The 286,377-nt window shown below is 47.4% G+C and overlaps 5 protein-coding genes and 1 pseudogene across 9 annotated transcripts; 3 read left to right on the top strand and 3 right to left on the bottom strand.

The window, feature by feature from the left end:
- LOC113925424 overlaps positions 1-697 on the top strand; it is a 2,470-nt pseudogene extending 1,773 nt beyond the window's left edge.
- Positions 698-21,336: 20,639 nt separating this feature from the next.
- TRIM35 (tripartite motif containing 35) lies at positions 21,337-48,874 on the bottom strand. Its single transcript, XM_027599355.2, has 6 exons — positions 47,921-48,874; positions 35,124-35,219; positions 33,315-33,545; positions 30,347-30,369; positions 29,426-29,544; positions 21,337-28,089 (listed from the first exon to the last, which is right to left on the bottom strand). Exons 1-6 carry the CDS (start codon positions 48,353-48,355, stop codon positions 27,512-27,514), a joined length of 1,482 nt encoding a protein of 493 aa, XP_027455156.1. The 5' UTR covers positions 48,356-48,874; the 3' UTR covers positions 21,337-27,511.
- Positions 48,875-59,543: 10,669 nt separating this feature from the next.
- On the top strand, positions 59,544-186,124 carry PTK2B (protein tyrosine kinase 2 beta). Of its 4 annotated transcripts, XR_003520862.2 has the most exons (32): positions 59,544-59,757; positions 126,188-126,428; positions 153,520-153,698; positions 154,249-154,336; positions 155,518-155,597; positions 159,955-160,017; positions 160,231-160,285; positions 160,711-160,851; positions 161,254-161,328; positions 161,941-162,042; positions 162,764-162,881; positions 163,434-163,473; positions 163,926-163,972; positions 164,687-164,737; positions 165,215-165,312; positions 166,317-166,401; positions 166,652-166,752; positions 166,994-167,109; positions 168,764-168,864; positions 169,061-169,150; positions 170,014-170,218; positions 172,861-172,969; positions 174,234-174,299; positions 175,573-175,698; positions 179,968-180,126; positions 180,345-180,380; positions 180,756-180,780; positions 182,242-182,288; positions 182,947-183,084; positions 183,339-183,419; positions 184,143-184,555; positions 185,020-185,157. XR_003520862.2 is itself a non-coding variant. In XM_027599354.2 (31 exons), the coding sequence occupies exons 2-31, from the start codon at positions 126,225-126,227 to the stop codon at positions 184,071-184,073; spliced, it is 2,835 nt and encodes a 944-aa protein (XP_027455155.1). In that variant the 5' UTR covers positions 59,544-59,757; positions 126,188-126,224; the 3' UTR covers positions 184,074-184,176. The 4 variants fall into 4 exon arrangements, 3 of the variants coding, with proteins under 3 accessions (XP_027455155.1, XP_027455153.1, XP_027455154.1); XM_027599354.2 differs by lacking the exon at positions 185,020-185,157 and having other exon boundaries at positions 184,065-184,176; XM_027599352.2 differs by lacking the exon at positions 184,143-184,555 and having other exon boundaries at positions 59,545-59,757; positions 185,020-186,124.
- Positions 186,125-188,062: 1,938 nt separating this feature from the next.
- CHRNA2 (cholinergic receptor nicotinic alpha 2 subunit) lies at positions 188,063-197,529 on the bottom strand. Its single transcript, XM_027599351.1, has 6 exons — positions 197,457-197,529; positions 197,181-197,332; positions 196,732-196,776; positions 193,115-193,224; positions 189,346-190,360; positions 188,063-188,188 (listed from the first exon to the last, which is right to left on the bottom strand). The coding sequence occupies exons 1-6, from the start codon at positions 197,527-197,529 to the stop codon at positions 188,063-188,065; spliced, it is 1,521 nt and encodes a 506-aa protein (XP_027455152.1).
- Positions 197,530-209,900: 12,371 nt separating this feature from the next.
- LOC113925425 (tubulin polyglutamylase complex subunit 2) lies at positions 209,901-211,401 on the bottom strand. Its single transcript, XM_027600074.2, has one exon. It carries the CDS (start codon positions 211,357-211,359, stop codon positions 210,481-210,483), a length of 879 nt encoding a protein of 292 aa, XP_027455875.2. The 5' UTR covers positions 211,360-211,401; the 3' UTR covers positions 209,901-210,480.
- A 5,298-nt stretch (positions 211,402-216,699) lies between these two features.
- EPHX2 (epoxide hydrolase 2) lies at positions 216,700-282,741 on the top strand. Of its 2 annotated transcripts, none has more exons than XM_027598796.2 (19): positions 216,700-216,871; positions 230,634-230,718; positions 237,152-237,311; positions 238,668-238,750; positions 240,224-240,346; positions 241,765-241,839; positions 245,155-245,250; positions 246,093-246,171; positions 249,046-249,080; positions 254,135-254,161; positions 256,345-256,430; positions 260,221-260,332; positions 270,078-270,152; positions 272,161-272,194; positions 274,073-274,175; positions 275,132-275,201; positions 279,189-279,269; positions 280,923-280,981; positions 281,163-282,741. In XM_027598796.2, exons 1-19 carry the CDS (start codon positions 216,774-216,776, stop codon positions 281,239-281,241), a joined length of 1,560 nt encoding a protein of 519 aa, XP_027454597.1. In that variant the 5' UTR covers positions 216,700-216,773; the 3' UTR covers positions 281,242-282,741. The 2 variants fall into 2 exon arrangements, with proteins under 2 accessions (XP_027454597.1, XP_027454596.1); XM_027598795.2 differs by having other exon boundaries at positions 216,701-216,871; positions 238,560-238,750.
- The last annotated feature ends 3,636 nt before the right edge of the window (positions 282,742-286,377 follow it).

Raw genomic sequence — 286,377 nt, 5'->3', positions numbered from 1 at the left:
CCAAGTGAGACCTCTCCCTGGCAGGTGGCACAGACCATTGCAAAGGCTCCATTAAAAGGAGCAAGACAGGTCAAAACCTCCCGAAGAAACAATATGATGCCTTAACTCCCTGATTTCGCCAGACCCTGAAGAAAATAACAGAGATCAAAATGTGATGAGAGAAGCTGCCCTTACTTGCCGAGGCCACGTTCACAGTCCGAGGGGACTTGGGCACCACAGTTATCTACAGTGTAAGTGAAGGCTAAGTGGAGTTTCCGGCGAGGATAATGCCGCAGGTGATATTTGCCAGTATTTGAACATAACCATGAAGGAACTGACAGTTACAAACTGACTGGTTTAGCCAGAGGTGGGGACGATGCCTCTGAATTAAAGAGGAATAATGCCAAAGCAGTAGGAGTAGCTTCGCTGCAGACTTCCTTTGTTACTTTGGATGAAGCTGTTAAGATAACCCACAGGCGTGTAAATACCACTGAACATGTTATCCTTCCCCGGATTGGACGCACCCTTGCTTGTATCATCACAGAGCTGGATGCGAGGGAGTGAGACTTCTACAGGTTAAAGAAAATACAGAAGAAGAAAAAGATTCTCCAGGAAAAATCTGAGCAGGACTTGGCGCAGAGGAGTGTAGCTGGAGAGAGGACGGGAGCCCGCTAATCTGCTGGCTGGACAAAAGCACAGAACTCTTTTGTTCAGATAGTCTTTCCTGCTCAGCTGCGTTCAGAAGCCCTCGGGCTGAGCATCTGAACTCGAGGTGCGTAAGTTCGGTATGGGTGGCTCTTTATTGTTTTGGTCTAGGAATTGCGCAGGTTGTAAAATTTTCTTGGGTGTCCATTTATGGGATTTCCTTTGCAGAATCATAATTCCGCAATGATTTGTCACAGAAGAGATTGGTAGAACCTGCCTGGGAACTTGTAGAATTTATTCTGCGCAAGTATTACCCCACTCCATGTACATCTGTGTTACAAGTGACCTGCTTCCCAGACACATGAGGAGATTGCCCTTGAGAAACGTGGGAGATTGCCCTGATTACGGTGGCCTTGGGGCAACACATGTGGGCCAACTACCCTGTAGCGTGCTGCCCACTCGCGCACCCTGACACCGTCCCCTGAGACTGCTGCAGCCATCCTTGTGTGACCGCGGCACTTCTCTCCACAAGCTTTATAAAAACCTTCACTTTTCCTTGCATGACAGGTCTCTGCCCCGTCCGTCCTGGAAGCGGTTCTGCCAGCTTAAATGTGACTGTGGTACAAAAGACAGTAAAATGATTTTAAAAATGAGTTCTTCCTGGGGCACCTAGGTGACTCAGTTAGCGGCTGCCTTCGGCTCAGGTCATAATCTCAGGGTCCTTCGATGGAGCCCTTCGATGGAGCCTCCTCGGGGGGGGGAGTCTGTTTGAGATTTTCTCCTTCCCCCTCTGACCCTCCCCCCCACATGCACTCTCACTCGCACATGTGTGCACACGCTCTCTATCTCTCTCTCAAAATAAATAAATAAATCTTAAAAAAAAAAGATGAGTTCTTCCTTTTTTCCCCAAGTTATTGCTAAGACTAAGAGTCAACATGCTTATGCTCAGACCTGCACATGGGATTGTCATCCAAAAAGAGCTTTCTCTGTAGACATGAAAGAAGGGGGTAGCCTCTCCCTCCCCACCTCACTCCCCGTCATATATCAGTGTTTTACAAATAAGCTTAATGAGATGATTGTTGAAATTTGGGAGTAGTAATAAATAGATGATTGCCAAGGGAAAATAAAGAAAATGGGCAAAAGATATGAGGAGACATTTCATCAACTAGAATATACAGACAATGAATATACACATGCAAAAACGTTTAATGTTACTAGCGATAAGGGAGATGCAATTTAAGACCACAATGAGACTAGAACAAGTAAAATAAAAAATGACACTATCAAATGCTGGTGATGATGAAGAGAAACTGGAACTCTCATACATAGCTGATGTGAAGGCAAAATGGCACAGCCACTCCAGAAAGGAGTCTATTAATTTCTTTTAAAAAAACAAAACACTCACCATACAACCCAGCAATTGCACTCCTGGGCATTATTCCCAGAGAAATGAAAACATGTTCACAAAAAAACAGGTAGTACACAAATGCTCATAGCAGCTTTATTTGTAATAACCCTAAACTGTAGACAACCAAAATGTCCTTGGAGAGGTGACTGGTTAAACAAAAGTAATACACCCATGCCAGGGAATACTAATCCGCAGTAACAGTGGATGCACAACTGATATTCATAACAACGTGGATGTATCCCAAAGAATTATGCTGAGTAAAAAAAAAAAAAAAAAACAGTCTCAAAAGGTTACAGACTGTCTGATTCCACTTGTAGAATATTCTCAAAATGACAAAATTAGAGAGGTGAAGAACAGACTGGTAGCTGCGGGGGATTAGGAACGGTGGGAGGAGGGGTGACTACACAAGGGTGGCAATAAGAAGATGTTTACGGGATGGACCTGGCCTGTATCTTGACCGCAGATCTACAGAGGTGATAAAATGGCACACATTATAGCAATGTCAATTTCCTGGTTCAATGTTGTACTACAGTTATGTAAATTGTAACCATGGGGGAAACAGTGAGGGGTCCATGAGACTTCTCTGTACTACCCTTGCAACTTCCTCCTGATCTAGAATTACTTTCTCTCTGTGTTTCTGTCTCGGTCTCTCTCCCCTCTCCACAAAGCCACTTCCTCCTTTGTAGACTACTGTCTCTGCTCCTTCCATGCGTGTGGCTGCTTCACAGCCATGAAGGACCCCATGCCTTCTGGTGAAGCTGGTATGCTTTACAGATATCACTGGATATCTGACAAGGCCATGGCCATCACATCCTGACTCCTGCGGGCCCCTGGTTTATCCAGTGGGGCCACTCTACGTTCTGCCCCTTGAGGACATGGCCTTGTCAGGAGCCCTCGAGAAGCACCCCTGGGGGGGGGGGGGGGACAATGGACAGGAACTGGCTGTGGGGCGTGAAGGCCTTCTGAATGGAGCCGGCAGCCTCTGAGCATGGACCTGGGCTTGCCTCAGGGACCGAGAAGCCCTGCGGAATGGATTTGTGTTGCTCTAAAGACCCCGTGAGGTTTTCCTGGCAGCATAATGCCTATAAAACCTCAATTGGCGGCTTACTGATTTAATTTAGGGAGACTCGATTTGCTGGAAGCCTTTTCTAGACAGCTTGCTAAACTGAACAGCCAGAGGCGTGCCATGTCTGGGGGCCTTCAGTTTCTTCGAAGGACCCCTGAGGGCTGTGCCTGGGGTCTCTGTTTAGTTTTTTCTTCTTAGGGTGTAGAGGGCAGTGCGGACAGTCTGTTTTACCTCATCAGCCCAGTGGAACCTCCCAAACCTGGTCCTAAAGTGTGCCTCCCAGTGGCAGGCTTCAGCACCTCTGCCCAGCCCAAGGACACAGCAGACCGACTTGGAGAGAGTATCGGAAGATCAGGGTTCCCCAACGCCCCTGGCATGTCCCAGGTGTCCCCTTTCCAAGTGCCAGGACCTCACTGTTTCAAATTTGGTGCACCGCATTTAGTTCCGGATGTCGGTCGCTGCAGAGTATTAAGTGCTACACCTCAGGAAGTCCACTTCAAGAGTGGGCTCAGGTGGTCTCGGCGCCTCTCCCATCAGCAGGAAGGACTCCCGGGAGCACAGCTACCTAACTGAACTGTTTCCCCCCCTCCCCTGTAAACAGGGCAGCCACACACTGGCTCATGTCTCCATGCCCATTACTGAGGTCCCAGGGAGGAGCCAGCGCAGTCGGACGTCCTTCAACGTGCCCTTTCAAGCCTGCTAAAGCCTCAGCCTCAGGAGGAAAATTGTCCATGACCGCAAAACGGTGACCCTAACTTCACCAGCTGTTTCAGTCTATGCTCCACTAATATTCCTCCCCGGCCCGGGGTTGGTGGGATCCTTATGGTTTCCAAGCTCCACAACGGCCCACTTTGGCGGTGGTTGTGGGCCACTTTGTTTCCTGATACCGGGTTGCATCTTTTTCAGAGTCTTTTGGTTGCAAGTGAACAGGAAACTACTCCAAGTCACCTCATGCATAAACAGGAAGTTCATTCAAGTTTACAGGAATATCACATGGAAACCAACACAAAAGGACAGCTGGGCTAGAACTTGGAACTGGAAGCCAACAGAATCTGAGCAGACTTCCGCCTCCCTCTCTCTTTCCCGCCCTCTCCTTCTCTCCCTCCCTCCTCCTGCCTCCCTCTTCTCTCCCTTTCTCCCTCCCTCTGTGTCTCTGTCCCTCTCTCCCTGCCTCCCCTTTCTGTATGTGGGTGGGCCTCCTGCCCCCAGCACTCTATGCCCACTCAGGTCCACATCTGCATCCGTCTACAAGGCTATTTCCTTCCATCTCCATGACAGACTCTGCCTTCTGAGCACTGGCCATCCCATGTTTCTTAAGGTGAGAGACAGACGAACCCCTCTTTCAATCCCAATTTCAGATACCCAGGCAAGAGAATCCAACTGGCCCAGTTTCAATCAGGTGTGCATGTCTGATGTCAAGGATGGTCCAGGGGCTGGGTTGCATAGTATGGATCTGCATGGGTTCTGTTCTCAGAGTGTGGCATCGTGGAGAGCTGAGCAGGCATTCCACATGAGTACTCCACCAGGGTTAGTGACCAATCATAAAACAGCAACATTGTGCTCATCGCAAAAAGGTCTTCGAACAAAAACGTAATTGCCAATGGCAGAACAGTTACATTGGATTAGGCAAAAAAGAAAAAAAGCTGGGGACAAGAGAATATTTGCTTTTTGCATTTCATGGCCCCTCACTAGCACTAGAGTTATTTCTTCCCCCAGTGCAGGACTCCCAGGGGCTGAACCCCTTGGAGGGATGCCTCCTCTGGTGTCACAGCAGGGAACTAAGAGATGCACCTCTAACACAGGCTGTCAGGAGGGCTGGGGGCTGGGAGGCGAGGGGCTATAGCAGTCAGGCATCCAGTTTCACCTGCTGCATGCTTGTCTGTGCTTGGAAAGTGCTGGAACCAGGAGATGGAATCACCTCTGGGGTCATCTTGGAAGATTCCCTCCTGGCCCCCTTCAAGAACGCAGAGAGGATGGGAGCTGGGAGCTGGGAGCTGGGAGGGTGGGCTGGCAACTAGTACCTCCCCTACAGAATTTAGGTTTAAGGGACAGTAGGGACTTGGAAGACTGCCTTTCTTGAAAGGCAGAAAAGGAAGAAATACATACAATCCTGCACAATAACAAAAAGCCATGGTAAATTTCATTCATGTAGTTTAGAATCTGTTCAATGTCTTCAAAAATATATTCCATCAATGAATAGTCCAAATTCAAGCAAAGTAATCTTGAAGATGTATGAGCCCATGAAAAATCAATTTGTATCCAAATCCAAGGAAATTAGAAATACCCATAAGCAGAATGCCAATAACATTTTTATATTCTAGCAAAATATGGACATCAAGACATCAAAGGAAAATGGAAACATAAATTGGAGGAGGGGCAATGGGAGAAGGAAGATAGAGATTTTGAGCTAATTGGAAAATATAATCAGAAAGATCATATTCCAATGTGTTTACTTTCCAGAGAGAATAAATATTGGTTTGGAAACAACTCACATTTTAAACTGACTTTCTTATTTTCTAGAAAGAAATTGGCTTTTTCTTATGCAGACAGATTTTTCTTGATTAAACTTGAGCTGTCATGTACAATTTCATTTATATGAAGCTCTAGGAAAGACAAATCTCATCTGAAGAGATAGAAAGCAGATCGGGGTTGCCTGGGGCTGGGCAGCGGTGGAGGTCACCTGGGGAAGGGACAAGGGAAATTTGGGGTGACAGAGATATTCCATATCTTGACTGTGATAGTGAGGGGCATGGGTTTATGTATTTGTCAAAACTCACTGAACTTAAAATGAGTTTATTCTATTGTTGGTAAATCATACCTCAGTAAATCTGTTTAAGCAACAACAACAACACTGTGCAGTAATGGCAAGAAGAATTATTATGAAGAATAGCATCTTCCCCCGAAGCCGGGGCATTGGTGGGTTTGTCCTCCTGCAAACAAACAGGTTTGCCCCTTCTCCCTCTACAAAGGAAAGCAGGAACAGGGCAGGTTGAGAGAGACTCTCTCAAGGAGATGGTGATGGGCTCGTGTTTGGATGAGGGAACAGGATGGAGGGCAGGGGTGGGGAGGGCATTCCAGGCTGAGAGATCAGCACAGATAAGGCACCGGCTTTCCTGAGTGGTGTATTCAGAGAACTATAAGAGTAAAATCAAAATGCAATTGAACAAACAATTTATAACAGGCAACCAATGTTCCTGGATGAAAACCCAGGACTATCTTATTTCTTCTCACTCTTCTCAGTTCCTTAAAGCAGCCTCAATTCAAGACTTGGTTATGTCCCGGGGCACCTGGGTGGCTCAGTTGGTTAAGCATGACTCTTGATCTCAGCTCAGGTCTTGATCTGAGGGTTGTGAGTTTGGGTCTGGCGTTGGGCTCTATGCTGGGCGTGGAACCCACTTAAAAAAAAAAATTAGCACGGCCCATAAAGATCTCCAACTTTGCTAGAAGTTACCACCTCTGTCTCTGTCCATCCTGGGGGTGTTTGGGGCTGGGGTGAGCTCCTCTCCAGGGCTCTGCCTTCCTTTTTTCCTCTCTTGCCAGAATGCGGGTGGGGGGGTTATGGGGGGAGAAGGGTCTTCTGAGGATGCCTCAGTCATGATGATGAAGTGGATCTTCTCTGGGCCTCACAGGTGTTCAGAGCTGACTTTTTCCTTTGGAGCACTCTGGAGGGTTCTTCAAAGAGCCCCCACCCCCACTTCTGGCCTTTCTTGCTTGCAGCTCTCTTCTGGTGGGTGCTTGGGTGCCTCTGTAACTGCTTGCTCTAGCAGCCCCTGGGCGGGGAGGTACACATCAGCTTCTCTGGGTTAGGGCCCCTCTCCCCTCGAGGCGGCCCTCTTGGGTGGAATCTAAGATAACTCCAGGAAGCTCATCACACAGGCCACATCAGACGCTCAGGAGCTTCTCGCCTGCACTTTGTTCTGACAAGCCTGTGGGTTCAGGCTGTCCCTGATGCAGCAGCCTCTCTCCTCTGCCATCAGAGATATCCACCAGGCACAGACCCTCCCAGTCTGATTCTGCAAGCATTCCTGAGACGCCAGCCCACCGTAGGAAGTACTCCAGGTGGTCCCCGAGAAATTCCTTTCCTTGGTCTTGGGATAAGAGAAAGGCACATCTTTCATTCTCCGTGGTGGGGGAAGCATGTGGGGGGGGGGAGCTGGAGGGATTGGAAAGCAGGGTGGAACCCACAGCATCCCAGCAACACTCCTCAAAGAAATCCTCCAACTCCGCCCTACCCTTTTGTTTCCCGACTTCTCTTACAGGTTGGAAGAGGGTGGTGAGCTGAGGCTGGCAAAACAAGGTGTGGGTCCCCTTTACTTTAACTTTCATTTGGGTTCCTCCTCCTCATCTTAGAATGCCAGGGTATTTTGGCCCTATTTCCTTGGAGTCCCAGCCTGAAACAATACCAGCAACATTGCTATGCACTGATTCCTACATGGGTTGGGTACTCTGCTAAGCTCTTGCCATAGATTATCTCATTTAATTTTCAGAATAAAACTATATGGCAGGAGTGGCTATTATCATTTTACAGATAAATGATCTCAAGGAGGTTAACTAACTTGGCCAAGATCACATTGCTACATAGAGGAGCCAGACGATGAGCCAAGGTTTTCTGGCTCCAAGACTCTGTGCTGCACCAAATGTTTTGTGTAGGTTGATATTATGGAAACAAAATCCACAAATCCAAACGGCTTCAAGTGGCTCACAATCCAGATAGTTCAGGTAGTGACCCCATTCTTCCAGGCCACCCTCTCCTGCTCATCCTTCCTTCCCCCTTAGGACCACCCCCCACCCGCCTTCCCCATTCCCCCTACTCCTCTCTGGTCTCAAGCAGAATGTTGACACTAAATGTTCACAATGTATTTTACTTCCCTGTCTCTGCATTAGACTGTGAGCTTCTTGAGGGCAAGGACTGATGAACTTGTTATCCTCAGTGCGTCTCACTTGCTGGCAGGGTCTCAACAACAATGGGATTAAGGAAGGCATGAATAAACCATGAACGATTGGCAAGGAATGAACTGACCTCGGAAATCCGGATCTTTGCACAAGAACTTGGTCACAGCACTTGATGCAAGGGGTTTGTAGCTGTTCTCTGGGAGGGAGAAAGGAAGTGGGGATTCAAGCTCCCAGCCTGTAAGATGACAGGGTTGAGCTGGGTCACATCTAAGGCCCCTTCCCAGGGCTATCACTGTGGCTCTTTTTTTTTTTTTTAATATTTTATTTGTTTATTTGAGTGAGGGGAGGAGGAGGAGGGGCAGAGGGAGAGGGACAAGCAGACTCCGTGCTGAGTGCAGAGCCCTATGCCGGGCCCGATCCCAAGACCCTGAGATCATGACCTGAGCTGAAATCAAGAATCGGTCGCTTAACCAACTGAGCCACCCAGGCTCCCCTCACTGTGGCTCTTAAGGAGTCCAGAGAGAAGAAAGAAGGAAGACAGTTGACTGTCTCTGTCTGCTCCCTTCTTGCCTTTGGCTGGGTGGTACACTTCAACAAAACACATGTACAGGTATTGGGGATCAATCCAGCAGGCCGTGAGCCCCAGATGTACCAGGAACATCCCAGGAAGAGGGAAGCAGAGAAGGAGGAAGGTTTTGGGGACAGAGCAGTAGATGGATTCACTCTAAGGCAACAGAAGCAAAGTTTCACTACTTGACGGGTTATGTGTTTCAAGTTCCAAACAACTATCCCCCCAGATGAACCGTTAGAATCTGTCATAATTGAAGGCCCACCTTCACGGATTCTGGGGAAGACTGCAGAGGAGTACCCAGGGGAGTCTGACAGGCCAAAGGGAATAGAACCCTTCTCAGAGGTCTTGCACAGAAGGACTCATTACCAGGGTGTCACTTCGTCATGTCCCTAACAGAGCTGATCTAGAAATGGAGAGATCAGAAGCCACTGTCAACACCATGTTTAATATTCAAAACACATCACAAGCCACCTCTGGGCATTTACCTCAGCCTGAGACTCAGCTCACCATCCTGGGCCTTCTTCAGCCTGTGGGCATGCACTCCAGCTGGGGAGAGGCTTACTTGTAAGGGACAGTGAACCCTGTCCCCGGGGGAAGGAGGACTCAAGTCACAGAAAGCATGACATCATCCTGGCTGCTGAGACTCTGAGGACTCCTGTGATGCCCTCAGTTCCCCGGGGATGACTCCAAGGCCCATGAGTGGCTGTAATTCCTTAAGTAATGAGCATCATGGCTGTGGAAGTCAAGCTACTATTGTCATTCTGTCCTCATACAGAGAATAACCTCACTGGGCTAGGGGCTGGGGGAAGAGAAAAAGGGGAAACCTGCTCCTGGTCATACCTTGTCCTTCCTTTAAAACCTTCAGTGGTTCCCCAGCACCTGCAGGACAAAATCCAAACCTCTCTGTGCATCCCCAAGGCCTTCCATGCACACCACTCTCCCCTCCTGCCCCTCACCCCTGGCGCGCGCGCACACGCGCACACACACACACACACACACACACACACACACACACACACACACACACCCTACACACTGAGCTCCTTTCAAGCTGCAACAAAATACAGTTGACTCCCCAAAGGTGCCACACAATTTCCAGCCACTCACCTTTGAATACGCTGTCCTTCTTCATGGCTGGGGTGACTTCCCACCATCCCTCTGTCTGGCTAGCTCCTATTTTTTAAATCCCAGCACACTTGCCATCCCTTCTGGGAGGCTTTCTCTGACTTAGGAAACAGTTGTTCTCACCCCTGTGTTTCCCAAAGCACCTGATAGAGACGATGATTTAGAACAGCTAACACAAGAGCTGAATATGAATCTAGAATTTTTAAAGGGGAACCCACAGGGAGAGTGGAATTCTTAAATGATAGGAAGCACATGCTACAATTTCAGATACGGAAGTATGAATGTAGAGGAGATATTTTGAGTGCGGGTGGGGTTCTACTGTCCTCCTCATTTTACATCATCGTACAGCCACCCTGCCGCCCTGCACTTTTTATTATAAGGCTCAGAATTTTGTTTTCTAATTTTAAAAGTAATACATGTTCATTATAGTATTTTTTAAAAATATGGATTTACAAAATTAGAATATTAAAGTCATTTATAATTCTTTTTTTTTTAAGATTTTGTTTATTTGACAGAGAGAGAGAGGGAACACAAGCAGGAGGAGTGGCAGAGGGAGAAGCAGGCTCCCCGCTGAGCAAGAAGCCCAACGTGGGACTCGATCCCAGGACCCTTGGATCATGCCCTGAGCCAAAGGCAGATGCTTAACCAACTGAGCCACCCAGGCATCCCACATCATTTATAATTCTTGTTCCCAGTTACCCTTGTACAAGCAGAGAGCAGTGCACCACCCTAGAGACTGGCGAGCCGCCACACTTGTTCCTGATGGGGTCAGCTGCACAAAACGCAGAGCAAAGACACTTCAGTGCAGAAGCAAAATTCCCAGCTGTGACGAACAAGGGTTCTGGTTCCCTCCTAACCACGCTACCTCAGGAATTTGGTTCTCTGAACTGCGAAAGAATACATATGGCAAGTGAAAATGTTTCTTTTCTCTTTCCATTTTAGCCTGGGTTTTAGACCGAGATCTACATTAGAGCCCATCTTTACTTCTTCATATATTCTGAATTCCAGCCCTTTGTTGGATTATATGTTTTACAAATATCTTCTCTTACTTTGTGGCTTGAATGATTATTTTCTTAATGACTTCTTCTGATGAACAAAACTTCTTAATGTAGTCAAGTTCATCAATCTCTTAATTATAGTTAAATATTTGTGTGTGGCTTGTTTATTTCCCTACACCAAGGTCTTAAATATATTTACTTATTTTATCTTTCACATTTGAAAGCATTACTTGCTTTTTACATTTGACTCTACAATCCACCCAATACATTTTTATAAATCATGTGAAATTTTGACTGGGATTGTGTCACATCTTTAGAACAACTGGGGGAGAATTGACATCCTAGCAATATCAATTGAATATTACAATTCACGAACATGGTATATTTGTTATTTATTTAGATCTTCAATTTCTTCAAAATGCTTTTTTTTAATCACATGGATTTATTTATTTTTTCAAGTTTCAAAATTTTTTATATTTTCTGTGTAGAGTTTTCAACATTTTGTTATATTCCTAAATATTTAATTTTTCAACCTGACTGAAAAAATCTTTTGTTGAAAATGCTTTTGCTAAATTTCATATTCTAGTTTCTTGCTAGACTCACTTATTAATATTTATGTGTAAATTGTTTTGATTTACCTACACAAATAATTGTACCATCTACAAATACTGAGTTGTATTTTTTCTTTTCAATCCTTATGCCTTTTATTTCTTTGCCTTGCCTTGTCCCACTGCCTAGGGCCTCCAAAAAGATACTGAATAGAAGTGATTGTGAGGTGCCTCGGTGGCGCAGTTGACTAAGCCTCTGCCTTCAGCTCAGGTCATGATCCTGGAGTCCCGGGATTGCCCCATCCCCCCTTAGAGCTCCCTGCTCAGCAGGGGTCTGCTTCTCCCTCTTCCTTCTGAGCCTCTCCCTCTGCTCCTCCCCCTGCATGTGCTCTCACTCAATCTCTCTCAAATAAATAAATAAAATCTTAAAAATAAAAAAAAGTGGTGATTGTGGACATCTTTGTCTTGTTCTTGACTTCAAGAAAAAAGCTTTTAACATTTCATCATTAAGTATGTTTTTCCTCTAAGTTTTTATACCCATTATTAGATTGAGAATTTTTTTCTGTTCCCTGTTTTCAAAGAATTTTTAAATAAATGGCTGTTGAATTTTACCAGATGATTTTTCCACATCAACTGATATGATCATATACTGTTTTCTCTTGTTAATATGAGGAAATAATTGACTGATTCTGAAACTTTAAAAGCAAGGAATGAAATAAATTCCTGAAATAAACATAACCCAGTTCTGTTTACATATATATTGTTTTGTTTTGTTTTGTTTTTTAAATAAGATTTGGTTCACTATTTGTTTAGAACTTTTGTTTGGGATCTTTGGTTATAAATGAAATTGGTCTATAATTATCTATCTTATAATGTCCCTTTCAGGTGTTGATCTGTAATGCTAATTTCATAAAATGAGTGGGCAGTGTTAGTTATGTTTTCTAATAGAACTGAAGATAGCAGGGTGCTTGTCTGGCTCAGTCAGTGGAGTGTGCAACTCTTTCTTGATTTTGGGGTTGTGAGTTCAAACCCCACACTGGGTGTAGAGATTATTTAAATAAATAAAATTAATCTTTAAAAAAAAAGAACTGGCGATAGCTACTAAAACCATAAATAACATAAGCACTTACCAAATTTCTAGAGAAAAAAATGCAAAGAAAATACACTTTACACAGCAAAATATGGGGAGAAAATAAAACAAAGAAGTATAAAACACACAAGATAGAGTGACAGTAAAAATAAATTTTAGATTTTTCTATTAAAAACAACATCTGAAAAAAGTCTCATCTTACTATTTTACTGCAGACATATCTTTAAAAAATGACACAGAAAGCTAAAACTAAAAGGATGAACCAATGCATACTAGACAAATGGACACAAAAATAAAATGCGAGTAGGGCGCCTGGGTGGCTCAGTTGGTTAAGCATCTGCCTTTGACTCAGGTCATGATCTCAAGGTTCTGGGATTGAGTCCCGCATCAGGCTCTCTGCTCAGCAGGGAGCCTGCTTCTCCCTCTGCTCATGTGCTCTCTCTCTCTCTCTTTCTCTCAAATAAATAAAATATTTTTAAAAAATAAAATAAAATGGGAGTAGCAGTATTATGTCAGATAAAATAGAATTCAACAGGAAGAATGAATAGTGTGCATTAGTTACCTATTGTGAAAAATATTACTTCAAAAGTTAAAATGACAAACATTTATTATCTGACATAGTTTCTGAGAGTCAGTAACCCAGGAGTGGCTGAGCTGGGTGGTTCTGGCTCTAGGTCTCTCGAAGGGTTGCAGGTAATGTGTCAGCCAGGGCTGTGCTCATCTGAAGGTTTGACCAGGGCTGGAGGATCTACTTCCAGGAATGTCCTGGAGACACAGAAGAGCAAGTGACCCAACAGGGGGAGAGCAACCAGGGTGGAAGTCACAGTGTTTTTATATGATCTATTTTCCGAAGTTACACGCCATCATTTCCGCTTCATTTTACCATTTTAGAAATCAGTTGCTGAGTCCAGCACACACTTAAAGAGAGGGGAATAGATCCCTCCCTCCAAAGGAGGGGCATCAAAGAATTTATGAAACATTTTCAAAATCGCTACATGGAACACAGAATATTTTTAAAAATGGTTATACACAAAACTACAAAGAAAGCATCAACAATTACAAACAGCAGAAATTATATAGGCCCCATTTTTTTACTTCAAAGAATAAAAGCAGCTTAAATAAAGTTTATAGTTAAATGACCTAAAATAAAATACTTCCAAATTACAAAAAGAAACATAAACATGCATAAGAACAAACACAGATACATAGTAAAATATAACCATTATAAAATTTTTTAATTATAATATAAAATCATAAAAATTATAAAAATTCAAAAGCAATAAAAACAGAAATCATAATATAAATTTGATGACAGAATTAAATCTAAGCTTCTCTGTCATGCCAATTATTACAAATGGGCTAACCTTGCTTAATAAAAGGAAGCAACTCACAGATTCGATAGCTACTTGTAAGGATAGTTACTGTAGCATCATTTGTAACAGCAAGTATTAGAAATAACCTTAATTTTTTTCAAAAATGATGTAGGTAAGTAAATTATAAGTTCCATACAATGGGACAATAACAGCTCTTAAAAGAATGACATAACTCTTATGTGTTAGATAAGAAAAAATCTTCAAAATATATTTATAAAAAGCAAGACGAAGGGACGCCTGGGTGGCTCAGTCTGTTTGGCATCTTCCTTCTGCTCAGGTCATGATCCCGCATCGGGCTCCTTGCTCAGAGGGGAGCCTGCTTCTCCCTCTCTCTCTGCCCCTACCCCTGGCCTGTGCTCTCCTCTCTCTCTCTCTCTCTCTGACAAATAAATAAAATCATAAAAAAATGCAAGATGAAGATATTTACAGTCTGTGACTATTTTCTATTTTGTGGTTTAAAAAGAAGGATGTGCTTTTGTTATTTTAGTATATCTCTGGAAAGATCCATAATAAACCAGGAATAGTGCTTGCTTATGGGAAGAGGACATAGATGGTTGGGGACAGAGAAGAGGGAGAAACTTACCTTGTACTTTCTTCCTTTTGAATTTTGCATTTGTACCCAAGTGAATACTACTAATTTTTAAATTTTTGATAAAGAAATTTTAATACAGTTTTATTTAAAACTTCAATTGAACTAAAATAATAAAAATTTTATTAAGAAGAGATTAATTGAATTGACTAAGAATTATGTAAGATATTTTTTAAGTAGTCAAAAAATTACCTTCAATAATGGCTCTGGTTCTTTAAACTTCCCAGGAACTTAATACACAAACTATTCCACAGCACAGAAAAAAGAAGAAAGTTGTCCAGATGCACTACAAAAGTACCTGAACACTGAAACAAAAGCCTGACAAAATAGCATAATAAGAGAAAACTATAACCCACTATGTCCCTATGAAAAAAGATTCAAGAAAATACTGTCAAGTTGAAATTAGAGATCTTACAAATGGATTAGAAAAAGACAAATATCCTGATATAAAAATAGTCAAAGAAGATAGATAATTCAGAAAAGAAATATAAAAAGCCATTGAATATGTGAAACCATGGTCAACATCACTAATAATGAAGGAAATGAATAAAGATTCATGAGCTATCATTTTGTACTAGATTATGAAAGATGTAAGAGATTGGAAACAGCCAAGTTTGTTTAGGGTGTAAAGAACTGGACACTCCCATAGACTATTTACATTTCTGGAAAGCAATTTGAGAACATGTATTTTAATGTTTGACACAGGAGTTTCACTTCTAGGAATTTATCCTAAGGAATTCATTGGACAAGGGTCCTACAATACAATGTATATACAATAGTGTTCACTGCAGCAGTATTTTCAACAGTGGCCTGGGCACTTTTAAAATAAATTGTGAGGGTGCCTGGGTGACTCAGTTGGTTGAGCGACTGCCTTCGGCTCAGGTCATGATCCCGGAATCCTGGGATCGAGTCCCACATGGGGCTCCCAGCTCAGCGGGAAGCCTGCTTCTCCCTCTGACCCTTTCGTCTCTCATGCTGTTTCTCTCTCTCTCTCTCAAATAAAAGAGTAAATAAATAAAATCTTAAAAATTAAAATAAATTGTGATATATCCATACAATACAATTCCTTGAAGCCAGTAAAAATGATAGCACAGATTTATATACTGGTGCACTTATGGAATGTCCATTTAGTTGAAAAGTTTTGCAGCTATTAAATACTATGCATTTGAAGATTATTTAATAGCAAAGGAAAAGCCTCACAGCAAGTGAATTTAAAAAGCTACAAAGAAAATGTAGCATGAGTTAATTTCTATAAAAATCTCCCACTTTTGGGTTTAAAAGTACAGGAAGAACTACATCGAAATGTCTAAGAGGTGGTGGACCTTGGGGTGATTCTTTCTACAATTTTCTGAATAAACATGTTACTTCTATACCTTAAAAACATGCATCTATACCTGTTATCTACAAAACCTGGCACTACCTGTTCTCACTGTGTATTTCCAACTCCACTTCCTCACTCCCCTACCCTGGCGAAGAGCAGCCAAAAAAGAGGAGGCGTACTGTTTTTGTAGGCTCCTTTGGTTTACGAAGAGTTAATTAACTCCTTAATCAACTCCTTAGCCAGGGAGGCTCAACTGACTTCAGATTGGTTGATGGTGACATCATACCAGTAGCAGGAGCCAATAGTAGCGTCCCTGCTTAGGAAGTTTCCCTAAGACCCGGATGCCTTAATGAGGCGCCTGGATCCGCTCGGTTGAGGTTTCCACCGTCCGCGCGGCCAGCTGAGCACCGCGGCCCCGCCCTGCAGAACGGGACCTCCTCCGCGGTCCCCGGTGTGGGCGCGCGCCCCGCGGGGGTCTCCCAGTCCGCGGGTTCTGGCCCTTGCGGGGTAGCCCTTTGGAGGGCTCTGGCTTCACTTTTTTTTCTTTTTTTTTCCTGTACACCTCTGCCGCCTCTTTTTTCCTGCGTCCTGCTGGAAACAATCTAGGATTCACAATGAGTCTATGCGGTTGCTTCTGTTTGTCCCCACGTTGTCACCCATCTTCTCTCTGGGGACCCAGTCCAGCGTTTGTGCTCCCTCCCCCTTGTCTGTTCAGGTTGCCCCCTCCTAGCCTCACAGTCCTGCAAATAAAACCCTGAGTCAGGGGCACCAGCCACCACCTAATTGTCGCCTCTAAGAGAATCTAAAATAAGATTCTTAATGTCCCCTTTTCCGATTTTAAGTGCAATGCTTTCTCTTTTTAGAAAACAAAGGAGGAAGAGGAATGAGGGAGAAAGAAGAAAGCAAAAGTCACATGTAAACACATCATCCAAAGATACCCATTGTTCACAATATCAGGTATTCGTGTCAAAAATATGATAGATTTACAAATTTAGAATTGCGCTTATAGTCTTTTTTTTTAACTTTGGCTTTTATCATGTAGCATATCCTCATGTCTAAATACTGTTAGAGCGGGGAGGGGGGAGAGAGAAATATTTTGGTTGTTTTTTTAGTGGCTTCATGGTATTCCAGCATTTGGAATAACTTATATCTATGCCCCTTCTTTTGTATATTTAATTTACTTCCAACTATTCCCTCTTTTAAATAATTCTGTGGTGAACAAGGAGCCTTTGTACATAATTTCTGAATATCTGAATATTTCCTCGGGATACAATCTTAGGGATATGGCCACTTTAAAGATTTCTTTTGCTCTCAAATATTTTTGATTAACCTTTCTTGTTATTCCAAATTAAATAAAAATCACTTGGTCTCATTTCAGAACCAAATCAGTTATTTTTATTTATGATTGCTTATGCAGTAAAGTTTTCTAGTTCTGTTTTAAAATTTAATTCAAGAGGTGGTTTTATATTTTGTTGATTTTGTGAAATGACATCTTTATTTCTACCATATTTCCGAGATGGCATAAAAAGGTGTTGGTTTTTATAAGCTAACATCATTGGGATTCACTTTACCACATCTCAGTAGTTCTGCTTTTAGTTGATTTTCTTGGGTCTGTAGGCAATTATTACCAGCAGCAAACTTGCAGTGTATGCCCAACGACTTGCCATACAGGTCGATGCTTTTGTCGGTTTGAAATAGCCCTTCAAAGCTCACTGTCCTTTCCCTCTGAATCTCTGCATGCAATATTCGTGCCAGTCTTCTTTTCATTTGGGTGTGTGGTTAGAAACCAGACTCCTTGCTACTGTGGTTCATTTTCCCATTTCATCTGAGATATGTTTTTAATAAGCAGTTGATTGCAGGTTTTCAAAATCTTATTTGCAAATCTTAACTTTTTAATAGGAATATATTTGTTGACTTAGCAACTATCCTATTGAATTTTATGGCTTCTTGTTCCCTTTGTTTTCATTTTTGCTGCATGCACTATCTTTTTTGCTTTCCTCTTTGTTCGTGTTTTGGAAGGAATATACGCTGTTTTGAAAGTTGCCTAGTGTTTTAGCAACCTTCCAATATATATTTATTTCAATATCAAAAGCACAGAATGAAACAATGTATTATTTTAATTCTGTTCTTTCCAGTTCTTTTTCCTCATGTGAGGGATTTAAGAAACTTTACTTCTCTTAGCTCCAAATTTTCTGGATTTGGTTAATATAACCTAGAGTTACATAATCAGATTATTGTTGCTAAATTGCATTTAACATTATATATTATCTTTTCCAGGAATAATTTTTGACATTTGCAACCTACTCCATCTTCAACACAATTATATAATCAAGCAAGCAGGGTTTATGGATCGTATATTTTCTGAATCCTTACATTTTTAAAAATGTCATTTTTTACCTTCATGCAACGTGTGTGGGTATAAAATTCTCAGACAATTCAGAATTTGCTCGAGATTCTATACACATGCCCCCATTGTCTTTTAGTAACATGGGCTGATTTTAATTCCTTTGTACATAACTGGGTGTTTGTTGTGTTTTTTTCCTTTTGGAGTCCTGGATATTAGAAGAGTTGATTTTATATCCTGTAAGTCAAAGTATTTGCCATGAATTTGTCCAGAATGTGATACACACTTTAAATTTCCAGTTACACTAGTCATTTTGTTATCAGTGGTTCTGATTTTTTCCCTATAATTCTTAAGTGGGATTTCTATTTTGTCCTCCCCTTCTTTCTCTTTCCAAAAAAAAGTCCCTCACCTCTATCTTCTGGCAACGTTTCCAAGTCCATCTTCTGAATTCTTTGCTCAGTTATACCCATCTTAGTTACAACTCTGGTCTTTGTTGTCTCTTCTCTGGGCTGCAAGTCTGCAGTTAGCTTTTCAGTTTTCCTGCAGTTCTGCGCCCCCCACCCCCACCCTGCTCTCGCTGTCTCCGTGGTCACTTGCTCCCCTCCTGCTCCCTCCTTGGACAAGACTCCTTGTCAAGGATGCCACAGGTTTCTCTTGGATTTTGCAGGTGGCCTTTTAAAGGAGCACATGCCCCCACTGAGTCAGGATCATTCTTTTTTCCTTTGTTCTGTGGTATTTTCTCATGCCCCCTTTTAATCAATAAATTTATTCATCCGCAGGAAGGTTGTATCTAACTAGACCCATGGATTCCCTCGACTCCACACAAGGTCCGCTCAGGCGACAGTGTGCGCACAACTGAGTGCCATTCTGGTGCCCCAGCTCCCAGCACCTGCCTACTTCTGGCAGGCACCAAAGTGGGGTGGCTCTGTTGTGTGGAGGTGGGATCTTCTGGGCCTGCAGCTCTCCTGAGACTATGAAAGAGTAGACTAATACAATCAGAAACACAGCGACAACAAACTACAAACCTGCATGCACCCTAGTAGGGGTCCCCCTGCCCCCCACATTTTTGTAGAGACACTTCCCTGGCCACATGATGCTGCCACCCCTTCCCCCTCCTTCCCACCTGCTAGTTTTCTGGGCTGTGCAATCACTGAATGGGTATGGCAGGATGAAGGACTGAAGAAAACAGTATTTCTGGCCACTTCAAAGAACAGCTTGGGAACGGTAGAGGGTTAGGACATGTAAGGAAAGTCCCTTGGTTAAAATAATGTCCTGATCCTCAACCTCAACAGTAAAAGTCATGATTTCCAGGTGAGGGGAATGGCTGGATCTCACAACCTCAACTTTTGTTTCCCAAATTTACTTCCCCCTTAGGTACTGATTCATTCCTTTATGCATTTACTTACTCAATAAATATTCATTTCAATAAGCTCCCCAGTCACCGCTGTGCTGTCACCCATGGACCCGCAGCATGGTATTACTCCTTTAATTCCCACAGCTGAGACCAGGTTCACGGAGAGCAAAAGGGAATAAAGCAAGGAAGGAAAAAAAATTTTAAAAATAAAGCAAGAGGGACTCAGGACTATGACTTTGTAGCACCAACACCACCACCTCATATGAACCCCAAAGTCTAACACCAGAGCCCTCATAGTGTCTGGTCCTCACAGTACAGACAGAGGAGAGATGGAGAGACAAACTAGCTTTTGAGGTCTCTTGGATGGCTGTTTCAAGAGGCAGTCAGGGTGGGTGCTAAAAACCCCACTCTCCTGGCTTCGGAATTAGGGGGCATTCCTCCCAACTTCTGCCAACAGGTTGTTGACGATATGAGTTTGCATCTTCTCTTCTGTCTTCACTGATAATGGGAGAAGCTCTGCCAGGCGTCACGATTAAACTGGAGCTTGACCATTCTCATGTTACCGGACTTTCTGGGTCTTTCATCACTTGCTCGCTCCCTTCTACCTTCAACATGATTTTTTTCTGTCTCACTACCTTCCACTGATTCCGCTTCTGCATTCACTCCTGGTGTCTCTACCCCGGAAACCTCGGCCCACGTCGGAATGTGTCGGTGCTCCCCAAGATTCTGCCCCTGCCCTCTCCTTTCATTCTAGACACTCCGCATGTGAGAGCTCAGGCTCCAGTGGCCTCCACCGGACGCCTCAGCCCTGACTCCCGACGCCCGCATTTCCCATCGAGAGCCTGAGCTAGAGCGCCCTCTGATGGCCGTCTCTATACGTCCACCCTGGGTCCCGCCACACGACACTGAACCCACTGCTCCCCTCGTCCCTCCGCCGTGTCTACACTTCAGCAAGCCAGAAACCGGCAGCCATCACCCCCCGACCTGCCTGACCTGCTGCCTTCCTCCCTGATGCCGCCTGGCCATCCTGACTCCTCCAGTACTTCTAAGGCCCATTCCTTATCCCCACTGCCCCCCCTTCACAAACTGAACTGCCTCAGTTATGCCACATTTACTGCCGCAAACCCCAGCTATTTGGGGATTTGGGGACAGAAACCAGACCTGGGAGGTCTGGCTCGGCTACCTCCGAGTCACGTGATCGGCCGACCCACCCTAAGCGTCTCTCACGTGGTAGCCGGGATTAAAATGAGAGGGCGTATGTGAAATGTTCTGTAAATAAACAAGGGAGCTTCACACGCTAGGTACAGTTATTCCCCCTTCAGACAAGAGCTGAGATAAAGGGGGAACCAAAGAGCAGGGGCGTTTGCTGAACCCACAGTACAGACCGTGCCTGTGGGGGGCGCTGTGCACGCACCACCTCCCTGGATCCTGAGGGCTCCGCGTGGCTCCTCTCCAACGTGCCGGGTTGGGTCCCAGGCTCCCGTTCCTGGACGAGGGCTGAAACGGAGCTTGACTCACCGGGCCCTGCACCTCGTTTTTGTGTGCCTTTATGTTCCTCCTGGGTCCACATTGTTCCCAGACTGTTTGTTCTCTGAAATACATTATGCAAATCCCAGCCAGCCCAAGTATCCATAGAAACCTGAACCTCCCATCTTCCTCAGGCTGTTCCCTAGCAAAACGAACCCACCCAAGTGACACCCATGAACAAGGACAAAGAGCGCCCAGAGTCGGGAAGCTCCCCTCTGCCCTGGGGGCATCGGGCTTTAACGATCCGATCGCTGATCCCTGAAACCATCTTGCCCAGTCCTCCAGCCGCGGGAGGAAGGAAAGGGCGGCACGGGCCAGTGTGAGAAGCTGCATTTTCGGAGCACCTGAAGGCAGATGCTACACTCCCCACCACGATCGGTAGGTCATCTTGTGCCCGATCCAAACAGCTCTGCCGCCACGAAGACCACACTCACCGTGGATGTGAGGCGGTTACCTCGACATCGTCTTTAATCGCGCACATACAAGCAACACGAGCCATCTCTGGAACGGGACAATAGTTTTATTGTGCGTGACTGATTACTGTTTGTAGCAGTAATTTTTCAAGACCTGCCCCCCTCTGTAATAACCTTGGTTACACTGCAAACATTATGACTCTAGTCCTTTTTCCAGACTCAAAACGTAGGCAGAGCTCCTGGTGTCACACCCGGGTCCTTAAATACTTCACCTGCAGCAGCAGTTTCTACCACGTGCAGGACACTAGGCTTCAGCTAGTGACACAGATCGTGCATCACAGGACGTTAGAATCGGAAAAGGCCTTGAAACAATTATGCAAGTGACCCAGTTTCCCTTTTTACAGAAGACAAGTTGAACGGTTTTCTCTTAAGTCTCACAGTTATTTCGTAACAGAACCAGGTGAAAACAACAGTAAACTCTCAACCTCGGAGTACATGCCAGACCTATCCTAAGCGTTTTACACATTTGCTTCTGTAGTCCCATAACCACCTTATGAGGTGGCTTATTATTTCCATTTGTCTTAAGGTATCTTTTTTTTACAAAGATGTTTTTAAGCGATTGCTACACCCAATGTGGGGCTCAAACTCACAACCTCGGGATCAAGAGTCACCCGCTCTACCGACTGAGCTCATCTGACGCCCTTGAGGTATTTTATATCCATTTTTCACATGATGACGCTAAGGCACTGAGAAGTCAAGTAACTGTCCCAAGGTCACACAGTGGATGGTAAGACTTTGAACCAGGTTGTCCAATCCCACATCCCAACCTGGTAACCACTAGGCTATTTAGGTCCCTAGAGACCTTTCTGAGGATTGAAATTTTAAAAACCGGTGTTGAGGTCTCAGGTTTATCTTCTAATGTCAGGAGCAACTAAATTCCAGTGTTCCCTGTTTTAAAACCTAGCGTGAAATATTTATTTTATTTAGTTTTTTAAGGATTTTATTTCTTTGACAGAGAGATAGCAAGAGAGGGAATACAAGCAGGGGGAATGGGAGAGGGAGAAGCAGGCTTCCCGCTGAGCAGGGAGCCCGATGCAGGGCTCAATCCCAGGACCCTGGGACTATGACCTGAGCTGAAGGCAGACGCTTAACGACTGAGCCACCCAGGCGCCCCTAGCGTGAAATATTTAAACACAAGGGAAAAGCTAAATCCACCAGTTAGGCTGAAAACATGAAAACATCCATGGCATTATCTCCCCCTTGACGACAGGAAAATAACAACATCCTTTATTTGGGGTATTCTCCTCTTGGTTGGGTTGCTTAGGGATACCGATCTGGAGTATACGCTCCTAAGTGACATTGTATTGGGAGAACCAGAATATACTCATGAACAGAATATGTGCTATGCATTAAATATCTCTGGAAGGATTTTTCTTTTAATGGTAATATGGATTGTCCACAGGAGGGGAGCTGAGTATGTGGGCAGAAGCGGGAGACTGTTCTATGTACCTTTGAAATTTACAGCCATGTAAATGGATTATCTACTCAAACAATACACACAAATTATAGACAAGATCCTGCCGGTCTTTTTGTGTGTGTTGCATGTCTGTATGTATAACTCTGAACCCTATTTTTCTCGGTCACTATGATATAACCATTTTCCCACGGTGCTGAAATTTTTCATAAGCCTATATCCTGTATGTATATAGATCCTTGTTAAAAAATCTCATGAAATTTGAGCACTCCCAAGATCGAGAACTTGTATTTCTCAATTTCCTTTGGGATTTATTAATGTGCATCATTATGTCAACATTCAGAATCTCCCATTTCCTGAAAGACTGGCCAACATTTATTAGGGCTGTCCTATGTTTAGGATATATCGCATTTGTACCAAAAAAAAAAAAAACAAAAAAAACCTCATTTGATCTCCACGACAGTCTGAGGTAGGTAACCTAATCCTCTAATCCTCATTTTAGATGAGAGCGCCGTGGTTCAAAAGGTTCCGATAGCTGAGAAATCATTTGGTGGGTACCTGTATCCAGGAGCCTAGATTTCAGGTACCAGGCTTTCTCCTTACCAAAGATGTGGAGCTTTCAGGGACAGCTTCCCTGAACTCCAGTGTCTAAATACAATAATCCTGGTTACGCCAACATGTGGTGGCAGCCAGGGAAGCCCTGGGCAGACCTTGGAAGGTAGCACCGAGCCCAGGACAACCGAAGGCAAATGAAGGAGGGCAACAGGCCCTGCGGCCCGAGGAAACAACAGGAAGCACTCCCAGAGGCGTACAAGTCCGCAGGGGCTCGGGAAGGTTGGGAGTCTGCGGGGAGAAGGTAGGCAGAGGGGGCGGGAGCTGCTGCAGAGGGCTCTCAGGCATCACTCTGGGGAGCTAGGAGAAGCCCAGGATGGCACATGTGCTGAGGACCCTGGCACGGCCACTCCACAAACCACGGGGGTCATGAGAGACTTGCACTATTTGATCAACACACAGATGATGAAACTGTATTGAGGGAAATGTCATCCTCCACTAGCATAAGGAAGCAACGAAGGAGAGGGCCCAGGTGACTAAAAATAACATTGTGACCTAAAAATAACTGGTGGTCGACATGACAGGAACAGGAAGCCAGGGAGATCAATGAGGGTATCTTAGGTTATCTCCTTTGGTGTTGGCAAGCATGCTTCCAGCGGCTGCCATCCCCAAGTGCTCGCTGTGCAACAGCACGCGCAGGCGTGCTCTATCAGACCTTTATGAGGTGGGCATGATCCCCATTTTTACAGATGAGGACAAGAGCTCAGGAAAGTAAAGAGTGTGCCCGGGAAGATAGAGCATGTATGTGGTGGGGCCAGTGTAACCAGAATTGGCAGTATAACAGATGCCAGGACAATCCAATTAAAATGGCCAGCTGAAAAACCAACCAACTAACCAACCAACCAACCAACCAACCAACCAACCAACCAACCAACCAACCAACCCAGCCAGCTGTGTGAAGCCAGGCAGGGGGCTGAAGATGTCACGAGAAGCCTGGGCTGATGGAAGTTGCATGTGTGTGGTGGCGCGGGGGAGGGGGGGGAACGGGAGGGGGGGGTCAGGAACTCCAGGTAACAGAAGCGGAGCTGGGTAATGAACTCCAAATTGCACCCTGGAGAAACATACTGGGGCAGGTAGGAGCGGGGTCACCTGGGTGAGGTGAGACTGATGCTTCTGGCATCAACACATGGGATGAACTGAAGGTAGGAGGAGCCAGAGAAGGGGAGGCTGCCCAGTGGACTGCAGCCTTCAGCCTGAATGTAGTACTGAGGAGGAAACTAACATGGGGATGAGCAAGAGTAGAAGGCAAGGGTGGGAGAGGGTTCAAAAGAAGAAGAAACCTGTGCACTAGGGCTCTCTGTCGACAAGTGACCTGCCCCATGCCTGTGCCAAAATCCAAAAATTGGGGTACCTGGGCTTAAGGGCAGTGTTGAAAGGGAGATTTCTAGGATGTACAAGTAATGAGGAAAAGTAAGACTGGACATCATCAAAGTTAAAAGCTTCTGTGTTTCAAAGGGCATCAGCAAGAAAGTGAAGACAACCCACAGAAAGGGAGAAAAAATTTGTAGATCATGTATCTGATAAGGGACCTGTATTCCGAATGTATAAAGAACTCTTATAATTCAATGATACAAAGACAAGTAACCCAGTCAAAAATAGGCAAAGGATCTAAAGACAGTTCTCCTAGGAAAATACAAAAATGGCGAACAAGCACATGAAAAGATGCTCAGTATCATCAGTCATCAGGGAAATGTAAATCAAAACCAAAATGAGGTATCACTTCACCCCCAATAGGATGGCTAAGTTAAAAGACAGACAATAACAAGTGTTGACAAGGATACGGACCGACAGAACCCCTGTGCGCCTCTGAGGATTATACAAAATGGCACAGCTCCATTGAAAAATAGCCTAGCAGTTCCTCAAAAGGTTAAAGAGAGTTCACGCATGCACCACCAAACCCACTCCTAGGTAGACAGATAACCCAAGAGCATGGAAAACATACGTCCACACAAAACATATGTCCACACATTATTTGTAAAGGCCAAAAATGGAAACAATGTAAATGTTCACTAGCTGAAGAATGGCATATTACCTGATCATAAAAGGGAATAAGGTCACATACATGCTACAACATGGATGAACTTTTGCTCACAAGAACACCAAAAGGAAAATGTCAAAAGAAAAAGTGGGTTTTAGCTCAAATATCATTTTTATTTAAAAAAAAAAAAAAAAGAGGTCCAGGCTATCCAAATTATCCTATTCAAAAACCCCTTTCCAATATCTAAGTTGGAAATAACAAACATTTTTAAAAGTTTACTATAACTAACAAAATAATTCCAGGTCAAGATTATCCTAGAGATTCTATTCGATGGGCTAGATTAATACTTTAGAGAATGCACACTGGTCTCAGATGTGTTGGCCGCCAAAGTGCCTTGAGCTCCCTGAGCCTGACTGCCTTCAGATGGGACGTGCACATGCCAGTCTGCCAACCTTCCAACCTGGTCCCCTTCACCCAGTAGCATCTCCTACCGCATCCTTCCCTGTGCCCCCCACCAATTGTACATATCACGTTTATAACCACTTCATGGTTTTGAATCGTCCTTTCCATTTAAATGTCCTTTTCTGTTTACCGGGGGCACGGGCAGGAGAAAGAATCTGAGTTCTCGGTTGGGAACATGCTCCTGATGAGACCACCACCACCCCTACAGGCCAGTATTTCCTTTCACCGTGCTGTTTCCTGGGACAGGAGAGCTGACAATTAAAAACACTCTTTAGGCAGGTGCGAGGAAGAAAAGGTGGAGGTACAGGTCCGTAGGCACGGCAGGGCAGAGGCAGACAAAATCAGGATGAAAACACAGGGAGCAAGAGAGCGAGAAGGAGCAGGCTGAGGCCAGCAAAGGCCAAGCGAGGTAGCTCCCGCCCTTCTCCCTCCAGGACCCCCGCACCCTGACCGCATCCTCCCTTCCTACCTCCTCACTGAAAAGGACCCCTCTTTCCTTCCTTCCTCATGACTTTGTAAGAATGAATCAGAACTGTTTCCTTCACAGTAACCACACGACATAATTTTCCACTCCTCCTACCTCATTTACAGATGAGGGAATTGAGGCCCACAGCAGGCACGGGTCTAAACTGTGGTTTTTAAAATCGTGTTTGCCACAGTCCAAAGAGTGTAAATAGATAAATCAGAGCTGACCTGACGAGCAGGCTTGCCTCTGCCCTGGGGGGACGAGAGGGGGTTCTGTGGGGCAGTTTTAAACTACTGGTATAAAGGGACAAACGTGGGCCTGGGTCCTGCCCCAAAGCCATAGCAGCGGCACTGTATGAATTACATTTTCTTATTTTCTGTATTCTTGATACTCTGACCACGGGGGGGGGGGGGGGGGGGGGGGGGGGGGCCCTCCTCCCAGGGCTAGCCAATTCCCAGAGAAAGCAATCAACTCCCCTGGGTGCACGCCTTTCATATGCAAACCAACCAATCCAGAGCTATTGGACTAAACTCTCAACCACTTCCTTTACCTCTCACAGGGCTCTAACATGCTGGGCCACTGTTTCCCTCCTGATCATCGGCCGCCCCCTCCCCGCCCCCCCCCCCCCCCCCCCCCCCCCCCCCCCCCCCCCCCCCCCCCCCCCCCGGCCTTGGTCATCCCCGACAACTGGGGGCAGCCCCTCTGCCCCAGAGTCCACCAAAATTATTCCAACCAGCAGATCCCAAACCCATATACCCAGACAGAGCCACCAAGCCTGTTCTGTCACTAAAACCACAACAAAGTCTCCTGCCTGGTGCTTCCTCAACTCCCTCTGCTTCCTAAGGGGCCTGGTGCTTCCCTGGTGGCTCCCCCAGCCCACGTGGTGGCGCCCTCCTCTTGGGAACTGTAAATAACCAACTCTTTCCCATTGCAGCCTCACCATACCCAGATAAGAAAACCCACATACTAAAACGGGCCCACTCCTCTAGAAGCAAACGTCATCCCCTGACATCCTGGAATTCGGAGTTAGAAAACTCACATCCAGGGGCCAGGACTCGGGGGGTGAGGTGTCCCCTGGATGACTTCAGAAACGAAGGAGGTGGCGTGGGGCCTGGAGCCACAGGAAGAGGGCAGGACTGGTCAGCAGGCAGACCCTGGCAAGGAGGCGGACGGCTCAGAGGTACTGAGGTGAGCACGGCTTGGAGAAGAGGGACACAAAGGAAGCAGGACCATGACCCAAGTCCCAGGCGGCGCAGGGCAGGCTCCGGGCTGGCCTTAGCCATCCAGCTCCTCCTTGACAGTGATGCGCAGGGGGCAGATGCGCAAAGGCTCGGGGGGCCCATCCCCCCGCGCACCCCCCAAGTAGAAGTAGGGCCGCACCTCCCCGAAGTGGGCGTGGAAGGTGTAGAGGTGGCAGTGGCTCTCAGCGTCGTAGAAGGACAGCTCGCCTTCCTCACACTCCAGCTCCACGCGCAGGCGGCGAGGGATAGCCGGGACCAGAGGTGACGTGGCCGGGTCTGAGGTCACGCAGTGGTCCCCGTCCACCCCCTGCGTGCGGCACACGTACCAGAAGCCAGAGCGGGTGTCATGGTAGCAGCTGTGCGAGTGGCCCTCGGCGCCGGCGTCCTGGCGCAGCCGCACCACACCCACCCGCCAGCTCGGCAGCCCCCCCAGGTCCACCTCCCAGGTGTGGGAGCCCTGAGAGAAGACGCGGGAGCCCAGCAGGCAGGGCGCCGAGGAGAAGCGCTCCGGGTTCTCCACCTGCACTCGGTAGCCGTGGTTGGTGACGCTGGTGAGGTCATCGGACACAGAGAGCCAGCCGGCCGCGGTGTTGGGATCAAAGCTGAAGGGCACTGAGAGCAGAGGCGGGAGGTGGGGGGAAATCAGCAAACCTCATGTGCCACCCTTCTGCCATGCCAGTGGTGCCTGCCATCCCCCCAAAGCGACCCACTGCGTCCCACCTGGCCGCAGCGCCCGGAGGGAGCCGTCGGGGCCCGAGGGGCCATGCTACAGGTTGAATCGTGCCCCACCAAAAAGGATGCTCAAGTCCTAACTGTCAGTGCCTTGGAAGGCACGCTTATTTGGGAACGGGGTCACGGCAGACGTGATTAAGATGATATCAGACAGGAGTTGAGTGGGACCTTAACCCAATATGATTGTTGTCCTTAGCAAACAAAGGAGAAGAGACACAGACACACATGAGGGGAGAAGGCCAGGTGGCGACAGGGGCCGAGATCACAGGGCTACAGCCGGCAGCCAAAGACAGCCGGGAAACGCCAGAAGCCAGCAAGTGGCAAAGAAGGCTCTCCCTATAGGATTCAGAGGGAGCATGGCCCTGCTGACACCTTCATTTTGGACGTCTAGCCTCTGGGACCGTGAGCAAGTAAATCGGTCATTTGAAGGCATCCAATGTGCAGTCCTTTGTTACGGCAGCCACAGGAAACCAATAGAAGCAGGGACCCTGGATGCTCACACAACTCCCATATGATGGAGAGAAACATGTAACATTCCTCTGGGTCACTGACAGCTCTCTCTATAAAATCATGATGTCACTGTCAGCTTGGGTTGTACACAAAAATACCACAGACTGAGTGGCTTAAACAACAGAACCGTCTTTCTCATAGTTTTGGAGACCAAAGTCTGAGACTGGAGCACAGCGTGGTTGCGTTTTGGTGACACCCTCTTCCTTGCTCACAGATGGCCACCTTCTTGCTGTGTCCTCACAGGGGGGGAGAGAGGGACAGGAAGCCAGCTCTCTGGTGCCTCTCCTTATCAAGGCACTAATCCCATCATGGGGCTCCATACTCATGACCTCATGTAACCCAATCACCTCCCAAAGGCCCCACCTCCAAATGCCATCACATCGGAGGTTAGGGCTTCAACATATAATATAAGGGGACACAAACACTCAGTCCTTTCATCACCTATACAATACCGTTCTGAAAAGAGAGGGCAGCCGGTTCCTCTTTCTGCAGAGGTGGCCGAGGGTCAGGACCCAAAGAGGAAGGGGTTCTGCCAGGAGAGCTTTGAGCGGTGGGGCAGTGGGTGGAGAGGGCACCAAGGACCTGTCTGAAAGGGGCTGGAGAAGGCCCTACAGGGTGGGAAGCTGAAAGAAATGAGTCTGGCTGGTTCTCCGCCTCACATGAAGCGCCTCCCCTGCCTGTAACCCCTGGCCGCGCCCCCACACACCAGATTCAACAGATGTGACCATCTTCCGCCAGACGTGGTACTGCAGGGAGTCCAGATATTTGCAGATGTCGATGAGCATGCCGGGCTGGACCGGTTCTGGCTCCATGGTGCAGAAGAGGCTGGAAAAAGAGAATTGGGCCGGGTAGGCAGGGCAAGAGCCAGGCATCCTGGGCCTAACTGGGTCAGCGGGAAACAGGCAACAGGACTCACTCCTGGCCACCCTACCCAAGACAAAGCTGGGATGGGCTCTGATGGGACAGGAGCCAATAGCCACCTAGGCTGCTCACAGCTCCTCAGGATTCAGTATGCAGGGTCAACCTTCCCCAGCTGGGAAAAATATAAACAGGAGGTTCTCAGACATAGGTCCCATCCTTGTGGGCAGAAGTCATACGTATATATCTGCTCATGGGATGTCTGAGGCAGAAGGGACTTTAAGGGTCCTCTAGTCCCAATGTCTGAAGTTATCAGTTTGCTTGAACACCTCCAGTGACAGGAAACTCACTACTTCCCTAAGCATTCTCTTCCATCTTTGTGCAGCTTGGACTGGAATATATAGTTCATCACTGTGAACCCAAAAGCCATCAACACAAACCAGCCTCTCTCAGAGAGGGAGGCTAACCAAGAGACAAGCCTAAATGTTGGGAGGACCCGCTGGGAAATCAAGCCGTGTGCAGGATGACGCATTCTCTCCCCGCACAGTGGATGGTCATTTTCCACACTCAGGAAAACAACACCTCACCACTGCCAATTGAAGTGGGATGACTTGAAAGAGGGCTCTCTCCACCTGGCCAGTCCCCACCACTACCTCTGGGTTCCACCCAGCTGGCTTCATTACCTGCCTGGTCCTGGAGCCACTGCAGTGGGCACCCCCTGTATTTCTGCCTGCTTTTCCCCTCCCCTCCACCAGCCTTGACAACTTACCGGCGTTTTCGGCTTTTGTGTTTCTAAAAGAGAAAAAAAAAAAAAAAAACAGAGACATAAACACAGGGAAGAAAAAAAACCGTTAAGTTTCTGACCTCAAAAGGAGTCCTACATCCTATGTTCATGGATCAGAGGACTTAATAATTGTTAAGATGGCAATACTCCCCAAACAGATCTACAGATTCAATAAAATTCCCATCAAAAATTCCAGCTGGCTTCTTTGCAGACACTGACAAGCTGATCCTAAAATCCACATGGAAATTCAAGGGACCCAGAATAGCCAAAACAATCTTGGACAAGAACAAAGTTGGTGGCTCACATTTCCCAATGGCAAAGAGTATTAAAGCAACAGTGGTCAAGACGGTGTGGCACTAACATAAGGACAGACATAGCTCAGTGGGCACTGCAAGTCAAGAAGTAAAGCCTCCTATTTGCTGTCACTCGGTTTTCCACAGGGTGCCAAGGCCATTCGATGGAGAAGGAGTGTCCCCGGTGCTGAGACAACTGGGCATCCACATGCAAAAGAATGAACCTGGATTCTCACCTTGCACCATATACAAAAATTTTAAAAATTAACTCAAAGCCTTAAATGTGGAGCTAAGCCTATAAAACTCGTGACCTCGTGACCTTGATTAGGCTATGGTTTCTTAGATATGACACTAAAAGCACAAACAGGAAATAAAACACAGATAAACTAGAATCCATCACAGTGAAAAGCTTCTGTACTTCAAATGAAGTTACCCAAAAAGCGAACAAATAACCCACAGAATGGGAGAAACTATTTATAAATCACATACCTGATAAAGGTCTAGTATGTAGAATATATAAAAACCCTTATTATTCAACAAGAAAAAGACAAGCAACCCAATTTAAAAAATGGACACAGGGCTGGAACACACAGTTCCCTGAAGATATACAGATGGCCAACAAGTCCCTGAAAAGATGCTCAACAGCATTAGGTGAAGAAATGCAAATTAAAACCACAATGAGATACCATTTCACAGCCCTGCAATGTCCATTAAAAAAAAAAAGGAAAGTAAAAAGGCCCGTGTTGGCAAGGATGTGGAGAAATTAGTCCTCATACACTGCTCATGGGAATATAAACTCTGCGCAGTCGCTTGGAAAACAGTGCAGCAGTTCCTCAGTTAAACTTACTAATTACCATATGATTCAGTAAATCTCCTTAGACACATACTTAAGAGAAAGGAAAAAGTACGTCTACACAAAAACTTGCACATGAATGTTTATAGCGGTGTGATTCATAACAGCTCAGAAATGGAAACAACCGAAACGCCCATCAATTGATGAATGGATACATAAAATGTAGTATATCCCTACAATGGAATATTATTCAGCCATGTCCTGATACATGCTGCGACAGGATATAGTTTCAAAACATGCTGAGTGAAAGGAGCCAGTCACAAAAGGCTGCATCTGATAGGATTCCATTTATGGAAATCATTTATGGAAGTGTCCAGACAAGGCAAATCCTTAGAGGCAGAAAGGAGATTAGCGTTTGCTGAGGGCTGATGGTGGGGGTGGGGAGGGGGAGCAGAGGAGGGCGACAGCTAAAGGGTATGTTTCTGGAGACAAAACGTGCTACAGTTGATTGTGGTGATGGCTGCAGAATTCTGTGAATAGAGTAAAAACCACTGGCTTGTACGTTTTAAATAAATGAATTATGCAGTATATGAATTACATCTCAATAAAGCTATTATATATATATAAAAAAAGTCACAAAAGCATCCCTGAAAGCACAATGGGTCCTGGCCACTCCCAATTTCCTGAATAGAAACAGCAAGGATTCCAGCTTTTAGAACCCACCAAATGATTTTATCATCAGGGGCATTTTGGAGACAGGAGATACCAGGGTTCAAAGCTTTGTGTGAGGCAGAAAACCCACAAGAGTCCCTAGCCAGGATGTGACACCTGGCCTGAATGGAGGATCTACCTGTCCCTTCTCAATCCACTCTACAAAGCCTCCCCTGTCCAGAGAGTTCGGCTGTTCTCTAAGTAGAGAAGATAGCTCGCTATCCTGACTGATTTCCAAACTAGCTTTCCAGTTACAGACACGTCTCCCTAAGAATCATGGGGCAGGGCGGAGAAGTCTAAGGGGGGGATGAGAAACATAAAAAGAAATAAAGAAAATGAACAAAACATATATTTTTAAAAGAGAGAACAGAGTCATCCTTTTAAGAAAGCAATAGAGAACACCAAAACATATTTAAATTTAAAAATTAAAATAATTATATAATTTTAGAATATTCCATTGTGTCTTCTTTGTAAAATCCTACAAACCCTGTCTAACTACGGAAAAAACATCAGGCTAACCCAGAATGGGATGACACTCTGCAGGCTATCTGGCACTCCTCGGGTCATGAAAAACAAAAAGAATAAGACAGTCACAGAGCAGCAGAGACTGGGGCACAGGACAATTAAATGCGAAGTAGGTCCCCGGACTGGATCCTGGAGCAGGAGGATATTAATGCAAAAAATGGTGGACTCCAAATAAGTCTGGAGTTTAGTTAATTACAATGCACCAAGGTCAGGTTTCTACGGACAAATGCGCCACGAGGTGATATAAAGTGTTAACAATGGGAGGACCTCAGAGGAGGGGTCTACGGGGCACCCAACACTACCTTTGCAACTTTTCTACCTTGTTCAAAAGGTATTCTGCTGTATTAAGGAGTAGAAAGAGAAGAAACGAAAAGAGAGAGAGCAAGAGTACAAGAGACGCAGGGAGAGAGACAAGGAAAGGAGAGAGGCAGAGAGAAGTGAGAAAGCCCTCAGGAACCCTACTCTGCTGAAAATCCCCTTGGCTTCCTGACAAGCAGGGGACCTCCTCCGGGGGCTCCTCCGGGGGCTCCTCCGGCCCAGCACCCCCACCCAGCACCTGCCAGTCTCTTGCTCCCCACTGGCTCCCAGACACCCGCTCCCTGTCCCTGAAGCCAGACGGCGAGCCCCTCACCATGAGAAAAGAAACATCATCCTCCTTCATCTCCACCTGTAGCCGCTCAATCTCATGGGCCAGGGCTTCGGTGTCTTCCGCCAGCCGCTTCATCTTCTCCTCCACCAGACGCTGCTTCTGCCTCGCCTCCTCGGCCATGGTGTCCAGGATGGCTTGCTCCTCCACTCGCAGGAACTCGCGAAGTTTGTCGAACTCCTGCCGGATTCGCCCTTCCAGCCAGGCAGCCTCCACCTACAGCACAGAGCAGAATGGGGCCACGGGGCTCAGGCCCAGAGGGAACTTCTCAGGCATCACCTGGCCTCGGGACTCTCAGGTTTCTAGCAAAGGAGCTCGAAATTTCAACAGAAACCGTGGGTGGAACCCCAACAGGTAAAATACAGATGCAGGTTTATTAGCACAAATTTGTAAGTTTAAAGTCACACAGCATGAGGCTGTCTTGATAAAGTAAGAAAATCAAATCAAATCTGCTTATCAATGAAACCTGTCATCTGTATCTTCCTCAACACACAATATTCTGTATCTTGGTTGGGTATACCATAGCAAGGGAAATCCTAAATGACAGAAATGAACTATTGCAAATAACGACTTTTAAAAATTATCTGCCTTCCCATCTTAGGACTTCAAGTCTCTCTGATCCAGAGGCTTACAAAAGAGGAGTAGAAAGCACTTATTTTAAAGCTGAATCATTCACAATATGCGTACCCCTAATCATAACTACAAAAAACTTTTAAAAAGTTAGAACAGGGGCACCTGGGTGGCTCAGTCAGTTAAGCACGTGCCTTCGGCTCAGGTCAGGATCCCAGGGTCCTGGGATCGAGTGCCACATCGGGCTTCTTGCTCAGCGGGGAGCCTGCTTCTCCCTCTCCTTCTCCCCACTCATGCTTTCTCACTCATTCTCTGATTCTCTCTCTCTCAAATAAATTTTTAACATTAAAAAAAAAAGTTAAAACAAAACCATAAATGCACTCAAAGAAAAAGCAGAGAAATAGTTCTCATCTTGGAATGAGAAAGACTTTTTGTAATAAAAAGTGAGGGTAATGAAGCCACTCGACAGTTTTAGGCAAAGGAGTGATGCAGTCCAGGTATTTTTCGAAAAGATCAGTCCACTCTGTGGAGATGAATTGCAGAACAAGAGTGGAAGCTGGGGGGCACCTGGGTGGCTCAGTCAGTTAAGCATCTGCCTTCAGCTCAGGTCATGATCCCTGCATGGCAGCTCCCTGCAGAGCAGGGAGCCTGCTTCTCCCTCTGCCTCTCTCTCTCATGAATCAATAAATAAAATCTTAAAAAAAAAAAAAAGAGTGGAAGCTTGGGGCCCAAGTAGGAGACCAGGTGAGAAACAATGGAGACAGGGCCAAGATGGTGGGTGGTGGGGGAAACAGAGCGTCAGGTGGACAAGATGTATTTTCCATTAGAGAGGCCAGGACTGCTGGTGGAGTGGACCCGAGGAGGAAAAGGGAAAAGAGGAATAACTAAAGAGCCCCAGGTCATCAGTGGCTTGAGCAGCTGGGTAGATGGTTAAGTGCAGCACGTGTTCAAGCTAGTCTGAAACCACAGTGCAGATGGCACAGGTAACTTTTCACGCCCCTCCCACAGCTGCTGGCATGGCCACGCCCAGCTATTTAGAGAGACCACAGCAGTGTCGCCACAACCAGCAACCTGGGACGTGACTATGCTGGACCCTCAGGGTTAAGGAAAGCTGATTCTGGGTCAACACCCACAGTCAGGGCGGGCCCACCCTCGCCTCTCCCCCCGCCAATTCCCCCACTGACCCAGGTATCCCTAATCTCCCCACCCAGCCGGAGCACTCACCTGATTGTGCTTGGCAATGGCCTCGTAGGATCGCCTCATGGCCCAGAAGGCCTTGGCTTTCTCCCGCAGCGCGTGCTCCATGTTCCTGCACTTGGCCTGCCATGAGGAACGAGGAGGAGGAACATTAGGGCTGGAGGCCAGGCAGGGGCAAGACATACTCTATTCACAACTGGAGTCCCACTTGGGGGCGGGGGGGAGGGGCTCAGCTCAGCCACATTTACTCAACCCATCTGTCCACACGCTGCACGGCACAGCCCTGACCTTGAATCTAGGTTTTAGCATAAAACTCTCTCAGACACCTTCTAGCCGGCCCCTTTGTTTTATACCTGGTACAGATGGGGAGACAGAGCCGAGGAGTAAATGACCCGTTCCCTCTCAAGCTGGTCACAGTCCAGCAGAGAAGGGCACCCCACTCAGGCCTACAGCTGGTCCAGGCTGTCCATGAACCCCTGAGCTGTTGCCACTCTATAGACAATGTGCTCACAGGCTCTCTTGAGGACGTTCTAAACTGGACTGGCCTGCAGTCAGTAATGAAAAGGTCTGATTACAGGTGATCCAGTTAATCCTATAGGGCCTTATCTAAACTACATGTCTCCCCACATCCCCACCTTATTGCAGTATTCCAATAGTGCATGGGCCATGCAAAATACTTTAATCACTACTTCAATCAAATACTTTCTGTTTAGTAGTCTTGTTTTTTTAAACTTAACCATTATTAACTCTGATCTCCTTGGACTCCTTGAAGAACCATTACCAGTTTGAGGTTGGATTCCTACCTTTTGTATTCAAGGACTATCCATTTCTCTCCATTTTTATCCTTTTCTCTCCTCATTCTGAGAAAGCATACCAAGTTTTTCTTTGGAAAAATAGTAACAATTCTAGTGGCATTAATTATAAATGACTAGCATTTATTGAGCATTTACTATTTGCCAGGGAATGTGTTCATTACTTTACAAATTATGTCACTTAGGTGATGAGGTAAGTTAATAGGATTAGACTCATTTTATAAATTAAAAAAGAAAAAAAGCCAAAAGCACACAAAAGGGAAGTGACTCGCCCAAGAGCACACAGCTAGTGTGTGGCAGCACAAGGATGTGAACCTAGACAGTGGAGGTAGGCAGCCTCTAAGATGGCCGCCCCTGGTGATCCCTCCCTCCTGTGAGATAGGAAAGTCTACTGCTCTAAGATTCCAAGTTTGGGGCTGATTTGTTATGCAGCAATACATAATACAGATCTGTCCTCAAAAGCCTCATCCCCACCTGGACCTGATTCAGATGATGAGATTCAGAAGCGGATGCTGTAATGGGATAAGACATTTGGGGATCTTGGGAGGGGGTGAGTGTATTCTGCATGCTAGGGGGACAGGAACCATTGGGGAACAGAGGGCAGACTGAAGGAGGGGGCCTCTAAAATGGCCCCAGTGGTCCCCACCTCTGGGGACTCATGCCCTGGTAGAATCTGCTCCCCATGGGCTGGACCTGATGACTTGCTTCTAACCAGCAGAATGTGGCCAAAGCAAAGGGATATCGCCTCTGAGATGAGGTGACTAAAAGCCTGTGCACATCCTTTCTCGCCGTCCATTGTTTGCTCAGCTGGATGGAAGCCACCTGCCACGTTGTGATGCAGCCTATGGAGTGGCCCACGGAGCTAGGAAGTAAAGATGGCCTCCAACCGGCAGCCCATGAGGACTGTAATCCCACCAGGGGCCACACAAGTGAGGGAGCTCGAATGGCAACCTTGGCCTACTTGAACTTTCAGATGAGACCACAGCATGGGGAGAGATCTGAAGCAGACATACCCAGCTAAGTCATGCCCAGATTCCTGACCCACAGAAACCACGAAGTAATAGATACTGCTTGTTTTAAACCAGTTTTTGGAGGTAATTTGTTATGCAGCAATAACTAGGCTGTCTGTCCTGCCCCACAGCCCATTCTTTTAACAGCTGTACTCCAGAAAATGATTTCATTTTCTGCAGGTTTCTTCTTTTCTATTCATTTTGGCCACTTTTATGATCTTCTTGAGAATAGGTAACAGATCTTTTTGTTTTCTGTAGTATAACATCTCTAAGATGCCTCCTCAATAGCAAAATCAAATCAGTATGAATATCCCACAAGGCCAGTGAAATACCATCCTAATGTTCTGTGGCAGAAGATGTTTTGTTACAAAGTCATATAATAAAGTTCAAAACAATTCTGTGATAAGCGTGGATGACAGGAGTGAAGCAACTGCCCACACATGTTACCCAGGGGTGTGCGGGCCCCACAACAACGCAGCCCAGCCCTCTGCCTTCAAACTTGACAGCTACGGAGTTACAGGCGGATGAGGATGGGAGGGGGGGGATAGTCCCTGTCCTTTCCCAAACTCTTGAAGCACTTGGAAGAGTTCTGGTGTCATTCAGCAAAGACCAATCCCGAAATGACCCTTCTCTGAGGTGTGAGTTGATGAGATCCACTAATGATTCTATTAGTAACAAGCAGTTACTACGGCACATGCGCTATGGCATCATGCACTAAATTAAGCACCTAACAGAGATCATGCTACTTAATTCTTACATTCTTGTGAGGCAGGCACTACACTCCTCTTACACAGAGGAGAAAATAAGGCCCAGAGGAGCTGAGCAACTTGCCAAAATTATAGTTAGACTTTAGCAGAGCCAGGATTTGTATCCAACAATAAAGGCCATGTTCTTAGCCACGCTACACACCCTATCTCATTCAGAAAACGAGTACTGTTTGTCTGCCTGCCATTTATGTTTCTGAAAGTGTCATCTTATTCCTAAACTTGTTGTCAGCTTTCTTTAGTTCTAGAGTAAGTTTATAAGTCTGTCAATACTTTGCCCAATTCCTTCAATAACCTAGCATGTTAATGAATTTCCTCCCATAAATGTCAAACTAAACAACACATTTTAAAAACTAATGGCTATTCCCAAACTGGAAAACCAACCAAATGTCCATCGAGAAATGGCTAAATTATGGTATATTCATATAATGGAAAACTACTTAGCAATACAAAAGGAACTACTGACACACAGTACATGGGCAAGTTTGTGTATATACGTGTGTGTGTGTGTGTATATGAATTTATAAAAGTTTATATATATAAATATATATACACACATATTTGTATATGTGTTTTCATATTTATATATGTATATATGCATACACATAAAATTTACATGGATGTAATATACATATATAAATAAGTACATATATAAATTTTGCCACAAAGAAGCCAGATACAAAAGAGCATATATGGTATCATTCCATTTACGTGAAGCTCAAGAACCGGCAGCACTAATAAGGTGACAGAAATCAGAAGGTGGCTGCCTCCTGGTGGACTGGCTGGGAAGAAGGGAGCTCTCCAAGATGACAGAAATGTTCTATTAGTTCCTTTGATGAGGCAAGTATACGGTGTGTGTAACACTCAGAACTCTTCAGACTCAACAGTTAAGATCTATGCATCTTATTGTATATAAATTATACCTCAAAATTTTTAAAGCCTATAAAATGAAAACTTTAGAAGTGTTGGCCTTTTCTTGTCACTTACCAAGAGCGTTCCTTCCTCAATGAAATCCCTTCAATTTCTCTCAAGTTTAATGAGTTGTTTTTTACCTTTCAATCTCTTATTGTTGGCAATTAATTTGCTTTGGCATAAGACATAAATGTGCCTTAAGTAGTTATAAATGGAACACCTCTTACTCACACCCAGGATGTGCCCCCTTTTCAATCTTATCCCCTTCTTCCTATCGGAGGAAACAAAGATCCTAATTTGTACAGCATTTCCCTGCTTTTCTTCATAGTTCTATCACCTATATACGCATCCCTAATCTAAATAATATACTTTAGTTTTGCCTGCTTTTGAACTTTATATTAATGGAGCCATTCTGTACACATTTTGTGTCTTGTTTCCTTTACCCTGACATTAAGGTTTGTAGGATTCAAACACATTATTGTATGTTAAGTTTATCATTCATTGTTGCATTGTATTCCCCTGTATGAACACACCACAATCATTTACCCATTCTGGTGTTCATGGACAGTTGGCTCATTTACAATCTTCAAGTAATACAAATAGCATGAACCTTCTTATATACATCTCCTGGCGCACATGGACACTTGTCTCTGTGCAAAATATCCCTGGAGGCAGAAATAGGCCACAAATAAGTGAATCTTCAACTTTAGTAGATCATGTCAAGCTGTTTTCCAAAGCAGGTGTACCAGTTTATACCACACAAGTGATGTTAATGAAAAATGTTTCTTAACCATTTGGATCTTTTATCTTTAAATACCTGTTCAAACCTTTTGACCATTTTTCAATGGAGTTGCCTGCCACTTTTCTACTGGTTTGTAGGAATTTATTATAGATGTGCAATATATGTCTTTTCATGGGGTAGATGCGTAATAAGTATGTTCTATTATATATAGTATATGTAATAGAATAGAATATATAATATTCTATTATATATTTCTTAATTTCAATATGGTCAAATTTATCAGTCTTTCCTTTAGAATTAGGGCTCCTTGGTTTTGTTTTAAAAATACCTCCTCCCTTCCCAAACTGCTAAAATAAAAAACCCTCCATATCTTGGGGTCACAAAGATAATCTATATTTTGTTCTCAGCTTTACGGCTTTCCTTCATTTAGGTCCAATGTGGATAACCTGGAGTTTATCCTGTGAATGGTGTGACCCGGGAACTCGCTGCCTCAGAACCATTATTTAAGAGTACTAGCATTCCCCACTGATGTACAGGCCACCTCTACCACACATCAAACACAGATGTTTCCAGTTCTCTAGTCTGTTCCCCTGGCCCACCTGTCTGTCTTCTGCCAACATTACACAGCCTTAATTTTGAAAGCTGTAAAATATCAAGAGCTAAATGTCTCCTAAGATTGTTTGGCAATCTTTGGCTCTCTGAGTTTTCTTTTTTTCAGGATTTTATTTATTTATTAGAGAGAGAGAGAGAGCGCACGTGCGCACAAGCAGGGGAAGGGGCAGGCAGAGAGAGAAGCAGGCTCCCCACTGAGCAGGGAGCCTGATGCGGGACTCATCCCATCTAACTGAGCCACCCAGGAGCCCGGCTCTGAGTTTTCATACAAATATTGGAATCAGCTTGCCAAATTCCACAAAATATCATGTTGGAATTTTGATTAGCATAGTACTGACTGTACAGATCAGTTTACTGACATCTTTAAATAATGAGTCTTCTAATCTATGAACATGGTATATTTTGCCACTTAGTCTTTGATGTCTCTCAGTGAAATTATGTATTTTTCCCTGCCAGATTTCTGCAGTTGCATTTATTGTTAGATACCTAATTTTTATACTATTTTAAATGTTTTTTTATATTTGCTGATACACAGAGATACGATTGATTTTAATGTTGATTTTGCAACCAGTATTCTTCTAAACTAATTTATATTCATAATTTATCTGTAGCATCTTTTTATTTTCTCTGCAACAGAAATTTCTATGCAGATATATGCAATCGTATTATCTGCACATCATGCCAGTGTAGTTTCCCTCTTTCCTAATCTTATACCTTTTACTTACGATTCCTGATTTACTTTATCAGCTAGGATCTCCAGCACAAAACTGAATACAACTGGTCATAATGTGCATTCCTTTTTCTTGATCCCAATGAGAAAATTTTCAATATTTCACCATTAAATATGGTATCCACTCTAAGTTTTTCAGTAGATAATCCTTACTCAGATTAATGAAGTTCCTTCCCTTCCTGGTTTGCTAATTTTTTAAATCACGAAAGTATACTGAACTTCAACAAATTGATTTTTCTCATCTATTGTCATAATCCTATTTAAGTGGCACAGAACTGGGTTATTTTCTTAGCTATCTGACAATTGTCATTTAACTGGAATATTTAACGTAATTACCTGATGCATTTGCATTTAAACCTACCACCTTGTTCTGTGTTATTTGTCCCACTTGTTCAGTGTTTCCTTCTCTTCCCCTTTTCTGGGATTTACGATGCATGTTTTATTCCACTTTTTCCCTTTCCACGTATTTAGTGGTGAATCTAGGAAATACCGCACGTGAAAAGTATGTGAATCTCAACAATATACTTTTCATGTTTGCTTTAGATATTCTGATCTTAACACTAAACATACTTGTATCATGGACAGACCATTCAGGGACTGCATGTAGCCCAAAGAGCACGCTGAATGAGCAGAAGCTGCAGGTTGACTAGAGGGGGCTTTGCCATGAAGCCCGGTCAGGACGAATACAGGTCATCACAGCCCTGGATGGAGCTAAATGGCCCATGACAGGTGTGGAGCATCTCCCAGACCCCAAGCCCAAAACAGCAAATGAGCTCTGATTTTAGTTTCAAATTACGACACTCAGGATTACTTATTTATAAACATGAAACACAGGAAGTTTTTATTTACACTAAAGAATTTAGAATGTGATTATACAGTCTACATCGTTTATTTAAAAATTACAATTTGAGGGACGCCTGGGTGGCTCAGTCGTTAAGCGTCTGCCTTCAGCTCAGGTCCTGGTTCTATGATCCTGGGCTTGAGCCCCGCATCGGGCTCCCTGCTTGGAGGGTAGTCTGCTTCTCCCTCTCCCACTCCCCCTGCTTGTGTTCCCTCTCTCACTGTGTCTCTCTCTGTCAAATAAATAAAATCTTTAAAAATAAATAAATAAATAAATAAATAAAATAAAAATTACAATTTGATCCCTTAAGCAACAAGTTTCAAGAGTATATTTAATACTCTAAGGATTTCACAAAATGGTTTTGCCCCAAACATCCATTAACAGAGGTGCTATGTGGTATAACAAAATGGGAAGGGCACAGGTAAGAGAAAGAATAAATATTATTTCCCAAGATTGTCAAGCATCCCTCAGGTACCTATCAAAGGCTAGAATCATGTCTGTAGCCAGGGCTGTCCAGTCCAAGCCAGGTTTTCTGTCTTCCAAGGCCCTGTGTACACTGTTGCTTCTGACTAATTCCTGTCTGCACCCCCCAACTATCTCAACGTACCCTTGAAGACTCAGCTCAGGCTCCCTTCACTTCCTCCAGAGAGCCATTCTGATCTCCCCAGTAGAGTTCAGGTACATCCTGTGGGCTCTCATAGCTCCCAGATACACCTCTATCGTCCCACTTACTACCCTGGATAATCAATCGCTTCACTCTCCTGGAACGGCTGCAGGCTCCAAGAAAGGGCACGTCTTCTGGCCCAGCACAATGGTGCTCAATAAACCTCCGCAGAAGGAAAGGAAAGGACGCTTGCCCTGCAAGGGGAGAAAGTGTCCTATCCATGCATATCCCCAGGGCTCAGCACAAAGTGGATGCTCAACTACCTACCTGCCCAGTCAAGGAGTCCATCGAACACCTATGTTCTTTCCACTACACCACACTGCCTCCTGGATTGAAAGTCGAGAGACCTGATTTTTACCCTTGTCTTTGTCACTAACCACCGGTGAGAACTTTGGCAAAAGCTCACTCTCTCACTGGCAGTCAGGCTCCACACCTTAAAAATGAAGGCATGAAAGCTTCTGCAGACTCTCAAACTTCACTGTAAAAATTAAGACTGCAGTTGTCTGTCCATGCTTACCTAGCCCATCACCAGGGTTTCTAGGCATTTGCCTGTACTCGTTTTTTCCCATCTAATTCAAACATTTGTTTTCAGGCAGACTGACACAGCAGCGAAGAGCTCTGGCACCTGGCCCCCAAGTTCAAATCCCTGCTCCTCTGTTTTGTAGCAGATGATTCTGAGCTAATTCCTTCTCTTCTCTGCACCAGTTTCCTCATGAGGGCAAGAGGGATGAGACTGCCTAGCTCGCAGGATTGCTAAGAGGTTCCCACTAGCCAATCTATGTAAGGTGCTTCCAAGAGCACACCAGGCCTGTGTTGGCTCTCACTACTATTAGGTGCCACTTAGTGGTGGGTAATTTAACTGTCCTACTGGCCATTCTCCAGGTTTCTTAAAAGGATAGCATAAATGCATCCAAGACAACTTCATCTCATCCATTATCCCTTTCTTATCCAACCACAACCCAGTCTCCCATTCTTCCTTTCCCCGTGGTGTTTCAGTCCTCCTCATGAAGCAGGTGTCCACCACAGTGCCTAGTGTGGGGGTCCGGTAACTCAGGAGCCTCAGTAAGCAGTGCTCAGTAAGCCCCCACCCCTGGGCACATGCCTTACCAAGCAGGCAGTAAAATGTCCATTTAACTTGGACCTGGTAGTACCTGGTCCATAAGGGGGGATCCAACTGGGAATGCATAGTTAGGAAAAGGGGGGAAAGGGGAGACTTAAGGAAAACATGGAACATTCCTAGGTAAGATTTGGCCAGACTGATTCTAAGAACCCCAGAAGGGGAATGGATTGGGGCTGGTGCAGGAGGAGGCTGGAGGGCAGAGAATGACTCTCATGTGAGTCCCAAGGGATGGGTAAGAAAGGGGTCTGGACAAGGCAGTTCGAGGCCTGGGACTTGGCAGGAGTTCGGGCAGGCTTGCCCTGATGAGGCAAGGCAGAGCAAACGCCAGACGGGGAGTCGGGAAATCTGAGTTCTAATCCTAGACGTACCCTTGCCATTCCCTGCCAATGCCAGGAGCTGCTGCATTCCTCCAAGTTTCTGTTTTCTCCCCAGTAAAATAGAACCATCTCCTCACAGTACCCCATGGCTCTGGGCCTGTGTTTGGGGACCTGCAAGTTTTCTACAAGAGTTTTCAATTAGTGTTTTCATTCAATAACCTAAAAAAACAAACAAACAAACCTAAGGTAAACCTTTTCCAAGTTGCCTTATAAACAGTGTGGACACACGCTTTCAGTTCCTACAACTTCAGTACCAGCATTTGTATTTGTTAACAACTACTTTGACACCAAACTATACTACTTTCATTGTCTTGGCCTAATAACGATAGAACGGAAGTACACTTAATTTGTGAAGGAGTGAAGAATGTGCTAGATCTAAATGAAGGCCAATTGTATCCCAGGAAAAGTTTCGGATCTGCAAAGAGGAAAATTTAGACTGGCAAATCAAGGAACCACATAGAAGAAGGTAAAGGAGTATCCCAAGCATTGTCAGACAAGCCTCACAGCCGCCCAGAGCAGTGCTTTCGTTTCAGCCAAATAAAGCCTGGTGATGAATATTTCAACTAGAATTGAACTGATTTTCTTTTGTGCTTAACCTGTAAACTGTTGTTGTTTTACTGCCTATATGTGCAATAAGCAAGAGGAATTTACGCTAGCTTAGCGTTTGTATGTACGGAATATATTTTAAGTCACAGTGCTGGAACAGCTTTTCCTTTAAGAAGAATGGGTGCGTTGTTCAAGTTTGAGAAACAAGTGCTAGAGGCTATACCTTCAAGCTCCAACATGCACTTCAGCACTCTGGTCTCAACCCTTACGGCATGTCTGGATAGCTCAGCAGTTCTTTCCCTTCTTGCCCCACTGTCCTTAGGACAAAATCTCAGATCTCTAACATGCCCTGGATGCCCCTTGGGATCTGTTCCAGACGCCTGCCTTCCTTGTCCAGATGTCCCTGGATTCCTGCTTCCCTGCCCTCTGTCTGCCCCACCACTGCTGCTTGCTGCCCCTCACTTAGCGAACTCCTTCTAGGCCTTCAGGTCTCTGTGAAATCACTCCCACCGGACAAGAGCAGGCTCCTTGTTACAGCCATCTGTCACTTCCTATACTGTCCCTCACAGGAATGTCAGTCGATTATTATTAAATTTTGCCTATCTGGCTCCAAGAAGCCAAGGGGTCAGGACTCCTCTGTCCTCTACTGAACATACTGTGCCTAGCACATAGTAGGGACCCACACGGTAGGAGAGTGGGCCTCATCCAATACACTCAAACCTCTTAAATACCCACACATAACCCGCTGTCCTCACAACTCCCAGGACAGAGGGCCAGCAGGAAAGTATTACCTGGGGACCAAAGAAGTTTCTCTCAAAGTCCATGACCAGAGTAAGGGCCCAACAAGGTTCCAGGTGAACTCTATATAGGACCTGCTCTGTGACTTTGGACAAGTTACTTAACCTGAGACCCAGTGTCGCTGTCTGTAAAATGGGGAGAATAGTACCTACCTGTGGCAAGCTGAATAAAGATGTCCATATCTTAGAACTTAGAAGCTGTGAATGTATTATTTATATGACAAAGAGGACTTTATAGATGTGATTAAATTATGGGTTTTAAGATGGATGATTATCCTGGCTTGTCTCGATGCGCTCAATGTAATCAAAGGGTCCTTATAAGAAAGAGGAAGTTAGTAGAGTCAGAGAAGGCAATGTGATAACAGAAGCAGAAGTTGGAATGATGTGCTTTAAAGACGGAGGAAGGGGCCTCCAAAAGCTGGACAAGGCAAGGAAATAAATTCTCTCCTAGTCTCCAAAAGGCACGTCGCCCTGCCAACACTTTTATTTTAGGACTTCTGACCTCCAGAACTGTGAGAAAATAATGTGTGCTGTGTTAAATTGCCATGTTTGTGGCAATTTATTACAACAGCGATAGGAAATTAATACACAACCTCACAGGGGTTTTGTGAGGATTAAATTTATTGACGTGTAAACACGCCAAGATCCCCTGGCACACAGCAAGTGCTCCAAAAGCGTTGGCTGGTATGATTTACTCTTTTTGTCGAATTCCTCACATGGTTGCCAAAGTGATCTTTCTAAGCACTCATCTCACCACAAAGTCCCTATTTAAAAGCTTTCAGAGCTCCCCACGGCACACGACAGCTGCCCCTTCAGCCCCTTCTCACCTCTCCGGCCCTCCCACACTGCTCCGCGCCCAGTCAGCCAGCACGACAACTTGTCTATTTACTGTCTGACTTCCCTTGCTACGCTGTGAGCGCCACAGGGTGAGGGCTCTGTCTTACCTTTGCGGCCTCAGCGCCCCTCACGGGTTCCAGAACAGAACACAACACAACACAAGTCCTTGATACACAGCTGTCTAACACGCTGAATGAGTTCCATCCTGCGTCAGGCTGAGCACACTTGGCTTGCATTCTCCTCAGATCTTTCCGGACTAGACTCCCTACCTCCACATTGCCCTGGGTGCTTATCAATCTGACTGCATCATCCCTCTGTGTAAAACCCTCCTACTGCTCCCTACCATCTTTAAGATAAAGGCCAAGCCTCAAGCCTCATGGCTTCTTCTGCATTCCCAACCTTATTTTAACTCTTCTGAAAGTCTCTTAGTGCCTAGAAAGTCAGGCCTCCCAGCTTCTGGACCCTTATGTATGCTGCTGCCTCTGGCCGAAATACCCTCCCTCGCTCTCTTCACCTGGCTGACACCTCCTCATCCCTCGGGTCTCTGCTTGAAGCTCCTGGAAGGTATGAATTGCTGTTTATCTCATGCCTTGCAGTCCCCCTGGGACCGAGCAGTACAAGGCATCTGCTGAAGGAACAGGAAGTTGTCACTAGACCCTATGTGCTTCCTGGCACTTGACTCACTAATCTTGAATCCTGGATTAACCCGGACCTAGGGGTTCTGCCTTAGTGCTCCTGGCCTTGACTCCTGCCCATCTTCCTGATCTGTACCTGTGACAGCCCCATGGTGATGAGTCATGACCTGATCCATGGTGCCCCCCCCTACCTCGACCCCAGTCCCCAGAATGCACTTACTTTAGCTGTCCCACATCAGGACCTGGCACTTCTGCCAGTGGGAATGGGGAAAAGCATTGTTGTGGACCACTGTTAAACAAATAAGGCAACAGGAGTTATAGGGTTATCCCCTTGGTAAGCTACTGCAGTATTCAAACATGCATACTGAAGACATTCCCCTTCACCTGAACTCTGTCTAAATGTGTATAAAATTCTAACCAACTTTCAGTATTTCTTAAGAAAGGTCTTAAGACAAACAAAACAAAAACAGTGTCTGGAGACCAGGCATTAGGGGTTCTCACAGTGCCTCCTTTTCAATACACTCAGCTTCCTACCAGTGGGTCTGACCCATGTGTTAGTAGGTGAGGAAATAAATTAGTGTTTCACACCCTCTGCAAATTTTAAATAAAACCATAAATAAAAAAAAAAATAACAGAAAATGCCAGAGTACAACAGACATTTTCACAGAACTTTTGTTTCAAGTGATACAATACATAAGGGTGTTCCGGATCACAACGGAAAAAATAGGGACTAAGGTCAAAACATGAGCTTACTACGGGCTAAGGTCAAAAATTCTGAGAACTCCTAAGTTGGCTAATCCTTATTTTCTGATCACTTTTCCTTCTTATACCAAAGTATTCTCCGTGTATTTTCCATTCACTTTATTTACAGCCACAGGAACTCTAGGCATTGGGGTGCTGAGATCCAGAATAAACCAGCCAGCCAATGCCAAAAGCCTCTCCACTCCTACCCAACACACAGGGCCAGCTCGGGGAAATATGTGACCCCTTTTGGGAGACTTTAAGGCCAGGTCTTGGACTCCCACACCCAAACTTGAGTGTGCCAAGCTCCAAGATTCTTGGGCGTTACCCACACCTGTCCTTCTCAACCGGGCCCGTGCCACACCCTGCTGGCAAAGAGGGTGCCCTGGCCTCAGCCCTTCAGAAGTGGGTGGGGCCGTCTTGGGAGCATCGTGTAACCTCAGTTCCCACACTTCTGTTTACAATCCCTCTTCACCCATCCCAGGCCCCCTGGGCCGACCCCTCTGTAGGTTAGCCGAGTCAGGGCGCTGGGGGTCCTGGCCGCAGGACCAGGCGGGGGCCTGGCCACACAGCTCTGGCAGGCTGCAGTGGCGGGAGCCGCGAGGGGCCAGGGGTGCTGAGTTACAGTCCGGACCCGGCCGCCACGTGCGCGCTCAGCCACCTCCCGCACGCTGCCGCTCTTACCCGAAAGTCGTGGGCAGTGTCTTTCACTGGCTGCACGCGGTGCCCCTGGTGCCGGGGATCGGCCTGGCACGAGCAGCACAGCAGCTCCTTATCGTCGAGGCAGAAGAGGCTGAACTGGCCGCGGTGCGGGCGGCAGAGGCGCGGGGAGCGGTGGCCCGCCCAGCGCGCGCCCTCGGCTTCCTCACGCAGCAGCTTCTCTACCAGGTTGTTGAGGGTGTGGTTGGTGCGCAGGTCTGCGAGGGCCGCGCGGTCCTTGCACACTGGGCAGGTGGGCGCCACCTGCACCTCCCAGCAGCGGGTCACGCACCCGCGGCAGAAGTTGTGGCCGCAGCGCAGAGTCACGGCGTCGCGGAAGGGGTCGTAGCAGACGGCACAGAGCAGCTCCTCCTTGAAGGAGCGGGAAGGCCCGGGGGACGCGGCGGGACCCAGCTCCATCGCCCCGGCCGCCGGATCCCAAACCTGCAACTTTCGCTCCCGCCCCTCCCACCCGCCTGGAGGCTCCGGGACCCCGCGGTGAGCGGCGCCCGGCCCCTTCCGTTCGGGAGCGCTGAGCGACAGCAGCGCCGCCCAATCGCGAGGGGCGCGCTCTGGCGGCTCCGCCCCAGTTCCGATTGGCGCAGGAAACCCCGGAAGAGCGGGGAGGACCCTGCCCTCTGCGGTCCCCGCCGGTCCTCACTGGTCCTCGCCGGTCCTCTGCGGTCTGGTCCGGTTTAGGGAGAAGGAAATTCCCCAGTTGTGCTGGTGGGCTTCCGTGTCACGGGAAACCTATTTCCGATTTGAAATGCGAAAGGAAGTTCAGGAGCCTCTTGCTCAGCCACTCCCTGGAAATTTCTGGTCCGTGAGGCTGGAAAAGAGCGAGCGCTCCACTTCCTGGTTCCGAAGTAGGGGCAAAGATCTGCCCCCCCACCCTTGCTTTCGTTGTTCACTTAGTTTGGCCAGTCTTAATCCTGTGCCCTGGAGTAAAGAGGAAACAGGTGAGAGAAGCGGGTAGTGGGAAGACCTCTAAAAAGACCCGTCTGTCCCGTGGTTGCATAAGTGGGAGGGTCACAATTTTTCAAACTCTATTTCCTAATGAGTAAAATGGTGATCGTATCCCTTGTCTACGTGAGATGTGAGGATTAAAATTAAATAAATATGGAAAGTACTCATTACATCAGGCAGGCCCCCGTTAAAACAAAAAGAGTAAGGATTGTTTTGAAGTGAGCTATGGGAAGTAGAATCCAGGCTGAATTCCTACCTGCTATAGCAGGCCTGACTCTCTTCCCAACTCCCCATTCCTGCCTCAGTTTGATCACTTTACAGCCTTCAGATGTAGGATTCCATTCCCCTGACACACGTCCATTTTCCCGGCTTCTGTTGGAAGACAGTTCTCCATGTGTCATTTTTCTGTATTTGAGCAGAGGCACTGACTGCCTTTTTTGGGATATCTTCAAGAATGTATCTGTGGTGAATAGCCTTGGACAACAAATAATGTCTCCCTCCAGGCAAAGATCTGGCCGACTTAATCTCCGTTATGAGAGATTGTTTCCCTGAGCTTCTAATTGCTCTTCTATAAGGCAGCCTGCCATGGCCCTCATCACAGAGGATTCTGGGAATCGGGGCTCAGAAAAGTGGCCCAAATGATAATTCTCGGACTATTGTTACCAACATTAGTAATAAGCTGCTCTTTGTCTCTGGGATCCAGGACTCTCACCTACCAGCATTCTTGAACCTGTTACAGGCTAACTTGTTAATTTGCAAAAAGCCCAAAATCTCAGTCGTTTTATAGTTCTTGACAGTTGTCTTCCAAACTTTTCCTCAGAGTAGCCTGTTTCCCACAATGCCAAGGGGATGAACACCACCAGTTACTGCCTTCTGCAGTGTTTCTTATGCATGGTTCATGGTCCTCCTGCATTACCTGGGGAGCTTTCTAAAAGCAGATTCCTGGGCCCACTTTGATCTACTTGCCTCTCTGAGAGAAAGGCCCAGGTATTTGCATTTTCACGGACTCTCCAGGGATTCCCAGGCACACTAAATCTTGAGGCCCACTGTTCTAGATCAGATCTGGAGTTAACAGTTACTGATTCAAAAGTTAACCTGAGGCAGTCTGTGAAAAGGCCACAAGATGGGGCTAATAACCCTACACTCCAGGCACCTCCCTGAAAATCTTGTTTTCTAGTTTCCTTTTCTCTCACTTTGTTCTCTTATCTGTGTGTCCCAGTGCTCTGTCAGGCTATCTGTTTTGCTATCTGTGTATTTCATACTGTTCTTACAGGCTTTTCCCTGTTTGTTTTGTCATTGTTTTTCTCAGACTCTGAGTGGGGCCACAAATCAAAACGGGGGTGAAGAATAGAAATTAAATAGATCTTATTTTCTTTAAGCAGAATACAGAAGTTAGCGTTCAACCAATAAAGTTCTCCAGGTTTGGGCGCCTGGGTGGCTCAGTTGGTTAAGCGACTGCCTTCGGCTCAGGTCATGATCCTGGAGTCCCGGGACCGAGTCCCGCATCGGGCTCCCTGCTCAGCAGGGAGTCTGCTTCTCCCTCTGACCCTCTTCCCTCTCGTGCTCTCTCTCTCTCTCTCTCTCAAATAAATAAAATCTTTAAAAAAAAAAAAAAGTTCTCCAGGTTTTCGGGAAATCCGGAAAGGACTTGGTTCTATTCCAAGGCCCACCACTAGCCAGAGGCATGACCCAGGGCACTTTTCTGACTTCCTTTTCCTCAACCATAAAAGGAAAGATCCAACTAAATGCTCCAAGTTCTCAGCAGCAGCTCAGACACTCCGAACTTTCTTATGCTTTGCATAATTTCAGTAAAGAGGGTGACTAATACTTACCCAGAGACCAGAAAAGAGAAATCTTGGTGACTATAAACAATTTGTCACCAACTTCTGTATCTACTTTCAACAGAAAGAACTTTTCCAGAGGACCTTGAAGTTCAGGCTCTCTGTTACACCTACTGAACTAATGTGAAAGTCTACTGGCAGTTCTTGCTGTCTCTCACGTGCCCCATCCCAGACCCCAGGCATTCTTGCCAAGCACTGCCACTTTCCAAATCCCTGCTATACCCATGAAGGTGTATGTAAGGGATGACGACTATTTTTCAAATGTTGTGGTAGAGAAAAAATTCCTAGGTGCAGAAAGATGGGTGAATTTTTTTTTCTTTTCTTTTTAGATCAGTAAACTAGAAAGTGACTCCTGCAAATAAAAGGCAGAGATTAGATTAACAAGATTAGATTTTAAAAAGAAAAGACCTAACTGTATGCTGCCTAAAAGGAACCCAGTTTAAATATAAGCATACAAATAAATAAAAAGGATAGAAAAAGATATGCTAACAGGAGTCAAAGCTGGGGTAGTTCTGTTAATATATGAAAAGCAGATTTCATATCAAAGACTGATAAAGGGATAATATTCTATAGGATGGCTGCTGAGTCCCAACAGTTGCAGAGCTGGCAGTTGCAAGAGCAACTTCCAGAAATAGGTAACCAGAGATGCAAACATGATTGAGCTTATTCAACAGAAATACCATGGAAGTCTTTAAAGAGATCACTATAGTCCGATGCTTGATGTGGGACATAGAGATGACTGGGGCCTTCTCTGAAGCCTGAACCATGGGGAAAAAAGGAGGGTAGGGGCTCTGATTTAGTTTGAACAATGCGGGGAGAACTTCTGTAAGAAGTAGTGTTAATGTAACTGGTTATGGATAAACCTAGGGTAGTAAATTGCCTGCCTCTGGGTCAGATTTGGTTGAAGACTTCTTTTATTTGATCCACATGTTTTTTCCCCCTCTGTATAATACATAATTTATGATCTTCTAAACTTCAACTTTTATTTTTTGTTTTTGTTTTTGTTTCAAGTTTTTATTTAAATTCCCATTAACATAGAGTGTAATATTATTTTTAGGGGTAGAATTTAGTGATTCATCACTTACATATAACACCCAGTGCTCATCACAAGTGCCCTTCTTAATGCCCATCACCCATTTACCTCATCCCCCTCCACCTCTCCTCCAGCAACCCTCAGTTTGTTCTTTCTGGTTAAGAAAGTTGTTCTATGGCTGCTTGCCTCATTTTTGTCCCCCCATGTTCACTTGTTTTGTTTCTTAAATTCCACATATGAGGGAAATCATATGGTATATGGTATTTGTCTTTTTCTGATTGATTTATTTCACTTAGCATGATACACTCTAGCTCCATCCATGTCATTGCAAATGGCAAGCTTTTGTTCTTTTTTATGGCTGAGTAATATTCCATTATATATATTTATATATATATAAAATATATATTTTATACATAATATATCCCACAATTTCTTTATCCATTCATCAGTCAGTGGACATTTGGTAAGCCTCAACCTTTAAAATGCAACTCAAAATGATTAAACAGTAAGCAGATGGATTATCTCATATCACCAAAAGTCTAGAGGCAAGAAGGCTATGTCCAACCGAAAGACACTGAGACCCCAGATTCTTTCCATCTTGCAGGTCTGCCTATGGCTTCCTTTTGGTTGGAAAATTACTGCAACAGCTCCAGGCATCTTACCCTGATATCAGCCAATGTCCATAAATGGAATAGGACCATTTCCCTCTACTATGTCTCATTTTCAGAGCTAAGAAACCTTTTCTAAAACCCTCCAGAAGACTTCTCCTCACACCTTATTGGTCAGAACGGGATCACACACTCACCTCTAAATGCATCACTGGCAAGAGGAATAAGACCACTATGATTGACTTGAACCTGTCGGGATTTACCTGAGTCATGGAAGTAGAGAGATGGTCACTGAGATACATTTGGGACTTGACTATTTATTAAGAAAGAGAGGGAAATTGCCATTAGGTAGGCAACTATAGGTTTAGGACAGTTGCCAACATTTGCAAATTAGGAGATTTTACATAAAAAGTCAAGATTTCTATTTTTTTATTTAAAAAAATTGTGCTATATAAACGTAAAATTCATCCTAAGCATTTCTAAGTGCACAGTTCAGTAATGTTAAGTATATTCCCATTGTTGTGCAACCAATATCCAGAATTTTCCATCTTGCAAAACTGAAACTCTTTACCTATTAAACAAATCTTTTTCCCTCCTTCCCCCAACTCCTGGCAATCACCAGTCTACTTTCTGTCCCTATGAATTTGATTATTCTAGGTACCTCATATAAGTGGAATCATACAGTATTTGTCTTTTTGTGCTGGGTTATTTCACTTAGTATAATGTCCTCAAAGTTCATCCATGTTGTAGCCTGTGTTAGAGTTTCCTTCCTCCTTTAAAGCTGAATAATATTCCATTGTATGGGTGGAACACATTTGTGTTTATCCACTCATTCATCGATGGACACTTGGGTTGCTCCCACCTTTGGCTCTTGTGAATAATGCTGCTATGAACATGGGTGCATAAACATCTCTTCGAGGCTCTGCTTTCAATTCATTTGGATATATGCCCAGAAGTGGACTCTGGATCATAATGGTAATTCTACTTTTACTTTTTTTGAAGAACTGCCATACTGTCTTACACAGTAGCTGCACCATTTTATGTCCCTACCAGTAGTGCACACGGGGTCCAATTTCTTCACATCCTGGCCTCCACTTGTTCTTTTCTTTTCTTTTTTTTCTTTTCATTGTAGACATCCTATTGGGTGTGATGTGATATCTCCTTGTGGTTTTTATTTACATTTCCCTAATCATTAGTGGTCTTGAACATCTTTCTATATGCTTGTTGGCCATTTGGATATCATCTTTGGAGAAATGTTGATTTAAGTCCTTTGCAGATTTTTAAATGAGGTAATTTTCTATTGTTGAGTTGTATGAGTTCTTTCTATCTTCTGGATATTAACTGCTTATCAGATATATAACTCGCAAATATTTTCTCCCCTTCTGTAGGTTGCCTTTTCACTTTGTCGATTTCGATGCATAGAAATTATTTATTTTGATGTAGTCCAATTGATCTGTAGCTATTTTTGTTGCCTTTTGATGACATATCCAAGAAACAATTGTCAAATCCAATGTCATGAAGCTTTTCCCTATTTTTTTCCTAAGGTTTTATAGTTTTAGATCTTACGAGTAGGTTTTCAATCTATTTTGAATTAATTTTTTAAAGATTTATTTATTTGAGAAAGAGTGCATGAGTGAGGGGAGGGGCAGAGGGAGAGAGAGAGAGAGGGCAGGCACCCTCTGAGTGGAGAGCCCAATGCTCCCAGGACCCCAGGATCATGACCTGAGCCAAAACCAAGAGTTGCACCCTTAACCGACTGAGTCACCAAGGAGCCCCTCCATTTTGAATGAATTTTTACATATGGTGTAAGGGAGGGATCCAATTTCACTCTTTTGCATGTGAATAGCCAGTTTTCCTGACACCATTTGTTGAAGAGACTGTCCTTTCCTGCACTGAATAGCCTTGGCACCGTTGTTCAAGATCATTCAACCACATACACAAGAGTGTATTTTGGGGCTCTCTATTCTATTCCGTTGGTCTATATGTCTTTCTGTCAGTACCACATTTTTTCATTACTGTAGCTTTGTAGTAAGTTTTGAAATCTAGAAGTGTGAGACCTCCAACTGTTCTTTATAAAGATTATTTGGCCATCAGGGTCCCTTAAGATTCCATACAAATTTTAGGATGGATTTTTTTTTTTTTTTTTTGCATTAAATGTTTTGCCAGTCTGCCTGTAGCAGCCTGCTCTCAATGCCGCTTGATGCTTCCTAGTGTGGGCTAGGCACAGAGAGCCAGCCGCATTTGTTAGAATTGCAGATGTCAGTAATGGCAAGACAAGGTTCATATGGCCATTCTATTGCTTCAGAACTTATCCATAGGCTGTGGGGACCCGGCGAGCTCCCTCACAGGTGGGAGTGAAGGATTAAAAGCCAAGAAGGCCAAAGTCACAGAAGTCATGGAGCTGGCCTGAACTGGGCAGGGCAGCAGGCAGGCTCCATTTCCACACGGGCACTCTGCATGAGTGCCCTGCAGCCCACTGCCCTGCAGCCATCCTGGGGAGCTACGCAAGGCCAGACAGTGGTGCCCGGAGCTGTGGAAATTGCCCGCCCTCTGTGGCACTGAGACTCTGCCTATTGTCTTTAAAAGGAAAATAAAAACATTCTTCTGACTTCTCCATCTGCCCTCCCTCTTGGGTCCCCAAATTAATTTCTCAATGGATTTAATATGGTTTTATTTTTCCCAAAGAGATTCACTTTGGATTATGTCCAGGAATCCTTTTTTTTTTTTCCTCCATGGAAAGCTTTCATTTATTTTAACTTTTTCACTGTGAACATTTTCAAACACAATGTGAGAGAGAACAGTATAATTACCCCCACCTACCCATCATTCAGCTTACATCAGTATTCAAATTTGCTATTTTTGTCTCACTTCTCCCCTCCACATTTGGGGGGATGGGTATGGTGGAGTATTTTAGGTAAATCCTCCCCCATCTTTTTTATAGTAGGCTCCACACCCAGCCTGGAGCCCAACACAGGGCTCAATACCACGATCCTGAGATCATGACCTGAGCTGAAATCGAGTCAGATGCTCAACCGACTAAGCCATCCATTCGCCCCAGTGATGGAGTATTTTAAAGTAACCATTATTTTTATTTCAGGAACACATTTTTAAAAGTTGCAACAGGATATAATACCTTCCATTTATTGCCAGCTATGAGCCATGGCGCCAGCAGGAACATTTACATGTGTTATTTCTAGTCCTTCTGACAACCCTGTAGTAAGTTAGTCCCATTTTATAGATGAGGAAATTGAGGTTCTGCCTTAATTTAGAGACAAAAGAAAATAGGCTGAGCGATAGTACATTAGAAGTACATTTGAAGCTATGGTGACAGAAAAGCCCCAAATGCAGCAACATGAAAAATTTAAATTTCTCATGTAAAAGTTCAAGTTGGCCCAGACCATGTCTAGGGCTAGCATTGTCGCTTGATGGCACTAGGGACCCAGACTTCATTTCTCAACACCACAGATCAGGATGGTGGCTCTGGGTTCCATCATTCGGTGCAGGTGGAAAATGAAATGGTAGAGGCTTGCCCCTTTCCTTGACGGCATGATCCTGAAGCTGCACACATAACTACCACTCACCAACCATTGCCCAGAACTTAATCACTGGCCATACCTCCAAAGAAGACTGGGATGTGCAGTCTTATTTGGGGCAGCCTAGGACCAACTAAAAATCAGGGATTCTATTATAAGGGAAGAAAGGAGGACAACCAGCTGTGCCTTCATGAATGGAATAGAGTCCTTTTGAAGTCAAGGTCATGGTTTTGAGGTTTGGGGTTTTTTTTGTTGTTTTGGGGGGGACTTGGCCTCAACTGTGGTCCATTTAGCAAACCCGGTGGTGCCTGGTTTAATTAGAGGTAGATGTCCTTTGGTGATGAAGGATTTCAGTTATTTAATCCTTGTGCCCATGACTTTTTTCTTTTTTCTTTGTTTTTTTTTTTTTTTTTTGCTCAGAACACTTATAACCATACTATTCTTTTAAAATGAAATGTATTCTGATTTTTTTTTTTTTAAAGTAGGCTCCATGCCCAGCACGGAGCCCAATGTGGGGCTTGAACTCACAACCCTGAGATCATGACCTGAGCTGAGATCAAGAGTCAGACGCTTAACCAACTGAGCCACACAGGCACCCCAAAATGAAATGTATTCTAATAACAAATTTACATTACGTGATTTCATTCCATTATCCATAATAGAGAGACTCCGATGACGTATCATTACATGTCAATAATGGGTTTATATTCAGCCCTGCTCTTTCCCACCTGGGTGGCTGTGGACAAATTATTTACCTTTTCCAAGCCTCCTTTCTACAAAATAGGAATACTGTTACTTACCTCAGTGAATTGTTGTGAAGGCCCATTAGGTGATGGATGAAAGTTCCAGTCACACAGTGAACACTTGATTGTATCTGTATAACTGATACCTATGTAATCACTCCCCCCTAAACCTACCCTATTCCTATTTTTTCTTTCTTTCTTCCTTCCTTTCTTCCTTCCTTCCTTCCTTCCTTCCTTCCTTCCTTCCTTCCTTCCTTTTTCTTTCTTTCTTTCTTTCTTTTCTTTCTTTTTCTCTTTCTTTCTTTCTTTCTTTTCTTTCCTTCTTTTTCTTTCTTTCTCTCTCTCTTTCTTCCTTCCTTCCTTTCTTCCTTTCCTTCCTCCCTTCCTTCCTTCCTTCCTTCTCTTCTCTTCTCTCTTCTCTTCTCTTCTCTTTTCTTTTTTTCTTTTCTTTTCAAGTAGGCTCCACAACCAATGTGGGGCTTGAACTCACAATCCTGAGATCAAGAGTCTCATGTTCTACCGACTGAGCCAGACAGGCGCCCCCAATTCCCATTATTTCTAAAAATAAAATCATAGCATGTTATAGCACAATAACATAATAATCACCACAGTATGCATATTTTCATATCTATCAGTTAATTGGGGCATCACAGTACCCTGTGAAATAGGTTGGGGAGGTACTTCTTATTCCTCTACTCTCCTAGATTAGGAAACACAAACTCAAAGAAATGGATTGGCCTGGCCAAGGTTACGTTGTTCCCTCTTGACCGGCTCCTTCCCGTGCGCATCTAAACCTGCTCCGTTGGCTACCATCTTAAAGTTTAGAACACACAAGGAGACGTCAGTAGAATTTTAAAAGACCATTTACATAGAATTCTAGGCTCCTGGAAGCATTTCTGATAGGTTTTTTTAAAAGGCAGGTAACAGGCTGACGTGTGATCCTGTCACCTTAACTTTTCATGACTGATACTGGATAAGACATAGAGAGACCTACAGGCACAGTATCCATCCCAGGGAGTTTCCCAAGGTCTCTTTAATAAATAAAACCTATTATCCTATGATGCTAGGGACTAGGTTTCAGAGCTTTAAAGAAATATCTGTGAAGAATTCAACATCCTCTGAAAATTTTGAAAATCTGAAAACTTTTCTCGAATTAGGGCCCGATTAGATGGTAGTTTATGGATTTGGCCACAGGGCGGCAGCATACACAAACTCACCTTTCCTTAAACCTGTTTGGATTAGTTTTCCTCCTTAGTTCCCACTGCCTCCCGCCCAACACAGACCCTCAACAGCTAATGCAAGTATCTAACTTTCAACAGCTCAACATTCATCTCCTCATTCCCATGCACAGGAACACGGAGCCCCCATTTTCCGAAGCCCTCTGACAATCTGCTTGTAGTGTGGTCAGTTGGTCCGTTAGTCTTCCCCCACATTTTGCCTGCTAACTCCAGTTTACCAGTCCCACTTGCCTGATCACCCCGAGCCCTAGCCAAGGTTTTCCCTGACACCTTCTGACTGCTTTGCAGGTTGCCAGCATTACCTGGTGCTGGGGACAGCATGAACAGGTGAATGGGATGAACCAGGGGGAGCTCCTGCAGGTGTGGCTATGAGCTCCCATCCGATGGGTTGTCAGTTGCCTTGGTTGGGCAGGTCGGCCCCAGGCTCCGAGATTCGGATTGTCAGTAAACCCACAGTGCCATCCAGGTATCTGCATTTTAAAAGATACAAGTCATCCTTCCTCTGGTCACATTGAGAAACATTGACTTTCTGGCTTTGTGGCCTTGGACAAATTAAGGAATCTTAAGTCTTGGTTTTCTTTTCAGAAAATGGGAGAAATTAAATGAAATTGTGTCAACTGAATGCTTTCTTAGCAACACTGGTTGGCATTCAGACATGCTCACCAAATGCTGGATTTTTCTATTGTTCTCCTGGGGTGGCTGAGTTCGGGGTTAGTGAGTGAGGTTGTATTGGGCGGGGGGCCGTCATGTATGCTGGGCTGTCACCTATGGCAACACAACTCAAGGGGGCGCCATCCTCAGAGACGACCCTTTGAATAGCATGTTCTAGAACTGTGGGAGATCCCAATCCTTCACAGGACCCAGAGTGAAGAAGTTTGGGGCAGGGTCTCTGGGGAGGAACTTTGAGGATGTGGGGGACATTGAGGACATACCAGCTTTCTGACCTTATGCTAAGTCCTGTTCACCTCCTCCTACTCAGGGGGAAGGTCTGGAATTTTTCCAGCAACAGGGGGAAAAGGGTTTCTAAGTGCCCTTGAGTCACTGCCTTGAATTTCACTGTGCTGTTTGCCTGAGTAAAGAGGTGAACCAGCCTCTTTGTTTGGGCAGTGAAGTCAGCTGATATGGAGATGGGGCTGGGTAAAGGCTGCCCAGTTTCTGTGACAATTCTTGGCGCTGCCCTCTGGTCCTGCCCTATCACAGCACAAGCACCTGGATCGGTTCTGCCAAAGCCCTTGGTGATACTCACCTGATCTCCAGTGTCCCATCAAGGGGTTGGGGCCACTTTAGGACAGGGAGAGACCTGGAGGGGCCCAGATGCTGAGATTATGGGAGCCAGGTAACCATCTCCCACTCTGAACCCTACCTGGAGGCTAGAGAGGAAACACCAGCCTCTTAAGTGTGGCCTCCAAAAGTCTGCAAGCGGTGTGGGAGGAGGAGGGGAGGGGTGGGAGGAATTGGGAGGGGTCAGCCATTCACAGGGCACGCCCACGGCCATGGCTGAAGACCCCTTTGGGGCTCCAGAGATGGGTCCCCAGGTGGGCACGTGCAGCTCAGGGAATTGATGGCGGCGTCTATTTCAGGGTTTATGGTAAGAGGCTGGAGCCGGCACACACTCAGCACCACCGACAACACACCCCACCCTTTAAGGAAGTGAGGAGGAGAGCAGCAGGGGTGTGGTTAACTGGGAGGAGGAGAGGGGAAAACACAAACCTGTCAGCCCTGTTACTCGGCAGAGGCCTCCAGAGCGGCCACGAACCCCCTACCTGCTGCAGCCCCTGGACCCACCTGTACCTGCCACTGTGCAGCCGGCGCCTCACCTGGCCCAGCCAAGGAGCCGTCGGAGTCAGCGCTTCTCTCAGTGTGAGTCCCCTCCCGCGAGCCGGGCTGAGCGCCCAGCCACAAGTTGGAGGCTGGCCGGGGTGGTAGGGGTTGGAAGGGGGGTGATTCCGAGACTGTGCGTACCTGGACACCTGGACGGAAGCGAGAGTTCTTGCAGAAGGGACTCAGTGGCCGGAGCCGCGGGCGCTGCACGCCTGGCTTGCTAGCCTCCCCCCGGGGCAGAGTGATTCTATTTTTGGAGTTAATTTGATACTGAAGGGTGTTTCTCCCGCTTTGTCCTCTTAACGTATTCTGGGAGGGGAGGTTGGGGGGGGGATGATGAGAAGGCACAAAATCGCCACCTGCCTCTAAAGGTCAGATCAGAGAGCAACAGAGCAGGGCTTTCAGAATCCAACTTCAGGAGCTGCCTCTGAGCTGCTCCCTGCCCTCCCCGCTCTACCCTCTCCCCGTGCCCTTCAGCACCCCCACCCTGGTCGTCTTCCCAGCACACCCCATTGCTCTGGCATGGACTTCCTGCCCCCCAGAGGGCATTGTCTAAATCAAGCCCTGACTGGAAGCAAGCCGGGTTCCTTGAGAGGCATAGAGGTAGAACTCTAGGGTGTGTGTGTGTGTGTGTGTGTGTGTGTGTGTGTGTGTGTGTGTGTGTGTTTGGGGGTTAAAGTTAACACTGGCTGCTCACTGGTTCATTGTGAAACTACCTTCTAAATTCCACGAAAGGGTTAAGTTCCTTGCTGCCTTCTCTGGCTGTCAGGCTGTGCGTGGGCAAAGCCTTGGGTGGGTGAACAGGGAACATATGGGTGATGTTCTGAACCCACCGAGCCCCACCACCTGCCCTAACCCTCAGCCATCTGACACTGGCATCTCCCCACACCCCAAACTTGGGGCTCAGTCCAATTAGGTTCCCTTAAAGGGGCCAAGGGGAGAAGGGGAGCAGAGTTTGCACACAGAGCAGGCATGTGCGAGGAGGATTTGGGAGCCAAGGAGAAGTTTCCGCTAACCTGTAGCTAGACGTGAGCCCCCGGGGACAGTGGGTATGGCATGACCAGGTAAGGGGCACAAGGAGATCTCTCTGAGCCTTGACTGCTCTCTCCTCACCTGAGTCCAGTCCAGGACATGCCCTTGTGGACCTAAGCCCCGGCCTTTCACAACTCTGAGGGAGGAAAGGAGGCAGAGATGAAAACGTGAGTAAGGATAGAAGGGAGGAAGGAAGCAGTCACATTCAAGAGACGAGCTCTGCCTGGACAGTCTCCATCCATCCATTCATTTGTTTAATAAGCATCTGCTGACTTACTACCTGAGGCTACATGTCGGTGCCAGATGTGGAGACACAAGGATGCTTGTGACCCACCCCCGCTCTCTGGAGCAAGCAGCGCTGTGGACAGCGGATGCTGCGTGCTGCAGTATGGGAAGGGGCAGGGATCAGGGTGTCAGGGAAGACTTCCTGGCAAAAGCGACTCCAAGTGGAGACCCTAAGGATCAATAGGAAGTGGCCAGAGAGTGGGAGAGAGGGAAGAAGGCAGGCACAGAACACAGCAAAGCGCTAAGACCTGAGGCCAGAAGCAGTATGACACATTCAGGAACCTGAAAGTAGCTCAGCATGTTTGGAGCATGGAGAGTGCAGGGGCGAGGTGAAGCTGGGTGGGGGGGGGGTAGGTAAGTAGAGCCAGCTCCAGAAGGGCCTGCTCAGGCTGCCATGGCAACTCCCACTGGAGCAACACTTAGGACCTAGAGCCAGGCAGGAGACTTCCCAGCATGCCTCTGACTCTAGGGTGGGGTTGCCAGATTTAGCGAATAAAAACACAGGACACTCAGATTTGAATTTCAGATAAGCCATGAATATTTTTCAAGTATAAGTATAGCCCGTGCAATATTTGGGACATACTTATACTAAGACATTAGGTATTGTTTATGTGAAGTTCAAATTTAACTGGGTATCTGGTATTTTATCTGGCAACACTCTTCTAAAAGGAAGGTGAAGATGTTCCCGTGCTGGGAAGTGAAGGATGGGCAGTGCCCAGGTACCAGGAGAACAGTCTTCAGGGCATATTTATCTTGTAACCAATCCTCCTGGATTCCAGTTTGGGATTCCTTCACTGACTGACCATGTTATCTCTTTATAAAAAAAAAATAAAAAAATCCTTGGTCTGCGTGTTTATCTACACAGCTGAAGGACTGTGATGCCTCAGAAAGTGATTGGGCTTTGGAGGCTGATGGACCTGGATGCAAATCCCTGCTTGGCCACTTGCCCACTGTGAAGCTCCATGTAAACCACTTAGCTCCTTGGAGCTGGAATCTCTTTTCTGAAAGAATTCAGGAATAACAGGTTGTTGGGAGGATCTGTGATAATGTATGTAGATTGCCTAGTGAGAAGTCAAGAAAAAGTGGCAAGATTAATTTTTGTAACCCCTTCATAGGTGTGACCAAAGGAGCATCCAGAAAGTGCTTGGGGCTCATTGATTTCTGATTATATTTATCGAGCCCTCAGAGGTGCCCGGGGATATAATGTGGTAGGGGTCCTGCTTCTAGTGAGAGAGTGGGTTAGCTCCTAAGCAGAGAGGGAGAGCCTGAATTGTTTTTTCTCAGTTCTACCCTTCCCTTTGCATGTTACCTGTTTCCAGGGGAGGAGATCCCCAGCTCTCCTCTTGGAGGAGGGTAGTGTGGGGTTGCAGGGGTGGTGGTGGCTCAGGGCAGACTTAACAGAAGGAAAATGTGAATGAATTACAAGAGAGAACCCACATAAAACAGCTAGAACAGTGCCTGGCACAAACATATGCACTATAAAATTTGACTGCCATCATTCCCATTTTTGCGAGTACCTTATTAGAAAAATAGACTCATTGCAGCGGTAGGTGAAGTAGGGGTGCCATGTGAACTATGTTTTGACTTTGATGGGAGAATCTGTGAGAGCAATTTAGGGGCCTCCTAAAAGGGAACCGGAAGGAGTTAAGAATTTGTTAAGAGAAAGAGGAAATGGAAATTGTGTTCCCCTTGTGCGGACCATGGAGTTAAAAATGGTCCCTTTCCAATGGCTGAATCTCCCCATCCCCCTGCCTAGTGGTGAGTGTTTTGTCCCCACTCTTTAGAGCAGTACCTGCCAAACAGTGTTCCGAGAAACTCTATGCCATGAGAGAGTCATGGGTGTTCCACTGATGAAATGTTCAGTGGAGCTGGCTCTGGAGATTTGTCATGTGTCTTTGCGCAGACAAGGTCCTGCAGAAAAAGACTTCTGTATCACTGGGTCTTCTAGCATTCTGTGGCTTTGACTCTAGAACCCTGGCAGGGGTGGGGGGAAACCTATTATTGTCTCAAAGGAAATAGCATTTCATGGCTAGTGAGTGTTGATGTGGGCGCAGTTCTGGGACCAAGCAGGTCTTTCAGAAGACATTATTCATCCCATAACTCTAGCCAGGAGGGATCTAATTTATCCTAGACTCAGCAGTGTCCAACTTACGGAGAATCTTCAGGGACTGAAGTGCTGGTGCACAGCTGTCCCTGCATCACATATCCCCCATGGACACAGACCCCTACCCGTGTCAGCCAAAACCTTCCTACCGCAGCTTACACCCATTTCTCATGGGTCAGAAAAGCCTGGGAAGAGGATTTCTCCTAGCCAGTGGCCCTCCATGGTTTTGGCAGTGGCTCCATGTGTGCTGAATACTGCTAAGGCAAGCACACTGATGGTGAGGAAGGGACGGGAGGGAGTGTACCGTAGGGTAGACCCCAAGTGGTAGGTCTCTACCAGCCCCTACATTTCCCCCTGCCCGGGAGCCATGGGCTCTGGACTATGTGGCCCTGGCCTCCCAGATGGATGGGGCTCTGAGGTGGTCACACATGGGTGGCTGGAGATACCCAACGGCTGGCATGCTCGGGGCTCTGCAAGTATGATTATTAAGAGAAGTTCTTGCTGGCTCGGTGATTGGGGCTTTCTCTTAGACTCTGCGTGAGTTCTAGGGTAAAGGGGGAGGAGTAGGGATGGGGGCAGTGGCCTGTCACGCGCACAGGGCTGGTAGTCTGGTGGTCAAGTGCAAAAGCCTAGAGTCAGTCGGCCAGGGTTCCAACTCCAGCTCCCGGACTCCCAAACTTGACATTAGGCAAGTCCCTTGGCCTGGTCATCCTCATCCAGAAGATGGAGGTGATTGAGGGGGCCGGGGGAGCAGGCGTGTACCAACCTGCATGGCCTGTTTCAATATTTTATCATCCCAGATGGCCTTATGCATCAGCTTCCTAATAGCCTCGACTGAACGCAAAAATTCGGTCCTTCAACAGGCATCACAGTTGGTGTTGAGTAAGTGTGGCTCTTCTTATCGTTATATTTTTACACTTAGGGTTAATCTGAGTGGGTGGGAAGCCCCTGAGGAAAAAAGCCATCCTCATCCTCAGAGGGGCGGCACTTGGGGCTCTTCCTCCTGCATGCTGTCTCCCTGACAAGCATCACTTCTCCAGCAGTATTTGCTTCTTGCCCTGCACCCTACCCCCACCTGCGCCACCCCCACCTGCACTGCATCTGATGAACAGCCAGCCCTAATGAGCTCTTGAGCCCAGGAGACTTTCTGCAAATGCCCATCAGACACTGGAGTCGGCATGATCACTTAAGCGGACAGGCTTCCCGAGCTGAGCTGGTGGCTTCACTTTCTGGGGTTCTCAGCACCCTGAACAAAGCTCTGAGCTGTGTGAGGGGGTGGCAGTGGGGGAGGGGACCGCTTTTTGAGTCACTCTGCTGTTTCCCAAGGGATAATTATTACTCATGATGACAGTTTGATTAAGAGAGCAGGCTGGAGGCTGCAAATTCCAATGCCCTTTTTACCTAGACACGATGGGCGGATGGATGGGAATGCAGGATTTGTTTTCCAGGTAGGCTGCGGGTGGGCGGCAGGAAAGGATGCTCCTCTGGTTCCCAAGGCCTTCTCCCCCAGCCCTTTCCCCAGCACGAAGGGAACTGCTGGTTTCATAAGGCAGCTGGGCAATGCGGTTAGAACTAAGATCAACCACTGCCAACATCCACCGAAGGGTGATCCTTCCCCTTTTCTATATCGCGGCTACAAGTTCACTAACACTTTCCTCCTCTCCAGTGCCTTTCTTGCCTTTTCTGTCTTGAAATGCAGCAGCAAAGATTCTGGCCACGTCACTCACTAGCCTGCGGGGGGGCGGGGAGGATCACAGGAACACCCCACGCCCAGTGTTTAGAACTTGGCACTGGGTTTAATTGTCTCCCTTTCGGTTAGGCCAATTGTCCCAACAGCTTTGAGGGCATAGGACTGACGGTTCCCCTTCCCTGTGCCCCTTTTCTCTCTGAGGGTCTGCCGGCCACCTGGCTCTCTCAGACTCCCCCAGCAGCTGCATCCTTATGGGACACCCGAGGGTCCAGGCGGCTCCTCGAAGTCCTGCTGGGAATTCTGCCCTGAGTTTAGGCTTTGCTCCTAGGGGATGGGGAGGGGCAGAGATCCATTACCCACCTGCAAGAGAACAGCCCCTCCTCTGGTCCTGGCCCCTGGAGCATCACATCTTTTCCTGGTTTCTAAATTATGGAGTTGGCCCCGCCCCCTACTTCCTCCCTAGCCTCAGGCACATCTCCATTCTCCAGGTGCATTTGCGGTGGGACCCTATCTCCTCTCTTAGGTATGTTTCCCCTCTCCCCAACCCTGGTTCCTGCTCCAGGCAGGTTCCCAGGGATCTGACGCTCGGAAGGCGCCCTTACTAGCAGCCGGTTACCTTCCCTCCACTACTTACAGGGACATGGGGCACCGAGGTACAGTGATGCCCATCTAGGCAGTCCTGAGTGGCTGTCCTGGGCTCGAGTTCCCAAGCCCCCAGCGCAGGCAAGCTGGGAGCCCGGGGTTAGTGGAAAGAGGGTCAGGAGTCAGAAGACATGGCCCCAGTGTAGATTCCGCCTCTCGCTAGCTGTGTGACTTCGGGCTTGACTCTTCCAGACCTCACCTTTCTCACTTGAAAATGAAGAAAAATGACAGCGTCCCTGATGAGATCCTCAAGAGAAATCCTGGACATAGGTGAAAATGCCCCGGAAAGCTCCCCAGGCACTATCTCTGGAGAGATGAAGAGTGGCAGGTTAGAGAGATGTGGGTCTGAGCTTTGACTCGGTCACTGTCTTGCTGGGTGACATTGCCCCACAGAGCCTTAGTTTTCTCATTTGTAACTTGTTCTGGAGATTTGTTTACTCTTTCTCCCCTCTTCACCTCCTTGACTCTCGGGGTCAGTCTTTCTTTACATGGGAAGGACTTAATCTGTTCTCAGTAAGTTTACAGCCTGGTCGGGGAGGTAGTAAATAAAGATACTGAACTGTAAGACAAAATGGGGACTTGCAGTGCCATAAAAAACGCACCCATAAAGTGTGATGATGTCAGAGGATGGAGAGGTTATTTCTGTCAGGGGAGTCTAGGAATGCTTCCTGGAGGAAGTGGCATTTTTGGAAAAGCTCTGAAAGGATGGGTAGGGGATGACCATGGAAACTTGGGATGGTGCTTGTGATCAGAGCAGAGTGTAAATAAAAGCAGGGAGGTGGGAAGGCCTAGTTTGAATGAGTCATTTTGGGTGGAGCCAAGGGTGTCAAAAGACAATAAAGATAAAGGGCAGAATGTAAGATAAGGCTTGAACCTGGCAGCTGAAGAGTTTGGACTTTATTCTGAAGGCTGCAGAGAGCTGTTGGGAGTGAAGGGGGGCCTGATCAAACTTGAGCAGTAGCAGGTAAAGTGAATCCGAGAAAAGAGAGCTTGACCTTTCAGGAGGAGCAGGTAGGACCTGTTATAACAGTTCATGTCTTAAGAGTCTGGATAAACTGTGTAATTCAGGATGATTTAGGGGTCCTGGAGATATCTGCTCATCAACTGGAGGCTTCTCCATTCTCTGAGTGGAAACTGGTCCTTAGTTGAATTGAAAAGATGTAGGGTTGGGGCGCCTGGGTGGTACAGTCAGTTAAGCGTCTGACTCTTGGTTTCGACTCAGGTTGTGATCAAGTCCCATGTCGGGCTCCTTGCTGAGTGTGGAGTCTGCTTGAGATTTTCTCTGCCTCTCCCTCTCCCTCTGCCCCTCACGCTTGTGCCCTCTCTCTCTCCCTCTAAAATAAGTAAATAAATCTCAAAAAAAAAAAAAAAAAGATGTAGGGTTTATGGGAACATCAAATTGTTTAGGTTATAGCTATAATTTGCCATTCTCCTTAATCCTCTCCTTCTGGGCCCTTGATTCACAGATAAGCCCTCTCCCACAGACTTCATCTTTACTAGGTATGTACTAAGTGTTAGCCTGTCTCCAAGCCTAACGACAGCCTCTGTATGGCAGCCTCCTGGAGAATCAACGGGCAACATACACTTAGATCTGCTGCCCCCACCTCCACTCTCGTCACTTCACATGACTCCTGGGCTCTGCATCCAGCCAGACCCTCCTCCCTTCAGCCCCCTACTCCCAAGAGTCTGTAAGACGTTTCCAGTCAAGCAGTTCACCTTAAGTGCTGTATGTCAGCCACCAAATTCATCAGTTTCTCACACCAAACCATCTCTTCCTCCAGGCAACCCTCCCATTCATGCACCTGTCGTTCTCCTAGACACCCTGGTCAGAAACCTTGAGGTTCTCTTCCCTGTCTCTTCTCTGCTTTTCTCTGCTCATATCTGACCTGTCACTAATCCTGCAGACTCCTTCTTCATGCCTCTCATTCCTGTCTTCCCTTTTACCCCCTGGCTCCACTCTAGCCCAGGCCAAGCTGATTAGCTGATACCCCCTGATATTACCTAGGAGCCGCTCCCCTTCCTCCAGGTCCCTCGGATGCTCCCAGGCCTCTAGACACATCCTGATTCCTTCAATTTGCTCTTTGGTGCCATCCATAATGCAACCTCTGTCTACCCTTCTAACCCAGCCCCGCCCCCATACTTTCCACATAAGCCCTTCACCCTCGCTAGTGTGATATGCTCTCTGGGCCCCATCAAACCTTTGCTCAAGTCCTGTGTTCCTGCCCACAGCCCTGTCCACCTTCCCCAACCCAACTCCTCCCAGAGGCTCCATGCATGACCCCTGGGAAACCTGTTGCTCCCCCCGCCCCACCCCAGCAGCCTCAGGGCTTCTTTGCATCCCCTGATCTGCCAGAATTTATCAGCTCATCCCAGCGTGAAATTCTGGGTCAGGGAGGTGCTCTCCATTTTGTTCTCCTTCTTAACTGCCTCAGATGCCCAGGATGGGAGGTTCCGTTTCCCTCCTTCCCTGCACACCGATGCCTGGCTCAGCGGGCCAGGTGGGATCTTCCTCATTCCCTGTGCTGGCATCACAACAGTCAATTGTAACAGCAGGGACCACATTCTCCCCAGGGGTCAGGATGCACTCCTAGCTCCTTCTGAATGTGGAGGTTTCCTAGAGCCCGGGGACTTAGAACAGGAGCTCAGTAATCTCTTTATAAGCTGCTCCCATGTTTCTCTGATCCATGCATCCTTGCCTTTCCCTCCCTTACCCTCCTGCGTATTGAGCTCATGTAGGCCAGACTGAATGACAGAGGAAAGGGTATAGGAAAAAAGGCAGGGAGCCTTGGTCGAGGGTGAAATTGCTGTGGGAATATGGAAGAGAGGTTTGCAAGGGACAGGTTGGCGGTTTTAGAAACCCGGACTTCGACCTAACTGTGCACAGGCATAGGCCCTGCCATGGTAACTGCTCTCAGCTTTCTGGATCCTGCAGTCCCAAGACTGGAAAACGGTACACATCAGCTCATCTGTCTCCAGAGAGTGGCCCTCCCTCCATTTGTCCGAGGGTACCTCTGAGCCCTCTCCCTCTTTCTCTCTAAGAAAAACCCTTCCTGCTCCTGTTTGCTAAATCCTTAGCCCCCAACCTGTGTTCCCTCCCCGGGAGAGGCCTGAGGGACAGAGAGAGCCTTGCTCTGGGATGGGGAGACCTGGGTCTGGTCACTGGCCACTGTGTCACTGTCCTGCCACATGATCTTGGGTGAGTCACCTGGTCAGCCTGCTCGAGTTTCAGGGTTCTCATTTGCTCATACAATAAGGAGGTTTGGGGACTTGTTAACTAGTGAAGAGCTTTCCTCAAAATGGATCTCAGGCAAAAGCCCCGTGTTAAACCAGGTAACAGTAGACCCTCTCGGGGTCAAAGTGGGGAGGGAGGTGCCTGTCGGGTCCTCAACCCTCTTACACAGTGGTCCCTGGGCCCTCACTGCGTCTCCTGGGGCTCGGGTCATCTTGGATCCTTTCCAGGCCTCCAGTTCTTGAGGTCCTGATTGTTTGTGTGTTTTGGGGCCTAGCGAATGGGTCCAGATTCAAGTAGATTCCATATAGAATGATCTCAAACTAAGGAATCCAGCCTGGGGCGTGGCATGTGGGTGCGTTGGGGTGGCAGGGAACTGTATACATGAACGGCCTGAGACGAGATGAAGAGATTTCCCCTCTGAGGACGCCTGGGTGGCTCATTCGTTAAGCGTGTGCCTTCAGCTCAGGTCATGATCCCAGGGTCCTGGGATCGAGCCCTGCATAGGGCTCCCTGCTCGACAGGAAGCCTGCTTCTCCCTCCCCCACTCCCCCTGCTTGTGTTCCTTCTCTCGCTATGTCTCTTTCTGTCAAATAAATAAATAAAATCTTTAAAAAAAAAAAAAAAGAAATTTCCCCTCTGAGCAAATGCACATGATTATGGGGAAGAGGTACAGAATTTGCATCTGAGCTCCAAGGAACTGATGGCACTCCGAAATATTAGGAATGACCCACAAGATTTTATAATCAGTTTTACAAACTTTTCATAGAAATTGCTTCAAAATTGAGCTCCATTTTAATTGAAACGAATGAGGCTGGAAGCTGTGTTGAGGTCAGAACCATGTCCGTACCGAGAGTTGGTGTTACTATCCCGAGGACGCAGCTGCTGCCTAACACACAGCCGACATTTGTTATGTACAATGTGTGCCGGAAACTGACCATATGTGTGCTTCCCAATAAGGAGGGTTGTTTAAAAAAAAAAAAAGCTGTTGTGACTATGTAAATGTTTTTGGGTAATATTTAATATATTTAGTGACATGTTTCAAGTGACATACTGTACAAAATAATACATTAAATTAAAATACGACATTTCTCCAACTCCCCCTGTTACAAAACATCCAACACTTCACTCCCATCTTTGACTTCAGTGTCCTTTCGCCACTGGAACCATATCCACGTTTTAGCCTTTATCATTGTCCCTACAGTCTAAAGAGAGTTGGCTATTTCTTTTTAATCCAGAAGATGTTTATTTATTTTTGAATAGCAGCTTTCTTGAGACCTACTTCACATACCGTAAAATTCATCCTTTTAAAATGTGGTGAATTTTGGTATATTCACAGACTTGTACAACAGACACCACTGTCTAATTGCAAAATACTTTTTTTAAAGATTTTATTTGTTTATTTGAGAGAGAGAGGGAAGGAGAGAGAGAGAGGGAAAAGCAGACTCCCTGCTGAGCACAGAGCCCATCATTGCAGGGGGGCTCGATCCCAGGACCTTGAGATCATGACCTGAGCCGAAGGCAGATGCTTAACCCACTGAGCCACCCAGAGCCAAAACACCTAGGATGTTTTGCACCCTAGTTGCAAAACATTTGTATCACCCCATAAGAAAGCTCATACCACCAGCAGTCATTCCTTCTTCTCTCCCCCGAGCCGCCTGCAACCACTAATCTACTCTCTGTTTTTGTGGATTTACCTATTCTAGACCTTTCATATAAATGGAACCATGCAATATCGCGACATTTTTTTGACTGGCTTCTTTCACTTCGCATCATGTTCTCAAGGTTCATCCAGGTTGTAGCATGTGTGAGTCCTTCATTCCTTTTTTGTTGCCAAATAATATTCTGGTGTATGGATATGCTGCATTTTGTTTATCCATTCATGAGTTGATAGACATCTGAGTTGTCTCCATTTTTTGACCATTGTAAATAATGCACCTGTGGAACATACATGTACAAGTTTTTGCACGGATGTGTGTTTTCATTTCTCTTAGTTATCTACCTTGGGATGGAATCCTGGGTCATGTGATCTATGTTTAACATTTTGAGGAACTGCCAAACTGCTTTCCCAGCAGCTGCACCATCTTATTTTCCCATCAGCAACGTGTAATAATTCTAATTGCTCCTGATTCTCATCAACACTTGTTATTGTCTGTAATTTTGATCTTAGCTCTTCTAGTGGGCATGAAGTGGTATCTCGTGGTTTTCACTTGTATTTCCCTAATGACTAATGATGTGGAGCATCTTTTCATGTACGTATTGGTTATTCGTATGCCTTCTTTGTTGAAAAGTTTAATCAAATCCTTTAGAAGGTTTTTGTTTGTTTTTGACGTTCACAATAAAACCGTTTCGTGTATTGCTTTAAAAAAAAGATCTTTTAAATGTTTTTTTAATGACAAAATTCAGCTCTTGTAATTGCGAGTCTATACCCTCAAGAAAAGGTACTGAATCTATATTATATTACCAGGCTTACTGAAAAAACAATCTATTAGGTGACCTTTGTAAGCCTCCTTTTGGAGGCATTGATTGAAGGGGTATCAGGCTAATACTTTTCCCAGAGAGTACATTTTTGTTCAAAATAGGGTAGCTGAGAGGGCAGCCCATACTATGAAAAATTCTGTAAGGGCTAAAATACATACTTCCTTTTTTTTCTGACAGATAATTTGGGGAAGGGAAGAGCTTTACCTTAAATTCAAGCATATACAATATATAAAAATGGATGGATGGATGAACAAATAACTTTAGGAATGAACGAATGGACAAAAGAAGGGCTATAAGCTAATGAGCGAATCAATCAAGCAGCCACACCGATCTGTCCCTCTTTATCCTCTCTTAATTCCTGCTGAGGAAACCAGCACTGGTCTTTAATTTACACTACCTAGAACCATATATAAAATTATTGAAAAAACAGGTTTGCAGTTACAAGTTGGAAACAAGACTTTGCATTTTCTGTTGCCTAGAATATCTTTATCGACGTCCTTTAAAATGGGAGAATCTGAGTGTGCCCAGTATCCTGGACGTGGTTGAGAAACCCAAAGATCATGTAACATGACTACAGGATTTGAATCGGGGTCATAAGTCACAGGAGCAGTACCTTCAGGGAGGTGATTGTATACAGCAGGATTTCTTCAGTCCAGCGCTGCCCTTCCTGCCAGCATGAGGACTTCAGAGCTGCTGTAGCCTCAGGCATGAGCCCATCACTGGAGGCTTTTTGCCTTGTCCAGTCTCAGGAGGGAACGGACCACAAACCACACTCCCCAGTGATTCACCAGCCAATTCCATAGAGAGCGACTGCCCCTTCCATTCTTCCCCTTTGGTCCCCTCTTGAGAAGACAGTGTGACCTGGAAAGGACTACTCTGGAGTTTGGGGTGAGAGTGAGGCATGGAAAGAGGAAGAATAGCAGGCAAGAGAACAAGAATGGAATGGACGTTGTGGCCAGAACTATGAAGAAGTAACGGAGACATGGGTGAAGCCTGGAGAGATAGCTTTTAAAGACTCAGATCCTAAAAAAAAATAAGAATAAAATAAAATAAAAAAATAAAAAATAAATAAAGCCTCAGATCCTGCAGGGGGAATAAGTGACAGATGATATCGCTCTTTAGAAAGACCTTCATGGGGGCACCTGGGTGGTACAGTCGGTTGAGTGTCCAACTCTTGGTTTCAACTCAGGTCATTATCTCAGAGTCATGAGATTGAGCCCCAGTCGGGCTCCTTGCTCAGTGAGGAGTCTGCTTGTCCCTCTCCCTCTTCTACTCCTCCTATTCGCACTCTCTCCCGTTCTCTCTCTCTCAAATAAATAAATACAATTTAAAAAAAAAGAGAGAGAGAGAGAGAGAGACCTCCATGGCAGTACAGAAAGGCAGGTTCCTATGATCTTTACTCTGGAGTGCGTGTGGTTGGAGTTGGAGTCAGGAAGCAAGGGACAGTAAAGGGAGGTGTTGACGTGTTGACATGGCCTGGAGTTCCTGCTGTCACATCTGCCCACACTGCTGGCGGCCAGAGCGGGTGTTGGGAGGGCTGGCCCTCAGGAGCAGCCCACTTCCTGCTTTCTTCTCCTTACTTCTCGGTGGTGAATGAGTGGGGCAGTGAGAACAGAGAGGGGCTTGGCCAGATGAGCAGGAACCAACTTGCCTTTGGGCGGGGGGGGGGGGGGGGCGAGGCGGTGGGGGGAGGAGTTCAGAGGATGAGGTGGTGCTCGGCTACAGGAATGGGGAATCTGTGAAGAGGACACCCACTTGGAAAGCAACGGGGCAGACAGGCATCATTTCACAGGAATTATGGAACACATAGGGTGTTCAGGACTAGAAAACTCTGGTCGGGGGAAAGGAACTGGGCATAGGGCAGAGCCCGCATTCCACCCTCCCCCAGCACCCCTCCTCCAGAGTTCTCGGCTGTACCATCCGTGTCTGCCAGGCACATGTTATCTTGAGATAAATTTATTTTTCACAAGTACATGCCTCGCTAATGGAATGGTGGAAGGCAGAGATCTTGTCTTGTGGCTCTTCGTCTCCCAGTCATATTCCAGCAAATGCCAGGATGTGAAACCTGTACTCAGTAAACATTTGTTCAGACCTGAGGAGGTTTCAGGAAGAAAAAGTGCTAATTTGGAGATGCTCTCCAAAACCTGTGGAAATGAGGGGCAGCAGAGGGATTCAAATAAAAAACCAAATGGTCAAAATCTCATCAGCTGCTAAAAGAGATGAGTGGGCAGAGGACTTCCTGATCCCAGGATGAACACACTTTGGAGAACATTCCAAGAGGAAGCAACTTAGCTGCTCCAGGTTGCACAGAGTTGTGCTTCTCGAACATCGGTGTCATCGGAATCACTGAAAACACAGATCACTGGGCTCCAACTCTACAGTTTCTGATGCAGCATGCCTGGGGTGGGGCCCAAGAATTTGCTTTTTGGACAGTCTCACAAGTGCTGTTAATGCTGCTGGCCCAGGGACCACACTTTGACAACCACTAGTGTGAAGCCAATTCTGTTACTTAGGAGCATGTATTAGCACCAGCTTCTGTCTGCAGTCAGAGTTGGGAAGCTATTTCTTCCTCCTTAGGTTTTGCTTCGCTTTGTTTTTAACACTACAAAAATGGTTTCATGCTCATCCTGGTGGAAATACCCACCAGGTCTCCATGGGGCTCCACCGTGAAGCCCAACCTTTCATCTGCCCAAGGCTCCCTGAGAGCTTGGTGGATTTTCCAGGCCTCTGACCTTTGTCCATGGTGTTCTCTCAGTCAGGACTGCCTCTCCTGGGCTTCCCAAACTCCCACCTCTCGGGCTCTAACCTGAGCACCACCCCTGCCAGGCCCTTCTCCCCAGTGCCCTCAGTCTGGCTTCCCTTCCACCTTCTCTGTTCCCGCAACCCTCTTCCTGACTTTCCTTCTGCCTTGTGCTATCGTGGATTATATGTGTGCCCTCTGCCTTCGTCAGTGCAGACTGCCATAGCAAAATACCATAGCCTGGGGGGCTGACACGACAGACATTTATTTTCTCACAGGTCTTGGAGGCTGGAATTCTTAGATCAGGGTGCCAGCGTGGTGCGTTTCTGGTGAGGGCCCTCTTTCTGGCTTGTAGACTGCCGCCACCTTGCTGTGTCCTCTCATAGCCTTTCCTCCACGTGTGTGCATGAGGAGAGAGAGAGAGAGAGAGCACTCTGGTTGCTCTTTCTTTTCTCATAAGGACACTAAATCTATCGGGTCAGGACCAACCATTATGATATCATTTAATCTTAATTACTTCCACAAAGCCCTATCTCTAGGCACCGTCCTATTATAGGCTAGGGCCTCAACATGAGGATTGGGGGGTGGGGGTTGGGGCACAAACATTCAGTCCATAACATCGTCTTTCCCAATTAGGCTCTGAATCTTGGAGGTCATGTGAGTCACAGTGACTGAGTCCCCCCTCAGGTATTGTGGAGGAGGTGTTCGATCAGTGTCTGCAGGATCAGTGAAGGTCTGAAAAACAAACCAAAACAAACCAAGATCTGTTTCCTTTGGCCCTTACTGGCCCCTAGTTCTTGAAATGTGTGTACGAGGGCCAAGGAGACGGAGAGGGGAAGGCATTTGCTGAACCCCGTCCATGGGATGATGAGGCTGGGTGCCAGAGTCGTCATGGGCTCATCAGCCTTGAAAATAATTTGATTACTAATCTGTATCACTCAGGGATACCACCCCCAGAGCTGTATTAAGAATGTTTTCCTCAGGCAAAAAATGTGCTGCCTTTGGCATCCAAGCCAGACTCAGGAATTTCATTTTATGATTGATCCCCCTTTCTTCTTCTTCTTCCTGTACTTCTTCCAGATTCTGTTCCTTCCAGATCCCTCAGCTGCTGATGCACAGCCAAGCCCATACTCTGCCCTCTTTAACACTCAAATAACTTCCAAATGCAGTTTCTCTTCCCCCAAGGTTGTCTTTTAGTTCTTGCTTTTCACCTCATTTCTGTCCAATGAAGCCACTAGGCTGATGGTGACCCCAAGTGACCCAGGTACATCTCTGGGAACTCCTGTCCTTTGCCGTTTATTTATAGCTATTTAATGACAAGGTCACCCTGGAGAAGACCCACAGCTCCCTGAATGGGCCTTGAACAGGTCACAGCTTATCTTCATAAAAGTGTTCCTGATAACCCTTCTCCAACCTCTACCATATTCATGAAACTTGCCTGCCTTCTGGCCTTCTTCCTTGTGTGTGTGTGTGTGTGTGTGTGTGTGTGTGTGTGTGTGTGTGTGTGTTCCTCTGAGTCCTGTAACTAAAGGAAAATGCCCTAAGGTTGAAGAGAGGGCTCCAGGACTCAGTTCTTGACCCCTACCTTTCACTTTCCAGGAAAATGGCAAGAACCTCAGCTTACTTTGTGTGCCATCCCCCAACTCCTTATCCTTCCTTCGCCCACTCCTCTCCTCCCTTCACAAGCTTGGGCCTGATATTAGTACTCCTTTGACTATGGGGCAATCCAGTCTCCTGGTGGAGGCAGAGGAACATCCGGCCTGCACACGAACAATTCACATCACAATCTATCAGCAGGCAGTGTTCGTAATGGTTGGGAGCCAGCACTCAAACTCAAGGTGTGGCTCCTTACGTCCCAGCCCCATGGCCTCCAGCACATTCTTAACCCCTCCAATCCTCAGCTTTCCCACATGCCAAATGGCAAGAATTGTAGTGCTTTTCTTAAAGAGATACCGTGAAGATTACAAAGAGATCATATATTTATGTATATAAAGCCCTTGGCATTGGTGCGTTGCACATAGCACTCAATAATTCACCAGATATTATCAGGACAGAAGTATGTGTTAACTGCAATTTCATGGGGGGCCCCTACCCCCCTTGTCTTCTAGTCAGGCTTGGCGGAGACCCCACTTGTGGCAGGTGGCCTAAGGTCCTGTGCCAAGCTCTCTGCCGGGCCAGTTTCTGGACTCACTTCCTTGTGCTTCTCGCCACCTCTGTGCTACCAGATCTTGCTTGGTCACATCACCCCAAGGCACAGAACTCAGCTCCTTCACCAATTACCCCAAGAAATCTAACCTCACAGAACATTTATGGCAGAACTGGAGGGAGGAAGAGACTGTTCTGAAGAGGCTCTTATCCTGCAGCAGTCCACTTTTTCTCTGGTCTCCTCCCCATCCTCCTTCCCGTTGTTTTCCCCTTCCTTTTCTGGAGCAATGAGCACATACCTGCCCAGGCTCCTGGAGCCTCATCGCCTATTAGCAGAGTATTATCTTGGTTCATTTGGGCTGCTCTGACAAAATACTACAGACTGGGTGACTTATAAACAGCAGACATTTATTCCTCACAGTTCTGGAGGCTGGAAGTCCAAGACCAAGGCACCAGTAGATTCGGTGTCTGGTGAGGACTCCCTTCCTGGTTCATGGACAGTCTTCTCTCGCTGTGTCCTCACATGGTGGAAGGAGTGAGGGACTCTGGGGGGGTCTCTTTCATAAGTGTAGTAACCCCATTCATAAGAGCTCCACCGTCATGACTTAATCACCTCCCCAGAGCCCACCTCCTGATACCATCCCCTGGGGGGGAAGGATTTCAACATAAGAATTTGGGGAAGAACACATACATTCAGACCATAGCAGACATATTCCTAAACAAATACAGTTTTCTTCCTGGAGGAATTCTGTTACCCTCTCCTAAGGGAATAGAAACCTCATCATCTTTGACACGTGTTTAAGGAAAGAAGCTACATCCTGGGGACAAGATTGCCCGTGTTGATATCTGGGTAAGCCTGAAAGTGAGCAGCATGGTGAAAGTGGGGAGCTGCCCACCACTGAGGGGACAATGTGGCTGTTCTGCATGAAGGTTTTCCTGGGTTGGAAAACAAAGTCTGTGGGAACTGATGCCCATTTCCCTGCAAAGGCAAACTGAGCCAGGGCTGGGTTTTTACAGCTTGTGAGGGAAGCTGTTGCTTTCCAAACTATGGACCTAACCTCCTGACAATGGGGGGTAGTCAGCACTACACAGACTTTCTGCTCCAGCCAGGGAGGTAGACAGATTCTATTACACACAGTTGATTCAGCCATGGAAAACAAGCAGAACCTATGACAGGGTTGACACATATGTGGGAAGATGAGTCAAGTGAAAACACGTCCACTGCTCCCATGGAGGAGACCAGGAGCTCATGAGCCTGGGGGCACCATGAGGGTTCCGGGCTCTGGGGGCCAAGTTTGAGAACCAGGAGAGGCTCATACCGATGGCTGAGACATGACTGATCTGTCACGTACCAAAGGTGTCCAAACTCCTCGCCTCCCAAAATGAGGTTCACCTCTCACACCTTTGCCAGGAGAGCTGTGTTTTTCCACTCAAATATTCTTCCTTCCCTCTTGCCTCTTCACGTTTTTGTTCTTCCTCTGAAACCCTCCTCGGCTTTCTGTGTTCAGCCTCTGTGAGGCCTTCATGATCTGCTCTTGCCTGTAGTCAGAGTGAGTGGCCTTGTTCTTGCTGCTGTCCCAGCGCACTGCCTTGGATGACAGTGGGCACCCTCCTCCTTCTGCCTCTCAGTGAGCCCTGTAGGACAGTCTTCCCCGCTCTCGACCCTAGCTAGTGGCTCGGTACTCTCTGGCATGCACTAAGTTATCTTTAAAAATCCATTGAACATGCCATTAGGGGCAGTTCACAGCAATCCAGAAGCAAAGGAGAACCTGATTCAGCTACAAGTCTGGCCACTCAAGACCATGGCAGGTGTTATAGGTAGTTTGAATTTCTCATTTGCAGATGGGAAAGAAAGAGCCCAAGAAAGGTTCTGTGGATCTTTATTTTTATTCTATTCTCATGGAACTACTTGCTCTCTGCTCACCTTGCTGCTTGAGTAATGGAAGAGTGAATGGGGAGTCTCCTTGTGTCACAAAAAAAGCGGACTTTCCCAAAGGACCAGACATGCCTCCATGAACAGAGAATGATTTGGGGGAGGAGGGGGTGGACAACTGAAGTGATATAGTCCAAACTCCTTCTTATGGAGAAAGGTCTTCTTTTCTTTGGCACCTGTGAATAATATTTCCCACAGAAAACTCATCATTGTTGGAAAACTCTCATTGATAGAAGGTTCTTCCTTTCACTGAGCTGAGCTCTGAACTCTGTCAGAAACTCACGCACTGGTGCTAGAACTGCCTTCTGGAACAGTCCAGAATAATGACTGGTTTTCAGTATGATAGCCCTGAGAGAGGGACCACCTACCCATTATTTTCTGATCCAGGCTCAACATAGAGAGCAGTGATCCCTCCACCTTGCATGGCATGGTTTTCAGATGCCCTGCCCATCTGGCTCTCTACCTCTGCATCAGTGATTTTGTCACCATCTTAAAATGTCACGGCCAGCAGTAGACATAACATTCCACAAGAAACAAGACCCCTCAGCTGTGGTCCCTCCCTCTTCATCACCATGCGTTCCTATCTTCCCCCTCTCCAAATGGGCCTTTGGTTGAGAAAGAGTTTGCTAATTAAACTTACTATATAAAATCCATCTACAGATGTCTTTAAGTTTGAATTCCTTAACCTGGCTTTCATGGTCCCAGAATCCTCTGCGTTTTGTCTCTGGTCTTCTACCCCAGCCTTGCTTCTCATTTTCCTTGTGTTCGTCAGCTTGGGCTGCTGTAACAAATACCACCAACTGGTGGTTTCAACAGCAGACATTTATTTTTCTCACAGTTCTGGAGGCTGGAAGTCCAAGATTGAAGTGTGGATGAGGTTGGCTTCTTTGGAAGGTCTCTCACCTTGGCTTGTAGATGGGCTTCTTCTCCCTGTGTTCTCATATGATCTGTTCATGTCTGTCCTCATTTCCTCTCCTTATAAGGACACCAGTCATATTGGAGTAGGGTCCATCCTAATAACCTTACTTTATGTGTCTCCAAATCTAGTCACATTCTGAGGTACTGGGGGTTAGGACATCAGCATATGAATTTGGGGGGAACACAATTCAGCCCCTAACATTCTACCTTACCTTCATGTAGTTAAGCTGATTTTACCTCATCTTCTCAGAACATACCCTTTACTTTCATCTCTCATGCCTTTGTTCCTATGCCTCTTGTCTCTTGCCCTGCTTCACCCTCCTTCTCTTTCGAGGTCATTCTTCTAGGAAGCTTTCATGCCAACTGGTTGTCCAGTCCAGTTTAGATACCCGCAGAGATGGAGAAATTTCTTTCTCCTGAGCCAGCGCATTCTGCTTGCTTCGATAGTATTCCACCTAGCAACATGGACCTAGAAAGGCCTCAGGTGTTACACACACCAAAGGCGCTTTTCCTTTCATTTCAGATAAAATGTTCTCCAAATAAATCAAATTATCTCTAGATAAAATGAGCCCTGAGTAACATATGGGGGGAAAAAAAGCCCAAAATATCCCAGAAGTTGAAAACTAGTGAAACTAGATGCCTGAAACCTGTGTACTCTGAGGTACTGTTCTTGGGGAACAGTTTTAAACAGAACTTGGTCCTCTGCCACTGTTGTAAATACTCAGATGTTTCCTCCCTTGTTCCCCACAATTCAGGAGTACTGCAGTCTCCTCCTTGTTCCCTCTGCAGGACAGGGTTCTTCTTAACCTCACCTGCCAAGATCTCTCAGTCAAAACAAAGTCAACAAGCCTACTTTTCTTTCCACTCCACTCTGCTGCTCTTCCCGAGCATGCACACACTCTGCCACACACACCTCCTAGAGCTCCAGCCTTGTACATTGGCTTAATGCTGTTGCTTAGCAACCAGTAAGGGAAGTGTGATCACACCTCCCAGCACTGTCCATGGAGCCCTGCAGACAATACAAACAGTTCCCTGGCTTCTTTCTGCAACTGAGGAAGGTAACTGTCAGGGGTGGCCAGCATTATGCTCCAGAGATATTGGCTCATCATCCGGGGGCCCAAAATTGGTTGCTGCTTAGCTTTTACTTGGCATTGGGTAATGTCTTCATGGGGGCGGCTGGGTAGGTGGTTCTTGAAGGGCCGGATCTCTCTGCTTGCACTTGTTCTCAGGATGCCTGTGATGCAGGCAGGGCAGCTTGCAGAATCCTCTCTGCTCCCACGCAGCCTTGCCCTGCACCAAGCCTGCATCTTCCTTGCCACCGCGTTCCCTGCAGTCTCTTCCATTTGGAGGTTGTTCTTCAGTGTTCTGGCACTGCCCTGCCCACCCCTCCCCACTTAGCCCTCTTGTTCTTCTAGTGCCTGGGCCCTCTGCCTTTCAGATGCTCCTCCGTGCTGCTGGACAGCCCCAGCTCCTCAGATCAGCCATGTCTCTGCCCCACCTCTGTCCTTTCCATTCCTTCCATCCCAGCCACAGACCACTGGGCCAGAGGCCACACAAGTAGACTGAGGCCCATCTCCTGCTCTCAGTTGGTGTCCTGATCAGAAACTGGATGACTGTGACTTGGAATCCCCGGGTGTCATGGAACATAGAACAGTAGAGAAGGCAAAAGAGTCTGTAGTCTGAAGACATATATCCCAGATCCCCCCCCCCCACCGCCCTTTTTGTCATTATGGGATCTGGGTCAAGTTTCTTCAACCTAAGTGTTTGTTTCCTACGGGGATTGGAATATTTGCTTCACTGGGCTATTATGGCAATTACATGAAGTAATGAATAGAAAGAACCCAGTGAGATGCCTATCATATAGTTGGAGTGCTCTAGGAGCCTTCTAGGTCTACAATCTAACTCTTCATTCTTCCTTTGGGACCTACTTCTTCCTCAAGTGAAAACCGTGTGCCTGTTATATTCTCAAGAGGCCATGGCATGCAGTGACAAGAAGGCTAAGTACTCAGTACCTCTGATCTTGGGTCCTGCACTCCACAACCCTGAAGTTTCTTTTGTTCACCTATAAAATGGAGCTAAGAACAACTGCTTTGTCTAATGCACAGAGTTACAGTAAACCTCAAAGGAGAAAATATGTGTCAGTATCTTTTACACATTTCAAGGTGGTTTACAAATTATAGACATAAGAATTATCTTGGACAGAACTGGTTCCATTCCTTCCCCTGTAAAAGGTAGGAGTTAGATTCCAAAATGTCTAAAACCCCCTCGATGTCCTAAAATTGTAGCAAACTGAAAAGATGACAGTCACTTGCCCTCCAAAGGCCTCAGTGGACAGAACTGAATCCTTTCTCAAAGAGAGTATGTGTCTTGTGGCTGTAAGAATACATTGCCATAATACTTCCACTTCCTTACCCCTGGGGCCCCATGACCAAGATGGCTGCTCATCACCTCGTCAAAACCTCAGCCCAGGAATGTTCTAGAGGCTTCTTCTAGTTCTGACTTGGGAATGTATATAGCTCTGTCCTTTCAATAAGGAAAACAAATGAGTCAGAACTTGCCCAAGGCATGATAGAGGTACCGGGGAAGCAATCACTGGTGTAGGTGTTTGAAGTTTATGTCATGGATACTTCCATGGTGGTTATGTGTTTAGTAGTGGCCTGGAAAAGAGCTGGATTTGCAAACAGAGGATAGCTGAAGCAAGAGATATTAGAGTGTGTAACATCAGGAATTTACAAGTAAGCTAAATGAAAGTGTGACCAATGAGTAGAATTCAGATGTTATTGAAATCTTGAAGATTGGTAATCTCACCAAGGATGAATGAACATTTCAGACACTGCCTTCAGTGAGACCCCTCCAGGCCATTAGAGGGTCTCCTTCTAAAGGGGAGGTCAACAGGAAAGATGGTGGCTCTCACAGTCTGGCTTTGCTTGGAATATCTATTTCCAAGCCCTTTAGGGAGAGGGGTGCACCTTCACTGAGAGACTTCGCTGTTACCCATCCTCCAATTGCATGAGTTCAAGGGAGAGATGAATAGAGCCTTTTATTCTCTGTTAAAAAGTTGGGAATTCCTGCTTCATAATGAAGTTGCAAGAGGTCAGATATAAGACAAATGTCCATGGTTAAGCACATCACCACTAACTTCTTAAAAATGTAGGTATTTGGTGGGGGAGCACTGGGGAGATAAATTTGATCTATGGTATGTCTGGACCCATGACTAATTAGTCATAGAATCAGAGAATGTTAAGCCGGTGGGACCTTGGCAATCACCCAGTCTAACCACTTTGTTAACAAATGAGAAAATAGTCTGCAACATGTTAACAGTGGTTGATTTGGGATTGTGGAAATGTGGGTGATTACTTTCTTGATTGTTTCTTTTACTTTTTAAATAAAAATATAGCCATAAGAAAACAGGAAAGTGACTTGTCTAAGGTCCTATAGCCACATAGAGCAGAACTTGCCTCGCTCCCAAATCCGTTGGCTTTTTGTCCTCTGCTTGTCCCCTGGGCATGGTATCTCACCAAGGTAATGGTGAGATACCACGGTATCTCACCTAGGACTAGGTTTCCAAAAAGATCTTTTGCAATAAGAATGCAATCATGCTGCTTATCAGTCTTCACCATTTAATACTTAACTCTAAATGATCAGGATTTTACAATTTCCAGGATGATTTCATGAACAATTTTCTCTTAATTAAACCTAGACTTATTCTCTGGGGAATGTTAAAAATAAAATGTCAGTCGTAAGCCAATCTCTCAAAACACACCTGGTTCTACAGAGTTAAAACCACCTGCTGAAGGATAATGTGAAAATGGAACCTGTGTTTGATTTTCTTAACCCACATCCCACGTAGCCCATCCAGTGGAGGAAAGAGAAACGCTGTTAATGGAGTGGTAAAAGCAGTGTGAATGCCATCCCCCGCAGAGGCTCCTGTGTACAGCTTTTGTTCCTGTGGTCTCTTCAATAACTATGACTCAGTGTGCTGTTTGGGCCCCACTTCCCCTGGGCAGAGAGCTGACAGCAGGGCTGTGCTGTACCCGTCATTGGGTGACTCAGGGGGTCTGCTTGGGGCCCCACTGGTCCAGCCGCCTGCCGCCCCCTGGCTGACCACACTCCCTCTGCTCTTCTGAGCACTGAGATCCCTGACCCTTCCCAGCTTGCAGTTAATATGGGTGGTGGCTTCCCACTGCCCCATTCTTTTTTAAAAGACTACAATACACTTATCTTGACAAATTGCCAAAGTGCTTTTTTCACCCACCTACTCATCCATAGAATTTGTGGTCTCCAGCATATGCATGATACAGAGAAGGCCAAGTAAAAGTCAGAATGTGTTCCTGTGAACAACAAAAACAAAAGACAGGAAAGGCCTCTCCTCTTCTAAATGCTTGTTAGAGCAAGAATGTTGTATACTTCATGTCTATAGGGGACGGATCGTCTGCACCAGCCCACACTTATGAACTTGTTTTGGCTTAAGCATCAATATAGGAGCTTGAATTTATTTGGATGCACATTATTCAAAGAGATAGTAAAATGACTCCAGCATTTTCTATAACAAGAACAACAGAAAGTATTGAATAAGAGGCTTGGCGTCTCTTTCCCCTAAGCCAACGGAGGCCACAGTCACCTCAAGGAGATAGAGAAGCAGAGAACTGCATGCTCCTGGAATTACCAATCTAGTCCCAGGATTAAGTGGGATTCAATTCCAGAAATATTTACTGAGCACTACAGAAGAGGCCCAGAGGGCTAGAGCACAAATTTGCTATGGGCTACACATCAATGGGGTCGTTAATATTGGAGGCTGTGTTCTAGAAGATGCCGAAGATAAATGCAATGGGGCAGATAGAGAGCCACCACATCAAGCCAGTGAGTCACCCTTAGTTTGGAGGATGGCATGCCCTGTCCAAGAAAGTGGTGTTTTTGCCAGAACACCTCAGATGCAGTGCGTATCACTTGCCAATCTGCTATAGGATTTTTCTCCCTCCTTCTCCTTTCATCTCATGGGATAGGAAGGACCCAGTTTGGCCTAGTTGTACATGTTGACCTATGCATATGAGTAACAGAGCTCCTAACTCGTTCACTCACAGGTGTTCTCTCTCCCTCATTCTCCACCCCCCACCCTGCGCTACACGAATGTACACACACAAACACACACACACGCGTGTGCGCGCACACACGATCATACTTGGGTCGCCACAACACATCCGCATATCTACCCTGTGATTGGAGATCAGACCAAGACCAGTACTGGAACAAATGAGGCACCTCAGTGGTAGGATTGTTCTGAGGGGAGGGGAGGCTGCTCTGGGGGGCGTGGCTTCCCACTGTCCAGCTGCCCAATGGTGAATAGCCTGGGAGTGACTTCAGTCCCTTAGACCTGACTAAGAGTGGCTTTGGAAGATGTTTCTCCAGAGCAGGAGAAATAAACAGCAGCAGCAGAAGAGAGCCTACTATTGAGAATGAAATAAAAAGAGGAAGGGGTCACTCACCTGTCGTTGTCCTAGTGCTCTTGTCATTGCTCGTGACAGAAAGCCAAAGAGGATACACTGGCTCACATACCCATACTAAGGAAGAATCGGGAAGCAGCTGAACTCAGGAGCAACTGGAACTGGGAACTCAGACATGGCCAAGTGTCTCTGGGTCTGCCCTTCTGCCTTTCTGGCTCTCAGTGCACATTGGCTTCATTCTTTCAGAACAACTCTGCAAAAGGCAGGAGGCATAGCTGCGAATTGCTTCCAGGCTCTCACCTACAGCTTTTTAACCCGCAGGAGAAAGCCTGTTTCCCTGGGTTAACATTTAAAAAATGCCAAAGAACTCGACTGGTTTGGCTAAGACCATGTGTCCATTTCTGGACCAATCCCCCCTGACATAGGCCAAGAGGGGCAGGGTGCCATGTCTGCCCCAGCTTGGGTAATGGGTTCCATGCTGTGGTTCAGAGCAGGGGGGAAAGATAGAAGAGGCGGTCTACCATGCTGGGCAGCCCCCACTAGAATTACTCAGTTGCTGTGGAAGAAGGGGTAGTTCCCTGCAAAGACAGTGAGTGAAATTCTCTGAAGAAGGGGGAGGAGGCATTGCAGGCAGACCAAACAGTCGAGCTTTGGTCCTGTAGCAGCTAATGCTCTGTGGCTAGCAGGTGTGCCTTTGGGAGGACCATTAAACTTGAGAAAGGAGGGAAATGGTGACCTTTATAGTGCTTGGGAATTGACAAGACATAATTATGTTATGACTAGGACGAAATAAAACTTTGCAGAAAGAGCAAGCGGCAAGGTCATGAATTACACATCAATAAATCATTTCCATCCTGCTGGACTGTTTGACAACAGTTATTATATGAAAGAGATAACTGAGCTTGACGTCCTGGTCATGCTGCCCTGCTTATAGGATTTAACAGACCAGTTCATGTGGTTACTGGTTGTTGTTCCTTTCCTGGGCTTGAACGCAATGTCAACATCAGTCTTCCCGCAGAATCACCTCTGATTTTCAAGAATGGTATTTTTATTGTACTGCGCCTGCCTAAAATTGAAAGCCCGCCTTGCCCTTCAGTCTTGAGTGAATGGTGTTCTTAGAGTAGATGGCTATTTTTTATTCTGCCTCTTAACTCTTCGGGCGATCCTTTTGCTCAAAAAGAGTCTCAGTGCTTTAATCCTCCGCAGGTGCGTGCATAGTAATGGCCTCCCAGAGACGTACCTGTCTTAGTCTGAAAAGCTGTGACTCTGTTAACTTAGGGCAAAGGAGACATTGCCAATGTGATTAAGGTAAGGATCTTGAGAGAGGGAGATATCCCAGATTATCTGGGAAGGTGAGGTGACAACAGAAGAAGTGTGACCAGAGAAGCAGGAGTCAGAGAGTGAGAGTTGAAAGTGCTATTCTACTGACTCTGAAGATGGAAAAGAGACCAGGAGCTGATAACTGCAGTCTCTAGAAGCTGGAAAAGACAAGGAAAAGCATTCTTCCCTAGAGCCTCCAGAAGGAACACAGCCCTGCTGGCACCTTAATTTTGGGCCTTCTGACCTCCTGAACTATATGATAAACTTGTGCTATTTTAAGCCACTAAGTCTGTGGTCATTTGTTACAGCAACCGTAGGAAACTAATATAACTACCTTTCTGGAAAGCAACTTGGCAACGTGTACTGAGAAATATAAAGAGTTGATGCCTGCTGACTCAGTCATTCTACTTCTAGGACTGTCTCCTATGAAACAATCAGATATGCAGAAATGTCCTTACATATTAAGATGTCCATTACAGGATTATCTCTAATAGCAAAACCATGAAACCACTATGGGGCCCTCCTGGTGGCCTTATCTTTATTACGGTTACAACAGTGTTTGGGTAGGAAATATGGCCCGCAGGGTGATGACCATCCTCCTTTATGACATTGCTTCAGGAGTGTGTTGTAATCACAGGAAGGGATAGCCTGTGTTAGAAAATGACCATAGTTGTGAAGAAAGACAGAAAGACAGGGGCGCCTGGGTGGCTCAGTCGTTAAGCGTCTGCCTTCGGCTCAGGTCATGATCCCAGGGTCCTGAGATCGAGCCCCGCATCGGGCTCCCTGCTCAGCGGGAAGCCTGCTTCTCCCTCTCCCACTCCCCTTGCTTGTGTTCCCTCTCTCGCTATCTCTCTCTCTGTCAAATAAATAAATAAAATCTTTAAAAAAAAAAAAGAAAGACAGAAAGACAGAAAAGAAGAAGGAAAGAGGAGAGGGAAGGAAGAAAGGAAGGAAAGAAGGAAGGAAGGAACGAAGGAACGAAGGAACGAAGGAACAAAGGAAGGATGGATGGAAGGGATGGACCATGGTGATAGTCTTGCTGACAATCTAGTGATTCAATGATGCTCTTTGAGCATGCGGTCCTGAGCCAGAGCTGAGGGTACAGAGGCAAAGGACACAGAAGGGATTATGGAGAGCTACAGAAGCCTGGCCCAGGATATGGTTATCAACACAAAAACTTCTCAGAAAAGGTGATGTTCCACTTAAAACTTGAAGGATCAGTAGGAATGAGCCATGGCTGAAAAGATTGCAGGTGTTTCATGGATTGCAGCTGTTTCCCCGATCTGGGCAGGCACAACACTGAAAGGGGAGGCTGCTCACCAGGAATTCTGAAGGGTCTAGCCACCCTCTTGTGAAAGAGCTATAATCAACCCCCAAAACTGGAAACAACCCAGACGTCCTGCAGTGGGGGACTGGTATATCCATACAATGAAATATTACTCGGCAATAAAAAGGAACAGACTATGGGTGGATGGTTCTTTTTTTTTTAATTTTTTTTTTTTAGATTTTATTTATTTATCAGAGAGAGAGAGACAGAGGCAGGCAGAGGGAGAAGCAGGCTCCTTGCTGAGCAAGGAGCTCAGGATGTGGGACTCGATCCCAGGACCCGGGGATAATCACCTGAGCCGAAGGCAGAATGCTTAACGACTAAGCCACCCAGGCGTCCCTGGGTGGATGGTTCTTAAGGGCATTATGCATCATGAAAAAAGTCAGTCTCAAAAGGTTTACATTTATTAAATGACATTCTTAAAAGTATAGAGATGAGGAATACATTAGTACTTGCAGAGGTGGGGGGCAAGTGTGACCATCAAGGGGGTTCTTTCACTGTGATGGAACTATTCTGTACCTTGAATGTGGCAGTAGTTATGCATCCATATACATGAGATAAGATGGCATAGGAACACACACACACACACACACACACACACACACACACACACACAAATCCATGTAAAAGGTGGTGAAAATGGAATTAGGTCTGTCGTCTCATCCCAGTATTGTAACAATGTCAGTTTCCTGATTTTGATATTATACTGCACCACCAGAGGATGATGGGTCAAGAGTACAGGGCACTCGGTGAGCTATTTTCGCAACTTCCTATGAGTTTATAATTATTTCAAAATAAGAAGTTAAAATAGCAACAGACAAAAATTCCTCTGCCTGATGACACTTTTTTGTCCCCAAGAATTTTTTCACCACTCAGTCGTTCCAGGTCAGTTTCAATTGGTGTTTAAATACCTCAGTTGCCCACAGCATTCTAGATGCTTGCTATTGGCCGCGTGGTATAGGGAAGATTCTCCCCCAAATCTCCAGTGCATTGGACCGCCCTGTGCCTGCGTTCTTCTTCAGCAACTATCAGGAACATCCCTTCCCAGCTGCCAGCCTATGAGGAAATTATCTGTGTTTGCGAGACAATCTGGATATGTTGTGAAAGCCTGGCTTTCTTCTTTCTCCTTTGCAAACTCTGGATGAGGAAGGGGGAACTGGCCAGTGAACAGGCTGGAGAAAGGAAGAGGCTTTGTTGGAGGGGAACTTAGGGTTGAGTGAAGAGACAGATCGCCAAGATTAAGGGAGTTGGTAGAGTAGGTGCTCTGGCCGTAATGGGAACACACAGGTTGGGGGTATCTGAATTCATTCAGTCAGTCAGCAGGTGTCTTTGTCTCTTCAGGCTGCTGTAACAAAAATACCAGACACATGGCTTAAACAATAGACATTTATTTCTCACGGTTCTGGAGACTGGAAGTCCAAGCACAAGACTCCAGCAGATACTGTGTTTAGGAAGAGCCCACTTCCTGGTTCATAGGCAGTCTTCTTTGGCTGTATCTTCATGGGGTGGGAGGGGTGAGGGAGCTCTCTGGGATCCCCTCTATAAGAGCACTAACCCCATTCATGAGGACTCCACCTTCATGACCTAATCATCTCCCAAAGGCCCACCTCATAATACCTTCACATCGGGTGTTAAGATTTCAGTGTATGAATGGGGGGGGGGGATCAAACATTCAGTCTATAGCAGTGGGCATTTATCAAGTACCTAATCTATGGTAGGCATAGTTTGATGTATTGGGGTGACAGGGTGAAAAATGGTCCCTGGCTTCACGGAGATCATACCAATGGTCTGAATTCAATCTCTGTCACTCACTAGTCTTGTGACCTCTGAAAAGTTACTAAATGTGTTTGAATTTTGAGTTCTCTGTGGATTGCAGTTATTAATCCAACCTCTTTGGATTTCTGTGAGGTTGCCTAAGATGGTTTGTAAGCGCCTAGCGCAAGGTCTTAAATGTAGTGGGTTTTCAGTTTTTCCATTAGATCTCACTGTCCTCCCTCTTTGCTCACCTTCTCTATAGATTGAGTCCCACCGCCACGTAGGGCTGTAGGCATAGCTCAGTCTGGTAGGTTCAGCTGAATTGAAGGCACTCTATAGTTCTGTGGATCGCAGGCCAAGCGAAGTTGGGAAAGAAAACTTCTTTTTTACTTCTGTTAATTTTTTGCTTTATATTTTGAATTCTTTGCGTTTGGGTTATTTATTATTATACCTTCCTGGTGAATTTTTCCTTTTTAAAGTCATTTCCCTATAATCGTATTTTTAGGTTTGTTTTTTTTTTTCCAAATTGAGTTTGTTGTTTTCTATCTCTGTATCAACTCACTTTCATTTAGTAATTGTCTGGTTGATACTTTTCTACCCCCTTATTTTCAACTGGTCTATGTCTTAATGTTTTCGGTTTGTCTTTTGTGAACTAAATAGAGCTGGATTTTTTTAAGAAATTGAGTCTGAAGGTCTTTGTCTTTTAAGAGTCAATTCAAGCTTTTTAAAATTTAAGACTTCTATTTACTAAGACATTTCTGCTATATTATTTCATATTTGCCTTTTTTCCTACCTTATTGCCTCTCAGAAGATTCACAGTGTTTCTTTTATTTCCTTCTTTTTCACCCTCCTGATTTAGAAGTTATATATTACAATTCTGTTATTCTAATTGTTTTGCTCACTTTTGGCACATGACTTGAAAATCTCCCATTGGTCAATATTGTTGCCCTTCTCCCCAAAGTAGAAAGACCTTATCATAAGGCTCTGACTGTAATTGTTTTCCTTCCATTTTCCAAACTACCGTCAACTCATGTTTTTGTGTTTCTAGCTTTTCAACATTCCCCTTCCCTGTGTGGCCATTAGGATCATCCACTTGGACTTCTCATAATATTTTTTCTCTATTTAAAGATTTCAAATAGGCTTCGTATAGTCCTGAATTTTTCTATTAGCTTTCATTCTTGATTGTCTAGTCCATAATTTGCATCTGCTGAGCCTCCCTCGGTGTTGGTTGTCTGCCCACATAGCTTGTCAATTTGAATTGTTGTGTGTGTGTGTACATAAGGTGGGAAGGGGGGTCCCATGTATTTCTGATTCAGCAAGGGTCCTACAGAGTTGTGCTTTTTCAGAGGAAACATCTGAGTCACTTGTTACCACTTCTGGCTTTGTTTTATTTTAATTCCTTGGATTGGACTTCCTATCCCACTTAGGTAGAATGGCACAGGTTTGGGTTTTTCATTCCTATCTTTTTTTAACTGGGCCCAGGCAGAAGTCAAGCTTTCTCACCTCTGCAGGCTGGTGAGCAGTGTTTCTGGTGCCCTTCTCATAATCACATCATCACGGCAGTGTTCATTCTCTGTGCTCAGTCCCCGCCTCCCAAGCATCTGCAGCGGGATGACACCACCCACGCGAACATCAACCCCGCAGCCCCAGCTCCCAAGGTGTCCACAGCCCCAATTCTCCCTTAGTGTTCTGGACGCAAGCCCCCTCTAGTTCTGATATCTGCCAATTTCTTCTTCCCAGCTTGGGTGCGATTACGATTATGTTTGTTACGTCTTATCCAGCATTTCTACACATTTGGAGTGGGATGGGCCTCAGCCACATTAGGTCAGTTTCTCACAGTTACTGTAAACTACACGCTCACACCTTCTTACACAGGCGGCAGGCCACCTTCATTTTATCAATCAGCAGATGTCATCGAGTCAACTAGACTTGAGTGCCACAGTGCTGAGTGAAGAAACTCCATCTTCCCTGCCCTCCCAGAACTTAGCCTCCAAAGAGAGAGGCCGACTTGAATCAGGTAGTCTAAGGAATCCATGTAAATTTGCAATTCTGGCAAATGATGTTAAGGAAAGGCAGTGGATGCTCCAAGTGGGGCCTGAGTCAACCAGCTATAAGGAAAGAAGAAGCCACGATATCACAAAGGCCAGAGGACAACCTAAGGAAGAGTTCGTTGCAAGGGGAAGGGTTGTCGCCCCCCCCCCCCCCCACCGCTTTGCTGTGTCAGCCGGGTGATCTGGGAGCCAACTTTCTCCCTGACCAGGGGGCAGGTGCTCAGGGTGATTAAACCCTACAGGTACAGGCCGGGGGGGGGGGGGGGGGGCGCTGTGTAAATGTGGGGGATAGGTGTCGGGGGCAGGATTTCCCCTGGCAGGATGCCCCAAAGTGCAGTGAACTACCTCAAAATGATACCATATATGCTGTGAACGACAAGAATAAAAAAAGGATGTGAAAAACTTGTGCAAAGACCATTGTACCTGGTATATTTTGACTAGCAGGAAGGAGGGGGAAAAAAAAAGGTCAGGACTGTATGTCTTTTGCCCTCTGGGTCTAGAGCTGGGGATTTCTTCTTCCCGATGATAACCAGGAAAAAGGCCCTTGATTATTCTCTAAATAAAATGTTTGGTGATTCAAATAGCCGGTGGAGTGATGAAGGGAAGAGTGATGAGGATTTGGCCTTTCAAAGGAAAGAGCCCTGGGCTGGGAGAGCTCTCTCTCCCATGCGGGTGCCAGGCCCCCGCTCTGCAAAATTGGGAGGTTGCTAAAATGGAGCCAGAAAGACCCTTGGACCCTGGCATCCAAGGTGGGCTCCCCAGGGGAGATGAGGTGCTGATGAGGCCCCAGCCGCCCTGCATTTCCAGGGTTCCCAGTGAGCTACAGTCCCTTGGGGCTCTATACCCAGATTCCCTGGGCTTTGGAGTGGCCCCCTGCTCACCTCCCCATCCCCCACTTCCTGCCACTGATAACACCCAGGATCCAACACCCTCCCTCGGGAATTTTTCTCCTTCCTCACATCCATCTCTGCAGCCAGCTCTGCCCAGTTGTGCTGAGAAAAGGCAAATCTCTGCTCACAAAGACGAAGAGCTGTGTGTGCACATCTCTTTGGTATTCACTCACCTGCTGGGGTGCCCCGGGGGTGGGGGGGGGGGAAGGGGATGCCCTGGCCTCTCTTTGGAACTTCCTTTTATGGACACAGACTGCTGTCCAGTGCCTGGCAGGCCTGTTCTAATCCAGGTCAGGCCCTGAGCCTCCTATCGATTCGCTGACCCAGTTCATCATCCTGGAGGCAGGGCCAGTGGAGTTTGAAAAGTTAGAGCCTGTGGCAGTGCAGGGAGCCTGCCCTTCCCAAGGGCTCGTCCCTCCTCCCCTCTCCCACCCTCCTCCAGGCCAACCTGATCTCTCCTCTCCACTTCCTGGGCGTGATTCCCCCTCTGACTCCCTGTCAGCATGGCAGGTATGTGTCATTTCCTTATGCTGGTGAGACGCAGACCTCTAGTGCTCCCCCTCTCCCCAGCCTGTGACTGCCCTAGTGGGATTGAAAAGCACCGAAAGGGTTGGACCCTCAAGCCCACCGTAGCGTCCTATTAGGGCTTTGTTGTTGGGGTGGATTAACACCGGTGGGAGGTGGTCTGTGTTTTTGGGAGATTTGGGAGGAGCTGGGGCCTCGTACTGTCTGTGCCACCCCACTGCTGTCCCCCAGAACTGTTCTGCTGTCCCCTCACCTCCCCCTCCCCCTCCCCCGCCATCGATGCTTCCATGGGGACGCTTTGGCCTTACAGGTCACCCCTTTGCAGCAGCCCGCCCTGCCCTGGGGAGGCTGGTAGGAGGAGGCTGAGCCCTGGGATCGGGCCGGAGGGCCCCACAACACTGCCACCTGGGTCAGACCAGCGGCAGGCAGAGCCATTCCCGTGTGCAATTTAGAACCTCTAGGCGGAAACGACGTTCGCTAAGTGCTGGCACTGTCATTGCTGTGCGGGCACTGACCCACTTCTTTGTGACAGAACACACACCCCCCACGATGCCCGCGGGGCCAGAGTTTGGCTGGGCATCCTTGGGATATCAGCCTCTGAGGCAGCGCATCCAAGGAGAGCTGCCCCTCCTGGTCCCCTTGTGGTGGAAAATGGGGAAAAGTACAGGGTATCCCACTGACCCTGGGAGAGTCTCCCCACCGGGGCAGGGCCTGGGATCAGGGCCAGCTCAGCCCATCAGACCGTGGTCCTTCTGTGGTCTTCTGAGACCTGGTTGTCTTGTGAGACCTGTTTGAAGGGCTGACGCAGTTTCAATTTGGAGAAAACCAGAAGGGGCCAAGAAGCTGTTTCCACACACTGAAGGGCTCTCCGGTGTAGGAGAGAGATGTGTTTTGTTCTGTGTGCGTCCGGAAGGCAGTCCCAGGACGTTCCAGAGAAGCGTACTGGGGCTGAATATAAAAGAAGGCTCCCTTAGAATTGGAGCTCTGAGCAATGGAGCAGGCTACTAGCATTTTGAGGCAACAAGGGTAGGAGAATTCAGGCAGACGGTGGCCGAGAGGGGCCTCTCCTGCACGGTGCTCAAGTCTGGACCCCCTGGCCTCTGGCAGCTCTTCCCACACCCACTAAGCCTGTGGAGTCCCTGATTCCCAGCTAGCGCTGCCCTATCCCCCCACCCCACGGTGCTCCCGGAGCCCTTCATCTTTCTCATCACAGACCCTCCTGGGGCAAGGCAGAGGCGAGGTCTGGCCTGGGCCTGGAGTGGGCTGTGGGACGGCTCTAGACAGAAGCCCTAAAGGGGCGCCTGGCTGGTGCAGTCAGAAGAGCGTGCAGCTCTTGATCTTGGGGATGGGAGTTCAAGCCCCATGTTGGGTGTAGAGATCACTTAAAATTAAAATCTTAAAAAAAAGAGAGAAGGAGCTCCAGAAAGGTCTACCACATGCCGAGTTGGTCCAGCCACGGGGGAAGGGTTTCTATCACATATTTCTGTGGATTCTCACTGGTCATCTCACCCATTCCCGGTCCTGCAGGTCAAGATTACTCTCCCTCGTGCTGCAGAGGAGGAAGTAAGGAAATACCCAGGCCACTGCAGGGCTAAGATTAGACCCGGAGGCTGCCTTCCTGTTCCTGGCCGTGGAGTGCCTGGGAGCCAGTCCCTGAGTGCCCAGACATCCTACGTGCGGCCTTGAGCTGAATCCTTCGGGCAACTCAAATAGCTGCCCAGCATTGTCCCATTTTACAGAGGAGGAAGGCAAGGCTCAGAATCGCTGTAGCTGATGATGGCAGGCTGGGTCCGAGGACCCACAGGGGTTCCCGCAGACCCAGCCAAAAGAGTCCCCAGTGGCTACGCACAGGATAGAAATCAAGCGGGAGCCAGCAGGAGGTGAGAGCAGAGTTGACTGGAAGGACAGAGAGGACGCAGGTACAGACAGAGTGTCCGGGAGACTCAGAAAGGAAAGAAGGGAGTCTCGTCTTTGTTCGGGGCCTGGGGTTTTTACTGAGGATTGTGGGCTGGTGTACGCACCCTCTCAGGCCTCCAGAACCAGATCGAACAAGGACAAGGGCCCAGGGGTTATTCCTTGGAGCCCGGGGGTCTTGGTGTTGAGATGTCTAGCGCCAGTGGTCTGGAATATGTATATGAAGGCTTCCTCTGATCATTCTCCCCTGGTCCTTCCTTAGATGTTATCTATCCTAGAGAAATTGTTAACTCCTTGTCATCCCTTAGGAGGACGACATACACTGTTTGCATTGAGGCATGTGTAAAGTGGGGGTGCGGGTCCTAGCAAGAATAGGAACAGGAAAAGAAGCAAAGAGCAGATTTTTATGGAGTCCTTCAGTTTCCCTCATTGAGAACTGTGTCTGTGACACACTAGGAAGGGACAGAGCTGTGCTGTATCTCTTCCACCGTGGGCTGCAAGGGACATCCCACAGGCATGCAAGGAGGGACGCTATGTAGCTGCAGAACGTGTACCCCAGGGGACTGGGCCAGGGCCAGAGCCATTCAGTGCCATACTCCTGGGTGAATGATGGTCTACTCCTTATATTCTAGTCCTGTGCTAAATACACCCGGGAGTGTATAAGCTACTATTCCCGGTTTACAAGAAACCTGCAGTCCAAAAGAGTGAGCATAGCATGTTCACAAAAAGCAAGATGTGCCTAACAGGGAGGAAGAGCTCATTCTATTGAGGGATGGGAAGGAAGCTTTATGACAGAGATGGAACTGGAAATGCGCTTTGCCAAAAGGAGCCTTAGAGAGGCAGACATAGGGGGACATGGAGATGAGAGTCCTTGCATTCAGTGCCACAGGCATCAAATGGAATTAGGCGCATAAATTCTTGAGCTACTGTTAAGCGAGCATGATTAGCCCTCCCACTTTCTCTACCCATCCAGGGATGGCCGCAATCCTAAATAGAATTTTCCAGCCCTTCTCATCCTCCAACTTGATGAATAGCCTCACCAGGCTCCCGGTGACTGGAGAAGGCTGTAGGCAACATGGGTTCCCTCCAATAGCTACCAATTCCCTGTGGATTCTACTCAGACATCTCCCTTTATCTCCCCTTTATTATTACCTCCCATCCTGGGTGAGTCTTCTCGCCCTACTCGATGCATCAGCCTCCCAATTGCTGCCCCCAGGTCTTTCTTTGCAAATCTGTCTCATGCATAGCTGCCGGGTAGAGTCGCCTTTATAAGCCTTGGCACTGTCAATCCCTAGCAAGCCTTTACTTTCTTTCTAGCTGTTTGCCCACATTCCTTCTAAGTTTTGCTGACAATGCTCCCCGCCTACCTCCTTGGTTGCCTGGGTGGCTCAGCCTGTTAAGCATCTGCCTTGGGCTCAGGTCATGATCCCAGGATCCTGGGTCGGGCTCCCTGCTGATTCTCTGTCTCTCTTTCTCTCTCAAATAAATAAATAAAATCTTAAAACAAGCAAACAAACCTATCCAAATGCCCGTGCTGCCCTTCCCTGTCGGGCGAGGGTACCCCTTTCTCTTTGGCTGCTCCCGTGTATAATTTGATCTGTGCCTCTCTTATAGCACTTACCACGCTCCACCCTGTGGAATTCATCCGTGGACGCGTCTACCCGTCCAACTAGGTCGTTAAGTTCCTGCCTCACACCTCGCTTGCCTTTCTCTTCTCTGTTCTGCCTGCCCACTCGGCAGGCACTCAGTGATGTTCGCTGACTGGTAATACTCACAGTCCCTGGGGCCCAGCCCCAGGCTGAGGGAGGCCAGAGGAGACCCTGGGAAAGCAGCTGCACCCAGAACTGACCCCTGACATGCAGGAGCACATGCTTTCTACGGGGGAAAAGAAATAAAAACAATTTCGCAAGAACAGGGAAGTGCCAAAGCCCTGGTGGCTTTTCTCCACAACGTGACGAAGTGCTATATGTTTCCATGAAAGCTGGTGTGGTGTACTGGTTCAGGAAGGAGTCGGGGCTGCCATGTCCTAGCTCTATGACATTGAGAGACTTATTGTAACCTCTGCATGCCTCAGTTCCCTCACGTGTAACACGGCCAGGGGGTCATAGTACCGACCTTTCTGCTTTGAGTGTTAAGTTCCTGTTTGTGGCGGGCACATTAAAAAGTCCTACTAGATGTCTATTATTTTAAAGTTATCATTACTAATAGTCTGTACCTCCCCCAAGGCAAGAAGTACACATCTGAAAATGAGGGAGGCCAGAGATGCCTCTCAGGATGGGGACTGTTGGGCCGAGTGGTTAGAAATAGACCTTCCTGTCCAAGGCCACCAAACGAACCCCTGGAGGATTGAGATACGGGATGAAGTAATGAGAGACTGCAGGGTCCAGGGAGAAAGATCCCAAACAACCACCCCAAACGTACCTTCCGTTTTTAGAGTATTTCCCAGTGATACTGCCCCAGGAATACAAGGGCCCTCGGTCCTGGCAACACCTCCCGCATCTCTTCCATACACTGCCACATTCCAAATGTTCCAACAAAGCTTCTCAGCTGCTTTTTCTTTTTTTTCAATTTTTTATTGTTATGTTAATCACCATACATTACATCATTAGTTTTTGATATAGTGTTCCATGATTCATTGTTTGTGCATAACACCCAGTGCTCCACGTAGAACGTGCCCTCTTTAATACCCATCACCAGGCTAACCCATCCCCCCACCCCCCTCCCCTCTAGAACCCTCAGTTTGTTTTTCAGAGTCCATCGTCTCTTATGGTTCGTCTCCCCCTCCGACTTACTCCCCTTCATTCTTCCCCTCCTGCTATCTTCTTCTTCTTCTTTTTTTCTTAACATATATTGCGTTATTTGTTTCAGAAGTACAGATCTGTGATTCAACAGTCTTGCACAATTCACAGCGCTCACCATAGCACATACCCTCCCCAATGTCTCTCACCCAGCCACCCCATCCCTCCCACCCCCCCACCACTCCAGCAACCCTCCGTTTGTTTCCTGAGATTAAGAATTCCTCATGTCAGTGAGGTCATATGATACATGTCTTTCTCTGATTGACTTATTTCACTCAGCAGAACACCCTCCAGTTCCATCCACATCGTTGCAAATGGCAAGATCTCATTCCTTTTGATGGCTGCATAATATTCCATTGTGTATATATACCACTTCTTCTTTATCCATTCATCTGTCGATGGACATCTTGGCTCTTTCCACAGTTTGGCTATTGTGAACATTGCTGCTATAAACATTGGGGTGCACATACCCCTTCGGATCCCTACATTTGTATCTTTGTGGCAAATACCCAGTAGTGCAATTGCTGGATCGTATGGTAGCTCTATTTTCAACTGTTTGAGGAACCCCCATACTGTTTTCCAGAGTGGCTTCACCAGCTTGCATTCCCACCAACAGTGTAGGAGGGTTCCCCTTTCTCCACATCCCCGCCAACATCTCTCGTTTTCTGACTTGTTAATTTTAGCCATTCCAACTGGTGTGAGGTGGTATCTCATTGAGGTTTTGATTTGGATTTCCCTGATGCCGAGCGATGTTGGCACTTTTTCATGTGTCTGTTGGCCATTTGGATGTCTGCTTTGGAAAAATGTCTGTTCATGTCTTCTGCCCATTTCTTGATTGGATCATTTGTTCTTTGGGTGTTGAGTTTGATAAGTTCTTTATAGATTTTGGATACTAGCCCTTTATCTGATATGTCATTTGCAAATATTTTCTCCCATTCTGTCGGTTGTCTTTTGGTTTTGTGGACTGTTTCTTTTGCTGTGCAAAAGCTTTTTATCTTGGTGAAATCCCAATAGTTCATTTTTGCCCTTGCTTCCCTTGCCTTTGGCGATGTTTCGAGGAAGAAGTTGCTGCGGCTGAGGTCAAAGAGGTTGCTGCCTGTGTTCTCCTTTAGGATTTTGATGGACTCCTGTCTCACACTGAGGTCTTTCAACCATTTGGAGTCTATTTTTGTGTGTGGTGTAAGGAAATGGTCCAGTTTCATTCTTCTGCCTGTGGCTGTCCAATTTTCCCAACACCATTTGTTGAAGACACTGTCTTTTTTCCATTGGACATTCTTTCCTGCTTTGTCAAAGATTAGTTCAGCTGCTTTTTCAACTAAGACAGTAACCTATCTGAAATTCCACCTCCTGTGATCCACAGAAAATGTGAAACCCAAAGAGGCAAGTCAAGACTAGGAACTTGAGTCTTAGGATGACCTGAGTCCTATTCTAGAAAATCTCAGGGTACTCTATTCCATCCCAGGCCCTAGGATTAGTTGAACCTTCCTGAGGACAGGCACCCTCTCAAGCACCTCCTACCCCCCTCAATCTCTCCACCTGCCGCGATCGGAATGTGTACACACCACAAATTCATATGCTGAAACCCTGCCCCCCCTAAGGTGATGGTGTTAGGATGTGAGGCATTTGGGAGGTGATTAGGTCACAAACACAAAGCCCTCACGAATGGGATTAGTGCTCTTATAAAGAGAGCCAGAGTGCTCCCCTCCATCATGTAGGACACAGCAAGAAATCTGTACCCTGGAAAGGGGGCCCTCATCTGATCATGCTGGCACCCCAATCTCAGACTTCCAGCCTTCAGACTGTAAGAAATAAATGCCTGTCATTTATAAGCCACCCAGTCGATGTATTTCGTCAGAGCAGTCCTCCAGACTGGGACTCCCTCCCGGGTGTGCCCCCAGTGCAAGTCACCTGCCCCCATGAGAAGAAGCTGTCTACTTTTTCCAGGGCTTTGGACTAATACCCATCCCTTCCTCCTTCCCAGCTTGAAAGTTTTATGCTAATCTAGTTTGTTTCCTAGTAAATGGCACAGTCTCTGCAGATTTGGGTGCCCTGGGTCTTGAGGTGGTGGGCCAGCCTTGGCCTAGTTAGGTTGAGGAAGTCTTTCAGCTGGGTAGACCAATGTCTGCCAGAAATCCTGCAGGGTGCGTTCCTTTGTGCTAGGCCAAGATCAGAGCGGGGCCAAGGCTTCTAGCCTCCTTCATTTCCCCCTCTGTTACCTAATCTCACTCCCGGGGAGGCAGTTCCTGAGGGGATGGGGGTGTTCCTGTGCAGGTCAGCCTTTGCAATATGCAAATAGCTTGTGACTGAGCCTGCATCCCCCAGGGAGGCAGGAAGTCCCGTTTGAAACTTATGAGATTGTAGAGCAGACACTGGGAGAGGATCCTGCCAGCCTGGGGACCCCAGCTCAAGTCTGTCGGGGGACGTTTATATTTGTGGGTCTGTGTGTGTGGAGAGGAGGGGATGCTGCCTGGCAGAAAGGGAGGTCAGGGACTGTGCCCAGGGCACTGGCGGGCGGCAACCTACAGAGTAACACTGGGTGGGGAGGAGAGGAAAGGGGAGGCTGGATGCCGGCTTATTGGCATTTGTAGCCTCAGTTCGAAGAGGTACAAATTCCCTGCAAACAAGGTCTCTCAAATTCTAGAAAGGTCTGGGCCTTTCCCATTTTTGGAGGCTCTCTGGATTAAAAAAGAAGAAATATCAAAATAAGGCAACAAATATCTTGATGTATTTTAAATATCTACTTTCACCAATTAGTAATTTTAAACATGCCCACGCGTGCGCGCGCACACGCGCGCGCGCACACACACACACACACACACACAACACGGAGGGACTTCATGAATGGATTCATTTGGAAATAATAGCAGGGGCCGTTTATCCTGTGTGGCCTGAGCCCAGGGGCCCTCTTGGCTTTGGGAGTGGCCCAGCCTTCCCTGAGACACCCTGGAGGGAGTGTAGAGAGCGGGTGGAGGCCCTGAAATTCTGGGCAGCTACAAAGTGCAGAGCACATGTCCTGGAAGATGGAGCTGCTGAGGCACAGAACACATCAACTGTGTGAGGGTCTGGGCTTGTCCGGGTGTCCCTGCTCAGCCAGGTATCCAGCTAGGCGGGGACACTTGCCCCTGCGCGTGCAGTAGGCACTGGTGGGGAATCTCTTGCCAGCCTCTTGTTGACTTCTCGTCTGAAGCCAGGGGACAAAAGCGGGTCCTACTGAAAGGCACGTGGTGGAGTCAGGCCCAAGTTGGGCCTGCTTTGTGGGTGGGATTGGCCTTTCTGTGGGCCCAACCCACACTGTTCTGGTTACTAGTTCTAGGGAGCTGGGGACCATCATCTCATTCTGATGGTTCTTATGAGGGCTGATGCCCATGTTGGCTTGTTTCCAGGGGAGGTAAGGGAGGGGAACAACTTTTCCCCCAAACTGCTCATCTCTCTGCTTCCTTCCCACTGAGTCCTCTTCTCAACTAGGCTTCACCCTTAGCCTTTCGTCCCTGGCCTGCCATGCGCCGTTTGCAGGAATCCCCCATCCTTGACACCCAACCAAGTTCCTCTTGGTGATTTCCATCCACTGATTCCCTCACCTTGCCCCTTGGCTATAAACCAAGCTGGCCCTGCTACATCTGGAGATGAGTTTAAACTCTATTCCCAGTTGCAGTAGTACCAGATAAAGTCTTCCGTATTGGTTTAACTCCATCTGCTGCATTGCTTTTCTTTGTGATTGCACCTGTACACACACATGCTTAACAAACGCTGGTTCTGTGGGGTTGTCTCCTTATCTCTCCTGTGCTCCGAAAGGCTGCTGGGAAAGGCTATTCGGGTCTGGGGGAGAAGAAAGCCATTCGTCACCCCTGGCCATGGGACCCCCTGTCAGGGAAGAGCCGAACACTGTCACTGGGGCTGCAAGTGACTGAGGGGCCCTGCTCTCTGCTCTGCAGCTGCTCAGCTGTGTATTATGTCCTGGGGACTCTGGAAAGAGCCACTACTGCCTCAGGCTGGCAGGGCAGAAGGAGAAAGGCCCCGAGGAGTGTCTCCCTTCTAGGCTCTGCTCTTTTCCCTTGGAAGGGGCTGTTCTAACCTTGGTGCCTGCAGAAGCACTCTTTGTCATTAGAGGCGGTTCTCAGCATGTCTATTTTGGAGCTGCAGCTGGTTGCCTCTCAGAATAAACAGAGCTGTGATATTGGGATAAAAGAAGAAAGGAATATCTTCTCCTCTTTATGCCCTCCCTCTTCTCGGTGTTTCCCAACCTGCATGCCCCTTGTCTTAAAGGCCTTGCCCTGAGACCCCTTCCCCCCTCACTCCCTGTGCTGTAGCTCCCATGCTGCCATCTTGTCATCACGGGGATCCCCACCCAAGCACGTAGGGGCCCCTGTTCTGGCTAAGGTGCTAGGCTCAGGGGCTCCAGGGCACCCTTCCTCAGACCTTACCATGTCATGCTCAGAATGGTTGTGTTGTACGGCAATCGTTGACATGGGAGCTTGATGCTTCAGGGACAGAAAGAGAAATCAGACTATTGTTTGTTTTGGACAAAGCGGATGTAGGGGTGCCCAGTGTCTTTTTGGACTGAAATGGCTTCCATGAGGGAGCAAGGCAATCAGGGTTGTTTTCCAGATACTTGGGTGTGGGAGGGTCTGGTTGTTTAGGAGCAGATGAAGAGAGTTGTGTACATGGCCCCATTCAAAGCCGAGTTACTCATCGTCCCGTGTTGTGCCTTCCACCCCAAGTGGGTCTGACAGCGCCCCCATTTTTGTGCAAGCTCTCACCTCTGCTTTGGTCTCTCTGGAGCCCTTCCTTCACAACCTGCTTTTATCTGCCGGCCTGCTGTGTGGTTTGACCCATATGGCGTTACAGAGACGGAGCATAAAGAGGCGGTAGTCTTTGCAAATTGTGTACATTTCCCCAGAAGTTCTTCCTACTTGGGATGAAGAGCGGTCGATCTCACCTCCGTTATGCTGGCCTCTCCACGTAGGTGCAAAACCAGCCCGTTTGTCTTGTTACCTGAAGCAGCTCTGAGAAAAACAGGGTGAACCAAGACACTGCAGTGGGTTTCCTCTCTTGCCTTTTTATTTTTAAAGACGAAGCTGTGGTCAGACTCTCAAATTAGTCTTTAGAAACCTCAGTGGATGGCTTGGTAGCAGAGCTGTCAGTGGGAGGGTGGGTGAGGGGCCCTGGGCTGTGAAGGAGCTACACTCTGGGCTTCCCTGTGGGCTGAGAGAGCTGTAGGTGCGAAGGTCAAGATCAGGCACTGGAGAGGGGCTGGCTCTTCCATGTGCAGCGGGAGGGGGCAGAAGATCAGGAATGTGGGTTTTGAGCTGAAGTAAACTTGGGGTTGTGTCTCAGCTCCACCATTTCTTCATCCTGTGATCCTGGGCTGCTGATTTCGTGCCACGGAGATTCCATTTCCTCATGTGTAATAAGGGGATATTAATAGTATCTATTTTAAAAAACAATTCATTCCTTAATTCAATGTGTAATTTATTCAGCACCTCCTCCTTATAAACACCGGTCCTGGCACAGGCTACAGTGGTGGGAAGGCCTCTGTCCTCATGACACTCATGTCTTCTGGTATGTTGATTATATAGGGAAAAAAAAAATATATATATATATATATATAAATAATGTTAAGTATATATTTATAAACTTGTTTATAAATATATAAAATATAAATATATATTTGTCTTGTATATTTATTAATACACATATTTATGTTATATATGTTATATATAAGAATATAGATTTATAAATTTTTACAAATTTCGTAAATATATATAATATATAAACATACAATTTATATATAAATTATATATTTATATATTATATATAATTTTATAAATACATGTAAATTCCTTTTCTTTTTTTTAAGATTTTATTTATTTGAGAGAGAATGAGAGCACGAGCAGGGGTGAGAGAGGCAGGGGGAGAGGGAGAAGCAGACTCCCCATGGAGCAGGGAGCCTGATGTGGGGCTCGATCCCAGGACCCTGAGATCATGACCTGAGCCAAAGGCAGACGCTTAACCAACTGAGCCACCCAGGCGCCCCTGTAAATTCTTATATATATATATATATATATATATATATATATATATATATATAACTTAATACCATGCTTGTAACACAAAAAGTGTTTGATAAATGGTAGTTGTCATTGTTATTATATTTACCACTGGAAATATGGTATAAATGGTCAGGCAGAGAACAAGAAAAAGTGTTTTCATTTGATACAATGTTTAGTTTTTTCTCAGATTTATAGCTCTCCTTTGGTTAAGGAGAATGTGTTAGTCTCCCAAAGAAACAGAACCAATAGTATATATGGCTCAGCAACAACAAGCTGGAGACCCAGGAGAAGCCATGGGATAGTTCTAGATAGTTCTAGATAGTTCTTCGCCAACAAAGCCAAGACTCAGAAGAGCTGAAGTTTTAATTTGACTTCAAAACAACTGTCATTGACAGGAAACTGTCAATGCCACACTTAAAAGGGTGTCAGGCAAGAAGAACTCTCTCATGTTCAGAAGAAGGTGAGCCTTTTTAATTCTAGTAGGCCTTTGCCTGATTGGATGAGGCCCACCTGCATTAGAGAGAGCAATCTGCTTTACTCAGTGTACTGACTCAAATGTTAATCTAATCCAAAATCTTTACGGAAACACCCGGAATAACCTTTGACCGAATAACTGGACATCCCAGAGCCCAGTCTGGCTGACACATAAAATTAACCAGCACGGGGAGCCATGGTCAGAGAATGCTATAGCTGAGAAAGCCCTTTGGGGTTGGGGGGAACTGAGTGACCACCCTGTCCTGAGGGGAGAGTAACCCTGGCTGGGGGTGGCACTCGTGACGGGATGCAGACTAGTTGTCCCGGAGCTCGAGCCATTGCAAATACATGTTTTTGTTAGTTTACACTATGTTTTGTAAATTGATACCAACATTTAAAGATTAAAGAGTTCCCATTAGAAATCTGAATGTCCAGCTTCTCATGAAACACTAGAAGTGGGCATGTGGGGCTCGGGCGTCCACTCTCCCAAGGCAGCCATCGGTGGAGGTGCCACAAGTTGTGGTAGGAAAACTCCTTCCCCTCCAGCTAGGGAGTCGCCCAGCTGTCCAGAGGAACTGGCCTTGGGCAGGGGCTGGAAGAGGACCAGTCGCTCCATGCAACTACCATTTCATAAGTTTGTACCAACGTTTAAAAATTAGAGATTTCACAATCAGTGGAGGTCAGGCATCTTTTTAGGTCCGGGTCCTGTCTTCTCCTTCAAGCTTGACTTTGAGAGATGGGCCTTAAGATGCAATCTTCTAGAGACACGGAATGGCGAAAAGCCTGATTCTCAACTTCCAGGGTACAAGGAAGGAACTGGAGGTGTTTAGACAGGAGAAGAAATGCCTCTAAGGGAACCAAGAACTGCTTTGAAAATAGCTGAAGGGTTGTCATATTGAAGCGGGACTGAGCTAATTCTGAATGTCCCCAGAGGCCAGGAGTCCACCCAGGGACCAACAGCTGGGAGAATCAGGTTTGTGGTGAGCATAATGCAGACTTTTCTAGCTCTCTCAAAGCAGAAAAGCCTGGTGCCTAAGGCAGTAAGACCCCATGGCTGAGGGGGCTGTGGGGGCCTTGAGAGGCATTCCATTGCCAGACTAGAAGTTGACTGGGTCGGAGGGCTCCAGACCTTTTGTGTGGGAGGTACACATAGACAATGAACGTATTTGTACATCACACAGGAGATAGACTGGAGGGGATGTGAACCCCAGAAGGGGTTGCACAAGGTCACGGCAGGCCCAGATTTGAGGGGACTCGGGATTTGTTTTCAGCGGGATTTGTTTGCTAAGGCTCGCAGACACAGAGATGAATCATGAAGGAAGTTTACACTCACGAGTCCCAAGAAGCAGGAGGCAGAGCACGCCAAGCAGGGGGACCCCATAGAGAAGTACCAGTGGAGGTCCGGAGGCACAGGGAGAGAGGAAAAATGTGGTCAAGAGCCTCTAATGTGGTTTCCTGGGGAAGGGATGGTGAAGTGGGGAAAGCAGGTGTAGAATTGGCTGGTTGGCATAATTTTGGCAGGCTCTGGGGCACAGGGTCTGTCCCTAGTTGTGTGGTACCTGGCCCTGGGGTGATTGCAGCAGGTGGCTGGTAGCCCAAAGAGCGAAAGTCCAATAAATGAGGTGATTAGGGAGCTCCAGATTGGTTGGTTTGCGTAGGAAAATCATGCTCTCAAGAACTGGCTAGCACCAGTCCCTCCAGGGTCAGCAAGGCCCCAGAGGTCAGAGCGCCAAGTACCGAAACTAGAAAACATGGTTATGACAAGGCACTGCCCGCATGTCCCAAGGGGATCCATTTCTCCAGGTGCGCCACGAAGACGGTTCCATGATCTTCCAGCCCCAAGGGGCTATGGTCAGCACCTCCAGCCAGAAGGTCACCCTGAAGAGTCCTGCCTTTCTCTCTCTCTGTACAGAGGGGACTCTAGGCTCAAAAAGGTGAACTGACTTGGTCACAGTCTCAGGGTTAGTTGAGAGTGACTGTCCTGTGAGGGGAAGGGCCTGGAAGGAGCAGGCACAGAGTCTTCACTCTGAGCGTCCAGGACAGGATGACAAGGCCTAGGAAGTGCCTCTAGCCTGAAGAATTGGGGTTCCTGGGGCAGCGGGAAGGGGTGAGCAGTGCAGTCCCTACCAGGACAGCTCTCCTGGTTCTCCCTACTCTGCCCTGAATGCACGAGGAAGACTTAGAGCCAGGAGCAGCCTGCATGAGGAGACCTCACCTCGGTCCCAGCTTTGTTTGCCCTACACTGAGCATCTGACTTGGGCAGCTCATTTCCCTCCCTGGCATCAGCCGCATCAGCGGTGATGCATTCATTCTCAACCTGCAGTATAACATCCTTCCCGTTGAAATAAAAATTCCTATTCCATTGTGCCCCCCCCCCACCCAACACACACTCACCACCATTTATTCTGTCGGGTAGATCTCGAGTAGGCCTCCTGTATTTGCATAACCTTGAGAAGCAGCGGGGGGTTGGAAACCACCAGACCCAGACATCTCCTAGATCCCCTCCAATGCTAAATCCTACACCATTCTGATCCTCTGGGCTGGTCCCTGTGGGGCAGTTATGAGCACCACACCAGGGAGGCAGTGGAGTAGAAATGACTTCTCAGAGTTCACAGCTACCAGGTAGGAGAGTGGTGGGAACCAGAAGCCAGATCTCCTGCCTGTGTCGGGCTCCTCAAGCCGCCCTCACAAGATAACCACTGCCCCAGTGACTTCAACAGCAGACCTTTGTTTCTCACTGTTCTGGAAGCTAGGAAGTTCAAGATCGAGGTGTCAGCAGGGTTGGTTTCTTTTCTTTTTTTTTTTTTAATATTTTTTAAATGTTTTATTTATTTATTCATGAGAGTCAGAAAGAGAGAGAGAGAGAGAGAGAGGCAGAGGCAGAGGGAGAAGCAGGCTCCCCGCCCAGCAGGGATCCCGATGTGGGACTCCATCCCAGGACCCTGGGATCATGACCCGAGCTGAAGGCAGACGCTCAACCATCTGAGCCACCCAGGTGCCCCAGCAGGGTTGGTTTCTTGCAAGGCCTCTCTCTTGGCGTGCAGATGGCTGTCTTCTGGCTGTGTCCTCACCCAGGTCTTTTCTCTGTATGCAGCTGGTGTTTCTTTGTGAGTCCAGATTTCCTCTTTTTATAAGGACACCAGTCATACTGGATTAGGGCCCACCCTAATTAGGGCCTCCTTTTACCTTAATCACCTCTTTAAAGGTCCTCTCTCCAAATACAGTCACTTCTGAGGTCCTGGGGATTAGAACTTGAACATGGGAAGCCGGAAAGCCTGCCTGGTGGGGCTGCGTTCTTTCCTCTGCTCCACGTGCCTCTCCCCTAGTGGGCCTCTTCTCCCCCACTCCATGTAATGCATTCAGCGCTGCTCCCCACCTTTGGTGAGCCTTACGTCTACTGAGTGTACCATGCCCATCTGCGTCCTGTGCAGTATTCTGCCCATATGACCAGTTGGTCCCCAGCAGGGCCGTGGGCCATGGCAGCGAGCAGGGCAGCCTGTGCTCAGGGTTCTTCATTCCCCTCACCCGGCACACGGCCATGTGCGATTAGACACTTGACAAACGATGGCAATGCTGACAGCCGAGAATAGAACCGGGAATGGAAGGTTAGTCTGCTCCGCCCATGCTGTGGGGACCAAGGGGGATTTGGCAGCCAGCTCCACGCAGGGATGAGCAGGGACCAGGGTGGACTGAGTAGCCAATAAGAGCCACAGCAGTGATTGCAAGACTATGGGAGAGCATCTTGGGGGATGCACCTCAAAGCCTATAGGCAGCTCTAAAGTCCTAAAAACCTGAGACTAGACCCAGAACGCTGGGAGCTTCAGGGCTGACTTGGGCCAAGCTTGACTGCCCCCCCATCCTGTGCCCCTGTCGAAAGAATGAGTGGAAGTATCTGCTTGCCATCACTGATGTCAGCCGGGCTCGTCCAAACTCATTTCTATGGGCTTCTTGAGGTTGGCATTTAAATGTGTATGAAAGCAGGTGGTCCTGGTATGGAATGATCTAGGAACAGCCCACCTCCACCTCAAATTGTCATGTGTCTCTGCAGTCCTGTGTTTAGAACCAGGACTGGCTGTGCAAAGCAGGGGTGAGGGGGGCGCGGCTCAGGCGTGGCAGTTCCCAAGGCAGAACTGGCACCTGCCAGGAGCAGCTGTAGGAAAACTCCTTGACCACATCATAGGGAGGGACTCTCCGGTACTAAAAATGGTCCAAAACTGGGACCAATGGGTTGCCTTTGACAAGACCGAGTCCCTGTCATTAAAAATGTTTGTGTAGATGCTTGAAGAAACCAGAGGAACACGGACGACTTGTGATCGTGACCAACCCTTGACATTAGGGGTTTCAAGTTCACCAAGTATTGTTCTATTCATTATTTTTGTTCATCTTCATAACGGTTCTAGGGAAGATAGTATTCACATGTCCAGCCTTGGTGGGTGAGCTCACTGAGGTTCAGGTTGGTAAGAGGATTTGTCCCAGAGGCGTTGACTGGGCAGGATAGATCTGGAAGATGCACTTCTCCTACTCCCTAACGTGGCACAAACTTGCCCCTCCTGGAAGCCTCCTTTGGCCGCCAACTGGGAGGCCGTCGTTCTGACCCTTCTTTGGCATCCTGTTGGGTGTGGGCCTCCACCCTTTCGGAGCCAGCATCACCTGCCCTCTGAAGGGGCCAGCACCCACTGCAAAGAGAAGAGAGAGGAGACAGGGCAAGTGCTTTGTGAGTTGCCACTTAACTCCTGCACGTGTGAGGGAAGAGTTCCTACTTAAGGCCACCTTTGGAAAGTAGACATCCTGGGGGCCCCTGGGGGCTCAGGCGGTTCAGCGTCTGGCTTCAGCTCAGGTCATGATCCCGGGGTCCTGGGATCGAACCATGCGTCGGGCTCCCTGCTCGGCGGGAAGCCTGCTTCTCCCTCTCCCTCTCCCCCTGCTTGTGTTTCCTCTTTTGCTGTGTCTCTCTCTGTCTAATAAATAAAATCTTAAAAAAAGAAAGAATGGAAGGAAGGAAGAGAGGAAGAGAGAGAGAAAGAAAGAAAGAAAGAAAGAAAGAAAGAAAGAAAGAAAGAAAGAGAGAGAGAGAGAGAGAAAGAAAGAAAGAGAAAGAAAAAGAAGAAAGAAAATAGACACCCTGTCTACCACATTCTAGGCAGGCAAGCACCTAGGTTTGGGTTGGAAGAAGCCTCTCCCAAGAGGACAGTCCATGGTGGGCAGGGTGAGGTAAAGATCAGAGAGGCACAGGGTGCAGGTGTGCAAGATTCTAGAGAACAGAGGTTTCCTCCTCTGTGTTACTCTGTATCTGACCTGACTGGTGTCATCTGCATGGTCTGTCTGTAAGAGATCACTTGGACTCTTGCACCTGCCAGGGGATTTACTCTGGGTAACATGGGCCTCCCAACAAAGACTTCAGTCCTGTGGTTTTACCCTTCAGAGGGCCCCTGCTCTGTTTCCCACAATCAAGAGCTCAGCTTTGTGTCTTTGGGGAAGTCACTCAACATCTCTGGCCTCATCTACAAAACAAAGGAGGTTAAAAAAAAAAACAAAAAACAGATCATTTATAAACCCCTTCAGAGCTGATTCTCACCACGGATGAGTTTATCATTTTAGTTGCTCTGTTTTCCCTGATATCCATATCCCAAGTCATTCTCCTTTTTTTCTTTTTTGTCTAACTATTTTCCCACCCCTCACTTTTTTTTTTTTTTTTTTTTTTTCTCAGCCTCTCATTTCTCCCGCAACAACCCAGGGGCTTTCCTGTGGCTAATGATTTTAGCTCCCAGAATTTTAGATCCAAAAGGGCACTTTGGGAAACATCTAATCTGGTCCTGCAGCTTTATCCTGGAGTTCCGGGGCTCTGAAAAGAGTTTTGGGGGTTCCTCAAACATTGCAACATTTTCTGCCAAACAATGCAAAGTCAAACCACCTCAGGAACCAGGCTGTGGCTTTTAACAGTTTGAAATATTCATGCTCAAGACTTTGTTGGAAAAACGTTCCTATCCTCTAATCTCTTCACTTTCTCTGATAAGAAACCTGAGGTCCCCACAGGTGAGGTGACTTGGCCACGTTATCAAAGGATCATTCTGGCATTGAAGTTGAATGTGATTCAAAAAGAATTTAAAAAGTCATCGTTTTCTGTGTGTGCACGTAAGGGATGAGAAAATTCTCGGTCAACAGAAGGAAAGAATAGAATGGGGAGTGCGGGGGGGATCCTCTGGAGGCTCTTGAAGACCTGGGTATGGACCTAACAGCCACGGCCCTCCCTCCAGCCTCAGCCCTGTGGGAGGGGAGGGGAGGGACCCCAGCGCTCACTCTAGCTCCCCTCACCCCCCTGCCTACAGAGCACTTTCTGGGTACTGCTGCCCTCTCTCCCTCCTGCCTCAAGTCTGTGGTGAAGCTGTGGAGAAGTGGGTTGCTGTTCTTTTTTCTGACTTCCTGTGCGCTTTGGAAACCTCAATGAAATAAGAGCTAAAGGCAGAAAGGGCCGAGGGCTCTTATGTCAAACATAGACTTACCCCTGGCATGGGGGGGTTGGTGGGGGGAGCCGGATTCGTGATTTTTACAGACCGAGAGCCCAGGATTGTGGGCTGCTGGGGCTGGAAGTAGGTGGTGGGCACCTCATTTTTTTCATGCGTGGCTCCATTATATCTGTACAGGTAGCCAAAGTGATTTTTTGAGAACTATTCATCATTGAGGCCAAACCCATTAAAAAGGAAAACTTAATTACCTTTCCAGTACAGCTGGTTCATTTTCTCTGTGTCTCCCTTTCTGCCTACAACCTACTTGCAACCATGGCAATGTGTTTGTGTAGCGGGTATGCATATAGTCTTCGGAGTTTTTACACTACCTTGATTGCATATGCCTAAGTGGTCTCCTTATCAATTACCTTTCTGGGCAGACGGGAATCAGTGTATGAGTGCAGCCCTCTACCTCCGTGAGAAGGACTGTGATATGGGGAAACACTCTGCATTTCTTTTTTCTTCCTTTTCCTTTTTTTTTTTAAGATTTTTTTATTTATTTGTCAGAGACAGAGAGACCACAAGCAGGGAGGAGAGGCAGAGGGAGAGGAAGAAGAAGGCTCCATGCTGAGCAGGGAACCGATGCGGGGCTTGATCCCAGAATCCTGGGATCATGACCTAAGCCGAAGGCAGACACTTAACCGACTGAGCTACCCAGGTGTCCCTACTTTTTTTTTTTTTTTTTTGATGGCACACTGCTGAGCCCATAGAACCCCATTATCAAGGCCTCCTACTCAAATAGTGTCCTACAGCAGACCCTACAGGTCAGTTCTTTCCTGGCCTAGCCTGGCCACCTGGCTTAGTTTCTATGACTGACCTAGGGTCCATGAGACCTTTCCCTTCCATAGCTCTTTTAAAAAAGTAACAGTAATTTTGCCTCCCTTCGGGCTCAGAAAATTTGGGGTTGGGTTTTTCCCTTCGTGTTTCATTTTGTTTTTCTCACCAGGGAAGAAGATCCTCCCCGAAGTGGAGTAGTGTTTGGGAAGATGGCAGGAGAAGGGCTCTGGGCTGGGGGTTTCTCGCTGCTGTGCTCAGCATTCCCGACCGTGGCTAGAGTTTTAAAAGACCAGGGTTCCCCCAAATTTTCTGATCTCTGAATAACTGAAACCACCTGTTTCTTCTGTTTCTGTCCATTTCCCAATAATGGGCTTGGGTTAACAAGAGACTGAAACAGAAACCACTACTGTGCTCTGAAATAAGAGGCTCAGAGACACCCAGGAAGGTCCTGTGTTTGAGAACCAGTTGTAACCATAGGACCTGTCCTGGTAATGAGAGACCTCCAGCCAGGGAATCGGGAGACCTCGGTCCCAGCCAAGAGTCCTCACATGTCAGCCTCTTTGAAACTCAATTCTCTCCAGAGAGACAAGGGCCAAACCTGCTGTCCCACCCGCAACCCCGCCGCCTGTGGGTGACTATCAGAGTCACCTGGGATGTCAGTAAAAAGTACAGGTGGCTGGACCCAGCCCCAGAGGTCTCCACTCAGTAGGGTGGCACTGAGCCTTGCAATGTAACCATCTACTTATGCCTACATTGTTGCAGAAAAATTATTCAGATACTTGTTGAAGATGGTAAAGCGAACTTTATTTAGGAGGGCTACAGTAATGGGGCTTGCTGTAGGGGAAAGTCATGAAAATAAAACAAGGAAAAGTAGGGATTTATAGCCAAGGAGCAGGGTGGGGGATCAGTGGATGGAAAATTGCTAAGAGCACAGGGTAATTCTTTTCTAAATGGACTTAACAGGACTGCTGCTAAAGGCAGGCCAGGGCGATCCTGATATTACCTGGGGGATGGAGATGGGGGGGTGAGAAATTCGATCAGATAACAAGAATAATCAGCTGTAGAAGGTGGGGAATTCTGGCTAAGGCCACCTAGCGGGAGTCTTGCTAAAGATGGACTCCGTGAGGGCAGAGATGGAAGCCAAAGCTTCCTAGTTGAGTGGAGGACTCAGACGAACCTGACTGAAATTTGGTCAAGGAGAGAGTCTTTGTCAGTATATATACTGACACGTGTGCACACAGCCAGGGTGAGGAAACCATGGGACCAGGTGCTGTTTGAGACCATATTGCAGATCCAACAGTCTAGTTTTGTCATGATTAGAATCTAGAGTCCCAAAGGACAGTACCCTGGGGGTGTCTATGGGCCGAGTGAGACCACCTTCACAGGCAGCCTGGGACCCTGCATCACTGCAGGGTGTGGGGGTAAAGAGCCCCAGTTCTGCTCTCTACTTGCTGTGTGGCCTTCTGGAAGGCACTTGGCTCAGCCTCACCTCCCTTATCTGTGGGATGGATGATAAGAGTACCTACATTTTAGGTGTGTTATGAGGATTGAATGGGCTCATCGTGCGTGTAAGGTGTTGGCTCAGGGTCAGTCTAGGGAAATGCTATTAATTCTTGGAAGTGAGCCCTTCGGTGTGAGTGCAGAGGTGGAGAAAGGAAGAGGGCACACACTCAGGGTCCCAGAGGGGGCAAGACTCCCTGCCGTGCTGTTAGAGGACTGTCTGCAGTTGAAGAGAACTGTCTAGTCCTGGGGCTCTCTTGGCAGAGTATATTGGGATATCTCTCTACCCTATTCACGCCCAATCCTGACTGTGGAGAGGATCCAGAAATCTAGAGTTCCAGGGCCTGTTTGCTCTCTAGGCTAGCTTTGGGGCAGAGGATTGGCCCCTCTCCGGGCTACGTGCAGAGCTCAGAAAGGAGGATTGTGTCACACAGGGAGGTCGAGGTGGACAATGGAGAGAGGGCTGACTTCTATCTATATGGAAGTCACTGATTTTTTTCATATATTTAACCAATTTAACAGTCAAAGAACCTAGGATCTTTTGTCTATATGTCATTCTAAATGTAGATGCATTTTTATGTCATTATAATCAGGATGTGAGCTTCATTCCCTGTCACTTCGCATTTTTATACAAATATTTTCATGTATGACCTTGCTCATATTTCAATCGAGTTTATCATTATTGATATTGCCTAGGATCCCCCCATCCCCCAAGCAGTGCCCTGAGGATTTTGTTCTGGTTTTACAATCTCACTCTTATAAATAGTACAGGTATGAACATCTTTGTGCAAATGATCCATGCTCTCCCTGGTTAGATATATGGGGTGCATTTCCCAAGGTTGAGGGACCAGGTCCGTACATGGGAGTCGCTTTATATTTAACCAGCCTGCCTTCAGAAAGCCAGTTCTGAATCACCTGGCAATTGTCCCAGCTTCATTTCAAGGCCATAACACAAGATTTTATTCTTTTTCTCTTGGTGTCTTGGCTTTTTTAGTCAATTTGTAGTGGTACCTCAAAGTTGTTGTCATTAGCATTTTTAACTACTGAGGATTTTTCCATCTATTTTTTTTTTAAAGAAGCAGTTGAGTTTTTTTTTTTTTAATTAATTTATTTATTTCAGAGCGAGAGAGAATGAGAGATAGAAAGCATGAGAGGGAAGAGGGTCAGAGGGAGAGGCAGACTCCCCGCTGAGCAGGGAGCCCGATGTGGGACTCGATCCCTGGACTCCAGGATCATGACCTGAGCCGAAGGCAGTCACTTAACCAACTGAACCACCCAGGCGCCCTCCATCTCTTTTTAATTTCCTCAAGTCTTTTCACACACAGGTGACATCCTGTTTGCTTGACAGGGTGTCTAAATTGGTGTTTTATCCAATCCACATTAAAACGAAAGCTGGTGGCTGCAGGGTGCAGATGGGGGCCATCGTCATGTTTAATGGTTTTGATATCTGTTTACATAAAGCAAATTTGTGTACTGGATTTGCAAAGAGGAGCAGATTGGGGATTGGCAGGTGGAGAAGCTTGTTCAAGAGGATGTTTTAGCTGTTTTCAAGGTGGTAATAGATGAGGGAGACAACTGTTAGTACTGGGTTTGTACTTTCTCGCTGAAAAAAAAGAAAGTCACTTTTTTTATTGTCGATTTCTATGGTTGATTTTTTTCCTGTTTAGGAAATGTGTCCTAAGAGATAACTTAAAAATAAAAGTTGACATCACCATCATTATTACACATATTAATATGTCAAAAGCTGGTATTCCTTTTAGTACTGCCTGGCTAGAAACCGATGAGCTTACATGTAAGTTTCTGTTTGAGCAGAATAGTGGGGCCAGACAGAAAAGCAGTGTTCATCTGAGCTGTTGTCTCTGGCACAGAAATAACCTGGATGTGTGGAGACAAAGCCAGAGCGGGGGACTCCCTGATGGGATTGGAGTTGTCGGCACCAACTTGCATTTGTTGGGTTAAAATAGGAAATCCAAGCTCTGGTCGGGTCTCTGCCACTTAATAAAGGTGAGCCTGGGCAAGCTGCTCAGTCGCTTTTCCTCATCCTCCAAACGGAATGACTTCTGCCTTGGGAGATGTCCAGCAAGATAGCAAGAATGCAAATACTCTGGAAAGTGTGTTGTCTGCACAACGTAAAGACCCTCTTCCCTCCTGTCTGTCTGTTGCACGGTTTTTAATCCTTGACTTGGATGAAAGAGTGCGGTCCATCTTTTGCATTGGCAGCCCTACAACCATTTGAAACCAGCAATCCTGTCCTCACTCCCCAGGACTTCACTCCACCGTCCCTTCTGTGTCATGTGTCAGAGCCCCCAGGCTCCCAGGGCTCTGAATGTCCCTCCCCTAGAATGCGACCTGTCAAACCTCAGGGTCCCTGGGCCAGTAGTGCTGTTGATGGGTCACATCTATGCAGAGCCCCGGGGAAAATCACCATCCCTATTTTAGGGATTTTCTAATAGCCCCAAAACTGCACTGATCTTTTTGGCAGCTGTATCGTAGTGAGTAACCATGAGTTCACAGACAGCTTAAACCCCATTTTTGTTTAACCCGTGCTGTTGCTAAACCACATCTTCCTCATCCCAGACTGGGGAAGATTTTTTTTTTGTTAATCTACATAAAGAACTTCACATTTATCCCATTTTACCAGTTGTGTTTTGTTACACTTGGCATGTCTTACCAACCTATTACAGATTTCAGGGGTCCTTTGTGGCCTGCAATTAAAGTCACAATCTCTCCCCATCCTGTGCTTAACTTGGAGCATCTCGTCTGATAACCACAAACTCTTTAATGCCAAATTAAAAGGTGTGAACAAAGGCCTGTTAAAATAGCAGTCAGTCCCCAAGTGAATATAGACGCTCCATCAGCAGTCAGTGAAGAAACCATTTGACCACTGACAAATTCATTGCTTGCCATCTGCCCTCCGCATTAACCTCTCAAGAAAATGGGGAAGAACTCAGTCAAATGCCCAGCTGAAGCATTGATTTGTCACGGTACCGAATTTCCCTGCTCAACGACCAACTGTAATGCACACAGACAGGGAAATGAGATTAGCTGGAGCCAAAGGCTGGGAGAAAAGGAGAGTTGAGATCATGACTCAAAGTGGAGAAGCTGGGAAAGACTTTAGTTTAAGGTTAGAGAGGACAAAGAATGTGGTTTTGAAAATTACAACCTCTAGGAGATTGGACAATAACAGAAGTTCCTTGGAGGGAGAAGCACATCTTTAAAACTCCAGGCTTCTGGAACAGAATAGAGAGCCCAGAAATGGACCCTCAACTCTATGGTCAACTCATCTTTGACAAAGCAGGAAAGAATGTCCAATGGCAAAAAGACAGTCTCTTCAACAAATGGTGTTGGGAAAATTGGACAGCCACATGCAGAAGGATGAAACTGGACCATTTCCTTACACCACACACACAAATAGACTCAAAATGGTTGAAAGACCTCAGTGTGAGACAGAAGTCCATCAAAATCCTAAAGGAGAACACAGGCAGCAACCTCTTCGACCTTAGCCGCAGCAACTTCTTCCTAGAAACATCGCCAAAGGCAAGGGAAGCAAGGGCAAAAATGAACTATTGGGACTTCATCAAGATAAAAAGCTTTTGCTGTGCAAAAGAAACAGTCCACAAAGCCAAAAGACAACCGACAGAATGGGAGAAGATATTTGCAAATGACATATCAGATAAAGGGCTAGTATCCAAAATCTATAAAGAACTTCTTAAACTCAACACCCAAAGAACAAATGATCCAATCAAGAAATGGGCAGAAGACATGAACAGACATTTTTCCAAGGAAGACATCCAAATGGCCAACAGACACATGAAAAAGTGCCAACATCGCTCGGCATCAGGGAAATCCAAATCAAAACCTCAATGAGGTATATACCACCTCACACCAGTCGGAATGGCTAAAATTAACAAGTCAGGAAACGACAGATGTTGGCAGGGATGCGGAAAAGGGGGAACCCTCCTACACTGTTGGTGGGAATGCAAGCTGGTGCAACCACTCTGGAAAACAGTATGGAGTTTCCTCAAACAGTTGAAAATAGAGCTACCATATGATCCAGCAATTGCACTACTGGGTATTTACCCCAAAGATACAAATGTATCTTTGGGATCCAAAGGGGTACGTGCACCCCGATGTTTATAGCAAGCAATGTCCACAAGAGCCAAACTGTGGAAAGAGCCAAGATGTCCATCGACAGATGAATGGATAAAGAAGATGTGGTATATATATACAATGGAATATTATGCAGTCATCAAAAGGAATGAGATCTTGCCATTTGCAATGACATGGATAGAACTGGAGAGTGTTATGCTGAGTGAAATAAGTCAATCAGAGAAAGACATGTATCATATGACCTCACTGATATGAGGAATTCTTAATCTCAGGAAAACAACTGGGGTTGCTGGAGTGGTGGGGGGTGGGAGGGATGGGGTGGCTGGGTGATAGACATTGGGGAGGGCATGTGCTATGGTGAGCGCTGTGAATTGTCCAAGACTGTTGAATCACAGATCTGTACCTCTGAAACAAATAATACATTATATGTTGAAGAAGAAGAAGAAGAATCACAGATCTGTACCTCTGAAACAAATAATACATTATATGTTTAAAGAAGAAGAAGAAGTTTTTCTTTTCTTTTTTTTCTTTTGTTTTTTTAAAGATCTTTATTTATTTATTGAGAGAGAGAGAGAGAGAATGGTAGAGAGAGAGCATGAGAGGGAAGAAGGTCAGAGGGAGAGGCAGACTCCCTGCTGAACAGGGAGCCCGATGCGGGACTCGATCCTGGGACTCCAGGATCATGACCTGAGCCAAAGGCAGTCGCTTTACCAACGGAGCCACCCAGGCACCCTGAAGTTTTTCTTTTCTAAAAAAAGAAGAAGAGGGGAAGAATGAGGGGGGAAATCGGAGGGGGAGATGAACCATGATAGACGATGGACTCTGAAAAACAAACTGAGGGTTCTAGAGGGGAGGGGGCTGGGGGGGATGGGTTAGCCTGGTGATGGGTATTAAAGAGGGCACGTTCTGCATGGAGCACTGGGTGTTATATGCAAACAATGAATCATGGAACACCACATCAAAAACTAGTGATGTAATGTATGGTGATTAACATAATAATAAAAAAGATATATTAAAAAAAAAAAAAAACTCCAGGCTTCTGGACACCTCATATATTGCTGTCCTCAGTGCTGGGTCAGGGAGACTGCTGGACCAGACGTGGAGGGTTGAGGGTCAGGTCGGAGGCAGGCTGGAGGCAGATCCTCAGAAATGTGCCCCCCAGCCCCTGCCCAGCCACCGTTCAGGCTGCGGTGTGCCAGAACCAGCTCTCACTAGCTGACGGCACCCATTTGTCCCCAAAGGCCCTTTCAGCAAAGTCATATCGACAGCTTGAAATCAGCCATGAAGGCATTTACACCAGGGAAATTGGCGAAGGCTCCAAGTCGGGTCACCCTTCCCCTGCATCCCCAGTTGTGAACCGCGAACCCAGCTGCATCATCAGAAGAGCCCCGCTGCCTCCCAGCTCACACCTGTGCTTCGTCCTCTAGCCCGAATTTTATCTTTTAAATGAAAATCTGCTTCTCCACAGGTGAAGTTCAAATTCCTTAGCGTGTTGCCACCATCTCGTCTCACTTCCCAACACCCCTCGCCACCCTCCTCACCAGCCTTATGCCACGTCACACGGTTTCCAATCTTGCTGTGTCCCCTTTTCCTGAGATCCTGGGGCCCCCTGAGCCAGGGCTCTTCCGTGCTCCTCAAGCACCAAGTGTGGACCCCCATTAGATCCCCTACCAGGCTGTGACTGTATTGTGTTCATCTTTTTCCTCTTTACAGGATTATGAGTCTCTGCTGGACAGATACCCTCTTCCCTCTTCTGTTTAGCTGCATATGTCTGGAGCCTGGCATGCCTCCTAAAACATAGGAAGGCAGAAAGATGGGGGTGGGGAGGGAGGAAGAAAGGAAAGGAGGGAAGGAGGAGGAAGGGAGGAAGGAGGGACAAAGCAGGCCAGCCAAAATTACTCATGAACTGGCAAATAAAGAGCAAGGTGCCGGGGATTTTTGCAAGGGTTGGGGGAGTGGTGGAGCCCAGAGGGTACACAGGAGGTCTGCTTAGCTCTAAGAATCAAAGTCCTTGAAATAGCAAGGAGAACAGGAACAAGGAAGGACGGGTCATGCGTCTCTTTGCTCCCCTTCTGCCGCCCTGACCGCCAGCCCCACATCAACTGGCCTCTGGGTTGGTAGGTGCTGACAACAGAACGCTCCTGAGTGGGTGACGTGCGTGGGGGTGGCGAGCTGAAAATGTGCTAGAGTCTCAATAAATGCTTTTTGAATTACATTGAGTTATAGCTGGGGGATAATCACCACCTTTCTGGTTCCTTCCTTCGAGAGGTAATGGGGAGGGATGCTCGGAGCGGAGGGGAAGGGCTTAACCAAGTGACGGATTGAGGGGTCTGGAGTGGGTACCACACTGGCCCCGCGGGAACTGGGGGCTGAAAGGGCTTGGGCTCCGGGGGCAGGGGGTGCACCGCATGGCCCCAGCAGGGCCCAGCTTGCCCAGAAACGCAGGCCTGGCTCCCTGAGATGGCGAGGTCACTGCCAATTAGTTAAGTGGCTGCTCTCAGCAGGTCTCTGCAGAGGACAGGCCTGTGTTCCCCATTCCGTTGATGTGGAAACAGCAAGAGGAAGTGACTCAGAGACAGAGTGGAAATAAAGCGTGTGTCTCGTGACATGCTCGCTTCTGCTAGACCCAAAGGGCTTACATTGTGACAGTCTCTCATGAGGCTTCCTTCCACGCTTCTGTGGTGTTCTCAGGATAGACAAGGGCCCTGTGTGTGTGCGCAGAGAGCGGGAGAGAGGGCTAAGCTTTCCAGGTGGGCAGGTGGATGGAGGAAGGTGGGTGGTGGCAAAAAGGCAGCATCAGAACTGTGGAGACGGAAGGAGCCGATCCCGGACTCCCTGGGCCGGTCTAGTGTTTGGCAAGTAGGGACTGGTATGGTTCTTTCTTCTGCCAAGTCACAGGCACTTGAAAAAATACATGTGCCAGGGGGTTTACAGAAGTATCTCTGATTCTCCAGAAAATTCTGCAGGATAGGTAATATTAGCCCCAGCCCCCGAGAGAGGAAACTGAAGCTTAGCAAGGTGACCTTGTCCAGGTCACACAAAGGGTCAGCGGCAGACGTTTGAAGGCCACCACGTTGCCTGACCCTGAGGCACATGGTGAGCAACACCCCAGACTTACGAGACATGGCAGCCCGAGGACAGGAGTTTTCAACCCTGGGTTGATGAGTCAGGTGAGCAGGTGGGTGCACCTTCTCCCTGACAGTATGCCACATCTCTGACTGATGGTCCCCTCCCCCCATGCTCCCTCAGATCATGGGCAGAACTTCCAGACCTCGAGACAATGCATTTTATGCTCAGGACTCCCAGCATCTGCTCCCACATCTGACTCTCTGAGAGGCCCATCTTTAATGTCATTTGCCAAAGACTGTCATTGTCACTTGATAAACAAATGAGTGCTGGAAAACCAACAAAGGTGGAAAGACATAAAGTTAGAATAAAAGCCTGCCCTTCAAAAAGAACACGTTGAGCTTTATGATAAATTCTCTATAGTGTCCGTATTTTTCCCATTTTGCCAGGGTCACTGGAAAACATCAGAGGCCATCATCCATGTACCAGCTGCTGTTTGGGAACTCCGACCCATCTGGCCTGATGCCTCCAGGTCTCTGAGCCAGCTGACGGCAGAGCTGGGTACCACCCCCTAAGCCCGGTGGCAGGACGCGACACCAGCCCTCTCATCTTTGGCAATTACTTGCACAAATTTCCTGGCACACAGGATGTGTTCAGTAAAGGCATAACATTACCCAACAATGTCTTCAAGTGCAAGACTATATTTTTCCATGATATTGACACCCGTGACCCTGTCCTCTTCGCCTGCCGGGAACACAGCCCTGGGCCCAGTGGTAACCCAGAGGATCTGAGTGGGACTTAATCCTGCTTCAGGACCCCCTCTTTTCGGCAGGTGAATGTCTTGCCATTCAGGAAGAGTGTCATTTATTTTCTTCCTGAAGACTTCAGGGACTCCGAGATTGTACAGTCTCCCTTACTACCCTTTTCAGGTTTTGGCTGAGACATTCTTATAGCCAATCAAAACTTTTCCTGTTTTAATTTAAGCCCATTTCCTTGTGTTTGTTGTTCTTTGATTTGGACTTGCAGATCTGGGTTGGGAGGCAAGCTGGAGCCCACGATGGCTCAGAGCCAGGGTTTCCGCTGGTGCTATGGGACCTTCTCTCCTCTGACACCGCTTGCAGGGGCTGGGGCAGGCTGGTATGCAGGGAGGGATCACCAGGCTGGGGTTCCAGGTCTTGACTGGAAAAAGGGGCAGCACGTTTGGCTCACAAGTTGAGAGTCAGAGGATTTAGGGATCGTCAAAATACAGAGACAAGCCAGTGATGAGAAATTCAAGTCATCCGGCAAAATCTGGAGAAATAGACAAGTTCTGTTGTCAGAAACAATAGCTAGAGATGGCGGATTGTTCTCATATCCTCCCAACTCTGTGTTCAGGGGCATATGTTGGTGGCTTGAAATCAGCCAGAGTGGGAATATTTACACCACGGAAACTGGCAAATGCTGCAAATCCGAACCCCACCCCCCGCCACACCCTCCTGGAGAGCCATTGGCAGGGGGAACAAGATATGGGGAATACAGATAATCAGACAAGATTTTGGAAAATAGGCAAGTGATAACCATGATGGTAAAGCCTTTTGTCTGTGCTCAGCTTTATTGCTTATAATGAATTTTTGCTTATGTTTTTGCATTTCATCTTCACAAACCTTCTATAAGGAAAACAGGGCAGGTAGCATTACCCCCATTTTATAGGTGAGGCAGATGAGGCCAAGAGAGGTTCAGCAACTGGCCCAAGGTTTTAGAGCTAGCCAGAAAATGAGCTGGCAGAGGGACAGTGAGAGAAGCCTGCAAGTGAGGTCAAGGGCTATGATCTCCAAGACCCCAAAGACAGGTGGCTGAGGTGCTCCTTACATCACACGTTTCAGTTACTCTGTTCCAGAGAGTTTGGGGGGATCACTTGGCAGTCCCTTGCGGACCAGTGCTGACAGATAGGAATTTGGGGTGCCCTTGAGGAAGTTGCCGTGTGCCCATGGAGATGTAGCACCACCTTTCTGGGCCCTCGTCTTTTAACCAAACATGTGAGTCCCTCCCCGTGCCCCACCCCCCAGGAATTCTCATGACCAAGTCCTAGATTGGGAAGAGTAATGCTTCCTAAGCCAGAGGACCTCAGGATTCTTCACAGACTGGGGATAGTCAATGCTGAGTTGACACATTCCTCCTTGTGGGGAGTCTGTGCCAATCTCAGTAGTATCAAGAGATACCACCTTCTTCGAAGGCAGATGGGAAAGGGCAAAAAACTTTGCACTTGGATTCAAATCTTCCCTGGGATCCAAGTTGGCTACTCAACAAGCAGGAATCCTTGACCAGATGGCTTAAACTTTGTTATGTTTTCTCATCTGTATAATGGGCATACTCATCCCTTCCCATCTCCAAGGATGGTGGTACAAGGCACTTACATTTTTGGAATAGATAGCCAGAGGTTACTGCTGCGAAGGATTAAAGGCAGACCTACGGGGCTTAACCTCAGGCTGAAGGTGGAAGTACGCTGGGGCTCCTGCATGGCGCAGTTGGTTAAGCATCCAACTCTTGGTTTCGGCTCAGGTCGTGATCTTAGGGTTGTGAGATCGAGCCCTGTGTTGGGCTCCACACTCAGCGCAGAGTCTGCTTAAGATTCTCTCTCTCCCTCTGCTCCTCCCCACCCCCATCCCTGTGCACACACACACTCTCTCTCTCTCTAAAGTAAATAAATAAATCTTTAAAAAAAAAAAAAAGTAGCTCCTGAATGACCAAAATGATTTTGCAAAAATATTTCAACTGGAGTCATGTTGACCACTAGGAATGATGGCCCCTGACCCAAGGGCCTGGAAAAACTGATGAAGACAAGAAACCAGGTCCTCCAGGCATATTGGCGATGGTCAATGCATTAGTCTGGGTGGGCTGTGCTCAGTCCGATGTAGACAATGAATGTTTCTCTTTGCTCAAGGTAGAGGTGGGGGCTGGCTCCCGAGTTCCTGAGTGGGCTGGAGAGGGGGTCAACGATCCCACTGTGGTTTCTCATCATTACGTTTTTTTCTTAATAGACTTTATTTTTTGGCCAGTGTATGTTCACAGCAAAAGTGAGAGGAAGGTCCAGAGATTTCCCATATACCCCCACCCACACACATGCACGGCCTCCCCCACTGTGGACACCCCCCCACCAGAGTGGGACATTTACTACGATAGATGAACCTCCATTTCACATTGCTATCACCCAGAATCCATAGTTTACGTTAATGTTCACGCTTGATGCTTACACTCCACGAGTCTGGACAAATGTATAATGACAGGTATCCATTAGTATAATATCACACAGGGCGGATTTGCAGTGCCCTAAAAATCCTCTGTGCTCTACCTATTCATCACTTCTTTCCTCCCAGTCCCTGGAAATCACTGATCTTTCTACTGTCTCTGTAGTTTTTCCAGAATGTCATGTAGTTGGAACCATACAGTATGCAGCCTTTTCAGATTGGCTTCCTTCAGTTAGATGCATTTAAGTTTCCTCCCCTTCTTTTCATGGCTTGATAGAACATATCTTTTTAGCACTGAATAATATTCCATCGTCTGGATGTACCACAGATTATTTACCCATTCACCTACTGAAGGACATCTTGGTTGCTTCTAAGTTTTGGTGTTATGAATAAAGCTGCTATAAACATCCATGTGTAGGTTTTTGTGTGGACATAAGTTTTCAACTCCTTTGGGTAAATACGAAGGAGCACTATTGCTGGATCGTATGGTAAGAATATGTTTCGTTTTGTAAGTAACCGTCCAACTGTCTTCCAAAGTTTGCACCAGCATTGAACGAGAGTTCCTCTTGCTCCATGTCCTCATCATGTGCTTACATCCTCTTGTCTCTCGAATTTGAAAACGCCACGTTTCATGGTGCCACTGGCTGAAGCCCCTAAAAGCTCCATGGGGGTCTAACCCCTTTTCTCCTGCCAGACATTGCTCTGGCCTCTGGCCTCTGTCCCCAGCAAAGATTTCTAACTCACCTGCTCTATCTCTGCCCCTCGTTCTGCCTGTCAGAAAGGGCTTACCTGCTTCGCTCTCAACTTCAGCCAATGGCACACATAATATGGGAAAGTGGGGGCTCCCAAGTTGCACCAGATCTTTTGACTTTTACTGACATGTTAATTCTACTTAACACTCCTCTCTCAAACTTTTCTCCAGTGTTTCGGGGAGTCCCTGGGGTGTCCCCTGTGTGCTCACTGGCATCAGCACCCTTTGGATGAGAATGCTGTCTGGGCTGGGGGCACCTCCTGAATGGCACCCCATCCCCTTCATTGTGGATGCCCAGAAGCCATGTGGTGTTAACCTGCAGATGTGAGCATAGACCTGCTCCCCAGCTCTGAGTCCACGTCCCCACTGGTCAGCATGACAGCACTGATTGTGCCTCTGGCTTCTAAATGCCTTTGGAACATAGGCCCTGTGACTTCCATCTGGTCTATAGGGATGGATGCCATGTGCCACTCCATTTCCTTCCTATCCCACCACCTGTTTTACAAAACTGTGTCATGGAGCCCCTTCCTGAAAACTAGTTTATACAAACAGATCCCCAGCGGTCACAGGACCCTGGCTCAATAGACAGACACAGCAGTTCCTGAGTCTGGGACCAATTATGTATATGTCTGGTGCTGAGCGTGCCCATGCACACGAGTGTGTGTGTGTGCACGCGCCTATCTCTATGACCAGAGTGTATACTCTTTAGGGGCGGGACACCCTACCCTCATCTTTACATCCTATAGCAGATCTGTCATTGTCCCATCTAATACCCCTTGGGCCTTGACATTCCAGTATTCTCCTGCTTACTTCTGCCTACAAGCATCTGCATCTTTGTGCCTGAGGACTTTCTCTGGCTCCCGAGTCCAGTCTGCCCTTGTGCAGAACTGGCTGGAAACGCCGGGAATGACGGCTGTAAGAGGGGTGTATAAATACCCCGGAAACCCCCTCCTCTCCCCTCCCTGGGTGGAGTAGCTCCACAGCACGTCCTGGCTCCCAGAGTTCCCAGCAGGACTGCCCTGCAACTGCCCAAGTGGTAACTCTATTGATAACCCTCCTTTGGCTGTCTTCCCTTCCCCGTCACTCATTTCCCCCCTCCTCAGTGGGCTTCCTGGGGTTGCTTCTCAAGCTATTTCCTCTGGACTCCTTCTTCAGGGTGTGGGGAAACGGAGATACATGCTCAGCACCTAGCAGAGTATTGGCACACAGGACATGTTCGGTTGATATTTATTGAAAAATGGCATGGGTACTTCTAGAATATACGTATTAGCCTCTAAAATAAAGCCAACTGGATATTCTTTTCTCCATCTGTCTTGTCCCAAATTCTGGACTCAGACTGGCGCTGTGCCCGTTGTCTGCCTGCCCCTGATAGAAGGGGCATGCCCTGCTCCTTCCCTGGCCCTCAGAGCATCTCCTTCATGCCCTCATAATACACACCGCCCATTGAAAAGGAACAGCTCCTTGTAGCCAATGACTGTCTCCATCTTCCTTTCTGGTGTCCAGCACAGTGTGAGTGGGTGAACGTAACTTTGGTTCCACTTCTAAAATATTTGCCTCTACATCTGTGTGTTCATATTCCAGCTCCATCCTTTGGCCCCCAGCTCCCGGTCTAACACTGTCCCCCTAGAACCTCAGTCTCTTGCTAGAAAGGAGATCATTTTTCTGTAAGAATGGATTCAGAATGAGAGCTAAGGTTAGCCTAGAAAGGTGGCCCCCAGGCCCAGGCTAAATGTTAGAAAAATCCTTGGAAACCTAAAAATACCAATGCCAGGCCTCCCCACACGCCAACTCCGAGGCCTTCTCTGGACACAGGGCCTGGATTTAGGCTTTCTTAGAAGCTTCCTGGGGTGGGGGCGGGGGTCCTAATGTGGAGCCAGGCTTGACACCATGAGTCATCAGATAAAACTTCCTACTGTTTCCTTGGGGCGCTCCTGCTTTAGACCAGTGGGGAGTAAACCCCGCAGGGTTGAGTTGAATCTAGAGGACAGAACCCATTTTGTGGGGACTCGGGGAGAACTGACGATTCCTGGAATTCTTATCGTCGATGTAAGTGTCAACCGAACTGTCGTCCAAACTGGGCTGGGTGTTCTCGGGGGCCCAGCCCAGCCCTCTCCCACCTGACAGAGAGACCTCCCAAATTGGGCTTGTGGGAGTGCTGTCCCCCTTGAATCCTCCTGTGTGCCACGAACGATGTGCTATAGGATGAGTTCCTGTGGGACCGAGGCCTCCTGCCCCAAAAGTTCGGGCCGGCAGCCACGGGTGGGGGCAGACAAAGCCATCAGCTGATGGACTGGCCCCCCACCTGGGCCCTTTCCTGCCTTGTCCATTCCAGCTCCCTCCAGGCCACCCATTCTCCCCTTCTGCTTCTTCTCTTGTCCCTGTTTCTCTCCTGCTATTTTCTAGTGTCTAACTCTTTGCTTTTTCTGCTCAGCTGTGCCTTGGAACCATGCTGCGGCCGCCCCCTCTCACAGCTGCCTTTGCAAAGTGTGGGCCTCTTGCCTTGGAGCCCAGTGTGGGAGGAGAAATGTGATGGAGAGAGGGGGCTTCTGGAAGAGAAAGTGCACAGCCTGGGAACTCGAGGGCCGGGTTTCAGACCTGGATGTTTATACAAACTGCTCCTTTGTGCTTCAGCTTCCCCCAGTCCATAAAGCTGGATGCCTTGAAGGGGAGTTTTTGAGAATGGGGGGATGTGTGGTTTGCTAGGTCCTGGAGCTCGGTGGGTGCCGTCCCTGGGGCACGAGGATGTGGGCCTCCTCGGACTCATTTCAGGGCTGTCCCTCTGCTGTCTCCACAGGACTGCAATGTGCGGGTGCTAGCTGCCGCCCGAGAGGATGTCTGGGGTGTCCGAGCCCCTGAGCCGAGTGAAGGTGGGCACATTACGTCGGCCTGAAGGCCCCCCAGAGCCCATGGTGGTGGTGCCAGTCGATGTGGAAAAGGAAGACGTGCGGATCCTTAAGGTCTGCTTCTACAGCAACAGCTTCAACCCTGGGAAGAACTTTAAACTGGTTAAATGCACTGTGCAGACCGAGATCCAGGTGAGTGTGGCAGGCCGGACTTGCTCTCTTCATTTGTCTGTCTCTCCCTCTCCTTCCTGGGCAGCTGGGCAGCCCTCCTTCAGCCTTTCAGGCACTCCTGCATCCGCTCCCTGGGCCGGGGACACCTGAAGAGACGTTCTTAGCCTGCAAGTCCAAGTCTCCTCTCCAGGACTCTGCAACCAACCTCATGGGGGTAGGGGGGAGGGCAGATTTTAGAGGCTTCATGTGAGCCCCAAATCATTTGCCTTGTTTTTGAGTCAACTCATTTCAACTCATTAAAGACTTATGACATTTGGAGCTCCGCGAAGGATGTAGGAGCCTTCACCCCTCCCGGAGTATATGCTCTGATAGAATGGGGATTCGAGATATACACAAGTGATTGCATTGAATATATGTCGTAAAGACACGTGCTTGGCATTTAGAGAAAGGAAGTGGGAGGATGATAATGAACTAGAGATGTCCCAGACCAGGTGGATGGTTGCCAGGTCCTTTATGAGGCAAGACTTCCATTGGCTTATTCTCATCCAGGGCCATGGAAACTGTTTTGTGGGTTTGGGTGCCCAACGTCATCACAGCACCTAGATACCAGGAAGCCAGTTCACCTTAAGTAAATGTATAAGAATTTGTCATTAAAAGCAGAGTTACAATACACTGATTGTTTTTTTATTATTATTTATTTGAGAGAGAGAGAGTGCACGAGTGGGAGTGGGAGGGGCAGAGGCAGAGGGAGAAGCAGACTCCCCGCTGAGCAGGGAGCCCGACATGGGGCTCGATCCCAGGACCCTGAGATCATGACCTGAGCCAAAGGCAGACGCTTAACCGACGGAGCCACTCGGGTGCCCCTGCACTGATGGATTTTAAACACTTGTATTTATTGAACAATGTACTACGTACAGCCTAGATCCATCCCTTAGCATGCATCACCTCCTTGGATCCTCCCAGCAGCCCCATGAGACAGAAAAAACTAGGATATCCTCCCCCACTGCCCAGAGTAACCCCTTTTGATGTCTGAGGAAACCAAACTGGTTTTCAAAAGGTGGCTTGATGGATTTGTCATTTGAACAAAAGAAGCAGAGGACTTTCGGGAAAACTAACCACGTTTGAGAAAGCTGGATGAACTATTTCTAGTCCCTTCATCACCAATCCTTCCCCTGCCCAAAGGTCAGTATCCCTCAAACTCAGGGAGTGTCTCTTCTAGTCGGCAGTCTCTCCACCTGTCCGTCTGTCTCCTTAGCCGTCTTCCGTCTATTACAGTGCATGCCGTGCTTCAATGCACCAGAGCAGAATGCAATTGACTAGGCCACTGCCTTGGCCAATTATCATAATAGATCATGGTTTGGTTACTCCATTTCCTGTCATTGATATGATAAGGGTCTCATTTGCGCATCTTATGGTTTCAGACATGTGGGTAGAGTTGTGCCCTGAGAGTAAGCTCTGGGCACCTTCTTCCTCCCTTCTAGGGATGTGTTTTCATATCTTCTTAGCTGTCTACTTCTTGAGACTTCCTTTGGCTATATCATCTTCACAGATAGCTGATGCCATCCACTGTGGGTTTTACTAGTTTAATTTTCAGAAGTTAACCTGCTTTCCAAGTTCGGAGGCACCTCCCTGAACTTTTATGCTAAAAACCTGCGAGCATCTAGGTGGCCCAGATTAGGACTTGTTCTATGGAATTACAGTAGAAAGGGTCCCAAAAGGATAGGTACTTTCCAAGAGGAGGGAACAGCAAGAACAAAAGCAGGGAGGCTGCTAAACAGTGAGTAGTTCGGTTCGGGTAATGTGAGTAATATATAGAAAAGTGTCAAAGTCAAGATCAGAACGGAAAGTTGATGGCAGATAAGAGAAGACCTAGAATGTTAGGCTGAGAAAGTTGGACATGGACAGGCACTCAGGAGAGACACAGTCTTTAAGCAGGAGAGAGGCTTTCCTGGAGCTGATGACTTGCTGAGTACATAAGAGGAAAAAAAATACAGTGGGCCTACAGAAAAGGCAATGAGCCCCAAGCTTAGGAAGAGTGGCTAGTACTCAAGGCATTATCTGGGTGTGAGAACAAAGGTGAAAAAGAGCAAAGAAAGAAATGATAGCCTTCTAAGAAGTTATGTCCAAGCCCTAGATTTTCCTATTTCCAATCTGTCCTTCAGGCAGACAGCCATGGCTTTAAAGCCACCTAGACCTTGAGCCAGATCCTGCTCTACCCTTATTGGGTATATGAACCGTAGGACCAATACTTGACCACCCTGGCTTCAGTCTCCTCACGGGGCATTATGCCCACCCGTGGCTATGTTGTAAGGGTTAGAGGTGGTAGATGAGAAGCCCCTAGCTTATTGTAGGAGCTCGATTGTTGAAAGCTATTGATTGCCTGAGTGTTAGGTCATTTCCCCACTCAGGAATCTCCAAGGACTTTTCATTGCTCATAGAATAAAGTTCAAATGGTCTTCTGTTTGTTTATCCACGTATCTGTCCTATTTTCAAATAGAGAAGTAAGATGATCAGATTGGTGTTTTCAAACAGTATATAACGTGCTGCAAGATGTTAAGAAGTATGTCCAGGAGAATGGGTTTTAGGGTCAAGGAAGTTTGGGAAATGCTTGCTTAAACAGTTCCAGACAGACCCTTTGTGACAGGACTTCTCAGAACTTTAAATATGCTGATATGCATGGTGGGTCACTACGAAAGGGCCACAGAGGGGATGTTTTCTGAACTAAGCCATTTCTTACTTGCCTAAGAAACCCTTCTTTTTGAAAGGTGGACCACTAGTTCTCTGGAAAATCATTTAAGAATCTGTTTTCCCTAAACTCTGACAGCAGTACAGAAAGGGCAGGAGAGAGGAAAAGCTGGAGACAGGAGATGGATTAGGGAGCCGTGGCCATAGTGCAGGCGGGAAATGATGAGGGCCTGAACTAAGGGAGTGGCATTGGAACAAAGACAAGCAACACATCTGAGTGCATCTAAGGAGGCAGAGTTAAGAGAATTTGATGATTAACTGGAGGTAGGGAGGGAGAGAAAGGAAGGAGACAAGAATGACTCAAGCTTTTGCTTGGGTAACTGACTGGGTGTTGGGGCCACTCATTGAGATACCAACAGAGACAGGAAGGGCGTTCAGAGATTTCAGCTTTACATGTGTTGTGTTTGAAGTGTTTATGGAACACTCCCATGGAGGCACACGGGTCTGGGGAGCTCAGGAGGGAGGAAGGACCCAGTGAGAAGGATTTGGGAGTCATTATGCAATGGATACCATGTGAATGGATGGGATCACCCACAGAAGGGTAAGTAGAGCAAGTGAAAAAGAGCTGCAATTGGGAAACCCTGAAAGCAACTTCTAGGAGGCTGATAGAGAAAAGGGGGGCAGATGAGGGGAAAAGAAGAATTATCCAGGGAAAGATGGAAAGAACCAAGAGAACAGGCGACGGACACAAAGGCAGAGGACATTTTGAGGAAAGAGTGGTTATCGGTGTCAGACACTCGGAAAGGTCAAGTGAGATAAGGCTAAAAATAGGTTCATTGGCTTCAGTAACAGGTGCCATGATCTTTTGCTGGGCACGTTCAGTGAAAGATGGGGGGCGGAAGCCATTGTAAAGTTGGCTGGAGAGTAGAGACAGTGAGTATAACCAACATTTCAGAGAGGTTTGGGCCATAAAGGGAAGGAAAGAAGAGAAGGCAAGAGGAACGGTGTTAGCAGCATATTCCCAGCATAGGATATATAGGCAGAAGACAGGAGATGTAAGAATGAGGAAGAGGGAATTGTCAAGAATGGCAACCCTGGTTCAGGTGGACAGGACCTCGAAGGTCCTGGAATGAGAAGGTACATGGCAGGTGTGAGGCTAAGAGATGCCCAAGGTTGGCTATTTAAACTATGCTAAAAATTTTTAGTTTCATCCATCTTTTGTGGGAAGCCAGTGACATAGTTTAAACATATGAGTGACATGAGATTGCATTTTTAAAAGATCACTTGAGTTACATGGTGGAAAATAGGTTGGAAGAAGGCAAGAATGGTTGTGGGGAGATGTTAGGTGGCTGTTGCAGTGATCCAGGTAAGAGATGATGGTAACTTAGCCATAAAGGTCACAGTGATGATGATCTTAGTGATGATATGTTGATGATGGTGATGGTGGTCGTGATGGTAGTGTAGATAGTGGTGATGATGTTTGTGATGGTATTGGTGGTGAGGGTGGTGGTGATGGTGAAGATTGATGATGATGGTGGTGAGGATTGATGATGGTGGTGGGGATGATGATGGTGATGGTGAGGAATGATGATGGTGGTGGTGGTAATGATAATGAAGATGATGATGGTGGGGATGATGATGATTGTGGTGGTGGTAGTGGTAATGATAGCAGCTAGCACTTTTGAAAGAACATCATATGTATTATCTTATTGACTTCTCAAAAGAACTCTATGAAGCACATACTAAATTATCTCCACTTTGTCTATAAGGAAACAAGGTGCAGAGTAGTTCAGCAAATGCTAGTATGTAGTGGGGGCTGTCTTCAAACACAGTCAGCCCGCCTCCAGAGCCTGCACTCTTAACCACCATGATCTATGGAGAGAAGTGATTATAACCCAGAGAATTTAGGAGATGTAAATGAAAGGTTTTGCTGATGGACCAGAGATGCAGGAATCAAGAAGAGGGAGGTGTGAAGAATGGCAGCCCTGGTTCAGGTGAACAGGGTCCCCCTCCCTAAGATGAAGAACATTTGAGGAAAAGCCGGCTGGAGAGGGGAGCAGTTCACAAGTTCGGTTTTGGACCTGTCAAGGACAGTTAAGATGCTCTAACGTTTTCACATGAAAATGTGGAGTAGACTTTTTGATACACGATTCTGGAGGAGAGAACGGGGCTGGAGATGGACATTTGAGTGTTGTCAGCCTCTGGGTGGTGGTTGGTGCCCCGGCTATGGGTGGTGAGATCATTAATGAAAGCGTCCTGAATAGTGTCATGGTCCATTCCACAATATTTTGTGGAGTACCCCATGTACCTGGCACGATGCTGGTTATGGCCCGGGGGTATTATCATCCTACTCCAAAACGGAATGAGCTTGACATTGATTCACACTGATGAATGAACTTTTACACGAGGCAAGTGTTCTGCAGGGAGAAGGGGGGTCTGTGAGAGCATAAAATACCAAAGAGTTTGGTCTAAACGTCAAGGAACATCTTTGCTCTTCAGGGCCCGTTTGTGGATTCTGTGTCCAGCTGCATACAGGTCCGGACCCAGCTTCTGTGCCTGAGACTCTTGGGCCCCTGCCGCCCACTGACTCCTTCCTGTACCCTCCTTCCCTAGCAGGGCTTTGTGCTTTGACGGGTTTTTCTACTTCCAGGTCCTGTCTTCTTTCACCATCCTTCCTGTGCTCAGCTAGCCAAGCGCTTGTCCTTCCATAAGAACACGTCTGAAATGCTGACACCCCCACTTAGCTGTGTCTGATTCAGTAGAAGCGACGGAGAATCACTTTTGGCACAGGCCATGTTGTAGCACCTCTCCCAAACAGAGTTACTGCATGTACACTTGCTGATTTCATGTTTTCCTTCTTACTCTCAACGGCTTTCTGTGAGAATGTAATTGCCTTGTGATGTTTTCTCCGGGCTGTTAAAAGCTCTGTAAACAACGCTGGCCCTTGTGCCTCGGATCCCACAGAAATCAGACAGGTGTTGAAGGGAACTGAGCAAGTGCCGGGGGAGAAATGTATTTTGCTCTTCTTCATTTTCCGTTTCCCATTTGTTTGAGATTCATAGGAAATTGTATTTGTTTGGGAGCTCTGAATCTCTGTTGCAAGTGGAGGCTTATATCATTATATCCTTCTCTAACATGCTAATTTGCTTGTCTGGGAAAGAGGTGAAGATAACACTTTGTAAACAGCTAGCAGAGTGCCACCCAGACATGCCCACACAGGGCGTCTCTCTTTGACTCTTAAGAGCTTCTCCTTCATTCCCGTTCTCCCTCTCTCTCTCTCTCTGTGTGTCCTGCTTTCCCCCTCCCTTCCCCTTTCTCCTTCCCCTCCTCTCTCATTCTTTTCCGTGTAGGTTGACGTTACATGCTGATTTGTGTCAGACGGTCCTGGTTTACACACCCTGTCCAAAGATGATTATCAACGGTGCTCCTGCCAATCTCAAGAGCATCCTGGTTTGGAGGATAAATTACATGGTCACCTACTTCTAAGTGCCACATTCACTCCTCTCTTTGCCTGGCATACTGACTTGCTGGGTCATGGTGGTTTTCTTTCTCTGGCTGATGTCGGCCGACCCACTCTCTGCATGGGCCTGTCTGTTCATCATGGGACTTCTGTGTCTCACACAGGAGGGCCTCAAGCAGAGAAGTAGGTACTTGTCTGTGATAGGGTGTGGTTAGGAGGGTGCGGGGGGGGAGGGGAACCCCACATCCAAAATCCTCTTCCTCGGCTGGCCTCTATCATGCTGAAAAGCCATGTTCAAGATTCATCCTCGTTTTGTTGTGAAGTGTCCCTCTGCTAAGAACCCACATTGACGTCCCCAGGAAGGACAGAGCCTGAGCCAACCTTTAACCCTGCCCTTCACACCAGCTGTGTCCTGTCCCTCAAAGCAAGGCTTCTAGGCTGCGGGGTTGGCCTGTGGTGCTTCTTGCCTGGTGTGTGAGCAAGGCAGAATCCGGCCCCAAGTGAAGCCTGCTCTGCACACACTTGTACTCACTGGCCTCCCCTATAAACCCAGGGGTCGTTTTTGTTTTTTTTTTAAGATTTTATTTATTTGAGAGAGAGAGCGTAGGCACGCACATGAGCAGGGGGAGGAGGGGCAGAGGCAGAGGGAGAAGCAGACTCCCCACTGAGCAGGGAGCCCCATGCGGGGCTCGATCCCAGGACCCTGGGATCATGACCTGAGCCGAAGGAGACCCTTAACCACTGAGCCACCCAGGCGTCCCTCCAGTAGTCACTGTATATACAATACATTGAAGAATATTACCAGAAAGGCACATTTCAGATCTTGGGACCCATTGTCCCTGCCCGATACTTAATTAGTTTCAAGTTTAAACTATCACTTAACCAGACACGGGGGGCTATGGACTGAACGTTTGGGTTCCCCTGCAACCCCACACATTCGTATGTTGAAACCCTAACCTCCCGTGGGATGGTATTAGGAGATGAGGCCTTGGGGAGGTGATTAGGTTTAGATGAAGTCATGAAGGTGGAGCCCCCAGGATGAGATTAGTGTCCTTTCAAGAAGAGGAAGAGACCAGAACTCTGCCCGCCATGTGAGGACTCTGCCCACCATCTGTGAGCCAGGAAGAGGGCTCTCACCAAGAACCGAATCTGCTGGCACCTTGATCTTGGACTTCCAGCCCCTGGAACTGTGAGACATAAATGCCTGCAGTCTGCAGCACTTGGTTACATCCGCCCAAATTGACTACAACACGGAGCCGGCAGCTCCATGCACCCAGAGGAGGTCTTCAGCCGGAAGTTCACGGTCTCCAGTTCTTTGTTTCCAGAACAATCCCTGCTGCCCTCCTTCAGACGTCCCTAGGGACAAGACCTCAAGGTTGCGATGCGAGAGGAAGGGAAGGCATGATTACCTGTCCTGGGAAGTTGTTGTTTCTCAAAGGAAGGTTGCCCTAAGAAGAATAAACGGAGCCACGCAAGGCTAGCCCACCGTACGTGAGGACCGTCCCTGAAAACCTGAGGGGGAAAGAGTCCAGCCAGGAAACTACAAATCGTTACCACAGAGCCACTCACACTGGTATCAAAAAGCAGGCCCATGGACAAGCACCTCCCCCTTTGTGCATCCCCACTCCCTGTGCATGCCTCCTGGCTGGCCCACCCACCCACAGACACCTGCAGAGGCCAGCACCAGGCAAACACGCCGAGTTCTGAGCCTCTCTGTATTTATCTGCATGCCTACATTCATTATATCGACAAATTCGCAGGCAGGTGCCTGTGCTTACGTTTCTATTTTTAATCCGGCAGTTGCGTAGCTGAATGCCCCTGTTAGATAGAGGCTTTTGTCCCATCAAAATGAACGCTCTCAGAGTAATAAGTAATGCTAACTTTCATTATTTTGTTCTTCAGTCCCTTTTTTAAAATTATCCCTTAGGTGTGTTGAGAACTGGGGACTTGTAGAGCTATTGTATTTGTTTCCTAGGGCTGTAGTAACCAATTACCACAAACCCCGGGGGCTTTAAACAACGGAGATGTGTTCTCTCACGGTTCTGGAGGCCCGAAGTCCCATATCAAAGGGTTGGCAGGACTCGAAGACAGAATCTTCCCTCGCCTCTTGGGGCTTCTGGGGCTCCAGGCTTCCTTGGCTTAGGGCTGGAGGACTCCAGTGTCTGCCCCTGCCTTCGTGACCCCTTCTGCTCTCCTCTCCATGTGCCTCTCTTCAGTGTGTCTTTTAGAAGGACACCTGTCATTGAATTTAGGAGCCACCCAGAGAGTCTAGAGTGATCTCCTCTTGAGATCCTTAACTTAAGTACATCAGCAAAGCCCCTTTTTCCAAATGAGGTTGCATTCACAGGTTCTGGGGGTTAGGGCATGGACTATCTTTTTGGGGTCGTCATTTAGCCCTTTGCAGCCATCAGTTAGGATCACAGTGTCTGTCGCTGGTATCCCCATTCCGGTGTACAGAGACCCATGTGTATAGTATGCAGGTGAGTGTGAGCACTTTGCACACATATGCACGCCCATGCTGAAACGAGGCTAGTTGTTGGGAAATGACACAGAACAGAGGCTGGTGCCACTTTTCCCCACTGCTGTCCAGGATCCTCAGTCTCTGGGCAGCCTGTGGCTGGCCTATGCCCTGGCAGGATGTTTCCTGTGACACCGTCAGGCTATGTGACACCACAGGCCGGTCCCTTGACCGGAGCTCATCCAGTCACATGACTTGAAATTGGTGAGCGACTTTGTAGCGCTGGTTCCAGGGCCTCCTTCCGTGCCTCCAGCTCACGCATCCACCTGCAGGCTTGCTGTCTCTGCTGCACGGCTGACTTCCGCAGGGAGGATCACACTCAGAATCCCCTCCTCAGACTCTGCTTCTCTTCCCATCTCTCCCAGCTCCCGTAACTGCAGCTCTCTTCTCTCCGTTGATCGTGTCTCGGGCTGTAGACCTCAGGGTCATTCTTGAATTCTTTCTTTCTCTCACACTCTGTATTTAGTCCATCAGGAAGTCCTGTCAACCCTGCCATCAAAACACAGCCGGATTCTGACCACTTCCTTCTCACCACCTGTCACCTGGAATGACACACTGGCCTTCTCACTGCTTCTGCCCGCTGCGGTCCATTCTGCAAGGAGCAATGGTGGGACTCTTTAAAACATCAGTCAGCTAGAAAGATATGTTTGAGGTATAGATTAGAGCATATTTCACTGCTCTCCTTTATTTATTTATTTTTCTCACCACTCTCCTTTAAAGATTTGTTCATTTTTGAGAGAGTGAGTGAGAGTGTGTGGGGGCGGGGGGCGGAGGGAGAGGGAGAGAGAGAATCTCAAGCAGAGTCCCCACTGAGTGCGGAGCCTGATGGCAGGATCAGTCTCACAACCCTGAGATCATGACCTGAGCCGACACTGTGAGTCCAGTGCTTAACCAGCTGAGCCACCCAGGTGCCCGTCACCACTCTCCTTTAAACTCTCCAGTGGCTACCTGTCTCACTCAAAATAAAATCCAAAGTCTTACCTCAGCCTACAACGGATGTTGGCAAACAATGGCCTGCAAGCCAAATATGGCCCACTACCCATTTTTGTAAATAAAGTTTTACTGGGACACAGCCACACTCAATTGTTTACGTATTGTCTACAACTTTTGAGCTACAACAGCAGAGTTGAGTAGGTGCGATAGAGACCACGTAGCCCTCAAGCCTAAAATATTTACAACCTGGACTTTTACAGAAAAGGTTTGCCAAGCCCTGGCCTACCTCTCTCTGACCTTTCCTCCTGTCACTTTCCCCAGGCCTCTCCACCTCAGTCCCCCAGCCTCTTCACAGTTGCTCAAATGCACCAAGCATGCTGGGCTGCACATCTTAGGGACTCCGTACGATATGATTTCTTTGCCTGGAAGGCTCTGGCCTCACAAGCCACCCTTCTCTCTCTTATTTCCTTTCGGGATCATTCAAATGCCCCTTTATCAGAGAGGGTTTTGCTGGCCATCCCCATGTGAAATAGCAGCCCCTTCTCATTCTGGTACCTGTATCTGCTTTGTCTGTCTTCTTAACACTTAGTAGAACCTGAGATATTATTACATGTATATTTTGTTTAACACCGCCCCCCAGTAGAAAATAAGCTCCAGGAGAGAGGGACTTGTTTTTGTTTCCCCAATTTGCTGAATTAATCAATGAGTAGTTGTTTAACAATGAATGGATGGATGGATGGATGGATGGATGGATGGATGAATGAATGATGGATTCCAGTTATAAAGCCAACAGAGATTTACTGGCTGGAATTCTGTGTCTCAATTCCAAATTCCAGCAGGGAAGAGAGAGCTTCTGATAGATCTGGTATCTAAGGGGGTAATGTCTTTGGCCTATGGCAGTAAATGCCCAAGAGGTACTGTAAATAGGGCCGGCAGACTGGTTCATATAACCACTACCATGGTCTTCCTACATGGGGCAGATGGTCTGAGTCAGCAAGAAGTTTTGTTTTTTTTTTTAAGATTGTATTTATTTATTTGTCAGAGAGAGAGAAGCACAAGCAAGGGGGCGGCAGGCAGAGGTAGAGGGAGAAGCAGGCTTCCCGCTGAGCAAGGAGCCCCACGCGGGACTCAATCCCAGGACCCTGGGATCATGACCTGAGCCTAAGGCAGCCGCTTAACTGTCTGAGCCACTCAGGCGTTCCACCCATGGAGTTTTTAAACACCGGTTTTCCAAGTCCCATCCCAAATTCACTGAATTGGACTGGTTGCTGCCTCAAAGGACTCACCTCTGCCTGCAGAATACCCATCTGGCTCATACTCCCTGGAGGAGAATTATCAGAATCACTTGGATGGTGGGAAGCCCCAGGGTAGGAGGTCATGTTACAGGGTTTAGGAATTCACGAGATACTCAGAGATTTGAAGGGTCTATGAAAGAGTGACAGAGAAAGCTGGATGCGGCCAAAGAGAGAGAAAGTCTGTGAGTGGGCATCAGGCATTGGAGGTGGTACGATAGTGTGCTCCCATTAACCCTACCACACTTGACAGGCTGTACAGTAAATGCCTCTTGTCCGTCTCTAAACAGAGGTGGCCTCTTGGAGAGCGGGGACTATGTCTTATTCACCATTATATCCCCAGTGCCTACATAGAGCCTAACGCAAAGTAGATGTTTGCAGAATGATTGAATGAACAAACGAATGAACTACTGCCTAGAGAGTACTCAAATGAGATCGATCAGTAATCTTCCAGGTCCCTTGATATAAAGACCAAATAGAAAGCTGACTGGAAGGCAGATTGGCATTCATAAATAACAGTGTGTAGGAGGGGTAATAGAATTTCAGCTGGCTTAAAATAGAATTCCCTGTGTCATCTTGGGCAAGTCTCTTGACCTCTCTGGGTCTCACTTTCTTCATTTAAAAACAGAGTCAAATTAAGTGATCTCTAAGTTTCCTTAAGCCTCCAAAGTTCCAGCCTAAGATTTATGAGCTCAATAAACATTTGAACATTTGAATGCCTGTATAATTAGAGATTATATTTTTGTGGCTACATCAGTGAGGTCTGCTTTCTAGGATCTAATAGGCAAAATATCTGTTCAACTTCATTTTCATCAGGGCCTGAGTGAATTTTGGCCATTCTTCTTCGGTCTGGCTCTGTGGAATTTACTGTCTAGCCAGCATTTTAGTTTTAGAGTTTTATATTTTACAAGGAGTTTATTCACCCCTTAAAAGCTGATCCCACATATAGGGTATGAGGTCTCATGAGCCAAGCACATAGGCGTAAACTAGGGCATTTGTCTCAGGCTGGAAGATGATGTCTGCTCCCACCATTTAAGTATGATTTTGTTATGCCTAATCTGCACAACCAAGTCTATTATAACAGCTGAACTAAAACATTTATTTTTGAAGAGATTTTTTTTTACAACTCTAAAATGAATTTATGAACGATATACATGAAAGGAAAGCTACTGACCAGCACCTCTCACGAACAGAGATGCAAACATCTTCAACAAAATGTTAGCAGATGGAATCCAACAATTTATCAAATGAATGCATGTTCATCCGATATTAGTAATAGCTTTTTATTTAGCACTGCTGAGCACAGGCACTATGCTAAACTCTTCACTTGTATCCCCTCATTTAATCCTCGCGAGAACTCCAGGAGATAGTCCTCGCGAGAACTCCAGGAGATAGGAAAATGTTTACACTTTACAAATATGGAATCCAAGGCAGAGAAATTAATTTGTCCAAAGTCACAAAGCGAATCAGAAATGAAATAGTTCTGACTCCTGAGGCCATCCTCTGAACCACTACATTGTATACAAAAGTTCAAACACAGGAAACCTGGAAAAATAAAACATGTATGTGTGGATACCCCAGAACAGCACTGTTCACATTTTAATGTACCTCATTCTGGATTTGTTTGTTTCAGTTTCTAACCACTACCATCCTTTGTATATGGTTTCATGTCCTATACCTCCCATTTATTACAATAGAAGCGTTTTCCAGAAGTTTTCCAAGCTCTTTAGACAGTTTTTTAAAACCAGCAAATAAACCCATTATTTCCAGGGCCCTTTCAAACTATTTCGATTGGCTGCTTGCTGGAGGGGATTTTGCTACTTTAAAAATGTCTATAGTGCGCTTTTGAGTACACAGGGTATTTCTGTATTTTGAGTCATTTCTTCATTACCTGCGTTGTCCTGGTCTGCTCTGGGTGCTATAACAAAATACCACAGACTGGGAGGCTTAAACAACTGGAAATTTATTTCTCACGGTTCCGGAGCCTGGAAGTCCAAAATTAGGGTTGGGTTCTTGTGGTGGTCCTCTTCCAGAACTGCAGAGGGCCACTGTCTTGCTGCTTCCTTACATGGCAGAGAGAGATAGAGAGATCTCGTCTCTCTCTTGTCTCTCTTAGGGGCACTAATCTCATTCATGAGGGTTTTCAAGAGCAGAACCCTTTTTGGATTGTCACATTGTCATCATAGTCAGGATGACTGGGCCACGGGATGAGGCATTCACTGGGTGGCAGCCTTGGGTGTTGAATGGTACCACAACCACCCAGAATCATCAAGCCCCGAGTGCCAAGTGTGCCTGTTGAGACTCAGCGGGTATGAGTGATGAAGCATTACAGTGACATGAGCGCCTGGGACCCATCCCCCTGAGTAAGAAATAAAATGTCACCAATCATGTTGAAGTGACCTGTATGACGCACACACAAATCATAAAATCATTCCTTAAAGGGGCATTTTAGTAGGGGGACTGTTTCGAAGAAGTACATGAAGTCCACCTGGTACTTTCCCGTAATGACCTTCACTCCTCCCAAACCTCAACTGGGCATCAAGAGCCCTTCCTTGTGGTGTATTAGTAAATCCAGACATTTGACAGAACAGTCTTCTTTTTAACGCAATATTTTTATTTCTCAGAGACACCTCTTATGTTCTGTTCAAGTCATTTAAAGAGAAGGCGTCTTATTGCCTTTTTGACCTGTTTTGTGCGCCTCCTCAGAGCTTTACTTCCCTCTGTACAGGGAAAAGGAAGGAGCCTGCTGTAGTGAGCTCTCGCCTTGGGGCCATAAAACCCTTTGTGGCTTTCTTGCTCCAAGCAGAAGGAAGTCTTTTTTCTCTGCATCATTTCTTCCCAGCCAACTTCTTCACGGTCATGACCTGACATCCTACAAGTCTCATTTATCACACTTCAGCCTCCTGCTCCTGCTAATACTGGCTTCAGCTTGGAAACAAGATCAGAAATGACTTTCTTCAGTCACCTGGGCTCCTTGTGCGGAGCTCAATGGTTGTTGGGATACTGGCAACCATGGTGCCCTTCTCTTCCCTCCGCCACTGCTGTGGGGGTGGGTCTCCAAAGGGGCCAATTCCCACTCAGGCAGGGAGAATCTGAGGAGCCCCTGGTCCAGGCACCCTTGGACTCCATTTCAGGCTCTCAAATTTATATCTCAGTTACAGACTTCTTGAGTCAATTAATCCAACTCCCCAAGTTGGCCTGCCTCTTCTGATCCCATGCCTCTGCCTTCTCCTTTGCCTGCCCATCATGGTCATGGTCACCATCTACTGAGACCTACTCTGTGCCAACCACGGTGCCAAGCTCTTTACATTTCTGCAACCCACATAAAGCCTGCCAGCTTGCTTTTTCCTTGAGGCCAGGCTTAGAACAGTGTCACATTCCAAACGATATTAGTCTATCCTCTAAAAAGAATTGAAAATCAAGTGAAAATTTTATTCTCTTCAGGAGAAAAACACCACTGGGGCTTCACTTTCAAGATCGCAAAATTTTTTAAGATTCTCATACTTATTTCTTAATATCCACTTGGGTTGGCTGCTGTCCAGAAACATCTTTACTTGCATTTTCAGATTCTTGAATTCTGGCTGGTGCAGGCTCTTCTCTTTCTCCCCGTATTGTTCTTTTCAAGACCTATTCTTGTTCTTCCTTCAGGTCATTCTTTGCTTCTTTCAGTGTAAATTAAATCCAACTGGATTGAGACCTCTCCAATTTTACCCTCTCCATTGCCAAGTTTATGCTACAGGGGTGCAAGAGTTGGGTGTGCACAGAAACCTCTTAGAAGATGAAGGACGAGATAGTTAGCATGTTTATCATTTAACATCTGCTCTTTTTATTTACACCACATGCCATCTTATCTAATCCTGCCAAAAAATCCCACACTGGAAGGGGTATTTTTCCCTTTTTATAGATAAGGAAATGAGGTTAGGTGACCTGGCCAAGACCACACAGCCATGGCTGCATCCAGTAGACACCAAAGCCTGTGGTGTTGTTAATCACCACACTCCTGATCTCTTGAGCATTTTTGACCATGCGTCACTGTCCTTTGTAACCCCAGGTTGTTACCCAGAGAGCCGACTTCTGTTCATTTACTCATTCATCCTTTCTTCAAATATTTGTGCCAAGCACTGTGCTCAGAGTAGGGGATGATATTGCATGTCAGATTTGGCTTCTGACCTTGGACTTGAAAGGCTAGAAAGGCCAACAAAGACAAATGTCTTCGTTGTAGCTAGTAAATGTCTGTGTCAGTTTCTTAGGACTGCCATAACAGAGTACCACAAGTGTGGTAACTGAAAACATCAAAAAGTCATTGTCTCACAGTTTTGGAGGCTAGAAGTCCAAGATCAAGGTGTTGGCAGAGCCATGCTCCCTCTGAAACTTGTAGGTGCCTCTTTTTAGTTTCTAGAGGTTTGCAGGCCATCTTTTGGCCTTCCTTGGCCCATAGACGTTATCACTCAAATCCCAGCACCTTCTCCCTGTGAGCATGTCTCCTTCTATATCCAAATTTCCCCTTCTTGTAAGGACATCAGTCATATTGGATTAGGGCCCACCCTAATGACCTCATTTTAACTTGATTAGTCTGTAAAGACCCTATTGCCAAATAAGATCACATTCTAAGGTATGGCAGTTAGGATTTTAACATATCTTTTTGGGGGCACACAATTCAGCCCATAACTGTGTCTGACCAGATGTGGGTGCACAGTTCTTTGGGGACCCAGAGCAGAAAACAAACCCTATCAATCCAAGTCAGGTCCAACCTCATGGTGCTGACTGGCCCCAAAATCTCACCAGGAGGAGAGCACAGAGAGAGGGGAGCCGGGGGTCCTCTAGGTAGGAAGAGCATGCTATGCTTGGCGAGGGAGGATGGAGCTGACAGCACATCATGGGTGAGAGTGGGAGATGAAACTTCTGTGCCTCGGGCTAAAGTGTTTGCATCCTATCCTAGCACACAGCAAATGAGAGCCAGTGTGGTTTTCAGCAAAAGTCATCTGTTTATATTTGCCCTCACTCTCAAAATGGAGCCTTTATAGATAGAATTTAAGCAGGACTTTTTCATACTAAGGCTTTAATTTATTAAAAACTGTAAATTCAGTCATCTTTAAAAAGAGGAAGAGGAGCATTGTGCCTTCCTTAGGGGACGCCTGGGTGTCTCAGTTGGTTAAGCATCTGCCTTTGGCTCAGGTCATGATCTGATGATCAGGTCATGACCTCAACCCCAGGATTGATCAGGGTCCTGGGATCGAGCCCCAGGTTGGGCTCCTTGCTCAGTGGGGAGCCTGCTTCTCCCTCTCCCTCCCCCCGCCCGCCCATTCAAGCTCTCTCTCTCTCTTTCTCTCAAATAAATAAATAAAATCTTAAAAAAAAAAAAAAAAGAGGAGCATTGTGCCTTCCTTAGAACAAAGAGTAAGGAGAATGAGTGAGATCAAGCCGGGAAAGCAATCTGAAGGCCAGTGCCCTGGGTGGGGTCCCATGAAGCAGACCGTGCACTGTGGATTTGCACGGCAGAAGTGCATCCATGCGTACTCTCGTGAAATTAACCTGGGGAAGTGACCAAAACTGGACTGGGCAGAGGGGAAGCGTGGGCTACAATGTGGCCAGTGGCCACAGGGAGCTCTGGTGCTCAGATGAAAAGACAGGGCCTTGAAGCCCCTGAAGTGACCAGTCACCAGATGCAGACTGCCCCCAGTAAGGGCTGTGACCCGAGTCGAAGCATGGGCGATTTGGGTGGGGGCGCCAGGCTGTGAACTCAGTTTCTAAAAACTAGCCAGCCACTGATATGAATATATTTAAAAACTCAAACAACAACAACAACAAAAGTAGGTGTTTTGTTTAAAAAAAAAATAGGTGAACCTGAGAAAATCATGAGACTACTAAAGAAGTGATAAAAACCATGACTGAGGTATAAAGATAGACCTTTAGATCAAAGGAACAGAAAAAGACACCAGAAACAGCCCAACACATATAATCACTTAATGTTAGACACCCTTGTGAAAACAAGTTAACTTTAAGCTGTACCTTACACTATATACAAAAATCTATTTCAGATAGAAAAAGAAAAAATGTGGGGCGCCTGGGTGGCTCAGTTGTTAAGCATCTGCCTTCGGCTCAGGTCATGATCCCAGGGTCCTGGGATCTAGCCCCGCATCGGGCTCCCTGCTCAGCGGGAAGCCTGCTTCTCCCTCTCCCACTCCCACTGCTGTGTTCCCTCTCTCGCTGTGTCTCTTTCTCTGTCAAATAAATAAAATCTTAAAAAAAAAGATAGACAACCTTTAAAAAAAAAAAAGAAAAAAATGTGACCAAGTACCAATAAAGGAAAGAGAAAGTGGCCTGAGTACTTGATTGCTTGGGTGACCTCTTTCTTTGGGAAAATAAGTGATCCTGGACATGGGACAGCATTTAGTCCTGTCCCTTCGTTGTTTCTGACTTCTTACAACAGGAAATGCCAGAGAATCGAGAGACAAAGGTGGTTTGGGGTCTTCACGATATTTGATAAAGCAAATGAGTCAATGGTAGCCAAGCAGGAAGAAAAGCCATAGGAATTCCACTGCATGCAAGAAGGTGTGGGCCAGGGGCTGTCTGAGGGCTTGTTTCTCAGTCACTCTCACAAGGGCAGAGCTAACAATTTCCCTATCGCAAAAAATAAAATAAAATAAAATAAAATAAAATAAAAAAATACATCCTGGGCTTATCTAAATAGTAAGTGATAAAATTAAGACAGCTTTTTTTTTCTCTTATGTTACATATGACAATTTAGTGACTAGGCAAACATCTCAAACTGTTGTTCCTAAAAAGTGATTTACTAATAGAGAAAGGAGTACTGAGTCATTAATGACAGTTTATGAGCCGTGGGCAGAGGGCTGGTTTTGCTGTTCCCACCATTTGCTTGAGAAGCCCTATGAAGAGCAGAAGAGAGGTAGTAAAGGGAGGGGGGCAGGGCTGATACAAAAGCCCCCTCCATGAGATCCTGTCAAACCTTCTAGTTCCTCTTCTTTTAAACTGATTACCCACCCCCACTCTGGGGCCCCTCAAGTGAAGCCACTTTCTTCCTTCTACCCTAAATAGAAGCTCTTTGAGTCCGGGGGCCTCTATGTGTGCCCTGGGGCTCCCCACAGTGCTTTGCAAAGTGAGTACGTCATAGGAAATTGCTGATGGTTTGAGTGAAGGAAACCTTCTGTGGCTTCATATGACAAGGGTAATGAACAGCAGGGAGGGGACCGGCTTGGGGAGCTTGTCATCCTACTAAAGCGTATGTCAGAACCAGGCTGGTGGGACTCCAAAGTGCATGCTCGGTGTTGCCCGCGATGGGCAGCCTTGTTTCTCCCCACGTGCGCCTGACGGATCTGCACACTTTGCGGGGCAGTTCTGACACCTGGTAATTCTGGACCCGGCACAGACTTGGCAGGTTGAGAGCCCAGTGCTCCCACCAGGCACCCCCCCAAAACCCGTTCACAAGCTCCAGGCTCCCCAGACCACCTGCAATTCTTGACCAACTGGCTACCAATTTGGGGGTTCCTGCTACCCACCCCCCAGTTTTATTAATTTGCTAGAATGACTGGTGGAACTAAGGAAAGTGCTATCCAGATGATGACAGCTCTATTATAAAAGATGCAAATCAGGACCAGCTAAATGAAGAGATGCATGGGACGAAGTGTAAAAGGGCCCCAAACATGAAGTTTCCGTGTCCTTAAGGACACGTCACCCTCGGGGCGCGTCGATGTGCATCACAAACCAGGAAGCTCATGTGAACTGGAGTTTTTATTGGGGTTTTATTATGTAGGCAATTGGTTGATGGATTGATTGGTTGAACCATTGGACTCTCCAGCTCTCTTCCTGTCCTTGAAAACCAGGCTGATACCATATGGCTCAAAGTTCTGAACCTCTAATCACACAGTTGGTCCTTCCACCACAGTGGGCCCCCATCCTGAGACTATCTAGCCCCCCCACCACTCACCTCATTAGCATAAACTCAGATGTGGTCCAAGAGGCACCATGAACTACAAAGACACTACCACTGAGGAAATCCCAAGGGTTTAGAGGCTCCCACCCCAGACACAAGGACAAAGACCAGCCAAATTCTTTATTATAAGACATACTTTCATTAGTAACCAGGGAGGTGGTGGTGGTGGTAGATGGAGGTGCCCCTCTCCAGGAACTTCCGGTTTGCCCCTCTGGGAAAAATGCTCCCCCTGACCCCGTAGGAATCTGCCAGCACCGGGCAGCCTCCCAAATAATGCACTTTATGTTTAGAAAACACCCAACTTCTTCCTTACCGCAAGACGGAATCTATCTTCCTGTGAAAATCTGTTGGACGGAGCCTCAATGAATTTCTACCCCAAGGACCTAAAATTACCCCACCACTCTTACAACAGAAATTGGCTGCTTTTTAGAAAACAACCTAGGAAAATGTCTCCACAAGCTGTGCCCTGGAGAGTTTCACCCACCACAGAGCAAAGAGTGGAATGCAGTCTGGCCCCTCACAGAGACTGTGAGTGGAAGAGAAGGGGCAAGACCTTGTCTGGCCTGAGAGAAATCTTACTCTTTACTTCTTATGTGCCTGCGAGTCTCCCTCACCAGAACCTCTCCGTTTATTTTGAAATTATTTTAAACTTATAAAAATGTTGAAAGAACTCCCATAGTGCCTTCACTCAGATTCCCCAGGAGTTGTGTAGCCGGTGTGCAGGGGAGCAGACCAGGTTCAGTCGGTCACTCGTCGCCCTCCAACAAAATCCAAAGGCAGAGAAACAAGCGAAGGGATTTATTTCAGTGAGGCCAACACTAGGAAGACGGCGGACTAGCATCTCAAAGACTGCCTCCAAAGTGCTGAAAATACTTCTTGGTTGATGTAAGGAGAAATGTGGGGCAAGGTGGTTGGGTACCGTGCAGGTGGGCAGTGGTCAAGTGGATCACTGTCTTGGGGTCAGTCACAGGGTGTGGCTGGCTCAGGGCAGGTCCTATTGCTTAAGGGGGGTAGTTTCTGTTCCCATCACGGGATGCTTTGCCCACAGGGTCTTTTTCCTGAGTTAAGAGATAAGCTGGGGTGGGGGGGAATGAGATCAGCTGGGAAGAAGGACTTAATTAGAAAGTTTGAAGTCGAAAAGGAGGTAGTTAAGTCCTCTCTAAGTTCAGATCTATTACATGCCATATTTAGTAGCTCTGTCTTTTTGGACACACACATGCCCATTGTCATTATTCTTTTTCGGATTTATTTGAAAGCAAGTTGCAGCAATACTACTCCATCACCCGAAATACTGCAGTGTTTATTCCCCCACAAGGACACTCTCCTACAGAACTAGCCTGCAGCCATCCAAAGGAGAAAGCCAAAACTGCTGGGACACTTGCCTCTGAACCAGAATATCCATTCACATTTCACCAACTGTCCTTCCAGTGTCTATTTTTTCTATCTGGCCCAGGAGCCCACGCTGCATTTAGTCGTCATGTCTCTGTGGTCTCCTCCAATGTAGAAGAGTTCCTCGGTCTGAAAGACGGCAGGCCTTTTCAAGGAGATGGAGCAAAGGGAACCCCCCCCCCTGCACTGTTGGCGGGAATGCAAACTGGTGAGGCCATTCTGGAAAAAACAGTATGGAGCTTCCTCAAAAAGTTAAAAATAGAACTACCCTATGATCCAGCAATTACACTTCTGGGTATTTATCAGAAGACAACGAAAACACTAATTCAAAAAGATATATTCATTCCCGTGTTCATGGCAGCATTATTTACAATGGTCAAGATATGGAAGCAACCCAAGTGCCCATCCATAGATGAATGGATAAAGAAGAGGTGGTACATACACAATGGAATATTACTCAGCTGTTAAAAAAAAAAAAAAAAAAAGGAACCTTGCCATTTGCAATGACATGGATGGATGGAGCTAGAGTGTATTATGCTGAGTGAAATAAGTCAGAGAAAGACAAATACTGTATGGTTTCACTCATATGTAGAATCTAACAAAGCTAACAAATCAAAACAAAACAAAAAGGCAAGCTTATAGATACAGAGAACAGAATGATGGTTGCCAGAGGGGAGGTGCAGTAGGGAGTGGGCAAAATGGGTGAAGGGGGTCAAAAGGTACAAACTTCCAGCTATAAAATAAGTAAGTCATAGGATGTAAGGTACAGCATGATGACTATAGTCCATAATATGCTGCTATATATTTGAAAGTTGCTAAGAGATTAAATCTTAAAAGTTCTGATCACAAGAAAAAAATTTGTAATGATGTGTGGTGTTAGATGGTAACTAGAGTTATTATGGTGATAATTTCGCAGTGTGAACAAATACTGAATCATGTTATATGCCTGAAACTAATATAATGTTATGTTAATTACACCTCAGTTAAAAAAAAAAAAGGTAACAGTTACAAAAAAAAAAAAAGAATACAGACCTTTTATTCTATAGGTCTCTGGAAGACCCCTCACCCTGGGTCGTATAACTAGTCTTGGCCAGGAACTCTTGGCAGGAATCTCAGAAATGATGCTGCGCTCTTCTTGGTGCATCAAGGTGGGAGGCATGCTTTGTTTACCTGTTCTACGACTGATGCTGTTAACCTTGATAACCTGATCATTTGTGTCTGCCAGGTGTGTGTGTGTGTGTGTGTGTGTGTGTGTATGACTAGAGTCTGAGGGAAGATACACTGAGACTATGTCAATATCCAATTCATCATCAGACCTCCACCCTCCAGCTCTGTCATCCATTGATGAATCATGCCTGAACCAACCAACACTGAGTTTGTTGCCAAATGGTGATTTCCCATTTCCATCATTTCTTCTACTACATTTACTAGTTGGCATTCTACTGTAATAAAGAATATTCCCTTCTGCCTCATTTATTTATTTGTCTGTCTCAGATTCTGTTTTATTCAGTGGGATGTAATCCATTCCTATCATTATATTATATTATATATTTTTGTTTTTAGTTATTTTTATTTTTTACTATTCTTTATTTAAATTCAATTAATTAACATATAGTGTATTATTAGTTTCAGAGAGTTCAGTGATTCATCTGTTGCATATAACACCCAATGCTCATTATATCACGTGCCCTTCTTAATGCCCATCATGCAGTTACCCCATCCCCCCACCCCCTTCCCCTCCAGCAACCCTCAGTTTGTTTCCTATATATTCTTATCATTAGATATTTTTATACTTAGGTGTCCCAGATCTGTCCTATGCCAGACCCTTTAAGCTAATACTGTTTCCTTGTTATATATCCCAACATTCTCTGAACACTTCCCTTTTTTTCCCTAGGACAAAAAGATATTCCAGGCTTATCTTGTACTTTCTTTGCCCCAGCCCTAGAATCAGCCATTGCTCCAAGGATCCCTGGATCCTCTTTAAAAAAAAAAAAAAGATTTATTTATTTATTTGAGAAAGAGAGAGAGAGAACACACAGTGGGGAGGGGCACACTCCCCACTGAGTGTAGAGCCTGACACTTGGCTCTGTCTCATTACCCTGAGATCATGGCCTGAGCCAAGATCCAGAGTCAGATGCTTAACCAGCTGAGCCACCCAGGAGCACCCCCTGGGTCCTTTTAGTGGATAAGGGTATCTGGAAACTAAGACTCAAAGTTTGGTATGCAAATGACCATCTGGGTGTCTTTCAGTACATGTAAGTACACATAGGACTCTCAATGGTTCATGCTTACCCTCCTGTGTGCACCTGGGCTCCCATGCTCTCTCTCTCCAGGCCTCGAAAACCATGAGTTCTCACCAATTCTTTCAATTTCAATCCCTCACCTAAGCGTCCACTCTAGCCCTCTCCTCTCCATATTTCAAGTACTTTCTCCATAATTAAGAAGCCTATTTCCCGTTATCTTTAATATATTTACTCTTTTGCTGGATCCCCCTGTAGGTGAACATTGTCTTCACCACACCAGCATCCCTGCCCCTGGCCCCACCTCCTCCTCTGCTCTGTTCCTGGCTTTGCAGCCAATGCCAACCCCTCTACCTCTGGACTTCGGCCTTGGTCATACCATGTGCTCCAAGGGGAGGAAAAAGTAAGAGACGAAAAGGTGTAAGAGGACATCAGGATTTTGTTTTGTGTTTCAAAGCTTTTTTTGTTTTTACGAAAGCACCAGAATCTCCAGTGGAGCTCTAAAGGGAGCTTTCTTGCCTTCTAACCCTCTTCCATTTGCAGAAAATACAGATTTATTCATTTATTTTTTTTTATTCATTTATTTTGTTATTCATTTATTCACTATTTTGTATGGAGATTTCAAATATAGTGGAATCACTTGGCTGGACTGATCTTCCTGCAGATGACAACATAACAAGGAAATTATCTTTAAAACCCTGGAGAGTGACCAGAACTAGCAGACACTTGAGGGAAATCTGCTCTTGAGAGCAGAACTGCAAGGAATGAGATTTGCAAATTTCTGGCTTTTTGCCTGAGGGCACTTTCCTATCTGGGAGGGGTGGGAGGGGCAGAGAGCTGCAGCCTTCCTGGCTTGAGGGATCAGAGGATAGAATTTAGGGCTGACTGAGCTCAGATTGAAGATTGAAGAAAATCCCGGAGAAAAGGGAGCCACCAAAGGAGTGGACCCTGAAATAGAAAATTAATTTTAATTTTTTTTTAATTTTCAGAAGCATAAAAATACATAAACTATTTAGGAATAAATTTAACAAAAGACCTGCAAAACTATACACTGAAGAGTGCAAAACACTGCTGAGAAAAATTAAAGAAGAGTAAAATTAAGTGGAGAGATATAACGTGTTTGCAGATTGGAAGATTCCACGCTGTTGTCAATTCTCCCCCACTAAGCTATGGATTTAACACAATCTCAATCATGATCCAGCAGGCATTTTAAATAGAAAGTGACAAGCTGGTTCAAAAATGTATATGGAAATGCAGAGACCCAGAATAGCACAGTAATCTTGGAAAGGAGATGGTAAAAGGTTGATGCTATTTGACTTTAAGATCTCCTGTAAAGCTACAGTAATGCAGACAGTGTGGTACCAGCAGAGTAAAAATAAAGATCAATAGATCAGGAGTGATGAGAGTCCAAAAATAAACCTAAACTTATATGGCCAATTGATTTTGACAAAGGCAGTAAGACAATTCAATTGAAAAATGAAAGTCAACAACCACTGCTGAACAACCATAGATCTTTAAGAGAAAAAAAAAATTTTTTTTTGACCCCTACCTCACACCACACACAAAAATCAATTCAAGATGGATCACAGACCTAAAAGGAAAAGTGAAAACTACAAAGTTTATCAAAGAGAAAAGGAGAATATCTTCATGATTTGGAGGCAGGCAAAGATTTCTTAGTACGCAGAAAGCACTGACATAAAAGAAAAATTTGATAAATAAGACTTTTACCAAAAGAAACTGACAGGGAAATTGATAATAGGCACAGTACAGACCTGGAGAAAGTATTTATAAAACACATAAAAAAAGTACTTTTATCTAGAATCTATAAGGATCACCTACAACTCAATAATAAAAAGTCAACACAGAAAAATGGGCAAAGGATTGGAACAAATCCTTCACAAAGGAAGATACATGAATGGCCAGATGAAAACATGCTCAATATCATTAGTCAGGGAGATGCAAATTAAAAGCACAATGAGATACTATACATAACCATCAAAATGACTAATATTGAAAAGACTTCTAACACCAAATGTTGGTGAGGACATAGTGTAATGGACATCTCATATATCATAGTGGAAGTACAAAATGGAATGATCTCAGCAGCTTCTTAGAAAGTTAAACATATACATTTACCTTTGACACAGTAATTTCCATTCCTAAGTATTTGTCCAAAGGAAATGACAACATATGTACACAAAAAGACCTGTACAATGATGTTCATAGTATTTTTGTTCACAGTAGCAAAAAATAAGAAATAGCCCAGGTATCTAGAAACAGGGGAATGATTTATATATACTAGATGTTTCCATCATATGAAGTTCTAGAACAGGTGAAACTAAGCAAAAATGGGAGGAAAAATTCGTTGCCTGGAGTTGGGGTGGGCATGGGCATGAGAGTTGACTAAGAAGGGATATGAGGGAACTTTCTGGGTGTCTTGAAAAGTTCTGTATTTTTTTTTAAGATTATTTATTTATTTGAGAGAGATAGTGAGAGAGAGCATGAGTGGGGAGGAGAGGGAGAAGCAGGCTCCCCTCAAGCAGGGAGCCTGATGCAGGGCTCGATCCCAGGACTCTGGGATCATGACCTGAGCCAAAGGCAGACACTTAACAGACTGACCCACCCAGGCACACCTCTTTTTTTTTTTTTTTTTTGAAGATTTATTCATCTGAGACACAGAGATACAGAGATAGAGCATGAGCAGGGAGAGAGGCAGAGGGAGAGGGAGAAGGAGGCTCCCTGCTGAGTCAGGAGCCCGATGTGGGGCTCGATCCCAAGACCCCGGGATCATGACCTGAGCCAAAGGCAGACGTTTAACCATCCGAGCCACCCAGGTGCCCCGAAAAGTTCTGTATCTTAATTATTGGCGTGTGGATTACACATAAACTGTATAACTGACATGTGCATTTTAATGTCTATAAATTTTACCTTAAAGGAACTGTAAAAAGTGGTAGTAGTTAAGTGGTGGTTGGGGGAGCTCAGTGGCAGGATGGATGAAGCAAGAATGGTTGAATGTTGGTAATTTTTGAAGCTGGGTGATGTGTACATTGGGGTTTATTATACTCTTCTTTTGACTTCAGTGTACTTCATATATGTTTGAAATTTCCAATAATTACAGGGGTCCCAGTCCTGGAGAAATTAGACATAGGACAATAAGTTTCATTTGGGGCAGGGAAGGCTCTACATTTAAAAGCACCAGAGACTGGGACTCCAGGTGGGGCTTGGGAGTAACATGGGGCTCTGGATAATATAATCATGAGTGGACAGAGCAGTACAGAGGTTCAGTGGCAGGAGAAATGGGTGGAAATAATGACAAAATGGTCAACTTCACAGCCGTGAGCTCTCCTTTTGTCTGTGTCCCTCTTGCTGTAGGTCCCATTGATCATAGCCTTCTTCCCCATCCCAAGACCACAGTTCCGATTCCTGCACTGATTAGTTACAACTGTTAAAGTGTGCTTTCTGTGCCTCAGTTTCTCTATCTATCCCACAGAGCAAGAGTTGATGGCTCTGATGGGCATTTGCTTCCCTAATCGGGAAGGGATCTTTTAGGCTTAGGGTCTTTTAGCTTTCCCACTGCATAGAATTGAAGAGGGCTGGCAGGAAGCAGAGCGGGACCAATGTATGTGGGTGCCCAGGCAGACCAGTAATTTGGCATTCCTTTAAAACAGTGCTATTTAAATATGGGTTTAATATTTTATTAGTGAAAATAAGAAGAGTTTTAAAAATTTGCCTTTGATGGTACTTTCTACTCTGTTGGGAGTGGGCTCAATTCACCAATTACGTGTGCAACCATATGAGAAACCTGAATTAAACTGAAACTAATGTGATTTCAGAATGAGGCAAGACCTTATAGATGGGCTTCCAGGCAGCTGCCCACTGGGCCTCTTCTTGATCCAGCTCTGGCTCGAGGCCAGGAAACAATGGCATCAGGCTATGGGCAGGCTGGCTTCTCATCAACAAGAAAGCCGGAATAGGAGGGTTCCTAATTTCTTGTCAACACTCTGTTTCCCGTGGCCATGCTTCTTATGTGGAAACTGGGCCACTTAATCCATTAATGTGAATCTCATCCTTCTGCCTTGTCCAGCCCCAGCACCCCATGAAGCAGCTTGGCCTAGGAGAAATCTTCAGAGTCCACTGGCCCCGGGTCCATGAGCTGTGTAACCCACATCAGTTGGTCATCAGCCAAATGGGGATGTAACACCTACTTCCCTGTGTTGTATGGATTCCATGAAATAATAATGTATGCAAGGGGCCTGGAGTGCCTACCACAGACCCTCGATTATGCTGGCTAAATTGGAAGCCATTCAGAGGGTGATTTTACATGGCGGATGCTCAGTGATTATTCATTGGTTTGGTTGGAGTGGGCTGCAGAAGCACAGATTCTGTGCTCTTGGCCTCCGCTGCCTTTTCCCCTTTGCTCCTACTCTCTCCTCTCCATTTCTGTCTCATTTTACCAAATTATTCATTCATCAGATAGAGCCCACTGTGCACTAAGCCTTGCACTAAGTGCTAGAGTACCAGAGATAAATGAGAAGTTAAGACGGAACCCCACCCTAGAGAATCATACTTCTGGGGGCTGCATGAGGACTGTGGGAACCTAGAAGGGGGCATCCCTGAATCCTGTCTCTCTATTCTCCTCCCCAGGATGTCATTGCCTCCATCCTGATGAGCGGACGGATCGGGCCCAACATCCAGCTGGCTGAGTGCTATGGGCTAAGGCTGAAGCACATGAAGTCGGATGAGATCCACTGGCTGCACCCGCAGATGACGGTGGGGGAGGTGCAGGACAAGTATGAGTGTCTGCACGTGGAAGCCGAGTGGAGGTAGGAGAAGGGCCCTGGGTTCTCGAATGGGGGGAGATGAGTATGGAATGGGGAGGCCGTGGGAAGTCCTTCCTCGGAGCACTTCCCAACTTCTGAGAACCTCCTAGAAAATCTGGGTGGCATTTTAAGCCTAGTCCTCTTGCAGCATCCAGTGCATGTGTTGGCCAAAGCCTAACATGGGCTCATAGCACATCCCCCTCCCCGGGGCAGATATCAGGAACATCCCTAGGCAGGATGCTCCTGGTACTATGGAGAAGGAGGAACAGTAGGGCAGGGAGGATAGAGAACCAGGTCACGTGGTGATCTGCAAACCTAAGGAAAACAATTGCCATGAGGGGGAAGAGTTGGAGAGTCAGGACTAGCGCTGACTACCACCTGCTGGCCTCCATGGTCCTCCACGGTCCTCCACGGTCCTCCACGGTCCTCCGCCCGACCACAGAGGAGGGAAAGAAGAAGCGAGCCCTGAATGGGTGGCCATCGGCCTCATGGGCAGACCCTTACATGACCAGCTTCCCTGTGTCAACCAGAGAGTCTGAACTTCCTGTCCCAGGTACGACCTTCAAATCCGCTACTTGCCAGAGGACTTCATGGAAAGCCTAAAAGAAGACAGGACAACGCTACTTTATTTTTACCAACAGGTAAGTATTTTATCTTCCTGTCCCCAGGGTCCTATTACTCACCCTTACCTGGGGAGATAGAATGACGAAGCCCAGATTTTGGAAATCCCAGTCTCGGAAACTTACCTTGGGGATATACATGCCTTGGTCCCCGGTCAACGGTTCCACCCCTGGTTCTCTCACGGCTCATTGAGTGCTGGCTCACCCCGCCCCATGTGCACAGCTCCTTTTGGACTTTGCTGGTGGCCATTTACGGCCCAGGAGACCTGGTGGTGAGCAGACACAGCAGGTCCAAAGAGAAGTGGTAGTCTTAGCACGCAGACTCTCACATACCTGGCTTCCAGCCCAGCTCGGCCACCTCCTAACCCAGGATCTTCTAAGGGCTTAACTTACCTGCCTGAAGCTGTTTCCTTTCCTAGAAGATGGAGGCGATAATAATCACATTTACTTTATAGGGTTGTGGTGAGGACCAAATGGTATCATTAGCAGGGGCTGGTGAACCAGCTCTCTGAAGAAAAGAATCTCTGAGGTACAGCACGTGCCAATTTCCATGGTGTAAATATTCCCCCACCATGGCATTTTTCAAGCTACCAGTATGATATCATACAGCTTGCAAAACTTCAGAAGCTTTAATACCTGGCTTTCATGAGCTGTTCAGAGCTGCTGTGACACACCACTGGCTATAATAAGGCAGGTAGTGTGCCTGGCCCGGGACGGGGCACAGTGGGCGCTGAGGACGTGTGAGCCTGCTGCCCCTGTTGTCTGTCTGGTCCCTGCTCCCAACTGTATCTCCCTCCTGATTTGCTGGACACAAAGCGAGACTCTGAATGTAGAGTGGATGACATCTGTCACTACTTACCAACAAGACTTTGAATAAATGATTGGCTCATGCCCAAATTCTAGGTTCTTTCTCTCTAAAGTGAAGAGTGGAGAGGAGAATCTGAACTCCAGCCTCATAAGCCTCGGTGTCTGGAAGCGCTTCCAAAAATCTGAGGGCCTCGGCCTATGGAGGCATGAGTCTAGAGGGTTCTGGAGCGAGGCAGAGGCTACACATTTGTGCCTGGTGGGGTGAGAGAGAGAGAGAGAGAGACGGCTTGGGGCTGCAGGATTGTATTCAAAGCACCTGCCATCTCCTGGGGCCTCTGTTCAGGGAAACAGGGAAGGAGTGTGTGACTCTCAACCTTGGCCTTTCTCCTCACCAGCTCCGGAATGACTATATGCAACGCTACGCCAGCAAGGTCAGTGAGGGCATGGCCCTGCAGCTAGGCTGTCTGGAGCTCAGGTATGTGGCCTCAAGGACCCTCCAGGGACTGGAGTTCTTGGCCAGCTCTGTCTTGCCTCCAGGGTGGGAAACAAGAGTGGGTACATGGGGGGGGGCGGGTGACAAATGGTGGCTGACAGAGGGTAAGGTGCTCGCCAGCCCCATCTCGGGTCAGTGCTCCCCGCTTCCTTTGGCTGCCGCTGCTTTTCCCTCCAGGCTGCCTACTTCTTCCATCTATCTGCCATTCGAGTGATTCAGTAAATGTGTCTTTGAGCACCAGGCAAGGTCCTGGGAGATGTTCGAAGGTTGGGTTTCCATCTATGTCATTCACTGCTATGTCCTCAGCTGCAGTAGGCACCGAGAAATATGTATAGAATTAGTAAGTCATGCAGAGATGCCCTCAAACTTCCGGGTCTGGTCTGGGAGGTGACAGGTGTGTCCACGGTTGCTTATAATATAAGGCAGAATGAAACATGTGCCAAACATACACACATACGGAAGCCCTTAATCCTGCCTCAGGGATCAGGAAGAGGGGATCTGAACTTTCGAGGAAGGAGGATACATCCCATCCAGAGACAATGGGGGAAATCGGGGGTGGGAGAGAGTGCACTCCTGGTCCAGGGATCAGTGGAAAGAAGAGAACAGACTAGAAGGTAGTGGGAGATGAATGGAGGAGGTCAGTCAGACCTGATTATGGAAGACTTTGAGTGACAGACTAAGAAATAGTCTTTATTCTTGGCTGTGGAAGCATTCGGGGCCGAGGAGCGTGGCGTGGTTAAAGCTGTGCCTAGCACTCTCTTGACCAGAGCAGACCATTCAGTTTCACCATTGGTCATATCCATCCGTTCTTTCATCTGTAAAATGGGAATGATGATAATAGTAATGACCCTATAGGATTGTTATAAGGAATTAATGAGTTAATGTAGGGACAGAATATTCAGTAATTATTTATTGTTTGTATGACTTTTTTCTCTTTACCCTTATTTATTATTTATTTATTTTTAATAGACCTTTTTTTAAGAACAGTTTTAAATTCGAAGCAAAGTTGAGAGGAAGGTACAGAACTTGCCCATACGCTGCCTGCCCACACACACACATGGTCTCCCCGCTATAAACATCCCCCACCAGCGTGGTATATTTGTAATCGATGAACCTACATTGACACATGATTATTACCCAAAGTCCATAGTTTACATTGGGATTCATTCTTGATCTTGTGCATTCTATGGAGTTTGGTAAGGGTATGTTGTCCTTTATCCCCCCCCCACCATTACAGCGTCATGTGGAATAGCTTCACTGCTCTAAAATCCTCTGGGCCCCACCTATTCATCCCTCCCTCTCCCAATTCCTGGCAACCACTCACATTTTTACTATTGCCATAATTTGCCTTTTTCAGAACGTCATAGAGTTGGAATCATACCTAATTAATTTTTTATTGATTTCTTGGAAGTGCTCTGTAAATGCCAGATATTTTATCTATATGCCCCCCTCTAAGTTAAAATGTGAAATTCATGGGCCACATGCTACCTTCCCAGTGTGAAGAACCAAGTAGCCCCCCCTTTCACCTGAGGCACCCAAGACCACTGCCCACTCCCAGTAGAGTCCCAGAACAGTCTGACCTAAAAACTCAGAGTGAATGTGTACCCCAAGAGTAGTTGAGTAGTAACTGATAATAAGTAAAGATTAGAGAAAGAGCATTCAGCTTGCTTCAGAAGGCATTTTGTCTCATAGTTAATTTATAAATGTTGGTAATGAGTTAATATTTCTGTTACTTTTTAGACTACAAACACAGCCAACTGGATTTTGCATAGATGCTTCTTTACCTTCTGCTGGTTTTACCTGGGCATCAGTCTTGGGCCTACGCCTGCCCGTGCCCTGCTTTCCACCTAGTGTTAGCCAGTCAGAATGGCAGACCTGGGCTTCGTAGAGCCAGTCAGACTCCAGGGGACTCTCCTAGCAGGTGCAGCCTCATTCAGTAAGGGCATTCGGGCAGGTTGGGGATCATCGGGTGTCCACTGACAATAGCTGAGGTACAGAAGACTGTGAAGCCCAGTCTCTGGGCAAACTGGTACATCCGATAAATGATGGTGACTGGTTCTCCCAGACGTCCCAAAGATGTTCCACTGCTCCAAACGTTAGAAACACACAGATCATGACACATTGAGTGATTGGGTAACTTTATCAAAAGTAACACTGTAACTGATCTTCAAGGGCAGCCAATGATAGAGGGAGTGGGTTGGATTTCAGGAGATGGAAATGACCTAGGTGTACTCCCTGAGCTTCCCCCCACCTTTTTTTTTTAAAGATTTATTTATTTATTCCAGAGAGAGGGAGAGAGAGAGAGAGAGAGAGAGAGAGAGGGTGGAGAGGCAGGAATGGGAAAGAGAATTTTTAAGCCGACTCTGCACTGAGCATGGAGCCCGACAGAGGGCTTGATCCCACGACCCTGAGATCACAACCTGAGCCAGATGCTCAACTGTCTGCACCACCCAAGCGCCCCTGAGCTTCCCTTTTCTAAGAAAACATTTTTACATACCATCTCCTCCAATAGTCTAACATTGCTGTTATTTTCACGTACTTTAATTCCTCAGTGTTCATTTGAAAATTTGTTTCCCTTTCCATTTAGCCAACCCCAATTTTTTTTTTTTTTTTACTAAGACTTATTTAAATATCCCCATCCTTGGAACTCTTTCATCCATCCCTAGTCTCAAAGCTCATTCATTCATTCAATTGCCTTAAGCCAGGAGTGACGTAAGGAGACCGCTGTCACTGGGGGGGGGGGGGGGGGGTTGGTTGCTGGGAAGCAGACCCTGCTGTGTGTCATACTCTTCTCGTTCCCTTTTCAACCTGGTGAGCTCATTTTATTCTGCAGCTTTAGAAAGTTTTCTGAGCCAGCATTGTCTGCTCGCACTCTACACTCATAGAAAACCTCAGAGCATGCCTGTGAAGTGTCCATCACAAGCAATATGGTGGCCATAGGTTCTTCCCACTGAGCCGGCTCCAGGGTCTTAGCATCTTGAAGGCTCCCCTTCCTCATGCCCACCCCACCTCCCCTACCCTACGTAGATCTGCTGTACTCATGCTTCACTCCACCAGGCCCTGATTGGCTCCCATGCACTAGATTGTGAAATCCTATCAAATCCTAAAAGTCGGCATTGGCATCTCATTGCCTGGCACAGACTGAGAGTGCAGTATGTATTTGAATGAATGGATAACCCTGAAAGATCTAAAACCCTCTTCTCTGATGGGCATTTGCCAACACTTATTCTGTTAGAATTAAGTAAGTGCGTACAGCAAGCCAATTTGTTTAGTTACCTAGGAGTACATTTTGCAGCTCCCTCGAGCCAGCAGGAATGGCTGGAGGCCATGCTGTCTATGACCAACACTGCACAGGCATGCTCTGAGGTTTTCTGTGAACCTGGGGGGCAAGCGGGTAACACTGGTTCAGAAAACTTTCTAAAGCCTCCATGAGGGGCTGTGTGGAAATTTGGGATCTTAACCATAAACATTTTCAGGTAGAAGTAGGAGGAGAATGACCGTCCATCCAGGGGAGAGCCCTGGATAGGCTCCTCATGTCCTACAGGCGAATATCATTCCTACTGACCTATTGTTTGGTTTCCAGAGTTTGGGCCTGCTTTAATCAGCTGGCCTGCTCCTCCAGGATCTGCTATCCCATTCTGTCAGACACCCAGTAGAGAGAAATGGGTCAAGGAAGAGCATTCTTCCCAGATCCCTGAGTTCTCTCCTTGGATCAAGCTTGCAGGGTTTCTCCATCTCAGCAATAGGGACATTTGGGGCTGGATAATTCTTTGGTTGGGGGGCCATCCTGTGAATTGTAGAATATTTAACAGCATCCCTGGCCTCTACACACTAGATGCTGGTGGGACCACCCTTCTCCTAACCAGATGTGACAACCAAAGATTTCCAGACATTGCCAAATTTTCCAGGCTGGAGAGGGAGGTGTAAAATTGCCCCTGGTTGAGAACCACTGAATTGGGCCATTAGAGGGCCATATACTCGAGCCACTGAATGCTAGGCCTTCCAACGATCATTATTGGCTGCCTTGGGTCATTTGTTTTTAGAGGTCACAGATAGAACTGCCATCTTCCTCCTCTGCCCCAAAACTGGGCCAGAGCTGGGCCTCCCAAAGCACAGGAGTATATATATATATATATATATATATATATATATATATTTTTTTTTTTTTTTTTTTTTTTTTTTTTTTTTACTCTCGTAATCGTAATGTTCTCCTTTCCATTGGTGACTACATTTGGAAGGAGAAAGGGAGCTTCTAGACCAATGTGTGGCATTAGGTACCCCAGTCTAATGGCCTTGTTCTCCAACCATCAACCTGTCCATGACTTCTCTCTTTCTCCAGGCGGTTCTTCAAAGACATGCCCCACAATGCACTTGACAAAAAGTCCAACTTCGAGCTCCTGGAGTAAGTTTTGACACTGGCCCTCGCCTCTCCTGCCTTCCTTCCTTGCTGCCCTGCTTTTCCTATTCACTCCCTTCCTTGTTCATCCCCAGACCAGAGCCAGGCAGGACCCATCCCCCTGGTCCTCAAGCCATCTTGCCTCTTCCTGATTGGCCTGAAGTCCTGGATTGGGGGTAAGGGGGAGTCAAATGTCACTTTTCCCCCCTTTTCTTTCAGGAAGGAAGTGGGGCTGGACCTGTTTTTCCCAAAGCAGATGCAGGAGAACTTAAAGGTGAGGAAACCACTGGGCAAGGGGCCAGAGAGACCCCCTTTGTGTTGGCTTCCAAGACTGGAGCTAATGGCATTGGGCTGGGGGTACTTGGGAAAGCCAGGGTATCTGTGGGCATAGGACCAATAAAAGCATCTAGTGAGCCCTTTCTGTGGCTGGCAGTTAGGAAACCTGGCTCCATTTCCACATCAGAGGCCAATTAGCTTCTTGGCCTAGGGATGCTACTTCCCATGCTTCCCTGCCAGGGCTATGGTGAGCCTCCCTTGAGACAGCAGGTGTGTGCTTTAGGTAACAGCTCACTGCTGCTCTCGTGGCAAAGGCCTGGGAACCATCCTCCAGCAGCAGAGAGGCTTTTGGTGAGATCAGGGAAGGAGCCAGAGCTTGGAGGAGCAGGGCCCGCTCATCACTGACCATGCCCCCTACCCCAGCCCAAGCAGTTCCGGAAGATGATCCAGCAGACATTCCAGCAGTACGCCTCGCTCAAGGAGGAGGAGTGTGTCATGAAGTTCTTCAACACCCTCGCGGGCTTTGCCAACATCGACCAGGAGACCTATCGCTGTGAACTCATTGTAATGCCACGTCCTTTTTATTCTCTCCCTGACCTGAATTCCAGGCCTCTCGGGGAACAGACCCATGAGGCCAACATGGGGGACCAAGAAGGGGTGTGCTTGCTTGTGGCAACCCACATAAACGAAGACCCTTGGGCAGCCGGGCCTCACCAACGTACTGTCAAACGCAGCCAAGTTCCCTTGCCTGAGGAAGGGAACTGATCTTGGCTACGGATCTTGGAGGTGGGCAGAGCAGCAGGGTGTTGGGAGGAGAGTAATCTGTCTGGCAGGGTTGGAAGACTGAAGGAGCTGGAGGGCCCAGGAGACAGTGGCCTCGGTCTAACTTAGTGAGCTTCTTCTCAAATTTCTGAAGTAGGAGGGAAACAGAACTGAAGCAACAGTCCTCTCTTCCTTTCATTCCAGCAAGGATGGAACATCACTGTGGACCTAGTCATTGGCCCTAAGGGCATCCGCCAGCTGACCAGTCAGGATGCAAAGGTAGAGAGAGAGAAGGGCAGGCTGCACCCGGCCCCAGGCTAAGTGGCCTTCCCCTCTCTGCTGCCGCCTACCTTGTCCGGCTTTTCAGTTGTTCCTTCCCCTGGCTGAGATCAGAGAGGTCCTTGATAGGAATAGCCGTAGAGAGAGTGTTTGGAACATGGGGCAGATGGCTCTTTCCCTCTCTGTGCTATCCCCTGCGCAGAGGCTGGGCGGCAGGGGTGGTTTGGGGGGAAGAGAAGACAGAAGGGCACCATCACTGTTCCTCTGGCTTAGATAAAACAGTTGCTGTGGAAATGGCAACATGGGACAATCATTCCCCTGGAAGTCAAAAGACCTGGGGGAGTGGGGGTGGGGGGGCGGATCCAGTCCTGGCTCTATCACCAATGTGGCATATGACTTTGGGCCAGTCCCGGCTCTCTAGACCCATCTTCTCTTCTGCAGAGTGAGGAGCTTAGACCAGATGATCCTTTCAGTCTTCATTGTCTTCGATTTTCTCTTCATCCCACAGGGAGGCTCTCAGTGCTTCCTTACAACCCCTCCCCCCAGACTGACCAATCTTCATGGCCCGACCCCAGGAGTGGGATGGTCTGAAGGGTCCCTCCTTTCTTACAGCCCACCTGCCTGGCCGAATTCAAGCAGATTAAGTCCATCAGGTGCCTCCCCCTGGAGGAGGGCCAGGCGGTACTGCAGTTGGGCATCGAAGGCGCCCCCCAGGTGAGCATCTCTGGACCCCTGGCAGCTCTGAAACAAGGGCATGCAACCGCAGGGTGGGATTCCTTGTGTAGGTCAGCCTGGCTTCTGGGATCTTGCTAAGAAAACTGCACCTATTTCTCAGACAAGGTACCAGGTTGACAAAAAAATTTTAAGGGAAATGTATCAGGAAGCAAAGCTGTTTAAAAATGTTAAGAAATAAGTTGGGGGAGTTTTTAAAGTGGGTGAAGTGACCAGAAATTAAGGTACATATGAGAGGTCTAACTTTGAACAAGTGAATGATGACTCAGTAACAGGACTTCCGGGGACCTGGGCTTTTTGTGGGTGGAAGAATCAGAGAGAACTCAGACTGCAAACTGATTGTCTATCTCCCATTTCATCTGTCTGTGCCTGCCCACTCCTTCTTCTCCTAGTTTCTGCTCTTACCTATGGAGCACCTACTAGGTACAAGGCATTGTGCTATGCACTCAGAGACCAAAATAAGTCCTAACTGGAACTGGCCTTCCTAGGGTTTAGGGTCACCAGTGGGGAGGGATGACGAGTGCGCCCCCTGGTGGCCATGGGGGAATGCAAGCCGAGCCCCAGGACGGTGCTGATGGATTCCAGGCCGGAGATGGGTGGTATCGTCTCCTCCTTCCGAGTATGCAGTTTCTTCTCCAGTCCTGTGGGGCAGACTCTAGCCAAGGATTTTGGGTCTCATCCTTGGCTGGTCTCTTCTCTGCAGACCTTGTCCATCAAAACCTCCTCTCTGGCAGAGGCCGAGAACATGGCTGACCTGGTGGACGGTTACTGCCGGCTGCAGGGGGAGCACAAAGGCTCTCTCATCATTCATCCCAAAAAAGGTGAGTTTCCATTTAAAGGCAAACTGGCCCAATGAGCAGATGTGGCACAAGCCCCCAGAGGCAGAGCAGGAGAAGTGAAACCACTGACCAAGATGTGAACGAAGAAGCCTCGGGAAGTGGGACCAGGTGCTTGCCGAGTCCTTCCATCACAAGGATGCTCCTTGTGGACCCATCCTGGGTCCTTAGCTGCAGGCCCCGGCCAAAGGCAGTTTGGGGGCTGGCTTCTGGAGCGGAGGTGTTTGTAGCCCCAGGAAGAGCAAAGCTAGTGTTAGAACACGATTGGTCCCTCCTGTGAACATGTGTCTATTTGGGGATGGGATCAGGAAGCAGGGGTCCGGGTTGGAACATGTGGGTGGTGGCAGAAAGAAACTCGAGAATTTCTTCTACTAAGAGGACTCTATTTCAGGCCAGCTTCCACTCCGACTTTCGGAGGATACAGAATGGTGGGAAGGGATCCCCCTTGTGTTGGTTCATAGGGGAGCAGTGAGGTCAGCCATCCATCCAGGACCCTGTGTTCCTGGCTTTAGCTCCCCCTTTCTGCCCTCTCCCCAGATGGTGAGAAGCGGAACAGCCTGCCCCAGATCCCCATGCTGTGAGTACAACGGGAAGACAGGGAACAAGGTCTGCACTCAGCCTGTGTCTTCCTGGGAGGAGGCAGAACGAATAGGGAGCCCCCACCGCCATGGTTTCTGGTTTCCAGGCCCCAGGGGAGAACACAGGAACCCCAGCATTTCCTAAGTGGCAATTTCTCACCAGTAAATTTCACCCCATCAGTCCCTGCAAGGGTAGTCCCGTGTCCTAATGCCCTCTGGCCTCATCGTACGGAGAATGGCGCTGTCCCCTCTTTCCTGCCCCCCGGCAGCGGGGGCCATGCTCCCAGGCTGGTGTTGCCAGGACAGGGTGCTCCTCCGCCAGGCAGGCAGGGGGACAGGGGCAGCTGGCCTCCAGGAGGGGCGGCCGGGAGAGGGTGGGCCGAGGCTGCCCCGGGCCGTGTTGCCAGGCTCTGAGTTCACTGGGCTCCTGCCCTCTCTTCTCCTCCTACAGCAGCCTGGAGGCACAGCGGCCCCACCTCTCAGACAGCTGCAGCATAGGTGAGCCTGCCCATCTGCAGTCCTCTGCCTGTGTCCAGAGCCTCTCTTCTGCCTGCTCTTGTGCATTGCCATGGATTCCCTCAAAGTTGCAGAAAAGCACACTTCCCCTCTGACTTCTCAGTGACAGCTTAAAGCATCATGAATCCTAATAGCTAACATGTATTCACCAGTTAATACAGGGCGCCATGTTTGTCTAAGCTTGGGCCGCCATAACAAACACCACAGCCGGGGAGCGCCATACTCCTGACCTCCCCTAAGCTTAATCACTGCCCCCCAAAGGCCCCGCCTCCAAATACCTTCACACTGGGGTGTCGGGATCTCAACATATGAATTTTGGGGAGAGACAAACATTCAGTCCCCAGCAGCATTAAATCTATCATAGGTATTATTTTATTTGATCTTTATGACATTCCCTGGAAACATTCATTTCACAGAAAGAAAAACTGAGATTGAGGGAGAGTAGCTTGCCCTAAATGATGCAACCAGGCAGTAGTGAGCAGGAATTCAAGTCAAGGTGCCCTAGGCTCTGTGGCCATGCCAAAACGTGCGACAGGAGCCCCAGTTCTTGCCTGGCTCCCCTTCCCTCCATCACTCGCCTCCCCGGGATGTCAGCCTTGGTTTTGCTGGCCTGCATGTGGGAGCCCCATGCCCAGTTCCCGGTGGTGCCCGCTGAGGGCGTCTTACCCATAGGATGTTCTCTTTCTATCATTCCAGAATCAGACATCTATGCTGAGATTCCCGATGAGACCCTGCGAAGGCCCGGAGGTAGATCTCTGGCCCCACCACAATGGCCAGAGCCAGGGCCCTATGAAGTGACATTGTGGGGACACCTGTGACACCCCGGGGGGACTTTATTTCCTTCCTTCGTCCCCTCCCATGTGTGCCGCAGACAGGGACAAACCGAAGTGAAACACCTTTGATTTGAAAGCTGAGATCATTCTCTTATGCCCACACTATTGACCTTGTGTGTGCCTGTGATGTGTGTGGGGATCCCATGAGTGTGAATATGCGACCTGGCCTTCAGAGGGAACAGGGTGGTGGTTTTTCTCCAAGTCTGAGATGATGGAACCTTCTAGAACCCCTTTTCCAGGCCAACTCCTGCATCTTAGCTGAGATGTTGTTGAGGGGTTTGGTGATGCCTGGGCAGGAGGGGAGCAGAGCCTGGCGTTGGGGCCTACAAGTACTCAGATTCCCAGGGGCACCAGTGGATAGTGAGACTATCTGCTCTTTCCACCTGCCCAGGGCCGCGGTATGGCGTCACACGGGAAGATGTGGTCCTGAATCGGATTCTTGGTGAAGGCTTTTTTGGGGAGGTCTATGAAGGTGTCTACACAAATCACGTGAGTTCCAGACTCTTCGCGGACACTCCTCTCCCACCTTTCCATAGAACGAAGGGGGAGTTCATATATTCTGGGGTTGGAGCGGCCACCATGATATGTGGCTCTTCCTCCACTTGGCATTTGCAGTATTTATGAAATACCCAGGGAGTGATGGAAGCAAGGGTCATTTCCCAGAAGGATGGCAAGCCCGGGGAGTAAAATGGAGGCAGGACCTGGGGAAGAGTTGGCTGAATCTTGACGGGCAAGAACATGGGGAAGTGTGAGAAAACGTAGCTCTGGGAAGAGGAAGAGCAGGATCTGAGGCAGGGGCTAGTTTTGAGGCCCCAGTGGGGTGGGACCGTGCAGAAAGGGTAGAGCCAAGGAAAAGAAGCAGCAAAAATGCAAAAGCCAACAATAAAAAGAGAGAAAGAGACTGGAACACTGCGTCAGATGGCTTTGCATGCACTCCACACACACCCACGAACAAAGGGCAGAGCATTGGCCCTGAGCCTCAGTGTCCTGATCTGGACGGCCAGAGGCTTTAGTCTCAAAGGTCCTTTCTAGTCCTGACATGCCCTCATCAAGAAGCAATGAAGTCAGGGGGCGCCTGGGTGACACAGTCGGTTAAGTGTCCGACTCTTGGTTTCGCCTCAGGTCCTGATCTGAAGGTCGTGGGATCGAGCCCCACGTCGGGCTCCGCACTCAGCAGGGAGTCTGCTTGAGATTCTCTCTCCCTCTCCCTCTGCCCCTCCTGCTCATGCACTCTCTCTCTCTCAAATAAATAAATAAATCTTAAAAAAATAAAAGGCAGTGAAGTCAGGACTTGGAGAGGAGTGGAGGAGAGTGGGGGGAAGAAGGAGGTAAGGGAGGAAGGTGCCTGGCAGAGACCGGGAGGCCCAGATGTTGCCTGTCTTCCCTCAGCTGTCAGCCAAGCCTGTGGGATGGCCATGGCGATGCCAGGGAGGGGACACTTTCTTCTGAGTCCTGGGCTGGCCCAAGGGGCTCTGAACAGACTTTCGTTGCAGAAAGGGGAGAAAATCAATGTCGCCGTAAAGACCTGTAAGAAGGACTGCACTCTGGACAACAAGGAGAAGTTCCTGAGTGAAGCAGGTACATGTTCCCTGGGAAGCGCCACAGCCCCCGTGAGTGGGAAGAGGCCCCCTGGGATGACATGGCCCTGGATGTCCAAGATGGGGGAGGGGCCTGGAACCGGGGATGGGGAGGGTTCGAACAGTGCAGGGGCCTCCGTCGGGAGGAGGGGTTCCCCCCCCCCGTTTCTCCCAGTTGGGACAGCCCAGCCCGTTTCCCCGTATTGGAACTTAGGGCCACTCTGGCCCATCCCTCCTGCCCCCAACTTCAGTGATCATGAAGAATCTCGACCACCCACATATCGTGAAATTGATCGGTATCATTGAAGAGGAGCCCACCTGGATCATCATGGAATTGTATCCCTACGGTGAGGTGAGCTGGGGATGGGAGGGGTGGAACCCTGTTGAGCCGGGCCTCCGGGTGGGATGCATTTAGAGCACGGGCCCTTCACTCCCAGCTTCCTGCCGTCTGTATTCAGCCCAGACAACCCAGAGATTGTGGGTAGGGGAAATTTCCGGAACATCTTGCCAACCTGGGTTTGCCGGGGCAGGGCTTGGTGGCTGCCCGCGGCATCTGTGCTGGGGTCCTGATGGCATCTTACCTCTTCCTACAGCTGGGCCACTACCTGGAGAGAAACAAGAACTCCTTGAAGGTGCTCACTCTTGTCCTGTACTCGCTGCAGATTTGCAAGGCCATGGCCTACCTGGAGAGCATCAACTGTGTCCATAGGTGGGGCTGGGGAGGAAGCTGGGCTCCTCGACCTGACCGTGGAGGGGTTGGGGGTCATGCAGGGCTTTGGAGTCACACAGACGAGTACTGAGACCCCAGCATTAGTCCTGCCTCATGTGACGAGTTGAGCACCTGCTAGGAACCCATTGCCTCATCTGAAAGGTGGAATCGCCATACGTGCCTCATGGCATTGTTATTAAGACTAAATCTAAAGTGCGGAGCATCTGATTGTAGCTCAGCGCAGTCTAGCCCGTTTCCCGGTGGGGTCTAGGAAGTTGCTCCCCCACTTGCACGGAGCTGGCTCACCCATTTGGTGGCATGCGGCCCAGGCAGGGGGATGGGACTGGGGCAGCACCAGGAAGATCCTGGGGTCTGGGCCCTTCCCAGCCTGAGCAGCTGCCCGCCCCCGACCCCGGTCCTCAGCAACCCAGCTGCCAAGTCCTCTCCTCCCTCTGGCTGGGGGGGTGGGCCCCTTCTCCACCTGGCTTTGTTCCCAGTCCCTGAAAGGAGGTTCCAGCCACAAGGGATGTGATCCCCTGGAGGAAACAAAGGGGGTGCTCCCAGAATATTGGGGTGAGCAGATGAATTCTTCAATCCAACACCATGGACGTGGGGTATGTGGTCTTGTGGGTGATACTATGCAAAGCAATGTGTGGGGATATAAACATTCATTCGTTCGTTCCATTCACTCATTCAACACCTCTGGAACTTCCACCCTGTGTCTCCCAAGTGCTGTCCTCGGCTCTGGGATAAAGTTGTAGTCAAAACAGACCCAAACTCCCTTTCCCTGTGGAGCTTACCTTCTAGCATGAGGGTAAAATTTGAGATGTAAATAGTCATGAGGGGAAGGTGGTGGGATAATAGATCTGTTTCCCTTGTTTGGATGAAGCTGTCCTGCTTTGAAGTCAGCTTTTCAGTTATAAAGACAAATGACAGGGAACGGAGCCTGCCTGTGAGAAGCGAGCAGACGACCCTGGGTTAGAAACGATGCCAGGAACATGAGGTACACTGAGTCAGTGGGTGCTTCCCAGAGAGGGGTGAGAGCTCAGCTCTGGAGTTAGGCCGCCTGGGCTGACCCCTTTCCCCGCCCAGAGAACCTACTGGGCAAGCTCCTTCGGCTCTCTGTGCCCCCCACCCCCGTCTCCTCCTCTGTGCCGGGGCTGGTGGGGGGCATCTGAGGGTCTCTCTGTCACAAGGCAGGGTATGTACAGAATTTGGGTGGTCCTGACCATGCTAGTGCTCCTTAGAGGGTATCTGGGAGCTGTTGCTCTTAGCCACGACAGAGGCCTACAGTCCAGTGGAGTTGTAGAAGCAGGGGAGAATAGTGACCAGGAAAGTTGCTAGGGCTCTCCCTTGAAGAATCAGCAGGGTGACAGCATCCCTGGCAGAGGGGAGGATATAGCCTTCAGGGCAAGTGTGCGGAGCAAGTCCTGGGAACCTGAAGTTGGCTTCACACTGGAGCCACGTGAGGAGGGGTAATGGGAGATAAAGCTCCTCGGGGAGGTAGAAGGAGGTGGCCGAGGGCCTCGTGTGGGGGGGGACCTGGGTGGCCAGCCCAGCCTCCTGGGGCCCTGGCCGGCACTCTCCTCCCTTACCTCTCTGTCCATCGGTCTGTCAGAATGAAACATTCTGAACCCCCACATCTCTCTCCCAGGGACATCGCTGTCCGAAACGTCCTGGTGGCCTCCACTGAGTGTGTGAAGCTGGGGGACTTTGGCCTTTCCCGGTACATTGAGGATGAGGAGTATTACAAAGGTGAGGGATGTTTGGCCCCGGACTTGTCCCTGGAGGGGTCGCTGCAGCCCCACCCCACCCCAAAAAAGGAAAGAAGAAAAGGCTACAGTTGGTCAAAGCCCAGGCCAAGGGTCTCTGGAGAACAGGCTGTAATTCTGGATTTTTCTGGATCTTTCTTCACAAAATAACCCCTGTAAATCTCTTTGCCCACCCCAAGCCTCTGTGACCCGTCTCCCCATCAAGTGGATGTCCCCTGAGTCCATCAACTTCCGCCGCTTTACAACAGCCAGTGACGTCTGGATGTTTGGTCAGTGGAGTTTCAGAAGAGCATGGGAAAGGGTTCTGATTCTCCCCTCCACGACCAGGCTAAGAGGGGGTCCAGGGGGCAGAGGTCTGGCCCCCCATCCCTGGGTTGCAAGGGTTCTGTTTTGCTGTGGCCACTGAGAAGTCCCAGAAATGGGGGGGGGGGGGGCCGTGGTGGGTTGCGGATGATATGGGCTAAAGGCCTGCCTGGGCAGTATTGGTTAATCTTCCTGGAAAGGGCTCCTGAGGGGAGCATGCCCTCCACCAACCAGTCCCAGGGACTGACGTGATCCCCCAGAGGGGATCAAACTCTGAAGTTTGTTCTGAGAAGGAGGCATAGGGAGAGGTGAGAACGAGACCAGGTGATAGATGGACAGCCCCTTACAGAGCACACAGCCACGCAGATTATCCCTCTCAGTTCTCCATGGCCAGCCCAATAAAAGCTCATTATTATTATTCCCATTTTTCAGATAAGGAAACTGAGGCTCAAGCAGGCCAGGGGCTTGTGTTGGCAGCAAGTGTTGGTGCTAGGCTTCAAACCCCAGCTTTCCAATAGTCTGCACTCCCTCTTAAGGGAAGGCACTGGTGGTCCCAACAACATGCCCTTTGACTGGCCCCTCTTCCTTGTCCCACAAAATCTAATAACTCCATGTGGAAGGGCTCTAGGGAGGGAGCCTTAGTTCACTTGCAGATGCAGGTGATTGGTCCCTCAGTGGACCACCACACTGGGCAAGCCCTCAGGGATGCTAGAGGGGGAGGCTGGTGAACTCAGAAGGTCCCACAGTTTTTCCTGAGGAAGGTGGACTGGCCTCTCTGGGCATGCGTCCTCCCCAGTGCAGGCCCTGAGCCCTCTCTACCTGCCTTCAGCTGTCTGCATGTGGGAGATCCTGAGCTTTGGCAAGCAGCCCTTCTTCTGGCTGGAGAACAAGGACGTCATCGGGGTGCTCGAGAAAGGGGACCGGCTGCCCAAGCCCGACCTCTGCCCACCTGTCCTCTATACCCTCATGACTCGCTGCTGGGACTACGACCCCAGTGAGCGGCCCCGCTTCACCGAGCTCGTGTGCAACCTCAGGTGACCATGGAGCAGGGGTGGGGGGGCTGCAGGTGCAGGGACCCCAGATAGCAAGTCTACTCTCCAGCTGCTCTTAGGGGCTTAAAACGAACGTACTTCCCGAAACAAGATGCAGTTGGCCATGACCACCTTAAGGATGAGAGAATTCAGGCTCAGAGCTGTGGCCGTGACGGGTGGGGTTGGGACTTGCACCAGGACCTCCCTCTGACCAACACGGAGCCATGTGTCCAGGCGGAATTGGCTGGTCCTCCCAGCAGAAGCACAGTGCCCTACATGTCACAGAGGCTCAGCAGCTCAGTCAGAGGACAGGGGACTGAAACCGAGTTCACTGTCAGACAGGAACTCACAGAGAGTGAGCCTGCGTAAGCCTCACCATCTTGGTATCTGTCAACCCCGAACACGAGATGTTGCTCCTAGTATGCGTTCCAAAAAATATTTTGCAGGTTTGAGCACAAAGTCTAAACCAGACTTTCACTGATGTGCCTAGGCTCTTTGCAGAGATTGCTCTTTACAGGAGGCCCAGCTCGGGCATGGGACCTGCATTTCCAGCAACACCCTTGAGCCTCTGTGCCTTTGATTGTTCCTCCCAGATAGTGGGGAAGGGAGTGATTGATTTTTGACCATTAAGACAGCGACCCGGGGGGTAGCCTCTCCCTTCTGAATGGAGCATTGGCAGCCTGAACGTCTGATGTTTCATCCAAGAGCCATTATTCTCTCCTGGTGAAGGGTGCTGTCAGATCACATTTTAGATTGTCCCCCTGTTTCCTGGGTGGCTTGCGTGCCAACAGCTTCTCCTTGGGTGGTCTGACTTTTTTTTGGCCTCCTTTAGGGCAGGGATCAGCAAACTTTATGTAACAGGCCGGACAGTAAACATTTTGGGCTTTGCAAGCCGTATATGGCCTCTGTTAAAACGACTCAGCTCTGCCATAATAGCTCAAAAGCAGCCGTAGAAAATACGTAAAAAATCAATGTGGGTAGCTGGGTTTCAGGAAGACTATATGGGAGAACAGAAATTTGACTTTTATATAATGTTCACATGTCATGAAGTTTCTTCTCTTTATTTTCTTCAGTCATTAAAAATGTAAAAAATATTCTTAGGTTGGAGCCATATAAAAATAGGCAGAGGGCTGGATTTACCTGTGGGCAACAGTGTGCTGACCCCTGCGTTAGGGAATCTAGTGCTTAATTAATGTTGAAAACAACTGACTTTAAGCACTGCAGTCAATGTGTTGGCATTTTTTAGAGAAAGAAAGGTGCCCCTGGAAACTGCTTTGCAGGGAGGTACCCCAACGAGCAAGCTGGGGCTGCCCACGCTGGGGCAGTGGGAATGACACTGAGTTTGCTTGTGGGGCCAGGGGTTCCAACACAGTCTGCAAGGCCTCCAGCTTAAAAGACATCTCTGTTCCTGTCTATCCCTTTGTTGACACCCCTGATTAATTCTAGTCTCATCTTTTGGTCCTTCATATGGGAAATTTGAGAAGCAAAAGAGTTCCAGGAAAAGTATTTGAAAGATGTAATTTGAAAGGACCAAAGCTCTGAGGTGATGAGGGTAAGAGGGGAGATCTTAATTCATTCTGGGGGCTTAAGAACCCTGGGGAGTTGTGACAGGTGCTTCTCTGTGGGCTGAGAAGGATACCCCATTAGAGGACCCAGGCCAGCCCCCACCATGGATGGAGTTAGGAGCAGGCTTTCTGTGGAACTGGAAGGATATCCAAAGACCCCAAGGAGCCCGGGATACGCCCCTCAAGCTACAGCCTGGCAGTCCTCCATGAGAGTTAAGAAAGGATTAGATGAAAATTTCCTGATCTTGTGGGCATAAGCGGGGCCCTTTTAATGTCAAATTCTGAAAATTCCTCCCTGTAACAATAGTTACATTTTCAGAATTTATTGATTGGCAAAATGTACTACGCTATCTAATGAATTTTTTATATAATGTACAGTATAATTCATGTACACTTGAAAATACAATACAAATATTATGTATCTGGTAGCACATAATACTTGGTCTACAGACAATGAATACATGCGAATACAATGAATACAGACAATGAACATGTGAATTCAGGGACCCCCTGTGACCATTCCAGAGTCCTCTAGGATCTGTGATTCCCAAGTTGGGAAACAGTGGATTGAGTAAGAAGGGCAAGAAGCATGCACATAGCTAACCCAGGAGTTGAATCCACAGCCATTTCTCATTAGTATACACCAGGAATGTGTTGGTGGGCGGCTTAATGAAAACTAGGAGATGCAGAACACAGGCCTTGGTCATGAAGTTGGCTGGGATATCAGAAATCTGCATAGGGGGTTGGTGCCAGTAGCAAGCACAGGAAGGCAAGATGCATGGTGAGGTGGGCGGAGACACACTTATACTGCCCCGTAGGACTGGCTCTCCAAGGGCTTTTCCCACCATGGATCCGTTCCTGTGATCCTCCCAACTTCACTGTTGGGGAAGCAGCCTCAGGGTCCATCTTCCAGCCTTCTCAGAGGAGTCTCCCCAGCCACTCTTCTGAGGAGACAGAAATGGGACCCAGAGGTCCTTCTTTGGGCCTCTCCAGACTTCAGAGGAAGGACTGCAGAAAAGAGGCCCCAGGAGCGTCTTTAACTTTGTTCCTCTTTCTTCATCGGACCTGACTCCTTGGCAGTGACATTTATCAGATGGAGAAAGACATCGCTATAGAGCAGGAGAGGAATGCTCGCTACCGACCTCCCAAAATCTTGGAGCCCACAGCCTACCAGGAACCCCCACCCAAGGTAAACCAAGCCCTGGTCTCATGGGTCCTGTGAATCAAGCAGAGCTGGGTCTCCATCTAGCCCACTCCTGGCCTGACTGTGTAACTCCTCCCTCTTCCTCCAGCATAGGCAGGATGTGCTCCTGTGGGCCTCTTGGCCCTCAACCCAACTGTCCGCCAGCACTAAATTTAGCCCCCATCACATGGGTGCCCTGGCAGGTGTGATCTGAGGCCCCAGGGGAGCACACCCCTCAGAGGGAATCTCGGGCAGGGAATCACCTTGGACACTCTTCCCTTGAGGGGCTGGAGCACTTTTGTCTCTGGTATTTTTTAGGGGCAAATTAGATGTCCCTGAGGGCATATGAATGGGGAGTGTCCCTGGGTCCCTTATGTCCAGCCTCCATGTCCACACCCTCCATGGCATCTCTGGACTCAGAATCCAGTGCCCTGCTACCATGCCATTATGTGGGTGGGTTTTGAGGGACCATATCCATATTAGTCAGCTCAGACTGCCATAACAAAATACCATAGACTGAATGTGGAGGCTGGGAAGTCCAAGATCAAGGTGCTGGCAGATTCACTGTCTGGTGAGGACTCTCTTCTTTGCTTGCAGATGGCCACCTTCCCACTGTGTCTTAGCACAACAGAGAGAGCAAGAGCTCTGGTGTCTCTTCTTATAAGGACACTAATCCCATCATGAGGGCCCCAGCCTCATGACCTCATCTAACCCGAATTATCTGGCAAAGGTCCTACATCCATATGCCATCACGCTAAGGGCCGGGGCTTCAACATATGAATCTGTGGGGGCGGGGGGCACAAACAGTCCATAACAAAGGCCTATCTGGTCCAAGGCCTTTTCTCACTGTCCCCCCTTGCCTGGCATGCCCTGATCCTTCCCTCAGGCAGTTTTCATCTCCTCCATGAAGCCTCTGCACGTGCCTGAGCCCTCGGTAACTCGTTACCTCTGGAAGCATGTGGCTTTTGACAGCTGATTTGACAGGTGTTCCCATATCTAAAGAGGTTACACACCAGAGATCAGTAAACCCTTCAATTAGTGATGTCCCCCAGGAGGGCAGAGAGACTGGCTTCTTTGTACCTTCTCATCACTCAGCACATAATGGGTGCTCAGTAAGTGAATGCAAATGATTTTAATGATAACTTTGCCCCTCATCTCTCCTTTATTCTGAATAAGCCTGACCTGTGTCCAGCCCAATATTCCCCTTGGTGAGCTATGCTCACTCAAGGAGAGAGGCATGGACTGACTCATCTCTATGTTTTCTCTCCAGCCCAGCCGGCCCAAGTATAGACCCCCTCCACAAACCAACCTTCTGGCTCCCAAGCTGCAGTTCCAGGTAAACATGTAACCAGAGGGCTGGGAAATTTGGGGCCATTCCTCAACTCGGACCTTCCTGAAATTCCATTCTCGTGCCTTGGAGGACTAGCAATTACCTGCTTGGGTTATGGAGTTGGCCTGCATTGACTATTCTTTGGTACCCACAAGAAAATTTGAACTCAGAGTGCCCAGAGATCAAAAGAATCAAAATGCAATTCCACCAGGCTCTCCTCAGCTAAGACTTGCCTTAAGCTCAGTCCATCTGTCCATAGTGCTTGTTGCTCTGTGTGCCTGCCTATAGCTACTTCTCTATGCCCAAGGCCTTCCTGGCCCCCTACCCAGAGCAGAGCTTTCTGAGAAGGAATTTCAGGCAGTTGGGGATAGTTGATGCCCCCAGAGGATGGAGTTGCTCCCTGGGGCTCCCCATGGAGACCTTAGGCAGAACCCAGGTGGCCAGAAGCTAAGAGCAAGGTTCCATTGGAGCTTTCCTCATGCCTCCATCATTACCAACCATGGGATCTTCCCAAGATGTCGATCCCTGTCTGAGAATGTCTCTGTCTTGTGTCTGTGTCCTGCATCTCAGTCACAGGGAGCCAAGGCCCATCTCTTTTCTTCTCTTACATCCCTCAGCTCGGAGTCACTGTTCAGCAGTGGAGCATCTCAACCAATAGAAACAATGTCTGTTTATCTAGTGCTCCTTACAGAAAGGTGGTGTCCCATGGTCATATATTTCTCAAGGAAACACTCTGGTACCAAAACAAGGCTAACCAAGAACTAACAGCTAAATCCTTGTTGTGTGAAGAAGAAAACCTTGATGCAGAAGATAGAAGCAATATTCCTAAAAAGAATCATACCTTTTTGTGATGTTTAAAATAGTGATTAAATACAAATACACATGCATATTTCTGTGGGCTAATCATACCTGCGAGTTTGCGACATGTTTATGAAACAGAACTCCTTTCTGAAGAGTCCTGAAGGAGGAGACATGGACTCAGTAGGTCAGTAACATAATGTGGACCCCATTGTACACAGAGCATCATGTGGTTGGCTGTCAGATGAATGAGGCCACAGGGGCTGCGCTGACTCCCAGCCAAGAGCCGTCTGTGTCGCCCTGCCATATCTCCCAAACAAGACCAACGAAATGCCCACACCACATTCTTAGCTCCTGAAGAGCAAGTCCGATGTCTCCTGTGGTGCCCATTATTGCTTCTTTGTGCTCACATTTGTAGCAGCTAATTGTCCACCTTCTTGTGTTGTCCCTGTGCTGGTGCTTCTTTACTTCTCCTGAATAGGTCCCTGAGGGTCTGTGTGCCAGCTCACCTACGCTCACCAGCCCTATGGAGTATCCATCTCCTGTAAACTCACTGCACACCCCACCTCTCCACCGGCACAATGTCTTCAAGCGCCACAGCATGCGGGTAAGAGGGCTCTGCATGCTGGGTCCTAGCCCGAACTCAGAAAGCTGTTAGAGGGAGGTGTCTGGGACACCAGGAACCCCACATCCTCCAGCTCAGGAGGGGCCCTCCATGCCTTAATGCACCCGTCAGTCCATCAAGGGGCTCTGTAACTTCCTCGCTTTTGCAAACACATTGGAAGCTGGGGGCCAAGTCAGGCTCTACTCCCAAGGACACAGCTGGACCTCGACCTGCCCCTGTCCATATTTTGGTGCTATGTTTCCTGAGCCCTGGGGGCAGGGGGGATAGTGTGGTGGCTTGTGGGCAGAGGGTAACCAAGCTTGATGGTGCCAGAGAATAAAAGATCCTGGAGGCTCTGCCCAGTTCTGCCCTTCCTGCCTGGTTGCTTCAGTTGCTAAATCTCTCCTCAGTCAAAGGAAAAGTTTCCTTGTGGCTATACTCCTGCTGCTTTTGTCAAAGTTGATGTTGTACAGGAAGGAGCTTGGGGGTTAGTGTGGGGCTAAGCCACCCTTCCCAGTCACGTCTTTGTGTAACCGCCAATGGGGCCCTGAGTACTTCATGGACTAGCTTCTAATTGTCAAGTTTTGTGGGGGCGGGGGGAAGCAGCTTTGCTTGTAAAAGAGATATGCACTTGTAACTTCTCAGCACCCATCTTCTCCTTCAATGGAGGTGTGATCATCTGGCATGAATATTTGATATACTTTACTAAACTGAGTCTTGGTATGTGACAAAACAAACCAAAGGCATTATTTTAGTTCTAACTCTGTATACATGCATGATATTTCAGGCTCAGGATACATGACTCTAAAAGTTTTTGGAAAAACTCCATGTTTATTACAACAGATTTGAAAAACATAGGAAAGTTATGTTGGTATATTCTGTACCATTATTTTTAATTTAGCAAAATTTTGAAATGCATAAGGTAACTTAGAATTCTAGGCAGTAAGATCTATTGTGGACTAAATTTTCCCCTGACCTAGCTCATTTTCCTCTTTTAAATTAATTTAACCAATTTATATCTTAACACATACTTAACAATAATAAAACTGCATTTTTAAGTATGAACTATAATTTAGGCAACGCTCAGTTCCTCCACCTTCCTGTCCTTGACTCTATTCGTAATTGAGTTTTGCCTTAAAATGTGTCCTTTTAGAAAAAAGCTATTTTGCACATTTCCGGGGTGGCACTGCCTTTGTCTAATCCCCCTTCACCATAAGACTTTGTTCAGTTCCATAAAGACATACTGTGCAGCAGGGAAGAAAAGACTTTTTGTGTTAGGGGTTTAGAAGTACTTGTCATTTCCAAGGAAGGTCTATGTAAAAGAATATAATGGATGTTTCTTTAAGTAAACAAAAAAAAGTAAAAAATACAAAATCCATTTTATGATATACATCAGAAAGACTGAGAAAACCTCTTTTAGGGAGAATGCTGGAAAGGTATAATAGGCTTCCTGCAAAGCATCTGAAAGCATTTAACAAAAATCAGAGATGGTTTCCCCACAAAAACAATTTTTCTACTGACTGACTCTCTTGCCTGACTCATCTGGGAATCTGGCATTCCACACAAGAGTTAGGATGGCAGCAATCTCCCTCTTGAAGACCTCGCAATTGAGGTTTAAAATTATAATAAAATTCAATGAACTACCTTGTGCAGGAACGCTTTGCCAGGCACTGTCCTAGGTGCTGAAGGGAAAACAAGGGCGTTCTGCTTTCGGTGAGCTTCAGGCAGCCAGAAGGAATATGGCAGATGCACACTTACCTGTAATGCAAGCCATAAAGCTGTGAGTGGCACACAGAGATAATGGAAAGGTGCACTAGGAGTTTAGAGAAAAGAACAGCTCTTTCTTTTTTTTCAGCTGGGCCTTGAAGGATGGGGAAAATTTGGACAGGAAGAAACTGGGGTATGGGAGATAAAAGAGGCAGATGCATAGGTAGGATCCAAGACTGAGTAATGGGAAGCCACAGGGCAAGTGCAGGACCTGTTTGGCTAGAACACAGGAGGATGCATTTGGAGGTGGAAATAAAGCTGGCAAGATGGGAGGGGGTAGTCAAATTTGGAAGGAGTTAGAGCTTGCGAGAGTCATTTTAAGACACCACGAGAGCCTGATTCCTTTTAAAAGTGACCAGCAATCTAAGTTGCTATTGCCTGATAAGAATATCTGAGGTACCTTGCAGACAAGTAAGCCCTAAAGTGATCAATTTTTTAAAATCTTATTTTCTCCTTGGGTTTTATTATGAAATTGTAAGACATAGGAACATTTTCCAATACATGTTAAAATATTTGGTGAGATGGTGGTCGGGCCTGGGACACCTAGACAGTTGAGTAGTGGGAATTTTCCTTTAACACTTACAAAACTATACAGTGTTTTCTTGAGTCTACTAACTTCCTCTACCAGTATTTAGTCTTTCTCAGTCTAGTCTAGTCTAGACTAGTCTAATCTCACCTAGAGATTCAATATTCAGAATATTTGACACTTTGTTCCTGTGTGTCACTATTTGTCAATAGCCTGGGGTAGCCATACCATTGTGTTTGTAGGTATTGACATTTAACTGCAGATATTTATAGCCTTCAAATACCCTCATTTTGGAGCATCAGTATCTGGGAAAAAAAATCTTATTTTATCAATTCTGTGATTGTAAAATACTCTTATGACCTGAAATTTATTTTCTTAAAGTAAGGTCTAACTCGGTAGCCTTCAGCTGAGATGGTCTTGCCTCCGAGAGGACATTTGGAGATGTCAGGAGGCATTTTGTTACAACTGGGGAGATGCTAAAAGCATCTATTTTATGGACTTGCTGCTGAGCATCCTCCAATTTACAGGAAATCTCCCCCAATAAAGAATGATCTCACCCCACAAATTCATGGTGCTGAGGTTGAGAAACCTGGTCTAACTGTTGCTTACTTCACCCTATGAGAACAGGGACATTGCATATTTTATCATCACTGCCCTCCCAGCACCCAGCCCTATGCCTGCCACATAGTAGCTCCTTAATAAGTAGGTGTTGAATAGAGTAACAAAGAATATTTCAGCAAGAAATCTAACTTGCGGGGGGTGTCAGGCGGGAAGTATTGTTAGAAATCAAGAGCCGTGATTGAAACTCAGTGAGCACTAGGAAAAACACCAATATAACTAATCTGAAACTGTGTGGTTATATTCAAGTGTGTTTTAAAGGGTTTGGTGGGGAAAATCTTTTTTAGAGGCTTGGCAGTGATTATGGCTTGCTAAAGTAGATAGAGAATAATTTTTAGCATTCTATGCTAGTGACTTGTATGTAAAATGGCCACTTTAAAAGCAAGGATCTGAAGAGGCTGCTGGTCTGGATGTCACAGAAGTGTCCTGCTCCTGACAAAGGTCACCCTGGGCTTTCTGCAGTCAAAAGAATGACAATAGCACACATGAGTTCGGGAGGCCAAGGTGATCGTGTGGAGCAGAAAAAAGCCAGAGTTTGAAGGGACGAGAAGATACTGATATAAATGAACCCTGGGGAAGACTGAGGGGAAGGAAGGAGTAAGAAAACATGTAACACCTTCTGTTTAAGAACTCCCAAGTGAAACTATAGTTCCAGAGCCCTTCAAATGAGTTAAAAGGAGGGTTAGATTAATAAAGCTAGGGAGAGCAAGCATGTACTGCATATCTATAGATCCATATTGCTTTAAATTTTGTTCTTCACTTTTCTCTTAGCTCATGCATTTCTTTTAGCCTTTGGTTCGATAACCCAAGCTACTACTAGCTTAATAAAGAGTATGTTTTCATAAAAAGGCACAATCACATGGGTGCATACTGTCGCTCCTTCCCTCAGCCTGCATCCCTCCATGGTCAGCTTTGCAGGACTGCACACCGTGAGCCTAGAGGCGGCACCACGCTCCTCAAAGCTCCCAGGCCCCCTGCCACAGTGTTCCGGTGGTGGCGATAAGCACCCAAGGCTTTCCAGAGGGCTGGCTTTGCATTTTTAAATGTATGACATGACCACAACCATGACAAATGCCAACTGAGAAAATACTATTAGGGCAGTAATTTGAAAATGAAATTGTACGAGCAGATCCTGTAATTGTTCAAATACGATGCATGTTCAGTGCTACGCTCTCGGGTTTGACATGACACTGCAACATAGCCAATAACTGTCTGCATCCATGGCTAAGGATTTAAGAACAAACCTTGCAAGAAACAAAGCAGCAGGCGAGGCCAAGGTCTGTGGCTCCCACAGGCTCTTCAGAGGATTGCCCTGCCTGGGTCTGGGCGCTGGACTCATCGTGTCCTCTCCTCTCTCCCAGCTGTCCTCTCAGGAGGAGGACTTCATCCGACCCAGCAGCCGAGAAGAGGCCCAGCAACTCTGGGAGGCCGAGAGGCTCAAGATGCGACAGATCCTGGACAAGCAGCAGAAGCAGATGGTGGAAGATTACCAGTGGCTGAGGCAGGAGGAGAAATCCTTGGTGAGCAGCCTCTGAGCCGTGGGTGGGAGGGGACCCCACTCTCTGCAGGGCTGCTGAACACAGTGATAAAAGTGCTTGAATGGGAGAGATATCCACACCACCGTGTCCACTTGGGTCCTCGTGCGTCACCAGCTGACCAGGAGGAATGCTCTCCATGCGTCCTTAGGGTTTTCGGTTCTAGAATCCTAAGTCGTTTGCTTCCATTTCCTCCTCTGCAGGACCCCATGGTGTACATGAACGACAAGTCCCCGCTGGTAAGTCACCAGGAGAGATCTCTGTCTTAAAGTCAAGGCCTGGGAAGGCGTTGGAGACAGCGGGACCCCAGCGCCAGGCCCCCTGCCTGCCCATTCCTTCCCTTTCTGCCTCTCTCTCTGGGAGCTCGACTCCTCCCTTCACCTTGATCATCACGAAACTCTGAAGCTCCGCTTGTGGTACCTTGGCTCCCGCTGGATCTATACCCGTAGCGCATCCCCCGCCTCTGCCGCCGGGCCCTCGGGCTCTGAGACGGGAGCTCCCCGGCGGCCCCCTGCACCTCTGACCTCCGTGTGCACAGCAGGGGACAGGTCAAGGTGGGGAGCGGGGTGTGCCCAGAACCGCGCTGGTGACGTGTTCTCTTTCCTCCCTTCCAGACCCCAGAGAAGGAGGCCGGCTACAGTAAGTGTTCGTGCCCTTCCTTTGGGCGGCAGCTTCCGCTTGACCTTGCGTGGGGAGCGCTTGCTCATGCTCGTTGCCCACCGCAGAGGCCGCAGAGTCTGTTCGCCGTTTTCAGAAACTCTGCCTGTTTCAATTCGGAGTGTGTCGTATCCGTTTGGGAACTGATACCTACCCTCTCCTCCATCTACCACCCCCGCCCTCTCTCTGCCTTGGCCGGTCTCTCTTGTCTCTCGCTCTTGCGGGGTCCTCAGCCCTCGCTTCACTGATCTCCTCTTGCACGTATTTGGAGGCCTTGGTGGTTCTTCCGTCCTGTCTCCCCCTCACTCTGTGGGAGGCTGTCTGTGGGGGACAGTAGCTCTGCGCGCCTCTCTCAGCTGATGCCTCTCTTCGCTAGGCCCAGGGGATGGAAGGGAGAGGGCAGGCGGGGCCAGCTGAGGCCACGGGGCCTTTCCAGAAACTGCTGCTGAAGGGTGGGTGGGGGGGGCAGGAAGAGCCAGCAGTGAGCCAGGCTCATCATCATCCAACTAGGGAGGGTGTGGCTGGTGAGGATGGCAATGGGGATGATGACAATGACGACAATGACAGCGACCAATGACAACAGTCACTGGAAACGGAATACTAGCCAAGCGTGGGCCCAAGTTGCTTGCAAATGTCAGGTCTAACCTCACGGCAACCCTATCAATAGATACAATGAATCATTATGTCCATTTTACAAAGGACATGAAACTGAGGCACAGAAAGGTCAAGTAACTTATCCAAAGTCACACCGCTAGTAAATAGCAGAGCTCTGATTGGAGCCCGGGCAGTCCGGCTTCAGGGTCCCTTCTGAAAGAACCCTCCTATTTAACAGATGAAAAGTAAGGGCCAGGGAGTGTAAGTGAGCTGCCCCAGGTCACACAGCTATCTGGTGGCAGAAGGTTAGAGAGTAGAACCAACCAGTGTTCTGGCTTCCATTCCTGCTCATTCTTCCAGCAACTCCACACGCCTCGCACATGTCTTTGCTTTTCAAAGTGTGGAGTGAATAGTGTGGTTCCTCAGCTGTTTCACTTCCCGGACCCCCGAATGCTCAAGGCAGACCATCAGGGAATCCTCACAAAGCTACCCCATTAACTGCTCTGGCACCAGGCTGAAGATTCTTCCCCATGAATGTCAAGGCCAGAGTATCTGCTCGGGGGCCAGCGTGCAACAGGCAGAATCTGGAGCACCTGCTGTAATCACTCCATCTCCACTGCAACTTTGGATTTGTCTTTCTATCACATGGACAGCAGTGCCTGACTGTGGGAGGGCCAGGGAGCCCAGAGGTTATTTTCCCAGCCACCTTCCCGGAAACACCTTCGACCTTGGCTTCCCTGAGTCTCCTGATAGCAGAGGAGAGGGGGTTGGCTTGGTTATCAGCAGGTGTGAGGGGAAGGGTCAGGGTGCCGAGACCTCCCCCTGACTCACTCTCCCTCCCCCTTGCAGCGGAGTTCACGGGCCCCCCACAGAAGCCACCACGGCTGGGTGCGCAGGTATGTGTTGGCGGTGCCAAAGCTGGTAGTGAGTTTGAATCAGGGCTATACAAGACACAAGGTCATGGGCTGTGAAACCTTCAGAGGCCCTCAGAAAGAATCCAGTCCTGCATCATTATACAGCTGAGGCTCAGAGAGAAGAGTACCTTGTTTAAGGCCACATAGTGAATTCGTGAGAAAGCAGGGGGAAACCCAGTCTCTTCATCTCCTGTGCCCCGCTCCCTGACTTGGAAGAAAGCTCATTGACCCAGGCCTAGGAGCAAGAAGTGTGGACCCCCTTCCTCTCTCAAGCTGCCCCCTTGGCTTCCTGCACGCACACTGTTCTCACAGTAGCCTGGGGCCAGGTGCTCGCTTTCCTCACTCTGGAACAGTGGTTATGAGCCTTGGCTCCTGTTAGAATCATCCGAGGAGCTTAGAAAACCACCCGGCCCCCAAACCCAGGCTGATTCTTATCTGAGAACCACTGCCCTGAAAGCAGAAAGGGGGGATGCACCCCCCAAGGACGGGGCACCATTATTCTGGAAAAGAGTCTTTTCAAATTGGACCAGAGGCTGTGTTGGCACAATAGTGCCTGCCAAAGAAAGAATCACAGTGTCCCCCAGACTCACGACCCTCCCCTCTGGCCACTTGCTTCCACCCCCCCGCCCCCCGCCCACAGTCCATCCAGCCCACAGCCAACCTGGACCGGACCGATGATCTGGTATACCTCAATGTCATGGAGCTAGTGCGGGCTGTGCTGGACCTCAAGAATGAGATCTGTCAGCTCCCTCCCGAGGGCTACGTGGTGGTGGTAAAGGTGAGAGCCGTGGACTGGGCAGGTGGAGGCTGCTCATTCTGGCCCTGGGTGGAAGGGGGTGGAGGTGGGCTTCCTTGTCTGCCCAGCAGGTGCCTTTCCCAGAAAGACTCCCTTTAGTGCAAAGTGGTTGGTGGGAATTTAGTGCCAGGGAGTCGTGGAGGACAGGTACCATCCCAGGAGGGCTCTTCCCCAGGGAAACACGGCTTTCTCCAAAAAGCAAGGGGTGATAGTCACCCTACCCCTCTCTCTCGCAGAACGTGGGCCTGACCCTGCGGAAGCTCATTGGGAGTGTGGATGATCTCCTGCCCTCCTTGCCGTCGTCCTCCCGGACAGAGGTGGGTATACTCCTGAAGCTGAAGACAGTTCATCAGCTGTCACTTCTGCCCTTCACCTTCACCCATCCGCAGCTGCGCTTCACACAGGAGACTCAGAAGGACCACATGGGCAGCCTCATGTCTGTCTGCTGAGCCTTCCACATGTGGCTCTCCACAACAGATCTGAGCGGGACCACAGGGGGGCTGAGTGGGTGCCCAGGGACCCGACCAGCCTCCTAGGGGGAGTCTCCCCGTTTAAGTCTTAGAGAGTTGCGGTGATTTCATAATGCACAAGGGTGTGCAAGGGAGGACAGACCTTCCCTTTCCCTTTCCCTTTCCCTTTTCCCTCCCCGTGACTCTTTATCTAATTACCTGCCACACTAAGGCTAAGTGTACTAAAGTACTGTGGTACCGTACTTTGCAGGTGTGATTAAGTTAAGGATCTTGAGATGGGGCGATTGTGCTACATTATCCAAGTGGGTGCAATGAGGCACAAGGGTCCTTGTAAGAGGGTGTTGGAAGCAGACATCCTGTACGAGTCAGAGAAGGAGATGGGATGACAGAAGCAGAGGTTGGGATAATGTCACTGCTGGAAGGATCCAGAAGCCAAGGAAGGCAGCAGCCTCTAGAAGCTGGAAAAGGCAGGGAACAGATTCTCTCCCCTAGAGCCTGTAGAAGGAGCATGGCCCGGCTGTCGCCTTGACTTTAGCCCCAGAGGACCCATTCCAGCCTTCTGACCTCCAGGAGTGGAAGAGACTACTCTGTTGTTTCGAGCCACCACCACCCCTCCCCGCCCTGGTCCTGGGTTGTTACCGCAGCTGTGGGAGACGCTGAACATAGTCGGACGTTGAACAGTGTGTTGAGGCCTCTGAAAGTGTGTTGGTTGTCTGCCTGCAAACCAGCCATGGAGCTCAGCAGAACCCCATGCCCCCCACCAGACTGTGAGCCAGCAACACAGCACAGGGACGGCCGCCTCACACCGCTGTCCCCACAGCCTGTGACTGTTGGAGACAAGACAATGCAGGAGGGCTTGGGCATTTCCCAGCCTCCCTCTGGGTGGCAGCAACAGCCCATAGAGGAGCCCCAGCTGGAGCTGTCCCTTCCGATGTGAGAGGTCCTTACCCTCCACGTGAAGGCTCCGTCATTCATTTCACTTGGTAAATATCTCGAGGGCCGAGTATGCGCTCAGCGTTGTGCTAGGCACTGGGATATGGTGGTCAAACAAACCCTACAGCTCAAGCCATGGTCCCTGGTCTCTTGATTTGAAGGTAGACAGTTAACACATGAAGGAGCGCCCTTGTCCCCTGACCATTCACTCTGACCTTGGGCCAGCACGAGGGATGCAGCCGTGAAGGGGACAGTCTGTGGGGCTGCGTCAGACTGAGCTAGCATGGGATGGGCTGGGGTCCGCGGCGTCTGCAATGTGTGTCCTTGCTGACCTGGCTCCAGCCCCCATGGGGCCTTAGGCTCAGTCCAGGCTTGGATCAGATCTGTCCCCCAAAGAATTTCCGCCTGCCTCGGCCAACACCAAAGGGGATACTTGCACGGCTTCCCCAATTCTCCAGGCTTAAACTTTGCAGCCCCTCAGGCTCCCAGCCTCTCCTGTGTGCTTTTCTTACAGATCGAGGGGACCCAGAAACTGCTCAACAAGGACCTAGCAGAGCTCATCAATAAGATGCGCCTGGCCCAGCAAAACGCCGTGACCTCCCTGAGTGAGGAGTGCAAGCGGCAGATGCTCACAGCCTCCCACACCCTGGCGGTGGACGCCAAGAACCTGCTCGATGCCGTAGACCAGGCCAAAGTTCTGGCCAATCTGGCCCACCCGCCTGCAGAGTGATGGAGGGTGGGCGCCACCTGCCTGTGTCTTCTGCCCCTGCCTGTAGTGTTCCCTCCCCTGCCCCCCGGCCCCTGCCTTGTCTTCGGTCATGTGGGTCTTCTCAGGGGGAAGGCTGCGGGGAGTCCTTCTTCCCTTGCCACTTTGCACGACCCCCTCTCCCCACCCCAACCCCCGGACTGTGCTGCTCAGGCTGCAGCTGGACAGAGGGGACTCAGGGCTATAGATGCCAGGGGGTGACCAAGAGGGCTCAGAGGGAGCCCTGCTGCTGCTGGCCGCTCCCTCCTCACACCTGCCTGCCCCACTGGGGAGGGGGGGGTGTCACACTGGTGCCCCTAGTGGTCACGATGGCTTTATGCGTGGACATGGCAGGCCTCTCTATTGGAGCCAAGCTATTCCTTCTTCTTCCGCCCATGGAGGTCCCCTGATGCACAGAGGGGCTGGGGAGGGGCTTTCCTTTGGGGGGTGGGCGGCTGGTGAGATGAGGGATGGGCCTGGCTTTCTTGTACAGTGTATATTGGAATTTATTTAATGTGAGTGTGGGCTGGACTGACAGCCATGTGCCCCCCTGAGGGGGGACCTGGGACCCAGTCCAGGAACAAGCTACTGGGGGTCCGGGCACAAGACGCCGTGTCGTCAACACACCAAGCGTCAGGGAGAAGGGGCGAGATGAGGCCAAAACAGGACTTGGACCACAATCTGCTCTCTTCCCTGTGCCCTTTCTCTCTCTTCCCTGACTCTGCCCCTTCCTTCTCTCCCTCTTTTCTTACTTCTCCTTTTCTCCGCCCCCCTTTCCCATCTGCCCCACCCCTCCCTTGTGTTTGTGCAAAACACTCTTTTACCTTCTTTCTATTTGACTTGTGGATGAATTAAAATTGTACCATTTGCTTTGTGGTTTGATTGTTTTGTTTGCTTGACCTGCTCTTTGTAGGGAGGGCGACACCGACCTCGGGCCACCGCCCTGGAAGAAATCGATTGTGCTCTGGTGCGTGTAGATCAAGAGCCGACGCCAGGCTCGAGCATGAGCACGGAGCAGTGTGTGGTGACACCGGGGCCGTAGGGTGAGGTGCGTGCTCCAGCCCCTTCACCCCTGCGCCTGACCCAAGGGTGACTTTCCAGCAGGGACCCAGGGCAGCCCCCTCCTGCGCCACATGAGCAACGCCAATGGCACTCTCCCAGCTGTTGTGCAAGCAACTGGGGCTCCAGTGGAGCTTCAGTGGTCCTGGGGCTGCTGAGGAGGGGTCGTACAGCTGAGTGAACACTGGCCATAGCTTTATTTCATCTCTTTACTCACATGCGAGGTGGATGGGAGATGGAATAGCATGAGGGAACATCACCGCACCAGAATGGACGGAGAAGGGAGGCTGGGAGGCTGCCCCCACACAGGAGCCGGGGGAAGCCAGAAACCAGATGGGCCGCCGAGTGGGGGGTCTTGGGAAGAACTGAGGAGTGAGGGTCTGGGCCGGGGTGTTGCAGGTTTCCTCTGTGATCGTCAGAGAGAGGTGAGTGGGGTACCTCAAAGGCCAAAGGGAAACCGGAAGTTCGCCCTGCTCAACTTCCTATCCAGCGTCCCCACATGGTCCGGAGAGCCGGTGTCCACTTCTGTTAGCTGCTGAGGTTCTGCCCTCTGAGGGCTGGACAGGCAGGGGGAGGCCTGACCCTGGGGCAGGAGCTCCTCCGGGCTCCAGCATGCGGCTGAGGGCTGTGGATTGCTGGATTGTGAGGTGCGAGGATTCTCGGGCTGCACAGAGTGGCTCAGAAGCCATTGCGGAGCTTCAGGAAGGACCAGGAGGCCAGGCTGGGAAGGGAAGCTGTCCTGCAGCTTCTGCATTTCCACAGCAGTCGAAGTGCAAAGCAACCCAGCTCACTCCTGTCAGTCACTCTGAGCAAACTGTCCTGCGGGCTGCCCACCACTTGCCCCGCCAATGGGTGGGAGGAGCAAGCTGCAAGCTTGAGTTGAGTCAAGGATGGCCCAGGATACCTTCCCAGTTTGTCAAGGTGCATTCAAGGACAGATGGCAGGGACTGCAGTGCGGCCAAGCCTCCTGGGGCCGGCTGGTGCTGAGCCAGTTTGCAGCAGGAAGGTGAGGGGGTGTTGCTAAAGGTGAGGGGAAGCCAGGGGTTCAAATGAGCTTCCAGGTGGGTGGGATGGCCCAGCTACCTGCATCCAACCACACATCCCCCTGCCACCCAGAAGGTCTGACCCGTACCTTTACCCCACCCATGGCCCTGCTTCCCCCTTTCTCTCCTTCCAGGAGAGTCTTGACCATCGTTAGACCTGTAGGATCAGACTCAAGACACCCTAACCTGCCTTTCCAACCTCCTCCCACAGCTCCCACACTGAAGCCCCATCTCAGTCTGCCTGTTCTCCTAGACAGCTTGGGCTCATTCCTGAATGCAAAATATTGTTCACAACCCTTCCACCCCCTAAAGCACCCTCTCCCCTCTCCACCACGAACCCATCCTTTGAGGTCTGTGCCTCTACCCGCTGGATCGCCCCTCCTGTTACTCAGTGTCTTCATGGCTCCTACAGGAAAATCTTACATGGCTTCGCATTGTCACCACCATATTATAACCTTCTGCAGAGCAAGGTCCTTACTTCTGAGTTCCTCAGCATCCAAAACCGGGCTCTGTGCCCAGCAGAGTCTCAGCACACAGTACAATAACGTCCAGTGAATTGACCCAAGGAGCCTTCGATGATCAGGCCCGTGTAGGGACTTGACGGAGAGTGACTGCAGTCGGATGGCGTTGACCCCAAAGGTGTACTAGATGGGGCAGTGGTTAAAGATGGTCAGCAGTGCCACCACTGGGTGAAAGCAAGGGACAGGAAGTCAGATCATTCCAGCCAGGAACGGAGGAAGAAAGAGTCCAATGGTCCCCAGAAAGCAGACGATGACAAACAACCAGAGGAATATCCTATCAATGACCATGGCCACATACTTCCAGTCTTCCTTCACCTGCAGGTGGAAATGGGCTCACTGTGACAGAGGCCAGGCCTTGGGAGAGGGGAAGTGTCCCACCCATGAACAGCCTCTGTACGGATGACATGGGGCAGCCGTGACCCCACTAAGACCTGGGGAAGTTAAGGTTGTCTCAAGACTCAAACAAGCCTCTTCTAGTGATCCCAACCCTATCCCACCCCTATGACATGACCCAGAGCCTTTCCATCGACTCTCAATTTCCAGATAAGGGAGACTAGATGTTCTAGAACCACCAAGGGGCATGGACCTTCCCAGGGGGCTGCAGTGATTTAAACCCGACACCCGGCAGTTACAAAATGGTGAAGACCGTGCTGCCCCCACGTTGCCTCCCCACCCAATCCCCCACCCGCTGCACGAGGTGGAGAGGAGGAGCTAGGTGAGGTAGGTGTGGCCCAGGGAAAGGTGGGAGGGTCATGGGGGAGGGTGGGGGGCAGAGCTTTGTGGAATTTAGGCTTTCAGCCCAAGCAAGCAGGTCTGGATTCCCACCTGCTCTCAGATTAGATAATGATTAATTTTTCTAATCCACTCAACAAGGCCACCCCCTAATAACCACCTGGCCTTTCATCCTTCCCTAGGCTGGTAAGAAGTCTGTGATCCCGAGCAGTGGCCTGCTGACCTACTAATGCTGAGCATGGCAGGGGCGGGGAGGGGAGCCCACCTGGTACAACCAAGTTTCCTCAAGGTTTGTGGGTGAATAGTGAATTCCACAACATGCCCAGAGCCCACAAAACAAATAGAACTGGGAGGAAACCACCAGGACAAAGGAGGAAGGCTGAGGAAGCAGCAGCCTGATTTATCTGATTTATCATCTGATGATATCCACTTTGCCTCCCTCTGTCTCCTTCCTCCACCACCTACAGGGTAATGGTGACAAGGATGGTATGGGGAATTTCAGCATCTGAGGTGCCTCCCCCTCTGGCTTGCTGTCTTCCAGTTAGCCTTAGCTGGGGCATTCTTGATTGCTACTCTGCCACCAGCCAGCCAGACATTCTTTATCACAGTTTAGTCCAGACTCCCAAGGGCCACAACTGAAGGAAATGGGTCCTCGTGGAGGAGACTAGGTGGTCTAAACGAACACCTTGGGATGAGGGTAGTCACCCAGAGGAAGAGCCCCTCTCCCGGCCCCAACTCACCGAAGAGTCAGCATCCTCAGATCGCAGGTGATCAGCAATATAGTGCACACCTTCCAGTGCCTTCTGTATGCGAGGTGACAGCAGAAGCCCACCCTCCTGCAACCTGGCCTCCACCTTGGGACCTGAGGCCCCTTGGTGCAGACCACCATGGCTGCAGAGGACACCCAGGGAGGGGGACGACTGAGCCGCCCACACCCATCTGTCTTCTTCCTCCTCTTCCTCTTCCCTCTCCACCGCATCCACGTTAGTCTCCAGCCAGTGGCAAGAGGAGCTGGGCTTCAGATCTGGGGGGTCATGGGGCTCCAGGGAGGGCAGGGGCCGGTTCATCAGAAGCCACCGGGGCACACAGCCCAGAAAGGCCACCCGCACCCAGTGGGGCATCGTGTGGGTGCTGGGGGAGCGGTGGTGGACGTTGAGGACAAAGACCGTGATGACGATGGAGAGCGTGACGAAGATCATGGTGAAGAGCAGGTACTCGCCGATGAGCGGGATGACCAGGGAGGTGGAGGGGATGATGTCGGTGATGAGCAGGAGGAAGACGGTGAGCGAGAGCAGTACGGAGATGCAGAGCGTGATCTTCTCGCCGCAGTCTGAGGGCAGGTAGAAGACGAGCACGGTGAGGCAGGAGATGAGCAGGCAGGGGATGATGAGGTTGATGGTGTAGAAGAGGGGCAGGCGCCGGATGACGAAGTAGTAGGTGACGTCGGGGTAGATCTCGGCACAGCAGTCATACTTCTTGGTGTTGTAGGTGCCCGTGGCATTGATGATGGCCCACTCACCGCTCTCCCAGTAGTCCTTCAGGTCCACCGTCGGCTCCATCTGCTCCAGGTCGATCTTGGCCTTGTCGTAGGTCCAGGAGCCAAACTTCATCTTGCAGTTCTGCTGGTCGAAGGGGAAGAAGGTGACGTCGATGCTGCAGGAGCTCTTGTAGATGGCGGGGGGCACCCAGTGCACGGTGCCCGTGGAGAAGAGGTGGGCCTTGGTCATGTGGGTCACCGCGAACTCGCCATCTGCACTGGGGAGAGGAGAGGAGCTGGGGGACCCGGATCAGCCCACCTGCCATGCCAGGCTGCTCCAGACAGCCTGCAACAGGGAACCCCAATAACAAAGCCGGACCTGGCTCAGTTGTTGGGATCTATGCAAGTGTGCGAGAGACTCCCCCAGCACACCTACATTTAGAGCTACCCGAGTTGTCTTTCAGACACTATCTTTTTAATGACAAAAGTAGGAATACTGAAGAATATAGGACAAGACCAAGAATTTTAAAAACAATCACTATTAACCTTCTGATGTTATATATATCATACATATTTGATTGACATACAGATCATATATATAACTTTTTACATATCTATAAACGCATGGGACAGATAGTCTTACGGCCTGTTTGTGTTTATTTAATATTTTAGGGTGATTATTTATATTTTCTCCCCACAGCAGATGGTGAGCAAGGGCCTCATCTAGGGTCACGTCTTTTCCACCCGGGATCCTTAGTTCCTGGCTCAGAAGAGACCTAACACCTTTGCTGGTGCTGGAAGATACCTCCTTGACCCCGTCCATGTACTGGGCATTTCTGCACTCAGCCCCAACCGCTAGGCCCTATAGAGGAGCTGTGGGGGATGGAATGTGACATAGGCCTGCCCTTAAGGAACCGCGAGGAACCACGAGGAAATGCGATGCGGCCCTAAACACCTATAACACAAGGGAGGTGGTTTGGCAACAGCATCACAGGGGTAGCCCACTGGGGGTGGGCGGGGAGGATGGGCCTCCCTTCTGGCTGGAGTGAGCAGGTTCACCCTGAAGGTTGCCAGTAGGATTGGTGGAGAGTTGGGGTGGAGAGCATACTAGCGGAACAAAGGTGGGGAACAAGGAACAGAGGAAGGGAAGGACAAAACTCACAGTGTGTGCTCAGGCTGGGGGGGCAGGGCATAAGAAAGGGTGGTGGGAAATGACCCCTGTGGCATCATGGGGCTAGGCATCCAAGGGCCCACCAGGGCTCTGGGAACAGTGGAGGAACAGTGACCATTTGCTGGGGCTTCCTGAGAGCCTGAGTCCCTGACTCCTCTGGGGGGGTGGGTGCTGTGGGCTCTGTGCCCTGGCGTTCAAGGAGCCTTCCTTCTCCCTCCAATTCCTTAAAGTCAAGGGAACCAGAAGAATACACAGGAAGACAGACTTCTTTCCTATGGAGAAATCCCAGGCTAGGGATTGGAAAACGGGAAACTTAGAAGGTTGGAAACAGGAACTTTGATAAACAATAACGACCAGATCAGTCCGAAGTTTAACTTTTTTTTTAAAGGCATTTTTGTCACCACACAGAACTACCACTAGATGGCAACATGTGCCCCATTTGGAGGAAGGAAAGGCGCAATTTCCTCCATCCTCCTGTTTCACCTGGAGTGGAATGTCTAGCTAGAGGAGACCCTTCTTTAAATGTCTGCAAGAATCTGGTTTGGACTTTCGTCCTATCCAAAGAATTTCCTGTTATTATCAAGGAACACTGGTTGGAGCTTTACTGACGATCCCAAACTTCAGGTCATATCTGATGCTAGGACCTTTCGCCTGACTTTTCTGCCAGGTGCAAAGGGAGCAGTAACTAGAAGGATCTTGAGTGCTGGCTCCGGGGCATAAAGATATGGAGGAAGGGGCCCATGAGTCCAGTGACAGCCGCCAACACCAGGCACCTGCAGTTAGACCTTGCGGTAATCTGTGCTGAATGTGTGTTTATGGACATGGCTCAAGGGACAAGGGCTTTGGGTCTGACCAGGAGGGGGTGGTATAAAGGAGTCATTTGTCATGACTTTCTCTGAAGACACCAAAACTCAAAAATGGATCTGTCTCCTTTTATTTTATGTTCCCAATTCGGGTCAAATGATTTGGGAAAACCTAGACTACATGGGTTTCTTGGCCGCGCAACTTCCAACAACACGGAAAATGCTGCCTTGTGCTAACATTTTCCTAAGGACTGGGCCAGGGTGGGGGAGTTAACGACGTACAGAGTTATCCAAGATTATTTGACTGCATGACTGCCTTTCATACTTATTCATATCTCCGAGAACGGGTGCTCCTTAGAGCCCCACATTAGAAAACACCGTCAGACAAGCATAATGCCAAACATCTTTTAAGTTTTGATTTCTAAGTGAAGAATTACCTGACACCAAGCACACAGATAAAAAACTAGATCTCTCTATCTTCTTTTTTAAAAAATTGCCTTGTTGGTGTTCACTGGGACTCTCTTTCAACTCCCCTGCCTTTTATTAGCTTCTTGTCATTGTGCTCAAAGATGGCTCCTTTTTTGGGCTTGAATGCAAGGCAACTATAAATAATGTGAGTTTTACAAAATACCCATGCCAAGTGAGTGTGCCCCCTTGAGGGTGCTCCCCGGGGATGCCGCTTACCGGTTCCAAGAGTCCCGCCATCCTGCAAACTGCCAACTCTTCGGCATTGTTTTCAGAGCCTACATCAGCCAATTTTTCAAATACTGTTCAGTATTGGTAAATCGTGTCCCACGCACACAGCACCATGCACTATTTTAGAGTGGGTGCTCGGTAAGTTTTGGTGTACAAGTGAGAGAACAGAGTGAAAGAAATGAAAGAATCAAGAGGAAAGGTGGAGGGGGTGAGAATGAGCAAAGCAGGAGTTGAGAGGAAGGCAAGGAAGCTGAGACACAAGGGGGACTTCCCAAGTCCAACCCAGGTGAGCTTCACTGTACCCACCCCTCCCAGGGGCTCCCAGGGGCCTCCAGGACTGCCCCCCCCCCCCGGCTTCCTACTTGTTGTAGAGGACAATGTCAGGAATCCAGATCATCTCCGAAGGGACCCGGAGGGATGTGATGTTGCTGAAATCAGCCGGGTTCCAGTGCAGCTTGTAGTCATTCCACTCCTGTGCACAGGGAGGGGCGTCGCATCACCCGGCACTGCCCGGGGAGGGGCCTGGGCATGCCCCAGCAGCTGGCCTCGGGAGCACCCCCAAGTGCCTCCCTTAAGCCCCAGAAGAGAAAGGGCTGTGAGACCGGGACAGGGCTCTGAGCTGAAGATCGGGGAGTCCAGCCTGTGATAACCAACCCTGCTTTGCCCCAGCTCTAGTACTCAAAGTCCTGGGCACAGCTGGACGATAGGTCACCCTAGTCCCTCCTCTGATCTCATTTCGCCCCCCCCTAGCGAGATGAGCCTGGAGAGCCACCTCACTCATCTGTAGGAACAACATTGTTAGTGCCTCACAGTTTACCAAGGATCTGTACGCCGTCTGTCTAGGAAGAGCCTCCGTGGGAGAGCTGGGGAGGGAAAGCTGAGCAGGTGAAAGAATTTCCCCATTTTAACTGGTAAGGAAACTGAGAACCAGAGAAGTGAAAACGTCGCACCAGGGTTATGCTGCTGAGACCAGGGAGTCCACAGTGACCTCCAAACTGTGCTCCAGAGCACCGCCCCTTGGGAGTCCCAGCAGGGAGGGGATGCTCTGGGCCCCGACTTTGATTCCAGGGGCAGGGCCAAGTGAATTTTCCTCCCCAGAACCAGGTTAGTATTATTCACTTGCTGAAATTCTCCTCTTGGGCATCATCACAAGTGGTGATCAATGTGGATTTGCATATGTATTTATTTAATGCCTATGTAAGTTCTACAGGCCAGGGAAGACCACTGGTTCACTCTGGCTCCCTAACACCAAGCCCCGGGGAAATGCTCAGTAAATGTGTAGCTGAGCAATGAAAACAATGCCTCCTCCCTCTGAAGTTGTCTGGTTCCATTTCTGGGAGGGCTGGCCACATCCCTTCTGGACCTGAAAGAAACAACCACCCCCAACAGACAATGACTTGGGTCTACCCACAAGGCTGTCCTTTGCCTCCCGGGGGGCTTTTCATAATTAAAATAATAGCCACTACCATTTAGAAACCCAGTTTTTTTTTACAGGGCCTTTAGATGGTTCTTTCTAATCTTCCCAACAAGCCTATGGGTTAGGGTGAAGAAAGTGAGGTGTGGAGGGTACGTTGCTAGTAGGTGGCAGCACTGGTACTTGAATCCTGGCCTCCCCGACTCCGAGCCTGCCCTCATTCCAGGGGCCATTTTGCTTTTGCACATCTTCACTAAAATAGTGCAGTAATGCACCATTGGAAAGGGTCCCATGAATGATGCCTTTTACCCTCTAAGGATAGTTGTGTAACATTTACACAAAGCATCCGGCTGGTAGAGATCCAGGAAGGAGTGAAGGGAAATAGCATTTTCAGGAAGCAGGTACATGAGAAGAAGAGCACTGGTCTAGCTCAGTGGTCCCCAGACTTCAAGCACCCAAGTCCCAATTTCATAATTTTTGCCAATATACCTGTATACTGCCTGTATCATCATGTACTTAGTATTTTCCTCTAAACTAGTTCACTATTTTTAAAATTACCTAAATTTTGAAACTTTACATCGCTGACTTAACTAGAAAATCAAGAGCATTTGAGAATATCCACTAACATATAAATATAAGACTATTACAAGAATATTAGCAAGGCAAGTAAAATCATTTCACGAAACACCGCTGTTGATGCCCAACCCACGCTTGAAGGGAAGACACTGGCCTCCTGGAGATAATGACTGCTCACCTGGAGGGGGAGGCTTAGGTGAACAAAGGAGCCAGGCCATGCAAAATAAGGAAGGTTAAAAAAAATTCGTAAAATTGTCAGGACTTCTCAGGACATTGATGAACAATTTTGAAAGGGATTGGTACTCATTAATTTAGCCCCCTCCCCCTAGTCCATCATTTCTCAAGCTTTCGGGCTCAACCAACATTTGGAGGGCATCTACACCCACGGGTTATAGTAACTGGCAATCAGTTGCCAATGCAGGCAACAGATGATACTATCCCCATTTAACAGGTGAGGAAATAAGACTCTGATAGGTTAAGTAACCTGCAGAGTATCACAGGTTAGTCAGAGGCAGTGCTGGTCGGCCGGACTCCTGCTCCGGCACCCCTTGCTCTGATCCCCACCCCAGCCCCTGAAGCCAAGGAGATCGTCTCATGGGGACAGTGATGGTAACCCAGGTCCTAGAGCTGGTCCCTGCACTGCAGGACTGTGTGGTTTCCCAAGTCCCTCACCGCTCTGGGCCTCAATTTGTACATCTGTAAAGATGAGCTGCATGACCCCCTGGCAGCTGCAGGATGAACAGTGTCAGAGGGGTCCGCTCTATGCCTCTCACCTCAGCATTCAGTTATAAACTAAATGGCCCGTATACAGCCCTGGGGTCATGCAAAGTGAGACGTTCATTCAAAAGACTCAAAATAGAGTTGCCAATCACAATGCTGATTGTCGTGGTTTTTCTGAGTGCCAACCTCTGAGATAGGAGATGGTCAGGTTACCAGTGGGGCAGGAAAAGGGAGTAGCGGGAGGAAAGGAGGCAGAGGGCTAGGTCCTCTTTCTCATGTTCTCCACCATCTCCACTTCTGGGCCTGGGGAGGGGCTGGGCAGAGCATGAAGGGGTGAAGTGGAAAGGAATTTATTCAGGCTCTAATAAAGCCTGTGCCCCCAAGTGCTGCCCCCAAGAAGGGTACATCAAAATGGGCCACACATTCTTTGCCAGAAGTGATGCTGGGCCAGTTTCCAGACCTTAAGAAACCAGCAGCTTCATTTCCTGTCTCTTGGGGACCCTTACTCAGGGGTCTCTGAACCTCCAGGTAAGGCAACCAACTCCCCTGCTGGAGAAAGACCCTGAGGTGGGCCCAGCTTCCAGAAACTTCCAGAACCTTCCAGAGCCTTCCAGACATCCCTGCTAAGGAATGGACATGAGTGAAGCTCTCTTAGACCCTCCAGAGCAAACCAGCCACAGGTTAAATAGCACCAAGTAACACCAGTAGTTGCCATGCAAAGCAGAAGAAACCACCCAAACTCCTGGTCATAAAACTATGAAGTATGATAAACTGCTGCTTTAGGCCATTAAGTATTGGGGTCGTTTGTTAAGCAGCATAGATGTGGAACACCCAGCATTCTCCTGCAGAAGGAGCCTGGGGTTCTGAGTTGAGCACACCTGGGTTCCCCCTTTCTAGCTGAATTGCACTCTGCTTCAGGCTTCCCTCAGCTGTAAAATGGGCAGAGTGAAACCTCCCCTGGGTTTTCAGTGACTACTCAGAATGAGCTGATCTGCAAACAATGGCCGGCATGCAGGAAATGCCCACTCCCAGAAAGGGGATGACTAGGTTCTTGTAGGCGACCTTCTCGAGGACTGGACTCAGAATCTCAGAGCACAGCCCCTCCGAGAAGCAGCCCACAATTGGCCAGCTTTGGGAATATCACCAGTGGCAACTCCCCTGTGAAATGTGAATTCAGAATCCCTCTGTTTGTGAGAGAGTCCTGGGAGGGGTCTGGGTTCAGTGGGTTCCCACCTTCACTCTTGCCTCAGCCAGGGAAGAGGCTCTCACCTGCTTAAGCCAGACGTTGGTGGTCATCATTTGGTTCTTCTCATCCTGACCGGTGGAGAGAGTAAGAACAATAGAGTGATGGAGCCAGCCCCCCAAAACAGAGTGGAGTGGGATGGGCTAATACAGACCCCCTACTCCCCAGAAGAACCTCTCACATGGCACCCCAAGCCCAGCCTAACCTTCCATCTCCTCCTGACACTGCCACCCTTCCTCAGATCCTTCAGGAGCACACTGGCTACTTGGGTCCTCTGGGTTTGTGTCTAGTAAAACAAACAGGGCACCTAGACAACCCATTGCTGCCGATCAGTGCCCTCTCAGGGGCTCCAGGGCTGGGAGAGTGGAACGGAGAAGGGCTGGAGCTGGGAAGGGAGGGAGGAAGGACCCCGGGAAAGGGACCCGTGATCTGGGGGCTGATCCCAAGGGGGAGAAGCATGGGGGGACAGGCGCACCACATCGATGAGCTGGGCAATAGACAGCCCGAAGCGCACGATCACCACGTCCGAGGTGTTGGGCACTGGCCGTGCCCAGCGGTTGTAGCCCCTAAAGAGGTGTTTGAAGAGGCGGTCCTCAGCTTGGGTATGTGGGGCTCGCTGTGCCAACCCTGTGGACGGGAAGGAAAGTGGTTGGGGTCAACGACCCGCCGGCTAATGCTAACCACAAAATCTTCCATGCTGCATGGGAGCCCACAGATGTGACATGATGTCGTAGTGATGACACCCACTCACCTGCTGGGATCAGAAGGAGCCACCACAGACTGAGCTTTGTCATGGACAGGACCGCAGAGTGGGAGGGGCCCATGGCTTCAGAGGACGGGGGCTGGCTTCCCCTGGACATCAGAAGGAGGGCAGGCCAGGGCTGTGCTATGGCTGGAGGCTCGGATCTGCTTCCCCAGGAAGGCTTCCAGGTGTTGACATGGCAGAGCTCCCACTGGATTCCACACAGCCCCTCTCACTGTGGAACCTGAGCAAGTCATGGAAAGGGTCTTGGGGTCGTGCATCCTTGACACACATGTGCTTTTGTTCCTCATACTTTACAGAGCCGAGAAAGGTGAGCAAACAGGCCTCCCAGGAGTCGAGGGCTTTGGGCTCTCCCTGGCTTCACTGAGGAACTAGCATCTTCTCTTCCTCTGGTGTCAACCGGTCACTCTGCCCTGACCCACTGGACAGAGGAGGGTGCAAGGTGGGAATGAAGTCCCCTTTGTTCTGGCCTCAGCGCTACATCTCTAGAAGAGAGATGATCATACCACAGAGGGTGGTCAAGAGAAGAATGCCGGTGCTATTCACAATAGCCCAAATGTGGAAGCACCCAAATGCCGGTCAGCTGATGAACACACACAAAACAGACGGTATGTTCATACAATGGAAGCCTAGGTCATAAAAAGGAACAAAGTGCTGTCACCTGCTACAGCATGGATGAACCCTGAAAACATGCAAAACGAAAGACGCCAGACACACAAAACTACACATTGTGGGATTCGATATATATGAAATATCCAGAATAGGTAAATCTGTGGGGGCAGAGAGCAGATTAACGGTTGTTGGGGGGGATGGGGGGAAGGGAGAAGAGGGAGTGATCGTTAATGGTACAGGGTTTCTTTTTGGGGTGCTCAAAATGTTCTGCAGTGATGTAGCAGTGTTCGTTGTACAATTCTGCGAATATACTAAAATTCACCAAAATGAACATTTTCAAAGGATGAATTTTATAGTAATGAGTACTATATCTCAAAAGAGCTGTTATTAAAAAAATAAACAGACACCTTGTGGATTAGTAAAAATAAATAAATAAATAGCCAACTTTTCAGACAATGATAAAGGCCAGAACATGGATGTGGTTCCAGTGGTGAGAAGGACGCTGAAGTCAAAGATGGGAGTGAAGTGTTGAATGTTTTGTAACAGGGGGAGTTGGAGAAAAGGGTGGTGCCTTCATGAATGGGATCAGTGCTTTTACAAAAGAGATCCTAGAGTGCTCTCTCTCGCCTTCCACCGTGTGAGGACACAGCAAGAAAGCATCATCTGTGAACCTGGAAGCAGATTCCCATCAGACACCAAACCTGCCAGCACCTTGGTGTTGGACTTTCCAGGCTCCAAAACTGTGAGAAATAAATGTCTGTTGTTTACAAGCCACCCAGTCTGTGGTGTTTTTGTTATGGCACCCCCGTGGACTAAGACAACAAAATTGCTCTTTTCCAATCTTTTTTTCTGTATATATACAGATCACCCGTGTTATCTCTGGGTACAGAAATTAGAGGTAATTTTTACTTCTTTTTGACACTTTGCTATATTTTCCAAATTTCCTACCATAAGTATGTACTAGCTATTGAATATTATAAAGTACTCTGAATTGGGTGGTGACGTCTGCTGGGTGTATTATGTGCCCTCCCCCCATCTCATGGGAGGGAGTGGGGAAGTGACTCTCATCCCCAAAATATGTGTAGATTTAAGACTCCATTTCTCTAGCACTGGGTGTTGTATGTAAGTGAGGAATCACTGAATTCTACCGCAGAAACCAACACTGTACTGTTAACTACCTAAAATTTAAATTAAAAAAAAAGACTCCATTCCTCCATCTGAATGGAGTGCAAGTCATCAAAGTCATCTATGAAAAATGTGGAAGCAACCCAAATGTCGATCTGTGGATGGATGGATAAATGACTGTGTTGTATACATACAGTGAAGTATTATTTAGCCTTAAAAAAGAAAAAAAATCTGACATGTCTATGGACATGGATGAACCTTGAAAATGTTAGGCTAAGTGAAATAAGCCAAATGCCAAAGGACAAATATCGTATGATTCACTTATTTGACTTACCTAGAGGAGTGAAATTGATAGAGCAGCTGGGAAGAGGCGGGGAGTGGGGAGCTACTGTTTAATGGGGGCAGAGTTGCAGTTGAGGAAGATGGAAAGCTGTGGAGGTGGATGGTGATGATGATTGCACAATGAAGTGAATGTTCTTCATGACACTGAACCATACACTTAAACATGGTTAAAACAGTAAATTACGCATATTTTGCCACAATAAAAAAATACTTGGGGAAGAAAAACAGGTAATAAATACTCAAAACTCATAAAAAAAAAAAAGAGTCAGCTGTGTTCCTGGGAATCACCTTAGGGCTGAGACAAAAAAGAGAACAGGAAATAGATCCTAGCACTGAACTCCTACAATGGGCTCCGAAGGTGAAACAAAAGTTGACAGGGGCTTGGGAAGAGAAGCAGAAGTCACTATTATGAGCTCCTTGTGGATGCAAACTGTGTCTCATTCACTGGCTATCTCAGCCCCAAGCACAGCCCTTATAACACGGGTTTGCTTTGTGCGTTCTAGGTATGTCGGGTCACCCATGAATGGGACCCAGGAGTGGAAGAGGGTTCTGGAAGAATCTATGAAGGAGACCCAGGCTTATGGCTTAGTTTAGGGAGCCAGATAACATTGAACAATTCCTCCATAATCTGATTATTTATTCTTCTCTTTACTCATTCATCTTTCCACCTCCTCTTCCATGATGGGGCCAAAAATGTGTCAGGCATTAGGGATGAAGAATCAAGAATGTGTGGCCCTGAGGGGGACACAGTAGAGAAGAAAGGACAGAAGAAAAATTCTGGAATCTCATCTGCTCATCCACCCCTGCTGTAAGTCATGACTTTATTCATTTAGTCCCATTGATTTCAAAGCCATGCGGAGAGACCTCAAATTCCTCGAGATGTTCCTTTGGAGCTCTTTACAACTCCTCACACTGGGAAGCTCTTCCCTGAGTCTGATGTTGTGTAAGCACCTGAGAAATGCTTGAGTTGAGTTGAGTTGAGTTGATTTTAGAGATCCTGGTGTTGCCAACAGAGACAAATTTCATTAACATCCAGGGGAACTGCAGAGCACGTTGGTTTGTTTGTTTTTTGTTGGTGGTGGTGGTGGTTGGTTGGTTTTTTATCCTTCTACACTCATTCAAAACCTGACAATCACAGGGCTCCTTTCTGGTTCCTTTTCTCTTTCATTCTCTACCCCAGATTTAGGATTCTCATGTGTCCCATGTCTCCCTAATTGACCTGGGTTGTCAGTGACAAATTATTACCTGACACCATCTCTACCATCTAGAAGTTTTGTTTGCTTGTTAAAATGAAGGGGAGCTAGAAAATGGAATTGTTCCTCTCCACTAGGACATATCCATGAAGATGCACTGATTTGTTTTCAGTTAGCTATGAGAGAACAGGGCGGACAAGCACAGGGAAAGAGGATGCCAGGGTCCCCTTTGATGTTAACGCCTAGATCTTTCTAAGAACAATTTGCACTTGTGTAGTTTTAAGGCTTACAAGGCACTTTCACACCTTTGACCTCATTTGAGCCTCATATCATCTCTAGAAGGGAAAGGGGGAGAGATTTTATTATCTCTTTTATATAAATAAAAGAAATACTGATGCTCAGAAAAGATTTGCTCAGGGATGTGTAGTTCAGAATCCATACATTTGGGATTCATACCCAGATCTTCAGCTTCTAAACTATAATCTGGTAAAGTGCTACCCAGTGCCACTGACTAGAAGGGCAATTTGTATGGGCAACTTATGCCTATACCTACATTTGCAGATCCTCGCTCTATTGACTGTCACTGCTGAGCCACTGTCAGGACTGAGGTCGGTGGCAGATGGGTGATGAGAAGAGAAAGGTGTCCCACCCCACAGCCATGTTTGCCTGGATCCAAGGTTCTAGGAGTTTCCACTATGTGCAGATTCATTCACTCCTCCTACCAACCCCTACCATGGCCACAAATGCCAAGGCTATGACCTGTTTCACCTTTCAACCAAGCGCACTAAATAAAAGATTTTTTTCCCCATTAGTGACAATAGGAGAAAAAAAAAATCCAGGCATGCTGAAATTGCATCATATAAAGAACCAACCAGAGATCTGCTGGACCCTCCGGAAGAATGTGCAAATAAAAGTCAATCGATCCTAGAGGATATAGTCCTACAAGAACCTTCAAGTTTGCATCCTTTGTAATTAGCCTGCGAAGATAATTTCCTTACTTTGTCACTGGAAACCAAAGGAGAATTATCCCAGGTAATTGACAGTAATTGGAGTTACCTTCTGCCTAAGGAAGATATTAAAAGCGAAAGAGCCCTGGACCCTTTGATCTTTAAGCGGCTGGATTGGCAGCTTTGGGGGAGGGGATGGCTGTGGGGTGACGTCCCTGCTTGTAAAGTGGGTCTGGGTGAATGGGACGCACAGGGAAATCTACATAAAAGACACTGTGTATGTAAAAGGCTCAGACACCAAGATCCCCACTATTGCTGCTGACGCACTTGGATGACCAGACCACCCCCCACCCCCATGCCGACCTCCTGAGTCCTGGTTCCCTGAAGTCAAGGTAATTTGGCCTCTTTGTCCATCTTCCTACTGCAGCTGATTTTCGGCTTCCCACCCACCAGGTCACTTTCTAGTCTTTTCACAAACATCACCTTCTTCTGGAAGCCTGCTTAGATTCCACCAGCTCCTCTCTGCCATCCAGCACCCCATCTCCCCACATGAGAGTCCCATCTCTCTCCCAACTGTCAATACCCCAAAGAAAGCCCCTTGATTAGAGGAAATGATATTGTTTCTTCTTCCAAATAATTTCATGCCAGGTGCTTAGGGGAGAGAGCCTGTATTTCTAGCTTGTATATCTGCTCTGCTCCATACCCTGCTCAATCAGAGAAGCCTAATATCTCAAGGTCAGAAGGACTCTTAAAGGTCATCTGGATTAGCCCATCAGCTGATGTAGGAAACCTCTCTGACAAATTCCAGCCTCAGAAAAACCCTGGCAATGAAGAACTTGCTAACCTTCCAAGTCAGTGAATACCATTGATGTCTGTCAGTCTTTACTAAAAGATATAGAATATTTACTTCATGAGTAAATAAATGAAAGAATAGTACACAGAAGCAGATTTGATATAGGAATGCCACTAACGCCTGAGACTGAGCTACCCCAGTAGAAGGGGTTGACTGTCACTGGGCTTTGAACAGCCCTCGCAGGGACAACCAGAAGATGAAAATTCTTCTAGGAGCAGGTGACTTCCAGCATTCTGACATACTCCCTTCCCAAAGTACCCAGAAGCCACTAATCTGCCGATATCCCCCTTGTCCCCACCCCCACAATGCCCCTACCCCCACATCCCCTGACGCAAGCTTTGGAGGCACCTTTCTTACCTGTGGCGACAGAAGAAGAAAGGCCTTCGAGAGAACATGGAAGCAGCCTGGCTTGGAAGTCCTGGTCAGCCGACAAAAGTCTCCCCCAAATGGAAAGGCAGGTGCAAAGCAGAGCGGGGTGACTTCATTTTATCGTCACCCCGATGCTGGAGCAGGACACACCTTGGTGGATGAGGGCGACCTGACTCTGAGAGTCAAGTTGGCTTCCTGGAGAGGGCTGGGCAAGTTCTGCCAGCTGATCGGTTTGCCTGGGGCTCCCAGCTCTGGCGGCCAGAGAGGCTTCCTGCAGGTGCTAAGGGGGGGGGCGTCATGGAGAGCCCGGCACCAAGGCTTCTGCAGGTAACAGCCAAAGCCAGTCCACAGGAGGGACTGCTGGCTTGACCAGCACACAGACTCATGCTCTCATTCTCTCTCTCTCTAACACACACACACACACACACACACACACACACACACACACACCCTCTCTGGAGGGGAGAAGGAGGAGCCTGTGACTATTCAGTCTGTGTCCAGTGAGAGACAGACAACAGATTTGCTTTCCCTCTGTCCAGTTATTAAGATGCTTCTCTCTTTGCTCTGAAGGATCCTGTGTTCTGGGATCACTGCCTGGACCCCCAGACCTCACAGGTGGGAGATCTCCTGGGTCCTGGGTCCTGGGTCCTGGGTCTGGGTGTCAAGAGATCAGTATAATTGCAAGTAGAATAGGACTGAGGACAGAGCCCTCAGTCAGCCAGCCTATGATCTCTCCTTCCCCTTCTCCTCTGGAGGAAAACCCCTCTCCCCCCAGCCTGCTGTCTGCAGGACCATCAGCTCCCTCATGCTGCCAGCTGGTTTGGCTGCAGCTTGCCTGTCACCTCCTCAGCCTCCCTGCCTGTGACTTTGCCTTCAATTACCCAGAGAAGCAAGGTCAAGGTCATCTTCCAAACTGTAAACCGACACTTGCTTCCTTCTCTCACCAGGAGTCTGGTCCTCCTCTCCTTCCTGCACGGGGAAGCTTGGCCCCTGTGATCTCGATGGAGTCCCCATCTATTCAATATCCCCAGGCTTTCTCCTATCTTCACCGCTCCTACTGCTGGAAACTTTTCCTCAGCCCATAAATAAGCTCATCCTCCATCCTAATTACACGCTTTGAGGTCTGCCTCCCCCTCAAGCCCCTTGTTATCTCATCTCCCTTACTTTGTTTAAAAGCAAAGGGCCCTAGGGGCACCTGGGTGGCTCAGTCGGTTAAGTGCTGCCTTCGGCTCAGGTCATGTTCCCAGGGTCCTGGGATCGAGCCCCACGTCAGGCTCTCTGCTCAGTGGGGAATCTGCTTCTCCCTCTGCCTGCCACTCCCCCTGCTTGTGCTCTCTCTCTCTCTGACAAAGACGTAAATAAGATCTTTTTTTAAAAAAAGGGGGGGGACCTAAATAACCTCCAGGGTTTGATTTCTGATTTGCTTCTTAAAAGCTGTGTGGGTTTTTGCACAGTGAAGGAAACCATCAACAAAATGAAAAGGCAACTTACTGAATGAGAGAAGATATTTACAAATGATATATCTGATAAGGGTATCCAAGATATATAAAGAACTCATACAACTAATAGCAAAAAAACCCACAAAAAACCCACAAATAATCTGATTAAAAATAGGCAGAGGAATCAAATAGAAATATTTTCAAAGAAGATATATAAATGGCCAACAAAGATGCTCAATATCACTCGTGATCAGGGAAATGCAAATCAAAGCCACAATGAGATACCACCTCACACCTGTCAGAATGGCTAGAATCAAAAAGACAAGAAATAAGAAGTGTTGGCACGGATGTGGAGAAAACGGAAAACTTGTGCACTGTTGGTGAGAATGTAAATTGGTGCAGCCACTGTGAAAAAGAGTATGGAGTTTTCTCAAAAAATTAAAAATAGAAATACCTTACAACCCAGCAATTCTACTTCCGGGTATTTATGGGAAAAAAATGAAAACACTAATTGGAGAAAATACATGCACCCCTATGCAGCATTATTTACAACAGCCAAGAAATGGAAGCAATCTCAGTGTCCATTAACGGATAAATGGATAAAGAAGATGTGATATATACATACGATGGAATATTACTCAACCATAAAAAGGAATGAAATCTCACCATTCACAACAACGTCGATGGAGCTAGAGGGTATTATGCTAAGTGAAATAAGTCAGACAGAGAAAGACAAACACCATATGATTACACTTATATGTGGAATCTAAAATCAAAACAGATGAACAAGCAAACAGAAAACAAAACAGAAACAGACTCATAAATACAGAGAAGAAACTGGTGGTTGACGGAGGGGTGGGATGGGGGATGGGCGAAACAGGTGAAGGCATTAAGAGGTACAAGATTCCAGAGATAAAATAAGTAAGTCACAAGGTAAAACATAGGGCATATAGTCAATAATTTTGTAATACCTTTTATGGTGACAGATGGTAACTATACTTATCATGGTGAGCATTTTAAAATGTATATAATGGTCAAATCATTATGTGCTTCACCTAAAACCAATATAATACTATGTGTCAAATATACTTCAAAAAGATAAAGCTGTGTAGTTTTTGAATAGGTCTCTAGAGCTTTCTGTGCCTCAGTTTCCTTATACGTAAAATGAGGATGTGAATATTGGTTCCCACTTCACAGGCTGGACGTGAAGAGTGAATGAGTTAGCATAAATAAAGGGCTTAGGATAGTGAAATAATGTATGCTATATATAGCTATGTGTGTAAATATATGGGACGTATATGTGTATAAATATACATATATATTTACACATATGTACATGATTGCTAGTATTATCCTCTAAGAAAATTAAAAGACATGAAATACAAAAGAATTCACTAAACATCTATATTCTCACTGCCCATAATGAACAAATGTTAATATTTCACCACATGTACTTGCTTATTGAGGGGGGTGTGTGTGTGTGTGTGTGTAAGGAAGGAAAGAATCATAGCTTATATCAACTAGGGTTCTTGGCTGCAAGTAATAAAAACCTATTAATGAATTTAAGCAGAAATGGATTTTATTAAAGGACAATGGGTAGTTCATAGCAGGACTTAGAAAGCTGGAGAACCCACTCAGGGCACAGGTGAGAACAAGGGAAACATCAACCAGACCACAGCCGAGCTCACAAGCCATTCACCTGCACGATGGGCCTTGTGCTGCTGTGGGACTGGATGCAAAGCCTCACAACATCTGTCGCTAGGACTGAGGTCACTGCTGTCCCTGGAAACAAGCCTCTCCTGCTGCTGCCAGAATTAATCCTCCCCTGTCCCTGCTTCCTCGTGTCACTATCTCCCAACACAAGGGTGGGGACAGATGCATCTGATTAAGCATGTGCCCATGAACGAGGTGCAAGGAATGTTGAGGAAGGAGGAATCTGGGGTTTTGAGCTCCTTGTGAAAAGTGGGCTCTGCCTCCTTCAAGGTGAGAACATTCCCAAAATATTTGATAGGCATTTTAAATGCCGGAAAGCTCCCCCAAATCTAGCTTTTTGGCTCCTAACATCAGTGCACACCCAACTTTCCATAATTTCACTTCAAAAACAGAATGCCTACATCGAACTGTTCAAAAAGTTGTCCCCGGAATTTGTTTTAATTCGGTATGGCAAGACATGCAGACACAAGAATGATTGTCGTGAAGGAAGAAGTTTATACTCACGGATCCCTGGAAATAATCACAATGTGCCATGCAGGGCCACACAGGGAAGAACCAGGGCTCAGCCAGGGGGCAGAAAAGGCAAAGGAGAAAGCATGGCCCAGAGCATTTTTTTAAAAGATTTTATTTATTTATTTGTCAGAGAGAGAGAGAGCACAAGCAGGGGGAGGGGCAGGCAGAGGGAGAGCTGAGGCTCTGAGCAGGGAGTCCAATGTGGGGCTCGATCCCAGGACCCTGGGATCATGACCTGAGCTGAAGGCAGACACTCAACCGACTGAGCCGCCCAGGCGTCCCCATGGCCCAGAGTATTTATTGGAGTTTCTGCAAGAGAAGCAAGGCAGGCCAGGGTAAGTAGCTTAGAACTGGATGGTTTGAATAATTTTGGAAGGCTGTGGGTATAGGGACAAGTCTCTAGTTGTCCAGTACCTGGCCGTGGGTGCTTTTGTGCAGGGCAATGGTGGCTTGGTGTGCGAGAGATAAAGGAAGTGGTTGGAGATGTTGACTCAGGACTGTTTGGAGAGTTTGTAATATGATTTTTGTGCCTCCATGGAAACTGGATCACAGGGATGATGTGAACAAGTGTGGCCATTAGTTTGGCCTCATGAGTAATGGTTGCCAACTAGACAAACACAGAATCTAAGAAAACACATTTAGAGCGCTAGCATGAGGCAGCCATTCCTTACAGAAATAAAAGTGCTCGTCCTCACCCCGTATCCCTAGGGCTCATCAGTTACTCCCTCCAACTCCATATCTAGCCTCTCTGAGCAAAGCCCAAACTTGCTCTCATCCTGATACAATGTCATCTTGAAATTCTGTCTCCAATGGAGTAAATCATAAAGTTCATCGAAAGCATACTGCGTATAAAGTAATGGGGTGGGCAGAAAATGAAATAAATTAACCAAGTAAGGAAGAAAATATTGGCTGGTACAGCCCTCATTGTTATAAAAGATCATTAGGTTAGAGTTGGCGTTTACAGCTTTCCCCTTCACCCATTCTCCAGAAGAAGCATCTATTCCATAAAAGACAAATTGCTACCCCCTCCATTATGGAAAGAGTTCATTGTAGTCAGCTTGCCACCAGGTGGCTAATTCGAGCCTCTGGGCTCAGGCACCCTATCTAGAGCTTGGGATTTGTCACTGCTGCTGGGGAGCTGGGCATTTGGCAATGGCAGCAGTAGGGATCACATAGGGAATGGCATCTGCCATTAGCATCACCTAATTAAGTTTACAACGATGAATTGACAGTCTGCAAGATGCATCCATCTTAGGTAAAGTTTGGTGGTAATCAAAAGTCCCTGCATAATTCTGGTCTTTGATGGTGGTTCTAACCCTTAGGATTCTCCCAGAGACATGTTACGGATTTTATTTATTACTTTGTTATAGAGGCTTCATCTTGGTTCTTCCTCTCTCGACTGACAATGATGTGTCATGTACTGAGAAGTTTCCTTAACTCAAGTCTTGTCACCCAAGGTCAAACCACTTCCCACGGCTCCTATAAGAAGCTAATAGTCCTCCCACACCAGTGTTTTTCTCAAGGCCTTGGAGGAGTGTCTCATGAGTTCTCACATTAGGAAGAAGGTCATACGTAAAAAAAAATCCATTCCAATGTTTCTGTTTCACCAAGTCTTCCCTTCCACTATACTAATTTCTGGTATCTCATAGTAACTTTGCATGGGCTGCCATTGAACAAACTGTGAATACCGCCCTGTGATGGTTAATCTTTTTTTTTTGAGATTTTATTTATTTATCTGAGAGAGAGTAAGCATGAGTGGGGGGGAAGAGGGAGAGGGAGAAGCAGACTCCCCGCTGAGCAGGGAGCCCGACATGGGGCTCTATCGCAGGACCCTGAAATCATGACCTGAGCTCAAGGCAGTCGCTGAACCTACTGAGCCCCCAGGTGCCCCTGATAATACATTTTTATGCATGATCACCAAATTGTGAATATCAGGGATCAGAATCCTGCAGTTTTGGGGTGTGTTTGTGTCTCCTCCCAGGTTTGTCCTTGGAACCTGTCTGCTGGGACATGTGGGGACCTAAACCGGGTTCAAGTCCAGAGGCAATGAGGAGGGGTAGGGTGGGGCATGTAGAAAGTTGGCTTAGCTGGCCCGTGATAAATCCTTCAGGTGAAGTTGTTGTAGGAATTTCAGCTAAGGTAGGAACAAGTTCATCAGCTAGAGAAAGAAAAATATCTTCCCCTGCTTCCTGGTTTTTTCATGGGACTCTTCCCAGTTCTTAGAGTCTCACTTCTTTTCCATCAGTGCTATGAATTAAACTGATGCAATAATTAGGCAAATCACAGGATTTTGAAATCAAATTCTTTTGAACTTGGATTGTAGCCATCTTGTCAGTTATCCATTTATTGCCTGTCATCTCTGAATGTACCTTCAATATATGCTTTTTAAAGCATTTCTTCTTTAAAGTGTACACAATAGTAAGCTTTCTCAGTGAAGAGCTCCAGAGGGATTGCAGGAGGATGAGAGAAAGGTTTCCTGCAATTTCTAGCACATGTGGGGGCACCTTTCAGCTTCAGCCTGGCAGTCACGTCTCTGCAGCCATTTTGACACACAAACCAGAGCCCCAGGGAGACTGCGTGGAGCCACCTGTCCAGATCCCGCTGGCAAGCCCCTGCAAGGGCTACATGCAGCTGACTGTGGCCAGAGGGTCCCATGTGAGGAAGACTGCAGGACAAATAATTTAGAGAAGGCCAGTTGAGATAAGCAAGAGAGCGGTTGTAAATAAAGAAGAGAAAGGGTCCAAGGACTGACTTTAATCTAGAGATGAGGAAAATGAGGAGGAGCCAGCAGAGGAAACCAAGCAAGAGCAGTTTGCCGAGCAAGTGAGACCACCCCCTGCAAGAGAGGGTACCAGAGGCCAAGTACAGAGAGTGTCATCAGGAAGAGGAATGAGCAATCAGGCCAAATGCTAATGCCAAATCAGACGTGGTTAAGGTATAGAATGACCTACAGTTCTGGCAATGCAGAGGTTTTCTGTGATGCTGGGAAGAGGATTTTCAAGGAAGGGATAAAGACAAAAGCATGATTCAAATGAGTTCGCGGAAGAAGGGGCCGAGAAGGCTTAGAGTCAATGAGCCTCAACAACTCTGAAAGACTTTTGCTGGAAAAGAAGGAAATAAGATGGTAGTGGGAGAGAAATGTGGGCTCTCCATAGATTTATTCATTTTTTTTTTTTTTTTTTTTTTTTTTTTTACTGGAAACAACAAACTTTATAGGAAACTGAAAAGGACCAGTGAGAGTTATGAAAAATAAAAAGAACATACACAACTGTACCTTCAAGAATTTCCATGGAACATTATGACCCATCAAATTAAGGTATCCACATTCCCTAACAAAAATGAACTGATCTGAGTAAGGACAGCATGAAAATATTCTAATGCAGTGCTGCCCAACAGAACTTTCTGTGATGATGGAAATGTTCCATTATCTCTGTTGAATACAGAAGCTACCAGCCACATGAATACTCACAATGTGGCTAATGCAACTGACAAACTGAGTTTTTTATTTATACAGCCACCTTTGGCTAGTGATTACCAACTGAACAGCACAGTTCTAATGCCTCATGGGTCAAAATCAGTGGTTTCTTCAGGGGATTTCTCTAATCCCTGCTGCGGGGTGTAGACGGTTGGGGGTGGAAAGAGAGGAAAACTCTTAGCAGCTCTATTTAACTACTTAAACAAGTTCTGAAACTCTCCACAGCTCTCAGAGGCAAGGGCTGAGGAAAGGACTCTGGGGGAGACCTGAGTATGCCCTTGAACTCCTGGCTAATGCCAACGGGGGTAAAGGGCCTAGGACTTGGCTCACGCAGATGGGAAAAGGCCTATGGTGCCACTCACAGAATCTGAGGCTTGGGCCATCCGTGCCTGGAAATCGTTGCTGTAGGGCTGGCGGGGAGGTTGGGGTGCTCATTTCCGGACAGGGTTTCCAGGGCTAGAAGAGGATTTAGAGGTGGTGGGAGGACCCAGGGGCCCTTTCTGGCCACCTGCAGGCTGGACTGGCCCTTTCTTTTTGGGGATTAAGGTCTTGTTCTTGCTCTTGAACACTTTGCTGGGATCCAGCTTGTTCACGAAGCAGTTGGTCTCTTCTGCAAGTAGGTCTGTGTTGTAGGTGATGGGTTTATACATGTTGAACCACTGCTTGGCCTGTGGGCTAATGCCATAGCTGGTGAAGGCGTACTGCCACTGCGGCAGGCCCAGGTGCGTGATGAGCAGCCGATAGTAAGCAGTGAAGGAATCGGTGAGAAAATGCCAGTATAACGCTCTGTCCAGGAACCAGATCTCAGCGTCTTGGGCTAACGCTGGTTTCCCTCTTTTGTAGACAAGGCAAACCTTCCCATTCCCATTGCAAGGATCCAGCTCAAATATCACACTGCGAGAATCAAAGTGAGGCTTCTCTGGCTGGTTCTCACTGGCTTCAAGTGCATCATCCTCCAGGTCTGCCAGAGTTGGTGCATTTGGGAGTGAATACACGGAAGACTGGTTGAGTTGAGTCAGTTTTGCGATGCTATTAATTGCCATGCTGCCCAATGGAATGGTGTGCTCATCCAGCTTCACACTCCATGTCATGTGGAAGCCATTGGTCATCAGGTAAAAATTCTTCACATCCTCAGGTAGCACACAGTTATTTTTTTGTTCCCATGAAGAAATCATATGACGTTCAGCAGGTGGTTTCTCTATGATAGTCACCTCTGTCACACCTGGGGAAGATTCTAGGATGCGGGTGATCCCCAGGGTCAGCTTCTCCAGGTGCGGCTTGCTGCAGCCCGGGGGCGGCGTCTCCTCCATGACTCGCGTCCCCGCTCCGCGCGCGGCGGGGGCAGCGGCGGGGACGGATATTCATTTTTTTTAATAAGTGAAGTTACAGACTGTTGGTGTCTTAGTCTACTTGAGTTGCCATAACAAAATACCGAAGACTGGGTGGCTTAAAGTACAGAAATTTCTCTCTCACAGTTCTGCGGTCTGGAAGTCCAAGATCAAGGTGCCAGCAGGGGGCGGTTTCATTCTGAGGCCTCTTGGCATGTAGCTGGCCGTCATCTGGCTTTGCGCTTACATGACCTCTTCTGTGTCTGCACAGAACAAGAGAGCAAGCTTTCTGGTGTCTTTTTTTATTTTTATTTATTTTTTTAAAAGATTTTATTTATTTATTTATTTATTTGTTTATTTATTTATTTATTTATTTATTTGAGAGAGAGAGAGAGAGAGAGAGAGAGCATGGGGGGGAGGATCAGAGGGAGAAGCAGACTCCCCACTGAGCAGGGAGCCCGATGCAGGACTCAATCCCGGGACTCCAGGATCATGACCTGAGCCGAAGGCAGTCGCTTAACCAACTGAGCCACCCAGGCGCCCTGGTGTCTTTTTTTATAAGGACACTAATCTCATCATGAGGCCCATCCACATGACCTCATCTAACCCCAATTTCCTCCCAAAAGCCCTACCTCCAAATACCATCATATTGGGCATTGGGGCTTCAACATACAGATCTGGGCGGGGGGCGGGGGAGGAGACACATAAATACATCCAGTCCATAACAGTTGGCATGTGAATGGGATGATCCAGGAGAGGAGATCATGGATGGTGGAGTGAGAAGTTGTCCTTCTGCCTACAAAGGTACCAAATTCAATGCCTCAGTGGAAGAGTCAAGCTTAGGCAGGAGCAGAGGCAGCTGTTCAGGGCAGCTGGAGAGAAGGTACAGGTAGATGAATCAATAGAGAGGTGGGGGTTTGTGGAAGTTTTCTGATTGCTTCAATTTTCTCAGTGAAATGGGAAGCAAAGAGACTGGCTGAGAGTGAGGATGGACGGAAAGCACTGGAGGCTGAGGGGAGAAAGGAATGTGTCCTTTGGTCTCCCAGGAGATCAGGAGAGAGAGCTGACTAGGGAAGAGTAGTAGAGTCGTTGGGTCCAGAGTGGTACAATCGGCTGAGGTGAGGTTAATGTTATGGGTCTTAGGGAGGATTTGGGAGCAGCGATAAGGACTAAAAAGGTCTTCCCCCTCTCCCCCTGTCAGTGGCACACAAGCGGAGGAAGAGAGAAGAGGGAAAATAGGTGCCTCAGAGGAGAGCAACATTTGAGATCAAGCAAGAAGAGCAAGAGAATAGAAAAGAGGTTGAGGGAAAGAGTGGATCTTGCTGATAATGACCCTGAAGTTCCAAAGGGCATGGTGAGTTCCAGAAGGTTCCAGAAGGCACAGTAAGAAGGGTTTTGGGAATTGGTAAGGGGTGAGAAGTGCCTACGCTGGCTGATTTAGGCAGGGAATATATTTAATGATAGGCTATTGGTGAGGCTCTCAGGAAGCTTGGAGAACCAAACTTGGAAAACCAGCAGTAGAGAGGGCCAATACCAAATTCACACAGCAGAACCGGCCTTGGGAACACACCGCTGTTCCTGTTGCTGAATGCTGAGGCCTGCATCATTCCTGCCAGCTGGGACCCCTGGATACTGCTGCTGTCCCAAAACTGCCAACCCAACCTTCTCCTCTGTCCCTGTTCCTTTTACCAGCTCCTGCTATCAAGTCTGGGCTGGGTGCATCCGATTTGCTGAGCCTAACTCACAGAACTTCACCCTAGCTCAAGGCAGGCTCACAGAATCTCAGGGAGGACAAGAGAAGCAGGCTTGGAAACTACACAGCCAAGAACGTAATGACAGCAAACCATGCCATGGTACAATTTTTACGAAGCCATCATTGTGCCACTGCATCCATATCAAGTATCCAGGACTAGACTGGAGAAGCTCCATACTGTCCTCTCCAGAAAAACTAGATGCATCTGCTTTGCCATTGTTGGTACATTTGTTGCTTCAAGTTGCTCATTCCATACCCAAATCTCAGGCCAGAAGGTTGATGGGCAGAGCACAAGTCATATGACCAGCATTAAGGAAGCCCAGGAAAAACGGTGTTTGTGGAGTCTAGCTTGCAGAGGTAGAACTCAAAATGTGAGAATTATCAAAATAGATGTTTGAAGGACACTGGGCATCTCTGAATGACAGATGTCCACTGTAGAGTAGAATTTTTCAAATATAGGAAGAGGTTATAGATGTTTGGCAGTCAAAACAAAAAACCAACTAAGAAAAATGACAAGTAGCCTCGATAAATATTACTAATGTCATTCTCATTGCTCCAGAAGCAACTAGAAATTCCTTGAATTCATCATTCCACTACAATGGAAGCTTCTTAGTCCCTAATTTTGTCTGTTGTATTTTCCAATGAATCCCAAGTGCCCAGAAAGTGCTTAATACATAATTTTCTGAATGAATTAAAGAAATTCATTTGCTGCACTAAAGAAAGACAAAGCATCAGGTGGAATGTGGGTTCAGAAAACTACCAGAGACAACTTTAATTTAGCATGATTCAAACACCTACAGTAGGAGCAGCAGCAGTGTGAGATCCTTTCTCAACCAGCAGGAATTAAATAGAGTGTTAAAATAGGGTTGGAAAACCAAGGTCTAGCAGGTGGTGGGAAAGGGTGCGGTGGCAGGAAATCCAAAACAAAACCAGATATAAGTTTACTGTAAGTTCATTGTGAATCTAGTGATTAGCATGAAGTGTAACTTCTGCATTTGCACTACCACATTCGTCATGTTTTTATGATTTCATGCTATCACCTCAAATGCATTTTATAAATATTAAAATTAGCAGACAAAAGGGTTGTGATTTACATTTTAAAAAGATACCCTGTTTCCAGAGCCCAGCTGAGTGAGCTCTTACCTTCCTCTATGTTGGCTGGCAGAAAACCTAGGGGAAGTGTGACCCATGAGAAAGAGCAGAGCACAGTAAAAGGATTGAGACCACTAAACCTTGGCTAAGCAGTTCAGCCAGGAAGTTCTGCAACTCATAAGGTATTACAAAATATTCCAGACCAGATCACTTTATCAGCGTAAACGCTCCTGAATAAACAAAGGTCCCTGTAAGAGCTTCATAGTTTCCTCTTAACCCTCAATGATCCCCATCTTAAAATGGGGTCTCGTGTTCTGTGTTTCTTACTTTCCTTCTCAAAAGGGGGATTTATAAAATCCAATTCTGTTAATGTGTCCTTCCTCTTTGCTTTGTTATGTTTACAAACATATATGGATATGTATTCCTAAATGGTACACCTGTGAGGCAGCAGAAATCACTCTAGTTATTAAATAGAGAGAGCTTTAATACGGGATATTAGGAACCTACAAAACCTTTGAAAGTAGTGGAGAAGTCAGCTCCCGGGTGAGCCTTTAAGAAAGACTGCCAAAAAACACCACTGAACCTGAAGCTATTACCTTTGCCCTAATCATCCGGACATCACTGGGACTGAGTTCAAGAGCACACAGCTTAAAGGGGAACGGGGAATCCAGAGGCGACTCCAAGTTCTTTGGGCTAAGTAATTAAGTGAATGGGGGTGCCATTGAGTAAGACTAGGAACGTACTGGGGAGAACAGGTTTGAGAGGTGGGAATGCAGCAAGAGTTCTGTTTTGGTCATGATAAATTCGAGATACCTGTTGGACATTCAAGAGATGTGGAGTAGGAGGTTGGATATGCAAGTTTGGAGACCAAAGGAAAGTCTAAGTTGGAGATTTAATTTAAGAGGGTTCATACTCTACAAGCCATGTTACAATTTGTTTATTTAATTATTATTTTTTTAAGGCTCAGTTTTGCTTTTGAGATCACCAACTTCATGAGAGATTGTTGTAGTCACTTCTTTACCTCTCTCAAACCCAGGTAATCCAGCTCCTATCTCCAAAACCACTAAAAGTGTTCTGAAGGAGGTCACCCAGTGTCATCCAAATCCAAAATCGAATGGCTTTTTCCAGTTCCCTCTGCTAAATTTGGCATTGTTGACTACATACTTCCTACTTCCTACTTTGTAGGGGTGGATTTCAGAAAGCACTAATAACAGCCTCAGACAGATCCCAGATGAGGTTATAAGGCAAGAGACGTAAGCATGGTCAAAGTTCACCAGAGCAAAACACCCAAAGTGGACTCATTTTTCTTCTTCCACAGATTGATAATTGGTAGATACAAAGAATGTTGTAGATGAATACCTCTTGATTTCAGTAAGGTATCTGATGATCTTTCACAACATTCTTCTAGCTAAATGGGGCAGAATATCTTGGATAAATTCAGAGATGACACATTAAACAGAGAGGTCTCTGGTGTTTGTGTCTTGAGGCATGCTCCTGGCAAGCTGGGACACTAGGCCCAAAGCATGTTTTAATTCACAGAGCTACACTACAGGCATGAGGAGTCCAGCAATCCTCAGGCAAGTACAACTCAGACACTCTTAAGCAAAGTCCAGAAACAAAGGAGCCAATAGTGTGGAATCTGTGATTTAAAACAAAGCTGGAACATTTTTAGGCAGCATTAGTACAAGGAGAATGTTCCAAGAGGTAATAAGTACTCCAACTTTACTTCTAAGCCTCATCCCAACAAGAGATTGGTGTAGATGTATTCTGAGTTGGCATACGGTATCTGGAGCATATTTTATTCTTTTTTTTTTTAAAGATTTTACTTATTTATTCATGAGAGACAGAGAGAGAGAGAGAGAGAGAGGCAGAGGGAGAAGCAGGCTCCCAAGGAGCAGGGAGCCCGATGCGGGACTCGATCCCAGGACCCTGGGATCATGACCTGAGCCGAAGGCAGACGCTTAACCATCTGAGCCACCCAGGTGCCCTGGAGCATATTTTATTCTTGAAACACATTTTGCCTCGACAGATAAGTGTGTGATGAGGGGAGCGTGGTCAGGATAGTGAGGCATCCGTAAATATATGCACCAAAAGGAGGGGCAACAAAGCTATTAGTTTAGTGGATATGCCAATGGAAAGGAACATGGAAGGATCCAAACACTGAATGAAGCGCGCGCGCGCGCGCACACACACACACACACACACACACACACACACACACACACACACACACACTTTAAGGGGTCTGTGGCCCCTGGCTATTTCTCAGACCCCTTCTCTGAGGCCTGCCCCCGACCAGTGAAAGTCTGGCAAATTCGTGTGAAGCGGTCAGCTATCACGGGACTCGAGCCCGGGAACTCGATGCCTGGAGGCGGTGGAGATAGAGCCCGGGCTCACCCCGTCGGTCGCCACCCCTGCGGGACCAGGCCAGGGGGCGGGGCGGGGCGGGGCCCGGGTGGACCAGTGCGAGGCGAGGCCCGGCGGCCAGCCGCTCCGAGCCAGCTCCCCGCCTCCGTGCAGCTCCGGGCGCTGTCTGCCTCGGTGGGCCGCCATGGCGCTGCGTGCGGCCGTGTTCGACCTGGACGGGGTCCTGGCGCTGCCCTCGGTGGCCGGCGCGTTGGACCGCACGGAGGAGTCGGCGCTGCCCAGGTAAGGGAGCCGGCGCCGGGGTCGGAGCGGGAGAGTCGGCGCCGCAGGGGGCGGCCGCCCCCGCTGAGAAGCTGCCTCTGGGCACTTCACATTGCTGTAGGGTGAGAGCCCTGCGAAGGTTAAAACAATTACCCGGCCCTAAAAATACCCATGTATGCGACTAGACCCATTGTCTTTCCAAATGCTAAGTAATTAGATGTCTCTAAAGACTCCAAAATTGCCCTCTATATTGGATTCTTTTCCTAAAGTGAGAGGAATTGCTCTCCGCGCTAACTGCTGCCCCTTAATTCTGTGTAATGGAATGGGTCTTTAAAGCCGCGCTGAAGTTGGGAAAAGAAAAAAAAGTTCTGTGCCTTGCGGGTTTACTTAACTATAATAGCAAACTAGAGAAACAGCCCCAAAGCCTAATCACTGAGAAATGAACTAGGAAGCGTCACCAGTAAACCAGGAAACGGGATGAGCTTTCAGATCGGGAAAGACCTGTTAATGATATTTGAAAAAAAACAAACCCACCAGAATGTAAAACAATTTATACAACATGGTTTCAATTATGGGGCGGGGGGGGGGGGGGGGGCGAAGCTACATGTAGAAAAATGTATGGAAGAAATATCCCAGAATGTGTTTGGGATTATTAATCCCAGATGAGATTATGAATGATTGTCTTCATTTTTCTACTTTTTTGCATTTTCCAGTTTATCTGCTTATGAACATATGTTTCTTCTATAGTCAGAAGGAAGGAAAGCATATTTGTTTACAAAGTTAAGAAGGGAGCGCCAGGGTGGCTCACTTGGTTAAGCGTCTGCCTTCCATTGGCTCAGGTCCTGGGATCAAGCCCCGCAGGGAGCTCCCTGCTCATTGGGGAGTCTGCTTCTCCCTGTCCCTCTGCCCCTCCCCCCACTTGTGCGCTCGCAATCTCTGCCTCTCTCTCTCTCTAACAAATAAATAATTTAAAAAAATTAAGAAACAGGGGCGCCTGGGTGGCTCAGTTGGTTAAGCGACTGCCTTTGGCTCAGGTTTTGATTCTGGATCGAGTCCCGCATTGGGCTCCCTGCGCAGCGGGGAGCCTGCTTCTCCCTCTGACCCTCCCCCCTCTCATGTGCTCTCTTACTCTCTCTCTCTCTCAAATAAATAAAAAAGATTTAAGAAAGAAAGATAGATAGATCACCCTGGCAACACCCAAGGAAGACTAAATTCTAAACTACTGGCAAGGATAAGGAGCAGGGTGGAAGCTTTGAGAGTTCGGTCTTGTTTTGTTTCATGGCAAATTAATGCTCAGAGACTGTTTCTTTTGGCAGCAATTTCTTTAACCCAGATTCACTAGGGGTATTTCACAAGCCTGTAGCATACAGGATAATGCCCCTTCATAAACCAATACACAGCATACTCCCAAACAATGATAGATTAATCCCATTATTGTTCCAGTCAAGGGGGAATCTGAAAGAAATAAAGCCCAAATTCAGTTGAGATGTACTTTCACTTATTTTTTTAAAGATTTTATTTATTTATTTGAGAGTGAGAGAGAGAGCACACGAGCTTGGGGGGGGAGGGGCAGTGGGAGAGGGAGAAGCAGACTCCCCGCTGAGCGGGGAACCTGACCGGGGCTCGATCCCAGGGTCCTGGGATCATGACCTGAGCCGAAGGCAGACGCTTAACGACTGAGCCCCCCAGGTGCCCCTGAAGTGTACTCTTTATTCCCCAGCTGGTGGCTGCTCTGGAAAGAGTAGAGTCGCCTTTACTGAAGCAAAAGCTACTTGCCCCAAGGGCTTCAGAGTGCTGTTTTAATGGGCCGAGTCCCCTCACCCATTGGATGGTGTTCTCAAACTTTCGGTATTGCTGCTCCATGTTTTTACTGATAGACACCCAGAGAGGCCCTCAGCAATTGAGCTACTGAGTATCAGGGGCAAAGGAGCAGATGACCAGATGTTGACATGCTGTTACAGTACAGTTTACCTCACTCTTCCAGCAAAACAACTACTTCTAACAACAGCTTTACTTTATTAGCCTTTGTCAAGAACAAGTGGATTTCAAATCACATCAAACCAATACAGCACATGCCCCATTCTAGAATTCTTGTGATACCAAAGACCAACAGGCTGTCTAACCTATTATACTATATATTATAAAAGACTGGTGTCTGCAAGCATGCCGAGCCAAAAGGCGTCTCAGAATCTAGAGCCACCCTTAACTTTTACAGATACAGAAACTGAAGCCTAGCAGGAGATTAACTTGAATACATAGTAATTATGGGAGCTATGGAACCAGTTTTTTTTTGACTCCCAGTTTAGGATTATTTCCTCTCTGATTCATTGAGACTTCCCACCTCCCTTGGCTATTACTGTTCTGGGAAAGATATCAATTTGTAGACGGTGAGTAAATACATCAATAAGTATATCAATAGTAAATTGACATCAATATGTCAATACCAGTAGTTAGCGTGTCAATAATTATTTATTGTCATTAAAACATAAATAAGGTGCCTACAGAGTCCACAGTAAGAATAATCACATCCCAGATAATTAGGATTGGAGAGAAGTATTGAAGATGGAGGGCCGCTCTCCATCCAGGCTTGTCCAGTTCAGATCATTTGCAGGAGGGAGAAGCTGAAGAAGGCCAGTGAGCTTTCCTAGAATCCCTTTTAACAATAGCGTTGTTTTACTTCCTTTTGACTCATAAATTTGATTAAAAAAAAAGACATAAAAAGAGCTTACCCTCGTAAGCTATGAGGTGTAATTGTGCCTGTGACCTCATCAATGTGGGGGGGAACGTGACTGTAAGAATAAAAGTCACAAGTATACAAGTTTGCAAATGTGGGGTAATTAAAAGAGCACTGGTCTCTGAGTCAGACCCAGATTAAAAATCTCAGTCCTAACACTGACTGCTGGGTAACCTCGCTTAATCCGTTTCAGTCTTAGCCAACTCATCTAAAACCGTAGTCTTAGTTTTAAAATAGGAAAATGCCTTCCCCTAGACATTTTTGTGAGGGTTACATTAGGTAACATGTAAGGTGGATGGGCAGCTGGATTCCAACACATTTCTTTCTTTATATAAGTCTCGTGCATATGCACGAGATGCACTGGGCACACTCTGTTTATCTAGTGTTGCACAGACGATGCACTCCCTCCATGACCATGGTTAGGATTGTTCCCAGCAGCCATAAAACGGGTCATAGTAAAGCTGGCTGATTCCAAGACTTTGACCTTGTTAGTCTTTGGAGTCTGTGAACGAACCGTGAAGGTGTTGGTTCAGCAGGTGAGCCTGAAGGGCCTGCCTTGCACGGGGCATTTTCACCAGGCTTGGCATCTGGTATGTGAATTCAGGCATCCACAGATAGCCAGAGTTCAAGGTGAAGGCAGTGTCATAAAAGGAACAAAGTTCTTAGGTGGCTCAAAGGAGGGAGGGATTAGGGCTGATGGGAGAACCAGAAAAGCTTTAATGGAGGCAGAGCCTGAGAAGATGGTTAAGAGATTGGTGGGGAAGAGATGGGAAGGGAGAACATTCCAGGTGAAGGGAGCAGCATGAGCAAAGGCTTGGGGTTGGAGAGCATGGAGTGCGCACTAGAACATTGACTATCCCAGTGTGGCCAGAGAGGAGGAGCGTCGTGAGACAGAAGCAGGGGGCCGGCTCCGTAATGTGACATGAAGGTGAAGAACCTAGGTAGGGGCCCAGCCGGGGAGGACAGAGGAAGCCTGTGAGCCTGGTGCTGAAGCCGTGAGGGTAGCAGGGTGTAGACAGTTGTGTGCTTCATTTAATACCTTCTCACACAGCCTCACTGTGGAAGGTGTGCCCGGGGCCACTGGACCGAACAACAGGGATAGGCAGAGCGTCAGTTCTACCAAAAAATGTGTGCTCTAGAACCTCAGGTGCTTGTCCTATGCAATGCTCAGTAAATGTTTTCGTAGGGAGACAGACACGCGGTCAGCAAATACAGGAAGAGTATCTGAGAATCAGGACTTCTTATCCATGTCGTGTGTACTATTTCAGGAAGTATTTACTGGATGCTTCCAGGAGCTCCTGGGGCAGTCCCCAGATTTGTAGTGGCCTTTTGCCTCTTATTTACCACCTCTGGGATTTTATATCATCTCTGAAGCCATCTTTTTTTTTTTTTTTACACATGGGTTTTAATTCCACAACTAATACACAAATCCATTCTTACTATGAAAATATTCAAACTAACAGAACAATGTGGAATAGGAATGTCAGACCCTCTTCACCCTTCCTTCTTCCTCTCCCCACCCCACATATAATCCTGGTTGATCCAGAACCAAGGGGTATTTTAGGTTCCCCCTCCCCATAATTCTTTATAGCAAAACCTGACCTGACTTCATTTCACCACAAAATCTGACTTGACCTCATTTGGGTAGTAAACATGATCTGAACAAGTGTGGGGCTATTTGTCATCTTTATCTGTCCCACTACGGTGAGCAGTCACGCATTTCCCGAGAGAAATACGAATGGGTTTGATTAAGAGGGCTGCCCCAGACCCTCCTGGAGGTGTTACTGACTATATGGTATAGTCCCCCTTTACCTTTACGGTCTGAACAAGCCTGACTTTTGAAACTCATTTGGTTCTGAGGCTTCAGATAAGGGATTGTCATTCTGTCACCTGCTTATAGGAATTTGCAGGCACGTTTATGCACAGTTTGGTAGGTAGGTAGTTTGAAAGATAGATTTAAAAAAAAACGATAGGATCATAGTACACATGCTATTCTAGGTCTTAATTTTTTTTTTACTTCATTTACTTCATTTTAATTATTTTACTTCACTTAACAATGGGACATCTTCCTGTGTCTCTGTCTATTTATATATCTACCTTTCCTTTTTTAACCGCTCCATGGTATTCCACAACAGGATGGTGCCTGGTTTTGTACTGGATTGTTTGTCATTTTCTTCTTAATTTCTCTGAACTCTTGATTCCTACCATGATGTTTTGTGTTTTGTGTTCCTTCTTTTATTCCTCTTCTTTTTTTTTTTAAGATTTTATTTATTTATTTGGGGTGGGGGGCACAAGTGGAGAGGAGAGGCAGAGGGAGAAGCAGATTCTCTGCTGAGCAGGGAGCCTGACGTGGGGCTCGATCCCAGGACTCTTGAGCTGAAGGCAGATGCTTAACCATCTGAGCCACCAGGTGCCCCTTTTATTCCTCTTCTTTTTCCTGTCTATAGTTGTATTGATCAAGTTTTCTTTTTCTCCGGTTTTCTCTTGGGGAAACATTTCTCGTCTTTGTATGGGTACATTTTGTTTCTAGTTTCTTTACGATTACCTATGATTTTTTAATGTGCATAGACAGTAACTTAGTCTATTAACACAACCTTTTCTGTCAGCATGCATAATTATTGGTATCTTTATTTTTTGTGTAATGAAGAATTTGCTGTTTGTCCTAGCAGAGAGCTTCTTTTTTTTTTTTAAGATTTTATTTATTTATTTGACAGAGAGAAACTGTGAGAGAGGGAACACAAGAAGCAGGGAGCTGGAGAGGGAGAAGCAGGCTCCCCATGCGGGACTCTATCCCAGGACGCTGGGATCATGACCTGAGTCGAAGGCAGACATGTAACGACTGAGCCACCCAGGCGCCCCTAGCACAGAGCTTCTAAAGACCGTTGGGATTTCCTGAGGGAGAGGAATGCCATTGTTACAGTGAGATGGCTCATGGGGGCGCTTACTAATCTTCATGATTGGGACTGGTCACCAGCAAGGCCAACTGAGTGATTAGAGGTTTGGGACTTTGGGCCAGCCAGACCTCTAGGGAGGAAGCAGAGAATTGAGTTGAATCAGATAGCCAATGATTTACTCAACCGTGCCCACATAATGAAACCCTAATAAAATCTCTGCACACTCTAGCTCACTGGAGCTTCCTATTTAGTGAACACCGATTTGCCTGGAGGGTGACATGCTCTGATTTCACAGGGAGAGGGCACAGATGTTCTGCATGCCCTCCCAGAACTTGTCTCATGTGTCTTTCAAATAAAACTGCAGGGGCACCTGGCTGGCCCAGTCGGTAGAGTGTGTGACTCTTGATCTCAGGGTTGTGAGTTCAAACCCCACGTTGGGTGTGGAGATTACTTGAAAATAAAATCTTTAAAAAAATAAAATAAAACTGTGATCATAGTAAGTATAGCACTTTTCTGAATTCTTTGAGTTGTTCTAGTGAATTATCAGACCTAGAGGGTTGTGGGAACCTCCAAATTTATATCCAGTAGGTCAGAAGTATGGGTGGACTGGAGATCCCCCTCCCCGAGACTTGTGGCTGGTATCTGAGGTGAGCTCATTCTGTGGAGGACTTGCCCTCAACCTGTGGGGTCTGTGCAAACTCTGCGTAGTTAGCATCGGAACTCAACTGCAGTACACCCCACGCTGCCATGCCCAGGCCAGCTTAGCTGTCCTGGTGCTCACTCACACCGGAACTTTCCCCAGGCAGGTGGATCACTTCCACTCCAGTTTTATCATGGGACACATCTGCTTCCAGCTGCTCTGACTCATTCATTATTAGCTATGGATGTGTGTTTTCAGCACGTGAAGAAGAATCCCTTTGGGGGACAGCAAATGAATTCTAGACATAGTGGGAGGTTTCAAGGGTTCCATTGTATGAAAACCACTAACAAAGATTCTCGTAGTTAATGGTATAAGATTAAATTTCCTATATAGTTGATATTTTGTGGAAGATTGAGGAGGTGAAAACATATATAAAATATAATCTGGTTTAAAATGATTGCCGGGAAGGGAAATGGGGAATTATTGTTTAATGGCACAGAGTTTTGCAAAGATGGGAAGATGAAGAGGTTCTGGAGATGGATGGCCGTGGTGGTGGCACAACAATGGGAATGTACTTAATGGCACTGAACTGTACACTTAAAAATGGTTAAAATGGTCAATTTTATGTTATGTGTATTTTACTGAAACAAAGAGGATGATTGCTGAATTTCCAATGTTATTAAAAATGGGAATCATTAGGGGCATCTGGGTGGCTCAGTCAGTTAGGCCTCTGCCTTCGGCTCAGGTCATGACCCTGGAGTCCCAGGATCGAGTCCCACGTCGGGCTCCCTGCTGAGCGGGGAGTCTGCTTCTCCCTCTGCCCCCCCCCCCGCCTGTGCGCACATACGCGCACGCTCTCTCTCTCATAGATAAAATCTTTAAAAAAAATTGGAATCAGAATTTTAAATTTAAATTGTATGTAACTATACTCATAGGGCTCTGAGTCTTCTACAGTCTCCATACAGTAGAATATTTAAATCTGGAATGGGAGCCATTATGTAATGGCCTCCCCACCACTAGCCGTGTGACTTGGGACTAGCCAGTTAAGCTCTCTCAGCCCCATCTTTAAAAATAAAGTGATTGGAATAATTGTATTTTAGTTGTTAATTAAGAGAGATGACTTTCTACCCCTAACGTTATATTTTCTAAAGATGGCCACAGCAGTATCTCCCACCCATGTGCACTTTTTACCTGTGATTCTGACACTTCCCATTGAGGTGCACTCCTTACTCCCTCTGCTAGAAGTGGGGTGGACTTTTATGACCAACAGAGTATGGCAGAAGTGATACCCTGCCCTGTGATTTTGAGTTTCGGTTATAAATGTGTTGCAGCTTTCTCTTTGCTCACTGAAATATCACTCTTGAAGCCTTCAGCCACTGGATAAGCAGTCTGACTGCCCTGAGGCTTCCATGCTGGGAGAAATCCCCAACTAGTGCTTAAAAAAAACCCTAAATTCAACCAAGTAAATTTGAAGATCTAATTGGCTTTATTAAATGATTCATAAGTCAGGCAGCATTCCATCTACTAAGTAGAAGAGCTGTCCAAAGTAGGTTTTTAAAGGTAAAGGGGGCAGAAAAGGGGAATTTACTAGCAAGGAATGCATTTTTTCCGACAACTCACCCTCCTAAGGGGAATGGAAGTGGTCTATCAGGGGCTTACTTCCTAGTGTTGGCCAGGAAATTCCAGTTTGCCCTGTTAAAGATTATGTGGTGAGGGCGGGGCAGTGGGGGGGGGGTTTGAAACTGCAGTTAGTTAAGTGTGAAGTCTTAACTGATGTGGGGCCTTAACATAAGTAACTCCATTTTGAGATGTGGTTTTCTTTTTAATGCTAACTGACCTGGAAAGACCACATGGAGAGGCCCTGAGACTATTTGGGAGAGAAAGACATGCCTGGTCAGTCCCCAGCTGCTTCAGCTCTCCCTTTCCCCCATCCTGTTCTGGCTGCCATCTGATTGCAGACACAGGAGAGATCCTGAGTCAGAACCTGCCCAGCTGAGCCCTTCTCTAACTCCTGACCCACAGAAACCTTGAGAGATAATAAAATGACTGTGGTTGTTTTAAGCCACGGATTTTGGGTTGATGTTTTATGTAGCAATAATAACTGGAACACTGTCTCCTTTACAGATTAATTTTTCTCAATATTTCTCACTAAAATATTATATAATTTACCAGCTTATTCTTTCTCCCCCCTCTCCCCCCACTAGAATGTGAGCTCCTGAAAGAGAGCTTTGTTCAATCTTTCCTTCACATTGCCTACAACAGTGCCTGGCACATAGAAGGTGCACAATGAATGTTTGCTAATGAATAAATGAAATGGTAGAAGGAAGGGGAGAGAGCATATCAGCTGTCAGAAGCCCCCAAGTCCACTTTCTACTTGTGGAGTTTATTGAAGTGACTTTGAACCTGCTCTTGGGCTTAGTGGAGCAAGAGCAACAGTGGACTTCTTTTCACATGTTTGGGCTCTTGTTTTCCTCCTTTCTCTCTTTTTTAAATTAATATGTTCCAGGCTACATCTGTCTTCCAAGATTTTCTCGTGTCTTTTAGTCCAATAATTTACATTTTCTTGGTTTTCTGAACTACTGAAGGTGTTTTTCTTTTTAAATCTGTTAAGGATAGCTTTTGTATGATCTCAGTGGGATTTTAGGCAGAGAGAAATAGATACATGCTCAGTGTGCTGTCCTGATATAATCCCCACTCCCTTCATTTTGCATTTTTTGATGCTATCTTAATTGTTGCATAAAGGTGTGTGCCTTATAACTTTATTACACAAAGGTTTGTGCCCCCTGTCGATATAAAAGTGCTTAATAGAGATTGCCATTTTCTAAACTGGTATCAAATTATACTCCTACCAGGAGTAGAAGAGAGGTCCACTTTCTCCACATGGTCTTTAGTCTTTGATATTCTTAGGGTGTTTAAATGTAGTGATTCTGGTGGGTATATAGTGGCATCTCATTGTGGTTTTTAAGTTGTATTTCCCTGATGAATAATGATACTGGGCTTCTTTTTGTATGCTTATAGGCCATTTGATAATTCTCTTGAGTGAAACTCTTGTTCAAGTTGTTTGCCCATTTTTCAATTGGGTTGTCTTTCTCTTATTGATATTAGGAGTTCTTTGTATATTCTTTTTTGTTTGTTTGTTTGTTTGTTTTAAAAAGATTTTATTTATTTATTTGAAAGAGAGAGACACAGAGAGAGAGGGAACACAAGCAGGGGGAGTGGGATATTCTTGATACAAGTCCTTTGTCATATGTATTGCAGGCATATCCATGTATATGACTTAACTCATTCACTTTCTCAGTGATATCTTCGATGAACAGAAAGTCTTGATTTTAATTACAACTAAGTTATCTTTTTTGTTGTTGTTTTATGTTAGTGCTTTTTGTGTCCTTTTTTTTTTTTTTTTCCCCGAATGGGCTTGAACCCACGACCCCAAGATCAAGACCTGAACTGAGATCAAGAGTTGGATGCTTGGGACACCTGGGTGGCTCAGTCGGTTAAGCATCTGCCTTCAGCTCAGGTCATGATCCTGCGGTCCTGGGATCAAGCCCTGCATCAGGCTCCCTGCTCAGCGGGGAGTTTGCTTCTCCCTCTGCCCCTCACCCTGCTCTCATGCTCTCTCTCTCACACTCTCTCTCTCAAATAAATAAATAAGATCTTTAAAAAAAAAAAAGAGTCGGATGCTTAACTGACTGAGCCACCCAGGCGCCCCTGCTTTTGGTGTCCTTTTATGAAATTTTTGCTTACTTAAAGGTCATGAAGATACCCCACTTTCTTCTAGAAGCTAGATTGTTTTAACTTTCACATTTAGGTGTATGATCCACTTCAAAACAAATTTTGTGTATGGTGTGAAGCCTCCCCACCCCCTATGGATATCCAGTTGCTCTAAAGTCATTTATTGAAAAAAACCTTCCCCACATTAAATTTTAGTGGTGCCTTTGTTGAAAAAAATCAAATGACCATATATGTAGAGGTCTATTTCTGGACTCCCTATTATGCCTAGTTGATGTGTAGGTCTGTGCAATAATACTACATTGTCTTAATTTATAGTAAATTTTAAAATCATGTAATATAAATCCTTCATATTTATTCTTAAAGATTTGTTTGGCTATTCTGTGTCCTCTAGTTTCCAGATAAATTTTGTAATCGGTGTGTCAATTTTCACACTTACACACAAAATCTGCTGGGATTACGATTGGAGTGAATTAAATCTTTATATCAGTTTGGTGAGAATTTTTGCCGAAACCATATTAAGTCTCCCGATTCATAAACTTGATAGAGATCTCTCCATCTATTGAGGTCTTTAATTTCTCTTAGTTTTGTAGTTTTCTAGAGAGAGGTCTTAAACCTCTTTCATTAGGTTTATTTCTGGTTTTTTCTAATGCTATGGCAAGTGGTATTTTGAGAAATTTCATTTCCAATTTCCTTTAAACCACATTTGTCCTATTCTCAACTTTCTATTTTGATCTATCTTTAAGTTGACTGGAAATCTTCCTTGAATTTTTTTTTTTTTTTCAGGAAATGCATGTGATGGTAAACATTAGTTTTACATGCTGGGATTTTCTGTTGCCTTCCAAAATGTATAATAAATTGTCTGGGGATAGAATTTTGGGGCCATTGTTTCTTTTTATCTCAATGCCTAGTGAATATTTTTCCACAATCTTCTGACATCGAAAGTTACAGATAAAAGACTAATGTCACTCTAAATTGTTTTTCTTTTGTGTATAATCTGTTTTTACACAAAAGGTTGTTACTCTTTCTTATTCTAGGAATTGACATAGTTCCCCCACATATGCCTATTGTGGGGGTCTTGTTTGTTTGTTTGTTTGTTATTAGTTTTGCCTTGGTAATTGGTATACTTTTGATCTAAGGACTCAAATCTTTCTTCAGCACAGAGAAGTGTTCTCCTGTTATTCCTACTGCTTCTCTGATCAATCCTAGTGGATTTTTTTTTTGAAGATTTATTTATTTGAGAGAAGGAGAGAGCGTGCGCACACACAGGCGTGCGCACGTGCAGGAGGAGGGGCAGAGGGGGAGAGAGAGAATATTTCAAGCAGACTCTCCAGTGAGCAAGGAGTGTCATGCAGGGCTCGATTCCACGGCCCATGAGATCATGACCTGAGGGGATACGAAGAGTCTGACACTCAACTGACTGAGCCATCCAGGCACCCCAATCCTTCTGGAATTCTTATTGTTTGCTTATTAAAGGAATTTGGCCCCCCCTAGGTCTTTTCGTTTTGCTCATTAACTTCAGTTGCTTCATCGTTTTACTCTTTGTTCTTGAAAACTGTATCGTGTCTTTTTATTCACTAATTTCACTTTGTGTGATGGCCATTTCACTGTTCACTGCTTTTATTAGCCATCCTTAAAATTTGGAATTCATGTTTTCCAATCCAACAATGTTCATATTTCAAATTGCTTCCTTTATTATTATTACTGCCTGATTCGTCTTATAGATACATTGGTATCTCCTTTCTCTATAGTTAGATTCTTCCCTCAGCTCCTGTTCTTCTATCAGCCCCCATTCTCCAGGCAGAAAAAATAATTTTCCCTTTGCTTTCCATCCCACTCATCCAGTGTGTTATAGTTACTTGCTTATATGTTGACTCCCTTGTCTCCTGTGAGCTCCCTAAGAATGCAGTCACACTTTTCCATTTTTATATCACAGCACCCAGCACAATGTCTTGCATGCCTAGGTGCTCAATACAAGATAGTTGAGTTGAATTGTGTGTTGATTCTTCAAACTGGAGGTCAGCTGCAGAAAGGTATGAGGGATCTTTTGAGGTGATGAATGTTCTAAAACTGGCATGTGCTGATGTTTGCACAACTGTAAATTTACTACAAATCATTGAATCATACTCTTAAAACATGGACTTGATGGTATGTAATTACAATTTAATAACTCTGTTTAAAAAAAAAAAAAAGACAACTGGCAGGGCAGTGCCTGGCTGGCTCAGTCAATGGAACATGTGGCTCTTGATCTCAGGGTTGTAAGCTCGAGCCCTACATTGGGTGTAGAGATTACTTAAAGATAAAAATCTTTCAAATAAATAAATAAATAACAACTGGTGGCAAAGGTGTGGCAAAGCCATTGCTGTTACTGGAAAGTTGAGCAAGGCTACTATAGTAGGAATATATCTTTCCACATTTCATGCGAAGTCGGTCATTGTTACCTGCAAGACGGTTAGTGGGATAGAAGGGAGTTGACTGTTTTCAGAAATGAAACTCCCAGGTCAGAGATATTTATTGTCTTACTTGGGAATGGTAAATAATTTTAACTGGCTCACCAATTCCCGTGCATTGTAAATATTTGCCTGGGGCACTTTATTAAGGATTGCCCGTGAGCGTCTAGGCTCAGGGGAATAGGATGTGGTGATGGATTATCAACATCTGCGGGGGGTGCAAGGGGGTGGAGGGGTGTGTGTGTGTGTGTGTGTGTGTGTGTGTGTGTGTGTGCCACATACGTACCACCCTTTATCTGTCCGATGACACCCAGCTGGCCATGTGAAGGTAGCAGATCCACCACGGGGGCGGTGGGGGGGGGCATTATCAAGAGAATGGAATGGAAACTTGTATTTCCTAATGTAAGGAGGTGAGAGGGTAATGAGCTGGTCTCTCTCCCTCTGTGTCTGCTCCTCCTTGGGTCTGTGTACAAGGGATGAATATGAGCTGAGGCGTGTTAGATGGCTAGAGCTGCCATAACCAAGCACCACAGACTGGGTGGCTTCGACAGTAGTTCCAGAGGCTAGAGGTCCAAGATCAAGATGGCGGCAGGGTTGGTTTTTCCTGAGGCCTCTCTCCTTGGCTTGTAGACGGCTGCCTTCTACCTGTGTCCTCACGTGGTCTTCCCTCTGTTCAGGTCTGAGTCCTGATTTCCTCCTCGGGACGGCACTCATTACACAGGGCCCACCTTAATGACCTCATTTTAATGTAATCACCTCTTTAAAGGCCCTGTCTCCAAATACAGTCGCATTCTGAAGTGCTGGGGATTAGGACTTCGACATATGAATTGGAGGTGGGGGGGTACAATTTAGCTCATAACATGGGAAACTTTTTAAAAATTAAATAAAATTACAATGAAATAGAAACTATATGTTCAGAATCAAAACGAGAAAAAGATATTTCATTCCCTTTGAAGAATATGTATTAATAAAGCAGTCCTTTGGAGCAGTGCCTTGTGCAAATGAGCTGAAGATGGGAGTGAATGCATACCCAGTCTTGAGTTTGTCCCTTAAGTGGCAAAGCCAGAAGTACTAACAGTTGAAGAGTCTCTGCTAGGTGGTCCCCTGTGAGCTGCTTCACCTGCCAGCATGGTCGTCATTTAGTTTATGGTCTCACGTCCCGGTTAGATTGCTCTTTCGGGCTAAGCTCACAACTTGAACATTGCCTTTCCCCCTCCACGGCAGAATGCCTTTCTAACAGCAGTTTGCCTATGGATAGGAATAGTGTCTGAACCCTACATGCTGCTGTGATGAAGTCTTCTGAACATCCATGCTGTTGTTCCTTTGTGTCTTCCAGAGGCTTTCTGAAAGAAGCTTTCAGGAGAGGAGGCCCGGATGGCTCCAGTGCCCGCCTCATGAGGGGAGAGATCACGTTTTCCCAGGTAAGGGGACACTTCATAGACCCCCTCAAGAAGGCATTCTGTGACCACGTGCCCATCTCCCACACTGACTAGAAGCTCTCTGAGGGCAGACCCATGTTTGCTTCACCCATGGACCCCACCTAGCACTTCCATCATAGGACTGGGATGGGGGCTTAGAGACCCACAGAGAGATGGTTAAGACTGGTTTATTGTCTCTTTGCAGGATCCACCCCATGAGTGGAAAATTGCCAACCCCTTGAAAAATCTAGGCCAGGCAGAGTAGCTTTTTTTTTTTTCTTCTTCTTAAATGGTGGTAAAATACACGTCACACAAAATTTGTCACCTTGATCACTTTCAAGTATATAGTTGTGTAATGTAAAGTATATTCACATTGTGAGGCCATCATCACCATCCATTTCTAGAACTCTCCATCTTGCAAAACTGAAATCCTGTACCCCTTAAACAAAAACTCCATGCTTCTTTTCCCCCAGCCCTTGGCAACCTTCCTGTCTCCATGTGTGTGGCTACTCTAGCCACATTAGAGAGGTAGGGTCATGCAATATTTGTCCTTTTGTGCCTGGCTTATTTCCCTTTGCATGATGTCTTCAAAGTTCATCCATGCTGTGGCATGTGAAAGGCTTTCTTTCCTTTTTAAGGATGGATAGTTTTCCATTATATGGATAGACCACATTTTGTTTTTCCATTCGTCTGTCCATGGACACCGGGGTGGCTTCCATCTTTTGGTTATTGTGAATAATACCACTGTGAATATGGGTGTGCGAATATCTGCGTGACACCTCGCTTTCAGTTCTTCTGGGTATAGACCCAGAAGTGGGTTTGCTGGATCATAGGGTAGTTCTGTTTTCAGTTGTTTTTTTTAAGGACCCTCCATCCTGTTGTCCAGAGTGGTTACCCCAGTTTGCATTCCTCTGAGCAGTGCACAGGATTTCCAGTTTGTCCACATCTTCGCCAATCCTCCTTAGTCTTTGTTTTGTTGTTTATTTGTTCTGTTGTTGTTGATAGTTGTCATCTTTAGAGTAGCTGTTTTCAGACGGGGCCAATCGCGGGGAGAGGTTGTTAAGTAATTGGATAATGGGTGGGCTTTGGAGTCAGAGAGCAGGATTTGAATCACAGCTCCCACTTACAGACCGTGTCCCTCCAGCAAGTTGCTTAACCTCCGAAAGGCCCAGTCTTGCCATCTGTAAAATGAGGGTGGTCTACTATCTACTTCATGGATTGTTAGGAAGCTAGGAAAGTGTCTCACAAGGTGCCTGGCGCATAGCAAGTGCTCAATAAATAACAGTTACCATTGTGACTACAACCTCCACTGGCTTTTAACAAAGTAATCAGGATCTGAACCACTTTAATTCTCAGTGTCTGGAAGAAGAAAGGCTATTGAGAATCTATAAGCGCACAGAGAACATGGTCTATATGTTAACACTTTTTATGAATTACAGCCACCTATCAGTCTGTCAGAGAACTTAGGGCCCACTGTAGGAGAAAGCAGGAGTCCGCCTTTTCTGTGAAGACACAGTGGCTGCTGGTGAATGAAAAACTAATGATACTGTTGAGAATAAATGTGAAGTCAATAAGAAATCTGCAGTAATATTGTTGGAAGAGAAGGAAAGAAGGAAGTACGGTGTGTTTTCAATGAACATAGGATTATAGAGTGAAATTCTAGTAATTGCTATGAAAACCCTGCACCCATTCTGACTTCTTTCGTCCGTATGTGTAGCTTCTAGGTAACTTGAATGGTTAGCAGATGAGGTCTGAAATAGCAAATTGCAGTTGATCCTTGAACAACATGAATTTGAACTCACAGGTCCACCTATCCATGGATTTTTTTTTTCAATAAATGCACATACAGTGCTGTAAATGCATTTTCCTCTTCCATTTGATTTTCTTAATAACATTTTCTTTTCTCTGGCTTACTTTATTATGAGAACACAGTGTATAATACATATAACATATAAAATATATATTAACTCTGATCGGTAAGGCTTCTGGTCAACAGTAGGCTATTAATAGTTAAGCTTTTGGGGAGTCAAAAATTATATGTGGATTTTCAACAATGTGGGGGTTAGGGCTCTCAACCCCCACATTATTCAAGGGCCAACTATATATTATGACAAAGGCTACTTAGGTTCAATTTGTCTTCAGAAATCATATCTTAAAAATGAATGTCTTTTAATTTTTCATTTGTGTATATGGGCACCTGGGTGAGAAATTTTTTCTCACTTGTGTATACGATACAAACAGAAAAGTACACAAAGTATACAGTTTAATGAATTTTCACACAAACTGAATGCACCCATGTCACCGGCACCCAGATTAAGACATAAAACATAATCAGCACCATGGGCACCCCACTTATGCACCTTCTAACACCACCCCTCCAAGAGTAACTAACCATCTTGACTTCCAACCTTAGAGATCACTTTTATCTATTTTGTACTTTATGCGAATGGAACCACACCGATAAATCTTTTGTATCTGGCATCTTTTCCTCAACATTGTATTTGTGAGAATCATAGATGTCATTGTGTGCAGGCATAGATAGTTTTATTCTCATTGCTGCATGATATTCCATTGTATGAAGATACTCTGATCTGTTTATCCATTTTTTTTTTCACCCTGAGATGGAAAGGCATTGGGAGGTTTGGAGCAGTGAAGTGACATTATGTATATATATTTGCAGCAAGGAAAAGTTTTTTTTTTTATTTTATTTATTTATTTGTCAGGGGGAGAGAGAGAGCGCACGCACGAGCAAGCACAAGCAAGCACAAGCAGGGGGAGTAGCAGGCAGTGGGAGAAGCAGGCTTCCTGCTGAGCAAGGAGCCCCATGCAGGACTCAATCCCAAGACCCTGGGATCATGACCCAAGCCAAAGGCAGATGCTCAACCCACTGAGCCACCCATGCATCCCAAGGAAAAGGTTTATTTGAGAGGCAGCCAGACAAGGAGATGGAAAGGCAAGCCTCAAATCCAGCTCCTGACTGATATTTTTAAAACCTCATTCTTGCTGCTGCATAAATAGACCAAAAGGGCAAGGATCATTATAGACTAATTAAGGAAGCTATTGGAAGATCTGGGTGAGAGATGGTGGTAGCTTGGACTAAGGTAATATTGGTGGAAGTGGTAAAAAGTGATCCATGACAGTAGATTCCATAGGCTTTCCTGATAGATTGAGTATGAGTATGAGAGAGGAATGAAGGATAACGAAGGTTTCTGACCAGAACCAACTGACAGTTATCAGTTGCTGTTCGCTGCTCTGGGGCTGGGAAATCAGGTGCCCGATTTGGGGTATTTTAATTTGAAATGCCTATTGATCTCCAAATAGAGCGTGCGAGAGGCAGTTGCATATACAAACCCAGAGTTGAAGGAAGATGTCCAGGCTGAATACACACACACACACACACACACACACACACACACACACACACACAGCATATAGATGGCATTTTTAATGCCATTGGACTCAGTGTGATCACTGAGAAAGGGAGTATAAATGGAGAACCCAGAATCCCAGGTACTCTAGTATTAAAGGTCAGGTTGATGAGGGGGCCCAGGAGTGAGAGATGGAGAATGAATCTCCACCGATAAGAGAAAAATTAGGAGGGTGTGGAGTCCTGAAAGCCAAGGATTTATTAAGTTTCAGATGAAGAGAGTGGCCATCCGTGCTGATGCAGCTGATGAGTCAGGCAAAATGGAGGCTGGCAAGTGCCCATTAGATACAACAACACAACGTGGAGGTCACTGATAACCTTGACGAGAGAAGGTGGAATGTGGAATGTAGAGGTGAAAAGCCTGATCAGACTATGTTCAAGAAAGAATGAGAGAAACAGTTTGAAGACTATGTGAAGTTTTGATACGAAGTGGGGTAGAAAAATGGGGCAGTAGAAGGAGGGGATACGGTCAAGAAAGAGGTTTTCTTTATGATAACAATATGCTTGCATGCTGATGGCGATGATCCCGTAGGGAGGGGGATTGCTGATAAAGGAATAAGGAAGGGAGACCCACTGGAGCCATGTCCTTGAAACAGACAGGGATGGAATCTGGTTGGAGGGGTGAGCTTTGATAAGAGCAATGGACCATTATCCATGGCAACAGAAGGGAAGATAGAGTTCTTGGCCACTAATGCTGGTAGGTGGATAGTGATGGTGAGAACTTGTGAAAAGTCTCTTCTAATTATTCTCCCTTCCTCCAATCCTCCTCGCTGTTTCTGGGATGACCTCCCTAAAATGCAAATCTACTTATGTAACTCTCCCACTTAACTATATATATATATATATATATTTTTTTTTTTTTTTTTTTTTTTTTTTACTTGTGTAACAGTCTAAGGCTGCAAGAGTTGTATTATTTTTATGGAAAGGTGAAGACTTCCATTATTTTTCCAATCTCATTAACGGTTTTAGTCTACTCACATTTTATATTTTATCTTGCATCAGTTTTGGCATTTGTATCTTTTTTTTTTTCTTTTTATCTTTTGGCCCCCTTCACCCATTTCTCCCACCCCGTCCTCCACCACCTGCCTCTGGCGACCACATTCTCTGTATCTATGAGTTTGGCTTTTTTTGTGTTTTTTGTTTTTGTTTCCGTTTTTAATTTAATTTCCACATATAAGAGAGATCAGGCAGTATTTGTCTTTCTCTGTCAGACTTATTTCACTTGGCATAATGCCTTCGATGTTCATCTAGATTGTCACAAATGGCAAGATTTTGTTCTTTTTTATGGCTGAATAATATTCCATTAAAGTTATATACAACATTTTCTTTATCCACTCATTCATCCATTGATGGGCACCTAGGTTGTTTCCACATCTTGGCTATTATAAATAATGCTGCAGTGAACATGGTGGGGGGGTGCAGATATCTTTTCGAGTTAGTGTTGTTTTCTTTGGATAAATACCAAAGTGGAATTGCTGGATCATAGGGTAGTTCTAGTTTTAATTTTTTGAGGAACCTCCAAACTGTTTTCCCTAGTGGCTGCACCAATTTACATTCCCACCAACAGTGTGCGAGTGTTCCCTTTTCCCTACGTCTTCACCAACATTTGTTATTTCTTGTCTTTTTGATAATAGCCTTTCTAATAGGTGTGAGGTGATACCTCACGGTGGTTTTGATTTCCATTTCCCTGACGATTAGTCATGTTTTCATCTTTTCACGTGTCTGTTGGCCACCTATATGTCTTCTTTGGAAAAAATGTCTTTTCAGGTCTTCCGTACATTTTTTAGTCAGGTTGTTTGCTTTTTTTTTGCCATTGGGTTGTATGAGTTCTTTATATATTTTGGATATCAGCCCCTTATCGGATATATCATTTGCAAATATCTTCTCCCGTTCAGTAGGTTGCCTTTTTGTTTTGTTGATGGCTTCCATCGCTGTGCAGAATCTTTTTATTTTGATGTAGTCCTAATAGTTTATTTTTGCTTTTGTTGCTTTGCTTTTGTTGTCAGATTCAAAAAATCATCACCAAAACCTATGTCAAGGAACTTACTACCTACGTTTTCTTTTAGGGATTTTATGGTGTCAGGTCTTGTGTTGAAGTCTTTCATCCATTTTCAGCTGATTTTTGTGTATGGTGAAGCGGTCAAGTTTCATTGTTTTGCATGTGGCTGTCCAGATTTCCCAACACCATTTATTGAAGAGATTGTCCTTTCCCCATTGTATATTCTTGGTTTCTTTGTCATAGATTAATTGACCATATATGTATGCATGGGTTTATTTTTGAGCTCTCTATCATTCTGCTATTGGGGTTTGGGTAGTTTTCAGTTTGAACTATTACAAATAGTGTTGCTATGATAGTGTGTAAACATATCACAATCCATTCTGCTGCTAACAAGTGTTATTAGTTACCCAGGGCCGCCATAACAAAATACCACAGACTGGGTGGTTTAAACAATAGAAATTTATTTTCTCATAGCTCTGGAGCCTAGAAGCCCAAGATCAAAGTATTGGCAGGGTTGGTTTTTTTCTGAGGTCTCTCTTCTTGTCTTGTAGTGGCCATCTTCTGTGTCTTTGCAGTCTTTCCTCTGTGTGTGTGTGTATGTGTGTCCTCATCTCCTGTTCTTACAAGGACACCAGTCAGATTAGATTAGGGCCCACTCATGACCTCATTTTACCTTAATCACCTCTTTAAAGACCCTACCTTCAAGGACAATCACTTTCTGAGGTGTGAGGGCTTAAGACTTCAACACGAATTTTGGGGGAACCCCATTCAGCCCATAAACAGGGGCATTTGTGTAGCTTGTAGTTTGGGGGCTCTTGGAAATAATGCTGCTGCAAGTGCATACACAAACATGTCTTTTTTGGTGAACATATGTAGACATTTCCATTGAGTGTGGGTCTAGGAGCGGGATTGCTGGCTCAGAATGCATACGGTCGGATTTAGTAAATGCTGCCAAAAGCTTTCCAAAGGATGGTACCTATTGATTGCCTGTCATCAATTCACTCTTACAGTGGGTGCCACTCATGGAAGAAGACTGCAGGAAGTGTTCTGAGGACTCTGGAATCCGCCTCCCTGAGAATTTCTCTGTAAGTCAGATCTTTGGCAAGGTGGCTGCAGCAAGAAAGATCAACCACCCCATGCTTCAGGCAGCTCTTGCCCTCAGAAAGAAGGGTAAGGATCCAATACTTGCCATTCTCTGAACCAACCACACGAGAGCCCTTGGGAGGGTTAGGTCAGAATACATCTGTATGTGTTCCGAGAGCACAGATCTGCTGGACCTTGACGGAAAGCCATTCTTAAAAATACAGCCCTAAAGTAAGTTTTATCAAATGGCAAAAAAAATAGCACTATCAGAATAGCTGGGGGAAAGAAATGAAAGCACTTTATTTAATAAAGCAATGTGTGCCAGAGACTGCCTTGTGAGCAAAGTTCTCTCCCTCCAGTGACACTAGTAGTGACCAGAATGACCCAACCTCTTGTCACAGTGATTGAAAATCAAGGCCTTTTAAGCAACTGTGATTGTCTCAGCCTCTGAATGTCAAAGTGACTGAGCTCTGAGCTGGCTGACATGAATTCAGATGGTGTCCAATGGTCTGGGACATGAGATCATGTTCATCCAGTAGGGATTTATGTAGTTTTGGAGCCCAGCTCTTCTTCACAGGTATATTCGAAATCATTCTATCCACTTCTCAGCAGACTTACCTGGTCACGGCTAAGCCATCCCATGTCCATGTTTCTCACTCATGTTCCATGGAAAGGGTCTCACCACTGACTCATCAGTGCCTTGTTTCCAGCACCCCCTGCTTCTTGCCCTTCTTGGTTAGGGAGAGAAAGCCGGGGATAATGCCATTTCTGCTGACATTCCTCTAGTTTTGAAAGGGGAATGCAGTCTCCTACAGCCAAGGCAAGAATTTTGAAAGATAGTCGAGCAGAGCTTTCAGTAAGATAGACTTGGAAGGAGCACTGGAGGGGCAGTCCAAAGGCAGGATTCTGGGCCTGGCCCAGTTCTGCCTTCACTGTGTGGCTCTGGGAAGCTTCACATTTGTCTGAGCTTCTGTTTGCTCATCTGGTAAGATCTGTTCTGCCTATTCCAGAAGTGGTGGGGATCACATGAGCTGATGAAGATCACAACCTCTTGCTCTACAATTGCAAGGAATTAAGGGATGTAGTGTTTTCTATCAGTGCTTCTGAAAGCCCTTCATGTACCCGGTTTGCTTACTCTCCTGTCTCTGTGCCAGGAGGTGCTTATGGGTAAAGATGATTCTTGTACCATCTGTCAGTTTAGAAGCTGGGCATCAAGAGATTGATGCAAAGAAGAACCCTGCGGGGCCCCTTCTTTGGGGTTCCCTGTGGGGTTACCCTGAGCTTCTTGGAGCAAAGTTCTGTATCTGGTCTGGTCACTGGTGACTTCTCACTCAGGATATACAACCTGCATCCTCACCAACAACTGGCTGGATGACAGTGCTAAGAGGGGCAGCCTGGCCCAGCTGCTGTGTCAGCTGAGGCCGCACTTCGACTTCCTGATAGAGTCGTGCAGGATCAGAATGGCCAAGCCTGATCCACAGATCTACAGATTCGTGCTGGACACCATGGAGGCCAGCCCCAGTGAGGTATGTAGACACTTCCTTTAGTGAAAAAGAATGTTCTAGAGATATTGCAAATAAGAAAAATTGAGAAGGAGTGAGCAGATGGAGGACATCTGGGGCCTGGTGGTTTGATTCTAGGTCCAGTGGCAGGTTCCCATTATCCCAGGCCAGGACTTCTGAAGGACTTTACCTGTCCCTTCAGTCTAGAACATTCTACAAGAGATGGGCATGTGGCCCCTCTCTGTGGCTTTTATAGGTCAAAACAGGTATTGTCAAAACTGCTAGATCAGCTGCCTCAGTTTGCCTATAAAGAAATATAGACCCTGGGAGATTTTCCCAAGACCACAAGGCTCATAAGGGTCACGGTCACCCTACCAAAGGGTGAGCGGAAGTGGGCTCCAATATTAGAGCCATCTCCTCTAGGAACCCCTAAATTCTGTCTTCATACTGTCTCTAAGTATCTATTCTAAAATTCTGTTTCCCTTGTATTCCCCACCTCTAATTTTCAAAAAGGCAGTTAGACCAAGATTAAATACCTTTCCCTGATGTTTTTGACCCTTCCTTGTTGGCCCCACCTCATCCACAAGCTGATCAGATGAAACCCTGAACTTCCTCACAGGGAATCCTTACCAGGCTCAATCCCAGAACCCTTCCTCTTCCTCTTAAACTTTGCTCCTGCCCCTTTCAACCCCTGGATCAAGCCTTGTAATAGTGCTCTGAATTTGAGTGTACCTATAAATAAATGTCTTCTCATTTCTGGCTTTTGGGTTGGATGAGCTGCTTAGAAGTCTGGGCCTGCCCTAATCCAAGATGATAATGCACTTATGCTTTCTTCAACAACTTTAAAGATTTTTTTATTTTAAAATTTAAATATTTGATCCATTCAGAATTTATTTTGGGCGAAGATGTGAAGGAAGCATCCACTGTTTTCCCCCAAACAGTTAAAATAATTATATAATCTTTTAAGTACTATTTTTCCTCACGAGGTGAACAACACAAATTGTCATTTATATTTGGGTTCATTCCTCGACTCTCTTCTATTTCATTTAATATCGTCTATATCTCTTCTAGCTCCCCACTTTTTTTTTATTTTACCTTTTGTAGCTTCAAAATTTGTTTTAGTATCTGCCCTTATTACAGTTCTTTTCCAGATTTTTTTAAATCTATTCATACATGCTGATTTCCTAGATGAATTTTAATATCACCCTGTAACTTTATATCCTTCCTTAATTTTCTTAAGTTTCAGAATTCAGGCTGAAACCCACAAGTGTCTGTGGGAATCTGTACATCTCTGCGTGTTTATGGGTATGCTGATGTAATTCAATATTTTTAATTTTAAGGGTAAACAAATATGTGGAGGAAAACATAATTCTTCACCTTGTCGTCATAAAATAACCACTATTCATGTTTTAATGTGTGTCTTTCCGATGCTGTCCCTCATGGATGAGTTTTGCTTTGAATTAAAGTGATGCTAGTGTCTCTGCTATTTGGATTCAGGTTGTGTTCTTGGATGACGTCGGGACTAATCTGAAGCCGGCCCGTGACTTGGGGATGGTCACCATCCTCGTCCGTGACACAGACACAGCTCTGGCAGAACTGGAGAAAGTAACTGGGGTGCAGGTAACTCTCTGGGCTGCGCTGGGTCGGGTTTCCTGCCCCTTCTCTGTGTTAGGGCTGCAGGAGACACAGCAGGTGAGAGGGCGACCGGTTCAGGGAGTTCCCTGCTCCCCGCTCGGCCCTCACCCCTGGAAAGAGTAGCACATCCCCTGTGAAGCCAGGGATACCTCAGCAGAAGGGCCCCAAGGGACCCTGGTCCTTGGTCAGGGTCTTGGCTCCCTCAGGCCAGGCAAGGCTCATTGCCATCAGAGGGCACCCAGCTGCCCATCCCTCCCACCACACCTTGAGTCCTCTCCAGGTGCGATGGAGATAGGGGGCTTGCCTTCTGGTTCCCCCGCTGAGGACACCCAGGCAGACTCTTCCATGTTTAAAAAAGGAAGATAAATTTCGTGGTTTACTTCTCCCACTTTCGAGGTCGGAGCCACTTCTTCCTTAGGTCGCACATTTGGGACTAAAGATGAGTGATCTAGCAGTAGGAGTCGCTAATATGTCTCTTCCTGTGAATAAGTTCACTTACATGTGTCAGCATCCTGTCCTTTGTCATTTCCGTCTCAAGAAACCTGACATGAATAGGTAAAGAAGCCCCTTAAAGACCATGTGAGGGCCCAGGGCGGAGGTGCAAAGCCAAAGAGAGGACTCAGGAGGAGCCAAGCCTGAACCAACCAAGGTGTTGGACTCCCAGCTTCTAGAACTGAGAGACATAAATGTCTGTTGTGTCAGTCACCCAGTCTGTGGCACATGGTAATGGCAGCTGGAGCAGACGAATCCAAAGGCCCAGAGAATCTGATTTTGGCCAGCGTGAAGGAGAGACCCCTCAGCGGAGCCATACAGTGATGGGATGGCTGCTGTGTGAACTTGGCATTCCTGGTGGTATCCAACGTGAGCCTGGGTGACCACCTGAGGAACTGCCATAGAGAAGGATTGTAGTCCTTGAAGTACGAAAGCTCAGCGTTTTAGAGCAGGTGGTATTTCTTTCCTGCTGATGTTAAGTTCAGGTGGTGGTGGCCAGGGGCTTTGCTTCATGCAGCCATTCAAGGACCTGGGTTTGACAGAGGACCCACCGTCTTTCCCCGCTGTGTTCTCCCCAGTCACACCAGGCTCTCAGCTGGAAGCGGGGCGGGGGGGGGGGGTGCAGTAGAGAATGTAGAGAATGGCGTGGGGATTTTAAGGGGTCAGCCTGACAGGCCACGCTCTTCTGTCCGAAGGACCCGGTCATGGGCTGCACTGAACTGAAACAGAGGAGGAGATGAGTACAACTCTGTGCTTGCAGGAGAGGGACGGGGCTGGGCAGTCCCCTGGAGGACTCAGGAGCCCCTGACACGGGTGCCTGGAGCCAGCACTCTGGACTTTGGGAAACTCTGTGTGAGAACTTCTCACAGAAGGAGGCTGCTCCCTCTCTTCCTGTCCCCTTTTCCTTCCAGCTTCTCGGAGCCACAGCCCCTCTGTCAGTCCCGTGCAATCTGAGCGATACAAGCCACGGATACGTGCCGATAAAGGTATGTGAGCACTCCCTCCCAGTCAGCCGAGTCCTCCCTGACCAGCCCACCTACAATGGCCTGCAGAGACATTTGTTAAATATCAAGGGTAGCTGAACATCCGCTGTTCATAGGGAAATAACATTTCTCCATATAATCATTCCTCCAAAATCACAAGACATGGATCATGCCTTAGGATATACAAAGCAGTGTACAGATGTGGTCAGGCTCCCATGGAAAAACAGGTCACACGGGGCCTTGAGTAGCCCGGGGGTGCTAACGTGCATCTGTGTCTGGCCTGGGTGATCTGGGGAGAACCTGTTTTCATCCAACAGGTATTTATCAAGCCCTGCCTTGGTGTCAGCCATGGGCCAGATACAAGGGATGCAGTGAGGAACAAGACAGACCCATCCTCAAGGAACCCGTAGTGAGGATAAAGAGACAGAATTAGTCATTAAAACAGCTGTGGTCAGGGCTACAGCAAGGCCAAGGCCATGTGCAGAGTGGCCCCGACTCCCGAGCCAGCCAGGATACAGAGCAGGGTGTTAGGATGTCTTCATGGATTCATTTGTCATTGGTCCCATTTAAATGGGAAGAGACCTAGAGCTACGGGTCAGCTTATAAGCAAACAAGATGGGACAGTTGCTTTGGGCCAGATAGAACCAATGTGAATCCTGGCTTCGGCACTAAGTTTGCAAATTTAGGTACTTTTTTTTATCACTCCGAATCTCAGTGTACACAGCTTTATGATGAGGTGATGCTAATACCTCCCTTCAGTGGTCATGTATGGATTACACTTGACCCTTGAACAATATGGGTTTGAACAGTGTGGGTCCACTTATCTGAGGATTTTGTACGGTACAGTGCTATAGATGTATTTTCTCTTCCTTAGGGTTTTCTTAAGAACATTTTCTTTTCTCTTATCTCACTTTATAAGATTATAGTATATAATATACATAATGCAAAATAGGTGTTCATCAACTGCTATTGGTAAGGCTTCCAGTCACTAGGAAGCTAGTAGGAGTTAAGTTTTGAGAGGAGTCAAAAGTTATATGCTATTTTTGACTATGCGGGTGGGGGTCAGTGCCCCTTATCCCCACATTGTGCAAGGGTCAACTGTCATTGAAATACTGTATGTAGACCATGGGGCATCGTACCTGGCACCTCCGTGCTCCATAAACTGTAGCTAATGAAGAGGAGAGCTGGTGGCACGAATGGGGCAGGTCTGCAGACCCAGGGGAAGTCCTGCTGCTTGGAGGACAGCCCCTCAAGGATTTATTGAGTATTTGTTGTTTTCGGGGCACAGAGAGAAATACCGAGATGAATGGAGTGTCTTCTAAGACTTAAGGAATTTTGCAGTCTAGTGAGATACACATCCCCAGCCCCTGCAGTTACAACCCAGGATGGGGTCCTTGTCTGATGGTGGTGCCCCAGCACACTGGGCATGGGCTCTGTGAGGGTGGAGGCTGCATCGGGGAATGTTTAGCGGTGATGGTGAAGTGGGCATGAAAGGATGAGTGTGAGCTGGGTAGTAAGAAAGGGCTAAAGTTACTGTGAGGGTCAACCCAGCCCCTCCGGTAACCCTGGGTGCTCCTGAAGGGGTGAATGCTTCATGAGGTCCCTTCAGACCTTGTCTCCAGTATCAATGAGGAGCGAGGGGCTCTCGGCCTGGGATCTGGGCTGTGACCTGGTGTATTCAACCCCATGGACAGGGTTATTCTCATAATCCTCTTGAGGCTCACAGGTCCGGTCAGTTTCAATACCTTTCTCATTTGACCTTGAAGGAGGGTGATCAGAACTGCTTTATCACCCCGTCTGTCTTCATCCCAAATTAAAGGCCTGGGGCAGCGACCTCTGGGGAGTCCCAGCCGAGCCCCACTGTGCGGGGCGCTACTCCATCGATCTCCACTAAATACTAATGCCACCCAAGCTGGGTTAGGTCTTTCTGGTTTCTGGCTTTATGGCAATTTTATTAACATATCATTTAAAGGATGGGAAAGTATATGCATATGCTGAGCAGCAAAAGGGAGACTCTTAGTTTAGGATCCATTTAGATCTGGGGCAGGTTAGGATCATTTCCCTGGACATCAGTACTGCAACACTTTTCAATATAAGGAATAGAATTTCAAGTTAAATCCCTTCCTTTGCCAAGTATTAATGAGAAGACTGTGGGACATATTCTGATAAGATTGTAGACCATGAAAGAGTTTGTGAAATGTCAGCCTAATGTTTTCTTGAGCAGAATAACTCACTGGGAATCATGAATGAAACTTCTGCTTTAGAACACGAGCTTGGAGTAATCTGAGATGCAGCTACATAGAATTGTTCCAAGTGAATTTCCATACGTAAAGCTTATTTTTCCCATTTATCTCCATTAGAAAGTTGAAGATACATACTTTTGAGGGAAATGGAGCACTCTGATTGGATATTGCTTTAGTTCATGTGCTTAGACCACATGGTAATAATTGGAATAGGTTAAGTACTAAAACAAACCATCCCAAGCTTCCGGTGGCTCAACATCAGGTTTATTCCTTGCTTGCCAGACAGTCCAGTGTGGGGTAGGAGTGGGCTCTCTCCATGCAGTCATCAAGTAGCCCATCTCCTTTCTGCTGGCTCTACCTCGCCCAAGGCCCAAACTGTGCAGGGGCAGATAGGGAAAGAGGGAGGACCACGCGTGGGAGGTTTCTATGGGCCCAGGATGTAGCACACATTTCTTCATTCTCCTAGGCCATTTGGCCAGAACTCGGTCCCATGGCTGCACCCATTGCAAGGAAGTGTGGGGGGGAGGTCTGGAAAATGTTGTCATGTGCCAAGGAGAGAACACAGACATGGAGCTCTAGCAGGCTCTGACACAGCCCAGAAAGCACTCGGAAGTGTAGCAAAGCTTGGAAAAGATTTTGCATTCAAGAGAGAAACAATTTTTAACATAATAATCCTGGTATTCTGCATGTTAACATGAATATTATGCTGTGCACAAAATCAGCCCCAGTTTAAAATATGGAAGACAGACCAGTCAGACAGTACCGGAAACTCTGACACTATTAGGGCCTCTTAGGGAGGAAGGCAAAGTTGTTTTGCTTTTGTTTTTTGGGTTTTTTTTTCCAACATTATAACCTTCTTTTCAGGCCTCCTATGTTCCTATAGAAGCTGCCAGTTTTATTGCAGTTTGGCCAGTTGTGTCTTCTTGAACATCTCCTCCTGGCATCGGGGTCTTGGGCTGAGAAATTGTGAGGTCCGGCAGTACCCAGAGATGGCCCAGCGCGGTCTGCAGAAGACGAGCTGGTTCTGTCCAGCCTGGCGCTGTGGTCACTTTCTGTTCACCTCTCTTTTGTACAGCCTGGGGTGCGTCTGCATTTTGTGGAGCTGGGCTCCGGACCTGCTGTGTGTCTCTGCCATGGATTTCCCGAGAGCTGGTTCTCTTGGCGGTACCAGGTAAAGGAAACCAGGGGGAGGTCTGCCCCAGTCAAGTTGAAGGGAGAGGGAGGTCTAAATGTTGTGTCCCAGTGTAGAATGCCGTTAAGAAGCTGAAACCTTGGGTCTCCTGGGTGGCTCAGGCCGTTAAGTGTCTGCCTTCGGCTCAGGTCATGATCCCGGGGTCCTGGGATCGAGACCCGCATTGGGCTCCTTGCTCAGCAGGGAAGCCTACTTCTCCCTCTCCCTCTGCCCTTCGCCCCGCTCATGCTCACTCTCTCTCATGCCCTTTCTCTCTCTCTCTCTCTTAAATAAATAAATAAATAAATAAATAAATAAATAAATAAATAAATCTATCTATCTATCTATCTATCTATCTATCTATCTATCTATCTATCTATCTATCTTAAAAAGAAGCTGAAACCTTATAGTGGAGCATTGTCTCCAACGATGACCATGATACCTCAGCAGTGTTGGAGCCAGAGATGGGTGCAGGCCTCAGGGCTGTGCTAGCCCACATAGCATCTTTGCAGATTAGAAGAAGACAGATTCTTCAGGACACTTTATGCCACCTGCTGGGAGGTCTTTGTAATGAATATAGAAATCTGCAAAGTCTTTGCTAGGAAAAGTGCTGTCTTAGATGTAGTATTAGATGCAGTACACAGACCCTACCACTCTCCGTGGCAGCCCTATCCAGATGGGCTCATTCCAGCCTCATGGCAAGGATCCCAGATAGTGCCACATGGCACTTTGAGTTGAACCATTTATAAGAACGTGGATAGAAGGAAGCGAAGCGAAGAAGGAGTATCTGCAAAAGACTGTTGAGACCACACTTGAGTGTTCCCGAACTGTTTGTTTTCCAGATCCCTGCTCTGGCTCAGGCAGGTTTCCGGGTACTAGCTCTGGACATGAAAGGCTATGGAGAGTCATCTGCTCCTCCTGGTAGGTTAGCTGTCTCACAGCTGTCAATGCCTTCTGACTGCCTGAGCTCTCCCAACTGCACTGTCTCCCCCTGGTCCCAGGTCAGAGCAGACAGCCCTTGAGGGGGGTCTGACTTTGCCCTTCCCCTCTGCTGCAGTGACCCTTGTCTATACACTTTGGGCTCAGATGTCTCTGCTCCCCATACTCTGAATGAATACAAGAAACCCAGTGGCCTGAGGAAGTCTCGTGCTGGATGTAGGGTATAGGAAGTACCATCCAGCTACAGAACTTTTTCTATCTTGCAGAACTCTGTACCATTAAGCACTAATTCCCCGTTCTCCCTTCCCTAGCCTCTGGCAACTACCCTTCTGCTCTCTATCTATGAATTTGACTACTCCAGGCATCTCTAAGTGGATCATACAATATTTATCCTTCAGTGACTGGCTGATTTCACTTAGCATAACGTCTTCAAGATTCCTTCGTGTTGTAGCATATATCACAGTTTCTTCCTTTTTAAAGCCGAATAGTATTTCATTGTATGTATAGACCACGGTTTGTTTATCCATCCATCCATTGATGGACATTTGGGTTTCCTCCACCTTCTGGTTAATGTGAATAATGCTCTGTGAACGTGGGTGTGCAAATATCTGCTTGAGTTCCTCCTTTCAGTTCTTTGGGGTGTATACCCAGAAGTGGAGTTGCTGGATCGTATGGTAATTGGTAGGCCAGATTCTTAAGCCAGTGTCTGTGGATCGCATTTGGCATCTATCCAAGGATGGGCATTGGGGGCCTATGAACCCAAGTCCATGCGTGGGTTTATGAGCGCCTTCCTGGGGCGAGGGAGTCTACTGCTTTTATGGGTTTCAGAGGGGTTCTCAAGTCCCACACTGTTCAGCTCCCCAGGTAGAGATAGGAACGTGATGCAGTCAGACATGTAGCAGAATCCCTGTCCCTCCTAGTGTCAGCCATGCCGCTGACAGCAGTGGCTCAGTGAGCCAAACCAGCTGCTCACCACCCTTCTCTGAGCTGCTTCCCCATGTTCACATCAAGCCTGTCGAGTTTGAAGCCAGCTGACATGAACTATCACTCAGGTGACCACCAATGAGGCCGTTCAGCCTGTCATGACTAGGGAGTGCTGCCATGATTGTTCCCTAAATGTCATGGTACCGACTCAGCGGCTGCTTACTACCTCTTGCATGGTCTACCTTTTAGACAAAAAGAAAACTTCTAGTCCAGACATCTCGGAAAGACATTGAAGGGTTTTTTTTTCCAATTTAATTATTAAAATGTCTATTTTCATTCATCTAGACTATGATCTTCCCTGAATTCCCTAGGGATAACTTAGTAATTAATTTATCATTCATACTAGAACACCATTGAAAGTAAAAGAAACACTGTTAGTAATAACACACATAAACAGAACTGTTCTGGACGAACTGGGACTTATGGTTATACATACTCTGATTATAACTACTTTTTAAGAAAACAGTAATTTACGGGGTGCCTGGGTGCCTCAGTCGGTTGAGCGACTGACTCTTGGTTTCGGCTAAGGTCATGATCTCAGGGTTGTGAAATCAAGCCCTGTGTCAGGTTCCATGCTCAGCGCAGAGTCTGCTTGAGATTCTCATTCTCCCTCTCCCTCTACGCCTCCACCCACCCCGTGCTCGAGTTCTCTCTCTCTCTCTCCCCCTTGCTAAAATAAATAAATAAAATCTTCAAAAAAAGAGAAAACAATAATTTACATGTTAACTATTGCTGAAGATTATATATAACATGAGTTCTAAAGCCAAGCATGATGATTTGGAATCATACATACACATTGCAAATCATTTGTGTATAAATTTCATACATTTGGCAATAGATTTTAAGTAACAAATTGTTTTCCCTTAAAACTGTGAAGCTGTTGTCCCACTATTTTCTATCTTTCCTTGTTGCTATTAAAAAATCCCATGCCATTCAGATCCACGAGGCTTTCTATGTGCCTGTTTTTTTTTTTTCTCTTACCCTTAATAACCTTTAGGATCTTTATCTTCTTGTGTTATAAAATTTTATGATATTGTGCCACGATGTGGGTCTCTTTTCATCCACTTTTCTGGGTACATTTATCTTTTAGTTCTTGGAAGTTTCTTGAATTATTTCTTTGATAATTTTTTTCTTCTGTTTTCTCTTTTCTTTTTTGCCCCCTGGAATTGCTGTTTTTGTTAAAATTTTCATACTACCCAAAGTGATCTTTGGTATGATTCAGTGCAATCCCTATCAAAATCCCAATGATGTTTTTTTTTTTTACAGAAACAGAAAAAACAATTCTATAATTAATATGGACCCACAAAAGACCCCAGGTAGTCAAATCAATCTTTAGAAAGAGCAAAGCTGGAAGGACTCACACTTCCTGATTTCAAAATATATTACAAAGCCACAGTAATCAAAACAATGTGGTATTGGTATAAAGGCAGACATATAGCCAATAGAACAGAATAGAGAGCCCAGAAATAAATCCACACATGTATGGTCAGCTGATCTTTGACATAGGTGCCTAGGACATACACTAGGGAAAGGACAGTCTCTTCAATAAATGATGCTAGGGAAATTGGATATCCACATGCAAAAGGATAAAAGTGGACCCTTACCTTGCACCATACCCAAAAATCAACTCAAAATGGATTAAAGACTTACATATAAGACCTGAAACTAAAACTTTTAGAAGAAAACATACTGATTTTGGCGATGATTTCATGGACATGATACCAAAAGCATAGGCAACAAAAACAAAAATAAACAAGTAGACTACATCAATCTGAAGATTTAATAAGATATCTATTTTTGGGCAAAGGGGCCCTTTTAGTTTGTTGGTAATTTTCGGTCATGTGAATTAACTGTATTTCTTTTTAATTGCAGAAATAAAAGAATATTCCATGGAAGTGTTATGCCAGGTAAGAAAGATCTTTGGGTAACATTTGTAACATTTTTTCCATCCTGGTGTTTTTACTGATACAAGACAGAAGTATGGGTATTCATTTAAAATCCTAGGAAAGCATTTCACAGCATTTGGGTATAAAAATCTTACTGAAAGTTAAGATGGTATTTTAAAAATGATAGCCAACATTTACTGTCTATCAGTTACTGTTCTAAGCCATTTGATAGAAGAGGAAACTGAGTCATGAGGAGGTAAAGTAATTGCTGGAGTTCAGCAGCGGGTAGAGCCAAGTCTGAACCCTGAAATAGCTCCCACGTCCCTCCTCGTGGCCACTCCACCATCTCGCCTTTCTGTCCTGAGAATTAAAAAAAAAATCACCTTATTTTGGTAGAGATGTTGTTGGCCAGACCGAGGGAGTCAGTGTGTGGCTTGGCGGATGTAATGGTGCTCCTATTCTAAGTGAAGCATGAGCACCATCGGGGAGGGGCCCTCATCTCAGACCTTGCCAAGGCTGAGGTGAGGAGACTGGGTACCAAGCCTCCATCAGCCCTAGGGCAGAAACCAAGGCTGGAGGGGCCGAGGGAAAGAAACAGCGTCCTGGTTGGCCATAAAACAGGCGACGCTAGGGACGGCTGGGTGGCTCCGTTGGGCATCTGCCCTCGGCTCCGGTCATGATCCGAGGGTCCTGGGATCGAGCCCCGTGTCGGACTCCCTGCTCAGTGCAGAGCCTGCTTCTCCCTCTCCCACTCGCCCTGCTTGTGCTCTCTCTCTCTGTCAAATAAATAAGTTTTGAAAAAATCTAAAAAAAAAAAAACTGGCGATGCTGCTAATTATGCTAAATTTACAAAAAGGCTCCATGTAGGAGTCACAGCTCTGCTCGGACTGCCCTCCAGCCAGGCTCGCACGCAGGCTTTGGCGACTCATGAGAGGAGCCTTGATAAAACCGGACTTTCCAGTTAGGGTTGTCCTTCCTTCCTCGGTGTCCAAGTCTTTACTTCTTCCACTCTGCCACTTCTGATCTTGCTCATGTCCCCCCCGCCCCCGCCAAAATCCTACCAAGATCTCACTAGCGACCCTGTGGGGGGCCTCTCCCCATCCCCCTAAGGTCCCTTCACTGGACCCCTGCTTGTTTCTGTCGAAATCGGTTCTCAAGACAGATAAATCGGGTCACTTGACCTAACTGCCCTTGTGAAGAAGGTCCTTTTACTAAGACAAGCAAGATAAAATGTGATGCTCCAGTCCTCCAACTCCACCCTTTAAAGTCATTAGTACGTCTGCTACTAGGTCTTCACCTAAAAGAATTTTAAAAAGTACGTCCACCAAAAACTGGGACATGAATGTTCACAGCAGCATTATTCACAAAAGCCAAAAAGTGGAAACTATCCCAGTGTTCATCAAGTGATAAATGGATTAAAAATGTGCGGCATATCCATACAATGGACTATTATTCACCATAAGCAGGCATGGAATCATGGTGCATGCTTCAACATGAATGAACCTTGCAAACCTTATGCTAAAATAAGCCAGTCCCAAAGGGCCACACATTGTATAATTGCATTGATACGAAGTTTCCAGAAGAGGTCAATCCATAGAGACAGAAATGAAATTAGTGGTTGCCAAGGGCTAGGGGTAATGGGGAACAGGAGACACTGTTAATGGGTATAGGGTTTCTTTTTGGCGTGATGAAATGTTCTCTAACCATGTAACAGTGATGACCTCACAGTCTGACCACACTAAAAATCCTCTGAATTATACATTTTTCAAGGGTGAGTTTTATGGTATGTGAATCATATCTCAGTAGAGCTGTCATTTGAAAAATTAGCACAATACTTTTAGTGTAAAATTTTATTTAAAATACCCTGCATAATCTTAAAAAAAAAATAACCTGTGTAATCTTGAAATAGAGGATTATAGGAAACTGAATGAAGATCCATAATACTGCTTACCCTCAGTGCCCACAAAAACCCTTTTCTCAACTACATCCCCCCAAATATATTGAAACCTCTTTTTTCTCAACCACAGTTCCTTAACGTTGTGTGCCAGTTCATCATACAGCTGTTATTTGTTTTAGAGTAGGTACCTTTAAGGAACCATGAACCTGTTCTCTGTATGTCTATAGTCTTAGGATTCCAAATTAGGGGTGTTGGAATGCAACGTAGCAATAATGGTATCTTCTCAAGTTCATTAGCGTAGGGAGGCTTATTTACACCCAGTTGTCTCCGTCATTGTGTGTGACCTTGGTAAGTCATTTAACCTTTTCAGGTCATGCCATCAAGTATCAGATGCAGCAGGTGGATGGATGGACTTAGTGTTCTCCTAGACCCCTCCAGCCCTGAGTGTGAAAATTCAAGCAAGTAAATTGTAAAGATCTAAATGGTTTTATCAATCAGTTCATAAATCGGGCAACATCCCATCTAGCAATAGAGGGGAGCTCCAAAGGGCTGCAGAAAAGGGAAGGGTTTTAAAGGTAGAGAGGGAGTAGAAAGAAGGGAATGATCAGCAGAGAATCCATTGTTTTAGGCAAAGTCGCCCTTCTGAGGGGAATGGAGGGGCCCCCTCAGTGATTTTCTCGTGCTGACCAGGAAATTCCCACGTTGACTGCTTAGAGGTTACGTTTGTGGGGGGCTGAAAACTGCACTCAGGTTGGGTACTGAGTGTTGGTTTACTGATTGGGGCCTTCACCTGAGTGATGTCATTTTGGGCCAGCGGCTTTCTTTTTTAACAGTAGGATGTGGAAATCACACTGAGCTAATCTTCAGTCTCTGTGGTTAATTGCAAAGTGAAAAGCAACTCTCTGGTGTCTCTTCTAAGGAAGGGACACTAATCCTATCTGATCGGGACCCCACCCTCATGACCTCATTGAACCTTAATGACTTCTGCAAAGACCCTGTCTTCAAATGCAGTCACACTGGGGATTAGGGCTTTGACCTGTGAATTTTGAGGGACAAAGACATTCAGTCCAGAACAAGACTTCCTGACACCATCCAGTGATTGTCACCCTATCTTTGGGTGGAAAGGTCTTCCTGACACCATCTGGTAATTTTCTCCCTATCTTTCGGGGGAAGGGTGAAAATAAAAACTGCTAAAATAATAAACTAGGTAATTACATCAATACTGTGTATCTACATCTTGGAAAAATAATAGATGGTGTGTATTTTAACCAGTGGAACTTGTCATCTGCTCTTGCCTTCTCATGTTCTACTGGGGAGCAGTGGGGAGCCGGGGTAGCAAAAGGAATCACCTTTACAATTCTTTCTCTGTGAAGCTGGCACTGGTTATAGGCAGAACTCTGTGTCCCCCCCTGGCACCCCCAGAAAAGGGTGCCCATATTTGGTGGGTTTCCCCAGCAGAACTGAGACCAGAGGGGGGAACATCCGAACACTTTTTAATGCTCTTAGGGCAGTGAATACAAGGGCTGTGGGAAGCCCTGTGTCTTCTCCCTGCCTCCTACTGTCCTGAAATTTCCATCTCCTTGCTTAATGTAGAACAAGAAATAGGCCCAGCCTAGAGAAGGAGAAGAAAATCGCCTTTCATTTTGGAAACACAAGAGTAGATGTTGGAAATACAATCACGTATATTTTTTAAGTCTTCGGCGTCTCATGGTGCAATCTCGGCAGCCCCCAGTGAAGGCATTGGTCTGGGCAATCGAAAGCAAATTAGGATTACTTCTCAATTGGTAGCCCGAGGGGAGGAGTCAAGGGACTGGAAACGATTTAAAATAACACTGTTGGTCTACATGGTGAAAGAGAATGGCTTTGAATGTTCCGATGTTGAATTTCCGAAATCAGACAGACCTGGAATCAGTCCCAGTTCTGCCACTACTAGCTACCTGGCCATGGCCACATCATTTGACCCGTGTGAGCCTCAGTTTACTCATCTGTAGAGTGGAGCTACCCCTTCCTCCCCGCAGGCCCGCGTGAGGGAAAAGGAAGTGATGAGTGTGAGGGGCATCGCACTACACCTAGGGCCAAGCTAGGGCTCCACAGATGAGCAGCTCCATAGACTTCTTTATTACAGCACGCAGAAGCTTCTCACACGGGCTCAGGTGAATAGGGGAAGTGTTGACAAATGAGACGCGATCGTTCAGGAGGCGTGAGGCTGGGAAACAGGAAGCCAATGTGGCTTTCTGGAGGGCCTGAATGGCCTGTCACATCTCTGGTTCATTTTCTCCACACCTCTGCTCTGCCCTCCCCGCCACCCCGTTCCCAGCAGGACTCCCCTACTTGCTCATTTTGTACCTCGCCCAGTATGATAGCCCCAGCCCCGATTCTGGAGGACCCTCATCTCCAACACCTCCACACATTTTAGACACCTTTTCTAGACCCCATGCTTGCTGACGAGTGTGGCCAGGCATCCGTGTCTGTGCTGCAGATCAAGGGGCAGGTGCTTGCTGTCCTGGGGCAAGAAAGCAGCCAGACCTCTCCACAGCAGTTTTCTTCCCCTCTTTGTCCCAGGAAGAAGCCACGATTTCTGTCTTACAATGGATCTGGCCCAGTTAGGGATGTGCAGTGACAGACCCTGGAAAATTTCCTGTGTGTGCCTGGGGTCTACCTGGTTCCTGAGAGGATGCTGGAAAGGGAAGGGAGAGAGCTCACGAGCTCGGGAAATGACTGAACATTGTATTAGTGTGCTCGGGCCACCATAACAGAGGACCACAGACTGGGGGGCTTCAACAACAGACATTTCTTCTCTCACAGTTCTAGAGGCGGAAGTCCGAGATCAAGGTGACAGCAGTTTCATCTGAGGCTTGTAGATGGCCATTTCTCCCTGTTCCCTGTGTCTTCACATGGGTTTCCCTCTTTGTGGGTCTGTGTCCAAATCTTTTGTTCTCATAAGGACTCTAGTCAGCTTGGATCCTGGCCCACTCTAATGACCTCATTTTAACTTGATCAACTTTAAGGACCCTACCTCCAAATACAGCCAGATTCCAAGGTCCTGGAGGGGAGAGGTTAGGGCTTGAGCATGTGAATACAGTACAGCCCCTAACAAAGCAGACACAGGAATTCTCAACTGGAAGCAGCTGAGGTGGGTGCGTACAATTTCTGATTTTTGGTGTGTTTTCTTTCTTAGGAGATGGCAACCTTCCTGGATAAGTTGGTAAGTAATTATTTTGAACTGATCCCTGGAGACTTCCGTTTGGGTGGGCAGTTAAAGATGCAGCCTTTGAAGGTTTCCACTGTTAGAGCCCCCGAGGAGAGTGGCGAGGGCAGGAACGGCCCACTTTGGGACCGTGGGAGGCAGGGTCAGTAGTCAGGAGGAATTACAAGCACAGAGGTGGCAAAGTGTGTGGAGAACAGTGTAGAGCCAAGTTTGTTTTGGTTTTGTTTGTTTGTTTGTTTGTTTCACGGAAAGCATTTTCCAGGGAACAGGATCCCTCTGTTGGCTTTAAGTCAGGGTAAAGAGCTTTGCTTACATCAGGAAGTTTGGAAACTATCCTATAGGCTAATATTTTACAACTTTTTAAGATTGACATCCCTTTAGAAATACCTCGAATCAAGTGCCTTCAGGTAACCTTGTTTGGAATGGCAATGCCAAACAAATAGCAGATCAGCGATGGTGATCAGAGACTATACTTTTGCTTTTTACTTACAGAAGACTGAGATTGCAATTAGGTAATACACTTCTCCCACCCTGAGTTAGGTCACACAGCCTGGACTGAGGGGGAGAAGGGTTAAGCCAGGACAGTGACAGTGGAGGGACAGCTGAGAGAGAATCTGAAAACAGCGATTTAGTGCCTGTTCGTTGGATATGAGAGTTGGGAGGAGAATTTGGGATGACTGAGGGCTTCCAGTTCAGCAGCAAGGCCTGGGGGCAGACCCTGTAGGAAATGAGGCAAAGATGTCATGGTCCCTGCCCTCTCGAAATTCTCAGTCCCACAGAATTCACTTTGGACCTTTTGAGAATGATAGGGACATCTAAGAGGACATGGCCCAATGTGGCCACCCCAGTTCTGACTCTAGAGTGACCTCCTATCTAGAAGATTTCTAGCTGGCTGAGACAGTCTCTGCCTCTGTTGAAAGAGAGCCCCTGTGGGGTTGCTGGCGGGCCAGGTGTCCCTCCCTGGTCCCGTCATTCCTGGGTTGCAGGGGAAGGAAGCTGGGCCCATTGCAGGTGAGGTGGTCGTCTTCCACCTGGAGGTGGTGGCTGAAACCATAGGAGCAGAGGAGTTCCCCAGACAGGACTGAGGACTGAGCCGTGAAGCACTTCCGTGTGACAAAAGAGGAAGGAGTAGACTCCATGAAGTGAGAAAACAGTCTAGAAAGCATAGTGTCACAGAAGCCCAGGGAAGAACATTTCAAAGGAAATGTCTGATGCCGCAGAAGAGTCAGAAGAGTGAGAGCCAAGAGGAAAAAAAAGACTATTAGAAGTGATTAAATAGCCTTTAAGAGGGAAGTTTCAGTGGACTCAGTGGTCACAGGGAAGAAGTCAACATGCAGGGACTTAGAAGGTTGCCAGGGAGGCCACTGGGTTAGATCATTGTGAGAAGCTGGACACAGTGAAGACAGACGCGTGGCAGGGAGCTGAGTCAGGGAGCCACTTTTCACGGTAGTGGCGAAGGATGTGGCCAGCAGGGGGTGGGGGGGAGAGTCCTATTTTAAGCTGGGGAGGCCTGGGTCTGGATGACCATCTATGTGGCCTTGGGCAGGTCGCCTAACCACTGTGAGCCTGTCTCCCTATTGTGCATGAGAAGGTTATGGAGGAGTTCCAGACAAGAGGTGTAGGCACTTAGCACAGTGCCTTTGACATAGTAGGTCCTCCACAAAAGGGAGCTGCTGTCATTCACTGTCGGTAGCAGCAGAAGGAAGGAAGCTGCCGGTAGAGAGGGAGGGATTAAAGATGACTTTGAGGTTTCAGTGGTTAGTTAAGGGAGGAAAGATCCCAAAAGAGTGGGGCGTAGAATCATAATCACTCAATGAAAGATGAACATGGAGCACAGGGAGGTGAGTCATACTAACTTTAAGACAAAAAGTAAAAAAGAGGTGAAACAAATTTCAATTTGAGGGGAAGTAGAGAGGGAGAGGGAATTTGGAGCCTGTGGCCTTAGGCTTCTGAGAAAATATAAAAGATCAGTCAGCTGTGGAGGTTCTGTGGGGCCGTTATGTGTGGGAAGGGAGGCTTGAAGAGGGTGGACGTTGGAGTAGACACTGTGGGGTCAGTGGAGGGGGAGTCCCTGCCAGCACTGAGGGTTTTTTGGGCCCGCAGGGAGCACAAGGCCTCAGGGCTCTCAGCACCCCAACCCGGCAGCCCACTCACATTCAGCTCCCATCTTTGTCCTCTAGGGCATCCCTCAAGCCGTGTTCATCGGCCACGACTGGGGAGGCATGCTGGTGTGGAACATGGCTCTCTTCTACCCAGAGAGAGTGAGGTAATTAGGCCTCAGGCACCTAGAATTTGGATTTGAATTCCCGTTAGAATCCTTCCTCAGGTCTTGAACTCCAGTAGACTTTGTGAAAACAGATAGGTTGTCTGGGAAGGCACCAAACATCTAGCTTCCTAGTGCCCACTGACCCATTAATAAGGAGGACTTAATGAGCTCATGTCTTAGGAAGCAAGGCCTGTCCCAGGACAGCTAACTCAGGGCCTGGGTAGCCCAGTGGGAATGCAGGAGAATGTAAGACTTCGGGGGGAGTGGGTGAGGCATCGAGGGTGGCAGGGTCATAGAACAGAGTGTCAGAAGAAACTTCAGTCCTGGACTGGGAGTTAGGAAACATGGCTTTCAATTTTGCCCTGTGAACTGGCTGTGTGACAAATCACTTCACCTGTTAGGCCTTGGTTTCCTCAACCACAGAGCAGTAATGGTAACTCCTTTTGACTGTACAACCTGCAAAATGCTGTGCGGGTGTCAGGTTAGAATGGCACTTGGTGACGACCATCACATCATTCATAATCATTCTTAGAATGGCATCAGGGCTCTGGCAGCAGCTTTCGGAGGACAGGTTTTGAACCCAGAGAGGCAGGTGGTCTTTGTGGCCACGCCCCCGTTGAGCTGGCAACTGTAGTGAAAGCCTGCGTGGCCTCCCATTTCAGCCTGGGATCTTAGCAAATTAAATAAACACCATCTTTCACAGCCACCTGTATCTCCCTAACTAATCTGGTCACTTTTTCTTTGGTGGCATTTATAAGAACGGAAACACTGGAGAACTTTGTGCGGCCCAACATCAGCTCAAATGGCAGGATGATATCAGAGACCAAAAAGACTCAAACACTTCCTGAAATATCTTTTAAAGATTTTATTTATTTATTTATTTGACAGAGAGAGAGACAGCGAGAGAGGGAACATAAGCAGGAGGAGCGGGAGAGGGAGAAGCAGGCTTCCCGTGGAGCAGGGAGCCCGATGCGGGGCTCCATCCCAGGACCCTGGGATCCCGACCTGAGCCCAAGGCAGACACTTAACGACTGAGCCAGCCAGGCGCCCCACTGCCTGAAATATTGTAAATGTTGTTGCACTCTTGTGTATCTGATCTCTTTAGCTTCTCTCTCTGTCCTCTCATTCAGAGTTGAAATAAGAGCTCAGCTCTTAGGAATCGGGTCACTAGAAAGTTACTGTACAGACTGTAGTAGACGCTTCTTAAAGGGGACAGAAGGAAATAGAGCAACAGGCTTATGATCTCTACCTTGAAGGAAGTGAAACGCCTTCTTGTTGTTTTATTAAACTTAGTCTCTCTCTCTCCCGTGAGAATTTGAGACTATTTAACATGAGCCCAGTGAAGTTGTAGCCAGAATAACATTAGGTCTGAGACAGGCAAGCATGCTGTGCATTCCCATCCCTCCTCTCATTGTTCTGCTTCCATCCCATCTGACGTTGGTTCGGTAGTAGTTGCTCTTTCTGTGCTCGTCAAAACGGGCCCTATTACACGCTTCCTGCGGGGCAGGAGGAAGCCAAGACCCCCTTCCAAGGGCTGTCCGTGGTGGGACACAGCATATCTGGGCCTGGGCAAAGCTGATTTTAAGAATATTGTTGACATTGATCTTCACCTTTCTGGCTAGAAAATGAAGGAAAGGGGGGTGGGGGAAGCCCACCTTTAAAGTGAAATACCTCTTTAAATCCTTGGTTTTGGCATTCTATTGAGATAAACTGCAGGGACCTATTTAACGTAAGGGTCTACTCACGTGTTTGACCAAGAATACCTTTTTATATCCTTTCTTTGATAATCATCTAGAGATTCTGTACCCAAAAGGAGGCTGTGGTTTAGCGTTTTCCAATCTTAATGTGGTTGGCAGCAGCACTGATATGCTAACATCTCATGTGGTGATGATAATTTTCTTATATATGGAATAAACTGTGTGTCAAGGCGATTGAAAAGAAAACTTTAGTCGGCTCAGAATATTTAGAAAAAGCTAGAATTTCTTGACTTGTGATTTAAGTAATGCTTAAAATAGGTTCACTCTGGTAACATTAGAAACCTTTCGACTTTGGTATAACTTATTTTATAGCCTAAGCTGCAGTGTCTCATGGTGGCCACTGGACATTTGAAATGTGGCCGGTTCAAACTGAGATGACTGTAAGTGGGAAATACCTTCCAGATTTCAAAGACTTAATACCAAAAAAAAAGTAAAATATCTTATTAATAATTTTTTAATTTATTACTTGTTGAAATTATTAATATTTTAGATATATCATGTTGGATATTAAATTATTTACATCAACATTGGATTGTAAGTTAATATTAATTAACATATAATTGATATTAAGTACTATTTTAGATTAATCTCACGTGTTTCTTTTTACTTGTTTTAATTGGCTGATAGAAAACTTTAAATGGTATGTGTGGCTCTCATTATGCTTGGTTGGCACTAATTAAACCTCAGCTCTGCTTTCCCTGATAATTTCATTTGTCCTAGTTACCCCCTTCCTCCTAGTTTAACTCTCCCCCAGATATCCTCTTCTCCATCTTTCTCTTTGGGGAAGGAGTTTCCCTAGGATCAGAGTGGGCACGGGATCCCTTACTGATGAACCAAGCTCACCGTGGTCCTGCTGCCTTCTGTCAGCCCTGCCTTCGTGTGGTTGCTCAGATCTACCCCTCTCTGTTTTTCCTCTCGCTGCCGTCCTGCTGCTCTTGGGTGACTAATGCAGTGGTGTGCTGGCCCTCTCCCTGCTCTTGGGTGACTAATGCAGTGGTGTGCTGGCCCTCTCCCTGCTCTTGGGTGACTAATGCAGTGGTGTGCTGGCCCTCTCCCTGCTTCTGGTGTCCTTCTCTGCCCCCAGGTCATGTATCGCTGCTTGATACATCACTTCCTGACTGCAACTTCAGTCTGTTCCTCCCTTCTTCTCAGAAGCCCTCATGGTTTCCTTGGTTGTCTGCCTCATCGGATCTACTCGGGGCCCTTCATGTCCAGGCTCCCACTTGCCTCGCTGGCTTTATTTCACAAGAGGCCCCATTAAACACTTGGCCTCTGGCCACAGAGATTCTTTGTGACATCAAACTCAGCCACAAGCTCTGCCCCCTTCTAGAATTTGCTCATACGACCCCATGATGTTGCCCTTACATAGCGTCTCTCCTTCCCTACACTCTTCCACTCCTAAAAGTCAAGTTCACATGCTCTCTTTTTCATGAGACCTTCCGTGATGCCCAAATCTAGAAACTCTTTGTCTCTTTGAACTCCCATGGTGCTTGTGCTATTCTTATGGCTCATATCACAGTCTGTCTTGTCATGGGTATATTTGTCTAGCCTTTTTAAATTATAATAAGCTCTTTGAGTATGATTTTATATCCTCTCTCCCCTAGAATATAGCATGGAATTAACTCAACACAGAGTTAAATGAGGGAGGGAGGGAGGGAGGGAAGGAAGGAAGGAGGGAAGGGAGGAAGGAAAGAAGGAAGGAAGGAAGGAAGGAAGGAAAAAAATGAATGCATTTTTAGAAACTATAATCTAATTAAGGTTGATATACTGTACATAATGTGTATGTGTGTGTCTGTATGTCTTTGTCTCTGGCAAGAAGGTGAGAAATACTGCAGTTTCGTGGGAAAAAAAACCACTGGGCTGGGAGTCAAGAAATCAGAGTTCTGACCCCATTCTCACACACATGGCTAAAGTGAGATCTTGTGCACATCCCTTTCCTGCTCTGAGGTTCCGTTTTGATGTGTAAGGTCCTTTCTGGTTCTTACAGACTATCTTCTTACAGGGTCTGTATCTTGGTGTCTTTTTTTCCACAGGGCAGTGGCCAGCTTGAATACTCCCTTCATACCGGCAAATCCCAATGTGTCCCCAATGGAGAGGATCAAAGCCAATCCTGTTTTTGATTACCAGCTCTACTTCCAAGAACCAGTAAGTTTGGGGCCCTGAGAGCCATGATCCCAGCAAGGTTTTTGTTCTTCTTTCTCCTTTGTCTCCCCTCCTCCCCATTGGCTTTTCTCTCTGCCCTTTAATTTTCCATGGCATTAGTCAGAAATGATTTTATACATAGGCTCAGGTGAAACTGGCTCTGTAGCTCAGCTGGTCCTTCCCAGGTGACAACACGTTTCTGTGGGTGCGTATTTGGGGTGGCGAGGGGAAGGGAGTGGGAGTGACGGTGCAGTGGATTCTCCTGTTTCTCCGAAATTATGGAGTGGGGTGGGGCTGAGTGCTGGTTTGGAGCTGCCCTCTCTCAGTTCTGTGGCTGAGAGGCTGGTGAAGCCCACTTCTGGTTGGGGACCGCGCCTGGGCTCTTGCTAGGGACCTAGTCCCTCACTTGCTGAGGAATGTGGTTTGTGATTACAGGAGCACCAGAGCCTAAAAGCCCTACACCAGGCCCCAAGTGTGCTTTGAGATATGTAGGAGGTTTCTGGGTATCACCTCATACGCCACAAAGCCAAAGGTGCCCTTCAAAGATGCCCCTTGGACCTTGGGTTGACACCAGTGATGGGGTGTCACTGCCACCTTCAGGGGGAGTCACTGAGAGCAGCACTGTGAGTCAGCATCATCTGGCCTCATCTGTAAGGGGCACCTGCCACTCGTCCATTCGTGGACTCTGGACCCCAGTGTCCAGCTACATCTGGGTAATTCCAGAGAGGATAAGAGATGTTTCCTTAGCACTCCCAAGAGAGAAGGATGGATTGAATTAATAACACAAGAACATCCCCCCACTTCTCTACCCAGACCTTGCCCTTGCTGCTCACAGGTGTGTCCCCCCGTGGCATTTCCTCTGTGCCTGTGTGTTTCTGTGTCCAAATTTCCTCTTCTTATAAGGACACCAGTCGTAGTGGAGGAGGGTCTACTCTAAAGACCTTATTTTAATTACCTCTTTAAAGACCTCATCTCCGAATATCATTACATTCTGAGGTCCTAGGGGTTAGGACTTCCTAGGAGTTAGGAGGACACACAGTTCAGCCTGTAACAGGTGGGTAAGGAGGAAAGGAACAGTGCCCCTGGTGAGAGAAATGGGAGGATGGGGACAGTGAGGGGAAAGGGTAGGCGCGATGAGAAGTGGCCTCTTTGGAAGGCTTGGACAAGTGGGAGAGGAAGGAGGTGAGTGTCCCTGTGGCCTGGACACTAAGCCCTGCGCCTGTCGTTGATGTCAAAAGTAGTAGAGAAGAATCCTTGCAGGCTCATTGCCCAGTCAAAGATGGCCCCATGAAAATTCTTCCAGCTGGATTGGAAGTCAGAATCCCAACGTCAGGTGCGACGTACTGCCTGCCGCCCTTTCCCAGGTGTTCGCTTCGCCCCTGTGCCTCTCACACTGGAGAAGGCTCTGGTGGTGGGGAGAGAAACAAAGTCTTGGTGGCAGGTGTCTTGGTGGCAGCTGCCTTGGCCTTTGGGAATTGGGGAGGGAATAGGGCCCCACCCAAAGCTGGGAAGCTGGTGTCTGGATTCCTCTCACCTCTTATCTGGCCCTTTCTCAATCTCTGGCTCTGCTTGGCCCCCACCCTCCAAGAGCCCAACCCCCTCCCGCCGCACGCTGTGCCCAGAGGACGCCCTTGCAGAGGACGCCCCCTCCGACTGCCACAGACCTTTCCATCACCGGTGCCCCGTGCTTCATAGTTATCTCTCACCCTCTTCCCTCCACCCTCACCAAGCCCCCATGCCCCAGGCATGGGCAACAGGCCCTCCACACTCAGGCCCCAGCTGCCAGGCTGCACCATATGGGGGACGCAGAGCGCGAGGGAGGCCATGCACTTTCATGCCCACTCCTTTCTCTTCCACCTTTCTTCCTTTTTCTTTCTCATCCCTTTGGATTCCCCATTCATAAGAACGGAGGTGCCCCCTGATGGGGGAGAGGGGTTGAGCATTACAAATACATTTAAATGTCAGAATGTTTTGACTGGTGTTTCTTAGGAAGAATTAATATCCATGAATTCATCTAGCAAATGCTTCTGCATCTTCTCTTGTGTGCCAGTGTCAGGGCTGAGTAACAACATGTACGGGTTGAAACAGTTCTTGGAGGGGGCGCCTGGGTGGCTCAGTCGTTAAGCGTCTGCCTTCGGCTCAGGTCAGGATCCCGGGGTCCTGGGATCGAGCCCCGCATCGGGCTCCCTGCTCGGCGGGGAGCCTGCTTCTCCCTCTCCCACTCCCCCTGCTTGTGTTCCCTCTCTCGCTGTGTCTCTCCCTGTCAAATACATAAATAAAATCTTAAAAAAAAAAAAAAGTATTGAAACAGTTCTTGGAGAAGCAAGCAGGTGACACCTGCCTGGATAATAAGGCAGCCATGCAGGACCGGCCTGAAGACACAGCTTACTCTGGGAGCTCGTAAGAAAACACAGGTCACTCTTACCAGAGGAGAGACATTTGAACTGACCCTCGGAAGATGAATAATAGGATCTGTGTGGGTGACTGGGAGAGGGAAGGGCATTCCAGCCTGAGGGGACAAATGGCTGAAAACGCATACGAAACTTGCTTCACGCAGACAAGTTATTTATCTCCCATAAATATCATGGGACATAAGAGAGTTCCAAACAAAATACTCAGGGATCCTGAAGGTGGGTTTCAGAAGGTCTGGAACATCTTGAAATTGCCTGCACAATGTACTGTATGCATGCATTTTCCCAGGGCAGGAGTTCCTTCCTCATTTCTATTACAACTGTGAGAATTCAGTACAAGCTAGGAGCAGTTGGAGCTGAGGGTCAGGACCTCAAAGAGCTTTAGTTAATGTGGGTTATGTCTACTGGTATTTACCATACTAGATATTAAATTTTTAAAATATTTATTATTTCACTTAAAAATAATAGTGTGCCCATGTTAATGTAAATAACACATTTTTTTTAGATAATATTTTCCTTAAAAAATTTAATGAGGGGGCACCTGGGTAGCTTAGTCAGTTAAGCGTCCAACTCTTGGTTTCAGCTCAGGTCATCATAATCTCAGGGTTGTGAGATCGAGTCCCGTGTCGGGCTCTGCGCTGAGTGTGGAACCTGCTTGAGATTCTCTCTCTCCCTCTCCCCCAGGCATATTCTCTCTCTCCTTCTTTCTCTCTCAGTAGGTAAGTAAATAAATAAATAAAAAAGAAAAGAAAAGAAAAAGAAAGCCACGGGCCCAAAATGGCATCACTTAGGGGAAGGCCCCAAATCAGTAAACCAACAATCAGTCCCCAACCTGAGTGCAGTTTCAGCCCCACAAACATAACCTCTAAGCAGTCAACATGGGAATTTCCTGGTCAGCACAAGGAAATCACTGAGAGGCCCCCTCCGTTCCCCTCAGAAGGGTGACCTTGCCTAAAACAATGGATTCTCTGCTGATCATTTCCTTATTTCCGCTCTCTCTACCCTTAAAAACCTTTCCTTTTCTGCAGCCCTTTTTGAGCGCCCTCTACTGGCCAGACGGGATGCTGTCTGATTCATAAAGCCAAATAGATCTTCAAAACCTACTTGGTTGAATTTTTGTTGTTTAACAACACACATAACATAAAATTTACCATGTGAACCATTTTTAAGACTACAGTTCAGTGGCATTAAGTACATTCACTTTACCATACAGCCATCACCACCATCCGTCCCCAGAACTTTTTCATCATGCAGATCCAAAACCGTGCCCAGCAAACACGAACTCCCCATTGCCTCTTTCCTCCAGCCCCTGGCACCCAGCGTGCCACTTTCCGTCTCTGAATCCGACTACGCCAGGAACCTCATAGAAGTGGAGTCATACAGGATTTGTCTTTTTGGGTCTGGATTATTTCCCTTTATACAACATCCTCAGGGCTATTCCGTGTTGTAGCATGTGTCTGAATTTACATCCTTTTTAGGACTGAATGATATTCCATTGTACGTGTAGAACATATTTGGTTTATCTGGCCATCCTTCATGGACACTTGGGTTGTAGCTACTACTTTGTTTTCTTTTTAAAGATTACTTATCTATTTATTTGACAAAGGGAGAGAGAACACAAGCAGAGGGAGTGGCAGGGAGAGGGAGAAGCAGGCTCCTCACTGAGCTGAGAGGCTGATCGCAGGGCTTGATCCCAGCACCCTGGGATCAGGACCTGAGCCAAAGGCAGACGTTTAATGGCCTGAGCCACCCAGGCGCCCTGTAGCTACTACTTTTTTTTTGAGCATGGTATGCCAAGTGGCTCTATTCACGAGCGCACTCTGGTGTTCTCCTGTCTTTCAGCTGAGCAGACAGGGGCTCTGGGGGGTTCACTCACTGGCCCAAGACCAGGTACTGACTGGGTTTGACCTAGCGTTGACTTCAAAGCCTACGTGCCTCCCTCCAAGCCCCGCTGGGAGGGAGCTTGGACTTTGTTGTGTGTGCTCATTCAAACAGGGTAGGCAGGAGCAAACCAAGATAAGCTCAAAGCCCCATGGACAAAAGTGACCTGGGGGGGGGGATATGCTTATTAACTGCCCCCCCAGCAAGGCAACGTTTTTTGGTTTCAAAGGGTATTATAGTCACTGGAAAAACCAGTGCCCCTATTGTTATGTTGTAGCTGCTGTGTTTTAAATCACAGGAAGAGTTTGGAGACCGGTTTTGTTCTCAAAAAAGAAGAAGAAGAAGAACAAAGCCTCTTGGTAGGGAAATGTTAAATATTCAAATGAGTGAAGGCTTGGTGGGGGGTGTGGGTCTGGGGCGAATTCAGCTGCTGAGGCTGGTCTGGATGGGCACAGAGCTGGGTCTCGAGGAGAAACCATGCACAGGGGTCCTGCCAGCATGTCTGCTCCTCACTCAGCAACAGGGAAGTCCCTTCCTACCTTGGGCCCGCAGTTTCGTCCACTGCAAGAGGGTGGTCTAGTTGGATGATTTTCAAAATAGGTAAAACTGCTTCAAACTGAAGCCGAATTCAGGCCAGTAAATAAAGCATAACGAGGAGAGCACCTGTTTCATTCAGGGGTGGGTGCTGGAACCCCCTCCCTCCTGCCTCTCTCCTTCCAAACTTGCCCCCACCACGCCCCAGCCAGGAGGAGTCACCATGAGCACTCAAGGTCACAGTGGATGCCTTCAGCCTGAGAAAGGCTTCAGACTGGGCCCCGGTGCCCATCCCTCCTACCTCTCGTTCACATTTGCTGAGCCGGACAGGGTGTGGCTTAGGTAAACCCCAAGTTTAGATTCAGTTCCTCCAGCTCTTTGAACCCTGAGCCAATGTGTTTACTGTCTCATCCTGCAAATTTGCCAAGTCTGGTGGAAACTAAAATTAAAAGGTTTGCGTGGGGTTTTTTTTTTTTTTTTTTTTTTTTTGTTCTCAGTGAAGAGATGGCAGGCTTTGCATGTGTATAGTAAGAAAGAGGGGGAGGCAGCCCCGGGCAGCAAAGGTAAATAGAATCGGCTGGGCAATTTGAAAGTGACAAGTTCCATGTTTTAATTCTGAAGATTCTTCACGTCCTTGCTTAGCCTGGGGATATTTAATAGCCCCTCTGCCCCAGAAATCAGAACATGGTTAGTGCATGCCCTCTTCCTGCTGCCAACACTGGACTCTTCTTTACTCCTCCTTAATAGTATATGTGTATTTTTATTTTTTGGAAGAAGGGTGTGGGGCGTGCACCTTTGTGTGTGTGGTATGGGTGTCTGGCACCGTACAACCAGCTATAGGCTGTATATACCAGAGCAAGCCAAAGCCCACTTTTAAGTATTTAACCAGCTGAGAAACTAGATAATAGAGAGCAAATGTGGAGAAAAGAAATCATAGGTGGCAGTCAAGAAGAGACGGCTTCGCCAGGTGGAAGGGCACCCTGACATCCACAAACGATTTTCCTCCTTCTCCCTCACGGTGTTCAGAGTCTCCCTTCATCCCCAGAACACCCATAGTAATGCCCCCCCCCCCCATCCTGTCCCCCACCAGGCACCAGGCTACGGGGACAGCTGGTGACTTGTTACTGTCTGTATTTTGTAGATGATTTATGCTTGGTACTTTAAAAGAAAAAGTACTGAGTTGTATAAAATAAAAAGTTGGCTCCGCTTTCCCTCATCTAGAAGTAGCTACTATGAATAGTTTAGTGAGTGTTGCCCAGACGGTTTTTTAAAAGATGCTTTTAAGTGTGACGGGGCGGGGGGCATGCGTATGTGCATATGAGCGTACATGTAATTTTTATAGAACTGAAATCGTGCTGCTTTTTCATTTACTAGAGCGTGGACAGATCTTCCTGCCAATACATGTAGATTTACCTCATCTGTCGCAACGGCTGCTTGGTGCTCCAGAAATGATGGTGGACCATCATTTATTTAGCCAGGCTGCCCGACTTCCTGCTTTGATGGACCCGCCTCTTGCTGTCCCCACCGTCTTGGCAATGAAGCCATAGACCCAATTAAGTTCATCTTCTGAGGCAGAGACCTGTTGTACATCTTGGAAGGAGCAAAGGGGAGACCACTGGGTAGGGACGCGGGAGCATGATGTCTCTGGGAGGAGGTCTGAGTTCTTGAAGATGCTGCTGTGCCCTCCCAGCTGTAGGAACCTCCCTGGCAGAGGAGGTGATTGAGAGCTCCTCCCCTGTCAGCACTCTGGGTGAAGAGTGGGGACAACACTTGGTCTCCTTCATTGTATGCGACGTATCTGGGGTTCCTCTAACAGTGAGGGAAACGTGTGCCTGGGGAGGAAGGTGGGCGGGGGGCCACGTGCTGAGCTCTTGGGAGCCAGATCCCGCGCCCTGTGCTCAGCACAACTGTCATCCTGCTGCGGGGGTGGGGCGGGCAGGTGCCCGGGCCCCCTGAACCCGGGGTTACGTAGGCCCTAGTCCCTTTCCCTCTTCACCCACCCTCCCAATCACGAGACTTAATCTTAAGTTGCTCAGTCAAGTATCAGGACAGGGGCTTGCAGCCCTGTTTGCTGGATTCCAAAGTCCATCCCCTAAGGGCTCCACTCAGGAGCACAGAGGGAGGAGCCCCGTCCCTCCCTCGGGGCAGGCAGGAATCTTGTCATTGGTCTGTGGGACTTAAAACATGGCATCGCCTTCTAAAAACTTACAGAGTCAGATGATACCAGCAGGGCACATGAGCAGAGTACAAATGTTATCATTTTCTCCCCTTTCTGGCCCTCACCTTTGTCCTCATTCTCCCTGTTGATCTGATCTACTTTCATGTGGGTGGACAGACTTATTTACCTTGTTGATCCCTTTGATCTCTTTTATTTTTTACTGACCCATTTGGCATCCATCTGCTCTTCTAAGGACCATTTGCGGGTCAAAGCCCTGTCCAGACCTCTGCGCCTGGGGAGACTCCTTCGGACCCTGGGCTCGTGAACAGCAGCAGTTTCGGGGCTGAGGACGGCTCCCAGTAAATAAAAGCGATGACCCATGTGACAGGCAGGGCTGACCGGGGCTTTTATCGATCACTTAAAATATACTTCCTTCCATGGCTTTTTTTCTTGCCGTGGCGTTTGATCGCAGAGCAGAAAGTCACGACCGCATCTCCATCATAATTGAATCTGACAAATGGGAGGGAGGTTGTAATGAACACATCGACATTGCTCACATGAGAAAATCTCAAACTGCAGACCCAACGCTGCGGAAGATAAATGTTTCCTTTCGGGCCTGCTGCCTTCTCATAGATCCAGAGCCCTCACCGTGTCGATGTGCAGAACAAACGAAGTGTTGTATCGTGGGGCCTCTTAATGTGTGCAGGACGGAGAGGGCCGCGGGTCACTAGAACGCTTTAGAGACCTGGCCTATAGCACCCTCCTCTCTGAGAACATGAAGGGGAGGAGAGGAACCAACATACAGGTGCAGCCCCTGCTCTGTCCTACGACCGGTCACAGATGCTCCCAAGTGGATGCTTCCCTGCCCTCAGGGTGGCCTGAGGGGGCCACGCTAAAGCTCTGTGGGATCCAACAAGAATACAGTTATTTTATTGGGATGGCTGAAGGCAGGACTCCGTGGACAAGGCAGTTTTGGGGACAGGTGTTGAAGGTTCTTTGAAGGCCACACTGAGGGAACTAGGTGTCCTTTTTTTTTTTTTTTAAGATTCATTTATTTTAGAGAGCATGGGGGGAGGGGGAGAGGGAGAGAATCTCAAGCAGACCCCCCCCACCCCCGTTGAGCGTGATGGGGGCTCAGTCTCAGGACCCTGAGATCATGACCTGAGCCAAACCCAAGAGTCTGAAGCTTAACCGACTGCGCCCCCCAGGCGCCCTGGGAGCTAGGTGTTCTTGATGGAAGTTCCAGTCTGCTAAACCAGGGAGCTGAGAAAGTAAGGGCGCCCACTCAAAAAACATTCTGTGGTCCATTTCAGCCGGTGTCTGGGTACGTTCAGGTGAGCCCCTGGAAAGCAGGAGAAAGAAGTAGATTGGCACTGTGCCATAGACTGAATGTGTCCCCCCCCAAGTGACATATTGAAATCCTGATCCTCACTGTGAGGGTGTCAGGAGATGGGACCTTTGGGGGGTGATTAGGTCATGAGAGTAGTGCCCTTGTGAATGGGAGGAGCGTCCTCTCCAGAGGAGAGCTCTCTCGCCCCTTCTGGCATGTGAAGGCACGGTCAGAAGACAGGGAGTCTGAAGGCTCCTTGATCTCTGACTTCCTAGCCTCCAGCCTGAGAAATGAATGTCTGTTTACAAGCTCCCAGATGTATAGGATTTCGTTCCAGCAGCCGGAATGGACTAAGACACGGCCATACTCATTCTCAGTGTCCTGCCATAGCACTGGTCTCCTCAGGACTGTGTTGGGGAAGGATCTTGATTCTTTCCGAGCAGTTGCCCCTGGGGTGGGGGTGGGGGGTTCTCTGCCTCGGGGACAGCTGTCTTTCTTTGCCCAGATTTTATAACAGCTTTCAGGTCCAAGGGCTTTCAATTTCCAGAAAAGAAAGACTGGATTAAAATGTTCCTTTTATGCCCTAAAAAATCACGTCCCGTGAGACTAGCCAGTAGATTAACATCCACTGATGGATTTCAAAGCCCCTTGCCACCCCGTCTTAGTGTCTGTACGTGCTCCTGGATGGAGGATTTGGATAAGAGGAAAAGGAGGTGGGGAGCTGAGGAATCCAGACCCTGAGTTCCCGGCAAGAGAAGGGGCCCAGTTATCTATGGGATGGATGAAGCAGGTTCCAGTCAGAGACCTGGAAATGACCAAAGAACCATGTGTTAGGTTAGGCATCATATGTAACAACACTCCCATGAGCGGGGAGACCTGGTAATCTGTCACCACAAAGGATAGGGGTCCCAGCTCTTCCCAAGGCAAACTTGCTGCCCTGACCTTTGGGAGACAATCCATGGGCATGGAATAATAATCGGTCTATAATAATTTAGGCCCAACTCAAAGAGGTTGGGTTTGAAGTTACCATAGCAAAATAAGATGCGTGAATGGAACAACTTTTGGCCTTTCCACTTGGCTTCTTGGAATCCTTGGAACCGTTCCCTCACCAGCAACTACTCCTGTGCAGCCCTCCCCCAGTCCCTTAAAGGGCTTATTACAAGTAAGACATACTCACTGTAGGAATTTTGAAAAACAGAAGAAAGCAACATCCTAAACCCACTTCCCGCGGGGGACCGCTGTTAGCATCTTGTGTTTCATTTGAAGCTTTTAAAACGAGTTTTCAATGGAAAATCCAAACTAATGCACTTCTAATGAAACGTGGGCTGGATGGGACAGAGGTTGGGGGCTTCCGGCTTTTGGTCCGATCGGGGAGGGCTCTGGTTTCCAAGATTTCTGCAGAGTCCTTCCTTTTGCTTTCTGGATTTGTTTTAGGGAGTGGCTGAGGCCGAACTGGAACAGAACCTGAGTCGGACTTTCAAAAGCTTCTTCAGAGCAAGTGATGACATGGTGAGTGTTGCAGGGGGTGGGAAGGCGGGGTGGGGGGGGGGCGGGAGGGGAGGAATGGGAGCTGCAGAGGTTTGAAGGCCTCTGGAAGGCTTCCCTGGGAGGGAAGGATCCTGGCGTGTGGCAGGGTCTGGAAATGAGCAACGTGGCCTTCTTTTCTTTGACTTCTGTAGTCAGGGTCATCGAGGTCCTCACTCGACCGCTCCCCTCGTCGTGGGGAAAGGTTACATCCTCCCTGCCCCACACCAGTAGGGCTTTGGAATGAAGATCAGAGAAGGATTATAAAGGATTTTAATAGCAACAGTTGAGAAGTTGTGCCATGACTGCCGCTACCATTTTCACACGCAGAATTGTTCGTCCAAGTCCCAAATCAATTGATATCACTAACCCTTGTCTTGAAAAGGAGCCTAGAACACTTTTAACTCCATAACCCTAGCCGGCTGTCTTTTTTTTTTTTTAAGATTTTATTTATTTGAGAGGGAGGGAGAGCACAGAGAGGGAGAAGCAGACTCCCCACTGAGCAGGGAGCCCGATGCGGGGCTGGATCCCAGGACCCTGGGATCATGACCTGAGCTGCTTAACCGACTGAGCCACCCAGGCGCCCCACCCCCACCCCAGCCCGCTGTCTTGTGTGTGGGTCGTCCTGTCACTGCCGTTGTTCATATAGTCAGTGCTGCTGAGACGTTCCCGTGTTTGCCAGCGCCTTTGCTGGTCGCCCCTGGCATTTCGCTTTCTGTTTCGTGCAATTTCTTCCTCCCCGAAGTACCTTCTTTGGTAGTTCTCTCCCTAAGAGTCTGTTAATAATAAACTTATAATTTTTGGCCTGAGAATATTTTTATTTTGGATCTTCAGTCCTGTAGACTAGTTCATCCAAGGATGGAATTCTAGGTAGAAGCTTCTGTCGTTGCTTATTAAAAATCAGCCCGAGCTCTGCCCTCCTTTCTGTCGTGATGTCTAATCGGCAGTTGAATACATCTTCGAAGTTTTCTTTTTAATTTCCACAAACAGGGTTTTTGTTTCTGTATGAAAGTTGTATTTGGCTCTTTTTCAAATCGTTCTAAACTTTAGTGAGAGAGTCTTGTTGTATTCTTATGTTCTAGTTCCTTCTTTTATGTCTTTAATCAAGTTAAGCATACTTATTTTTTTCATTCTCTCTCTCTCTTTCTCTGAAAGTTCTATTACTTGATATTGTTGGAGACTCTGATGTTACTGTTTGCTGTGTTTGCTGTCTCTGCTGTCTCTTGCAAAGGGGCCTGTGTGTGTGCATGAAGGGTGTGGGGGTGTGGCAGAGTGTTCTGAAATTTTGCTTTGTGAGCTCATCTTCAGCAGCACTGAAACTGCACCAATCTGCTTCCACTGGGCTTGAGAAAAGACCCTCCTGTGCTTTAGCATTTGCTGCCTCTGCCAGGTGTCCCGGGGGCATCACCAGCCCGGGCCCACTTTTCTTGTTGTTGTTTACCTCACATCTTGGGGGTTTCCAGATCCCGTAGTTAGAGTACGTTTGAACCTGAGCACCTATGAAGGCAGGCTTATAGCCATGAATTCCTAGGGGAGCTTTTGTGGTTTCCACTCCATACCAAACTGAAATGGAACAAGTCCTTTGACATTGCTCCGCATGAGGGGTGGATTTTTTTCTAGCCCACCCTTTCACCAAGGACTGCAGATTTCCTGGGTGTGCGGTAGAGGGGTGGAGAGTATCTCCTGTTTTAACTTCCCACCCGCCATTGGTCTAAGGTCTCACCTCTTGTTCCCATGGGTTGCGTCAGCCCAGGTTCTTACATGACCAAGGCCTGCAAGCACCCAGGAGCAGCCTTGGTACAGAGCTTTGGTTGTTAACCACCTCGGCTCTGACCCCCGAAGATGTCTCTAGCTCTCTTGGGAGTTGAGCATGTTTGTGTGACCTGATGGCAATCGTAGGCCTTTGGTTGTGACAGGGTTTACACATGACCTGTTTCAACTTTTTCCTTTACTTCATCCATGACGACCTTTCTAACCTTCCTTTTCCCTACAGGCTTTTCTCAGCGTGAGCCGAGTCCGTGAAATGGGTAAGAGAGGTTTTTAGGAGGGAAGGGGGGCAGGAGGCTCATGGCAGGAATCAGCTGAAGGTTAAACGAGTGTCCATCTGACTGCTCTGAGCAGAAGCATCCCCCACCCCCCCGCCCCAGCTAGCTCTGAACTGTGACTTAACATAGGCCCCCGCTGGTGAATAGTGCTCACCCTAGCTCTGGGCTGACCACACGGCCTTGGTTCCTGCCGCCCCAGGGAACTTTGGGTCCAAGATCTTAAACCACAAGAGCTTAGAGGAATCTTAGAGCTCATCAGGGCAATCCCACCCTCTGCTGATAAGGACCAAGACCTAAGATAGGGACTGACCTTTGCAGGATCACCTGGTGCACATGGAGCCCAAGTCAGCTAGACCCCAAGCCAGAACTCCTCTGGTCATAATCCACTGGCCTTTCCTCTACCCCTGTCTTGCTTTCCCGTCATTTCCAGTTCCCCCACGTGAAGACCATCTTTGTTCTCCCTCCTGGGTTGGATATAAGTGCAGAGTCGAAGCCGAGAGCAGTTAGGAGCTCATCCCCATGGTGCCCAGATCCGGCACTGCTCCCACAGAACCTTGCTTTTGCCCCCACACAGTGGCCTTGCCAGTATGCACTCGCATTAATGAAGACGATCGCTGCCTCTTGTTTGAGCACCTACTGTGTGCATCAAACACGGGCCTGGCCCCCTAGAGATCTATTCTTTATCGTCAAAAATCCCATTGTTACCACTATTCTACAGGTGAGGAAAATGGATCTCGGAAGAGTTAAGGTATTTGTTCAGAGGGGTGCGGCTGGTCTTAAACTCCTCCTACCCTAAAGGCCATACTCCTCTCACTGGTCAAGAACGCCTTCTCCCTCCTTCCCTCCCTCTCTCCCTCCCTCCCTGTCTTTCCTCTTTCATGCGTCACTTGTTCATTCCTTCATTCCCTGAGCATGTGGAGCCCACGCTTGATGCGAGGCAGGGGCAGATAGCTAGATGCACAAAGCACAGCCGCTGCCTTAGGGTGGCAGACAGCAGTGGTCACAGGAGGAGAGCAGGTGGGGGCTCTTACAGAGGCGCTGAGCGAGCCAGGAGCCCCACGCCGGGTCAGGGAGGCGCCCTGATCACATACCCCATTGATACATCTCACAAAATCTGCATCACCCAGTTCCTATGCTTCTGAGCTTTCAAGAGCCTGAAAATGGTGCGTCAGCCCTGTTCACGCGCCAGCATTACTGGCCCTTGTGGCTGTCCCCTGTGAAATAGCAGCAGTCCCCGGGCTGCCCAGCCACCAAGGGGACTGGGGACTACCAGGACACAGGCTGCACCTCCGAGGACAAGATAGGATTCCACAGTGTGCAGAGGGTCATGAGCATCAGAAGGCAATGGAACGCGTGCTCCCTGTCCTGGACTTTCCTCCAGGCTAAGAGAAAAATCAGAGCACACACTTCTGAAAATCCTGAGAATCAGTGGAGGTATCTAAAGAGGGACGTTATTAGGCCATTTAGAAAAGGTGTAGTGGCGGGGGAGAGGGTAGCTGGAGGGCTGGTAGGACCTGGTAAATAGTAAACAGTGTCATCCTGGAATTACGTCGTGAGTTTCTGAGGAAGGGGATATGGTTTGTCCCAAAGTTTGTCCTGGAAGGGGAGGTCTGTGTGTGTGGTATTACTGGGTTCCAGAACGACAGCGAGGGCACAGATTTGCAGCTTGAGAGGAGATGGGCTCATTGTGGAGAGAAAAAGAGAATGAATGAGGGAACGCGAGACCCTTCCCTGTGAGTTCAGGTGTGACAGGAGAGGCAGTTCCCAACTGAGAGGTGCCCAGCCTCAGTTGGGAGCACGCCGGAGTTAGGACTTGGGTGCCTGGTCCCAGGCTGGGAGCAAACAAGTGGCTGTTTGCAGGAGGACTCTTAGTGAGGGCCCCAGAAGAGCCCAGCCTCAGCAGGATCGTCACCGAGGAGGACATCCGGGTCTATGTGCAGCAGTTTCAGAAGTCCGGTTTCAGGTAAAGACAACAGTGCCCCAAACACAGTAGAGAGCCCATCTGCCAAGAGGGGCTCTTCTGCTCTCAGGGTACAGGGTGAGGCCTGGCTGTCCCTCCTGTGAATGTGTGGCCAGCTTCTGCTTGAACACCTCTGGTGTCAGGAGGCTCACTCCTGGAGCTACTCGGCCTGCTCTAGGGTGGGATAACTCAGCTTGCTTCCCCCTTGTGCTGATGGGCCCCCTCAGAACAGAGGGTTAAAAACATTTTTTTCAGTCATAACCCCTGAGAGGACCAGAGGACAGCTCTGGGTTCTTTCTTCAGAAAAACACAAAAGCCTACCTTAAACTCAGAAGTTACATGTATTTTCAGAGGAGGGTTATCGACCTCTCTTGTTCTTGGTGTTGGTTGGTGGGTTGGTTGGTGGGTTGGTTGGTTGGTTGGTTGGTTGGTTGGTTGGTTGGTTGGTTTTGAGGACTGGGAGAGTGTTCAGGTCCCGGCCTGGCTGTCCTTACCTGTCCAGAGAGGCCTCTTTGAACCCCCTCCCTATATCCCATTGGAAAGAGGGTGCGTCCGCGCTACATCCACCTCCCAAAGTCGCTCTTCAGTAGGTTCCGGGGCCGGGGAGTGGCTTCTAGATGGTGAGGGAACAAAACAAAGCTCCCCATTATCTAACACGACCGCCCTCAGAGAATGTGGCGAGCCCTGTAGGGCCAGCTTCTGTGTGTTTCGGGAAGCCCCCTTCAGAGGCTGTCTCGGCCAAGCCCTGAATGCCTGCACTAGGCCTCGCCCGTTAAAGCCTAGCAGGTGTGTTGGGCAACCAGATGGGAACCCTGGGCTCTGTTCTCTTTCCCCCCTGCAGCAACCTTTGCTCCCACTGGGAAGACTGGCTCTGCGTGCAGCTGGTTCCCTGGGAGGTCTGCAGCAGAGTCCTCTACTAAGCTTTCTTGTTTTTGTTCCCTGATCTTCCCCACCCCCAGAGGTCCCCTAAACTGGTATCGAAACATGGAGCTGAACTGGCAGTGGGGCTGCAAAGCTGTGGGATGGAAGGTGAGTGCTGGTTCAGTGTGGTTCAGTGTGGTTGCGCTCCACTATGAGCCCCTGTTGGGGCTTCTCATTGGCCCAGTGAATCTGCCCTTGGGTGAGAGCTGGGGTAGGGGGATGGGCGGGCCAGTCTGACTTGCCCTCTTTCTCCTTTCTGTCCTTTCCCTCCACTCAAGGGGGTTCTCAGAGGACTTTTGCTGATGCTTTCCTTGGAATGGTTGAGGGTGGCATTGGGGCAGGACAGGGGTCTGGCCAGGTGATCGCAGCGCCGCCATGGAAGGCCCCAGGTCTCCTGACCGTGCCCCAGCTCAGGGCAGCAGAAAGTCCAGGATGACTCCCAAAGCGGAGGGTATCATGGAGCCCCCATTTCACAGAGGAGTGTGAGGTGCTCTCAGAGAGACAGGCTTTAGCCGCTGGCTGTGTCACCTCACCCAAGTCAACCTGAGTCTCGGTGTCCTCGTTTGCCAAGCAGAAGATGGGTTTCCAGTCTCTGGGTCTGCAAAGGGAATAGAGGTAGACCCCGCTTTTTGAAAGTTCGCTTTTACAGAAGACCTACGTTAATAGCGGGTTTTCGCAAACTGAAAGAAATCCAGAGGATTTTTGCTTTTAGAAAAAAAGGCAAAAAGCAGAAATAACATTTAGCATTTCTTTCGCAGTGAGTCATTATAGAGGCGGTTCACAAGCCAGAGGGGTCCTGCCAAGCCCCTTCCCAGGAACTCCCCTCAACATCTCCGCATCAAGCTGCCATAGCTTTGAACCATCTCTGAGCATCTGGGCTTGACATTGCTCTCTTTTGTGTATCCGTTAACAAGATGTTTCCTAAGGTATTAGAAAAGCCGAAAAGAGGGTCTGGGAAAGTTCAAAAATTTTTTCATATAAATTAATGGTGACTGTTTCTTCACCTTACACAATTTTGGCTTACGGGAGTTCTCACACGAATGCTCTGCTCTTGGGGAGCGGGGGAAACCTGTAACAGGTCCCCAGGTTACATTCATAATGTTAAAAAAAACCTATGGGAAATTTCATTTTCGCATTCCTCAGCTCACTCAATCGCCCTCGTTATCTCGTCGATTCACTACGACATGAGCACCCTCTATATGCCAAGCACTGTGCTAGACCTTAGGGATCCCATGGCGGTTAAAACAGATGAGGTCCTGACCTCGTGGGGTGATATCTTGAGGCAATAGAAGCTGGAACACGGTAATTAAGAGCAGGCTGGGCAGCAACTCGGCCTGGGATCTAATCCCTGTGTGACCTTGGGTAAGGCACCTAACCACTCTGTTCTCCACTGCCGCCTCTGGACTGTGGGAATGACAAGAATAGTGCTTACCTCATAGGTGTGTGTAAGCATAAAATGGGTTGATGCCTACAAAATGCTTAAACCAGCGCCTAGCACATACGAGTAGTTCCGTTAAGGCTCATCATCTTCGTCTCCCTCATCTGTGACTGACCAAAATGACAAAACCACGATTATAGGCAAAAATCTCTCCCAGCATGGAGGGACATAATGACAGAGTCTTTGGGAAGGTGACGCCAGGGGCGCCAACGTTGGAAACCCCATTCTTCTGCAGCTGCCTCCCGATCTTCCTCCTCCCCACCTCTTCTCACGCCCCCACAACCAGTTTACATTGTGACTTGGAATATTCTAGAGTCTACAACAGCCTCAGGATGAGTTTCTGCAACAACATCACCCTTGAGCATCCCCTGGCTCTTCTGGTCTGGTGGAGGGGATGCAGTGAGAAGCCCATGGTTTTGCACATAGGGAAGAAACAGTTGGGCGAGTCCCTTAGGCAGGGACAAACCGATGCTGTTTGAAAATTATAACGGTGGAGGGAGAACCAAGAGGCTAGAGGAGGCTTTCTCCAGCCCACAGTGTCGTATATGTCAGCAGGCGAAAGCAAAGTCATTTCTGCCGCCGCTAACATTGATAATGAATGGGCTGACCCATTCATTCTGGAATCCTGGCTGACCTTTTTAAGCATTCATTGAATTCGAAGAAAAGGAATATTGATCTCCATCCAAGGGCATCTTTCCTTCTTCCTGGTGTCATCTCTTCCGTTCTGTTCACAACCAAAATTCAACTTAGTAAATTTGAAGATCTAATTGGCTTTATTAAATGATTCCTGGATCGGGCAGCATCCCATCTAGCACGGAGAGGGGCGCTGAGGAGCTGTACCAAGGGGAAGGTTTTTATAGGTAGGAGGGGGTGGCTAGAAAGTTCTAAGCGAAAGAAAAGAGAGGATTGTTTCAGGCAAGGTCACCTTCCCTTAGGGGGAAGGGCAGGGGTCTTAAGCACATTCCCTCACCTTCGTATGGGGTGGGGAATAGAGAGGGCCCGTGTGATGGATGACCTCATCAGTGCTAATCAAAAAATTCCTGCCTCAAGGCTCCTGGGTGGCTCAGTCAATTAAGCGTCTGCCTTCGGCTCAGGTCATGATCCCAGGGTGCTGGGATCGAGCCCCATGTCAGACTCGCTGCTCAGTGGGGAGTCTGCTTCTCCCTCTGCCCCTCCCCCTGCTCGTGCTCGCTCGCGCGGTCTCTCTCTCTCTCGATCACTCTTTCTCTCTCAAATACATAAATAAAATCTTAAAAAAAAAAAATTCCTGCCTTACCAGTTAAGACATTTCTGGGGCAAGTTGGAACTGCAATTAGGTTAGGTATTAAGCTCCAGTTTAGTAATTTGGCCAGCCCCAAGTGACATCATTTGGGGCCTACGGGTTTCTTTTTCACAGTTCTGTGAGTATCAGTCACACAGAGTGGGCCAGCACGCATGTTCTTACGCACACACACACACACGCACACAAAACCCGCATTGGTCACTATACTGTTGACTCCATCTGTATTAGAAAAACCCAGTCTTGTCCTTCTGTGTGTCTCCTTTACTTTTACACAAAACGCTTCACCCTGCTGACATTTCTGGTCACCAGATATATGGGGGTTCCCCCCCACCAAGCAATTCTCTGCCACACCAGTTTGGTGTCCTACAATTCAAATCCATTCTGACACCGTCTCCCCAGAGGTAGTGCCGGATCCCGCAGGCAAGGGTCCCCCAAGACTGCCCCCACTTCAGATGCCAATCACAAGTCCAGCTTGTCAACCTGTGCTTCTCGCTGATCGGCGGTACATCTGAGGTTCCCACAACTCCCTCCTCAGTTTCGGCTAATCTGCTAGGGCGGCTCACAGAACTCAGGGAGCACAGTTGCCAGTTTACTAAAGGAGATGACAAAGGATACAGATGAATAGCCAGAGGAAGGGATACATTAGGGTGAAGTCTGGGAGGGTCCCAAGCAGAGGGGCTTCTGTGCCCGCAGGAGTTGGGGGTGCATCTCCCTCCCAGTGTGGATGTGTTCGCCAACGTGGAAGCTTCCCGAACCCCATCCTGTTGGTATTTGGGGGGGCTTTATGGAGGCTAACTCATGTAGGCACAATCAATTATTAACTCCATTTCCAGCCCCTCTGCCCTCTCTAGAGAATGGGGGGTGGGGCTGAAAATTCCAAGCTTCTAATCATGGCTTGGTCCTTCTGGTGACCAGCCCCCATCCAGGAGCCCACCCAGAGATGCCTCAATAGAACAAACGATACTCCCGGTGCTCTATCTCTTTGGAATTTACAAGGGTTTTGGGAGCCCCGTGTCAGGCAGGGATGGGGTCAAAAGCCCAAATATTAGCACAAGATGCTCACAATGTCCTTATCACTTAGGAAATTACAAGGGTTTCAGGAGCTCTGTGCCAGGAACCGGGGCAGACACAAATATATATATTTTCTCTCCTCTCGCACCGTCCTTTTCAGATCTCCAGTAATAGCGATGCCTCCTCCCTTCAAAGCCTGGGGAAACAAAATCAGGGCCCCACCGGCAGAACCATAGTGGGTCTTTGTGGGGTGGAGGGGGGCAGTGTTAGTTAGGGAGGAAGGCACGAAGCATGAACACGAAGTACTGTGTCCTTGCCCCGGGAGAGGGGCACAAGAAGGGAACGTTTCCTCCCTCCTCCCCAGATCCTGGTTCCGGCCCTGATGGTAACCGCGGAGAAGGACCCCGTGCTCGTTCCTGAGATGTCCAAGCATATGGAGGACTGGGTAAGGGAACGGTCCTGCCCTGGGGTCATCGGCACTTCCCGGCAGAAGGCATGGGCGGCCAAGGAAAGATGACAGCTGAGGCCACAGAGTGGGAGATCTCCTTGAACCACTTGCTCGACAAGGTTCTCCGGCCGTAGCATCGCTGTCATCTCTTGGGAGCTGCTGTCATGACCGATGCTGCCTTCCCCTGCACCGGTGTGGCCTGTCACTCACTCACTCACTCATGCATTCGTTCGTTCGTTCGTTCATTCATTCATTCATTTCATGGGCTTTTACCGTGCACGTAAGTGTGTTGGCACAGTGCTAGATTCTGGGACGGGAAGGATGAATAAGATACAGAGCCCATCCTTGGGGAGCCCACTGTCGGCATTTAATCCCGAACCCAGGAGGGAGTGATGGAGAGGGCACGGTTGGGAATGAGGTCTTTGCACAGGTGCTGACCTTGGTGAACATCTGGCCTTGGTGAACAACTAAGGCTTGCCTGGCAGAGAGAATGGAGACAGGATGAGAGGCAGGGAACATTCAGGGCATGCTGGGAGAATGGCAGGAATTCCAGAAGGCTGGAGGATTCTACTGAGCCCACGGGGCCAGGCTGAGCTTTGTACATCCATCCATGAGCATAAGCCACTGAAGGGGATTGACAGGTGACCGCCTTGTGGGTTGGAAGCTCACTCTGCTACAAACGTGGAGGTTGGTAGGAAGTGGGGAGGTTTGCAGGTGGGGTGACCATGGGCTGGCTCATTTATCCTCCCTAGCTGCTGGGAGCAGTCCGTGCACACTTGGCTGTGGCTTTGTGAGCATCATCAGACACAGTAGACAGTGTGTTAAGTGGGATGTGGTGTGGGCTCTAGAACCCACTGACAGAGGGCTACAGAAAGCCATGAGCCCGTTGCGGGGCTGGGTGGGGCTCATTCTCTCTGGCCCTACCCTCCGAAGGTTTCTGTAGAATTTCCAGTTCTTCAGCTGGCCCTTTCCAGCCCTGACAACTGACTGCTAACCTTGCTGAGGTATGTGCTTGGAAGGGGCCGCACTTGCCTCTGGGAGGAAAGCCACGTTTTTTCCCCAGCATTTTCTCCATCGTGTTGCTCAGTTCAAGGCTTGTGTCAGGAGGGAGCCCGCATGTGCCGAGTGCAGTGCTGCTCCCTCTCCATCCTTGGGGCTCGTTGCTCTGACCCGCTGTGGGGATTCAGGGTCCAAAAAGGGAGGCTGAACAACCCTGCGTGCAGACCACCAGGGAGAAGGGAGGCGGCCTGAGAGGGGGGCACTCAGTCATGTCTGCATGGCAGGAGCCACACAACAACCAGGCATTTTCCAGCTGGTGAACAAGCCGTGTCCTAATAATTCTAAAGAGAAGCAATTTGTGGTGATCAGTACAAGGCAGCCCTGAATTTGAATCTTAGCTCCACCACGCGCTGTGTGGCCTCGGGCAGGTTACCTAACTTCTCTGAGCCTTCATCTTACCCCATAGGATTACGGTCAAGGTTAGAGAAGGCAGTGCACATAGAGTACCTGGCACATAGTAGGAACTCAACAAATGCCTGTTCCTTTCCTAAATAATGGAGGGTCTTCGGGGGTGGCCTGTGGGGAGCACTAACCAAAAGCCAGATCATTTGCATTCTGCCATTGACTTTTCTGGGTGGGGTTTTCTTGCAGATCCCCTACCTGAAAAGGGGACACATTAAGGATTGTGGACACTGGACACAGATGGAGAAGTAAGGAGATGTGGCAGGGTAGCGGGGTTGGGGGGGGAATCCCCTGGTTGGAGGAGATCAGGACTTCCTGTTCACCTCCAGTAAGGCCTTTCCTGGCTTGGCCGTTCCCCTCTTCACCTCTGCTTTCGCGTGGGGTGAGTGGGTCCGGACAGGTGTGAATTGCCCTTTCTTCCCTTTCCAGGCCCACGGAGTTGAATCAGATCCTCACTGAGTGGCTGGAGACTGATGCCAGGGACCCACCGGTGGTCTTGAAGCTTTAGGGTGTGGCTCGTGCCAGCCCCCAGCAGGCCTTCAAGCCCTTCTTCTGTTGGGCGCTCTTCTTGGAACCCATCATTTAATTTTAGTTAATATAAATCTGAATGGTCCTGTCTGGCAGGCAATAGCTGCCAGGTAGCTCAGGGCAGACCCAAACCTTCCCTCTAGCCGTTCCTTCCCCAGCCACGCCCAGAAGCCACATCTCCTCCAGGTGTGGCCCCCTCCCCGAGGCTTCAAGCCCTCATCATCTCCTGCCCAGAGCCGCACAGCACTTGGGTGGGAAATACCCATGCCTCACTGCTCAGAGGAATCCACCTAGCCACACATGATAAAATATTTTCTTAGCAGCTGTAGAAGTTTCTCCCGAGTGTTGGCTACCGCACCCGGTTGTTAACTGTCTGCCCTGCGAGACGGTAAGGCCCGTGAGATTGGCGGCCGCCTGTCTAGGTGATCCATCCTTGATCCTAAGCCAGCAGATGCCTGGCATTTTGCAGATGCTCATTAGATGTTTGCTGGATGAATCAGAGAATGGAAGCATGGGTGGATGGATAGATAAATGGGTTCATTTCAAATTCTTGATTTTGATGTCCTACCGGGTGAGGTAGATGGCCAATCGCATGACTGTGTCCACCATACAAAGCCTTGATGGAACAAGACTCTTGGGGCGCCCGGCTGGCTCAGTCGGTAGAGCGTGCGACCCTTGATCTCAGGGTTGTGAGTTCAAGCCCCATGTTGGACGTGGAGCCTACTTTAACATGAATGAATGAATAAACAAATAAATAAAGTGTAGAAAAAAAAGACTCTTATTAAAATGACTCCCAGCATATCTGTGAATGGAGCTAAATTCAGAAGAAGACCTCCAGATGCTAGTCCTCTACGAATCTTAGCATTAATTGGATACAGTACATCAGTGGGTTTCTGCTGCGTAGAATAGAAAGGCAATAATTTTTGTAATAACACAGGCTGAAGTATTTATGGCTACTGTAGATGCTTACAGTTTTAGTGTTTATGAGTGGGATCACTTTGTCAGTTTACCTAAATATGCTTTGTCATATTTACATACAAGGGTTTTGAGGCTGGTACCTACTTTTGAAAGAATATCAATGATATTTGTACTCCTATAAGCGCTCTTTTTTTTCCCTGTGGTAAAATATACATACAATTTACCATTTTACCTGTTTTCAAGTGTACAAGTTCAGTGGCATGAAGGACACTCACTTTGTTGTGCAACCATCACACCATTTGCCTCCAGAACATTGCCATTGTCCCAAACATAGACCATACCCATTAAACACTAACTCCACGTCCCCCCTCTCCCTAACCTGCACAACCCCCATTCTGCTTTCTGTCTCTATGAATATGACTATTCTAGCTAATTCACACAAATGGAATCATACAGTATTTGTCTTTTTGAGACTGGCTTATTTCACTTACTGTAAGATCCTTTTTTTGTATGTTTTTTTTTTTTTTAATTTTGTATGTTTATTTGTCAGAGAGAGCACACAAGCAGGGAGAGGCAGAGGGAGAGGGAGAAGCCGGCTCCCCGCTGAGCAAGGAGCCCGAAGTGGGACTCCATCCCAGTACCCTGGGATCATGACGTGAGCCGAAGGCAGACGCTTAACCGACTGAGCCACCCAGGTGTCCCACTATAAGATCCTTAAGGGTCATTTATGTTGTAGCCTGTGTTAGATATTCCTTCCTTTTTAAGGCTGAATAATATTCCATTGTCTGGATATGCCACATTTTGTTGATCCATTCATCTCTTGGTTGACACTTGAGTTGCTTCTACATTTTGGCTGCTATGAATAATGCTGCTATGAATATGATGTACAAATACCTCTTGGAGTCCCTGCTTTCAGTTCTTCTGAGTATATACCCAGAGGTGGAATTGCTGGATCATGTGGTAATTCTGTGTTCAATTTTTTGAGAACGCACCATACTGTTTTTCCAGAGTGGCTGCATCATTTTTCATTCCCATCAGCAATGCAGAGGGTTTCATTTTTTTCACATCATCACCAACACTTGTTATTTTCTGAGTTTTTGATAATAGCCATCCTCATGGAGGTGAAAGGATATCTCACTAGAGTTTTGATTTGCATTTCCCTAATACTTGGTGTTCTTGAGCATCTTTTCATGTGCTTGTTGGCCATTTGTATATCTCCTTTGGAGAAATGTCTATTCAAGTCCTTTGCCCATTTTAATTCGTGTTTGTTTTCATGTTGAGTTGTAGGAGTTCTTTATATATTGTGGATATTAATCCCTTGTAAGATACACGATTTACAAATATTTTCTCCCACTCCATGGGTCATAGACCCATTTTTAATCAATTATAAAATAACTCCCATATCTAAAAGGCCTTGGTTAAGACCTAACTTGTGTTTCTTCTGCAGTTCATCACTGTTTTCCATGATGTTTGTGCCAAACCCCCCCAGAATGGGGCTGAATGTATCAGCATTGGAGAGTAGGTGTGACCATTTGGCTTATGTCAGAATTTCAAAGACAGAAACAATTCTTGGCTTATGCAACTCAAAAAGTTCCAGAGAAAGTCCCCAAATAGTAGTCTTTTTTGCCATTTGAATAGATTGAGGAGATGGATATTTGGTCTTTTTATCGATCAGTTATCCTGGATTCGAGTGGGAAAAAGGACTCAGAAGCAGGGGACATTTTAGACAGTGCCATTCCTCTTTGTCTTACGTATTGAGTGAACTTTATGCCTTACATCACATTTTAAAGAGAATGAGTGGGACAAGGAAGTAATATCTGCAGGTCAGAAATCTAATAAATACTCTTCCAAATGTTCACACTCTTTCAAAGAAGTGTTCAGTTACCACGTACAAATTGTATATTAAGGAGCTCATTCAGATCGATGAACAAGTATGAGAGGAGAAAAGGTCACAAAACAAGCTGCAATGACCATTGAAGCAGTCACATTAATTTCCCTTGCCAACAAAGGTTTGAAAAAATTAAGATTCAGCAGTTATTGAACTAGCTGAGCCCTTCAGGCAAGAGGAAATAAGCAATAAACCATCACCCTCAACCCCAGGATGGTGGCAGCGCAGATTGAATTAATTGATACACACACTGTTTTTGCTGATTTTTGTATTCCTTTCATGTCATTTTATGCTTCTCAATAAAGGCAGTTTGTAAGATTGATGTGACTGGCTTGCGGGCTGGGGGGAAAAGCGTTCCATCCAAGGGCAGTAGCAGGAGGTGAAGAAAGAAAACAGTGCGTGACTCCAGGCTCTGGGAAATCTCCACAGGGGAGGGACGGGAGCCCCTCGGGCAGTTCAGGGGCATAGCCCAGGCCCACCCGCTCCCCACAGCACCGGGCTTCCAGAATGTCTCAGCGCAGAATGCATTCACCAAAAGGAGAAACCCCCGTGAGTCTGACTGTGGTTGAATGGGGCATTTGCGGTGGGGACAGGACATACATGGCCTTAAGTTGTGGGGACAAGGCTTAACGGGAAATGAGTTGTTATTTATTTGGGGAGACACCAGGCTGACCTTCAGCCCTCCTCTCTCCTCCCTGCCATGGACCTCTCTGCGCCCCCCCCCAGGCTTGATAGTCACCCCATCTGTGGGCCACAGTTCCGGGGCCTCCTTCCAGGGCTTTGGGACAGTAGCCAAGCCAACCAGGAGCTTTCTCCACCCCTCAGTCCCAAGGCCTCCAACCACTGTGTCCCTCACCAAGCCCTGCCTTTCCCAGGCAGGGAGTCTGAGGTTCTGTGGGGATGGGGAGCTCCCTCCCCATCTCTTTTCCCTCCAGACAATGGAGCCTCCGCACTAGAGGGCACAGGCCCTACCTCTTCCATCAGGGACAGTCCAAGAGCCAGGCCTTGCTCTTCTGTCTCGTGAAGGTCTCGGTGGAGACCCCCCAGCCTCAGGAGCTAGTAGCCACCAGGCGTTAATTTGCTTGGACTGCCCTAACAAAGTACCACAGACTGAGTGACTTCAGCAGCAGAGATTTATGTTCTCACAGTCCTGGAGGCCGGAAGTTGGAGATCAAGCTGTCAGCAGGGTTGGGGTCTCCTGAGGTCTCTCTCCTTGGCTTGCAGACGGCCGCCTTTTCCCAGAGTCCTTACGTGGTCTTCCCTTTGTGTGCCTACGTCCTACTCTCCTTATAAGGACACCGGTCCTATTAGATCAGGGCCCATCCTAGAGACCTCATTTTAACTTAAGAACCTCTTTAGAGGCCTGATCTCCAGATACAGTCACGTTCTAAGGTGCTGGGGGTTAAGGCTTCACCATGGGAATTTGGGAGGAACACAGTTCAGCCTCTAACAGCCCTTCCCCGAAAGTCAGCTCTGTTCTGTGGCCCCAGGACTCCCCGTTCTATGACCGAGTGCTGAGCTACCATAGAAAGCAGCACGTCCTGGGCTGGGTGGGCTTTCCCTGTGGTGAGCTCATGGCTGCCACCCCACCTCCTACACAGACATTTGTATCTGGGGTGGGGGTGCAGTCGTTCACGCCCATGTGCACTCGCCGGCTTGGTGGGAATCCTGGTTTGGGGGGTACAGATGTGACTCTGACACTCCCCCTTTCCAGGACTTTTCTCCCGCATCTCTGACCCCAGTTCCACTCCTTCAGCCCAGCCTTTCCTCCACTCCCAACTCCAGAGCTGTTGCTCATGCTTCCCGCTACACACCAGCCCTTGGCTTGGGGGGATCTGATAAGCCGAGATCCTCAGTGGCTGATTTGTTTATTCATGGCACAAACGTGCTTTGGGCGCTGGCTCTGTGCCAGACACTAGCTAAGGGTTGGCAAGAGGAGGGTAGTGTCCCCAGAATCCTGCCACCAGCAAGCTCACCGCTGGGGCAGATGCAAGAGCTTGCTGCCATTTCAAGCTCCCATGGTGTCCCGATGCTCCTCATCTATCTGCTCTAAACTTTATGTGGACCCAGAGAATTAGGCAAAAGTGCCCCACATTTGTTGAGGAGGAAAATGAGATTCGCAGAGGTTAACAGGCAAAGCGTGGATGAGGACCCCGGGTCTGTCTGCCTTAAAGCCTGGGGAAGGGAAGGCCTCTGCCAGAATACTGCCTGGGCTGAGTGTCCCTTGTCTCCCCTCCCCGACCCTGGACTAAGCCACCAGCCTCCTGTCCTGTCTCCCTGTAGCGATGGGCGGCTTGCTGTATCCATGCC

The sequence above is a fragment of the Zalophus californianus genome, chromosome 2 (assembly GCF_009762305.2).
Source record: "Zalophus californianus isolate mZalCal1 chromosome 2, mZalCal1.pri.v2, whole genome shotgun sequence".
In the NCBI taxonomy this organism is placed as follows: Eukaryota; Metazoa; Chordata; class Mammalia; order Carnivora; family Otariidae; genus Zalophus; species Zalophus californianus.
Note: the sequence above shows the minus strand (reverse complement) of the source record. Positions and strands in the feature narration are given on the sequence as shown.

Coding starts and splice junctions, on each gene's coding strand:
- EPHX2 (XM_027598795.2), top strand. CDS start 216,774: ATGGCGCTGCGTGCGGCCGTGTTCGACCTGGACGGGGTCCTGGCGCTG. Junction 216,872..230,633: donor GAGGAGTCGGCGCTGCCCAG/GTAAGGGAGCCG, acceptor TGTGTCTTCCAG/AGGCTTTCTGAAAGAAGCTT. Junction 274,176..275,131: donor TTTCAGAAGTCCGGTTTCAG/GTAAAGACAACA, acceptor CCCCACCCCCAG/AGGTCCCCTAAACTGGTATC.
- CHRNA2 (XM_027599351.1), bottom strand. CDS start 197,529: ATGGGCCCCTCCCACTCTGCGGTCCTGTCCATGACAAAGCTCAGTCTG. Junction 197,333..197,456: donor GCTCCTTCTGATCCCAGCAG/GTGAGTGGGTGT, acceptor TCCCGTCCACAG/GGTTGGCACAGCGAGCCCCA. Junction 190,361..193,114: donor GACATTGTCCTCTACAACAA/GTAGGAAGCCGG, acceptor TCCTCTCCCCAG/TGCAGATGGCGAGTTCGCGG.
- PTK2B (XM_027599352.2), top strand. CDS start 126,225: ATGTCTGGGGTGTCCGAGCCCCTGAGCCGAGTGAAGGTGGGCACATTA. Junction 155,598..159,954: donor CTAGGCTGTCTGGAGCTCAG/GTATGTGGCCTC, acceptor CTCTTTCTCCAG/GCGGTTCTTCAAAGACATGC. Junction 169,151..170,013: donor CAGTGACGTCTGGATGTTTG/GTCAGTGGAGTT, acceptor ACCTGCCTTCAG/CTGTCTGCATGTGGGAGATC.
- LOC113925425 (XM_027600074.2), bottom strand. CDS start 211,359: ATGGAGGAGACGCCGCCCCCGGGCTGCAGCAAGCCGCACCTGGAGAAG.
- TRIM35 (XM_027599355.2), bottom strand. CDS start 48,355: ATGGAGCTGGGTCCCGCCGCGTCCCCCGGGCCTTCCCGCTCCTTCAAG. Junction 33,546..35,123: donor CCATTGCCAAGCACAATCAG/GTGAGTGCTCCG, acceptor TCTGTGCTGTAG/GTGGAGGCTGCCTGGCTGGA. Junction 28,090..29,425: donor GGTCACATCTGTTGAATCTG/GTGTGTGGGGGC, acceptor CTCTGCTCTCAG/TGCCCTTCAGCTTTGATCCC.